Raw genomic sequence first — 288,358 nt, 5'->3', positions numbered from 1 at the left:
TTTGCTCTTGGTCAATGGCCTTCCCATTTGGTTCCTGTTAATCCAACAAGCCATCCTCCTTTAGGACTGGATTTTAGGCTTTTCAAAGATAACCCAATGGCCTTTTGGACAAGCGCATCGAGCAATCAGTTTGAAAGTCCAGGTACTCCAATGATCGCAGTGTGTCTTAACATTTCTCAGCTATCACCTGGATAGTAGATGCAATACGAAAGGAATAACAGATGCACGGAGTGGACAACAGTACAACTAACGTGTCTGCATGTCTGTTGGGAAAGTGTTCTATTTGCTGTCGTTTTAAGCAGAGCACAGTTAAAAGTCACCCCCAATAGTTGAAAGACTGCCTTTTCATCTCGCGGACAAAATGGCAGCCCTTTGAGATGGATAAAAACAAGTCACGTTCTGCTTATTCCACAACGCATGATTGATCATAGAAATGCATTTAGCTGACTGAAATTACAGAGTGAATCAAACGAGGCGAAACTACCTCAAACCTGAATGTTTAAAGGAACATATTTTGAGTCATTTTACTGCCCGGAATAAATATTTTCGAGTGGCAAATTTGTTTACGAGTTTCTTTGAATGCACTTATATATAGCTAATCAGAATTGCGTGTATGTCCAAATTAATTGCAAGTACATTCAAAAGTATTTGCAAACATTTTGCAGCATAGTAAATCAAACATGGGTAGTTATAAACATGCTCTATGGTAAAAAGCTAGGATTTTTCTCATCATGGCACTTGATTTTGACTTGGGCAATGTACATGCCCATATTTCAATATGTTCAACCGTAGTTGCAAATACCTTCAAACGCATCTGCCAGTCAAAAATGGTTATTTCACATAGGTAATTCCACACTATAAATTTTCACAACATAACTGATAAAATGGGACTGAGGTGCGATGTTGTTTCGTCAGCAAAATATTTGAAAATAATCATTTGAAGGGGGGTAGAAAATGTTTTTTACTGATTACAGATGCATGCATACTCGCACGCTTAAATTTTCGGGCACAATGCCAACATTTGAAGGCAGTTTGGAGCCCTGAATTTAGATGTCTGAAATGTTTTGAAACATTTTATCAGCAACTGCACCAGCAGGAAGGATTCCATTTCAAGCCAATGCTGCCTAAATGTTGAGCGCTCGAGTTCACCGGAGGAACGAATGCGTTGTGTAAACGTCTCGCCCTCCAAATTTAGTGCAGGAAGAGTGGCAACAGGGTGAAATGCAATTCCCAGCCTCGTGTGACCTTTGCAGTCAACACGCCAACAAATGCAAATCATTCATCCAAGTATTTGGTGGCATTACAATATTTTGAATCTTGTTGCCACGTGATTAGGACCACCCTGGCCTGCATCAGTATGTGACTCTTATCCTTGTATAACCTGCCATATCAATTTGGCTGCATGATATTTTTTGCTGTGCATAATGTATTTCTGTGTGCAATGCTAACACCTCATTTGTGGTCAAAACTTCTTAACCTTGAATATGGTACCATCACCAATACAGGCGTTCCTTTTATTTGTCTGTCATAGGAGTTAGCAGTGCTATTGCTGTGTCAGATGAGGACTCTGAGGTGGAGATTGTGTACGTCAGGGAACCCACCGCCGAACAAGCTGCTTTAGCCAGGAAATTACAGCTGCCGCTCACCTTTTTCTGCTACCAGAATGAACCAGGCTACACCAGCGACAGTCAACCGGATGGTGAGCAGCAACATTTGAACAATTCCGCCTGTCAGCAGGCGTGAGAAGTCTAAAATTCATTGTTCTGTCCAAATCATTGTATTCAGCTCATACCGCATGTGTTTTATAGTACTCATTAGAATGCATTAAAAATGTGATTTTCATTAGAATGCATTGAAAAAATGTGATTTTTATGTGTAGATGAGGACTATGAGTCAGCAGTGAAAGCTTTGAAAGGGAAACTTTACCCTGATCATCCTGAAACAGAAGACACTGCTTCTGCGAACGGTATGTTTTTGGTTTTTTATTGAAGTCATTGTTTTGGTTTTTTTTTTGTTTTGTTTTTTTGAATACTCATCAGTTCACCTCTTGACATTTGACATCTGATCCATTCAGAGCCCGACTGCCAGGTCGTTTGGGAGAAGAAGCCAACGCCTGAGGAGGAAGAGAAGGCCAAGTGCCTTCAGCTTCCACCCACCTTCTTTTGTGGCCTGAGCACCACTGACAGCGACTTGGAGCCTGACAAGACGGACGACTTTGAGACCGAAGTCCACAAGGCTCAACGGGAACTGGTAGGCAAAGTCAAAGGGTCGAAAGAAAGTGTTAGTGAGCGGTCTTGATTCGTTGGCTAAGTCGGGTCTCGGCAACCTGCGTCTCCGCGTGTCTCGGGAAAATGAATAATGCTTAGATCGGACCGACTTCGGATGGCGTAACAAGCGACGTGTTTGAGTTGCAGATGAAATGGTTTCCTTTCCTTAATGTAGGATGCCCAGTTAGGCGGCGCCGAAAAGGTGTCCGGCGGCACAGCCGAAGACCCGACACCTGCGCCCTCCCTGACTTCCAAGTCCAGCACAGAGAAAGATGGGAAAGAGCAGCAGGCGAATGTTCCTGCGCAAGCGCCCGGCAGCAACGGTTCTCCGATTGACCTGTCAACTAAACCTGGGCCGGAGCCGGCGACCGACCTGTCAACTAAACCTGCGCCCGAGCCGGAGGCCGCTCTTGTCCCCGCCGCCGCTCCTGTCCCCGCCGCCGCTCCTGTCCCCGCCGCCGCTCCTGTCGCTCTTACGAATACAGGTTTGACTCACTTGGGTGTGCGTGCGAGCGAATGGGTGCTTGTCTATATGGAATTTGTGATTGGCTAGTTCAAAGTATAGGCTTTTGAGACACTTGCAAGTGGGAGGGAAAAAAAAGACCGGTAATTATGGTTAACCACCGACATGCTAATATGAAGTGATTCTGTCCGAGTTCTTTTTTTCTCATGTCATTCACACTATTAGTGTGAAAGCTTTTTTACTGTTTTGACAAGTTGTAGGGGTGACCTGCAATATTGATGATACGTTTCTAAACGTGTAATATTAACATGAAGTAATGCTGTCCATTTAGTTTCCTAATGAAAATGTTCTTGTTTTGCAGGTACATCCAGCTTTGGCTTCAGCGCAGTCGAGGGCTTCTCTTTTGCCGATCTGGCCAAAAACACGGAGGGCTTTGCCTTTGGAACAAAGGGTTGGTCTTCTCGGGTTCTGTTCTGTCGTCAACACTGGCGTTTTGGATCGTTTGCATGTCGCGTTTATGTGTGCAGATTCAAACTTCTCTTGGGCAAACGCGGGCGCGGCTGTATTCGCTTCCTCGGCCCCGGCGTCAACCAACAACAACGATGAGGGCGCGAGCGACGAGGAAGATTCCCCGAAAAATGTTGACATACACTTTGAACCTATCGTTTCACTACCGGAGGTACTCCGCAAACGCATCTGTGTATAATTGTTAGCCTTTAATTTTTGTCATGCAAGTAAGTGCTGATCGGTGGCCTCCTTTTGCCCCGCATTCCATCCTCTCAGGTGGAAACCAAATCTGGAGAAGAGGACGAAGAGATCCTCTTCAAAGAGCGCGCCAAGTTGTTCCGATGGGACCGGGACCTCGGCCAGTGGAAGGAGCGCGGGGTCGGCGACATCAAGATCCTCTACCACCCGGCCAAGCGCTTCTACCGGATACTCATGAGGAGGGAGCAGGTGTTCCGGGTTTGCGCCAACCACAACATCTCCCTGGCCATGGAGCTGAAGCCCATGAACACCTCTGCCAACGCTCTCATCTGGACCGCAACAGACTATTCAGGTTGGGCGCGAGGAACAGCGAGCGCGACGACGGCCCGACGGAAATGCCGCTTTTTAAGCGCGGGCGATCACTTGCGCTATTCTTGTTTTTCCAGACAGCGCCGAAGGCGCCGTGGAGCAGCTGGCCGTCAAGTTCAAAACCCCGGAGATCGCCGCCTCCTTCAAGAAGACTTTCTGCGAATGTCAGAACCACATGGGCCAAAATGACGTCTCGTGCAGCCCCGCGCCCATGATGTCCAGAATTCAGGAGCACTCCCGAGACTCCAACCCGCAAGTCTTCCTGGCCGTGGAAGCCGACGGCCAACCGCTCGGCAGCATCACGGTCGAGCTCTTCTCTCACATCGTTCCCAAAACGGCGGAAAACTTCCGCGCGCTCTGTACGGGCGAGAAAGGTTTTGGCCTGAAGGGCTCCGCCTTCCACAGGATCATACCGGACTTCATGTGTCAGGTGAGAGTGGTTTGCTTTTCAACCCTTCCGGCGCGAGAGATATTATTTCATCAATTTGTAATCAAATCTCCCAATATGAATGCGCCATTTCTCCGCGGCTCTTGCAGGGCGGCGACATCACCAACGGCGACGGCACTGGCGGAAAGTCCATCTACGGCATCAAGTTTGAGGACGAAAACTTCGACGTCCGCCACACGGGTCCGGGTATCCTGTCCATGGCCAACCGCGGTCGCGATACCAACAATTCCCAGTTCTTCATCACGCTGAAAATGGCGGAACACCTGGACTTCAAGCACGTGGCTTTTGGCTGGGTCCGACGGGGCATGGAAGTGGTGCAACAAATGGGGGAGCTCGGGTCAAAGGGAGGCGTGCCCACCAAGAAGCTCGTCATCGCTGACTGCGGACAGATTTAGACTTGATGGACTTTTGAAGCTCACGCAGTCCAGTGGTTAAAGAATCTCGCACTGACCCCAAATCTATTGCTCATGAGCCACGAATATTTTGGAGGGAGCGCTTTGATCTTACATCGCCGCCCGAACACCTCATGCATTTTTGTGAATATAATTGTACATTGGTTTTTGTCTTGCATGTTTTCAATTTGAATGTATTGGTATTTGTTACACACACACACCGCCCTTTTTGGCCAATCTGTAATAATTGTAATTTAAACAAATAGAATGTTATTTGAACGCACCATTGCCCTCGACCACTTCGGCTCCCAGTTAAGTTTTATGGCTTTTGCCCAATGTTCATTGTGCCCACATAAAACGGAACAGATGGTAGCTTCATCAAACTCAGTTGCCAATCTGTTAACAATTTCTTCTGAACGAGAAATAAAGATGCTTTAAGAAATTCATGCATATATTTTTGGAGTCAAGGAAAGCAAGTACAATGTATGTTGCGTTTGTTGAATATGACGTTTTCTGGTTTGTTTGGTCAAGTGGTATTCACAAGTCGAGCCCTGTATGGGCACTGGGTTTATGTGTTTGGGGTACAAAACGAGGAGGGTTGAAAACGTCTCAGTGGATTACCTCAAAAATGTACTTAATGCTTTTGGTTGTATGCGAAAAAAAAAGTGTAGTACCGGCCTTGACCACCACGCGAGGGTGGCGAACTCTCGCATAGCCCAACCCTCGCGATGACGTCAACAGGATGTAAATAGTCCGCATCGTGGCCCGTTCGGCCTTTTCCTCTCGGGTTTGGTTTGGGGCGCCAGGGTTTCTATCTCGGGAAGATTGAACACCAAAGCGGCAAAAATGATCATCTACAAGTGCATGCTCACCAGTAAGGACTTCCCTTTTGTTCGCCTTTTCGCGTGCTCTTTTCCCGACTGTTGTCGCGGAAGTTATTTCCTAATTGTGGAAAAAATGTTTAAAAATAGTTTTTAGCTGGCTCTCGCTTCCTTGCTAACTCGTGCCGCCGCGTTCCTAATGCTAACGCTAACGGTATGACATGCTAATGCTAACGGTGTGACGACATCGTGTCGCCCATCCATTCTGGTTTGCCGTTACGCAAAAAAAAAAAAAAAAGCCGACATGGCTCTCTTTGAACCGTGTAGCTTGCTTGCAGTTTTAACAGTTAGGGAATACATCCGCATGACCGGTCTAAAGTTAGCGTTAGCATCACACCCACGTCTCGTTTCTGTACTTTAATGGCGGACGTCTGTTTCAAATCGCTTGGGTCGCTATCGAACTTAACTTTGTTATACTCTAATCACCTTTTTTTCTGAATTAAGTGCATTATTACTAGGTTGTCTGCCTTTCTAGCATTAGTTAGGAAAACTACTTGATACGTTTCAGGCCCAGATGCCCACTAGTTGATTAAACACAAGACTAGTGTTACTAGTGTCCATTTTTTCGTTACTCGTACATCTACTAAGCCAAAGTTCATTAAGAGGAGTGGAAAAACCACTAGTAAAACGTCATTGTTCAAGTTTTAATCACGAGTATCTATACTAAGACAAAGTTCATCAACTGCAATGGGAAAAAATGACTAGTAAATTGTCATTGTTCTGGAAAATAGTAGGGAAAAATATCAGTAGTAAAGGGATTTTAAGGTGGTTATCTGGGTTAAAAATTCTGAAATATTTCTTGTCCTTTTCCTGTAGACGATGAGATGTTCTCAGACGTATACCCAATCAAGGAGACGCCGGTCTTCTATGAAGTGGAAGGCAAGGTAAGCAAATCATGTGACCGGTATAAGAAAGGAATGCTGCCATCATTTCAGGACACGTCATCTCTCGATTATTAGTCATCTTTCTGTGATACGTCACATAGTGAGGATGACTAACCCCGGTTGTCGTGATGCTGCATTATTTAAAACATCAATCATGCGGAATTTGTTAGATTTTCTAAATACAGGGCAGTTGATCCTTACCTGGCCGGTTTTATTTTTTTAACCATTGACCTTATTGTAAATACAGTTTCAGCCTAAGGGCCATTAAGACTAGAGGCCCAATAATTTTAAGTATCAGGATTTGCCTAGTTTTGAAAAATTTTTTAAAAGGGCGGATCGGTAAACAAAAAACTTGTTGCACATAAGAATTCCAAAAGTTGACGACATCTTGCATTTTTTTTTTTTTTTTGCCAGAAACTTGCAGTCCTAATTAGCATTTGGCGAGCCCATAAATTGAGGTTGTGGGTCTTATCTGGCGCCAGGGCCTTGAGTTGCACACCCGTGCTATCAAATCGATTCACTCAGGAAACTATTACTCATAAGGAGAGTTCCATCCCTGGGTGCATTATGTACTACAAATGTTGATTGCCCTGCCATGTGATCATAATTGCCATTGGACATCTACTGTAAATCTTTGTAAGAAATAAGTGAAACGTTTACCTTGACGTTTGTGTGGCTTGCATTTTGCAAAATCTCTCTTCCTCAACCCTGGGATGAAAACAAAAGTAAAAAAAAAAATCTCCTGGGATAAATTGGGCTTGTATTTACACCTGCACGGGCGGTACAGGTACCTTTGTCCTTACTGTGACGTTACCAAAAAGTGACAAGTATCTGCCTGGGCGTGGCAGAAACAGAGTGCAGAATAAGCAAGGAACACTTAGAAATGCATCAATGAAAGAAAAGAGTCACTTAAGGTTGAGAAATTAACTCCCTAAAAGGTTAAATTTCCATAATATGTACCCTCTATAAACAGAAAAGAAATCCCTGGAGTTGAATGTCTAAGATTCCTCAATAATAAAGCATTGAATGAGTTCAAATGGATTTTTGACTTGTATAGTCTATGTCCAGTGGCGACTCGGTGGGGCAGTGGTTAGGACACACGCCTCACAGTTAAGGGACCTGAGTTTGAATCCTGCTGGCTCTGGCCTTCCTGTGTGGGGTTTTCATGTTCTCCCCGAGCCCGCGTAGGTTCTCTCTGTGCATTCTGGCTTCCTCCCACTCCAAAAACATGCGCGGCACGTGTTTTGGACATACTAAACTGTCCTTCGGTGTGATTGGTTGTTCGTCTCCGTGCACTCTGCAATTGGCTGGCAACCAGTTCAGGTTGTGCGCCGCCTACTGCCTGAAGTTAGCTGGGATAGGCACCAGCAAGCCAATCCGGCCCTTGTGAGGGTTAGCGACTCTAGAAAACGGTCGGCCGGACAGGCGTCCAGTCGAAATGGATCTTTGACGAAAGTCGTCGATGGCGGCCAGCGAGTTAAGAGCCCCAAATCGCTTGTGTTTTAGCTGGTCACCACCACGAGCGACATCGACGACGCGCTACTCGGCGCCAACGCTTCTGCCGAGGAGCCGGGGGAGACCACGGAGGCGGCGGTGGAGTCCGGCGTCAACATCATCCTCTTCCACAAGCTGCAGGAGACGACCTTCGACAAGAAGAGCTACCTCGCCTACATCAAGGAGTATCTCAAGAAGTAAGTCGGTCGCCACGCTCGCCACGTTTTCAATATTGAAACTACAATCTGAGCATTTTCTTTTTTGAATAGAATCAAGACGAAACTGCAAGAAGACAATCCTGACAGAGTGGAGCAGTTTGTTGCCGACGCCAATGCTGAAGTCAAAAAGATGCTGCCGGGTTTCAAAAATTTCCGGGTAACTTCATATATATATCATCCCAAAGACATTATCAAAACTAATCATCTAATTTATAAGATGTATGCTAACATTGACTCCGGATTGGCGGTATTTTAAACACACGTTGCTTTCAGTTTTACACAGGCGAGTCCATGAACGTGGACGGCATGGTGGGAATTTTGGACTACCGCGAGGACAACGAAACGCCTTTCATGCGCTTCTTTAAAGATGGCCTCATCAGCGAGAAATGTGTAAGTTACTGTGCCGAGCGTTCACCATGGAGTCGTGATAAATGCTGCATATGATTTCTCAATTATTTTTGTTGTTGCAGTAACCACGGTGACTAATCGGATTGTCAACCGGCTGCCGCTTCCGTTTAAAACGCCCCCGAGAGCAGAGTGCATCATGAGCTACATTCACATCATGGCCCACTGGACAAAAGTTTTTAACTTTTTTTCTCCTCCCGCCCTCCCGCCATAATCAGTGTTTGACTTTTATTTTTGTCAGTAAAACTGAAGGAATATGCTCAAGGCACCCAGATTTGGACTTTTTGGATGTTTTAGCAAGGACATCGGCTTTCCTTCATGCGCTGTGTTCATGGTTGCATTCAAAATTCCATTAAGTTGAAAATAAACTGAGTAACATCTGTTTGCTTCCTTTCTTTTTCATGGGATGTACAGTTTGGCGAACTCAATGGGACTAAATTGGCGATAGCTGCTTTGCATACTTTTGAACCTGGGGTGTATAAACTTATGAGCGCGACTGTGTGCTCTGTGATTCCATGGGGCTCAGTGTTTCATAAGAAACAAGGAAAGAATAGACACATTGGTCAAATGCTTTTGAAAGTCCTCCCCAATGTGGGTGTGGTTGGACAGTGGTTTTAAATTTTAAAATCCAACGCAGCGTGTTTCCACCTCGAAGCTAACTGGGATCCGCGGTTGTCATGGCAGCAGTGAACGACACGGTGCAGTGAAATTGAAAACAAACTTTACTGGACCCCCCAATGGAGCAACTGTAATAAAGACAACCAGCAAAAGTGTTATGCATAGGGGGGCTGTTACTTGGAGCCGGCGTTAGGCGTGTGCATTTCCTCTTCCTCCTCAGCCGACTGGTAGTGTCTGTACTCTGCCTTCAGCTCCCACGTGCTTTTGTGAGCACCTTTGCTGTTGTATGTACCAATCTCCCTCATGATTTCTTTCAGGTAAGTCTACGAGACACGTCGCAGACATTTTCAAAACATCAGCACTGATTAGTTGTGATGTAGCAAGTGGGATTTAAACAGGACCGAACGGAGCATAAAAGATGTTGAAATGGCCTCTTGAACCACAAAACAAGGGACGCCATTTTTTTCTTTTTTCCCCTAAATAGTTCGCGACCACTATGAAATTGGACTTCCAAACTGTATTTGACAAATCAATAATGATGGCACGTCGCTTTTTTAAAGCCTTATTTCCTTACCGAACAAAAATACTGCACGGTATGTATGGAGGACCGAAAATGCCAAAATTAAGTACATTTTCTACTAAATTTGTGTCATTATTTAAATGTATTGTTAATTCGGCAAAGATAATGCATGATAATTCTCAATAAAGTAGAGGTAGCTTTCATGAGAGTTAAGTTTGAGGTATTTTAGAGCTGTTTGAGCAGGGCCCGCAGAAAACTATTTTATACAACTTGAAGTGGAGTAATTTCCGCACTTTCAAACCACGGCATTGACCGAAGAAGTACGGTACTTTACATTTTTATCTCTGCGACACAGAACCGTGAAATAATAATTCTAAATACATATTTTAAAAAAAAATAATTGATAATTTAAACACTTTTCCGCGCATTTATTTAAATACCTATGTATTTAATTCCACATGCAACAAAACATTTAACGGTACATTTATTTCATTCTGGCACTTTCGATCCTCCACACGAGGGCCTTGCATGAATTTAAAGGGGAAAAAAAAAAGTTGCGCCGACCGGCTTTGTCATCAACTAGCCACAAGATGCCGCTGTGGCGCTTAGCGCCGAGCCATGCCAGGCCTGTCCTCCACCCGTTGATGAACAGCAAGACTTTTGAGAATGGGCATTTGGGTGACTTCAGTTCCGTTAATTGGAGTGCTAGCCAAGTGCTTTGGGAGAAGAACGGTGGCGTGGAGTGCATCGCGCCGTTTGTCTCCCACTCAAGCGATGCTTACGCAATCGCATGCAATCAGGGGGGAGCCGAGGACCTCGAGGTCTCATCAGCACCTACACATTGCTGTTCTCTGCTCGCTGGAACGAATCCACCGTTATCCTCGCAATCCGCGTGTGCGCGCGAGAGAGAAAAAGAACTGGCCCAAATGGTAGCCACAGCAGATAGTGTGAACAAGCACAGACGTCATGCTGTGGGCGATCGGTGCAAATGGAACAAAGCAAGGTGGCTGGTGGGCAGGTGGATTTGTTTGTTTGTTGCTCTTTTCCCGTATTTTTTTATTTTTTTGCTCACCACCGGTTGCTTGGTGATGTCCACCAGGTCTTTGATGTTGTAATACTGATGCTTCTCAAAGGCGGCGAAGAGCATGTCCAGCACCACCTGTCGCTCCGCTCTCACCATCTTCCCTTCAGACTTCTTCTTCTTCTCGTATTCCACCTGGTGGAGGCAGCGGGAGTCAGCGCGAGAGTGTGTGTGTGTGTGTGTGAGTGGGGGGGCACTAACGTTGAAGTCGTGGTTGGCCACAGGCTTGAAGACTGTGGTGATGGCTTTCTCCAACTGCTGCGACAAACGCTGAGGCTTCAACGACTCCTTCATTTGAACTCTGACACGCACAAAACGCATGCGGCTCCCAAGTTATTCCACATCATAAAGCATCATCCACATAAAAAAAAAAACACAATGGCTGAGTGATGCGACTTAATCTGTAAAAAAAAAAAAAAAAACTTTGTTTGCCAAATAAATAGTCATAATGTTAATAACATATTTATGTTGAAAAAATATTTTAAGTTGAGTGCCCCTGCATCCATACAGCTCTTGCAAGTCATAGCAAAACATCTTCTATCTCAAGGCGCCACTGTATGACAGCTTCTGATACATTGACAGAGTAACGACGCGCAAAGATGATCCAAGCGCAAAACTCTGTGACAATTCTGTCTTATTCTTCATTTTCTGTAATGAGGGGACATTTGTTGAACAGATCTCTGTGTACTAAAATGTGGCCATCTGTAATATCTGACCAGCATCCAAGCCAAATGATCAGTGCAGAATTCAAACACATATACATATACAAGGGTTTTCTGTCGTAGTGAGGACCGCTTATAGACATCATGCATTTTCTAGCCCCTAATCATAAATCCAATTGAAAGCTATACTCTCAAAGCAAGTCTTATTCTTCAAAAAGAGGTGTGAATTTTTGGGGTGTACCCAAATGGTCACCATAAGAGGTGCCCACGAAGACAGTTAAACCCAAAATGTGGTCCCCATCATGTTGCAAAAAACAAGGGAACACACGCAAGCATTTTTCTTTCTATTGTAGTGGGGACATCCCTTTGACATAATGCATTTCCTAGCTCTTTAATTGAAACCTGTACTCTAAAACAGGGGTGTCAAACCTAAGGCCCACAGGCCGTTTCATGCCCGCAAAAAGGTTTAATCCCACTGACAGGATGATTTTGCTAAGTATAAAAATGATTAAATAGTAAGTTAATGTTTAATGATTAATACTGATGTGTCGCTTGTAATATTTTGGACCGTGTTAAAAAAGAAATATAAAATTTGAAGTTGTTGTTTTGAAACTATTTAAATGTATACCGTGATTTTATTGGTCCGGCTCACTTGGGAAGAGATTATCCACCGTACGGACCAAAAGCCAAAAGGAGTTTGACATCCCCTCTGTAATAAAAAATCTTGACCTTCAAATCGAGGTCTGAATTTGTAGGGCCCACCAATACGGTTCCCACAGGTGCAAGAGTCCCCTGCAAAGACAGTAAAACCTGGAATTTGGTCCCCACACGACGCAAAAACAAATGCGCACATACATACACTCTCCTATCAGCAAGCGTGCTCTCGCCATATGCACTTTCAGTTTAAATGTTGACTAATGAGGACGCGGAAGTGGTCTGAAAGAACAAATCAAAACGTGTGGCGTTTGCATCGGATTGCACTGCCGTGGCGCAATCTGCCAGCGATACAGTTGCTATAGTGATAGCATCCACTAAATGACTACGTCTAACTGCGCTGGATGCACACACAAGCATCAGACGGTCAGATTGGTGCTTTACGGTGCCGTGGCATGTTTCGCTGCCAATATCACACATGGCAGATAACGGCAACTCGCTTGTTAGACAGAAAAGTGTGATTTTTTTTTTTTCCGCGGCATACATTTGTATGTTGTGTTGTGTCCCTGCACCGCATTTGAAACTTGACTCACTTCTTGAGCTTCATGTAGTTGTCGCTGACGACGGGTCTGCATTCGGCCCTGTGCACCACCATCCCCTCCACAACGATCTCATCTGCAACAAAGAAGATGCGCATCGCGAGTCGTCTTTGTGGCAATACTTAAAACATTGGGAAGATTACATGCAGACAGCAGCTGCATCCATCACAAGAAAATAATGACCTATGGTGCAACAGGGCAACCGTTACACCCAAGTGCTGCGGTGAGTTTAAGTGGCAGTACAAATTAGGGTGATGCAATTACAGAAGATTGCTTGCGCACATTACGCAACGGTGTTGAAAACACAATGAATACAAGAGTGAAATCAAATGGAATGAAAACATATGGATTAACAAAGACAGGCTTACTGATAACAAATGAAAGCCTAAACCACACATTAAAAGCCTACTTTGAAAACGTGACTCCCTCAAAACCCTCACTTTTGAAAGCCTAACCTGTTTGAAACCCTAATAAGGAACTCTAACTAAAACTTTACTCAGGCACCATGGATGCAAATCGTGTTATGAGACCTAAGTTTGAAACCCTATTGTGAAATCTTATCTCTAGTTTAGAATCCTACATTGAACCCAAACCCTCCTAAGGAAGTCTAACCTACGTTTAAAACCCTACTCAGAAACCATAGATTAAAATCCTACTGTAAAACCCTACTTTGTAACATTACCGCTAATCTAGAACCCTACTTTGAAGCCAAATCCTGCTTAGAAAACCTAATTTAGAACCTTAGCCCAAGTTTGAAATCCTAACCAGTTTGAAACCCTTATAAGGAAGTTTAACACAAGTTAAAAACCCTAGTAAGAACTATGCAACCCTAATTTGAAAGCCTACCTTTAAACTTCATCCCTACTTAAGTACTTAAATTGAAACCCTAACCGTAGTTTGAAACCCTACTAAGGAAGTGTAACCCATATTCATTTACAAACATGGCACGCCACTAGGTGGCGGTAGTGTTGCCAAATTCTCTCCAATCAGAAAGAACTTCCGTCCCTCACCGTCTCCGGCGTCTTTGGCGGGAAATAGAGCAAAGTTAATGACCTAAAACTCTGGTTTGTAATTGCTACACGCAAACGCGAATCCGGAAAATTTGGCAAATCTCCAAATATCGGTGTGTTTAGAGACCTTCGGTTTTATTGAAAAAAAATAAAACGCATAGAGCATTGGGCAAATTGGAGCCCCTGGCTAGGTGTAGCCTATGCCTTAAATTCCTTCTCTCAATAAGCTGATCATGTTGTCACTTGTAACCGACTTTGTTTTGAATGACCAAAAGCTATAAAATCAGGAAAAAGCGCAAATGGGCCAAATCTCCGAGGAGAAACGAGACTGTCAACAGATAACCACATCAAGAATAAGGTGAGGAAATGGGAAAAGGCTAACCTAAGTGTGCTTCCTGCTGACTTGATAAAGCCCATTAGCAAACAATCTGCATTGAACCCTCCGGGGAAATCGAGTCCAGCTGTTTTCCAGCGGTTTTCAGGACCGCCTCCGGCAGCCGCAAACGCGCATCTTCCAGCTGAACGCACCACACTCTCTTCTTTTATTCTGCTCCTTTTCTCTCCCCTCCAGAATTCAGGCGAAGATAAATATCTTCGTTAGCGCCGAAGTGGTGCACGATATGCTAACGACGACCGCTTCTCTTATGAGTCATTGTTTGCATGTGTTTGTGTGAAAAGCCGCAACATTTTGCACTCCCCGTTTGATGCTCCAAAGGGCTGCAGGAGGTCCAGATGACCCGCGGAGGAGAAGGAATCCTCACACGTATGAATGAGTTGACGGCACCAATATTTCAAATGTGTGGGCAAGCGAGGCCAAAAAGGAAAAAAAAAAGTGCGAACGATGACGACATTCGGTGACGCTAGTGGCGCAGCAGGATTCCCGGTGGGAACATGCCAACTGTTACCGCTCTTCGCAATTGCTCTTTTTATGCCTATGGCTCATTATATCGCACTAGGCGCAAATAAGCACTTTCTATATATATATATATATATATATATATATATATATATATATATATATATATACACATACATACACACGCACACACACACACACACACACAGTATATGGTATATTTTCCATTATATGCATCTTATAATTGCTATGACAGTATTTGATCATTTTTAGTCACGATGTTCCGATATCATTTTTTTGGCCCAGGATACCAATGACTAGAGACGGGCAATGGTATTGTTATATTGCAATACAAAGTGATGCAATATGTATATACCGATATATCACGTATCAATTTTGACACGTCTTATTTTTTGTATTTCATTATCACAAAGTATTTAATAAATACATGATAACTATTACCTTTTTTTTGTCACCACAGATCTGGCGTATTCTGGAGAAAAAATGGCGGACCAAAACCAAGTGGTACCAAGTTGTGTGCAATAAAAGGGGAGAATTAGCCACCTGGAAAGGTTTCAATATATTTGTGGTTCAAAGTGTGTATTTCTGAATATACACATCTTAAATCACGTAGGATAAATCTTCATACTAATATTTATCAATTTTCTGTGTTAATTATTCTAAATTACTCTTTGAAAAAAGAATGTTTAATATGTGGTCATCAAAAGTACTGTTTTCTGTTTTTAGTAAATACAATAAAAAAAAGTTACAAACACTGCCCAATATTCAACCATCCAATTCACTGATTGAAAAACATAAGTTTTGATTTAACTGATATTCGATTAGTTGTCGATTAATCGTTAAAACGTTGCCCCTCTAATCCATACATTGTCCAAAAATGAATAAAACAAAAAAAATAACTAAGACTTTGATAGAATTTACATTTTACAGTTAAAGTATTGACTCTTGACAGAGAAATCAATTGTTTTGTAGACTAGTATAACTATTGATCTTATCGCGAAGGACTCCGATCCTCATTATTCAGGGAGGGAAGGTGAAATGGATGAACGACTCCAAGTCCAATCGATGAAAGAGAGCGATTACACGGAGCTCTCCCTCAGGCAACAGAATTCTTCACTATGGTTGCCTCCGCATATTTTCCTGTGAAAAGTGGTTTGAACTTGATTTATTAGATTTTTTTTTTTTTTAGACAAATGCTCAATCTGAAGTTATTGGTTTAAAGGACATGCATGGAGAAAATTAATAATAAAAACATATAAAGATAAGAAAATAAAAGAAAAACAAATACATAAAAAAATAAAACAAAATATAAAGCAGTGTATGAATGCCTGTGAAGTTCGACGCCAGTGCTTCTCAGTTATATTTTGCAAAGCCCCCCCCCCCACAGACAAAACGTCCGAAAGCGTTCGTAGCCATTGCTTAAATTCTAACGTACCCCTAAATTTCTCTAAAATCACAAAATTTCTTGCCGGTTTAGGACTTGAAAACATAAAACAGTGTGCCTAATAAAGGCCGTTTTTGCCTGTTTAGACTATTGTATGAAAGTGTCCGCTCTGCTCAGTAAAGGGTTAACATTAACAAAAAAGTCAACTACTTTTTTTACAGCATTTAAACAGGTTAGTCTGAAACTGAAAAAAATGACCAAGTGCATCAAAGTAAAAAAAAAGGACGTTAATCCTTATTTTATTGCAATTACAACTCACATGGCCGAAAGAAAGCCTCCCCCCCGTCGCCTTGCACCCCCACCCCACTATTTGAGAAGGACTGCTCTAGGCAGGCCATGAGGTTTATCGTACAAGACTAAAGCGGTTTTCATAGGAATCCCATAAGAAAGAGTGTGAATGCACCCTCTGACTTTCCTCCTTGTGCTCATCCACACAGCAGATGCTTATTCTTAAGACTAAAACTGTCCGTACCTTGCTGCCGTAGTGACTCAGAGTGTAATCATGTACACATATGTCCACGCTTGGAGTTCACAATTATTGGCTGGAAGAGGATTGTAGCTTGCGAGCGGTGTCATTTGATTTAAAAGCGCCTTGAATCATTTAGAGCAGGTGCAATAGCAGTGGTCACCATGGCAACCGCCACATGCTGGCCAACTTCATGTGTCACATGAAGTTCAATCAAATTACAGTCGGTGTGTTTTGAATATCAAGGTCATTGACACTTGAAGTCGACGGAAGTAAAGTGTTTTGTATTTTCATTTTATTCTGCTCAAGGCAGCCAATCAAAGGAAACGATTGGACGAAACACATGCCAGCAAAAAGGAAGCTAATACGACACCCACATGCAACATGTGTGGACGCAAGTAAACAACTGTTTGGTAGGTGGAGGGGCCATAGAGCGAGGCTCTCAAGGTTTCGGCGTGGGGGAGGACCTCTTGAGATTTACAGACATGTCCAGCATGTAGGCTTCGCTACCAAAGGAAAACAAAAAAGACGCCAGCATTTTTGGGTTGAAATAAATAAATAAATAAAACAGAGAGCTATACCATCTGTGCTAGATGTAATCAATTTCGCAAAATTTATTGGTAATGGTATGTCAATGTTTTTTGTTTTTTTTTCCTCAGCAAAACCAGAAGACGGATGGATGAACATAAATATATATATATATATATATATATATATATATATATATTTTTTTTTTTTTAAATTTCTGGGTCGTCTGCTGAAAAAAAAGTGCATGACCAATGACAATGTGCATCTATATACTTTTTAACAAAATATAACAAGTTGCAAAGGAGCCTCTACAACACAACTTAGCAATAAATTGATCCATGTTCCAATGAATTTACTCTCAATTTGAAAAGAAACTACCAGTTCCTGTTATGTAAAAAAAAAAAAAAAAAAAAAAAAACAAAGTCCCATTTGAGAAGTGCTGCTATAGGTCATATTTGGACTTCCAGTGGCAATATAAGTGTACACACTGTAGATTCAGAACTAAAAAAATAAAAATGTGGATTTTTTTTTTTTTTAGATTTTTAAATGTTCCGAATATCTTAATTTTCATGAAAAAAACACGTGTGTGATTATTTGATGTCAATCTAGAGATTAGCCTTTTGAAATAAGTATCATTTCATATTTGCCAAAGGTCGGGCATGACGGCTGAAGGCAGTTCAAACGCTTGGCTTTTTCTCCGATTTTAGTATTGTATTTGTGGAAATGAAAGGAGAACATTTACACATTCTTGAAGGATATATCAGAATAGAGACTGAGAGGAGTGAAGACAACGGCAGAAGAGACAAATGCGAGGGAGGGAAGGTTGCCCGTCCGCCCCCTCGCACTCCACTCGTACCTCCATCTGTTTCAAGGCCCTGCGCTTGCAGCTCTGACCTTCCTAATGTTTCACACAACAAACAGCAGCTCGCCCACCAAGCCTCCATCCAACACCAGTCTCAAGCCTTCCTCTCCTTATCGTATACAAGATGATCTGATGAATGTACAGGATGGATGACTCCCAACAATCAAAATAAAAACACCAATGTCAAAATGCGCACAGCGTTTGAATGCCACATAGAAAGTTTTTACAGTTTAAAACAATGTATGTGTTCGAATAAATGTACTGCATAGGTAATCCCATATTTACTCTTGTAAATGCAAAGCATTTATTCAGCTGTATAATTTTGTTTGAATCATGCAAGAGAAAGTTGTCTGTGGAAGCAGCGAGCGCAAGAAAAAATGAGACACAGTGACCTCACCACAGGGCTGAACAGTCTGTGTATGGCCATTACATTCTTGGAGAAGAAAATAGTAGTCACAATATGAACTGATAACTGATAGTATAGCATACACACTCAAACACCACTGTTTGGTAGTTGCGTTGCCGTCATGTGAGCGCCCCAGAAATCCTTTAGGGCGGCAACATTTTGGAACTAGAGCTATTCTAATCAATAAATAAAGCGATGTGTTGACAAAATGTGTTCCCAGAGCGGTAGGAGGTCTGTAAGCGCAAACACATCTCTGTTCGTTCTCCTCGTGAGCAAAAAGAATTGAAAGTCTCTTGTCTTCCTTCCTTGTGTGTTTATTAAATGTTCAACGTTGCCTGACCTTGACAGTATGTGATAATGTGGCGTTTTTTAGGATTTAAGTGAGATCAGTAATAGTCTGGAACACAAATTGTCTTTTGGAGATTCCTTATATTTGAAGCTTCAAAGACACAATTCTTAACAGAGCAGCCTGATGGTCTGTAAGAGTGAAAGACAACATTCTTAAAAAAAAAAAAAAAACAGTGGCCACTGAACAACAAAATGTGATGCTGACAACTGATTTTCCATTACAGTAGCAATGAGTTTTTTGGACATCTATACAAAGCCCAAAAGGCACAGAAAGCAGTACCATAGTAATGAAAATAGATTACTTCGGTGCCTTTGTTTATTTACCCTGGAGGCACATATTTTTCCATGCGTGGTCGTTTTATTGTCTTTTTGCTCCCAATACTTGCATTAGGCAATGTCCATCATCCCCTGTGATGGACCAGGAAAGAGCTCCATGTACATGAGTAAAGTTAATAATATGGTTACTTTAAATTGGCACTGCTCTGGACTTGTTGGAATGCTAATTAACGAGGGTGTTGTTTAGTTGCTCTTTTTCCTATGAACAACTCAGCTAAAAACTTCTTTCTTCAAGATGTATGGGAAGAAATATGTAAAGAAGGCAACACATACTCATTCTTAAATGGGGAAAAAAATAAGTAGTCTAAACGTGATTGAACATGTTACATATCACCACTGTTGTATGGGAACCTCATTATGTCAAATTTTGCTCAATCAATTTTTTCCCCCACAGTGATCAAACAGAAAACCAAAGGTATGTAAATGTATAAGCACAACTATGACAAATGAGTTTTGTAACACACACACTAGTGATAATGTGACGCATGTGAATGATGGCGGAAAGGAAGGAAGCTGCAAGTGTGTGTGTGTGTGTGTGTGCGCGCGCGCCGATTTGCGGTCCAAATATAATGTTCTATTAGAGCTCCTCTACAATATGCAGCCCAGAGACTGCTTCAGGAAATGTACAGATTCCTTTCATTATCACGCACATCATTTTAACATTACAGTATGTGCAGCTTAGCATGATTAGCATTTTGACAAGGTAAAAATAAACAAAAAAACTAAACAACAAAAGCCACTTATCACAATTGAAACTCAAAAACAAGCAGGATTGTGGACTATACTGACTATGACATACCTAAGTGCAGCATTGCTGGGTGAAGACAAAAACAACAATGTTTTTGAAGAGTTTCTTTAAAATTCAAATTTACCTTGCTAACACCTGGTAAATTGGGTCTTTTAAATGATCTTGACTCTGCAAAAGAAACACTTACGCAATGAATAAGGACGACACTCTGAGCTCAAAGAGGACCCTATTTTAAGTGGTTGCCATGCCAGCTTCACAGCAGTCAGTGACTCCATGTTTCACCACGAGCTCTTACTCCTTAATGAATTATTCAGAACCTTAAAGAGGAAAGGAGCACCCTTTTTTTTTTTTTTTAAAGATTTAATTCATTCAGCTCCAACAGCTGTGCAAAACAGAGCCTGACTTTTTTTTCTCAAATAATGAGCATCCTCTGCAGGCCATCTTAATGAAAAGGAGGTAAAAAGCAAGTCTAACTAAGCACAGTCCACCCTGCTACATTTGGCTTGTTTGTAATCCTGTTTGAATGTGGTTGATGATGACTTCTCTAATTGCTTATGATTGGATAGCCATCAGACACGAGCAAACCCACACACACTTAGACGTCTACAATAGACATGCAGCACTTCATCACAATCATATTTTGTCATTGTATTTAAATGTTTACTATACAACATCAGCACACTAACACCAAGACGGGACAACTGACTATTTTTTTTAGCCATTGCATTCTTTAGGCCTTTTGTCAAATCAAAATTCATTGATCTCAAAGGATATTAATTTCATTGATATCCTTTGTGATTTAGGAAAGTATGATTTATTTTGAAATAATTTACACTACTTTCCTACTCCTCCAAATCTCTGCTCATGAATTTGTCAGTGAGAAAAATTTGCTGGTTGAAAAAGGACATTTGAGTTTCAAAATGTGATCAGTAGGAACGGCAACAGTGTCAGGCTGACCTAATCAAAGTGTGCAGTTATTTACGTCTATCACAACAGCCATCATAGAGCACTAGAGTGCTGCTAACTAGAAGCTAATTGATGCTATAACTGAAGCTAAAATGAAATCCTATTTTCATCACGATCTTCAGAACAACATTTTGTTGTTTCTGTCAGTTGGGTGCAAAAGTTGCAATAGAAAGACTATTCAAGCTACTACCAAAACTTGCTTCCATGAACATCTTCAAAATAAAAACATACCAAGCCATTTATGTCCATATATTATTTAGTATACTAAAGTTTATTTTGAAGGTGTTCCTGTGGTTAGTGGGTCTTACACTGACAATGTACACTAATAAACTGGTACATTTTTTTGAACCTCATTGTAAATGGACCTCAATACAAATGTATTTTACTCGAGACATCCACCATGCAGCCAACAAATACAAACATGCACACGCACACAAAAGCACGACGCGCTGCCAAAGAAAAGAAGCCTTGCATTATCCAGTGCAAGAGAGAAAATGCATATTACCATAAAATGCCTTTGTCACTTTGCAATTAGCAGTGAAAAAAAACTACCATAACACAAGCAAAGCAAAAACAAGTCTGTAAGCCCTTACAGACTCCTCATTTCATTTGGTGAAAGGGTGTGAAAGCGCTAATTGCCAATGCTTCGTTTTGTACCTTGAGGGAATTTAAAAAAAAAAGGCTGTGGATTTCATAGCCCTCTGCTATTTACTCCCATACTCTTTTTCACCCTCATTGAATGCGATGCTGTCTGCCCACCCACTCATGGGGAGGGAGACAGCAAGGGAGGGAGAGAGAGAGCGGGAGAGGGAGGGAGACATGTATCGAGATCCTTTCCCTTTTCAGCGATCAGTCCACAGGAGCTCGCCTGCCCGACGGGACTCAGCCAGGTACGATTGCGCACTTCAAAACCTCCTCGCAATCACGACACGCCAAAGACAGGTTTATCGCATCAGGGCCTCATTCTCCCATCCCAAAAGAAAAAGAAGACAAGTAAGTTAGTAACTGGTGCTGCTGGCACACATGCATACACGCCAGCTCTGAGGAGTCTGGGTCAAAGCCGGAGAGGGTACCTGAGAATGGAATGGAATCTCAGAAGAATGGAAAGTGAACTGAGACACATCAACCCAGACCTGCTGCAGCCCAGCAAGAGCTTCAAGAAGCCCACGTCAGGCACTATCACCATCAACGTCGGTGGCTTCCTCTACACGGCTCACCGGAGCACCCTGGCCAAGCACCAGGGTACCTTTCTAGAAGAGTTGGCCAACGGTAAGAAACCCGTCCAGCACATGGATTCCATGGGGAACCCTTTCATCGACAGAGACGGTCCAGTCTTCCGGCATGTGCTCAACTACCTGCGAACCGGAGAGCTCCAGCTACCTGACGACTTCCGGGAGGCGGGGCTCCTCAGAAGAGAGGCCGATTTTTACCGTCTGGTCGAACTCGTGGAAGCCGTGGCCGAGTGGGAAAGTCACAGGGCCGCCCAGCGGGAGCCCGCCTTTTTGGAGGTGACCGATAGCCACGAGAGGTCACAGGGCCTCAAGGTCTACTGCAGTGACCCCACCTTCATCGACAAGGTCAAAGGCCGGCTGGTGCAGATCTCCAAGAGCCGCCTGGACGGCTTCCCCGAAGAATTTGAGGTGTCGTCCAACGTGATCCAGTTTAGACATTTCATCAAATCCGAGCCGGGCTCTCGGCTGGTGCTGAAGGAGGACAGCACATTCTTGTGCACGCTTGACTGCCTGAAACTCGAGACCGTGATGCTAGCCTTGAAATCGGGCTTCAGGCTGGTCACCAGTCTGGACAGTAGCAAAGGCTCCGTCGTGGCAGCGGAGGCTCTGCATTTTGTCAAATAAGCCGATAGGGAGATCGAAGGAAAAGGCGTGACGCAGAGCTGAAGACAAAGTAAAGCAGTGCCTGATTCCATATCCACTCCTCCAACATTTGATTTTGGCTTCAAAGGTCTTGTAACGTGTTGAGCAGTGAATCGTTATTAGTGGAAAAACAAACGAATAAGAAAAGTGCGCTTTCACGAGATGTTTAGACTGTATATTCAAATTCATTTGCACATCATGCCTCACAAAGTATTTCGTCTGCCCGGAATAATTTGAGTGCCATTATGTGCAGAAATTTTGGAGTCAATCTCTGTACTGCCAGTCTTATTGCATTTCATGGCTCGAGGCTAATTTGACCGACTATATTTGAAGAGTACTGAATGAGTCCTCGCAAGCGCAGTGAACACAGCACAGTGACCCCCTTTCAACATTGACTGAGAGATCCTCAATACCGGTGGTTTACTGCTTTTGCGATAGCTGCAGCGCTCAAAACCAACCGTGACGCGCACCGTTCAGCTTTTACCAGTGTGTGCGTGTGTTACAATAACAATGTGTGTACTTGGCTTACTAGCTCGTTATGCACAAACAGTTTGACGTCCGGATCAGAACCAGCATCTGTTTCTCTTTTCATTGCATTAAGCTGAGTTTATCGCAAGCAACTGTGACTGTTGTAAGGGCTTTGACTCGAGCATGAGACATCTGTGCACTCAATAAATTTTGTGTTGGTGCTGTGAGCCTCTGTGTAGTCAGTGCATCAATCATGACCATGTGAATATTTTATGAATAAAATAATACTGAAACACTCAGTGGCAAGTGGGAGTTTTTGTATCGGGTGTGGTTATATCACTGTGTTTTTCACTTATTAAATCACAAAAACAATACAACATAGAGGCTGCATGAAATTGGCAAACGCACAAAAAAAATTTCAGCAGAGCAACTGAAAAGAAGCTATCGTGACATTCTGAATTGTGGTTTAATCCAACACACATTTCAAAGGTTGTGCAAACACTCGATCCAAATCTAAACAACATTGGCACAAACGGCATACTGTTCGAGGTCTGGGCTGGTCCACGGCAATAAACTGCACAAGTAGACATTCAGCGTAGTCGTAGTGAAGATAGAGACACTATTCTCTTTTTAGTGAGCCAGAGACACTATTTTGCAAATTTAACAAGTAAACTGATTAACTGATAAAGGGTTTTCTTAAATTCTGATTTAAATGTTTGACTGACTTATCTGATTATTTTGTTGACAATCCCATTAGCGCAGCGCCATTGAGTGGATGGGTAACACAATCCCAGCCACTACAGTAGCTTCCATTCTATGAGCCTTATAATGCAGTATGACTTATAGTGTGAAAATTGTGGTATTAAGTGTCTGTGTACGCAAGACTACTTTACTTTGAACTTGCAGAACACGCTAACTGCTCTTAAAAAGACACTTTAAAGCCACACTGCCTTGCTGCCATAATAGTCCAACTCAACCAGTTAGCAGTCCTTGGGGAGAGAAGATCTGTGATCCAGAAAATGGGCCAATCATCCTCTTGCCTCAAGGAGAAGCAATTTTCATCTGACTGCATGTCACCATAGTGTACTATTAACAGGAAAACGGCATACAATTACCCCATGTACTAAGTCGAGCATTGCGATTTGAATATATACATGGCAAATTGCACCATTACACATAATTTGAGTAGGCCCTTCTTTTACAATATAGGATGCCGAAGTGTAGTATTATTACGGAGATAATTTGTTATACAGTAAGTCTCGAGACTGGTCACATGCTATTTTATCATGTTATCAGCAGCAATATATCTCTAAAGTATAATACCACAAGCTAATCCTAAAGTCCCATGACGAATGTAAATACCATTAAAAATATGCAACGTAAACCAACACTTTGAAGGATTTTTGACTGATATGTCAATGGAAGTGAATGAGGTCACATATTCACTGCCAGCCCAAATAAAAATGGATCTTTGACATCTATTGCAATCAGTGGCAGTGGATGAGTTAATAGCCTTTCCATAATTGCCACATCAACCTCCAACATCTTGACTTGCTCTGCATAAATCACTTTAAATCTTAAGTGAAAACATGGACATTTATTTTCCATAATCTTGGTTGATTTGGTCTGTTCTGATTTCAGCGGCAAGCCACTATAAATACAGTTGAGCTTCATGCATTTTTAAAGGTAGTGAGTGGTATAGTAAGTAATTGGAAGGTCACATGATTCACGCCTCATCAAAAGGCAGCTTTCGATGAAATGAGTGCGAAGAAACCAGATACGTAAATGATCTAGTCAGGCAAAAAAAAAAACTTTGGCTTTTCACCTGTTGCTGGGCAATCACAATTCTCACAGTTCCATCATCCTCTCAAATACACCCCCGTCCTTGTCATCAGGCCTCAGTCATGCACCGACTCTCTCAGTTGGAAAATGACTAACATACCTCAGATTCTTATCCTACAGGTCCAGAAACAGAAGCCATGGCTAAGGGGAGGCAGGGGCAAGGTAATGAAGAGGAAGAAATGAGGATGCCAAGGACATTCCACGTTCAGATCAGAAGCACAAGGCAGCATGCTTGTAAAAGGATAAAAAAACACATCCATTCACCGGTAACTGAATCAAATTGTCAGGAGACTCGGAAAATGTCCACCCGTTGCGCATGTTACAAGATGTACATCCGCATTATGCCTGTCCTTGGGTCGATGGTTGCAAATGGGGAAAAAATGACAATAAAGACACACAACAATCATCCATTACATCTTAACTGAATCAATGGAAGGCTAATGATACTTCCCTCCCATAACTATTCTTTTATTTCTTTTCAATGCACAGAATCGCCGCTAGCAAGCTCACTGTTGCCAAGACAACTTGAAACAGACACGTGAATAACGCAATTAAAGTTGTGACAATGCACTATAACCGCACTACAGTCCGTTTTATTCTACATTGTCAACAATGGGCAAAGTAGCTATTCAATTTATGCACATTGGTGTGCATTTACATTAGACCGCTAAACTTGTAAAATGAGGAATAGGCCTAAAACTACCACAGTTACTTTCAGCCAACAATTCAACTAATTGGTACAAGGAACGGACCCCCAAAAATCGTGATATCACAAGTTTATGATCATTTCCAACTAAAAAGGGTGGCAAAAAGTCATGTTCAATCATTGCAAAGTGAAAGGCATATCATGGCTGTACCTGGGAATAATAAACGCATATGCAAACACTGTCTTGACATACAGCTCCATTGCTTGTCTTGGTAACCCAATAATGAATCAATTGTGAGTGCCCTACTCTTTTGCAATCATTAATTGTCTTTATATTAATGGGCAAATAAAAGTCTCCCACCCTTTTGCCTGAGCTATGACTAACTGAAAGCTGCTGTCTTGCAACGAATCTATGAACAAAGCACAGTATGCAGAATGATTCATACAGCCTGTTGCAGTCTCAATAGCTCCATTGAGGAGGTTTGCGCATGACAGGGTGGAGAATTGTCAATCCAGATCAGGCGTGTTTCAGACAAGTAATGGCGAATGGAAGACAGAAACTCTCCCGTCTGAAAACCTGATTAATGACAAGAGTACGTCGAGTTTGTTTTTCTAACCATTGAGTAAAATCCTCCTACACAACGATTCCCCTGCTGAAGCATCTCTCACACTCATACAAAAACATATGGGCACGAAAGACAAGCTTCTATTTTAAAATGAAGACTGCTTATTCATTGCCAAAGGTTTATATTATAAGGAACTTCATTGGGTTTGACTCCCTTTTTGCAGTTGGGTGCGAATGCCTTAGCCAAGATCAATTTACATGTTAATGAAATGGCATTATGGGCCTTGTTTTTTTATCGTATGTATCTGTTTATACCTTTATCCCACAGAGAGCCAAAAGAAAATGTTGACATGAGGAAAGAGAATTCAAAACCTGTCAAAATCGACAGGCAGCGGCGTCACACATTTGGTAACTTTTTTTTGTTGTTGTTGTTGTCATGTCAAAAGGTCTCCTGTGTGGGAGCACAGTTAGTGGGAGGCAAAGCTTTTGTGCGTAGAGGACAATGCATTTTAAATTTGGCCACTTAAACTGTGGCTGAGTCACAATTCTGTGTTCACCTTGGACAAAACAAACATGGCAAAAAAATAAAAGTACCTCCTTAACAGTAAGCTCAGTCCCCTCATTCACATGCCTGTGAGGCAACAGCAATATAAATGTGATGCGTGTTAAAAAAAAAAAAAATCATACTTATGTGTCCAAAAATGAAAATTGAGATTGACACATTCTACTTCTACACTTAATTCCCTTTAAATTACATTGAACACGTGGGAGTAACTAAAAAAGAAAAAAAAAAAATCAAAAAGTTATTGCAATTTGAATGTTGCCAAGTTGAAATCCCAAATTTTGAGTTCAAACTCAGTTTTTGCATGTTCATCTTTTAATGGGCGACGCTGTCAACTAATCCCTTTTTTCATAAGCTTCAATTGTTATTTCAACCTTTTGGCTGCAAGAAAATGATAGTGGAGACCTTATTCGGGTTGTTTTTGTCAAAATTCTCAGAGGAAAATCAATGTAAAAAAATTTATATTTTCGTCAATAACTTAAATCGAATCTCCCCAACATAAGCCTGGTTTTGTGAAAATGCATCATGTATGTATGTATGTATGTATGTGTATATATATATATATATATATATATACACACACACACACACACACACACAGTCATTGGGTATTCATTTATCAGTATTTTTTATTACCTCAACTATGAATCTTAACTGAGATTTAATGCAATAATATAAAAACAATCATAACAGAAGGCACAATTTTGCCCTGGCGAGAGCTAAAGGTGAGAACCTAACAGAGTTTGAACATGCAAAAATAAAATCGTGAGCTGTGCTCTGATTGTGAAAACGGTGTATCTTCCAGATGGATTGTAATCATTTGAAACATTGAAATGAGATTTGCACAAGACTGCAGACTCTGGCAAAGGAGAAAACTTGTGGAGGCTTGACATCACACTTAGCAACTTCCTCTGCCAATGCAGTAAAGTGTAAAAATTATACTAAAAAAATAAACAAAGCACAGTATAAAATATTTCCTAGCAAGATCCTAAAAAAATAATTGGTGATGTCCAAAAGCAGGAAGTCACTGGAACAGCAAGAATGCTCATACATTTCTATCTTTCAATGTGAAGTACACTGAAAAATGGAAAAAAAAATGAGTTTAACATAAATATATTGAAGTAAGTCAATACAGGTTTCGATCAATTTAAAACAAGATGGAATCCTGAATATTGGCTGTGATGGATTACTTCAGTATTTTTAAACAAACTCACACTTTCTTTTTCATTGCACAGCACTCTTACTACACCAATATAAACAGCCAAGTCACGTCGCGGCACCGCAAGATAGTAATAGTGCTCAACCGCCCGGCTTTGGATTAATGGTCTCCATTTGACTATAATTCATGCTATTCAGGTACTGCTTCATCAAATTAAAACATAATTCAGTCTGGCACCACCAACTGAACAGTAATATATTAGCTGCACTTAAGTAGGGAAATCCTAGGATGTGATGACAATATTTCAAAGAGTTTAAATCATATTAATTGTTCTAAGTTAAAATTTTAATGGACATTGGTCAGAGCTTTAGTGTAATTCTAAAGTGCAAGAGAAACTTTTATGATTGTCTGTCTTCAGAGGTGTCTGAGATTCTTTTACGTACACTGTTGTAATGGCAAAATAAGATTTATAAGCTTCAAAAGACTGCTTCTGTGCTTGTTATGGGACAAAAGAGAATACTACAACCATTCAACTCATTCCATCTCCACCATACTTCTCTGGATGTTTGGCTTTCTTCAACAACGTTTAGTTTTCACCAAACTGTAAAAAATTCAACTTTCCTTCGAGTGGATCATGATAAACTCTTCCAAACACATGACAAAGTGTGAACACACAAAAATATCTTAATAGCTGGTAAGCACAACAGAGCAAATAGCTTCAAAAGTGGATGAAAACATGGAAAAAAGTCAAGGTTTTTGCCCCATTATGTCAGCTAAGGACAGTCACAGCCTTAAGTAATAAAGCATTGCTTTACAGCTGGCTTTCCGTTCTCTGCACATTTCTGTGGCACACGAGCCTGTTGCTTAGCAACATCTTGATCAATACCTTCTCCTTGCCAGAATAAAAGATAAGCAAGTGAAGTAATCAGTGAAGTTTAATTTGCAAGAAAAAGTACAAAAGCAAAGTCAGACACCATTCATGTAGTGCATTTATCAGTCATCGAATAGTTGCCATTAGCAACTCTTCGCCATTGTTGCCTGACAAGACTTACATCACAAGGGCGGTGTAGTGCAGTGTGAAATGTGGGGATTATTCTGGAAAAGCAGAGGTTGGTGAATCTTCGAGGGGTAGAGACTGATAACAGGAACTGGGTTTGAGTTGGAAATAAATGGGTGAAACTGTCATCTGTAAAACTTCAGTATGAAAGTCCACAAAGCAGCAGGTAACGTCTTGGTAAAAAGGCAGCATTTTAGTCTGTGAATATTTCAACACTTGCTGGCCATATATATGCACACATATGTGTGCAATGGGGTCCCAAAACCACTGAAAACCCAAATAGTCAAACAAATTGGCAGTTGACAAAAAATGTCAGGCTTTTTATCAAATCATTAACCGTTGCCTTACCATTTTAACCCCTGTGCATTATTTTGACCATTTTTGGGTCATTTTCTTCCTACTCACAGTATTTTCGCCAAGGAGTGGCACACTCCTGCTAGTGTGATAACTCAGTGGTCATGCCATGTTGAATTTTGACACGTTGTCACCATCTGCGTGAAATTTCAGCTCCCTTGTCAGTAAAATGTTAATACATTGTGCCTTTGACAAAGCCAATTTCAGACTTTAAATTGTAAAGTCAGCAGGATGCGTCCACCACAGGTTGCTGTCATGGCGACAGTGAGCTAAAATGTAGCACTTGCCAGATTGCCGTTAGTGGCGTTTAAAAAAAATAGAACAAAAAGGGCCGATGGAAAAGTGTGATCGCATTGCTGGATGCTCGCGTTGCAGAGTTGGGAGAGAAGGCGCGATAAAAATGTCAAATTTCGTTGTACAAAGTCTGTTGACATAATAACTAGCATGCAATACGAAATGCTACAGACAGCTAACAAAGCTCATACTTATGTATTTTTTGAAGGGTGAAAAGATTTTCAAAAATAAGGATTGGGATAAAATACCTGTAAATGAATTACGTGATCAATTCTAATCAAGTATTTATAACACATTTAATTGGTTGTGTTATTACTTTAGCTAACAGTAAATGCTATCTTCAATGATAGTTCAAAAGCACAATACTGGTCAATGCACTCATCATGATACAACCTTTTCAACAGTGCTACGCACCACGTCGTAGTGCCATTCTATGTGAAATGATAGTCTTGCACCACCAAAAAACATGACATGAAATATTTTCTATTACTGTATCCATTACTTTTACATGTGAAGTTATTAACTAGTTCACAACCAGCCTATTTTATAACTGAAATGCAGAGGTAAAAATGGAAGAATTAAGTAATTTTATTTTTTGTTCCCCAAAAATGAAAAATTGCGGTTTATGCACTGTATAAAGTACCCCGGATTTTAAACTTCACTTGGGAAACAGCTTTTAAGGGCACCTGATAGTGCGAAAAATACGGAAATGTACCCACTTTGACAAAGATGGCAAGAATCATTTAAACAATGAGAAGGAGCCCAAAAACAGTGTATGCTTATTTAAGTGGGAAGGGACTTGTCACGTAAGGAGAGCAGTGACATACTGCACACCTTACACGGCAGAGTCATGTTGTAGTTCGACAGTGGCCAGAAAACACCCAAAAAGTTATTACATCTCAGGGGAAATAACCCAAATGTTACTTCTCATTCTATTTTTACAATCCTGTGGTCACTGGGAAATAGCATTTTGCACATTTACTCAGGTCCACAATTATAAATGGTCTGTATAAATCAATGTTGGATTTTTTTTTTCTTTGTTTATGGACTGTAATGTGTTCTAATCTATTTATCACCACAACGTTCTACATTAAAATTATTAAGTGCTGAAAAAAAACATGCAAAACAGGAACAGCAATCCATTATCGCATGTAGGTGGTATTAATGTACAATGCAAGAGTGGGTGCATTTAAAGTGCTTGAGCGAGGTGAAAGCATAAATCTTCTTGCGCAGGGTGCTGCCTGTTGAAGGCTTCATCTCAATTTTTAGCAGTTTAGCCAGTTGGGTAGAAATGTTAAGAGGAATTAGGGCAATCACATACAGTTATTTACGTTCGCTCTCAAAATACGGTGGCAGTTTTCACGTGAAAATACAGAAGAGTACCTCATTCTTCAGCAAAACAAGTCTTATGCCTGAGTTTTTGTTCTTGCTGTGTCCTCGAGCGGAGGGCAAAATAATTTTATTTATAAATGTCTTCGTAACTTTTTCTCACCATCAACACAGCTGCTAAATGGGAACATTACAGAAATGTGTTAGTTTATTCTACTTGATGATTTGCAAAGTCACGAGCCAATAAACGTACTCAAGAAAAACAGTTATAAGCATGGCAAGGATTATGATCTATTTTCTACCTGGCACGATAGCCTGCCAAAAATTCAATAATAACCTAAAAACCACTCACATGGGTAGCTGCATTCTTGCCAGGTTGTCATGTGTTCTTCACAATGCCACATACTTTCATCAGCATTCAGCAACATAACGTTTGAGTCTAATCTATCTTTGAAATGAATCAGCTACAGTTAACTCAGTTAAAGATTCAAAAAGTAAACCAATAAAAAGTGCTTCTTTATTACGAATATGATCTACCAAACTGTCAACAAAATAGGGTTATACGAATTTCCATTTCCAAATCATGTATTAAAAATTGTATTTGACAAGAGATGAGACATTTTTTGATTTGTGAAAATAACCAGAAAACCTCACAATATAGTTGCACCTATTTTTATGCTCTTATGCAAATTCCTGCAAATCTCTCAGCAGTATGGTACAATAAGTCTGCCAGCAAACAGCCTACAAATGTAAATCAGAATGCCCTCACAGTTGTCTCATGGATTGTACAGTGAAATCACAGCTGAATATATCAAGCAGCTTTCTCTTAAATTTACAACCGTATCATAATTGTGTGCGCGTGTGTGTTTTTTAAGAGTTCATGTAACATTCACTTAACATTTCTTCTCAATCGCAAATCTGACCTTTATCACTCTGGCTGAAAACAGCCATGGTCTGTCCACCCAATGAGTTCATGGTGAAGGGATGCTCTCTGGGGACCTGCAGAGGTGAATCGTTTTCACCAGCAGCACCCATAGCTGTCAATTCTTCGCTCAGACTGAAGCAAACCTGACCAAAATAATAACAAAATGCTGCATACATGAGTCAAATACGAGACCATGCCATAACCCCCTTAAAATGTGTTAAGAAAATGTAGAAAATGAACGGATTAAAATATTGCACAAATTGGCTAGGCCTCACCTGAGTTTTGCCTTGTTTCCTAAAATAAAAAAATGACAAGAAGAAACACACAAGACTCAATATTGAGCAAAGACATACGATGAAAATAATTAAAAAGCAATGCAAATACAAAGACGCAACTGTGACATACATTGCGATGGCAATCTTCCCCACCTCTCCCTTCTCGTTTGCCTTGTCCCATTGTTGAGCTAAATACTTGGGAACCTGAGGCAAACACAGATGTCAGCTACTTTTATTTCATCTGACACTAATATGAAGTATCGAAATCATTAATAGTTCCGGATGTGCACAAGAGAAGTTTTACTATTTTCGATCATTTACAAGTGAACAAACCTTGACAAGCCACACGCCTTTACTTTGTTTAGCTCCAACGAGATTTACATCTCCCTTTTCAGACATTTTTAAAGTAATATCTACTTCCTCGTCGCCTTCTTTTTTTAAATAGGTGGGTGGGTTTTGACGAACGAGGTTTAATGTAATAATTGTTGGACGAGAGCGCAGGTGGGCTTTATATTCAATCGATTGGGGAAGACATTCGCTCACCGGATGTTCGAAATTAAAACAACCGGAAATATATTAAAAAAAATCACGTGAAACGCTGTTGTTTCCCGAGTAATATTTTCAACCCATTCTCATAAAAAATACTACAATGAATGAATACAGCTATCCAAAATCCAGGATTATTTACAAGAAAAAATCTTTTAAATCCTTCTATAATTCTAAATCATAAATTTGAAGAATACAGAAGTGCACTAACACAGACTGTATTACAAGAATTCAAAGACCAGAATAAAGAAAAAAACGTACATACTGCTGATTTAAAGGGACACTTGCAACTTCTGGCCAAGTCCTTACAGTGTCACTACAATATGAAATAGAAATGTAATAAAAGGGAGAGCAGAATTAAAACACGCTGATTTAGACTGAGCGTTCGCAGAGTAAGACCTGATTTGAGATTAAAACCTAAAACCCCTCAACTGTGAGGCAGACACACTAAACCACATGAGTCACGACACAGCCACTGTATTATTTGAGTCACAAATAGCAGGAGACGCCCCGACAGCACTTTTGGCCTTTCTACAGCATTTCTATAACAGAGATTTAGCATCACCTTGTGGATTCAAAGCATTCCTGCATAGTGCTTCTGTCAGTCAGTACACTAGTAATTCAAACAAATCGCTTCAACGTCATGTGCTCAGCGGGTTGCAGCACAGTCCTTGGAATGTTCAGCTCCTTGTTATAGAGCCGTAAATTGTGCAAAAAGTATTGAGTCTGAAACACTGAACAAATTAGACATGTGAATTCAAATATGAGAGCAGGTCTGATTAATGTGCAGCTGTAAAGTTTATATTTCTCTCACCCTGAAATTTCACCCCAAAGCCCTAACTTTTTGTGCGTACTAACAAAAGTAAGTATTTTACACACTTGAAGTATCATAACGATATCACTGCATATTATTTAGTCATTAAACCAATACACACAATCTCTACAATATTTTATCCATGCAATGTCTTGATTGTGTTCGTGTGCTTGTACACTGACCAGCAACATTTAAAAAAGAAAAGAACATTTCAAGAGCATGCCCATTCTACACTTATTAACTGGTTGAAAGGATCATACATCCCTTTTCAACGCAAAGAAAATTAACTTGGCTCCAACTAAGAGGAGGTATTGGTTTCCCCTTCCAGGCAGGGTTTAATTTCACAAAGGGTGCAGCTACATTTCAGGACTGCAGGCAAAGAATGAAAAAAAGAGCTTTCAACATATGTGTGGACCTTAATCCTATAATCGTTATCAAAATATTTTCATAACCTGTCCAAGCATCTGACTCACTGCTAGGATCATTGGCCCAAAACCTGACATTCTTTTGTACTGATATAATATTAATCAAGACTCTAACAGAACGGATTTCCACAATGAGTCGAGGGTCTGTTGCCATAGCAGCAACCATCTGGCAGATAGTCTTTAAAGTAGGAGTACAAGGACAGCCGCCAAGATTTTACAGGATGATTCAGAAAAGGGGATTTGGGACCTGTTGTCTTGCATTTTACAAAAAAAAAAAAAAAAAACATTCCACCACATAAGATATTCCTTGTTTCCTCACATCAAAACGTTGACATATGAGTTATTTTCTTATTTCAATTGTGCCATTCAGGAAAAAAAAAAAAAACTTGATGTGGAATCCAATTCTTCATTTCGAGTCATCACATATACTTCCTTAAATGTGGGGTGTATGATCCCCTTTGTTTTGCCGTGTGAATTGTAATTGCATATTCACCGCACCAGGTGGTGTAGTGGCGCTGTCACTGGCAAGGGCGGTGTGGGAGTTATAAACTTTTTTAAAATGCTATCAACAAAATGTTTCTAGTTAAAATCAGTTTTTTTTTTCAGGAACATTGATCATACATTGCTTTTATTTTGTTTTTTTGTTTTTTTTCAGACTAACGTGTAAGATGTATAAACCCTGTAAAACAATGGTGTCAAACATAAGGCCTACAGGCTGATTCTGTCCGGCAAATGAGTTTAACCTGTCCGGTAAAATAATTTTGTAATGTAAAGTATAAAAATTAGCTTTTTTTTTAATAAATAAAAAACTTAAAATGTTTCATTAATAATAGTATTGTTATAATAGTGATGTTGTGTTTGTACTATTTTAGACAGTATTAAAAAAAATCAATCTGAAGTTGTTGTTTTAATATTATATAAATATATACCATGACTTTATTGGTTTGGCCCACTTGGGGATAAACCTTCCTCTATGCAGCCCACAACCAAAAACGACTTTGAAACCCTTGCTGTAAAAATGTAACATTAACATTTGTTGAAAGCTGATTTATTTTTTTTTTCTCTTAATGTTAAATCGGGAACAATTTTAGGTATACTTTATACAGTTGATATAGATCATGATCTTGGGTGTCGAGTGTGTGTGTGTGTGTGTAGGGGGGGTGAAATGTTTTCTCTATTCAATGGAGGCTTTGCAAAAACTAATTGATAAGCGCTGATTTAGAGGAATTTGACTCCTCTCACCTCAGGAACAATAAACACATTAAAATGAACTGGATATGAAATTGTAGACCTGGCCCCTTGAGTCCAGCATCAGTGGACCTACCCCAGAAAAAGACATCAATATATTTTTTGTATTGCCCGTTCTGGTTAGTTTAATGTTTATTTTCCCCAATATTTTATCCAATGTGCTCATTGCTTGAATGGAGTTGCTAAAAAATAAGTAAATTACACACACGCACACACACACACACACACACACACACACACACACACACACAAATCCCTTTAGGTTGGAATATGTTTTAGTAAACTATATGTGACTACACGTGCTGAACTGGAGGATATTGAGTATCTTGTTCACTAACTGACCTGATGGAGGAGCTGTATTCAAAGCTACAGTATTTATGGAGGTGTTTACTGTTGTGGTTTTGTGGAACATACTACAGACTGATGTAGTTGTTGTTTTGAGTTGTGCACGAGCATAAATGATCCAAAAGAAAATGCTTGATCAACAAATAGGCTGGAACCGAATGTTGTTTACAATTGTTGTGTTCTTGTTGTATCAGTTAATTAACGGCTTGATTAGACTGTTTTTTGTTGTTTGAAATGCATATTTTATGACCCTCAGTTAGAGAATACAAATGTTGACGATATGACACTCCGTTAGAGAATACAAATGATGACAAACAGATTTTGACAATCTGTCTTCTTCATCTCATCTTGTTTTTAGGCCAGTTTTAAGCTTTTACAACGTTGTCGTTGAAAGATTAACTCATTTATCATCATAGATTTTCTCCCTCATTATTAAACCATGGCTGTGCTCAAGTTTCCCTTTCACTCATCACTCTCTCATGTCTGCATCAGATGGAGAATTCATGAATTAGACTGACTGGAATGTAGTTTCTTGATACAAGGAGGGACAGTAAATAACTTAGAAAATAATGCAAGAATCCAAACCCCTGATTAAATGTTATTTATTGTATCTCATCTTAATTCTACCTGTTAATAATTTTAGGTGTGTTTAAGATAGTCATTCTTTCACATGCCTCTGCTCATTGTCAGGAGTGCTGTACTAAAATATTTTGTAAATATATTAGGGCACATGTGTCAAACTCCAGTCCTGGAGGGCTGGTATCCTGCATGTTTTCAAACATTCTTTCTCAAACACAGCTGATTTAAATGATTAGGATCATTTCAAGCTCCTGCGGTGCTTTCTAATATGCAAATAATTTAAATCAAGTGTGTTGGGGAGAAAAAAAAAAAAAAAAACGGAAACCTGCAGGATACCCACACTTGAGGACTGGAGTTCGATACCTATGTATTAGGGGCTGCAATAAATTAATTTCATTTCCATTTATTTCAATAGGAAAATCCATCCATCCAGTCATTAGTCGTATCATCCATCCATCCATCCATCCATCCATCCATCCATCCATCCATCCATCCATCCATTCATTCATTCATTCATTCATTCATTCATTCATTCATCCACCCACCCATTAAACTCATCAAAGTTTAAGCTACAAAGTATATATTACAGTATACGGCCTGTCGGGGAAAACAGAGATCTCCCAAATTTGCTTTAATATTCAAATCAAAGTCAAATGAAAGAATGGAAAATATGAAGGTCCCAAAGGTCATCGACTTGTATTTCAACAGCAGGGTTCATTGACCTATGGAGGCAACATAAGTATACATTTTCTCTGTGCCTCTCTACCTCCCTCTTGTACGCACAAACATGAGGGCGACAGAGAGGTTGACACGGGTGTCTACAGAGAGATCTAGCAAAGCTCTGAATACCTTTGTTGCAAAAACATTGTTGTGACATCAGTGTAGTCAATACACAGTACATCAGTCATATAGCTGTTTTGCCTTTTTTTTCTTCTAGCTTTCAAAGATCAAACACATTTTGTCTCAAATTCGACAAAGATTTCCAGATGATATAGTATAATCTATTTACTACACATCCTAGGCTGAGCTGCGCTGCATCTTGAAAAGAAGAAAAAGCGATTCCACATATTAATTATATATACTGAAGGATCAAGCAATATTGCAAACAATAATCATAAAATTATGAAACGATTAAATATTTTACAGTGTTGAAATTGAAGAAAATAACCTTTTGAATGAATCTATGAAAATAAAATTTCGATAGTATTCTAATGTACTGATCTGCCGTGGCCAGATTCATTTTATATTTGTTTGTGGAACAAAAACTGCTGAGAATAGACATTTAATATTTTGGCAGAACATGTTTCATCACCATCATCTACTTTTCATTGAAAAAATGTATTTCACACAAGATAGAGAAGGCATTCAACACGTTTATATATTCTCTATGATTTGCTGTATCAGAATGTTATTGCAGACAGTTTATTATAAAGTGGGACTTATGATGAAAAATTTCCATTTGAGTCATAAAAGAATATTTCATCATAACACCATCAAAGTCATAGTATAAACAATTGAAAAGCTTTGGAGATTGTGCCGTACCTGACGTATGTTAACCGAGGTAGGTACTCGGCAACTTTCGGCAACTTCCGCCAGTTTCGACGTCGGACGCTCCCAGACTGCTTTATGTCTGGTAGCCGAGACTACAGCCCTACAGACGTAAACACGACGTTGAGTGGATTGGCATGTTACTGTAATGCGTCAGTACGCCCGCCATGATTAATGTGGCAGCTTGTATAAAATAATCGTCATAAAGTTCAAGTCAAAATGTGCGCAGTTGATGCCTGTCAATTCACATCATCTTTGCGTAACAATCATTTATCAAAATTAAAAGCGCGTGCCGTTTAATTTGTTGATCAGATTTTTTTTCAGTCGACTGATTCTGTTGAGTGATTATATTCAGTCAATATATTGATTTGATTACTAATAATGATAGCCAGAGATCAAAGTTGGATTTTACTGCTTAGTTTATTTCCTAAAGTTTCGACTACAAGATTTAGGGGGGGGGGGGTAGAATTTTCTTTAAATAGAAACAATTTTGTTGTTTGCATGTCGGGGATTCGCATTGTGGTTTTCGTGCACATACAAGCACTTGAAAGATAATGGCCACGAAGTCAGTCCACGCGATATATTTTACCAGCCACAATCAAAGTCACTGTCCATTCAGGAGATTTTCTTCTTGCCTGCGTCACGGCTTTACGTTTCCAAGTAGCGTCTTCACCAGTGGCTCCCGCTTTGTCACATTCACTATGGCGGCAACTTTGACGTATGCTATAGCGCTCACGAAGGCGTCTAGTTGTGTAATGTTTACAACAGACACCACGTTCGGGCGCCATATTGCTGAGCGGCACTCCCCCCACCCCCCCTCTCCCCTTCCTCCAACCCGGTCCCAACACAGAACGAGCCACAGCTGCGGTGCGGGAGGAGGCTACACACACAGACTGAACAACGCTACTGTTGGGAAGCACCGGTGATACAGCAAAACCAAATTGTGGAAATTCAATGGGATGGATTAAACCTTTCTACGCCAGCGCTTAGTGATCGTAGTGGGACTTACGTCACGGCACCACGGATAAAAGGTCGCTTCATTTGTAGTTTTCTTTGAGCGAGAAGAGCTAAAAACGTCTCGGTGTAGCTTGTGTTTAGCTCCGCGGTGATGGATACTTGATGCTAGCTAGCCGACGTTACTTCTCTGCCAGGCGAGTAGCTGTTGCTCTAAATTCGCTCGGTTGCTCGTCTGTCAGCCCTTGTTTTAACACGCCTGGTCTTTGTGGTGTACACTATGACTGCTAGTGACTAACTAAAGGAACAACTGAAAACGCCGGTGAATTAGTACTGATTATCAGTTGACGCTAGCTCGCTAGCTTACATGTTAAGCGACCACCAGCTTCGTGTTGCCATTTAAACATTTAATTGCGAGAGTAGCAAAAATAGTCTTACCTTTCCAGATATTTGAAGAAAACATCTGGTAGTTATCTATTTTTTTGTCTTTTTTTTTTTTTTTTTTGGTCGTGCTGTCCGTTCATCGTAGTTTCGTCAAAACGGCGTCGTTAACGTGCTTCAACTTTGTTATATACTGTCAGAGACCAAGCAACCCCCGGATTTTCTTAAAATGCATCATCCGGACCCCACTGGAGACTTTGGCAGTGTCAGAAAGACGACTGTCTTTCACAGAAGGGGAAGCAACACGAGCAGCGGGAGCGGTGGGCCACTGTCAACACCGGGGGTCACCGCCAACAGTCACGGCTCGTCTGCTGAAGAATTTCAGAGCTCCCTGTTGATTCAATGCCAAGCTCCAGCTGTCTCATCCTCCCCAGGTCCCCACCATCCTCCTTCCCACAGCCTCAATCTGCATTCCCAGGCCACACAGTCAGCTGGGGCTCAGATGAAAAAGAAAAGTGGTTTCCAGATCACAAGTGTGACCCCTGCGCAGATCTCCGTTAGCACCAACAACAGTATTGCGGAAGACACGGAGAGCTACGACGACCTGGACGAGTCCCACACAGAGGATCTGTCATCTTCAGAAATCATGGACGTGTCCCTTTCACGAGCTAACGACGTAGTCGGAGCGGAGAGGAGCTCTTCGGAAGAGACCCTAAATAATTTTCACGAGGCTGAAACTCCGGGGCTGCTGTCGCCGAACCAGCCTTCGCACCCCCATTCTCTGAATCAAGCGCCACAGCACGGCGGCGGTATGGTCAACGGGACTGTGCATCGGCATCCTCACCATCAGAACCATGCCCAGGGCTACCCACTGTCCTCTGGGTCCGTGAACGCCTCATCCACCCTAGCCTCGGCCATTCAGAAAATGCCTTCTAATGTTGGGGTCTCCCAAGAGGCAGCCCCTGCAAACATTGTTTCTCAGCCGGTGGGGATAGTGGGCCTGGGATCCGCTGCTGGAATGCACAGCCCGGCTGCAGGCCCTGCAGTTAGTATAGTTAATCCCCAGACCAGCAGTGTTAGTAATGTGAATACGTTGAGCTCTGCCAATGTGCCTGTGAGAGGGGGAATAAGCACGAGTGCAAGCAACAGCTCCGGAGGCTTTCCTCTCAGCGCGAAAAGCGGCACTGCGGGTGGCGGAGCTGGTTCTGCGGCATCTGGGGGCAATCTCATGACTAACGCCAATAACACTATGATTCAGCAACAACAAACTCTAAACTTGACTACTACAACCACTTCTGCTGTTACTGTCGCCAGTGCCTCTGGGGGTCCGTGTCTCTCGAGCGCCATCGCCGGAAGACCTGGTTCTGCGAGTGTCCCCGTTGCCGTCTCGACCGCTCCGGTTCAACCTGCACCGGTGGTCGCTCCCACCAGTTCTCGTTTCAGGGTTGTGAAGCTGGACTCGAGTTCCGAGCCTTTCAAGAAGGGTCGATGGACGTGCACGGAATTTTACGACAAGGACACCCCAAACTCCGCCTCTTGCTCATCCACGTCTGATGCTGGCAGCATGCGCCAGTTTGAGAACTTTTCCGCATGCTCAGAGAGAGAAAGCACAAGTGGTAGCTCGGTGAGTAGCACCATGAGCACAGTGAGCCATTATATGGAAAATGCGAACAGCGGGGAAACTGGGGGACCCCCAATTTCCCTACACGCACAGGATTACGCCTCCCCTTCTCAGGGTTTCCAAGGAGTACTCCCCAGTGCTATGGGCGTGTCCCAATCACAACCTCTTATAAACCCTCAAGACATCACCCATTCCAATATCAAAACCAACATGGCCTCCTCGGCCCCCTCGAACATGAATCCGCCTGCGCAAAGCCACCTGATCACCGGCGGCTTGCCAGTCAATGCCGTACCCCAGCAACAGCTCACTTATGCCCAGGCTGTTGCAAATCAACCCCCGGGCTCCACGCAGGGCCTTGTGGGGGTTCAGCAGCACCAGCTTGGCTACGCCTCCCTCCCCCAGCATCCATCTGCCGCCTCGGTACAGATGAGACCCCCAGAGTACGGCCAGCCCCATCAAGGTATTCCCCAAGCCCCCGCGTCGCAACATCTATTGAACCAAGCTGGATTGAGTTCTTCAGGGCAGGCTAATGGAGCGTGTCAGATGATGGGGGGCCTCCAGCAGTCACAGGTTATCCTCCAAAGTCAGGCCCAGCAGCCCTCACCTCTCCAGGCGACTACCTCCAATACAGCCTTTCATATTGGGGGTCAACAGCCACAGAGCCAGCAACAAAAACCGCAGTCCCTCCCCACGCAAATCCAAAACGTTGGCCCGTGCACCCAGTTGCCCACGACAATTCCGAACCAGGTGTCGGCACCTAGCGCCCCTCCATCTAACCCAGACGCCCACACCCTGCCGCAGGTTCTTAACGTGGGTAACAACAGAATGATCCCCCAGGGTGTCCCCCAGAGTTTGTCCCAGGACCTCAGCAGTGCCCAGGCTCTGGCCCACGCTGCTCAGGCCAGCGCCCTCTATGCCAGTCTGCCCACCTTCACTACCACTCAACTGCAGGACGCCCAGCGACTCCTCCTTCAGCACCAATCGGCCCTGCTGGGATTGCCCAAGCTTTCGGGAGGGGACCCCGGAGCCGGGTCTAAAGCTGGCCAAGGTCAAGAAGCTGAAGGCAACGCTGCCATCGCCAGTGCCTTAACAGCATCAGCTGGTCTCAAACCTCTGGATGGAGAGGAGGACGGGTAAGACATTTTTTTTCCTACTTCCTTTTAGCTTGCCTTGACTGTAAATTGTGGGGAGGATGAGGGAGATGCTTTTTCTTTTCAACTTCTTTTTAGTTTGTCTTGGACATTCAATTGTAGCCTCGTTTGTTAACCAGCTCAACATTATGAGTGCAAAGCTGCAGGGGTGTTCTCATTGTTCCTGTCATTGTCTCAGTTGTGAGGGAGGAAGCGCCATATTAGTTAATCAGTGGACAGTGACCAGGCCGCCACAATCTGATCTTGTACGCTGTCAGTGGGACATAATGCAGAGCTCTTCTGGATGCCAGTCTGACAGTCCACATTACACAATGTCAATTCTGCCTTGTTGTAATACAGCAATAATACAAAAATATGTATTCAAGCAAGACGTTTTTGTGGTTTCTCCTATCTGTGGGCGCCCCTTTTTGAAGGAAGACATTTACTTGTTAAACCTTAAACCTTGAGTAAGAGTGTATTGATTTCATTAAGAGCTCTCACGGTTGTCACAATCACTTGTTTCCCTCATGTGCTGTCCCTCTTCTTCAGCCGTCGCGTGTTTCTCTTGTAGATATTGTGACCGGATGTGTTTTTCTGATGTAATACAGCTATCAACTAAAAACCACTTATTTTTTTCCAATGCACAACTTTATCACCTAAACTCAAAATATTAATTTAAATGCCATGGAGGGCTGGCAGTATTTTAGCCAGATTCCATTTCTTGTGATTTAATGGAGACCAAAGGTTGGGCTAATGTTATCACATGATGTGTAACTCTGAGGAATGTGAAATCTTTGAGGATCAGATGGATTATTGTCTTTGATGATAACTAGTATTTGGGACAAACTAAAGCCGTTGTTACAAGCGAGCAGATTGCCTTCAAGAATTGTGATGACTTGCTCAATTATGTTAGTTTTTATTTGATTGTTTTCAGAACAGACGCTGCCATTCATAACCAAACTCGGTGATGCGCTTTAGTTTAAAAGAAGCACAATTAGCTCGACTTTTCATACATAGCAAGGAAACAAGCGTCATAATGCAGTATTAGTAAAGATTATATTTACAGTAATAATCAGAACCATAAATGCAATTGTCACCCAAAAGATAGCCTTGGCTATTCCATTTTACATCAGAGGGGTAAAAAACAAAGGTATATATATGACAGTGTCTTTAGAACTAGGGTGAGGCTTATTCTGCACCTTTTGTTTGAAAAATTTGCATATGCTTTATGAAGCCACTGATAGAGTGAATTAATGCCTGACAAATACAAACCGCTGATTCTCTGCACAGCTTGCATTTGTTTTTCCTCTAGTCATTAATGGACTACAGAAGGCACATTGTGTTTATTTTAGGCCATAATGTTTACTGCATCCACAAAATCATCATGTCTTTGTTAGTTCTTGACAAACTACAAGCTTAAGAGAAAAAGGGTGTGGTATACTGTTCAGGTGGAATCATTGGACCCTATATGCAGAAGATTTTATTTTATTTTTTTTTCTACAAACTGCTGAGAGCAGTGTAATTTTAACTCAGCGGGAGTGAAGTTTTGAGGTTACTGACAAGGTACAGGCTGTTCTGTTGTTATACTGAAGAAGTGCTCTGTGTGCACTGATTGTATTGGGGACTTTTGGGAGAGGCTTCCACAGTCTGGACAGAAATCTCTTAGTAGTTTTTGCTTGCTTTGTCGAGTTTTGCAAGTGTTGTCGGTGATACTGTTTTGGGTCTAGTAAAAACATACAAGTTGTCCTTGCGTTAAAACGAAAATGTTCTACTTGTTAACTACGGTTATGTGTTTTTTCAGTACACCCGCCTACTTTTACCTGACAGCTTATAGCCAAATCTACAGATACATTTGGCAGTACCATCATGACGGTTTCACTTTGCTCAATGTAGAAGAGCCTGTCTGTCCCTCTCATCAACACGGTGATCTTCATCTGGCAGGAATACAATTGTAGCAGTTTCCCCTAGTTCCATTCGTAGTGAGGTCTGTGGGGCATTGGGTACATTCACAGTATTTATGGTTGCTACATCTGTTTGTTAATACATTTTCTGCTATCAATTTGAAGTAATGTCTGGTTTTTGACAAAGGATGAGAAAAAAATATATATGCATTTTTAATCGTACTGATTCAATGGGGAAAAATGATGAATGTTTTATTAAAATAATCATTACTTGCAACTCATAATTGTATTCATCAGTGCATGCAGTTTTGCATCTGCTTTGCAGTTTGTAGTTATGGTGGTCAGAACTTTTGAATGACGAGGCAGTTCTTTTGAAACTCAGTGCTTGAGGTTCTTCATTTTCAAGGCCTGAGCGATAAATTACCGGAGCTAGACACATCACTCTTTTGATTAGTCAAGAGAATTGGCACCTTTGTATAATAATTGGTAAAAAAAACAAACAAAAAACTTCAGATCATAATAAAGAGAAAATTCAAAGCAGTTTATCATCCCTGTTTACAGATTGTGTCATCCAGCTACCTTTGTTCTTTGTTGAAGGTGTTATGCTAGCTGTCTTAAAGCCATGTAATTAGGCACATGTTACTCATTTGTGTATTTGTTGGTACCAGATAGACATCATCTCATGTCTGTAAACATGAGTATGTCCGCAACGGAGATGAGCATGTTGCTGTAAGGCTGTTCCTAATATTGGATTGATTAATGTGTATGTATGAGAATTTAGTTTCCATTGAAATTTTGTGAGCGCATTAGTCGAACATTGAATGTAGTCAAATTAAGGCACGCATTTGCTTACTTGTAAATGTACTGGCTGAGATAGAAGATAGCCTCCTTCACACTGTTCTGTCACTTTTTTATACAGTCTCAGAATGAGAGGTTGAATTTTACTTGCCTGTTAACGATGTAGTGTCAGAGGCATCCAAGAAGCAGAACAGAGGCCATGTGAAAGATGTACAGTAGTTGAAAGCATGGTTAGTGCAAAAAAAATTACACCAGAGACACACCTATGATGTCTGCACACACACTGTGTTTTTTAGATATCCAAATTCTGAATTTGGAATTAAACCTACATATAGTCTCTCCAAAACCAAAATAAAAAACATAGCAACATTTTCAAGTTTTTCATAATTTAAACACAGGGACAGAATACTAAGTAAAATCTTTCCATACAATATGGCTCTTTCCACTTACAAATACTGTCTATATTTTATAGAAGTGACAAATATACGACTTGAAGCAGGCAAATTTTTTGGGTAACTGCTCGTTGTTTGACATTCTGCACAAATGTCCCGGTTCTGAAAATATGTAGTATTGTTTCTGGTATCCCGTGCAGCCCCAGATGCCTTACAGATAAAAATAATGTAAATTATGTTTTGGTAGCACTGGTTGTGCTGTCCAAAATGAGGCAGTTTTGTTGATCTTGTACCAGGCGTTTGAAAAGAAGTATAATCTGGCGTCGTAGGCAGCCAGTGCGTAATGGACCTGTTGCTTATTGTGTTGAGCTCTGTTTGATCCCCACAATTCATTTACAGAGGAAGTGACCCAATCTGACCCAACACAACTTAGTCAGGCCCAGTGAAGCTGATTGAGACCATGACTGAGGGCACAGCAGACACAACCAGATGGAACTAGACTGAGCATCGCTGGCCCAGCCCTGTTAAATCCTTCTATTCTCTTGCTTGGTGGATATTGTGGGTTGTGGGTTTAAGTTTTTGCTACCAAAATCCGAATTGCGTGAAGGCCATTAGCCTTCACACACATGCTATTATACATCAACATTTTATGCCTCGAACTCTTTTGACATCAACTACAGTAGTTCCACATTTTTCGACCGATTCTCATTCTTCAGATTTCACCATATTTCATGGACACATACAACATCACACATTACGAACAATTTTCATCATGCCAAAATTGACCCCCCCCCCACACACACACACACACTCACACACAAAATGCCATATTTGACACTTCTACTTCGTTCACGTCTCGCCCAAAATCGCACCGGACGATTTCAACTTTACCCTTTACAGATTTCATTATCCATTATTACAAAATGTACAAAACATGTATGTATACATGGTTCTATATATTCTTTATTCAGCCTTCAAACATACAGTCTCAAGAAAATGCATTCTGTCCTGTGGTTTAGTAATTCCTGTTGAGACAATTTTGCAAGCGCAGGACAACATTCACAGTCTACGCTATATAATGGTTTTTGCATTTGTTTTGAGCATATGTAACATTGTGCAGTCAGTTCAGCTCGGAAAACATGAAACTTGTTAATGGACAACATTGTTTCAGAGTGTTGTTTTTTTCACTAGTTGCTAAATGCAGTCCAGTCACATGTGACAAGTGATTCTCCAAAAGTAAACAGCATTTGTTTTGCAGTAGGAGACCCCCCTAGTCTCACTACACAGGCCAACCTAGAGAACACCAGAAATCCACAACAGAACACGGATGTGTTGTATTGGTGGATATGTTCGCTTTTATTTTTTTTTTCTAAAGCCCGCCTCCAGTGTCAGCGGTAGGATGAACAAGGAAATCCTGAGCAATTGTTGAGGGGCCTCGTAACAATGGAGGTTAAAAGCTTTCACAGATGCTGACCTTTATTTGCGTTTCCACTCCGAGTCTTATCTTCGGCCTTATATTGTCTGGCCATTTTAACCAGTGTCTGTCGCTAGAGACCAATGTATAAAAGTGAATGTAACTAGCATTTAGAAAAAAAAAAGCGCTCAACCCATTTGAAGAAATCTATTTAAATCACTGTTTCTGTGCTTTCTTTGTTGTCTTTGCCTCCTTCCATCTGAGGGTTTTTTCATCTATCAATAAACAGCATTGTTTCAGTTAGAGTGCAGCGGCGGTCCTAATGACTTGTAATGGATGATAATGGCTAGTATTTTAAGCCATTCGTTTATGAGAAAAACTCTCTCCCTTGCATTTGTGCACAGACACACCACGAGCCACAGCATTTCATTAGGGCTTGTTTGTCTTGAAAATACATACAAAGGCTGTATTTAAAGTTTGCCTTAACAAAATTAGTAATATGCAAATTTGATTGACACTGTTAGCTGTTTAATTTCGTGTTTCTTATTTAGCTAAATTTGCTAACCAAGAGTGGTTCTACACCAGTGCAGCCAAGGTATTAAACATAGTATTACCTTCTCCGAGGGCAGACATTTTGTTCAGCTCTTTTATGTTTAATATTCTTGGATATCACAAACTATCATTGTTATGGTTATAGGTCCTATAACCATTCTCCTATAGTATAGGAGGTGCCACTGCGACTGTCATTAAGCTGATTTTGCATTGATTTATTTTAGAATAGGCATGGGCCAATATCAGATTCTGACAGTATGATAACTTTGAGCAAAAATATCACAATGTCTCGGTATCACGGTATTTAAATTACAGCTCAGTTTTTTTTCTCCTTTGCACACAATACATTTTTGAACAAAATATTTGTTTACTAAGAAATTTGCACCAGGGTTAGTATGAATAAATTAGTGTTCTTCTTGTTTTTATAATTTTGTTCTTAGCAACTCACATTGCTCCATCACTGGTAAGCTATTTTTTAAGACATAGACACTCCTCTTCATCTTGCATGCATGGCTAGAGGGTAAAAAACCAAAACAGTTATTGTATTATGAACACATTGTATTTGCTTGATTTTGGATTCTGATTTGGATTTCAAGTTCTGCCTACTCAATGGTTTACAGTCTAGTGTCAAATAAGCTGTTTTTTTCCCTATTAATTTGCTCCTGAAAGAGTGGGACCTTTTTGTAGCAAGACTCATTGTTGACAATATTTTGAAAAGGCAGCTGGATAATGCTTTATCACACAAAGCCATTTTACTTGTAACACGAGTGTGAACTGTCACGTTAACTTTATAGACTGTTTTCTTGATTGACTCTGGGTAATTTTTTTTATTTTTTAGAATGGCAGAATGGAAATTCTTTTTACATTGCCAGTCCTGTTTGAGATTGTGATGCTGCCCACCCTTGTGGATGTACTGTAAGGTTAACTTCAAAGAGCTGATGTCATGTTGTTCTTTAGACCACAAACCAAACAGGACCGAATCAATAATGCCTTTGCCGTTTGCAGCCAAGCAATGCACTTCCATGTCTGTCGAAAGAAATGATTAATCACCAATAAAATTGTCAAAGTTGATGTAATGATCAATAATATGCCACAAAAGCCTTACCTGGTTTCGATTTCCAATTGTTTAGAGATTCTCAAAGAAACATGCTCAGTCAATCGTCCGGCCCGTTTTCTTTAATGCAATGAGCGTTTGTTGTTGCCAATACTGATTTCCCACGCAAAATATGACGTTTCACAGAGGCTAAAATGGCGTTTTAAACGGAGGTCACAGTTTGATTCATCACGCCGCTTCGTCATTCACCACTATGAAATCATGATGTTGTAGTGGTCTGGCAGTGTCACGCCGGCAATGTGCTGAATCATGCCTGGCATTCCTGCGGCCACAACATTGTCCAGTTAGCCTCAGAAATGACACCTCCCACAAATATAATTTCACTAACACTTTATCCTCCCTTCATTCTGTGTTTAAGTGTTTTTACCATATTGTCAAGCACATGACACACCGTGCGATCTGTACAAGAAAAGCAAAGCTTGTTTATCTCTGTGGCTAGTTGTTTTTAAATGAATGGTGTCTTGTCGCAGACATTCTGGGCAGTAAGTAGGGTTTCAAAGTCCTCCAATCTTGCTTTGTGTGTGTGAGATAATCCCCTCCTCAATGCACTGTGTTGCTGAATATGGAAGGCGACAGGAGGGGGTTTGGAGGGAGTTGAAGTCTCTCTTACTTTTTTTTTAAACCCCCCAGCCTAATCTTTAGTAGTCTAGCCAGCTGCTACTCTTATGTTGGTTGATTTTATGTCTGCTGTGGTGAAGGCATTGTTTCACTTGTTACATACAAATGGGGAACTACAACAGGCTAATGCTCAAATATGTATTTTAATTACTCTTCCGCATAAAAAAGGCCTCTTTAGTCCTTGAAGACAGCCAAAGGTTTGCAGTGCCACTGAATAGTTTGTACACTTTCAGCTTGTTTAAAAAAAAAAAAAAGCAACACTGCCCTCTTGTGGTAAACAAGCTCTCAACATTCTATTCACACCAAGCCGTTTAAATTTTAAAGCCAACCTGATGCAAAGGTCAGCGTGACTATGCAAAACAGCATTCTGTTTATTTTAACTGTCTGGGCTTTTTGTGCACACTGCTTCACAAATTAATTTTATTAGTTGCCACAGTCATATAATCTTTAGCATGATGGAAGACTTGCATTTTTAAAAATGCTTTTATTCAAACCAAGGGGTATTAATAAGTATTAGCATTTGTAGCCACAGGCGAGTTAACATTCATCCATTGGTGGGTTGATACAAACTTGAAAAAGACAATATACTTACTACAAGTCTCAATTGGAATTTGCTCAGAATGATTGCTCGATTGCAAAAGCTCTAATTATATTATTGCACCACTCTACTTATGACCTTATGATACATAATCATATCCCTCATACACATAATTTACTGTCCTTTTGAATTTGTAAATCAACATTGTTTAGTATATTTTTATTTCATCACAATTTGAACAAGTTAAGGTCAAGCTTTTGTAAATGTATCGTTCCATAGTTGGAAAGGTTAAACTGCTACAATGCACCACAGAGATTTATGGTTGTCTAATTTCTGTGAGTTTTGTCAGCCCAAATGTTTAATTTAAATTCCAGATAAATAAGCAGAAGATACTGGACGGATGAAGGAGTTGAAAATAAATACGATTCAGCATTTAATCTTGAAATAGCTTAAATTGAAAGGTTAACTGTATTTTCATTTAAATTTTCCGTGATACATCTGCAGTACACTACTGTACTTTTTACATTTGCCACAAAGGGGCACTGCTTACCAGCATCAATGTTTGAACCCTGACTATAACATGGAGTCATAGACTCTTGTGTTAAGCTGCGATTGATTTAGAAGCTTGTTTTCACTGATCGGAACATCTGGAATTACCAGTACTTTGTATTTTCAACTACATTTTGAATAATTTTTCTGTCTGGGCAAATGCAACGGAAATATAAATGCACTGTGACTTTTAGTCACTTTTAGTAGTCCCCCTATTTGTTCTCGGCCAGTTGAAATGGCAGCATCAATGTTAGTCATCACTTTAATATGGTTATTTTGTCAGTGTTATTGTTTTGGTTATTTTTACAATTACTGTATGATTTACTTTTAAAACAAAATTCCAAGTCTTGCTCTCTAAACAGCAGCACAATCATGAACACAAGCATAGGTTATTCATATGCAGTTTTTAAATTTCTATTAATGTCTACCTATTATGTGTGCTGTGCTTGTTAAAGGCCCAGAATATAAACACAAATATTGGTGTTTTACTTAAATCTTTATATGACTAATGTAACTGTATTAGCTCATCACAAAACCCGTCCCATTGTTTTATCAAGTCAACTGCAGTACATGCACCGAATGATTTTACGATTCATAGACAACAATAATACTTTAACTCACAGAATTATAAAAAAGTATTCAGTTTATAATTCAGAACTTGCGTCACTTGCAGAAATTTGTGGTGTGAATTTCTCATTTTGTGATTTTATGTAAATATCAGAGATAAGTACAGGGAGGACTCAAGAAGAGTAGTGAACAGTCTGGTGGGGTTGTGGGCCGTAATAACCTGACTGTCCAACTTCCATTGCTTGTTGGCTGCTAAGCTGTGCTCCTGATAGCTCTGCTGCCGTCACTGATTCAGGCTGTGACGGAGAAGTCCTATTTAGTTAATCCACTGCTAGCTGTATGTTCCCTCCACACTGGATCTTGCACCGAGGCACACAAATGAAACAAAACTATCAAAATTCACAAAAATGCACTTAATTATTGGCTATTTTACTAGCTTGCTATCTTGCAGTTGCGACGCCATAGTTTAGAAAATTTTATAGGCTTCCTAATACAAGTTTGGGAAATTCCAAAACATTTTTGTGTTTCAAAAACGATCACTATTTTTCTAAAAAAAAAAACAAAAAACAAAACAAAACAAAAAACTTAATGAGCGTCTATATAAATCTTTGTTTTCATTTATGTTTAGATTTATTTATATGACTTTTTGTGCTGGGAAGTGCTGCGACCACATTTGTGTTAGCGCACCTGTTACACATTAGTCTTGGTGAATTCTTAATTCTGATTGGTTTAGAACAGGTATGGGCTACAAAACTGCTGCAATTGGCTGCAATTTTTCATCAGTGCTATTGGGGTATATAATACCTAATATATAAGTCCTAATCACATGTATGACAAAACAAAAGCCATTTTAAATATGGGCTAAATGTGTGGCCAAATAAAAGGCCTTTCTCTCAAAATAGCCTGTTTAAAAAAACAAACAAACAAAAAAAAAACGACTTTACCAGGGCTTCCTTTGGCCAAACAAGTCCTGCAAAGGTTGAAATAAAGGCCTTTTAAATGGAATCACTTTGAGGGCCTCATTGTCCTACTTTTTCAAAGTTCTACATTGATTCCTCAAATGAAGAGCACCAAAGAGAGGATATTTAAGAAAACTGGACATATCCTTTCAGCACTCCTACATTCTCTGATAGTGTGCGCTTAATATTTCATTTTTCACAATATGCTTGTCAGTGCATGTTTTTAAGGTCTAATACCTTTCAAATTCCAACGTTTTTCATTACACATTATTTTCGTTGGCAAGTGAGCATGCTATAAACAGGGAAATGCCCCTTGAGTTGTACAACTATTAGGTAGTACTGGACTTTGTGGAGGTCTCCGCATTTGTTCACCTCTCCATGTTGTGATTTTGCTCCTTGTTGGGCATTAACCCTGAAGCACAAGTGTTTGATTTTTGTATGATAGTTGACATCACTGATGGATGGATGCGGATTTTCTGATGACTAGCTCATAATGGTTGCCTTTGTAATAAACCCCAAAAAAGATTGACACACAAGTCAGCAAATGCTCTTGAGGTGATGACGTTGAGAAATCGACTCCTGATAGCAGCACGTAATGTTATTCTGTGCAGTATGAACTTGTGTTCTTTGGCTGTTAATCTGTATAATGCCAGTTTTCACTCCACATAACAAAAATGCTGCACACACACTCTTACGTAATGTGGATCTTTTGTTTGTGCATGTCTGTGTTCAAGTATCTCTTTGCTGCTGTTGGCTGAAGCAAGAGGCCCACTTGCTTGTGCCTCTACTTTTTGTATCTTCAATTTGTATCCATTCAGAAACATTTTTGAGATACATCATTAACTTTTGTATATGCTGTTGAAATTATTATCATGTACTTTTATATTTGTGGTTGTTCTAAGCCTAAAGTACCTCAGTTGCTCTCTGTTCCTTCTACAAATGAATCTGTGAGTGAGTATAAATGATTGGGGTGATAGGTCAGGACAGTTCTAGCACACTCTAGCTCAATATCCTTTCCTCCTCCTCCTGCCACCCCTTGCCTGGTACGTAATGACAACTAATGGTGTGCTGCCGTCAGCTTAAATGGTCCCATAGAATCCGTCTCTCTTGGAGGCTAAAATGGCCACTCATCATTCCGAGTCAGATCTATGGCTGGCTTGCTCAGTAGCTTTCATTTTCCATAGTCACGCTTTGACTATGGAAAACCATTGCCTGGCCTTACTGGTAAAGTCTGTGCACACACTAAACTATCAAGCTACAGCTCAGCCAAAAAGCCTTTCAACAATTCAATAGGCCTCGTTTTTCATTGCTGGGACATGCAAGCCCACTCCTTAATAACTTTCACAGATTCACCAGTGGCCAATATTGCTTATTGTTAATTCAGTAAAACTATATCGCCTAAGCAAGACACACAAAAAAGACAAATTAGTCAGTTGGTGTTTTACAACTATAATTAGTGCTGGTAAAAAGGAAAAAAAAAACAGGCCTCATGTTTTTGGGGAAGTTCTTTATTCTTTCTAGATATGCTGATATTTTTGTTAATGAAAGCACACTAACTAGTAAATACTTTGTTGCAAATCCTTTGCAAGCAAAGTCTTGAACCTGTACATGTGACCAAACGCCGAGTTTCATCTTTGGTGGTGCTCCACCATGCCTCTGCTCATCACGCTGCTTTTCACGTCCTGCTTTGTCTTTGGGCATATTCTTTTCAGTTTTGTCTTCAGCAAAAGAAGTGTGTGTTCAATCATTTGAAGTAATGAATGACTTGGCCATTGCAGAACATTCTCCTTCTTTGCCTCTTTGTTTGCTTTTACAAGTTTTTTGTCCTAAAATCTTGACAGCCGCCTTTGTCAAAGTGGTGCCCATTTGAAGTTTTTGTAGCTTGTGATCATGCATGAGGTTGCTGAGTTAAAGTAACGGTCTGGCCCTCCCCAAAGTCATATGATGCTGATTCATCCAGATAGACAAAGTCTGTTACGACAAGTAAAATCCCAGCATTGTTCTCTTCCCATACCTGTCATTTCTTGGCTGGCTGTCTCTACACCGTCGTTGGATCTGTGAAAGTCTGTTATGGTTTCTCCCTGGCAAGTTTTTGAGCCATCTTAAGGCAGCCTTTCAATGAGAAATGACAAGATAAGACCAGGAGGCATACATTCTTTTTTACTCCTGTCATGTCACATAGAGCACTCAATTGAGGGTGTGCGTATCTCTGGGGGCAGTTCCAACTCAAAATCAATACTTTGATAGCGTCTTCTTCCGTCTCACTTTGCTCAATTGATTATTATAGTCAACATAATTGATATATACAATCATACATACTTATGCAATCATATAAAATATACACATCACAAACTTTTATACAAGCGCTCATTCATTTTATTCAATTAATTTTTTTGAGCACAGCCATTGAGTCATATCTTTTCAGTTAGGTGTTCCATAAATTGACACCTTGAGCAGATACACATGACTGCAGATAAGAAAGCTGTACAGGCTATAAACTTTAGAGTTCAAATCATGAGAGAAAAGTTGTGGCTAATTATCTGAAAAATACGGTAGTTCAAGAGAGACAAATACACACATGAAGTTACAAAGTTTAATAAATTACACTATGTTCACACAGTGCTGGGTGGAGGGTTTTTTTTTTTCGAAGGGAGGAATACCAAAATGTTGCTTGAGGTTACTTGATTAAAAAAAAAAAAAAGTAACAGACACAGGCAGTAAAGCGCTTAAACAACAGTCAAGAGCCACTGACATAGACTGAAGTATACAGTCTCCACTGACAGACTGAAGTATACAGTCTCCATGCTAGACCAAAAACTGCTACATATCCTAATTTTTAAAATCCAAATTTTTTTGTTTATTTACTTGGACAAATTGTTCAGTTTGCACCATTCAGTCCAAACAATAGGATCTACGGCTATCTGCATTTATAAATATTTGTATTGCATTGTTTCTCAATGCTAAAGTTGGGGGTTCTGGCCTTGCTTTGAGTTTGCATGTTCTCCCCATGGTTTGGGATTTTTTTCTTCCCCCGATGGATGCTCTGGCTTCCTCCTACATTCTAAAGACATGTTATACAACATCTTAGAGTATTTGAAGTCATGAAGATAAGCAGTATAGAAAATGAAAGAAATAGAAAAGTTCTGTTGTTGACATTTGGGAATTCTGATGTGATGATGGTGTTGTAGATTTTACTGTAAACTGTCTTGAGGCTCTGCGGTGGAGGAGCGGGGAAATCATTGGGCCACATGCTAATCTCTGTTGATAGTTTATGTAACTGGCTGTGTCACATGATCGCGCGTCACTACTCACACAGCTTCTGTCTGGTAATTCACCCACAGCCATTCAAACACAAATAGATGACAGAGGGAAATGGGGAGAACACACACAGGAACCCGTGTCAACCCGGTTTTCAATTTTGTAGTGCCTGTGCAGTTGTTACCACTAATACATCTGTAGAAAGCTTGTTTGGATCCCGCCGGCAAATTTCACAGGATTTTTGCCTGCAGTTAAACAAAGAGGGTTGGCGACACACTCTTCTGCTCTGGATTCTAAATGTTCCTCCAGACCGAAGACCCCATGAGAGTGCGCGGTGTCCGTGTTCAGGGCCATGACGAGATGGCAATGAAGCTTTTGTTCTGGGAGCTGGAGCAGCATCTCAAAAGGTAAACTAAAGAAGGTCTACAGTAGCGCTGCCTGGCCAATCACCACAAGAGCTCAACACAAAAGGCTCCTAGGCCGTATTGTGCGGGGCTCACTGTGAACTTTCTATTCATTCATTCATGCTTCCAATGCTTGTATGAACGTGGAAGGATGTTATCACAAAGTAAGCACTGTAAATTGCTGTCCAGTGGTTTTATACATCTGCAGCCAGTACACGATTATGTTGAGATAAAACACATTAATGCTAGCTATGCTCATTGTCTGTTGCTGTGAAGAATATTTTTCCTTTTCGTTCATTGCCATATTTAGTCTTTTTTTTTTTTTTTTTTGGGTTGGGTGGGGGGGGGGGGGCACTGTGCTGCCCTCATGTTCGTCCATCTGGTTTCACATGTAGTCAGTCGCCTACTCGCCACAGTACCTCCTTTCTCCTATTTATAATGGTCTTATGACTTGCAGTTAAGATAATCTTTACCAAGTTGTGATGGATTTTGTGTAGAATCACTCAACTGGTTTTACTGACTATCAGGATTCTGCTCTTGCCGTGGGTACGTGTTTTGTAAAAATGAAACGTTGCGGTCCACCTTTTTGTCTGTAAAATGTTGCTTAAAGGTACATGCAATAAGTCTTTCTTTGAAATCACAATTCAGGTCCCTGACTTAAAATCAATGCACATTCACTATAATAAAATTATAAAGGGTTTCACAAAGTGTAGGTCACATCCGTGCAAAGCAACAAAGATTTACATTGACCTACTTGGCGCACAATCCATTCTTATCTCAAACCCCCACAAGATCGATGTTATCACTTGTCTTTATTGATCCAATTTCCACTTAGTTGTTAATGACATTTTGATTGCTTACAAGTCAATTGGTCTTACCCCTTCCTACAGCAGTATGTGACCATAAAAATAGATCAAAACAAACATTTAGACTTACAGTTAAGCATATTGAGACAGTAAGAATCATGTTTACAAAAACATTCCGTCAGTAATATGCATTCGTGAATATGTATTAGTGACATCTTGGCTGCTTGAGGTGCATTCGGGAGCTTCACTGCTTTTCTTACCGAAGAGCTCAAGCCGCGCAGTCTATTTGGGTCTATATAATTGGCTTTACTTCTCGATCATTCAAAAAAAAGAGTGCGGAAGAGCTCAGTGTCTTAGAGACTCTCACTAAGCTGGTTAGCTTAAGTGTTCTCCTGGAATTGGATCTTTGGTAGAAGACATCAAAACAATCAGTCAGGTGCATCACGGATGCCTAACACTCCAGCATAGCTTGTAGTATGTCTTCTTTGTACTATAGTTTGGACTCTTTGGACTAAGTTTTTCAAGAACACTTTCAAGAGCTTGTTCATTGCATATAGATGGCTGGATGTGAACAGATGGGAGAATTGTAATAATATCTTATGTGTACAAGAGACTTAATAGAAGACAATAGAATACCCTGTCATTGTACAGATGTACATCGAATTTGAGGGTTTGAAGAGCTAAAGGCCACTGCATGTGTGTGCTGCCATCTTGTAGCTCGACATACATACAGTACACTAACAAAGAAATTTAACATTAAAAAACAGTTAACATGTTCAACAATACAACAGAACACATAACAAAGCTGTGACACACATGCCTTGTTGTTGAAGCTCTAATAGATGAAAGATAGTCAAAGGCTTCTTTCATACAAGTGTAGCAGAGATGTCAAGATCGCAGCATGCGTGACATCTGCTACAGCTTGGTTTGAAAGTTTTTTTTTTTTTTTCACGACTGTATCGGAAAGTTGTCTTTCAAACTGTGTGTTATGTGAGGGTGCAAAAGGGAAAAATTAGCCACTAATTGCTGGGGGGAAAAAATACTTCTTCCTGGCTGGTTGCATGCCGCCATGTGTGCATGCAGAGTGCAATTTCAAGTTTCTTTCTCCTTGAGGGTTTGTAATTTGTGCAATTTGATTAAAATATAAAACTTGTGACACTGGATTGTCCGGACACAAACGCTTTAACTCAGTACTGCAGTTTCACAACTTGACATTTCCTAACGTCATATCTCAGCCATATGAAACAATAGTCAATCATGTTATTGAATAGAATCGTGCCATCGAATGAGCGCAGATTGATATGCAGTGCCATACAAACCCACGTGGGGGCAACCAATGCTTATACTGTACTTTACTGTACTGATATTTGAGGCTGTCACAAATATTGGTGACATATGCATAGTATAAATACATACATATATTTAATTAGAGATGGTTGGTTGCTGTCAAATTGTGTTCAAACTGTCAAAATGATTTTTAAAGGTAATATACAAGGTGTTTCTGTCTTTAAGATGCAGAAACATATAGGAAGAAACAGTGTGCTGCCAACGATTTAGCGTATCTTGTAATTGTTAAACATATCAAGATTGCGTCCTTGCTTGCTTTCAGCAGGATTCCTTCTTTTTCTTTTTCCTTATCCATCCGTCAGACTCATCCGGTTCTTCCCGGTTTCATCCACCTCATCTTGTGTTCTTCGAATATTCTATGCAAATGTATGTCAGCTGAGCGGCAGGTGGGGGCGTTTTGGACTATATTATGCAAATGAGCGCCGTCTCGGCCAATCGGGGGCCGAAGCTCTCCGCTACGTCACTATAGACATCACGCGAGCGAGCGCCGAGCTGCGGACTTCGGGTGCTGCGGCGTCGAGGCGAGCTAGTCCGTGCTGACCTTGAGTCGCTCCTTCGTGTCCGTTGTGTCCGCTTCTCTATCGGAGCTCGCGGCGCGGATGTGTCTCGGGGAGCTGGTCGCGCTGTGTCCGCGTGCCACGGACGCCCTCGGTCCCCGAAGTCGAGGAGCTCCTGCCGAGCGCGAAGCGGCATGAATACGCCTTGCTACACGGTGGCGATGGATCTTGGCGTGTGCCAGCTCCGAAATGTCTCCATCTCCTTCCTGTCGTCCTTATTGAGCGCCGAGAGCTCGCACGTCAAGCTAGATAGCAGGTACGCTTAGCATCGACGACGGCTAACTGTTAGCTTCGCTGAGCTGCCCGGCCTCACCTGCTGCTGCCCCCGCCGTGGATGCTCAAACCGGGGAGAATACTCTTGTTGAATCAATACAGGGATTCATATATGTTTTTTCTTTTGTTTACAGCTCGTCGGGAGCCAGCGTTGTGGCCATCGACAACAAGATTGAGCAGGCAATGGTGAGTTCGAGACCACTTTGATCGCCGATGCTGCACTCCTTTGACGGTTAATATTTCGTGATCGTTTTCAAAGTGCCTGAAAGAGGTTCGGAGAACGCGTGTTTCTCAAAATGGAGTCGGCTGGATAAAAAAATACTTTCCGCCTCACTAACACAAAGAATAGCCATGGAGTTAAACCGTGATTTCTAATTTATCATTATGGTACACAAGCGCGTAAAGCACAATCCTCCTCTTTTGACTCAACGAATCGCGGCATCGTGGTTGGATTTTAATATTTCAATAGTTGGTATTTGAATTTGTATCTCGTAGTTTTTATTCCCCAGCTACTAGGCGACTTGACTGGCGTTCTGTTGTCGTTACACTCAGCTCTTGTTGCTAGGCAAGCCAAAATCCACACAGAGTGGAAAATATCCAGAGCGCTGATAGGCTGAATTTTCACAATAGGCCGGGCTGTGACGTAAGCGCATATGGAGTATCTTATATTGAAGTAATGCCTTTCAGTATTTCTCGTTTTATTCATCTTCACTTTTATGTAAATGTGTTTTTGTTGGAATGTAAAGAAAAAGTACAGTTATGAAAAAATGTAAACGTTGAAAGATAATAGCATACATGACTGTACAACGAAATTGGTGAATTGTAGAGCTAAGAGCTTGCAGACACCTTATAGCTTGACACACAAACAATGCAGTATTTATAACTGCAACAAAGAAAACAATTCACGTTAAAACATTCAACAACAACATTTAATAGCTATACTACAGAACACATGACATAAAACATTCCCTCATAGGTTTGAAGTCTTCTTTCATCTTCGTGGCTCCCCTGAACGAAAAAGCACGATTGGTTAAAGATAACTAGGTTTTTAAGCGATTCCTAACATACTAGAGTTCATCATAAGTAGATGGTAATATTTTATGATTATATGTCGAATTTGCATCATTCATTCAAACACAGTTTGAAATGTAATTGAAAGCAAATTAAGATGATTAGATTTAGATTTCTCGTGATGTGGATACGTTAATCATTATTCAAGCACCTGCCCACTTTGCGATACCCTGAAAAAACACCTGTGTTTTATGCAAAGCCAAGACTTGTACTTTGCATTCATAGTTTTAAATGCATAGGGACTTTGGAACAAATGGCTCGCCTGTATTTTGGATCATGCTGTGTCTGCTCAAGTTTGTAAATGTTCTACAGGTTACTCAACTCCCTCCATTTGTAATTGCGATAATATTAATATTGATGTAGGTCATTTATGCATGGGGAGCAGATGAGGGCGTGGCGGTGTCATAACTCGCGCGGCCTGTTTCAGGACTTGGTGAAGAGCCACCTGATGTACGCCGTGCGCGAGGAGGTGGAAGTGCTGAAGGAGCAAATCAAGGAGCTGATCGACCGCAACTCCCAGCTTGAGCAGGAAAACACCTTGCTCAAAACGCTGGCCAGCCCGGAGCAGATGGCTCAGTTCCAGGCGCAGGTCCAGACCGCCTCCCCACCCGCCGCCGCCCCCTCCACGGTCGCCGCCCCGCCTCCTGCGTGCACCCTCGCTCAAGCCGCCTCGCACACCTCCGGCCCCTCGGCGTAGCCAGCAGCACGCAGACTCTCAACACTACTTCTGCTAAGGCGACGACGAGGAGGAAGAGTTGATGCTGTTGACCCGAGAATTTTGCACATATTTATCCCTGAGAAGGATGCATCCAGTGGGACAAGTGCTGCACAAGGCGACAATCGTGCGACTCATTGAACATTTGCCAAAAAAAAAAAAAACACGCACACACGGACATATCAGCTAGAATGTCTTCTCAACAATAAGCAAAACCACATCCTACAACAGAGATGCTGAAAAGATCACCGTGCCTGTGTGTGGCTTTTAGGCGATGTCATTTATACCAATGTTCCAGGCAGAAGAATGAAAGAAGAGGGTTTTTTGTTTTATGGTTTGTTGTCCTTGTCATATGTTGTAAATAAATGCGTCTCTCATGCCTAGAAGATGGTTACATTGAAAGAATTGGCCTTCCTTGAATGACAAATAGCGAATGTGAGCAAAATATCAAGACCAAGTCCCCATCTGGAATGGGGGGGTGGGCGACGGAAGAAGTCCCGACGCTCATACAAATACCGGCGGCACGGATCGTGTTTTTTGGCTTTGGTGGAACAAACGGGATTTTTTTCTTGCGACGTTTTCAGTATTTCTTTTCGCATTTCTTAGCTCTGCAGTGGCATGGAAACGAAACATTGTTTGGCAGGCAAAAGAACATGTATATTTCTGTATAGTGTAAGTAAACCTGTAAAATAGTGAGAGGAAGAGAAACAACAGATGCATCAGTACCTTGGTCACATGGCGTGAGCAGCGACGTGCTTACCTTGCTCGGACTGTTGTCTATTTTTAAAAGCTTGTATTTTCAGGATCTAAGGAGTTTGATTATTTAAACTGACAAGGTGCAGCCAACAATGTTCTTTACAACCGCCACTGCGATGTTCTCCTTTAACTGTACAACCGTTTTGTTTTTCTTCTTTTCTGGTTATATTGCACTTTTTTATGATTTAGTGTTTTTGTTTTTGGACAGTGAATTACTTCTGGGTAAACAAGTATATGCATATCTCAACAGTTAGAAGAAACAAATGGCAACTTCTTGATGTTTCTCCATGACATTTTGTGTATCGGTTGTATGCTCATGCTGTTTTGTGCATGTTTCTGCGAGACTGGATGAGAAGTTACAAGAACATAACATACCGCAATTGCACTTGAAAGCTGCACTTCACAACTTTCATTAAAATGCTACATACGTTCCCGGTGGTTTTGTGGCCTTGCTTCTTGGTGGTTTGGGGAGAAAAGTCAGCTCAGCAGGTTGTATGGTGAGACTTTCTTTCTGAAGCTCTTAGGGATATACTCATGCCAAAAGCTGGCTGCCGTCTGCTTTGCGTTGTCTACTTCGAGTAAACATTTTTTTTAGAGTTGCAATAGCCAATAAAACTTAATTGATCGCAATGAAAACTGCTAAATTATAATCACTGTTGCAAGATGATTGAGGTCTTTGGTCTCCAGTCAGCTTTTGTAGGCTGCCTTTGTGTACCTTCCCCTCAAAAGTCTAAACATCACAGTCAAACACAGACTTTTGGTTAATAGTGCATTTGTGACACCTGTATAGAACTACACAAATTAAGAGCGCCACTGCACCACCCGGTGCCATGGATGTGCAATTACTCTTAACATGGCAAAAACAAAGCCTGTTCCCAAGGGTCGCAACCCCCCACTAATAGAGAAAATGCTATAATAGAAGCTAGCTGCTAGCTAATGTACGCACGTGGCCATCCCAATTTGCCAATGTCTTGCCTCTTTGCGTGAGTCCTCATAAGATATTTAAAGGCAAGCTGTTTATTACTGTAATTCAAAGAATGGGTGAACCCCTTAAACAGCAACTTAAACATCTGATGATTTGTCAGACGCAAAAGCCGAGTTTTGATGCACAGATGTGCATTTTTGCGTCGTTCGTGTTCTTAGAATACTTACCATAATCGTACGACCGAGAGGGTGGACGTCGATTGGCTGTTAGCAGCCAGTGCCCGTTGCAGCTCGTGTTAGCTAAGCTAGTTACAGCATTATTTTCAATTATAGAAGTGAGCAGACTGAACAAAAGTTCGAGTCCATCCTTGTTCTCACACAGGAAAATGACTAAAACGGAAAGCATCATGTAAAAGTTATGTCTCCAGTTGATTAAATTTAGAACTCTGTGCGCCGGTTACAGAACACGGAACGGTATTCCATTTGACTCGTTCATTAATTGTGGTCTTTAGGACCTTAATGGAACATGGATGGTGCGCAACTTCGACTATTGATGGTAAAATGAACATGAGCCGCGTCTGCGAGGAAAACGAAATACAACTGCTCTGAGTGCATTTGTTACACTAGCGAGGCGTTCACTGACAATGTTGGAGATCTGTAACACATTTAACGTGTAGCAAATAATTTACAGATTTGAACACAAGAAAATATGAAGAGTTTAGTCAGATTATTCTGTTTTGCTATAGTTTGTAAATTGTTGCCAAAGTGTTGGTGCACCTTATTATATGAAAAACACAAATTGACTCAAAAATTAATGGTGCGTCCCATACACAGGTGTGTCATATATTTGGGGAATTACGGTTCTTGCGCTGGCAGGTAGGTTGTGTCCAGCTAATCATCAACTGGCGCAGTGTCATATTGGCGTGCAACACAAACCAGCCAACAATGTTCATGTTTGAAATTGCTTGACTAGTAGGGTGTAAGACGACCTAACAAGGTGTGCAACCACGTTTTGTCCTCATCTACGTTAGTTACAAACACAAAACGAGGCATCCGCTAAAATACTCAACATTTATTCGAATACAACGAGTCTTCTTCCACAAGACAGATGAATAGTGCAACAGGCAAGTATGGCGCATCGTCAGCGGGAATCTCTGGACACACTCGTGCATAAACAGTCTCACACATTTGTACTCAGGCACGCTTTGCACGTGCACGCATTCACACGGATAAGAGCCAAGTGAGTAACAAGACACAGCCGGCGTCGGTGGTTTTAGACTGTCCGTAGAAAAGGCGTCAGCACCACACACTGCAACACTGCAAATGCGGATGACGAGAAGCGGGGGCAGTATCAGAGCTGTGCCGGGGCCAGGCTCAGTTGGGACGTGAAGCGAGTCAAGGCGCGCTCTCTGGATCACATTCCCATGCGGATACTTTGGATGATCTGAAATATAGCTGGAAGGACAACCAGAGGTGTCAAACTTGTTTTAGCTTGCGGGCCGCATAGAGGAAAATGCATTCCCAAGTGGTCCCGACCAATAATATACATTCATATACGGTAACTTGAAAACAACAACTTCACTGTCCAAAAAAGTATGAGCACATCTGAATTAATCTTAATTAAGCTATACATTTCAACTTTTTCATTTATTGAAAAAAAATTCACATTTTTATACTTTACATTACAAAATCATGTCATGGGCTGGATTAAACCCGTTTGCGGGCCAGAACCGGCCTGTGGGCCTTATGTTTGGCACCTTAGTTTTATGGAGTTTGTACAGGTTACAGATTAGTCTGTAGGGGAAAAAAACACAATGGTTCTGACCCATGAATAACCCTGCCGTAAATAAATATTAGGGTTACAACTCAATAATACTAGATGAACTCTCACTTGGTAATTTATATGGACACATGAAAAGTCTATGCACCCCTGTTCAAATGTTTGTGGTATATAAAAAAGAAGCCTTGTGACATTAATTTTCAACATTTTATTGATTATTTTGAGGAGGAATGTGTCATTATTTTAGTCCTACAGAATTGAACAAAGAATCTATTTGTATCTAGCTCTACAGTATATACATGAATTTATTAATAACAATGCCTATCCCAGCTGTCTTTGGGCTGTGGGCGGGGTTAAACTGGTTGTCAGCCAATAGCAGGGCACAATGAGACAATCATTCATTTTCCCAAATGCAACTAAGGGCAATTTCGAGTGTTTAACAACACAGGCACGGGGAGAACATGCAAACTCCACACAGGAATGCCGGAAACGAACCGGTGATTTTTGCACTGTGAGGCATACATGCTAACCACTCCTCCACTGTGCAGCCCTTATTACTCTGATCATATCCAAACTTTTTTTTTTTTTCGACTAGCCCTGTGGGCAGGCCTCTCAAAAACAAATGTTGGGCCCCAAATGGCCCCCACGCCATAGTTTGGACAACTTAATGGTAAAAGGCACCATACTGTACACTGACATGTAAAATACTAAATACAATTCTACTCAGGGAGAATGTTATTGGCTGCACGACTAAATCTGGCTAAAAAACGTTTAAATGTTAAATGTGCACTAGCTTTTTCTTCAACGAATGATGATGCTTACAACAAGCTGCATGCAGTACATACCTGATCCACACACAACAAATACAAAGAGAGCAAGCAGCCAGGGGCCCACTGGATACTTTTCTTCCTGCGGTCGCTATGGGAAACGCACGCACGCGCACACACACGCACGCACACACACACACACACACGCCATTCACATTAGCACATTAAGGAAAATGTAAAACCTTTATTGACAAAAATCCTTTTGAAAAGGGTATTCTTTCTTTATGATTGGGAATCTTCAAGGCCAAAATGTAACACAAATGTAGATGGAAAGACATTTTCACATTTTATTCCACTCAGTTCCATATAGTAGCACACTGCTTGTCCTCACAAGTAGAATGAATAGAGAATAAAAGTTGAATGTCTAACAGTTGAATGTCTGACAATTCCGTCTATTTCTATCTGCAAAGATTATATATATATATATATATATATATATATATATATATATATATATATATATATATATATATATATATATATATATATATATATATATATATATATATATATATATATATATATATATATATAATTAATCGATTAATTAATCGTTTAGGGACCTAAATTTGTCCAAATTTCAGCCTATATTAATGTTTTGTTAAATATAAATATTTCATTTGTTTGGTTCCAACTCAGCCTTAAATTATTTGGACTTTTGGGTTTTATTGTTGCGAGCTGGCTCTATTGCACCGACAGACGGTGCTATCAATTGCTGGCATATGTTCTTAATGCCACCATCTGTGTTGGGTAGGCTATACTGAATGCTGGATTCAATCAAATACATTTATGGCACATATTTAGCAGTGTGCTCTTACTGGGTTTAAATTTGGCGAGCCAGGTGGTGATTGTGTTTGGACACATTCGAATAAAATGTTCTTTCTGATGATGACTACAGTCAGTGTTAGCATCCGAGTTTTCCTCCTTTGCCAGCATCCAAGTCAGGATGAGGAGTACAAATGATTTCCATTCCTGAAAACGTGATTTGTGAGACGGGTCTATTATGATGACTTCCTAGGAGCACGATGAGCAGGAAATCAGCGCGTCGCCCTCGTCTCATCCTCTCACAGCTGGAAGATGATAGCGAAGATGTCACCTAGTCATCATACTGACAGTTAATGGGCTCACCAGCGTCTTGGCCACGTTTCCTCTTTGCGTGATGTTCTTGCTGTGTTTCTCGTTCGCCATACGGATCCTCTGTTTGGCCACCATCTTCTGTAACGTGTGGAAATGTAAGACTCCCCTCGCGACAAACCAGCCGGTTTCCTCTTGTCTTCTTTTATTTTATTTTTCTTTATGAAGTCATCTAGAATCTTGTGGGCTGATAACGCTGGTTTCCAGCGGTATCAAGCTAGCAAATCTCTGTCGCGCTGTAACCGGAAATTAAAACGTTTTGCTTTCAGAATAAGTCATCCGCGTGATGAGGCATGCCGTTTCCCAAACATGAATATTTTACTTATACGTTTTTGAACATGATAGGAAATTTTTACTGCATCATTCGTCATATTTATGCGGCATTTTGATTTGGTAGTTCCTAAGTCTTGTTTTTTTAAAACAGTCTTTAATGCGGAAATCACACGTTTAATTTCAGGATCTATGTCACCTAGGTTAACTTTATATCGATCAGAAAGACCTCATTTGGAATCCAAATATGACAAGAACTTCAACTTAACAGATATATAAAAGTCGACGGAGCACCGTATATAATATGAAGAAAGAAAACTGGCTTGGCCAATAGTTCCCCAAGCTACTGTTAAGTTTTGCCAAAAGTGAGTGTTAAGATACTTTCCCTACGTTATTGAATTTGTAAGAAGGTAAAATGGAGATTGTGAAGCGTAAACGCCGAGTTGGTATTTTGTCCTCTTTTTAAATGAGACTTTAAGGTCAGGCTTTGAGTTAACGTCTGGAAAGTTCCCAAAGCTCCAGACGTCACACGTGCATTTATTATCTGGGCTAGAAGTAAACGAGCAGAAGACAAGTGGGAGGCCTCAAAAAAAAAAAAAAAAAAAAAAACATTGCATCTGTGCAGTGTGCACTTCATATTTGGTACGAAGAATAAAGGTATGGTATTGCATGTTTCATCTGACATAATGATTTCTAGTGAGCTGCACCCGTGCGGTTCCCCCCCCCCCCCAAAACAAGGAAGCGAATTGATTACTCAACATCAACCAATTCTCAGCAGTCAAACTAGAAATAAAAACATTTCTCAATGTTATAATGCCACAAATGACAGCGTGTTTAAAGTGAAAAGAAACCCGCTTTCAATAAAATGATGTTTGTAGGGGTTGGAATTAACCACCTCATGCTGTGCCCAAAACATGCATCTGATTCCTGACTTTTTGCATTCTGGACCCCCCCCCCCCCCTTTTTTTTTTTTTTCTTAAAAAAATGAAGGCCAAAACTGGGTGCGTCCTATAAACGGTAACATAAATTTTGAATATTTTTTTGTTTTCAACACCATTCAAGGAAGATTGATCTGTCAACCAATAAAACCGAGTTTTGACGCACAGATGCACATTTTTACATCGTCCGTTTTCTTACTTACAATAAATACCGTAAGGAGACGCTCTCGAGGGCGGAATTCACTTGGCTGTTATAAGCCAGTGTCAGAAGTGAGCAGATCGAACCAACGTCAGAGTCCATCCTTGTTCACATGGGAATATTACTAAAATGGACAGGAACATGTACTTGTGTATTGTTTTAATTCTGTTTTGTCTTAATTTTGGTGCCTTGGTGTGATCTATTTTTGGCATTCATGTGGACAGCAAGTAAGAATTTCATTGTACAGAGAACCTTGTTTATGTGCACACACAACCACTGTGTACATGGCAATCAACATTGGATTGCATGCATTCATTATAAATGTAACTTACATTTGCTTTTGTTATAGGGAAAAGGAGTGATAAACCCATGGTACCACCCAAACTATGCATCATCCACTTTAAACGTATCAACACCAAAGTGAAGAAGGCAGTTCCATGTGTTCAACAGAAGCTAGATGAGACTCCTCCCAACTGAGCAGGCAAGAAAAGCGTCTTTTATTTTATTATTTTTTTAATTTTTGAGAATGCATGCCCAGTAACAAACTATTTCAACGAAGTTCTGTAATGTTTCTGAATCAGTTACAGCCCACTTACGTCACACAGAGTTTAACAAGCAGCTCAGAGCGACTCACTCTAGTTACCTAGCAACAGCACCGATGTTGCATACACGGTGGAACAATGCAGACATCCTCAGTGTGTCACAGCGAATGCCGCACATTGTGGTATAAAAAACTTGTGAAAATATGAATTAAAAATCCTATTGCATGTTGAATAATGAAAGGTGCGGGGAATCAAATGCAAACATATTGAATATATTTGATCAGTGTGGCAGCAAACATGTATATATATATATATATATATATATATATATATATATATATATATATATATATATATATATATATATATATATATATATATATATATACATGGTAATTAATTAATCGGGAGGGCTACACCCCCTTAATGCACAAAAATTTTAAAAATGAGATAATAGCAAGAGTATTTATGCTGTATATTTATATGTTTATGAAATATGAAATATTAACATAGAGTCTCAAGCAGTCTAACAGCCTGTTATTACTCGGTCTATTTCAGTCACAAAGGAAGGTACTTTTGCTTAAAGTTAAACCAAAGTCAGACTTGGCAACAACTCTTCACAACTCTTACAGGCAGTTGTGGCTGTGAATGAGAGAGCTGTGTGGGGACGTATATGTGGGGAAGGGGGTTTAGTGTGAGTGGATACATGCGGGAATGACGGTGAGACAGCACAGGATGAGCCTGGCCATTTGAGAACATTTGTATTGTGGGTAATGGGCAGGGGGAGGAAGGTTGGTGGCTGGGGCTGCAGGGAGAGTTAGCGGCCGCTCACCACGCTGTGATACACTGTGTGTTGTAGAAGAAAATAAAGTTTGGAAAGAGGTTGGCAAGGTTTATTGAACGCATTTCATACATTTTGTCTTTAAAGACAAATGATTACATTAGGTGTTGACCTCCCGGGCTGGCTCTACAGAAAGTTGCTCTGAATTTTACTTGCCAATCAACCTATGTGAAACTACATTCCTTCAGTACCTACAATTTCTGGGAAGGGCAGCTCATACTTTTCAGAATTCACTTATCGCTGGGGTTTTACGGTCCCTATTTACTGCGAAAAACGAGAGAATACTTATTTATACTGGAAAATACTTGACCTAAATTCCAAAACGTCCTTGAGGCTTGCTCAAATGCTCGCTGGAGAGCAGTATCATGTACTTAAAGAGGAGAGTAAACAGTCGTTAAAGCTAACAAAATAAAGTGAAACGCAAGAGATGAATCCAGGTAAAGAAAGACAAGCGTTTAAAGTAGGTGGACGGAAGGATTTATTTGATGTCTGCATGCGAGGCTGCGACAGGAACAACATGAGCTCTGTTGGAAAACATATAGGTGGGTTCCACTGCTTGAAAGTCATCACGTCCCAAACAAGTGAGCTACTTTGCTGGGTCACACACTTCGTGCTGCATGAAAGGCACATCCAGACAGAAATTCATGTGTGATTGGACAGTAACTTGTTTGTTGTAAGAAATGCCGCTAAAAGTCACTACAACAATGGATTCGAAGAAGAGCAAATTGCCACAATTTCATAAAATCAAAAAATATCCTTGAAAGTGAGCGATCATTTTTTCCAGATAGGGGAATTTTGTGTATCGAAAGTATGTGTGGTATTGGTACCTAGTTTCAATGAGTATGTATTGTAAATTGTATGTTTTGTAGGAAGAAAACCTCTGCCTCATCTTGACAAGCATTTAGGACTTTTATGCACTGTATTTGAATGTTTGACATGCTTGAAAAAGAGACTAAGTCATTTCATGTTTAAAATAAACGAGAAACTATAATACAGGCTGAGCGATTGCGTTTTGAAGTGGATGCAAATCTTCATGTTTTCTGTTTATTTGAAATTCATTTCCTTGATTCAAGGCCTCTTCATATTAGTTTGAATGCCCCGCAGCTCGTGATGTATTCAAAGCAACGCTTTTCATTACACTTTTAAATTTGCATGTCAAAAAACAGCCATAAAAAAAGCAACAAGACTTTGAAGGCGTCCATTTGAATGCGTGTTTCTCACCCCTTTTAATCAGAATGCAATATTGAAAATATCCAAGAATGAAAGTAGCTGCTTCAATGTTGAAAAAGTAACCGTTTGCTGTTAAAAAAGAACTGGTGATCACCCAACCTACTAAAATAACACTCTAAAGCTTCAATTCAACCTTGCAGTTGACTTACTTAAGGTCAGTCATTCATTGTGTGTGTTACGAAATACTGCGGAATGACACAATGACTCGATGGCAGTGTTCCGTTGGTTTGCTCAGTCATTTATGACCTGATGAATAATTGACGACACTTTCAACTTAGAAACTTCATCACAGACGGTCTGTACCGTATTTTCCACACTATAAGGCGCACCATCAAAAAATGGCCTGTTTTAAAACTGTTTTCATATACAGGGCGCACTGCATTATAAAGCACATAGAATAGTAGCTGGAGTAATAGTGCGGGAGTTGCATTATGCATCCACTAGATGGAGCTGCGCTAAAGGGACTGTCAGCAAAGCAAAACAGTCAGATAAGTCAGTCAAACTTTATTAATAGACAATCAAAATTTAAGAATAAAGATGATTTGTGGAAAGTACTATGAAGAATAGGGGGAAAAAACTACCACTTTATTACATTAAGAGACTGGTAAGATCAATGTGAAGACAAATCAAGAGTTTAAAAGAATATAATGGATGGAATTTTAATTCAATTTAATATTAGACTTTTTAAATCAAATTGTTTTCTTGAATTAACAACAATTTCTGCATTTATTTGATAAAATCCCACTTTTTTTTTTTTTAAAGAAAACCTCACACTTTTTGCACCTTGTCCCCATATAAATTGCTTCAAAACTGGAGGATATATAGCATATGAAACTGAAAATGAAAACTGAAATGCAGAGGTAAAAAGTGAGCACTCTCCATGGCCATTAAGTTATTCTATTTTTTCATTCCTCAAAAATGAAAACTCGCTGTTAATGCACTGTATAAGGCACAATACCAGCGTATTATAAGGCACACCGTCAGCTTTCACATAATATTGAAGACTTTTAGGTTGCCCTTATAGTGCGGTAAATACAGTACAAACACACTTCTCTTACACACAAAACAACATATTAATCACACCCGTGAAAGTTTCATGTACTCCTTGACGGAAAGCGGTGGAGAGATTTCGTCACTCATCCCCACCCTCTTCAGCTATGTGTGTTTTTTGAAGCCAAGATTCAGCTTTCTTTTTTGTGTTTCCAAACTACCAGTCAATAAATGTCAAAAAGATGTGACCTTGATGGAACTTTCTTCTGGAAAATCCTAGGCTAAGGATGACAATAAAGAAAAAAATATTTTCACGACGGGTGTGATGAATAGTACAGTACGTACACAAGGTGTGCCACCGACTGCATCTGAAATTGTCCTGTAGAATTTGGGTGTGGTTCTGAACAAATCTATTGTACAATAAATGACTCACTTGCATCACACTGGAGAAATTCTGGAGAAAAGATTCTTGGCACAAAAAAAAGTGATAATTTAATCTCTTTTATACGTTGTGTATTTTGTAGGTCGGAAGTAATGACTGAAAGTTTTCAATCATACACGAGCTCCATGTCAGTAAAATGACTTGCTTGCAAAAACTGGAATATCTCGAAGAAAATTGCAAACTTTGAATATGATCATTAATCCTTTCAGGGGTCATAGACAATTATGTGCAGGGCCATATGTGGCCCCTAGGCCTTTTGTTTGGCACCCGTACCTTAGAGGGAAATCTAATTTTCATTCTTCTGCATGTTATTGTTTACTACACTGAGGCAGGTAGCACACAAACTGACATGGAAAAAGGTGATGAGGAAAATAACATTTTGATGAGTAATCCAGAATAAACAACACCATGGGAATCAATGAGTTCAATTAGTGTACCGATTATTTTCTTGATTGACCATCTCAGAATAAAGGAAAAAAATGTCAATTTTCTTTTTCACTTATTTTTTTCACTTAATTCACTTTTTTCACTTTTTTTTTCTTTTGATTCTACACAAAGATATTAAGTCTGCCTATACATGAGAGATGACAGAAATAGGTAAATATTTAGTGGTACGAGACAGCTATTTCGACAGTTGTAAGTAGGTCTCAAAACGTTTCTTCAACTATCAAAAATGCTTATCGATCAATTTGCTTTGTGTGTTTTCAATTTCAATGTTGTACTGTATTTTTCGCACCAGATTATAAGGCATACCTTCAATGAATGGCTGTTTCAAAACCTGTTTTCACATACAAGGCGCACCACATTACAAGGTGCATAGACTAGACGCTACAGTAGTGGCTGGATTATGCATCCACTAGATGGAACTGCGTAATAGGGAATGTCAACCAAAAAAAAATCAGCCAAGTTCGTCAAACTTTATTAATAGACAACCAGAAATTAATAATAAAGCTGATTTAAGGAAAGTAAAGATATCTGAAGAACTTGATTACATTAAAAAGGCTGTTAGATCAACGCAAGGACGCACTGTCAGTTTAGTAGGTGAACCTTACAGTGTGGTTGAAGTTCCCGTTTAAGAAAATAAACTGTATGTATTTGAAGGTTGTGCACATAAATTTGTCAAATCCACAAATATGGTTTATGTTTGCGAACAAATGCTTAACTTGCTGCATGTTTTGGTACATGCAGTTCCGCAAACACACTAAACGCATCATTAAGTAAATATATTTTCCTCCAACGCTCACGTGAGCAATTTAGAATGTTTTGGTGACTGTTTTACTGGAAAAGAAATCGCTCATGTCAATGCAGACGTGCCTCAAAATAGCCCAAAATGGTTCAAAGGGCACAATTCTTTCTTTCATATGGCCAAAATCCACAACAGGCGTGACTACATAGGGGGAAAAATGCTGACAACAACTTTGTACAGTAGCTCAGGCTCAGTTGCTGTGTGTGCTTTGGATCGCAGCTCACAGGTGATTCCAGCAGCCCATAGCAGAGAAAAGTAGGTCAAAGCAAACTTTTGCCCGCTGTGAATGCGGCAATTCAGCAAGACTCAGTTATCTACCGGCACGCTGCCCTCAAATCCAAACTTCTCTGCTGACCCGAGCACACAATATGACATGCACACTCTTTCATGTGTGTCAAACCTAAACCAGGAAAGCCCTTGTGGCAAAACAAACAGTGTGAGCGGGACAATGAATTTTGGGTTCCACCTTGTGGACCTGGCAAAATTCCCAGCTTGGAGCTGGCTTTCGGCCAACTAAAAGTGTTTGTTAGCTACTTTGGGGTGGGTGGCACTAAATGTTCACATATTACTGTAATTCCCGAAATATTAGACGCACCTTTTTAAAAGAAAGACACACCCTAAATTTTGGGGCCAAATTCATTTCTATGTTACCGTGTAGAAGACGCTCCGACACTTTGGCAACAATGTCCAAACTATAGGAAAACAGAATAGACCTCACCTTCCTTAACTCTTTATATTTTCGTGTTCATATCCGTAAGTTATATATAGTATTTGTCATAGGTTAAGTGTATTTCAGATTTCCCACATTGTGAGAGATTGACGAACGCCTCACCAGTAACGTGCTCGAAGCATTTTTTTCTTTTTCCTCAAGACACAGCTCAAGTTCATTTGACCATAAATACATTAGCATCCATGTTTCACCAAGTTTATGATTGTGTGTATATGTTATAAGACCGCAATTAATAAGCAAGTCAAATGGAATACCTTTTCGTGTTCTGTAACTGAAGCACTCAGTTGCTTAACTTGCCACTCTTAGTCAAATCAACTGGAGACATCATAAATTTTACATGATCCTCTCAGTTTTAGTAAAATTCCTGTGTGTGAACAAGGATGTACTCTGACGTTGGTTCAGACTGCTCGCTTCTTTTATTAAAAACAGTTACATAACAACCTCAGCTAACACAATCTGATGTTAACTGCTAAAAGCCAACTGACGCCTACCTTCCCGTTACCGTAATTATTGTAAGTATACGGTGAGATAAAGTTCACATCTGTGAGACAAAACTCAGCTTATGTGGCTGATGGATCATCCTTCCTCGAATGGTGTCTAATAAAAAAAATATTCTTAAGTTACCGTTTATAGGATGCACCTATACTTTTGTGCTTCATTTTGAGAACAAGTGTGTCTTATATTTGGAGAATTATGGTAACTTGTACCGATAACACAACAAAAGAAAACCTCAGGAAAACATCAAGACTCGTTGAAGCAATGTTGATATTTTTCTTAGCAGATCAATAGGGTTGTGCCATAGCATTCGATAGCTGACCTTTAAAAGTTATGTGATTTGTTCAAACAATATGTCATTTTGGTTTTATTTACATTTAAAATGGGAATAACAATAATTAGTGTGAAGCAAACAATGTACTTGAGTTTTTATATATTAGCTGCTCATCTTGTTTGCTAGGCACCTTTCATGGGTTTTTCAGAGGTATTTCAAAAGCCTCAACCTATTTTTTTCCTCTAGATTTAGTTACATTTTGATAGATACAACAACAACAACTAAAAGTGCCCTGTCATTTATTGACTTTACCAGACGCATTTGTAACCATTTACTTTCTGTTGTATTTGAGACTAGTCCCAAGTGGTGGCTGCAGCCTTTTGTTTCAACTGTCAGATGGAACGGTTGCCAAATGATTACACACGAACTTTAAAATAAAACATGCAATCTGCATTAGATGAATGCATTAGAGATTTGTAATTAGATCAATGCAATTAAATATGCTTTAGTTACAATTTGCAATCAATTAATCACAATCGGACACCTCGAGTTTTAACATGGCTTAGCAGCAGAGACACAGCAAATCTCACATTTTTCATGTTTCATCGTCCGTTTCTTTTTGTTTTGACAGCTGGTGAAATGGAACCTCAGAAATGTGAATGCGTGTTTGTGTAGTCGGTTTGACGTTTTCCATGTCTGAGGCAAACCACGGGTCACAGACATAAAGCAGGGTATGTTCTCTCTGTGACATGGTTGTCTATCCAAAAAAAGCTGGCATTTTTAGAGCTCAACAAGGTAAATTTAGGTTAATTTGTCATTTGAGTAATTAAGGGCTTCCTTTGTTAAATCAATTGTAATTGGTTTTGGACCAGTCTAGGGTGTGTTCCACCTTTTCACTCGGTTCAAGTTAACCCCACAGTTGTGTGCTTCAACAGCATTCCTAGGAAATCACAATGTCCCATCACTGGTGAGTTATTTTTAGAACGGGTTCTCATGTAATCCATGTAGGCGACTTTGTGACAGCGGGCACTGTGTTGGTGACCCCGAATATCCACTTTACCGAGTTATGTGGCTTTCCAGCATAGTTTGCCTGGCGAGGGCCATTTGAGGCGACGCCCATATCGCGTGCAATGCTTAATGACTTTGTTTTTTCACTCAGGCATACAAGAAGCTATTGTGGCTGCAGACTGTCATGCAGGTGAACAGGTGAACACACACAAGCACACCGGGCTCTATTCCGGAGGCTCATATGACTGTGGGCTGCGTGTGGTTGAGTGAGTTAGTGTGTATGAGTCTTGTGGGAGTGATACGTGACACCACGAGCATGGGAACATGGCGTGGGAACAGGTAATGAAAGCATGTTAACCAGGAGACAGGTTTAAAAAAATGGTCAGCAAAAAACTACCTCAGGAACTGAAGAGAGGCCCAACTATCAGTTGTTTGATCCATCAATCCATTTCTTACTGCTTACTCTGTTGTACGTGAAACTGGACTTTAAATATCAAAATAAGCTCTTTTTTTTAATAGGAAATGTAAGCCAAAGGACAGCACCTTCTTGTTGTGAGTAAGGCAATCGTAGTTAAATTTCGTGAGAATGGGGTGTACCTAAAAATGTTTGTGTATGTGCTGACAGTTGACCCAGATGGAAAATGCACTATGTAAATGTTATTACATGATAAGTGCTCTCATCTTTGTGTCGTCATAACAAATAGATTTGTATGCACAGTAAATATGAGTGCTCTGATCATTTGAGGGGAAAACTCTATTATTAGAGCACCCTTATGTGCAACAAGACCACATCAAAAGAATTAAGATTTTAAATATATATATATATATATATATATATATATATATATATATATATATATATATATATATATATATATATATATATATATATATATATATATATATCTTCTGCAAAAAATGACTGGTTAAACTGCAATTAATTGTCGCAGGAGTTGTGAAATTATTGTGTCTGTATGACTGCAATATACGCCATCCAACTGGTCATTTTTTTTCTTCCCGTTGTGCAAACCTAATAATCCCAATGAAGTTGGGACATTGTGTTAAACACATAGAAACAGAATACAACATTTGCAAATCATGTCCAATCTATATCTTTATATAATTAAATATTCTAAAAAGAAAATATATTTTCTGTTAAACTGATAAACTTCAGGTTTTTATAAACCTCTCTGTTTAAATTTCTGCTTAGTATGACAAAATGTTATTTTTAGCACTCGAATAGGGCTTCTTCCCACCTGCTGTCACTTCTGAAGGTTTCTTATTTTCCCCAGATGGTGTTTTTGAGCTTTTCTTTCCTCTTCTGGGAGGTTTGTTCAGGGGATGCTGTTGTGTATTTGTGATATTCTAAATGATTTGTTTTTCACCTGCTTTGTCTTTCAGACCGAGGTGATTCAGGGCTATACAAATAAACTTAACACGTTTACTACTTCATCCATGACCTTTCCTTTTAACATCACTCAATAAACTTAGGACACAGTTCTCTGCAGAAGCCTGATAACAATCCTTATCATTTGAATCAGGTGTGGATGGCAGGGAGACATTGAGAAAAGGTCATGAAATGGCTCTCGGGGAACTGGTTTGAAGCTCGCTTGGTGGAATTATTTCCCATTCAGCTTTTGGTTTCACTTTTTGTCTTGAAGGTCAGTCTAATAGACGCATTGATGGCATTTCCATTCATTTGAACAGGAAAAGATGATTTGATTTAAAAACGTGCCTTTCATATCTTCATCGTGTCATTATTGGGCCTCTACATACTGCCGTGTCTTTCATAACCTTAAAGGCATTGAGTCTAACATCTCTTGTTGACTTTGTGCCTCTGGCACATCATTAATCTGGAGCCGTGCTGGAAAACATAAACATTGACGGAATGCAGTGGGTGAAGGTGAGCTTCTGGCAGGTAACTGGCTCAATAATCTACAGTCCTCTATACGTCCTCGTTTAACTCTTAGGGCAAGCGGAACGAGGGTGTGGCGTTAAACCGCTTAGCTCGTATTTCTTTCTCCTTTATTGATGCTTGCTGTCAGACTGTAAGAACTCTTAGCTGTGTGTAAATCTGCGTGTCGTTCTGTTCTGCCTCACCTGACAGCTTCCTGATGGAGCGACTCCAAAATAGGTCAATGGTTTCAAAGCAGATCTGCTGGATTACTGGGAACTCGAAATGATTTTGTCTCATGGCGTTTTATCATGATTAGCTGCTTGCCTCTTATTTGTTTCCGTGGAAGATGAGCTTCAGAAAGCAGTTGTTATAATTGAAACTGATGTGCCAGCAAAATAAAACAAACCAATCATTTACATCATTCAGTCATACCTAAAAAATGATTGCTAAGAAAATCATGCATTTTTATTTTCATGACAGTTACCTATTTTTTGAACTAAAACATACGTTTTTACCCTCATTTAGGAATGACGACTTTTTGGGGGGCTTTTTAGCAATCAAACATGGCCATAACCATAACCCTTTGAACAGCTTTCAATGTATAATATGAACACACGTACTCACGCTTCTTAAACGCTTGACCGTCGGCTTACCTGCGGTTATTTCCTGCCATAACGTCTCACTTTCAGGAGCAAATGGCGACCTCGTGTGCTCATTTTTAGCAACAACTCATTTTGAGACATGGTTGTAGTACAAATAACTTAGTAGTTTCAATACAATGCGGGTTGATATATTTGGGGGATCATTTGACACATCTGAATTATATTACATGATGAGTAAATAAGCGACCGCCACCCTAAAATATACAACTAATGTACTAGCCCTATTTTAAGAGGAATTTATTTAGTGGAGAAATAATCTGTCTCCACATTTTTTAAACTGTGTTGTGAATAATAATGAATGATATTCCACCTAGATAAATTTCTGCTAGGGTGCCCGTGGACTTTAATTTAGAGTGTCCTGAAGAATGGGGAAAACCTAATCTGATACATGTTACAACATATGTTTGGATCTTGAACGTTCAAGGATTATTTTGTGTCATGTATTTTATTAGACTCGAAAAAAAATCAAATCAGGAACACATATACTGTACTACAGACACATGAATACTTTGCAAGAATAAAATCTAGAAAGCTGTTTTTGTTGTTAATATTATTGTATTATGGTCTCTAATGACGTTATCTCCAACTAGAGAAGTTTATGACTTCTGACGTTTCACCAACTCACAAAATAAATGCAGTTTCATTAACTTTGTAAAACTGGAAGAGCCAAACATCTTTGCCGTCTTTTTTTTTTTTTTTTTTTAACTTTTCGAGTCAAATGAGGTCAGAAAAGCAGTGGACTCAAGGACGCCAGTTCTACGTTGCAAAAACAATGTAGCGTGTGAAGAAAACACATCACGCAACACATATTCACTCATCTGATTTATATAACTTAGAAATTACTTCTCTTATCTAATATGAAACAAGGAGAATTGTGACATTAAAATCCTGACAATATTGATCACTTCTGACTGAACTTTGGCTTTATTAGTGACTGATTTTAAAATCGGAATTCAGAGAATTCTGTCTATATGTCAATGACTTTGAAGGTGGAATTTTGAGAATAAAGTCTGAATGATCAAAGTAAGGCCAGAATTCGGAGTGGTCAGAATTATGACTTACTTTGTTAACCATCTCTAGTAGTAAAAGTTTTTGTGTGTGTGTGTGTGTGTCTTTAGTTAATTTGATGACTCAACATTCAAGTACAAATTAATAATTAAAAAAAAAAAACATTTAAATTGAAAATAACATCACCTGTGCGCAAGGCTCAGACACTGCACAGCTTTTGGTCACATGACCAACAGCTGAGCCGTGATTGGTCATTAACCAACCCTACAGAACAGCTGATGTCATTTTCAATGAACAGTAATTGATTTTAAGGGTATTAATTGACAAAAATATTGACTTTTTCCAGCTGGAAATTGCTAGATAAATGTATATAAATAAACATATATTATTACATAAAATATATACAAAAGTATATCCAAACTAACTAATTAATATCCAAGTCAAAATTCTGACAGTAAAGTCAGTATTCAGTGAGAATTCTGGGATAAAAGAAAGAATTCTGGTAACATTTTTTTTTTCTTGACGGGGGCCATCTACAAAGCAGAACTTGTTTTGAATAATACTGTCATGCCATGTCACCTTGCCTCACTATGAATTTGAATGCGTAGTACCTATAAAAAAAAAGTTCCTTTTTCTCAGCTACATTTAAACAAGAGAGCCACAGAGAACGTCTCCCTTATTTTCTGATTGATAATTGCCTAAGCGAGCTGCGGCACGTCTCAAATTCCACAAATGACATTGTTTGCCTGATGTTATCCACCCCTCTAAAGTCAGTTTCCTTTTTTTGAAGGCTTCTCACGCCACTTAACAATGCTCGTGGAAGTGTGCGTGCGAGTGTGCGTGTGGCCCATGCAGGCACGGTTCCAAAGTGATACAGGAGAACACACGCAGTCACGCACACTCCGTCCATGCGCTTGTGTGTACGTGAGTGTGTGCTCGTGCGTATTTACACGCAAACACACTGCATCTTGAGAGTTGGTAATGCTTTAGGAGAACACATGGAAGTCATTCAAGGAAGGGGCGCAGACAACGTTTAAAAAAAGGAGGGGGGCAGGGAGACGAGAGGCAAGAAGTGTGACGTCACAGCGATGTCTGAACGAGAACGTTTTTATTGTTATATATTATATTTCTTACTATATTATCTGGGATCTTAACTGGGGAAAAAGAAAAAATAAAGAGCAATATTAATGCCACACATAACCAAATATTAATAGCCTATTATGGTATCTTGACAGGGAAAAAATGAAAATAAAAAACAATATTAATGCCATACATAATTTAATGTAGGATTAATAACCATTTCTGTGAACTTAACAGGGAAAAATTGAAAATAAGTAACAATAATAATGCTACACATCACCAAATATCTATACCCCTTTCTGGGATCTTGACAGGAAAAACTGTGAAAATAAATAACAATATTTATCCCACACATTTCTGTGAACCTAACAGGGAAAAAATGAAAATAAGTAACAATAATAATGCTACACATCAACAAATATTAATACCCCTTTCAGGAAAAAATGTGGAAATAAGTAACAATATTTATATTTATGTGTATTTAGCATTTTCACTCATCTTTTAATGCTGACAGAATATTGTGTGCTATGTCTATGTAAACATGGTTGGTATCATATGAAAGATGAATTTCCATTCCTTAGAATTACAAGTCTGTAATATAGTGTTGCATGTATGAAAACACTGTCATTCAATGGTCATATTTAACACTACCATGCTCGCTTGGCTTAAGATGAGAGCACTAGTCAAGGGTATTAGCTACTCTCCATAAAAAAATATTATTTTCATTACTATTTCAAAAGATGAGAATTCTTGTCCATGGCACTAAAATAGTTGGTACTCCTTTCTGTCAACTTTACAGGGGGGAAACAATAAAAATAAATAACAGTATTATTACTACACATCACCAAATATTAATACATGTTTCTGTGATCTTGACATGGGAAAAAAAATTGTGTGGTCGGTGAGAAAAAAACAACCAAACATAATGCCTGCCTAGTATTGTTCAGGGGACGTGCAAAATGAAGAAGCGGGCTGGATCCGGGTTGAGATCTGAGTTTTAAATTGTATCTGTGGCAAATGGTAATGTGAATGTCAATTACCGCCCTCGTAAAGATTGTAGATGTCAAGAAGGAAATATCAATAGAGGCAGAGAAAGAAGGTGCGATAAGAGCAAAAGTGCCGTCCAGCCAGTTTGTTTTTTTTTGGGGGGGCGGGGGGAGGCATGCTCAAAGTAAACTTTGCACTGCTTTGCACAAATCAGTTGTATAAGCCGAAAGCAAAGCCCCCATGACTTGCAAATCTCTCACCAAACGCTTACTAATGAGGCAAATAAAACACAACTGACGCTCGAATGAGATGAGAATGTTTTTAAAAAGTTTTGACATTGTGTACATGTCGCCCACGCCATGCAAGCTGCAAAGCAAACGTGCAAAGCTCCACGGAACAAAATGAGCAAATAGTCGCGTGACAAGACACATTATTGTGTTAAGTCAAAAACTAGACAAAGGCACAACAAATGATTAACTGGTGTAATCTTACACCCATCCGTCTTGCTTTGATTACATCACCCTCTGTGGATGCCTGATAAAAACAGCTCCCGCGAACGCATGCTCCCTCACACGCGCACCCACCTCAACTGGAAAAAGTTGCTCTTACTCTCCCTCTCTCTCTCTCTCTCTTTTTTTTTTTTTTGGCCACTTCTGCCTGACCTGAGAGGAGACGATGAGCGTCAGGGTGTGGTTTTCGGCACTGGGTCTGCTGGCCGGGCTGTGGTGTTCCTTTCTGGGATCTGCCTCGGGGGGGAAGGTGCTGGTTCTTCCCGTGGATGGGAGTCACTGGCTGAGCATGAAAATCTTGGTCAAGGACTTAACGCAGAGAGGACACGACATGTTGGTTTTGGTGCCTGAAAGCAGCCTGCTGATGAAGAGCTCAGAGGGTTACAGGACTCAAGTTTACAGCGTGCCGTACAGCAAAGCTGATTTGGACGGTTCCTTTTCACAGCTCCAGGACAACGTCCTAGTCAATGCGCCGTCCTTCTCCGATTTGTTTTTCAACGTGCAGCTTTTGGTTAACTTCACGTCCTTCCAGGAAAAAGGCTGTAGAAGTCTTCTCAACCAGCAGAATTTGCTGAGTCAGCTGAGGGATGAAAGCTTCGACCTGGTGCTGACGGACCCTTTCCTCCCGTGCGGCTCCATCCTGTCTCGTATCTTTGGCATCCCCGTTGTATACTTCTCTCGTGGACTCCCCTGTGAATTAGATATGAAGGCCAACCAGTGTCCTGTTCCTTTGTCTTACGTTCCCAAATTCTACTCCGGCAACACGGATGTTATGACCTTCCCACAGAGGATAAAAAACAACATCATGGGTTTGGTGGAGTCCTACTTGTGCCGTGTCATGTATGCCCACTTTGATGATCTGGTCAGCGAGTATGTAGAAGAAGGCATGACCTACAAAACTCTATTAGGGCACGGCGATATTTGGCTCTTGAGAAATGACTTTTCTATGGAGTGGCCCAGACCCGTGATGCCCAACATGGTTTTGATTGGCGGTATCAACTGCGCAAAGCAGCAGCCCCTGCCCGCAGTGAGTATTCCAAGCGCTCAAGCCAACGGCCTGTCACATCTGGATTCACTCAAGGCATACTATGAACACAACAGAACATGCTTCCTCTTTACAACATCTGGCTTTAGACCTTGGGTGGTAGCCAGGCATTTTCTTTGTTACCGTGTATAAGATGCACCAACAGTTTAGCGACAATGTAAAAACTATAGCAAAACAGATTGAATCTCATCTTCCTAAATTGTGTTCATATCCGTATTTGTTGCGCGTTAAGTGTGTTTCAGATTTCCCACATTGTTAGTGGTCCGTGAACGCAGTGCCAGTTTAACGTTAAACGCGTTAAAGGTTTTTCCTTTTCCTCGCAATAGTTTTTTATATGTATTGTAAATACATTTTTGCATAAATTGCACATTCTTATTGTAATATTCCTTTTGTTGTTGAATACCCTTCAAATTCAATTCCGCTGTACACACTGAGTCAGTCTTATACTTTTACTTTTATACTTATACTGAGTTAGTCTTATACTTTTTTAGCGCATCAATAGCACAGTGACCGGTAACCCACGTTCCACCCCAACACTCTCAACCGTGTGCCATTCATCCGATTGTTCCCACAACAATAGTGTCTGTTAACACTTTGATGCAGAATGTTAGCTGAAGGCCTTGCAGTCAAGTGATATCCTCTTGAGTAGTAATGTCAGAGGACAGGTTCCGCATTGCTCCCGGGACCGCATGCTCACTCACACACCTCAACTGGAAAAGGTCGCGACTAGGTTTAGCTTGTTTTTTTTTTCTGGTCCCTTCTGCCTGACTTAAGAGGAGATGAGTGTCAGAGCGTGGTTTCTCGCACTGGGTCTGCTGAGCGGGCTCTGGTGTTCATTTCTGGGGCCTGCAGATGGTGGGAAGGGCTGGTTCCCGTGGATGGGAGTCACTGGTTGAGTACGAAACTCTTGGTCAAGGGGTTGACACAGAGAGGACCTAAGAAAATCTGTTAGGCTGTGGAAATCCGCCTGTGTTGTGGATAGGCTCTCAACGTGGTTTTTATCAAGGATATCAACTGCGTGAAGCAGCCCCTGCCGGCAGGGAGTTTTTCAACCACTCAGCCAATGACGTGTCACATCTGGATTCACTCAAGGCATAAGATGTGGCCTGGAGCACACACTTCCTCTTTACAAGATCGGGCTTTAGAGGTTTGGCGTTGGCCAGTTTAGCACCAGCCTTGACCCAAATCACCTTGTCCAAGTGCTATACACTTGTGACCCACAGGGTCCCATCATTGTGAAGTCATGACTTGTATTCTTCTCATCTTTGGGTTCATGTCAGTAACATGGAAGAAAGTAAAAAATAAGTAATCCTAACAACATCTTGGAGGTTTTGGAAACAACTCTTGGCTTTGTAAGCCCATATTTAAGGATTTGTGAGCTTGTCTGCTTGTGCACTTTTGTGTGGTCGCTGACATTTGCGCTCGCTCCTTCCCTTTTCATTTTTCTGGTCATCCAGAGCACAGATTTTGACGCGTTGCTATGAAGCCAAGGAAGGGAGGGGAAAGCGAACGCTTTTATTTTGACTTCCTTTGACGCCCACTCGAAAGTTCCTTTGACGCCCACTCGAAAGTTCCTTCAATCCCTCAATGAAAATTTTCAGAGAATACTGATGAAAGGTCCTTCAACCTATCAGTACTGACTCTGGGAAATTGTTTGATTGACTCAGATTTGTCAGAATATGCCCCAAAAAACACGACACATAGAATGGGTGCAATCAAAGGAAGGACAGGGTGTTAAATATTGCTGTATCGCATCACCAACCCTTGCTGTCATGTATGGCTGGGCGCAGACTGTCTAGACAAATAGTTTCCTTGAGTTATTTCAAGCTTGCTTTAAATACAACCAATGAAACCAAAATCCCACTTGGGATGCAGCGTTTCTTGAAAAAAAAAAAACATATTTCCCACTGAGCACTGTATTTGCGTAGATACTTTTCATTCGTGACAAATACATTTACGAGTTTGTGTTTTGAGTTGTATGTGTTGTAAAAAGTAATGTGAGTGTAAACAAATGCCCTCATAAAGACTGCAGATATAAAGGAGGAAATATCAATAGAGGCAGTGGAAGATCAAAAGGGCTGCGTAGCCAGCTTGTTTGGGGTTGAGGGAGGACAGGCCTGCTCAAAGTAAACTTTGCACACACATTTTGAGCAAACCAGTTAAATAAACTAAAAGAAAATCTCGTCATTCTTGTAGCGCTTTCACCAAACGCTTGCTAATAACAGGCGAATAAAACACACCTGAGCCTTGAGCTGTATGAAAATGTTATGTTATCTTACTGTATGTATTGCTTACGCTGTGCAAATTGCAAACGTGCAAAAATGCAAAAAACAAAGTGAGCAAACAGGAGTGTGACAAGACGCAACTGTGTCAAGAAAAATTAGGACAAATAATTTGCTGGTGTTCTTTACATCTGTCGGTCTTGATGGCATTTTCTCCGTTGATGCCTGACTGACTGCATGCTCACTCACCTCAACTCGAAACCGTTGCGACGAGGTCTTACGCTCTTTTTCTCCTTGGTCAATTCTGCCTGACTTGAGAGGAGACGACAAGTGTCGGGGTGTGGTATCCCGCACTCGGGCAGCTGGCTGGGCTCTGGTTCTTCTTTTGGGGCCTGCCTCTGGTGAAAGGGTGCTGGTTCTTCCCATGGAGGGTAGTCACTGGCTGAGCATGGAAATCTTGGTCAAGGAGCTGACACATAACAGAGAGGACACAATATGCTGGTTTTGATGCCTGAAAACAGCCTGCTGATGAAAAGCTCAGAGGGTTACAGGACCCAAGTCTACAAAGTGCCACACAGCAAAGCTTATTTGGACCGCTTGTTTTCGCAGCTCCAGGAAACCATCTTAGCCAATGATTTCTCTTTCAACGTGAAGCTTTCAGCTAACTTAACGGCCTTCCGGGCAAAAAGCTGTAGAAGTCTTCTTCACCAGCAAAATTTGCTGAGTCAGGTGAGGGATGAATACCTAGACGAAAGCATGACCTACAAAAATCTGTTAAGCCACGGTGCTGTTTGGCTTTTTGAATTGGACTCTGCTATAGGGTGGCCCAGACCCGTGATGCCCAACATGGTTTTTCTTGATGGTATCACCTGCACAAAGCTGCAGCCCCTGCCCGCAGTGAGTATTCTAACCACTCTAGTCGACAGCATGTCACATCTGGATTCGCTCAAGGGATTTTATGTATGCAGGAGTACACGCTTCCTTTTTACAAGATCTGGCGTTAGACTTTTGGTGGTGGTCAGTTAACACAAGCAAGCCCCCTTTGCGGAGCTCAAAAGCACTGACATATATTTACAACCTCAATTTTAATTCTATACTTGTCCCATGAGGTTTCAAAATCTATTCTCCATTCATCCAGACTGGTATATAACTTGGTATATAAACCTTGGTATATAATTTAAAACAATTAGTGCAATTTGCAAATGTGCAATGGTCAAAACAAATAAAAATCAATGAGAAGAACTGTCTTTTAGGCCCCTTATACATTTTTACTTACGTTGTATTAACCAATTAAAAATTATTTCCATTTGTTCATAAAATACTTATTTTGTAAGAATACATCATAAGATGAACTAATAATAAATACATACAATGAAACACATATCCAGTGGAAGGAAAATGCCCCAATCAAAATATGTGGTTGCACAACTTTTCAAGATGTACAGTGCAAAGAAAATAAACTCGAATGGTGCTGTAGTGTCTCATTTTGGACACCGGTATTTATCTAGACAATTTTCAATCGAATTGTCTAAAAACACGTGTGGAATATTTTGACAAGCCATACGTCTTTTTCTATCTGAGCACTGTATTATATTGAGCAATGTGTTGTTTATAAATGCCAGAAATTAAATCCGAGTTTTTGGATGATTGTTTGTGATATGTTTCAGGTTTAAACTATCAATAAAGGCTATTAAAATCACTTGAAATTCACTTTCCAAAAACGAAATCAAGAAATGTTATGTAAATGATGTTTTATCTAAATAGGCAAAACCTCTGATGTGGCTCACTTTTTTGACCCTTTGCTGAGCCCAATTTAATCACATCTGTTTGAGTACTTAATCAAATCTGAGCTCACCATTTAGAAATCTCCCGAGAGTATTATTAGGGATTAAGGGATTACTTCTATAATCTTGTTTGCCTGTTTGTCAGATAAAAATGTTGTTCGAAAACCCTTTTTTTTTGGTTGTTAACTCTCTTACACTGTGTGTGAAACATACCCCATGTGAAGTACACATTTGGACATTAGCGTGGCAAAGATTCCGGATTTGGATGTAGAGTGAATAGAATGTGCAGTGTGAAAAGCGCACAGCAGAGTACTGTTAATGATTTCATTTGGAATCTGAAATATGGCGGCATGTTTGCAAAACACACTTGTTCTATGTCCGACGTTGCTGACGCTAATTCCTTGTTTGGACCTTGCAGGATTTGGAGGAGTTTGTAGAAGGCTCAGGGGAACATGGCTTCATCGTCTTTACGCTGGGTTCCATGGTCTCCAATATGCCGGAAAAGAAAGCGTTGCAATTCCTTGACGCCTTTCGGCAGATTCCACAGAGGGTAACGCCTCCACTTTCACGATTGATGATATTTTCAAACTACGCATTACTCCATATTGGCCAGAGAAAACAACTTTACAGGCATTGAATATGTGTGTTTGTTTCAGGTTTTGTGGCGATACACTGGAGTAGAACTAAAGAATGTGCCAAATAACGTGAAACTGATGAAGTGGCTGCCGCAGAATGATCTTTTAGGTAGGTAGGATAACACTGCTAACTCATTCACTGCCAACTATTTTCAGATATTTTCTTACTTTAATATTTGAAAAAAACAACAACAAAAAAACATTGCAAATAAGTACCTGAAATTCTCTGTCGGGACTCTGTAAAGAAGTATAAATACAATAATAGTTCATAAATGTTTGATTTATTGTCTTACACTAAAGTGGTGCCTTGTGCTAGGTTACGTCATTAAGTGACACTTTATATAATATATACTATTGTACTTACCGGTAAATAAAGCAATAGTAATATTGTAAAGAAACAAAATGTTTTTTGTTGTTGGTGCTTAACTTGAATGTCCCTTGTGCTGCTTGTTCTGGTGTCTGCACCCTGGCCACCTGGGAGCAGCGTAATACAGGTTTAAGGGTGTACAGTACTGTAGGCTGCTATAGTTTTAGCTTTTCCCGTCAAGCCCTAAAACAAATACAGCATGCGTCTGTTGTGTTGTCGGTCTACATGTGTTCTCCCACTGTTTGCGCTCAAAAAGCTTAATAAGACTACACAGGTGCAATGTGTTACTCTGTCTATGGCATTTCCTATTTTGTGTTTACAGTAAGGTAGCTAAATTACCACATAGTTGCAGCACTTGGTTATTTGACATATGCAATTCTTTTTTTAATTGTTTGGTTTGATTCACATCCATTGGGAGTTGCAATTAACATTTTAAAAGCGGTATCCTCTTTTTTTCTTTAGAGATGATCTTTTTCAAGACACATTTTCCTTACTCTTCTTCATCAATGAATTTTCCGGCCAATCAGGCTGGTTTGTGTCTTTTTTTTCATTTTTATTATTATTTTCTGTTTGTAAGTGCAGTCTTGTAACTGATTGGTGGTCTTCAATGATTGACTTGATCTGGACCTTGAACTCATAGATCCTTTTCTTCCCCCATGCTCCTCAGGTCACCCCAAGGCAAAAGTGTTCCTCACCCACGGAGGCACCCATGGTATCTATGAAGGGCTCTGCAACGCCGTTCCCATGCTCATGTTTCCACTGTTTGGGGATCAGCCGGACAACGTTCACCGCATGGTGGTACGTGGCGTTGCAGAGGAGCTCACTATGTACGACGTGACCACAGACAAACTGCTGGTGGCTCTGGATAAGGTTATCAACAACAAAAGGTAAGGGTGTTAAAAGTAACCCGGCTCTCCAAAATGAACAAATACTTGTATTCAGAATTTCAAATGTACCTCAGGCTAAAAAAGCGTGGAGAGTCTCTGTTACTGAAGTAAATGAGTGCAGTCACGTTCAGATTTATCACTCAGTGTGGTGGACAATATAATATGTGCCTAAATCGATATTATGCATGAAACGAAATCGGCTCCCTTTCGCTTCCGTCGGAGGCGCGCTGTGCCGCGAGTCACCAATCGAAAATTGTTTTGAATCGAAAATTGATTCTGAATCGAATCAGCGCACAAAGATTTCCAGCCCTAACACATAGTATTTATCATGACAATGCATTACTCTGACATTGAACGGATTTGCACTCTGTTCAGTTACAAAGAGAAGATGGTGAAATTGTCCGCGATACACCGAGACCGCCCGGTTCAGCCTTTGGACCTGGCCGTTTTCTGGACCGAGTTTGTCATGAGACACAAAGGAGCCTCACATCTACGGGTCGCTGCGCACGATCTGAACTGGTTTCAGTACCACAGCCTGGATGTCATCGGCTTCCTGCTCACTGTGGTTCTAGCTGCACTCTGGGTGACTCTCAAATGCTGCTTGTTCTGCGCCCGCAAATGTTGCGGAGGGGGGACGGTGAAGAGGAAATCCGAGTGAAAACACTGGGGTGAATGTAAACTTCTATGATCATTGTAACGGCATATGAATGGATTGATGTGTGTGAATTGTGTGTTAGCAAAAATTCAAATGGTATATTTTTGTTTGTATCGTCAAATGTGAAAGAGAATGACCATAAAAAGAAGTGATGGTTTGAATTCCAAAACTGCCTCAAAGCTTAAAAGAAAATAAGACACGAATCAAAGTCATTCTGTCATTCGTTGGCACTTTAGAAATATAAAACAAGAATGAACAAGAAGAGGTGCTTAGTTTGTTTGAAAAAGCTTTCTACTCCACAATTCTAATTTGTAATCATAACATTAATTTCCCAAATTAGCGCAGAACATACTTTAATATAAGTCTGACAAATGTCGCAAAGCAAATCCTTAAATTGTCGCATAAAATTTGGTGAGATTAAGTTTTACCCAAGTGATGTCTGTTGTGAGATCAAAGCGTGAAAAGTTCCCCATTACTGTTTCTCCCACCACTTGCCGACATCCATGCCAGCTTCAAGCGCACGTCCATTGAGATCACTTAAGCCGTCTTTTCCTTTTCCTAGTGCGTCAAAAAGAATGAGCCACGGAAGTGCATTTTTGCGACGTTCTGTACAAACACTGAAACGGATGCATATTATGTCAAATTAGAGGTATATATATTCTTTTTAAGCCTTGTAAATGACAGGATATTACTTATTTCACATTGTATGCATGTTATTCCATCATGGGTATGTGGAAAAAAATTGGTCTGTTTTGAGGTACGCGGCTATAAGTCGACTCCCTAATATTGGGGTTGAAAATGAGGGGGAAAAACTTGACTTGTTCTCTGAAAAATATCATGCATGTTTTTGGAATGTGGGAAGAGACCGGAGTGCCCGGATCCACGCCAGCACAGGAAGAAGTCGCAAACTCCACATAGGAAGCCCGGGGTGAACTGGAATTGAACACGCTGAACTGTGAGGCAGACATGCAAACCAGTCTGCCACTGTGCCTCCCACTGATACAATAAAACACACCTGAGCCTTGAGCAATATAAAAATGATAGGAAAGTTATATCACACACACCCACCTCAACTGTAAAAAGTTGTGACGAGGCCTTACGCTCTTTTTGATTTTGGTCAATTCCGCCTGACTTGAGAGGAGACGATGAGAGTCCAGGTGTGGTATCCTGCGCTCGGGCTGTTGGCTGGGCTCTGGTACTTTTTGGGGCCTGCCGATGGGGGGAAGGTGCTGGTTCTTCCCGTGGATGGGAGTCACTGGCTGAGCATGAAAGTCTTGGTCAAGGAGTTGGCGCAAAGACGACACGACATGCTGGTTTTGATGCCTGAAAGCAACGTGCTGATGAAGGGCTCAGAGGGTTACAGGATTCAAACCTACAAAGTGCCCTACAGCAAAACTGATTTGGACCTCTTGTTTTCAGAGCACCAGGAAAACGTCTTAGCCACCGAACCAATTTTTGACGATTTGTTTTTCAACATGGAGCATTTGATTAACTTCACATCCTTACAGGCAAAAAGCTGTAGAAGTCTTCTCAAGCAGCAGGATTTGCTGAATCAGCTGAAGGATGAAAACTTCGACCTGGTGCTGGCGGATAATTTTTGCCCATGCGGCTCCATCCTGTCTGGTATCTTTGCCATTCCGGTTGTTTACTTCTTGCGTGGACTCCCCTGTGAATTAGAAATGAAGGCGAACCGGTGCCCTGCGCCTTTGTCTTACGTTCCCAAATTCTTCTCAGGCAACACAGATGTCATGAGCTTCCCACAGAGAGTAAAAAACAACATCATGGCTCTTGTGCAGGTCTATACGTGTTGTCTCGTCTTCGCCCAATTCGATGAACTGGTCAGCGAGTATGTTGAGGAAAACATCACCTACGAAAATCTGTTAGGCCACGGCGCTGTCTGGCTCTTGGAATCGGACTTCGTTGTGGATTGGCCCAGACCCGTGATGCCCAACATGGTTTTTATTGGCGGTATTAACTGTGTGAAGCAGCAGCCCCTGCCTGCAGTGAGTATTCATTCGGATTCACTCAACGCATGTTATAATATTGCTTATAATATTGACCTACGGGACAATGCAGTGGCTGTCATGCTACGGTATAGTAGTCAAAGCCAAATGTTGTGAGAACCGGCAACTCCTTCAAAATAAAATGTACTTATGGTACAAGTAGCATATAACGCGGGTGCCTTTATTGTGAAGTTCTTCCCGAAAGCGTAGTCACGAGAACGTTCAATCAACTTGACAATCTTTGGTTCCCAGTGAGATGCTGCGATGGGAGCAACACGGTGCTGTCCTGAACTCATTCGGGTCACACGCGTTGTTTGGAAGTGAAGTTCAAACTGTTCATTCAGAAAAAAAAGCAATCAAGCGTTGAATAAACCCAATTAAATAAGCTCACACCAAATCCGTCTAAAGTTGCAGATCTTTCATCAAAAGCTTGCTAATGATTGGCAAATATAACACACCCAAGCCTTGGGCGATAAGAACATGTTTTTCGAAATACTTACTCCCAGCAAATGGCAAAGTAAAAAAGATAACATCCATAAAACAAAATGAGCAAACAGGAGTGTGACAAGACACATTTGTGATAACTGGCATCCTCAGAATTTATTTTTACAAATCCTTCAACACCCTGAAGCATTTCAAGCGACCGTTAGGTTCTTAACAAAACATTCTGCTGGATCGAATTAGCAGCCTGTCCTTTGTAAATGTGGCCGTAACTTGGATCAGCAGGGCTGGAGTGTGGAGTGAGTTCTTGAAAGAGAGTCACAGGACGGGGTAATGGTATTACCATTTCATGGAAATAGACTTCCATTCAGTGTGCAGCATTCCCGGTTGAAATAAAGGTGGTCTCTTTAACTGATGGTTCACCGTTTTACTTTTTCGTCCTTGTGGGAACATTCCTTCCTTCGTAAGAGCTGTAATACAAAAACGAATAGGAAATGCAGTCAGGAAAAAACAAAAAGGATTAATTTTATCAATAATATTTAACCTTACACTACAACATAATTACTCGAAGTGCGTTAGCACACTCTAGTGGAATGAATCGGTTAATACAACTACAGTTTTACTAAACTAAGTCACTAACATGAAATATATAGCGATAAATCAAATATAATAGGCGCTGGACGGTTGTTTCCTAAATTAGACTCTAAACGCCGGTTTTGGCTGAGTTTTGATCGATGCGTGATCCTTCAACCTGAGTCGGCGCTTTTTCGAAATAAACTTTACTATTTACTATTTACTATTTACTATTTACTAAACTAAACTATTCGCGACAGTTCGCCGAAAATTTACGGCACTTCCCTTTCTTTGCTCCTTTGAAAATAAAGCACCAGCGATAATATGGTAACGATGTGAAACTATAATAACTACATCCGGAAAAAAATAGCAAGTCACTTACACAAATAAAATAAATTACAGTGACCAAACAGGATTATGACGAGACACGCTCTTGTTAATACAAAAACAAATAGACAAATCATTAACTGGTGTAATTCACACCCCTTCATATTATTTTGAGTACAGTATGCTCCATAAAACCGCTCCCTGGACGGCACGCTCACTCGCAAACCTCGACTAGAAAACGTTGACTAGGTCTTACGCTCTTATTTTTTTTGTTCCCTTCTGCCTGACTTCAGAGGAGCCGATGAGTGTCAGAGCGTGGTTTCTCGCACTAGGGCTGCTGGCCAAGCTTGGGTGCTCCTTTCTGGGGCCTGCCGCTGGGGGAAAGGTGCTGGTTTTTCCCGTGGATGGGAGTCACTGGCTGAGCATGGAAATCTTGGTCAAGGAGATGAATCGGAGAGGACACGACATGCTGGTTTTGGTGCCTGAAAACAGCCTGCTGATCAAAACCCCAGAAGAGGGTTACAGGACTCAAGTCTACAGCGTGCCCTACAGCAATGTTGATTTTAACCACGTTTTATCAATCCTCCAGGAAAATGTCTTAGCCAATAAGCCAATCGTTACCGATATGTTTTTCCACGTAACACTTTTTGCCAACATTACATCCTCACCGGTAAAAAGCTGTCGAGGTCTTCTCAACCAGAAGAATCTACTGACTCAGTTGAGGAATGAAAGCTTCGACCTGGTGCTGACGGACCCTTTCTATCCATGTGGCTCCATCCTGTCTCATATCTTGTCTGTTCCGATTGTTTACTTCTTGCGTGGACTCCCCTGTGATTTAGATGTGAAGGCCAATAAGTGCCCTGCGCCTTTGTCTTACGTTCCCAGATACTTCTCAGGCCACACAGATGACATGACCTTCCCACAGAGGGTAAAAAACAACGTCATGGCTCTGCTGGAGTACGAAATGTGTCGTCTCATGTATGCCCACTTTGATGACCTGGTCAGCAAGTATGTAGAAGAAAGCATGAACTACAAAAATCTGTTGGGCTACGGCAATGTTTGGCTCTTGGAAAATGACTTTGTTACGGAGTGGCCCAGACCTATGATGCCCAACATGGTTTATATTGGCGGTATTAACTGCGCAAAGCAAAAGCCCCTGCCCACAGTGAGTATTCCAACCACTCAGACCACACACACCTGTGCATCAATGTGTTAACAGCAGAGGTGGGCAGTCCCTCAGCACCGCCAAGCTATCCCTCAGTCCTTCACCGATGGTGTATATATATATATATATATATATATATATATATATTTATACTGTATATATACTGTATATATACTGTATATATATATATATATATATATATATATATATATATATATATATATATATATATATATATATATATATATATATATATATATATACATATATATATATACAGTATATATACAGTATATATACAGTATAAATATCTATATATATATATATATATATATATATATATATATATACATATATATATATATATACAGTATATATACAGTATAAATATCTATATATATATATATATATATATATATATATATATATATATATATATATATATATATATATATATATATCTATCTATATATATATATATATATATATATATATATATATATATATATATATATATATATATATATATATATATATATATATACACACACACATATATATACACATATATATACACATGCTGTTAACACATTGATGCACAGGTGTCAAACTTGAGATCCGGTCAGCCACATAAGTTTATGTGGCCTGCAATATGCTATGTATGACTTCAATTTCTGGCTAAAATACTACATTTGCGAGTTGTTTTTAACTTTTACACATCTGTTTTGTTACTGTGTTGGTTACGATTTCAAAATGTGTAAATGTGTGACGATCATACTTAAAATGTATTTGAAACTTTAACTACAATGTGGCCCATGATAAAAATGAGTTTGACACCCCTGCTTTAATGCATAATATTAGCTAAAAGCCTTGGTCAAGTGAGATTCCTATGGGATCTACAGTATAAGTAGATATGTCAGATGACATGTCTCAGGAGCCATGATGCTTACTAAGGCAAATAAAACACACCTGAGCCTTGAGCTTTATGCAAATTATATTACAGAATGTTATAGCGTTCTGTATGTGTTGCTTACTCTCTGCAAATAGCATGGTAAACTTGCAATAAATCTTTTGAAAAAAAAAGTGAACAGGAGCCATGACGAGACATATTTGTGTTTAGTTAACAAAAATAGACAAAGTTATGACAAATTATTAACTGGCGTAATTAACACCTGCCTAATACAACAGCTCCCGGGACCGCATGCTCACTTACAGATGTCAACTAGAAAAGGTCTTAGAGCTTTATTTTTTTTTTGGTCACTTCTGCCTGACTTGAGTAGAGCCGATGAGAGTCAGAGTGTGGTTTCCCGCACTGGGTCTGCTGGCCGGGTTCTGGTGTTCTTTTTTGGGGTCTGCCTCGGGGGGGAAGGTGCTGGTTGTTCCTGTGAATGGGAGTCACTGGCTGAGCATGAAAATCTTGGTCAAGGAGTTGGCGCAAAGACGACACGACGTGCTGGTTTTGATGCCTGAAAGCAACGTGCTGATGAAGGGCTCAGAGGGTTACAGGATTCAAACCTACAAAGTGCCCTACAGCAAAACTGATTTGGACCTCTTGTTTTCAGAGCACCAGGAAAAAGTCTTAGCCAACGAACCAATTTTTGACGATTTGTTTTTCAACATGGAGCATTTGATTAACTTCACATCCTTACAGGCAAAACGCTGTAGAAGTCTTCTCAAGCAGCAGGATTTGCTGAATCAGCTGAAGGATGAAAACTTCGACCTGGTGCTGGCGGATAATTTTTGCCCATGCGGCTCCATCCTGTCTGGTATCTTTGCCATTCCGGTTGTTTACTTCTTGCGTGGACTCCCCTGTGAATTAGAAATGAAGGCGAACCGGTGCCCTGCGCCTTTGTCTTATGTTCCCAAATTCTTCTCAGGCAACACAGATGTCATGAGCTTCCCACAGAGAGTAAAAAACAACATCATGGCTCTTGTGCAGGTCTATACGTGTTGTCTCGCCTTCGCCCAATTCGATGAACTGGTCAGCGAGTATGTTGAGGAAAACATCACCTACGAAAATCTGTTAGGCCAAGGCGCTGTCTGGCTCTTGGAATCGGACTTCGTTGTGGATTGGCCCAGACCCGTGATGCCCAACATGGTTTTTATTGGCGGTATTAACTGTGTGAAGCAGCAGCCCCTGCCTGCAGTGAGTATTCATTCGGATTCACTCAACGCATGTTATAATATTGCTTATAATAATATAAAGGAGTGGACGCAGAAAGGACACGACTTGCTGGTTTTGGTGCCTGAAAGCAGCTGGATGATGAAAAGTTCAGATGGTTACAGGACTCAAGTCTACAAGGTGCCCTACGGCAAAGCTTATTTGGATTACATGATTTCAGTGCTCCAGGACCATGTTTTAGGCAATAATCCAATCTCTCACGATTTCTTTGTCAACGTGAAGCTTTCGGTTAATTTCACGTCCTTACTGGGGAAAGGCTGTAGAGGTCTTCTCAATCAGCAGAATTTGCTCAGTCGTCTTAGGGATGAAAGCTTCGACCTGGTGCTGGCGGACCCTTTCCACCCATGCGGCTCCATCCTGTCTCATATATTTTCCGTTCCAGTTGTATACTTCTTGCGCGGACTCACCTGTGATTTAGAAATGAAGGCCAACCAGTGCCCTGGTCCTTTGTCTTACGTTCCCAAATACTTCTCAGGCAATTCAGATGTTATGAGCTTCCCGCAGAGGGTAAAAAACAACATCATGTCTCTGGTGCAGTCCTATACGTGTCGTCTCATTTTTGGCCAATTTGATGACCTGGTCAGGGAGTATGTAGAAGAAAACATGACCTACAAAAATCTGTTAGGCCACGGTGCTGTTTGGCTCTTTGAATTGGACTTTGCTGTGGAGTGGCCCAGACCTGTGATGCCCAACATGGTTTATATCGGCGGTATCAACTGCGGAAAACAGCAGCCCCTGCCTGCAGTGACTATTCCAAGCGCCCAGACCAATGACGTGTCACATCTGGATTCACAGGTTCTGGATTTGGGTGTGCAGCGAATAGAATGTGCAATGTAGAAAGAGCACAGCAGAGTACTTTTAAGGAGTTAATTTGGAATCTGAAATCTGGCGGCATGTTTGCAAAACACACTTGTTCTATGTCCGACGTTGCTGACGCTAATTCCTTGTTTGGACCTTGCAGGATTTGGAGGAATTTGTAGAAGGCTCAGGGGAGCATGGCTTCATCGTCTTTACGCTGGGTTCCATGGTCTCCAACATGCCGGAAAAGAAAGCGCTGCAATTCCTTGGCGCCTTTCGGCAGATTCCACAGAGGGTGACGCCTCCACTTTCACGATTGATGATATTTTCAAACTATGCATTACTCCATATTGGCCAAAGAAAACAGTTTTACAGGCAGTGAATGTGTGTTTGTTTCAGGTTTTGTGGCGATACACTGGAGTGGAACTAAAGAATGTGCCTAATAATGTGAAACTGATGGAGTGGCTGCCGCAGAATGATCTTTTGGGTAAATAGGATAATACTGATATTAACTCATTCACTGTAAATAAGTACCTGATATTCTGGTTTGGGACTCTGTAAAGAAGTATAAATACGTCTTGACTTCATAAATGTTTAATTTATTGTCTTACACTAAAGTGGTGCCTTGTGCTAGGTTACGTCATTATGTGACACCATATATAACCCGGCAAATAAAGCAATGGCAATAATGTAAAGAAACAAAGTGCTTTTTTTTTTGTTGCTTAACTTGAATGGCCCTTGTGCTGCTCTTTCTGAAGCTGCACCCTGGCCACCTGGCCACAGACGTGCGGATGTATAGTACGGTACACCGAGATAGCTTTAGCTTTTCCATCAAGCAGTAATACTAGTCTTTGCAGAGGAAAAATATGCCAGTGAGTATTGTTGTATTGTCTCTCTGCATGTGTTCCCCCACAGTTTGGAATCAAATATTCTTTGCTTAAAAGCTTTGTGTGACAAAACAGATGCATTTTTTTACCCTAGCTATGGCATTTCCTGTTTTTTGTTAGCAGCAAGGTAACAGAATTAAAACATAGCTACAGCATGTGGTTATTTGACATATGTAATTTGTTCATTATCGTCATCGTCTGCTGGCAATTAACATTTTGATACCTCCTTTTTTTTCTTTAGAGATGATCTTTTTCAAGTTCCCAACCATTATGGCTGGTTTATGGATATTTTTATTGTAAGAAGCACTTTGCAAAGCAGTCTTTCAATTTATTGATGGTCTTCAATGATATCATGATTGACTTGATCTGAACCTTGAACTCAGATTCTCCCCCCCCCCCCCCCCCCCCCCCCCCCCCCCCCCCACATGCTCCTCAGGTCACCCCAAGGCAAAATTGTTCATCACCCACGGAGGCGCCCATGGTCTCTATGAAGGGCTCTGCAACGCTGTTCCCATGCTCATGTTTCCGCTGTTTGGGGATCAGTCCGACAATGTTCGGCGCATGGTGGCGCGTGGCGTTGCAGAGGAGCTCACTATGTACGACGTGACCACAGACAAAGTGCTGGTGGCTCTGGATAAGATTATCAACAACAAAAGGTAAAGAAACATGAATGTGGATGTTAAAAGTGACCTGACTCCAACTGTGTGTGTGTGTGTGTGTGTGTGTGTTTGTTTGTCCATAGTAATCTTGATGTTTACAGACCCCACCTTAAAAAAAAAAGAAAATGCAGTTTGGGTTTCAACTGTACCTCAGCGGTACCCACAAGCGGCACGTGGAGAGTCTCTGTCACTGATGGAAATGAGTGCAGTCATATTCAGCCATATCTGTCAATTCGTGGCTGACAATAATTAGCAAGTTGTCAAGACAAGCATGCAAACGTTTTTTCATGTAATCTCAGATGTGACATTTTACTGTAATTCCCTAAAATATAAAACACACTTTTTTTTTTCCAAAAATGGAGGCCAAAACTATGGATGCGTACAATAAACGGTCAGTTAAAAATTCGATTTTATTTATTTATTTTTTTAATTCAACATCATTTGAGGAAGATTTGTCAGCCACATAAGGCGAGTTTTGACGCACACGTATATTTTTAGATCGACATTATTCTGATTTTCAATATTTACCGTCATGGAATGAGCAACAGGGCGGGCTGTTAGCAGCCAGTGCCTGTTGCAGCAGCCCGTTTTAGCTGAGGTTGCTACGGTATCATTTTTGATAAAAGAAGCAAGCAGACTGAACCAACGTGCAAGTCCATCCTTGTTCACACACAGGAATATTAGTAAAACGGGGAGGATCATGTAACGGTTATGATGTCTCCTTACCTTTCCACTCTGAATTGAACCATTTGGAGATGAGTGCCCTGGAAAGGTATTTCAGTTGACTTGTTTATTAATTGTGGTCTTTAGGCATATATAATGTGCAACTTTGGGTATTCATGGCAAAATTAACGTCATCACGAGGAAAGGAGAAAGGAGAAACAACTGTTTGGAGCAGGTTACACTGGCGCTGCATTCATGACCGCTCACAATGTGGGAAATCTGAAACGCACTTAATTTAACCCACAAGATACATAATATATGGATATGTACACAGGAAAACATGAAGAATTTACAAAGATGAGATTTATGTTTTGCTATAGGTTTGACATTATTGCCAAACTGTTGGTGCGTCCTATACATGGTCACATAGAAAATACCAGAATTTGACCCTATATAATTAAAGACGCGTCCGGCATAGTGGTGCCTCTTATATTTTGGGGACTTATGTCAATCAATGACATCTTCATCGTTGCAATGCATTTCTCACTGACTTTGAACTGATTTGTACCATATTTGCTCCCATTCAGTTACAAAGAGAAGATGGTGAAATTATCTGCGATACACCGAGACCGCCCCATTCAGCCTTTGGACTTGGCCGTTTTCTGGACCGAGTTTGTCATGAGACACAAAGGAGCCTCACATCTACGGGTCGCTGCGCACGATCTGAACTGGTGTCAATACCACAGCCTGGATGTCATCGGCTTCCTGCTCACTGTGGTTCTAGCTGCACTCTGGGTGACTCTCAAATGCTGCTTGTTCTGCGCCCGCAAGTGTTGCGGAGGGGGGACGGTGAAGAGAAAATCCGAGTAAAAACACTTGGGGGCATGTAAAATTCCATGACCCTTGTAAAAGCATGCCAATGGATCGATATGCGTGGATTGTGTGTCCGTCATTCTTTGACACTTTAGAAATACAACAACAAAGTATGAACAAGAAAAGGTGCAGAGTTGGTTAGTTTGAAAAAAAACTGTCTACTCCACAATTCTAATTGTAATCATAACATTAATATCCAAAGTTTGCGCAGAACAAACGTTCATATCAGTCTGACATATGTTGCTAAACAAATTTTATAACTGACAAGAAAGCAAACTCTGAGCTCGACTGAGTCCTAAAATTGTCACATGAAATTAGGTGGAATCAATGAGGGTTATAAAAGTGATAAATTGTATGGTAAATAGTAAAATACAACTGTACTTAAATTTCTGTAATATGATGGAATAAACACAAGATACTTCACAAAATGCTTTTTTTTTTTAACATTTTAAACAATTTGTGGACTATTAATGTGTTAAATCTTTTGTGGAGTTATGTTATGTTGGTAACTATGTTCTGTGGGTTGTTATTGCGTTTTTCTGTTCTTTTGGACTTTTTTTTGATAGTCTTGAGTGGGGTTTTGTTTATGTGTTTAACTTCATGTTTTTGTTGCTCTCATGTCAGTGTCTCAACAGTGTGATTTGCGTCCACCCGTCTGCAGTAACTTGCTTCCCTTGTGTTGGCCAATCAGCTCCTAGTTCCAATTGTGTCTTGTCCAGGTTCTCCTTGTTGTCTCATCAGTTTTGAGTGTATTTAGTTTCATGTTTCCTTTGATTTCTTGTCAGGTCGTTGTTGAAGTTTCGCTGTCGAAATGTCTCCAATGTCTCTCTCTGTCAGGTTCTCATTGTCCCCTTGTGTCTTTTAGTCGTCAGTTTATTCGTTTTTTTATTGGTTACTTTGTATGCTATATTATTCCTTGTTTTTTTTTTTTCATCGCACATTTATTATTTTTGAGCACATCTTACCTCAGGCCTCCACACATCTCTTTCCAGCATGCAAAGATGTGATAGGTGCTGTGGCCAAAAAAAAAAAAAAAATCTCTGGCTGTAGCTGACACCTCCCAATTAGTTTCCTGTAAGAGGTATATGACTAAGGGGTCTATCTTTCGGAATGAGTTTAATCAGCACAGCGATGAAGACGCCCATTTACTACGCCAGTTTTGTCCTTCAGATGTTCTCCTGGTTTCCAGGTAAGATTGAATTAATGTCTGTAAGTCATTAAGTTCGTTTTTTTAGGAAGTACAAATATATGAACTCATTCAGTGCCATGGACAAGAATTCTCACCTTTCAAAATAGTAATAATAATGATAAATCATATTATTCTGGTCAAATACGTTTTTATGGAGAGGAGCTGACACACTTGGCTAGTGCTTACCTAATATAAGCCAATTGAGCACTGTAGTGATAACTGTGACCGTTGGATGGCAGTGTTCCCTCACAACATAGATATTACCTAGATGCAATTCAAACTAAGGAATGGAAATCAATCTTTCACATGATACTACCCATATTTACATGGACATAGTACACAATATTCTATTAGCCTTGAAAGGTGAGTGAAAATGCTGAATGTACTGGCTCTCTAGAGCTTTTCTCTTCTGATAACGCTTGGCACTGAAAGAGCTAAGGAAAAATGCTATACAGTATGTGTGTGTAATTAATCATCATTCTTCACATCAGAAGCAACAGGGAGCATTATAGTGGGCGGCAAGGCTGCAAAGCCTCATTCAAGACCCTACATGGCATCACTGCATTCCCATGGACACCATGAATGTGGCGGGATGTTAATCCGCAACGACTTTGTCCTGACTGCAGCCCACTGCTAGTGAGTTTTTGTACTGGCGTCATTATTACCGTTTTTTTTTTTTTTTCACTTCCAATATGAACTCTCGAGTTTAGTTTAGATCCAGCGACACGCTCACTTGTGTCGTTTTGATTTTGCGGGAGAAGGCTGGAATTTGCAGAAACTGCATTGAAAGGACAGCTTGAAACATAACATCTTGAGAAAAAAAAAAACATATTTTTTGTAATTCAAATAATTGTTTCTCTGGTTGTCAGCAATGAGACTATGACAGCCATACTCGGAGCACACAAAATAAGCGAGCGGGAGAAAAGCCAGCAACGGATCCACGTGGCCGAGTTCCATCTTCATCCAAAATACGATGGACACAACTATGACATTATGCTACTTAAGGTAAAATAAATAAATGAAAAGTCATTTTTCATTAAAAGGTAACACGTCATTTCTCTTTACTGCGCCATCAATTTGTTGTGTACAGTAATAGTACAATGAGACAATTTAAATTTGTCTTGGTTGCCTTATACTGGCCCAAAGAGAAATTGTCGCTAGAAAAATAAGTTTGACACCCCTTTTTACGTAATTAAATGATAGTTAGAAAACACCTTATCAATTACCTTATCAATTACTTTAGTAGTAGTATATTACTAAAGTAATCATTTACTTTGGTGCTTAATTTTTAGTACTTGCCATCTTTGGACCTTCTTTTCTCTTCAAAAAATAATTGAGAAGCATTGCCATACAGTGACTTCAAATAGTAAACAATTGTCATACTTTCCTCTCACAGCTGCAACGCCATGCCAAACTTGACAAGTTTGTCCAAGTGATTAAACTGCCCAAGAAGAATGAAAACCTACAGGCTGGTACGGTTTGTTCCGTTGCTGGCTGGGGCCAAATTGTGAAAGGAAATAAGACGGGACCGATTTCGAAAGTACTGAAGGAGAGCACCGAGAAAACACAATTCATCTTTGAGTGCAAAAATGTTTGGCAGCGCTTCTTTCGGTCGGATCACATGATATGCACCAGGCCTAAAGAGACGGGCGGGGTTTGTTGGGTAAGTGCCACACGCGCATCAAACAACACGTTTAGTCACCGACAAACCATGATCATTTTTGTATTCTGTTTTCAAGGGGGATTCCGGTGGACCAATAATTTGCAACAGCGAGCTTCAAGGAATAATATCCTTCCTTTATAAAGAGGATTGCAGTAATCGCAGGTATCCGCATGTATTCACTAAAATCCAGCCTTTCCTTTGCTGGATTGAGGAAGTGATGCAGGGAAATATTGCAGCATGAAGTCCACTTGAAGAGTCAAGTATACTTTTACAATTTAATATCAAATGAACACGATTAACACACACATTATCAATAAATGATGGACGGTTATTTTTAGAATGAGTTAATTGCCTGACAAAACGTACGATTCAGCGAGTGACTTCTTCAGAGAATGTGAAGCACTGTGAAAAGTAACACCCCACAGCAAACACTAAAAATTTACATTTAAGCTCCGACTCATTCACAACCTGGCCTTGGACTTTTCAAATTGTTAAAATGATGCAAGAGGCCCTCCATTCGAATCTCGATGATGCTTCCCATTTTATTAGCATCTTGTAATCAACTATAACAATTGTAGTACTGGATTTCTTTCTTTTGTCATTTCCAGACAAAAATATCTGCATGCTTACGTTTAAGCACACTCGCGTAAATTTTGGCATGACTAAAAACCTTTAAATATTCCCATTAAGTATGTACAAGTCTGCACACATTTACAGGAAGACATCTTTTAATGATTTCAGCATCAGAAAATTACAAAACTGTATGTTTCACTGATTCACAGAATTTTAATAAAAATGACTGGTTACAATGTGAATGCATTTGTACAAAGAATACACATGAAAGTGAAAATATAGTGAGAGTGATTGTGAGAAAAGGTGTATGGAAAATCCGCAGACCACCAAGCGACCACATTGTCAGTCATAGTGCAAACTCTTGAAGTTGAAGCGCTTTCGGTCCGTGAAGCCTGTCATCTGCACACACATTGCATGCTTCAAGGTTTCATAAGTACACGCTTAAATAGCAAAAAACAAAAATGTGTATTGTTTTTTTTTTAAACCCTAGAAATAAAAACCTTTAAAAGCAGAACTCACCTGACTTGGATCTCTTGTGAAATATCTTTTTTCAATCACCTGTTTGGAGATACAACATATGTGTTTATCATACCACAAATGAAATGATGGTGTAGGGTACCAAAGACATATTTTTATTTTTTTTTAATTAAATTGTTTTAATAAATCCAGATATTTAATCCCATTGATATTTTTACATTATTTTTTTCAACTGTTTGAATAAAATGCTCAATTAATTATTTTAGGTGATGAACTGGTTAAGTAACAAAATACCCAAAGGTTAGTCTGTGATTACTGTAACTACTAAAGTACTATAAGTAATACTTTTAATCCCGAAAGTAATTTATTAATCACTTACTTTAGCGCTTATGTACATAAATGATGATTTAAGTATGTGGCTGCCTAAAGTAATCATTTACTTTAGTGCTTAATTGATTTAGTACCTGCCATTTTCAGACCTTCTTTATGCTGAACACTTAAAAAAATGGAAAAACTTTACATACATAAGTACTTGGGATTCAAAGTTGGGACTGGAAAGAAAGATTGAATAATAGCTGGATTTCAGTCCATGTCGCTAAATGCAGGACGCATCTCAATCCACCTCACCTTGTCAAAGAATCTGCTAAGCTTCACTGCATTGGACGTGCCTGCAGCCAAGTATCTCAGATTGGTGCAGTCCTGGAGAAACAAATGCGATAGTGGATCTTTATTTATTGACAGAAGGACTGAGAATTGTCAGTAGAGCCTAACATTTATCATACCCGACCACTAGGGGTCACCATAGCTGTTGCGTTCTCAATATAATCCAGCGCTTACTCAATGAGTTTGTCTATTATTGTGTTGCAAAGGCCAAGAAAGAGAAAATACGGTGACTATAAATAAGATCCCTGTCTATTAAAAAAAAAGTTTAAGTATAGCTGGAATTGATATTGAAGGCACTCATATTTATCATTAACTAAAGAAAAGGAATATATATCAGTCAGGTTTCAGGTCATGAAACAGACAAAAAACATTAAAGTGCATCAAAGTTCCTTAAATAAAAAAAAACAAAAAACCATCAACCCATAAAACCACATATGTCAATCCTTGATTGAACTACAGACATTTTTGGCCAACTGAACCATTTGATGCTGAAAAAATGATCTAAAAATAGGAGTACCGGTATCTTAAACTTTTCATCCTGAAGAAAAAGGTGTAAAATAATTGTGCTGATACTTGTTTTTATACATCACACAAATTGCTATGTGATTTGGAAAAAAAAACATTGACAGCAGTTTTTAAAAAGTTTATAACTCCTGCATACACTTTGACAGTAGCAAAAGCATTTTAAAAGCAGTTTTAGGGATTTAAAAATGTTATTTACAAGATTGATCTCCTCCGCGTTGAAGTCTTCGGACAAAAAGGCCGTCCGTGTGAGAACTTCACTACGTTTGTTTTCTGGAATCTGGTCAAACTTTGTGCCTATGAGCAGCAATGGTACTGGGTTCTCTGCAAACTGCTCACGGTCATAGTCACTGCAAAAAAACAAACAAAAAACAAACAAACAAGGTGAATACTGTGTAACCCAGTGTTTCCAAAAGTGTAATTTTTATTTTTTGGGGAATCATTAGTGAAATGCATACCCATTTGAGACAATGACCCCAGTTGGAGAGGAATCTTTGTTTAAAGCTTCCAGTGACCAGCGATAGAGATTCTGGGAGGATTTTTTATTCGTCAGATCATGCACCAAAATAATTCCTGAAATGATGAGAGGGATTAAAATAACAAAGAGAGTAGTCTGCATTCTACAAATTTTCGAGGTGCAGAACGTAACCCTACCGTTAACTGAATTGTAAAATACAGCTCTGGTGCTTTTGATACTGCTGGCACTGCCCACCGAGCCCCCAACATCCCATAGTTCTATGTAGAATGTCTTCTCCTCTGGGGTTCCCTCTTTATAGTCTTGGACCTACATTCCATGTCCATTTTATTTAATTGTTCACATGGTAAAGCACATCACATACTTTTTGGACTATTCCAAAACTCAGAGGCATTATTTATTTTATTTGCAAGCAAAGGTTAGCTTACCCTCACATCTACTGAGCATCCAACAGTCCATGATGGATTTCCTAAAACTTGGTTCTGGCACAAAAGATGTACTAAGGAGGACTTTCCTACACCTGTGAACATACAGCAGAATGTAAAAAAAAATAGCTATAACACAAACATGGCGTTGTGGTTTCTATCATTTCAAAAGTGAATACAGTCTAAGCACAGTATTTAAATGATCAAATAATCACATTAGGGTTGCATCCTAACTTTACATTCCACAGTAAACATACAGTACTACTTCATGGAAAGCTATTGATGGCACTGCTGCACGAAGTACTTGGAGAAGTACATTATAAAAATGCATTTTGAAGACTATCTTGTTCGAAAAGTACGCACTTACCGGAATCGCCTAAAACGAGCACCTTTACTCTATCAAGAGAAGCCATGGTCTGACAGTCATCTCTGACTGCACAATCCCGGAAGAAAACATTATAACTCACGCCCATCTTCAGTTTACTTCAATTCCATTCGTCATTTACCAACCATAACTCAACATTGTATCATCTTATTGGCCAAAAACCCGAGCAAATTGGAGTTCGAGGATATAGATATGTTCCGGTTTTACCTTATCTTTTCCGGGTTAACTGCGCAGTTGAATCCACGGCGCACGCTAGCAAACTTTGCAGGCAATTAACCTAAAAACTTGATGATTTACGTGTTTTATTCGAGAGATGTGTTTTTCTTGAACCGAGAAAGGCCGTAGATGACCATTTCATTGTCCTTTCACTTTTCAGAGTATAACGGAGAAGCAGGTAATTTGAATTCTCTTCACATCGTACAAACTACCTTTTCTCTAAACGTGAGTGTTATTTAGCCAATGCCTTGTAAACTGCAGTTTAACTGTGCCTACTTCTATTGCCTGCGATGTCAACATTTTATGAATACGTTGTACAGCTGTGTCCAATTAATAAAAATGATAATAAAATTGCCTGAATGACGGCAATCATTTGCATTAATTTCAAGGTAATATTTTCAGACACTCTTAGTGTAATATGGGTGATTACTTTTGAATTGGATACACGTATGAGTAGCTTGTAAGAGTTATTTTCATTTAAAATTTCTATCTATCTATCTATCTATCTATCTATCTATCTATCTATCTATCTATCTATCTATCTATCTATCTATCTATCTATCTATCTATCTAAAATTTAGAGTAGATGGATCTCATCTTTGTTCCTAATAAACACCTCCGCCCACAGTACAAGATGATAGAACCAGAACTCTTGACCGAGGTGCCAGTTGCATTGAAGCGCCTGGCCAAGATGGTGGTGAGGGGTTTCTACGGAGTGGAGCATGCCCTGGCCCTGGATGTGCTCATTCGCAACCCGTGCGTCCGCGAGGAGGACATGCTGGAGCTGCTCAAGTTTGACCGGAAACAATTGCGCTCGGTTCTCAACACGCTGAAAGCTGACAAGTTTGTCAAGTGTCGTATGAGAGTGGAGACTGCCCCAGACGGCAAGACAACTCGACATAATTACTATTTCATCAATTACAGGTGATTCACCGCTGCTTACACTATTTATGAATGATCAGTGCTGGCTCATTATATTGGTTGTATTTTACCTAACATTATGACCAGGACGACCGCAATTACTAATCTCAAGGCACCCCTTTAATACGCTGCATTATTTGGAGTATTTGGTCATTCAAATGTTTGAAATAATTATCGTTTGCACTGTATTAGTTTGCTCACAAAAAAAAAAAAATCTAATGGGAGGGTGATTCTGGTTCGCAGAAAAATGGGCAAAAAATGTATCAAAAAATACTACTGCAATACACACAAAAACAAAAGTCCTATGAAAGCAATGGTTCGATCATACTTGACAGGGTCCTTGTGAATGTGGTCAAATACAAACTGGATCACATGAGACGGCGTATAGAGACAGATGAACGTGATTCCACCAACCGCGCTTCATTCCGATGTCCTTGCTGCTTCTCCACCTTCACCGATCTAGAAGCAAATCAGCTGTTTGACCCCATGACAGGTAAATTAACATTTTATTTCCCTCATGTAGGTACCTTGTTTTTTTCCTTTTTTTTTTCTTCAACTGTATTTTTGTTGCACATAAACCACAAAACTAATTCCCACAAAACATTTTGAAAGATGAGGGGCAGAGGGAAGAAGTCATTATTTTGATTGTTGCGGGAATTCAAAAAGTCTTGTGCATTACTGCCCTCTACAAAAATGAAATGAAATGGTACTGGCTGCAAGAAATGGCCACTCACGTGTATTCATATCCTCTCCACAAGTAGTTTTAAAATGCAAAATGTTAAATGTCATCAAAAGCCCCATTTACACCTCGTATATATGACTGTAGAGATGCAGCAATTAATTGAAAACTAATAGATCATCAGATTAATTGATAAACATTTTTTTTTGGATTAGGGGTAATCCATCCAGCATGTTTTTAGTGCATGTTTTTAGGAAATGCTGCTGAACACTGATCATTTGAATCCGGTAGGTAGGAGCAACGTTACACCAGAAACCACATAATTTCTGCAGATGTATGGAAACAATGATGAATATTTTTGTCTGTTTTCTACGTTACATACCAAAACAGTTCATGAATCATAATTTATTTGTTTGTGTATTTCCTGCAAAGTCAATATGAAACAAAGTTCTTTTTTTAATGAAGGTAATTAAGAAAAGTTGATCTTTTTCTTCGATTGACAAAAATTGACAGATTAATTGATTTTTAAATAATCTTCGGTTGCAGACTCTCTTCACTGTGTTGCATATTTAGAATGGGGATAAGGCACTGTTGTATTCTTTTTTTTGACCAGTGGAGGACCTCCTAAAGCAGCAACTCATTTCAAGGGCCTTTCCGGATTCTTCTTTTTGCCCAGGATTTTTTTTTTTCTATCCTATTGAGAAACATTAACTAGAAATACTTGGAGGAATGCAATGTCCAAATTCTACTAATGCTTCGGAGAGGTGCCCTGATACCAATGTTCGATGCACATTGATAGAAGGTTATTACAACTTCTGCTTCTGAGTCGATGCATTGTTTCTTTGAATTACTCGATGCATATAATGTATTACTGGGTGAAGTGTACTTTTTCCTGACTGAAAGGCTCACTTCTTTCATATAAAACGACCTTGGGTGAACGGTTCCAAAGGATTGCGGTCAGGATGGCTTTTGCGGGTGTGTTTCACACTAACATCAACACACAAAGTAGACACGGAGCTTGTGTTCATGCTGGAACACTTCCCATTATTGACAGTGAAATCAGCACGGGAAGCAGATGGCCTCATACAGGAAGCAGAGGATGTATACACAAGGTCCCAAACCCCATAGCCGCACAGTGCAGCCGTCATAGCATCCCCCCTTGAGGAAAAGGATGCACTGTGGACTAAAATACAGAGGTTACTTTATTTATTTGTTTTTTTTAATTTCATATGAGTGTAGCATTTTTCTATGTTATTCTATTGAATAATCACCCCGCTGCCCCAGAATTTTTAAAAATAATCGACTAAAGTTTAACTTTTTCTTTTTTTTTAATAATCTTCTCAGGTTGAATGTGCGTTGGAGTGGATTTAACTAGACTAAATTTACCTATGCTAATCGGTCAGCAATCACAATCAGCCTTACCATGCTCGCATGACCATTTAATGGTAACAAACACTAACTACCACTTCTTTCGCATGTACATAATGTTTAATACATGTCACACGTGTCATGTGCTTCAACAGTAGTCCAGGAGTAATTTTGAGAGTGGCGCTCCTTGTTAGCGATGTGAAGGCCATGACTTCCTGTTGTTCTTCTTTTTGATGAGTAATGTTTTTGAGATTATTTGTAATGACAAGTTATATTCTCAAATAATATAGCCCAAGTGCTTTTTGTTATTTTTTTTTTCCCTTCACTTTAGTAAGCGCCATGTGCTAATATTGTTTTTTGTTTGCAAGTCTGCTAACTACCTGATCAGTTAGGTGTTTTTAAACACACTAATGGCATTAGCCATTCGGCCAATAGGTGGTTACACATAGATGAGCAGTGGAGCCACATATCAATATGGTGTTTGCATGTTTTTTTTAAATTTTTTTATTTCCCTCGCGCTCTCTCTCTCTCTCTGTCTCTCTCTCTGTCTGTCTGTCTGTCTGTCTGTCTCTCTCTCTCTCTCTCTCTCTCTCTATTTGCTGCTGTGGTATGCCTTTTTCAGTTTGAAATAGTTCAACATTATTTCTGTTGTTTCTTATTGTAAATGCTCCCAAACTTGTAATATCCCCTGCTTTGGGAGGCAGTCTTTCTCCCTTGCTTCCATTGCAAAATTTCAAGGTTCACGGAAAAAATAGTTGCAAAGTGTTTTTTTTAAGCTTTGAGGCTGATATTTTTGGTGAACATATTTTAAAGTTCCTACCCAGCTTGGTCGACTTTTTTTTCCAGTCCACCTTTCACGTGTGTGAAATAAAACGACTCCGTATATGTTTGCATTATGCCATAATGCGTTTGTTTCCATTATTTAAAAAAAAAAATGATAGTGATTTCCACATAAGTGCATGCTTTTCAGCTCACTAGAGTATGTCGCAATTTTGCCTCTGCTAAGTAGCAGTCGTGCAACACAGTGTAACCCGCTGTCAAATTTAACAAGAGGACAACAAAATAGCAAAGCAACGGAGGGCATCCAGCAGTTCATCTTGGCATGTGGTTAATTACACAAAGACGCACTTTGAGAAAGGCACGGTTCGTGCTCATTCTATCCCAATCAGCAGACTGCACTTTGTTTACTTCTACCAAATAAGTGCCTAACTTTTACATGGGTATTGGTAGGTATCATTATGCAGTTGGGTAATTGGGAGGGTACAAATCAAAAAGTCCTTTTGAAAACAATGTTTTCAAAACAATGCACAGGTACATTCCGTTGCACATTCTGTCAGACGGAGGTAGAAGAGGATGAATCGGTGTGTCCTGATGCGAGGACGCTAGTCGCACGATTTAATGAGCAGATTGAACCCATCTACGTGCTGCTCCGTGAGACCGAGGATGTGAACTTGTCTCATGATCTGCTGGAGCCCGAGCCCGCCGAAATCCCTGCCCTCAAGCAGAGGTTAGTTCCTGCCACCGTTGCGTCCGGCCTTATGACTTGAGTGATCGCAGAAGCAGAAAGCCAATAACGCCAATCATTTTTCTAGCCGGGAACGCAATGCAGCAACTTCTGCAAATGCCTCAAGTGGCCCACACCGGGAAGCCTGGTCCAACAAAGGCTCAACCTACGCTGACCTTTACACCCAGAATGTTGTCATCAATATGGAGGATCAGGACGACACACAGAAGCAAGCGAGTGAGAGCGCCGCAACTAAGGAGAGGCCCGTTTGGTTGACTCAGAGCACGGTGCAGGGTGCTTACAGCGAAACGGACATGCTGAAGAACCGTAAGCATGCTTTTCTTTTACTTGTCCATGGGCATTTTCTCAAACTCAAACATATTTGTAATTTGCTATCTTTTTTGTGCTCCGGCACCCTCTTGTGGTACCTCGCAAACTATGTTGAAGTAAGAACAACAACTTCTGGTGCAATATAAAAGCAGCGCTTTGATGCCACATTTATAAATAGGCATGTGCACATTGGCAATAAATCGTGGTTTTAAAAAATCACAGTTATTTAAAACCGTACAAATCTGTCAAAACCCGTAAGTTCTTTTTCCTTCTGGCTTAACGGGCAAATTAACTGCACATGTATTTGTTTATCGTTTAACAATTACTGCTCACTGAAGGGTGGTTTCGATTTTATTTACAGCTTTAAGTTAATTTAGAATGGTAGATGGTCGTTATTGTAACAAATTCTGCATGAAAAATAAAGCTGTTTTTAATGTGGCAACAATGGCTATTTAGCAAAAAATATTTGACAATGATATTTTCTGGAGCTGTAATGTCAACACCGCCATACCCTGATAATTTTGCTCAAGGATATCATAACATCAAAATCTGATTTCAACCCATGCCGTGATACACATCTTGTGGTGTCAGTCAGTCATAGATTTTTACAATTTTTTGTCTGTAACACAGTACAGTCTTACACAATTTTCGATTACTCATTTGTAATGATAGAAGGCAGAATAAACCAAATCCGTTTTGTTCCTTTGACATTTCCACTGTTACCTAAAAATGCTAGGTTCTTCTTCCGGTTGCCATGGCAACCCATCTGTGGTCAAAGCAGGTTATCTTACTGTCAGTGCCCTTCACTGTGCTATGCCAGCTATTGACGTTGTTCAACAGCCAAGGGCATGTAGCATTCAAGTTTGGACAGATTTCTTCTGAGTCATAATTGATTTGAAATATTCACAGGCTTGGTTGATTTTTCTGAATGAACAAGTGCTCATCAATGTATCCGTGCTTGTTGAACTGCTTGAGTGTTCCTTTTAAAAAATTCCCTGTGCAATCTCTGATTTTCATGTGCATTTTCCGTTTAGGTTACTAGTAGAAATGAATGGCAGAGGCAAATCTTTTCATTTAATTTCCTTTCACAGGGGGAGACATGAGGACCGGGATCCAGGACGGAAGTCATCCCGGAGCCGGTCAGTCCGACGAAAACGAGGAAGTGATGCGAGCCCTGCTCATCCATGAGAAGCGAGCCGTGGCAGGCGGAGGCGGAGCAAACGCCGCCGCCAGGGGCCTGGCGTCTGCCGCGGCCAACGCCAGCGACTCAGAGAGCGACACCAGTGAATCTGACGAAGAGATGCCCTCTGCTCCTCCCTCTCATGTCAATGCCGCCGCCGCCGCCGCCGCTCCTCGGCGGGTTGCAGAGGAAGAAGAGGAGGATGACGACGACTTTGAGGAGGTGGGAGATGAGCCAACGGTGATGGTGGGAGGCCGGCCATTTTCTTATGGAGAAGTGAGCCAGAGGCCAGAGTTGGTAGAAATGATGTCTGCACAAGAGAAGGAAGCCTATATTGAAATGGGGCAAAAACTCTTTCAAGACATGTATTTTTGACCATATTATCATATTTCCCTTTAACCAGCTACCTGTGTATACTTGGCGCCTGGACACTTTTACCACATGCTGCTTCCCTATAAATTCCATTCGAAAACAATGTTCTGTGAATGGACAAAGTGGACGCACGTGTTGTCAGTGTTGCCTCAGAGGTCACCTCTGCATAGAGTGTTCATTCCCAAGTTGCAAGCTTGCTATCTGCATTTTGTGCCAACGTGTTTTCTTTAGCTGTTATATTAAACAGCTGTTGAGAATGATCTTTTTTTTTTTAAGGAACAAAAAGTTTTATTTTTTGGAATTAATACAGCTATTTTCCTTAAGAAAACCCGGGAACTATCATCATTGCTCTGTGGCGGGGCTGTGAAAAGCCAAACCAAAAAAACCAAACCATATTGACTGCCCCTAAAAGCCCAAGTGTTGTGACATTTCACTCCGAAATGGTATACATTTTCCCTTGCAACCAACTTGTACTGATTTTTTTTTTTCAATGTTTTAAATTGTACAAGACCTGCTTTGGATCAACCACGTTTATATACTCAACACAGTTGGATTTCGTTTTATTTTATTTTATTTTTTTCCTTTAATTTTGTCAGTCCCTGCATGTCTAAATGTCAATGCAGTCTGATTAAAAAGCTGTGGGCAAACACCATTTTAAAACAGCAGCATGTGAGGGACAAATGGTTTTTTCTGCCCTTTCCTCTTGGAAGGAACTGGGGTATTGTGAAAAGGGCACTGCTAAGCTATAGCGCCCCAACCTCTATGTGTGCTAAATATAGCTAGTGCAGCTATAGTACTAGTGCTTTCGAGGTTAAAAATATTGAGGGATTAATTGATTGATATGTGTATTTAATTGAGCAAATTAATCTTTTTAATCCCACCTATAATGCTTTTCTGAGAATAACTGAACCCGTGTTTTTTTTTCAGATTTATTCAAATCCATTTTGTTGTTGTGGCAGATCAAAAAAACCCTATACAAAACAGAAAAATACTTGAACAGATGTAGTTGTAACCATTTGACTTCTACTATATGTGAGACTACTTCCAAGTGCTACCTGCAGCCATCAGTGTTGACCATCAGGAGGAAGGGTGTTGTTTTCTTGTATCGTTCTCCAAATAAATAGAAAATATCTTCAAATAAAACATCGTCTTTCCTGTCCATTGCAGACTTGCTCAAGCGTGGCGTGTCTTCAAGTTTAGTTTGGCAAACTAATGAAATTAAACAAGTAACATTAGCATCTTTGTTGCATACATTACCTGTGGCCGCAGTTGCAGCTTCGTGCTTTGGATTTATGTGGTAGGCTAAACTTGAACTGCTTCTGTGGTAATATTAAATCAGAATACCGTTTTTTAGGCTCGTGCGGTGCCAGGAAACGATTGTCAAGAAAGTTTAATTGACCTCTACTTTCATTTTGTCAAGTGACATTTTCAATTAGGTACTGCCCATGTGATTGACTTGGCCACTGCATCACATTGCACTTCTTTGCCTTACTCAGGTTAAAATGTCAAGCTCTAGTGTGGAACTTGCTGGGATCGGGCACCTCTAGAGGGAAGCCCTCGTAGCCCATATATCTCTTTTAAGTCGGAGGATGGACACCTGTAGGGCAGAGCCTCAAAAGGTCAGGAAGAAAACGGGATTCTGCCTCATTAAAACAACCCCCGCCCTTCAGGAAAGTGCAATTAAAAACCTAATCCCACGCTGGGCCATTGATCTGGCGAGGCAAGCACGAGAGAGGAAAATGCATGGGGAGCTAACTACTGTACAAGTAAGTGGCTGAAGTGAATTTTGCAAGGAAACTATACCGCAGGTATAAAACCTCGAAAGACACTGTGCTGTGTAACGGTGGTCATGGGTTACCGTGGTCAAATTTCTTTTGGTTTATCTTAATTATGTTTGTGACAAATGATCGAGTGGATTAACGCTGACATCCAGAGGACAAGAGTGCCATGTGTTTGTTTTGTGGCTGTGTTTGAGTGAAAGGTTTGAAAATGATGAACGCTTCTCGGGGTTGGCCTGAGAAGATTACATAAGGATTGATTGATCGGTGTGTCGCTGTCACTCTTCATCCAATAAAGCCTGAAGATGAAGCGCATAATGATCGACCCCGTTCAGCTGTGTTGCGCGGCTTGCAACTTGCTTTTACGCCCTTCCTAGCAAGCTGAGAACTTTTTAAATATGTGACCCATCCACCTGCATTCATCATCCTATTTGGAAAGCGTGTTTTTACAGTCCTCATCTATTGTAAATGTCTCGATTGCATTCTTCAAAACTCAACACAGTGTTGACTACTGAGCCATGCTTTCATGTGGGATTGAAATGAGTCCTTGGGTAATTTTGAGTACCTGTTTAAAAAACTAAATAAACAAATACTGTGTCAAATCAGTCACAGTAAACTAGTCTTTCTCCTGCAACTGTTGCTTCCGACTTCATACAAACGACATTCTGTTGTTCTGAAATCAAGTCAATCGCCGATTCAAATGACCCTGACATGACTCCTTGCTTTGAAGCAGATAACCTGACATAGTTGCTGTTTTTTTCTGATTACATTTTAACAAACCATGCTGACTCACATGTGCTCTTTCAGCCTGTAAATTCATCTCATAGACCGAAATTGATGGGAAAAGATTTTTCTCAAGAGGAAAGAAAAAAAAAGTAGGTTATTTAAAAAAAGTATAAAAATCTCTCATTCATAATTGCGTTCGAATGTGTTATTTGGTCTTCTGTGTTTGTAATTGTTTTTTGCCATGCAAATGAAGAAACAAAACTGGGATTTCATCTTGACAACATTCAAATTGGTGTACTTTCGTCAAATTCCGAGTATTGTATAACACATGAAAAGGAAGTGAGTGTAGAAATGACAATCTATCAATATCTTAGTTTCTGATAACGTATCACTCATACGTACAGCATATCTCATCCAAATACTCAACATTTGATTTAAAACTTCAGTGGTATATCCCAAGACTGAAAATTCTCGATAGCTTTGATCATGGCACACGTGAAAAAAATGCCATTTTGGATCTCTAATCTCCATCGCAGTAATTTTGCCGCCCTGGGAAATCATACTGATTCATCTCCCCTTGATCAGATGCTTAGTTATTAAAACTAAACGCTGAACCATAAATGAACTCTGATTACTGATTTTGAAGCTTTAATTTATGACGTGCTCCTCATTACTCATGAATACAATCGGATTTCCTGCCTAATGTTATTGGCATCGGTGTTAAATGATCACAGATGAGCTGTCTGCTAAAAAAAAAAAAATTCAGTAAGGGTGTTTTTTAAGGCATTCTAAATGACTGACAGAGCCATGATTAAAACATTTGAAATGCATACTGTTAATGATACATCAACAATTAACCCAAAGAACATCCCTGTTATCAATGACCTCTGATGACATCACAGCGTTCCTAATCAATCGCATTCTTTTGTTTGTTACGGTGCAAGCGCTGTTCTTCCAGCTCTCTCGCTCAGGAGACTTGATTTGAGTGGACTATTGACAGAAAGACCGATGACATGACCTTCTCAGACCTCTGATCATTTCTCACCCCATGGGGAACAGGCGAGAGTGTTCACCTATTTTCATGGCTGATTAGCTTCTGGCTGCAGCCTGAGCCAGCTCCACTGCTCCCCACAATATTCACTTTTAGTTTGAAAGCAAGAGTCGCGATTGGAAGTATTTTTTTGTCTCTGTTGTGGCGTATTACTCGGGAGGCGTTCTCGGTGATAACCCTTAATGTTCTACCAAGCGGTGTCTTACTGTTATTGGTCCACGTTGTTTTTCATGCTTTTGAACTTGTGATAGCCGTCGTTCCGTCCTTAGCTTTCATATGGTACCCTTGGCTGCAAAGTATGAAGTCTTGCTGTCGATAGCAAGGTTCTTATAGTTGACAAAAAAACAAACAAAAAAACTTAAAAAATAAAACTTCGGTCTCCATGGCATTCTGTGTGCTCTGGGTATTACATGTGATACAGCACAGTTTTTGCAACCAAGCTCAAATGTACTTGCAAGTGCTTTCGGACTTGCAAATCTTTCCAATTATACTTGGCAAATGCATTTGAACGTCTTGGCAAATTCCTTCAAACGTACTTGCAAGTACTGTCAGACGTACAAATACACATTTAAATTAGCTCGTAAATACATTTGAACATGTTTGTCGAATAAATGTTAAGAAGCATATATTTTTTTCCCCCGTTATAATGCCATGGAGTCTTGACGAGCATATCTTGTAGCATTATGCAAATAATACGTCAAAGTTTTTGCAAGCACATTTGAACTTGCTTTCAATACATATGAGCATATTTGTCCAATAAATGTCAAACTTAAAAAGCCTATCTGTTTAGTTTGCCAGCCCAAAAATAATTACCATATTTTCCGCAATATAAGGCGCACCAACCATTAATGACACATTTTAAAACTTTTTCCACATATTAGGCGCACCCTCAATTAATGACATATTTGAAGACTTTTTCAATCACAATATAGTAATACTCAGTCATAACTACAATAACTCAAATAATAACTCTAAACTCTCAATAGCATAATCTCAGTCAATCTGACCAACCTTTTCAACTGTAAACACACAAAAGAAACAGGTAAAGCTTACTTTATCAGTTCATTCCCCATCTATGAATCCCAATCTCAATAATGATCCATATATAAGGCGCACCTGATTATAAGGCTTTTCGGTACGGAAAATACGGTACACCACATTGACAGTGTCCAACAAAGTTGCTGGCATGACCATCGTCACAAAGATAACAAAAGCTATGCGTCAATAATTAATCAGTCAATGCGCTTGGTCACAGTGAAGAAAACACAAGTTGATGTCTCATGGTCATCTCTGTCAGTGTTGTGTTAGAAGCAAAACACATTGCCCACGCAGAAACATGAAACTACTTGTCGGGTTAGCATTATAACAGAAATTCAACATATTGCTCCTGAGTGATGAAATCAAGTGGTTTTCTGGTCTTGTAAACAGGTCGATGTGCATCAAATGCGGAAAATACACATTAGCATTCATGTAGTGTATCATTTTCTGTTAATAAGTGTCTCTCTCATTAAGTTGATTTCCTTTCATTGTCTGCTTCCATGCTGGCTTCACACCGCCTCCTCCGCCCACCACGCGGCCCTGTGGGAGCAGTCCCATGAGTTTGCGTGTTGACGTCACCGACTCATCATGCCAACACTTGTTTCTATGCCACCTAACAAAAGTCTCCTGGCATAATTAAACTTTCAGGCCCCCCGGGAAAGGGACCATTCATTAATGTGTGTCATTAGTTTCCATTCTGTGCTCGCTTTCAATTCTGGACCGCCGAAGCTTTCCCTGTTGTCATTAACTACGTTGTTGTCACTTGGCGTAACTAACGTCGGTAAAATGGACGCATGGCATACTGTAAATCAGCACCGATGGTCAATCTTGTAATTTCTTGATATAATTTCTAATATGATCTCTGAACCGAATGAACACATGAAAATGCTCTATGAACTACCATATTTTATTTTTATTAGAATCCACATCTTTTTTCTCATGATTTGAGTCCTTCGGTTTATAGTCCAGTGCGGTTTATCTGCATTTTTTTTTTACCACCAGGAGACAATCCACCTTCCAAGCAAATGTGTGTAACCTTTCAAGGTTTCAATTTATGGAACAACTATAAAATATAACTTAAAAGTTGTGAATCAATGGCTGTGCTCAAAAGGAATTTTACAAATTTAGTATTCAAATCATGTATAAATTGAATAAAACCTTGTGTAAATATTTGTGAAATTGTTTTACACACATATACAACTATATATATATATATATATATATATATATATATATGCCGCATCGTGCCGCGGCACATCAGCACAGATATTGTCAGTTGTGCCGCGGGAAATTATCCCCCCGGTCCGCTGTCTAAATTTACGGCAATGACTGTGCCGCGGTCAGCACTCTCAAGGCTTTAAATGTGACGCGGTGATCAAAAGGTTGGGAAACACTGAGCTAGATGAAGGCGTTCGGCCAAGCATATCGGCATTTCTGTGATTGACGTGACGCCGGCCAATAGTATATCCGCATCTCCGTGAGTGAGACCGGGACTATGACCTTAATCGACCAATAGCATATCGGCATCTCCGTGACTGACTCTGTGACTGACACCGTGAGTGAGACAGTGACTGTGACATTGTAAGAGCAATAGCGTTCAGCGTGACCGTGACAAGTGTGAACAATTAACTTCTTTGACGCAGCAAAGCGAAAACAATTGTGCGAATACATTTACCGGCGGCATGTCGGATTGTTCGTAAGACGAAAGGTTTGTGCGTAAGGTTTGTGCGTACTAAGTCGAAAAGTTCGTAAGAGGGGGAGTTCGTAAACTGGGGGCCCACTGTATATATATATATATATATATATATAAAATCTATTAAACTGACAAAAGAAGGTAAATTGAAGTCCTGCATTGTTGTCGGTGTTATGATTAAAATATCCATCCATCCCCCGCCTACTGCCCGAAGCCAGCTGGGATAGGCACCAGCAAGCCTGCGACCCTTGTGAGGATAAGCGGCTCTAGAAAATGGATGGATGGATTGATGTTCATATAAATGTTCATATAAACTAAGGAGTACTGAGAGGTCTAAGAATACTGCATGCATCGGAACAATTACAAAAAAAACCCCAAAACCAAAACAGATATCCAAGTGGCCATGTTGTAGCTCCGCCCCTACATTAAAAGCGTTATGTAGAAAGGAAAACAATTCAGTTGAAAATACACAGTTTATTCTTTTGTACTTTCATAATTACCACTACTGATATTTTTGTGGAAGAGGGTCATCGGCCAATTTCATTTTGATCAGTCTTTCACAATGTTGAGCTGTCAGCTTTCTGGCTGTGGGACCATCGTAAGGATAAAATGTTTTACAATAACCGAAAATTTCAAACAATTCTGCGACCATCAAAACTGAATTTTTGAGTTTTTCTGAACGACTATCTCTAAAGTGGATGTGAACAGAGCTCTTGGAGATTCCTAAAATTCATTTTATTATTCCCCCATTTGATTGTCATCCTTGAAACTATTTGGTGTCATCATTTTGTACAGGGACTGTCAGCCTTTCACATATGCTCTCAGCAGTGATTCAACACCCAGAAACCAATTTCCTCCCTCCATGCAATCTCTGAGACAAATAGGCCTCAGACATCTGACTTGACAGCCTAATATTCAACGCGTCTAAGAAGACCCCAAGTGCAATTATGTATGACACCGAATGCTTCACCTTCAATCGATTTGCCCCTAAAACAAAACTGAAATGTTTTATCAACCATCATTGTCTCTTGTACGTGCCGATTGCATCGGAATCAGCCACAAGCCGGAAAGTCAAACTTGTTTTCAAATGACATTATTTCTTTTGAACCTAAATATACTGGAGCGTATTTTCCTCACTATAAGGTGCACCTAAAACCTTTCAATTTTATCAAAAGCTGACAGTGTGCTGTATAATCCGGCGCGTCTAATACAGCGCATAAACAGCAGGTTATCAATTTCGGGGTCGAAAAAAATAAAATGTCTTAACTGCCGTTTAAATTCTTCCATTTTTATGTCTGCATCTCAGTTATAAATGCTTTTTTTTTTGATATGCTATACTGTATAGTCTCCATTTTTTTAAGCAATTTATATGGGGGCAAGTGTCAATTTTTCTAAAGAGAGGGTTATTTTGTAAAATAAATCCACAAGTTGTTTTTTACATCAACAAAACTATATTTCAAGGTTTTTGGCAATTTGATAATAAAAAAGTAATTCTATTCTTTTAAACTATGACTTCGTCTTGGCATTGATCTAAAAAAATATTTTAACGTTTTTTTCCCCCCCCATTCCTCAGATATTACTTTCTGCAAATGATCTTTATTTTTCATTTCTGATTGAAATGTTTGACTGAATTATTTTCTTGACATTCTTTTTTGCGCAGCACCATCTAGTGGATGCATAATGCAACCCAAGACACTTCTGTAGTTTCTATTCTATGCGCCTTATAATGCGGTGCGCGCTATATATGAAAACAGTTTTAAAATGGGCCATTCATTGAAGGTGCCCTTTATTATCCAGTGAGTCTTATAGTACGGAAAATACGGTAGCTTGGCTGCCATCGTATAAAATTTGCAACTTAATTTGCAACTTTTTGATTATCTTTTAGAAAGAGTGAGGCGTCACTTTAGCCGCCTTTAGCTTGACTCAAAGCATGACATCACCCAAGAAAATAAAAACAACAGAAGCGGTTGCCCTTAGCTCTACAGCCATATGGCTTTCTGTCAAAATAATACATGTTGTTGGTGTTGTACTAATTAGCAGATGATTGCAATTGTGAAGAAGCGTTTCATTTTGACACCAACACTTACTTTTAGCTGAACAAGCTACTTCCAGATGTGAAAGGAACAACTAGCTAGTTAGCTGGATAGAAAGTGCAAGTGGAATAATGAATCAGTGGAATAATCCCAATGTGACAAAAAGGATTACAAACACATTTTGCCCAATGGTTTTTGAAATTCTGTAAAGTGCAACTTTGTTGCAAAATGAACTTGAGCTGCATCGCAAGGCTAAAAAAAACCCCCAAAAAACTGCTTAGAGCACATTTGATATTAGACTGGTGTAACGTTCACAATGTGGGAAATCTGAAACACACTTAACCCCCAACAAATATATACAGATATGAACACAAGAAGATATCAAGAATTTACCAAGATAAGATTGATTCTGTTTTGCTATAGTTTTTACAGAATTTGACCCTGAAATTAAGGGTGCGTCCTATACACAGGTGCCGTCCATATTTGGGGAATTACGATAATGTAGTTTCCCCCCCTTGATTAATCACTGTTTCTATAGTATTGTGATGACTATCATGATAACACAAGAGCTTGTCGTGTCAGCAATTAAGGACCTGCTCCTGGCTGAGAAATGAGAACATAATAAGGTGTCGTATTGGCTATTAAGCAATTGTTTGAAGAAATGCACTCACTTATCTCTTTCTAAAAGGGAGCTCAGCTTTGATGGAAAAACTAATCAGCACTTTCTCGCTATTAGTCACATCCCATTTGCATTCCGTATTGATTCAAAGACCAAGGTGTCCAAGCTTTGAAATGAGAACTCCAAGAAAAAAAATAAAAGCAGAAAAAAATCTTGTTTTCATCTTCTGGTCAGTAATGAATCCCCCTACCAAAAAAAAAAAAAAAAAAAATCAAGCCAGCTCTTTGATATAGAAATGACGAGGCCCTCAAGCGTCACAGCTTCACAGTCTCCGCCTTGACTCAATTACTAGCGACTCCATTGGCAGGAAGAAATTCCTGATTGGAAATTGATTAAAAACAACTTCTGCGACTCCACTTTGTTTCCCTTTCTATCAAGGCATCCAGCAGTTATTGATGGCCGCTATCGCTTTGTAATTATTGGATTCATTCTTTTCTGAGATTATCCACTACAAAACCGTATCAACTGACCTGATTAATTAGCGATAAACGCAACCCGAAAACATGAAAATGCTGCATGGAGGTTAAGCTATCAATCATTTAAAAACTCAGCTTGTGGTGTAAATGTAAAGCAAAGGTCAGCCCTGCCCCACATCAAAAATTAAATAGACCAAAGTAGGATCTGCAGCCACTCCCAAAGTCAAGAACCAGATAGTCCAACATTTAGAAGAAAAATGGATAATGCATGTCTTTGTGTTTATAGTTGATCACACCAGCAATCATCTGAATTGCTAATCATTCACAGTAGGAATATTTCACAATAAATCTTTTCCAATCTCAAGTCATTTAACTTAAGAGTCTTTGTGAAGATAAATATTTGCTCTTTTTGACACGCTACAGTAAAGATTTGATTAACCCCCTTTTCGAATGTGAATGTTTGAATAAATTGACGAATACATAAAATGAGGCCTCAAATGTGGTAGGCGTGTCCGCCAAATGTGCTGAACCTGCCTCTTCAGCCGTATGCTATCAATCAAATAGCACAGCTACATCGAGGAAAAATGGACGCTGCTTCGTCTAGCGTGTTTGCCTTCTCAAAGCTACACTTTTGGTCTGCAGAAATATATCCACTTAAAGCCTCTGTTGGCTCGAATAGATCCCTCAATGTGGTGCTTTTCCAGAGCTCGGCTCACTATCGCAGAAGCAGGAAGTAGTTCTGCTCTAACGTAAACGTAAAGCGTTTAAATTCTTTTTCACGTTTATCTGTAAACTAACCAACAGTGTTAAGATCTTTTTCCCATGTACGCTGCATACATTTTGACACTCTTTCCTCAAATATGTTTTTGGATACAGATAAAAAGAGGACAACAAAATCCCAAAGAGCTTTGCTTGAGTTGACTTTGACATCAGAGAGATCTCGTCAGTGTTGACTTTTTATCATCGCAAAATCACAATGCAGAGTAGGACGCGCGGAGCATGTGCGCCGTGTTCAGAATGGAAGACATCAACTGTTGCCAGAAGGCAGCTGCTGGTGATGTAAAACCTTACGTAATAACACTCATCCTGAGCATTAAAATGTGGTAATTATGATAGCAGATTTCTTTGGAAAATTTCTATTCTTCCTTTGCACTTATAAATGGGATTTTTGACATTTTGTACCCAGCGGTATCTCATAAATGTGATTAGTGTATTAATTTGCAGACTGTGCTTTACATATTTATACATCTAATTTATTTTGACCTTTTAGATCGGTCTTGCGTCATGCAGGGATGCTGGCTAAATGAACTGCATGCTCGTCTCAATGTCACATTTTCATATCGGTAGTCGTGCTGTTACCTTTTATGTAAGCGCTGGCATGCTTAGTTCTGAACGAAAGGCGAATGGAATACGACGTGGCTAAGAAGCATTATTTTGTCATCCATCGTAATACCGTATTTTCCGCACTGTAAGGCGCACTGGATTATAAGGCAAACATTCAAGGAATGGCCCATTTTAGAATGCTCTTCACATATAAGGCATTATTAGGTGCATAGAATAGAATGTACATTAGTGGCTGAAGTTGCGTTACACATCCACTAGAGGGGGCTGTGCTAGAGGGAATGTCAACAAAACAATCAGATAAGTCAGTCAAACTTTATTAATAGGCAATCAGTAATTAAGAATAAAGATGATTTGTACTATTTTTACTTTTTAATTACTATTTGTACTCATTTTTACTATCTGAAGGATGGAGGGAAATAGTACCTCTTGATTACGTTAAAAGACTGCTTAGAATAATGCCAAGGAAAATCGAATGTTCAAAAGAATAGAATTTTTATTCAATTCGGTACTAAACTTATTTTTTTGCATCAAATTGCAAGCTTAAAATATGTTGCCATATAAATTGCGTCAAAATTTGAAACAGGTGTTTTAACATTTTTACTTGTAAAAAATACATTTATAACTGAAATGCAAAGGTAAAAATTGAAGAATTTACATGGTGATTGTTTTTTTTTGTCCTTCAAAAATGAAAACCCACGGTTGTTGTGCTGTATGAGGCTCATCTTCAATGATTGGCCTGTTTTAAAACTTTTCATTTATAGAGCGACCTGCATTATAAGGCACATAAAATAGAAGCCATAGTGGGCACAGCAGGGGTCGTGTTATGCATCCACTAGAGGGAGCTACGCTAGAGGGAATGTCAACAAAACAATCAGATGTCACTCAAACTTCTCAATCAGAAATTAAGGATAAAGATGATCTGTGAAAAGTACTATTTGACGAATGCAAAAAATAAGAAAATCGAAGGCTTTTAGGTGCCACTTATAGTGCAGAGAATACGGTAATATTTTGAACTTGGAAGAAATTCTGTGTGTCTAAGAGGTTGAAAAACTCCAGTCACTTTGTATGTTATGTTTTTGGCCTTGTTAATGGATGCACATGCACAAAAATCACTCATGTGTTTTTTTATGATGCCTTTAATGAGTGTCTGTTGAAATATTCAAGAATGCTCTCAAACCAGCTTGACCGTGCTGATCGCCTCGGCCACCGCAATTATAAGACTAATCGACCCACAGGGGAAATTTACTTTCATGAAGATTTTCTCACATTCATCAACTAATACCTGTCAGTATTTTGTATTTTCACTACTCCATAAACCTCACCCCACAAAGAAAACAATAAAAACGCCATCATACATGTAATAAAGGAGCTCGACTCAATCGTACGTTAAATTGAACAACACGAAAATACACAGAGTATGAAACTGAAAATGTATTTGAAACAGGAAGTGCCCCTTTGGGTAATCTTAAGGTGAATTAGAAAGTACCTGGAAAAAAAGACAAAAATTGTATTATAGAATTTACGAGCATGTAAACTAAATTGGTATGGGGTGGGGGGTCCAAGCGTGATGTGTTAATATTTGTGCTACACTCACATTTCCTAACATCTACGACGCCTTGCCAGTACACTATAAAATATTAAACTCCAGTAAAAAGAGGCTTAAACGTCAGGCTGTGGGCTTTGCGGATCTCAAATACAGCCACTGAACTGAATATGTAACCTAGTTCTCCTCTAAAGAAAACATTTTCAGCTTTAATTGTGTTCTGCCTTTATAAATGTAAATGTGGAAGGGAAATCAGATTTTTCATTACACATGACTGATACATTATGCGCTATAAGATGCACCTAAAAGCCCTCAATTTTCTCAAAAGATGACATAATCCGAAGCGCCTTATAACATTTGGTGCATAAACCTCAAGTTTTCATTTTCGGGATGAAATAAATAACTTAAAAGCCGTGTAAATCCCTACTTGCAAATTTTTACCTCACCCTTAACACCCTGTTTAAAAATTTTTCCAGTCCTTGAGGCCGGTATGCTGCCTATTTTCAATCCTCCTCTCTCAAACACACCTCGTTCAAGTGATTAGGATCAATGAGCTCTCGTAGAGCTTGCTGATGAGCTGATATTTTGAATCGGGTGTTTTCGGGAGAGAAAAACCTGGAAAAATCGCAGGATACCGGGCCTGGAGTACTGGAATTTGCCACTTGTGTTCTAGTGCGTTAACCCCTTGTCAAAAATAGCAGCAGCAAGCGAGGTTTTCCTGTTAAAATTGCCATTAGCGATTGGAGAGCGGAAGGGAGATAGAGCTGGAGAGCGAGTGCAAGACAGAGGCAGAGAGCGGAGGGGGAGGGGCCAACCAGGCTTGGCGAGTGCTTTCAGCACCGTGGACAGCTTCAGCGTCTCTGCGTTCGTATGGGCTGAAGCGACGAGCGATCGCATCCATCCACGAACTCACGCCTCGCGTACTTGTCTCTGTGGAATGTGAGGACCCCTGTCGCCCCCGCATCGTTAAAAGTGCGTCTGCGCGTGTGTGTGTTTTTTGTTTTTCTTTCTTTCTTTGAAAGAAGTGGACCCTGCCTGCAAGTTGTTTTTGCCTTCGCCTCGCGTCGGAGCATGGCTGCGCGTCTCCGTGTCTGCTGCTGATGAGTGGGATGTTCCTCCGTGCAGCGTGGATCCTACTTTAGGATCTTAAAGAAGCGGTGTGAAGTTTGGGCTATAGGCGAGCCGCATCTGCAGCAGCAAGAACGGCGGTGAGTGGTCCAGACGCATTCCGCAGCCAGGATGAGGTTCCTGTGTGACTTTTTGAATTGCACTTAAAGACAGAGGAGGAGAAAAGCGGGCTGCGCAGCCTGACACACACCTTCTCGTCGTGCATCCGCAGAGAGCCTCGTTCCACACTTTGCCCCAACATTAGCGTAAAACAAAGAGATCGGAAATGAAGAAGTTTCGGAAGGTCTTGGACGGGTTGACCACCTCCTCTCCAGGTGGCGGAACTATGGCATCGCCGTCGTGCGGCAGCGCCGCCGGGACCCCCACCGCGGCACCCACCCCCAAAGAGATCGACGTGCAGGAGACGCTCGTGTCGGAAAACTTTCAGCTGTGTAAGGTGGGTGCATGACTAAGCTCTGCTTACCCCCCGCCCTCTTTATTTACATCACCGTGTTGACATCCTCCGGTCCCTTCTACGCTAAAAAATGTTGTCATTCGGTGCTTCGGTGAAAGTTGCCCTGAACACAAAGAAATGCTTGCGACCTCTTTTTGCTAAATTGTCTTTCCTTGTACACGGGCGCACATGTGGGCGCAGTTTTGGGAAGCTCCCACCAGTGCGTGTGCGTAGCCGCTCATGTGAGGTGAATAGCAGCCTGGGTGTTGCATCAGAAAGCACACATAAAATGGTGAGGAGGCGATGACATAACTGGTGTCCCTGCCTTGCATACAAAGTGCACACAAGAGGGATCCTGCAGTACTGTCCTCATAGTTGATGTGCTTTTCACTGGGGGGGTGGGGGGACTGGTGCTTATGTGCGTGCTGGGGTTATACACTAGGTGTATTTATAGCACGATGCATTTCGGGGCTGTCTGCAGTGATTATTCCTTGCGTTGAATTTTGGCGAGCCATGTGAATAATTCATTGAGAATCCGGCAAGAGAATGTGGGTTGTTTGCGGTGCTGTATTTTGGAGTGGAGGGAGGAGTGGGAGTTTGTCTTTTTATTCCTACAAAGGGATTGGAGGCGGAGGAGGAGGCGGCGGGCGATTCACGAGAAAAGGATGCTACCGCAGAGCACCCTCAACTCGCGGGCTCGCAGACAGACTGGGAGGAGAAAGTGCTGGAAAACCAGAGGCGGGATTGTCCAGTCCCATGCCGGAAGCTGCGCCTTCTCACTGAGTGCTTTCATGCACTGTTGATATTAAATACAGTGAATTGATTGAAGCTCTCGCGTGAAAAGCACAAGTGCATCCAATTCCGACTCGGAGGTGTGTGCGGATGTGCGAGAGGAAAATTGAATCCTTGCCTCCGTGATCCATTTGCCGCCTCACGCAGAGTTCAAAGGGTGATGGACAGGTTGTAAGTCGGGCTCATGTGTCGTATTATCACAATTTGTCCTCAGACGTGTATCTGTTTTTATCATCCCCCCTATATGTGAACTTTAGCCTCCTCGTGCCCAATAAAACACAAAATGAATACAGATATTGAGACATTTATGTTCACTTTTGTGTCCATTCTGTCACGGTAAGACAGCAAAGTTAACCGCATCCCACCCAAATATATGAGACGTCATTGCAAAGGACAGGATGTCTTCTACTGAGGGTAGGGTAGCTCTAATTTGACTCTAATGAGTCTAAACATATAGACGCAAAAATATTTTCCCCTACAGTGGACACAAACGAATAGGCTGGGTCTCTGGGAAATATCCAGTAGAACGCCGGTATCCTACGGGTTTTCTGATTTTCTCTCCTTAACAGTCTAATTCTAATTATTAGAATCATTTTATAGCTCCTGCAGAGCTTACTGAAACCTAATTATTTGAATCAGATGTGTCGTGGAGAGAAAACCTGAAGACACGCATGATACCGGCCCTCGAGGACTGAAGTTGACACCTATGCTTATAACCAAAATTATTAATAGTAGTGGTAACTGGCTTTTTATGTGCTCTATTTTCACTCCGCCCACCTCCAGCTTTTTTACATTTTTTAGTAGCCCTGTGTGTACTTTTTAATATTTTTTTTACTTCATATTGCGGGCCACTGTTAAATGAATGGTGGGCCACAAATGACCCCCGGTCCATAGGTTTGACTCCAATTGTCTTAATGTAATGAAAGATTGTGTGACAACTGAAGTGTTAGGGTTTGTACTGTCTTAAAAAACAACAGCATAAAGGCAACACGGGTGTAATGTGGATGTAATATATTGACTTTCTCATGGTGACGTCAGTGCAAGCGCTGTAGTGTATTTGTTTGTGTGTAGGAGTTTTTCCTGGCTAACTTCTCAAAGTTAGTCATGACTGGTGTCCTCACCGTTGCAGTGTGGGAAGTTGCCATAACTCCTTTTGTCTGGATCCCGTTTCACGTGTTTTCATTTCAAAGCAGGCGCGATGGAAATTGTGGTTGCAGAAGTGCTGGCCGAAGCTTTTTATTGAACATCTCCTCGGACTGAGTGAAATCAAGGGAGAAATTTGAGGTAGCAGGTGGCTAAGCGGCTCATTGAATCTTTCCTCTCTTTTATCACACGGAAAGGCTAAGAGAAGATGTGCTGGGAATCACTCATAAGTTTTTCTTCTTGGTTATTTGACAGGAGTAAGGTTAAAAAGATATGTATGTATATATACAGTATATATATATATATATATATATATATATATATATATATATATATATATATTATATATATATATATATATATATATGATATAAAATAAGCCCATGTATTGGCCGCGTACTGATATTTAAATCTTGCCACTTGCCTATCTAATTGTGATTGAACATTTGTCGTTGTGGATTTGTTTTGTTTTGGGGAGACGCACTTGGCCCTAGCCCTCGATTTGATCAGCGTGCATCTGCTGTGTAATTCCCACCAAATTTCTGTTATAACAACCAAAGCAAGCAACAAACGATACCTCTTAGAAATAGCACTCTCGGTTTGGGTTTCACCCAACAGCTTTCTCAAATTGACCCACTAATATCTTCCCATAATAGGCTATAATGTGTTACATTAGCATGAAACATGAACAGTACCGTTGCAGTATCCAGGTTATGCAGAGGTGAAACACTGGAAAAAAAAATTGGAGCACAAACAAGATGCTTTTAAAGTAAAAGAAGCACATGGCCCACACAGGAGCAAAAGCCTTTCTTTGCTTACTCTACTCTTGCAAGAGTTGACACAAGCAAGTATGATGAGAGCATGTGGCTGCAATGTCAGCACACAGCCAGAGCAAACAGGACCAAAAAGGGAACAATGCGTGCTCCAAAAATCTGCCACAGATGGGAGAACATAAAAAAAAAAAAAAAGTAACTCTTATCACAGTCTGTTTGGAAATCATCTAGAAACGTATTATGGCAGTGGTGTTAAAAATACGGCCCGCGGGCCTGAACAGCCCTCACGAAGTGTTTTATGATTAATAGTAATGTTATTCTTCACTGATCAAAAGTCATGTCCTGCTTGTACTATTTAACAGTATTAAACGAGAATAATAAATCTGAAATTGTTAATAAATCTGAAGTTGTTGTTTTGAAATGATGTAAATATATAACATGATTTTATTGGTTTGGCCCACTTCGGAATAGATTTTCCTCTATGCGGCCCGCAAGCTAAAACGAGTTTTTATGGTGTGATGTTTAATAGTTTCCAAATACATTTACTAACATTATATTTTCATTTACCTTCCACCATTCTCAGAGTACAAAGTGACCTCGCTTATAAGTCGCCCACCCCCCCACCTTTTTTTTTTTACTCCAATTTGGGGGAATTTTACAAGATCATGATTATAAGCCTGTTATTAAAATGATGAAATAACGGCACTCCTACATCATTTATCGAGTATCATATTTTTGCGGTCAGAGAGGGGTGAAAACGAGACAAGTTCGAGGAAATGTACGTGTGCAAGTAGGCGCAAATGCTTAAACTATTGTTGGTAAAATAAAAATAAAAAGCTGAATGTTAATTTGTGAAAAAAGCCCAATAGCTTCTTCCATTTAACTCCCATCTATGTTACTCTTCCATGAGTAGTCATCTTCAGACTCGTCCAATTTTGTTTGAAATGGAGGTCTTCGGAAATTATATGCTGATCATCTTACTTGGGATATTCTTTACCCAAGTGACGATTGTTTTGAGAACAGAGCATGGAGGTTTGCAGTTAGCTGTTACCTCCCCAAGCCGTCTTTTCCTTTTCATAATGCAACAAAGTCCATCAAACAAAGAGTCGCGCAGCCTTGTTGTTGATAACAAATAGGCAAATTAGGCAATTAGAGGGTGCATTTTTTCAATGTTTTGTGAAAACACTCCAAAATGTATACATAATATCTTGAATTATATATTCATATATATATAACCATTTTAAGCCCTTGTAAATGACATATTATTACTTATTTCACCAATGAATGCTATTCAAACACAGATATGTGGAAAAAAATGTCTGTTTTGAGTTATGCGGAGGGAGGTTGAAAATGAGGAAAAAATCTCGACGTACTCAGAGAAATACGCTACTACATTTACTATTAAATCTACTACATAAACACAGTTTTTAGTGTTGGTTTTGTCAGACATGTTAAGGGCCTGAAGGATGGTTAAAAAATAACTTGCGCCCCAATAAAGAGGCCACTTGACACACATGCATTATCACACGTGTTTGAGTGCTAAGTGCTTAATATTGCAGGATCTAGAGCTTGTTAAAATGTCCACCCCTGGGACATCTTGGGGCCATTTCCATTTATAATATCCTTAAAAGAATTATTAATATCAAAATGAGATTTGAGATGACCCTTCACACCAGCAAACTCACGACGAATGAAAGAAATCCTTTCCGTGCCAATTAGGATAATCGGATACGACAGTTTTAAAAGGAAAATGTAATTACTTTTTAATTTCGTACTTTTATTTTCCAGGTAGTTCCCTGCTGATGATTAATTTGATTTTAATTAGATTCAACTTATTTAACATCATCTTTGAAATGTGAACGAACAGGTTCAACACCTGGAGTTGATAATTGAAGAAAGTAAAAATAGCTTACATCAAGAAATATATTGTTATTTTTGTGTATGAAGGAAAAATGCCTTGCGGAGCAAAAATTCTTAAGAAAAGAACACTTATTTCAAAATTGTAAATCTCGCTTTTTTCAGGATTTCTTTGCTTAAAACATTCGTTTTTTTTCTCATAACAAGATGAAAGAATGATTTTGGATTGTCTTCAGTTTCAGACCAAGACCATTGCTCTTAATTTAGGAAATAATAGCAGAAACAAATTCTTATTATTAGAATGGACTTAAACATCGGCATTGGTTTAACCATTTAGAATTATTTAGTTAAAGAATATTTTTGGGGATGTCTTATTTTAAAATGACAGATTTGCATGGAAATATTTTCGGCAAAAATGTTCAAATTTATGACAAATTAAAAAAAATGCATCTAGGAAAAGTTTGCTTGGATCTCGCAAATTTCTGATATTTTTAAATTATGAGAAAATATCGTTCACATTTTGCTTACATCTACACTTAAATTCTTTTTTTTAGCTACATTTTGAAGCATTTATAGAGAAGATTTTTTAAAATAAGGATTATTTCCTTACATTTTACCATATATTTAGAACTATTTGCTTAAATTTGATTTGCAACTTACTCAAATGAAGAATTTCCGACTTGTTTTTGCACTCAGATTTTTCTTAAAAACATCAGGATAAAAGTCTTGAATTAGGTTTTCTAATTAAGAAAACAATTCTTACCCATAGGCAGATTTTTTTTTTTTTTTTTTTTTAATTGGTTGCTGATAGAAACCCTGTTCACCTCACACATTCTTCCTAAAATATCTTCACTCAAGTGTCCTGCATCCTCAATATCTTCTTTTTTGGGTGCAAGCTTATTCATCACTTCCTGGTTGGTGCAGTACTTAGCAATGATAACATCAGTTCAATGAACAACATTATTTCTTCTTTCTCCTTTTTATCGGCATGCATTTTTATGATCTGCTTGAGTTACTGTGCTAAGTAGTGCTGCTCGATATGAGTCTAATAGCTCTGTCATATTGATGATAGTTGCAGGGTGCAATGACTTGACGCTTTTTGTCTGTATTCACAGTTTTACAAGGAAATGAAAGCTGAAACTGCATGAAAGACTTTATTGTTTTTCAAAGTCATCGACATTAGCAGGGTTAGTTCTTATGTGGTAACCTGGCTTCGCATGAAGAGTTATAACAGCTCACTTTGCTTTAACGTTAAATTGAAGACATTGTGCCGAGCAGCATGTACCATTTTCCCGTCGTGAGGAATTTTTGTTAATGAGCATATGAAATGAAGTGAGGCACTGCCAATTTGGAGTAAACATTTTTGAACATATTGAATGAGTGTTTTCGAATGTACTTGCAGAGATGAAAAGATAAAAACTTAGGATTTTTCCCATAATGTCATGGGGCATGGGTGATTTTCATTTGGTATTTTTTTTCCATAGTACCACGGGTATTCACATGCTAAGTTTTTTTTGTTAAACATCTAGCCTACAATATATCCCTATGTTAATACATTAAGTACCGTATTTCTCCGAGCACAAGCCAACCTCGCTTATAAGTCGACCCTCCTGTTTTTGTGTGTGTGTGTTTTTTTTTTTTTTGGCTTAAATTCAAGTGAAATTTTACAAAAATGTGAGTCTACGTCGTAGATCAGGGGTTCTTAATTTTTTTGGAGTCAGGGACCCCTTTTAGGAAGCAAGCTAGTTCCTTAAAAAGATTCTGGAATTTTTTTTTTAAACATTAGGCTTACTTTGTCCTTTTTACTGCACAATTTTCAGGACTCCAAATTTTTCTGTCGGGACCCATAGCTTTGTAGTATTGTGAGTCCTGGGGACCCAACTGTTTCCAGAGGTAAAATGAGCATTGATTATGTTTACAGTGCATGATGTCCATTGCACATTTTTCCCATAATGCCACAACGTATTGATTTTCACATGTGCATACCATATGCCGTTGTGGAAAAAAAATGCTTCTTTTTTAGCATTTATCAACAAGTACATTCAAACATATTTGCAAATACCTTTGCACATATTTGTCGGAATTATTCGTCCGTACTCCGCTTAAGCAACTCCATAGTTGCTCCTTGCCAACAGGCAATGATTAGAAGTAGTGATCAATATAAAAACACTTAGAAAGCAGATGATCTAGACGTGGCCCGATAGAGAGTTGAGGACTATAAGTTCTCTGAAATAAACGCCTGACAGGTTGAGGCTGCTCCATTCCCTTCTGTTGATCGTTTAATTCTTTGTCTGACATCACCTCGGTGCGTTTGCAGCAATACTGCAGACTATCAATGGGTGTGATGACTCAGTATGATGGACTTCCAACTTGTCTCACATTACCATGTGTCAGAGGCCTCGAGGGCTTTCTCGAGTAAGAAGGAGGTGATGTCAGGCTAAAATGGAAAGCTGAGGAATAAAAAAAACACCGTGACAGAGAATCGATGCTTGACGTTCACTCGGAGCGTGGGACTCTGCGGCAAAGGCGAACGCGGCTTGGCCACCCGCAGCCGGCTTAATCGGGCGGGGTCATGGGCGTTTGCTGCAAAAGGAGTCCTGAGTGATGCCAGCATGTGCAGTCTCAGCAACAGACTCTCATTCCCTTAAGTAAACTTCCGCAATCGCTCTCTCAAAAATGGATCTCCTGGCACGGCAGGAGAGAACTCTCCTGGCGGGATCAAGGAAAAGTACCCCGCTCCTTGTTGCACACAGCAAAACACTCGAAGAATATGCTCAAAAATTATGCTCATGACTGAATGGTTATTTATGAGCAGACCTTTTTTTTCTTTGCCGTTAAATGGTGCCACCTAAATGTACATGGATTCTTCCTGTTGGGCAGTGCTTCTCAATCCTTTTTTGCAAAGTGCCCCCCTCCCCTTAAATAAGATCATTATCTGTAAAAATTCTTCAGTACACTTTACACTCAGTATATGTAATATAAAGAAAACTTTCAATAAATGTTAACTTGCGGGCTTGCGCGCACATACACACACACACACACACACACACACATATATAATATATATATATATATATATATATATATATGTATATATATATATATAAATCATTTTTGATCAACTGAACTGTTTGTTGCTGGAAAAAAAAGCTCAATTAATAAATAATGTAATTTGACCTGGGATATTAACACAGGCGTACCAACATCTTAAACATTTTAACCTGAAGAAAAAAGTATAAAACATTGTGCTTGTCCCAAATCACACTCATTCATAAAAAAAAACAAACAAACAGAAGGACTGCTATAGAGAATCTATTCTGATCAAATGTATCTCTTTATTTTCAAGTGTTGGCTAGGGTGAGAGGTTCCGGGTTCATGTATTGTCTGTGTGTTTTAATGTTCTCCATGTGCTTGCGTGTGTTTTCTGTAGCTCATTCATTAGCAGTCCAACAAAGATGGATCTTAACATATATAGCCATCAATGGCAGTGAATGAGTTGGGTTCTTGACCACTTTCTAAAAGAACATCCATCTTTAGTTTAAACAAATACTTCAAGTCGTCAATAAGAGTTAATGGGAGTGTGTATGGGTTCGATAGTATGTGCCCTGCGGTTGAGCTGCTGACCAGTGGAGAGTTGACCCCGCCTGCTGGAGTTAGGCTCCAGCTCACCCGGACCCTAAATGAGGACAAGCACAATAGAAAATGAATGGAAAATGTGGGTTATAATACTATAAGTAGCATACCATCTGTCATCACCGTTGCACGCACACATCAACTACTTTAGTGCTCCATGATATTAACGAAGCAGTCAGGGACGACAGAACAAAGAGAGAATATTGTCGAAGCTGCACTAAAAAGTGACTTCATCAGGCTGTGCACTTTTATACAGCAGACAGATTTTGAAGGCAGGGCAAAGTTTACTGGCACTTCTTTGACAGCTGCCGTGTGTCAGGGATGGAAGAGCTTCTTTTTCTTCAGGGAATTCCATACATTATTACTTTTCTACTTCATGGGCTCTTGGACTGAAAGCAGGCAACTCCACTCAACCATGGCCTCTATATATTTCTTACTTTTTAGAGGGAATGTTAACCTAAAACTTCTTTTATTTTTAAGCATAAAATGTTCAATGTGGCCCATTAGTCTTAATATTGAGTTTGCGGAATATGAATTAAGCAGCAAAACCCACGTGTTTTAACCCTTCTGTTGAGTTTGTTCGCGAGGAAAAGTAATAATGTGCCAATAATGTCAACACTGAAATTCTGATTGTTAGAATATTGCCCCAACACAACAGTAACATGCCTGTTTGCGCTTACTAGTGGACAGTGCCCCTGGTGGCGAGTAAAACAGTGGGCCAAACTCAAACTCAAAATTTGGATAGCGTCCTCTTCAGTGTCAATTTGTTTAACTGGAGATTGCCCACTTAAAAAAAAAAAAGGAAAATAATTACAGATAAGCTGCTCTGGGATGTAAGCCACAGGATTCAAAGAGTGACAAAAAAGTAGCAACTCATAGTCCAAAAATTTATTGGAAGGTTGAATGCGCTTCCAGTTATTTTTTACGGTATTATGATAATAAACGATTTAAATAAGATACTTTTCTGTGTTCTCTAACTGGAGCACTAATAATTGAATCAGATGGAAATATCATAACTCTCACATGATACTCTACATTTTAGTAGTATTCCTGTGTGTGAACAAGGATGAACTCAGATGTTAGTTCAGTCTGCTTGCTTCTTTTATTGAAAATAAAAAAAATTGACAACCTCAGCTAACACTCTTAGCTGTAACAGGCACTGGGTGCTAACAGCTAACTGACATCCACCCTTTAGTTCATCCTGTTATGGTAATTATTGTAAGTAAGAATACGGCTAATTAAAAATAGAAAAAAAGGTACATCCGCGCGTCAAAACAGGCCTCACGTGGTTGACGGATCAATACTCCTCGAATGGTGTCGAAAAGAAAAAAAAATCTCTTTTGAAGTTACCATTCATAGGATGCGCTCATACTTTTTGGCGCTCATACTTTTTCATTTTTGGAGAAAAAAAGTACGACTCTCAAGTCCTTGTGATGCAGCATGGTAATTGTTTGCACCTTGTTTGAAAGGTAGATGAATGCGATGGATAGTAACCGGCAATGCGCATGCGTATACATACGGTAGGCGCTGTTGAGAAGTGAAACGGCCTGTGCCGGATTTTGCGTGGGCTTCCAAAATTCTCCGTCCACTCAGTCTGTAGGCCGCTTGCCTCACCTCATGTTGTGCAAATATAATCAGCTGAGCTTTTCCAACAGCCTCTCATTGCACTCCAGTGCACTCTCTTCAACAGATCAAGCCAGGCAACGCTGTCTCTTCTCTGGCCACGCTTGATTAAGCGCCACATTAATACGCAGTCATTTTTCGTGACGTGTGGCTTCTACTGAGTGTAAATTCTTGTGTATGAGGTTGTATATCTATGCGAAAATGAGCGGGCTTTGTTTGGGATGCTTTGTTCCTAGCTATGGTGTCGTTGTTGTTCAAGGACATGCCCACGAATCTAGTGATTTATTTATAAGAATGATGAGCAGACAAACACGTGCAGAATGGTAAATCCATGCATGATGCATGGAATTATTATTCAGATTTCATAAAGGTGGCAGTGTTTATATTAACACTCAATCCCAACATTATTTTAACATTCAATCTCAAAGGTGATTTTGACATTCAGGTTCAAATTCAGGTCCTTATTATGATTGTTTTGTTTTTATATAAGTATTATGAAATAAGTACGAAACCAATCGATTATTAAAGGTATTTACAAATACGAAGGTAATCAATCACTATTGGTGAAAAATACTAAACTAATGAATCAATGTAGGTCGTGAAGTAATCCAGTAATGGATTACATTCGGTAATAAAGTACTAAAGGAATTACATTAGGTAATAAAGTACCAAAGTAGGTGAGATTATTTTGATTAATTATACGATTTTGAGGTGATTGACCACTTTAGGTACTTAAGCACAAAAGAAATGAATTTATTAGTACTTTACTGAAGTAATTGATTTTCCTATAGTTTTATATATATATTTTATATATATATATACTAGTCATATAGTTATTGATCACCTTCGTCAGGGATTTCTTAAGTATTTTATTTCATTGATTGCTATCATATTTTAAACAGTGAATCTATCTGTCTGTCTGTCTATCTGTGTATGTATATACATACACACACACACACACACACACATATATATATATATATATATATATATATATATATATATATATATATATATATATATATATATATATATATATATATATATTTGTGAATGTTATGCTTGTATGCTGAGCTCTAGGCAGAACATGTTTTCTAGAAAGCATGGAAAGAAGTGGAAGAGCAGTGAAAATCTCTCTACAGTACTTCAATGGCATAAGACGAAAATCATGATTGCCACTAATGGACATTTGCCAAAGCACCATTCCACACAGCTTCTTAGAGGTTTTTTTTTTTACCAGCATTTTTTTCATATTTTGAGATTGTATCTCAAGTGCTAGTTTTGTGATTATTTTTTTCTACAAAGAAAGCATGAATGCATTTTGGGACCACTGATTTAATTCAGTGCACATTTCAAAACAAGCAAAGTGTTTTTTTGCTGTTACTGTCGTTAAAACCTGGCCTTTTGAATCCTGATGTTTCCGATTTTTTTTGAGTCATTTATTCATGACTGTTGTGCTTGCATATGTCCGCATTGAATGACTGGCGACCAGTCCAGTGTGTAGTCTATATTTCGTGTGAAATGAGCTGGGATGAGCTCCAGCATGCTGAGAGTACATGTGGGATAAAAATGGATGATGGAAAAGTACTTAATAATGTATTTTAGAAAATGTGCATTCAAAGTAGGTTATGCAGCCTGGTGATTTAATACGGTACAGTATGTTGTGTTTATTTTTTTCTCCTTATTGTCTTTTTTTCATCAGGGTAAGTTAAAACACTAAGCAGCCGACATAATTCAATCATGGTGTTTAGTTTCTGTTGCAAATCAGCTCCATGAAGCCCCAGTGTAAAGTCACAACAATCTCCTCCTCCTCCATCCTTTTTTTTTTTTTATTGGCGAGTGAACGCACGCTTTTATCTGAGAAAACAGATGCCTAACCTTTTCACTTGACCTAAAAGGTTTGCCTAGTTAAATGTTGCTAGACAGTGTGCAAAATTGTATCTGTGGGGTAGGCATATCTTTTATGCAAAAGAAGAAAGAGCACATTATGGACCAAATGTATGTAAGCATATGTAAATGTGTGCTGAATACCTCTGACAAAACCTTTTCTATAAACACAAGCTTGATATGGGCAAGATTTTCAACTTGTAAACCTGTCTTGGAATGGATGCGTAGAAGGATTTTTGGTTGTCCTGTTTTCATGTGGCTTTCAGCGTGTAGTGGAGGGGAAATCATTGCAAAACGCTGGTGGTTTTTTTTTTTGTCTGTTTTATATACCGTCTGTACAAAAGTAATAACTACATTTGTATAGTGCTTTTTTTCAACACACAAACAAAGAGACAAATGAGAAAAATCCGCCACAGCTAGCCAGCTACTAGCTGCCGTTGGCTAGCTTGAAGTCAGTACTGCTCCCTCTAGTGGCAGGGATTGAGAAATAATATTATTGTTTCATTTTCGCTCTCAGTTTTCTAATCTGTACCCTCAGTTTACTAATATGTTCCCTTAATTTATTATCCTGTAGGCAACATCGCTCCTGTACCTTTTTTTATCATGTTTCATCATCGTGCTAAATTGAGAGAATAGATTAGTAAACTGAAGGTACAGTTTAGTGAAATTAGGACACATTAAATAGATCAAACGTTTTTGAATACAACCTACATACTTTGCCATTTTTAGCAATTGAAATTGATGGCTGAAATACATTGGATTAGTAGCTAATGTCTTACTCCAATGTCAACAATGTGTAGTATTTGCTTCTTCACTTGTTCTTTAAATGCAGCATGGAGAGGCTCTTTTAAATTTATGTTTGGTTTCCATCCTCTGAGCTCTCATGTTACACACTTATCCTTGCTGGTACTCTTGAGTGTGTGTGCATTCGTGTGCTCTGCAGGAGGAAATTCTTTATCAGCCTCAGCATCAGGGAGGAACATAATGCTTTCAGCAAAATAAACACAATAAGCGTTATTTTTGGCATAACGAGAACACAGCAATGACATACTTTTTCCGATTTTCTCGATGATGCGGCTGGATTAATCTGTAAATTGTGCACAGAGCCCTGTTAAAAAAAAGTAAACTAATCTGTTGTTTGGCATGGTGCTAGAAATTGTGCTTGGAAATAGTTTTGCCTTAAGGGACACTTTAAAAAAAAAAAAAAAATCCAAAATACTTGGATGTCAAAATGTTGCCAGTCAGGTTAATATCCTTTATTATTTTTGCTAATGTAAGCACACATTTTGGAATCAAACAATGTTCCCATTAAGGTCAACTCTGCTCCTTTTAGTCTATTATACCAATTGGAAATTGTTGACATTTGAAAATGGCATGAATGTCATTTTTCAAGCAAGCTCTCTGTGAGCTAATCGCGCGCAATATTTGTCGCTTTAGCCGCTCGCCGTACAATCGGCTGCCAGTAGGAGACATGGGCGCTGGTTTCTATTTATAGAATCAGAGGTCTAGACCATCTCTGCAGTTCAACACTGTTTGGAGAATGAGGGATTGAACGGCGGGTGGCGTGAGGTGCTTTAGGTCTTCGAGCTGTAGGATTTACATGTCAAGCTATCGTATAGAAAAGCAGAAGTCTGCGCTTAGAGGTTGTGTGGACGTGGAGAGGAGCAAACAAAGCAAAAGAGTGAAAGGGGGGGGCGGGATCAGGATGCGGGGAAGAGTTGATGTCATGCAGCCTCTGGCAGTCGTAACGCTGGTCCTTTGTTGCAGGTCAGCGGCTGGAGCGTTTCAAAATGCGCGTCTTGGCTTGCACACGTGCATCACATTGCATTAAGGGCCTGCTTTTGCGTTTTCTTTTCCGTTGTGCCTGTGCCGGAAATGTATATGGTGATCAATATATATGATGGGTGGCAGCCCGTTTTGAAAATATATTGAATGTTCATTGAGGGGCAACCAGCAAGTGTTTTTTTTCCGAGGCAAACGCACAGGGCCTTGATGCAACCGCGTAAAGATGGAAGGATCGATCTGTGTTTGAAAATACTGACGCGCTGGAAGATAGTGAAGGAAAACAGCTTTATAGCGTCAGCCTTGCAATATGTACGAGCCGCTCTCAGAATCATCAGAGGAAATGCGCCTCTCATACACTCCTCCAATCTTGTATGTATATGTGGAGGTGGCTGGTCTGTATCCCGGCAACAGTGCACTCGAGTGGGGTCAGAGCACCTAACAGGGTCTGGTGGAAGCTCCCAGAGGATAAATGTGTGCGTTTGTATACGTGTGTATCTCGGATGTCTACATGAGGTGCTTGTGCCTGTGTGTGCGTGGCGCTTTGTTTTGAATGTGCCAGCGCCGATGACGAACACTCGTGACAAGGGATTCTTGACAACCAAAAACACATTAAGATATCGATATATTCTAATTCTATACTGTGTCCCCTTTACAATGATAGGTAGTACATGGAGGTGCTTTAGAATTTTCATTGCGTTACAGCAATTGGAACGTCAAGGAGAAAGTTTCTGCAGATCAGCAAATTCAAATTCAATTCAAAAATCAACATTCTTTATATATTTAAAATAAATGATATTGGTTTGACTTTAGGCCTGCAACACACCAAACAACTTGGTCGAAAACAACATAGAGAGGACCCAGTGGCTGTATTATTATAATTTTTTTTAACTGAATTACAAAAATATGGCATTATTGACAACTAAAAGGGGTTTAAGAGGCTATAAAAAAGTGTGTGGGTATTTTGAGAGCACATCAGCAGTCATTACTTCCAATGACAGAGAATCTCAACTCCATGCTTAACTTTATAGTAATGTATTGTTTTCATATTATAAAATAATGTATATGCAATAAAGTGTACAATAAAATACAATGAAATCTTAAAATCCAGATTTTTTTTCTTTTTCTGGACCCTCATGAACATTGATTGGTTGTTTCATTTGCGACATGAAAACATCATTTACTGCCCTGTCAGATTTTGAATATCAATTAAAATATTAGTCAACATTCAGCCATTTGTGAGATTTACGTACTCGTATTTGCCAAACCCTGCACTCTGGGTAACAGTTATTTTTTCTGATTTTGCATGTTCTACATGCTCCGGCCTCCTTCCATATTCCAAAACAAATATATTAGTTTTCGTGAAGACTTTAGACTATAGGCTTTACCTATACGCGTTAACATGAATGCGAGCTGTTTGTCTCCATGTGCCTTGCAACTGGCTGGTGATCAATCCAGGGTGTGCAGCTGGGATTGGCTCCAGCTCACCCCCAATGCTAATTAGAATTGTATAAAATAGATGGATGGACACAAATACTTTAATTATGCCCATGTAGAGTGGTACAAAGAGTAGCGTTTGTTTTGTACAGGAATTTACTGTTCCAGGCAGGCATAAAAACAGAACACATTCACGCCGGCGTAAACAGTCCTCATATTGCGTTCTGTGTTGTTTCTTTTTTTTCCCCCTGCTATCTATTTGGATCACTGCTGAGTGAATTCATCGTGTTTGTCCACAGACGCTCATATTATCCTTCCAAATTCATGTCTGTGCATGCTTAATTAAAGCTCAAAGGCCTGGGAGATGAGACAGAGCAGAGGGGTTACACAACTTCGGCAGTTATACGCAAACAAACAACCTCTACTTTTGTTCGCTGGATTAAAAAAAAAAAACAACAACAACAACAATTTTTAGCATCAGGCACATTATAATAGTTTTATTTGGCTTTGCACTTTGAACACCACTTCTACACCGGTAATGTCCATGCTTCCACATCCGAGTGGAGTAGATTACTGTAAGTGAGGCCAAACAGGGAAATGACTAATGGTAGACAACTGCAGTGCATACCGTATTTTCTACTACTGTATACCACTACTGCATAAGGTGCACCGGATTATAAGGTGCACCTTCACGGAATGGCCTAATTTAAAACTGTTTTCATATGTAGGGCGCACCGCATTATAAGGCACCTAGAATAGAAGCCACAGTAGTGGCTGGGGTTGCGTTATGCAACCACTAGATGGAGCTACGCTAAAGGGAATATAGACAAAACAAACAACAAGTCAGTCAAACTTTTCATAAGTGAACTTTTTATCAACCAACATATTTAATTTGACAAGTATATTTGTTACTTTTCAGCCATACTGAAGTTTATTTAATTTTATAATTATAATTATAATATAATTGTAATTATAATTATAATTATAATATATATAATATAATATATATAATTATAATTATAATTATAATTATAATTATTTATTGCAAATTACCCACTTCCTCATCGCAAAATGGGTCAATTTTTCACAAACAGGTTCCTGACAAACATTTAATGACTATCTATCTATCTATCTATCTATCTATCTATCTATCTATCTATCTATCTATCTATCTATATATATATATATATATATATATATATATATATATATATATATATATATATATATATATATATATATATATAAACACTGTTCTGTTTCAATGCCAAGATGACTCAAAAGTAATTTTAATTCAATTGAATATTAAACTTAATATATTAAACTTAAATATTAAATATTAAACTTAAAAATATTTGAATCCAATTACGACCAAAAACATAAAATATATTGTTTTCTTGATTTAAAAACTCTCTCTGGATATATTTGATAAAATGGTGCTTTCTTTTAGAAAAGCAAACACATTTTGTCCCCCGATAAATTGCTTCAAATTTGGAGTACAGATTGTAAATCAAAAATGTCAAACAGGGCGCTTTTAAAATATGTAATAATGTAAAATATACGTTTATAACTGAAATTCAAAAGCAAAAATTTACATGAGAATTAAGTTAATTTTTCTGTGGTTGATGCACTGTACAAGGCGCACTTGATTATAAGACGCACTCTCAGGTTTTGAGAAAATTGAAGGCTAATAGGTGCACCTTATCGTATGGAATATACGGCACAAATAATTTCTCTGAATAATGGAAAAAAAAGAGGTCTTTTACCTTAACTCGGTAGCCTGTTAACATTCACTAACCATATTTACTTTTTTTTCCTGATCATATCTTGAGCTCCAATTTTTGGAGGATAGCTGACCTTGTCAACTTGTTTTTTTACCATTTGAAATTCAAACAGAATTCAGCTCATCAAAATTCTTCTTCATTGTCACTGTTGTCTTCTTAATTATGTGCATATACAAGGAGTGGTGTGCAAGAAGGTCTGTGCGGAATTACTGCACCCCCTTGAGAAATACTTGTTTTTAAATTAAAGTTTTCTTGTGTGTTTGATGATGTGAATATAATCAAAGTGTGGATGGTTCAATTTTTCACGATCAGCATATACATTTGACGCAAACATTTCATGTCCAATTTCAGGATTGAGCGGGAAAGTAATTGCGTTTAATAGAAATCCCATTTGAAAAATATGAGAATCCCATTCCATTCTGTTCCTCATTAGGCTCACGGGTGAGCTAAAGCCTATCCCAGTCGACTTTAAGCAAGAAGCAAAGTAGAGACGTAAGATGCAAGTAGAGACAAACGTCATTTCTCGCTCATGTTCATAACATTAGACAATTAATAGTCTTCATTGATTCTACACTCTAAAACAGTCAAAAAGAACTCAAATTGGATTAGAAAGGAGCTGCTGCAACATTTTGGGTAATTCATTCACTATGCCATCCATGTCTGATTTATTAAAGTAAGAGATACCACTACAAATGTGTCCTAATTGTGTTTTATCCAGAAACTCCACAAGAGAGTCTGTGTTGCAAATGACAAAGGCATACAATAAGTTGCTTCATGTTCCAATTAATTGGCTCTCAATTTGAAAATTAAGATGTATTTTTCCTGACACAGCATTAAAAGAAACATAGATATAGAGCTGGTAATTCCTGCACAAACCCTATTAAAATCTCATGTACCCCCTGAAGCAGAGGTGTCAAACTCCAGTCCTCGAGAGACGGTATCCTGCATGTTTTTGAGCCCTCTTGCTCAAATGCACCTGATTTAAATCATCAAAGGGAATTTTCAAGCTTCTGTAGCACTTGCTAACAAACTAATCATTTGAATCAGGTGTGTTGGGGGGAGTGAACCGGAAAACATGCAGGATACCGGCCCTCGAGGACTGGTGTTCGGCAACTATGCCCCAACGCTGTGGTTCTTTGCACTAGTTAAGGGGTACTCGGCTGAAAAGATATTTCACAGGGGGTACATCACGGAAAAAAGGTTGAGAACAACTGCTCTAAAGTGTCTTCATGTACCCCTCCAGGTGCACATTCGCCGCAAAATGACATCATCCTACCTTAGCGACTTCAAGGCTTAGACAGCAGTTACAGTATTTCACCTTGTTATGAAATAATGGATTTACTAGAATTTAAAATAATCTAACGCCGCACACACTTGAGCACTCACGCTCACACTTTCAGACATGCAAGGGAGTGAAAACACTTTATGGGCTATTATTGGCAATGGCATACAACCGGCGGCCATTCATTCATAGTTTGCCATTGAATTAAATGTCAGCGATTTTTCCAAATGAACTTTTTTGAAAGGCTTCGCTTGAACTAATAACTCAACAGTAGAATGTCAGAGGAAACGGAAGAAAGCCTTGTTGAAAATCACCCATTGTTTTGTGTTGCAGACGGTGCGCCATGGCTTCCCCTACCAACCCACTGCTTTGGCCTTTGACCCCGTGCAGAAGATTCTGGCCATCGGCTCCAGATCAGGTGGTGTTCGGATGTATCCTTTCATTTGCTCACCCTCACCTCTGCACTGAGACAAGCCAGCCAACTGTATGTATATGAATAATGGCAAAGAAACACACACAGTGGACACCTGATCTCATTCATATATATATATATATATATATATATATATATATATATATATATATATATATATATATATATATATATATATATTTTTTTTTTGGGGGGGGGGCATATCTGTCATTTCAATATCTGAGAATTTGTTTTTGCCACATATTTTTGATGATGGCTCAGTTGAACAGTGGTTAGCATGTTTCAAGGTTCAGGGACTGGTTATCCTGTGAGGAGTTTGCATGCTCTCCCCATGCCCATGTGGGTTCTCTCCGGGCACTCCGGCAATTGAACACTCTAAATTGTCCCTAGGTGTGATTGGGTGAGTGAATGCTTGTTGCTTTCTCTGTGTCCTGCTGGAAACCAGTTCAGGGTGTCCCCCACCAACATCCCAAAGTCAGCTGGGATAGGCACCAGCAAGCCTGCGACCGGCATGAGGATAAGCGTCTCTCGATAATGGATGGAGGGATATAGCTTTTATCATTATCTTAGCCAAGGGTAAGAACAGGGCTTGTTTTGTCCCACGAAATCTTGCAGAGATGAGCGTCATGGGCTGAGGAAGAAGCCATTTGGTTTTGTCCCGATAATAATCAATGATCCTTCAAGGGGAAATTCAATTTACACTCTGTTGTATATTTTTGTGGCACAGCACAGAGGGAAGCAGATCACACACATACGGGCTTGCTGTGTGAGATGTCTGAGATTGAGGTGGTGCACGAAATGACTGTGACAACGTGAGTTTCAGGGGGAGCGGTTCAGTACCTTGCTTAAGAGCACCTTGGCAGAAGTCGCTCGGTGTGTGTCTATCCTGTTTTTTAGTTTTGATTCGTTTTTGTTATTCTTCTCACTTAATATTGAGTAGTTTCTTGACAAATGTGGCAAATTCAGTATCTGTATTAATACCATTTGTATGATAAGAATCTTTTCGTGCATTTCTATGTTGTTTTCGAACATAGATTTTCAAGTAAGCTGTGACATTTTCTTTTGGACCACAGAATATTATTACGATAAAGTTAGCTTAGAAAGAACAGTTGTAATCCAAGAATGGACTCTGATAGCTGCTGTGTTATCACCTACTGTGGCTGTCTGTATATCTGCCCCCTGGAAGTACGTCTTTTTTTTTTTCGCATAACGCAGCTCATTTGGCTTAAGTTGAGGTTATTTTCACTTGAGCATTTGAAACGCATTACACTGAACGAATTGTAAGAATGCAGGCCATTTCACTGGATTATAGCTGTCTGTGAATGCACCTCAACAGAAAAGCAAATTGCCCTTAAAGGAGACATATTAAGCCCCCACCCTCCCACACTTCAAAACAGTTCCCAGGTCCTCATGTCCATGCCTCATGTCTATCAAAAACAATGCCGTTTTCATTTCTTTTACAGTCCTTTAAAAGCAAGAGCCTTTGGGTTGGTGCGGTAATGTGTCATGCAAATAAGCCACCGCTCACCCCGCTCACTGCAAACGTAGCTTTGGGTTACCAAGGACAAAATGGTTTTCCGAACGTACGTTGACGCACAACCAATTATTTAGTTGTCAATTAGTATGTCTGTCATTGCCAAACACAAATTCAATGCACTGATCCAAATTAGGATGAGGCATGTCTATGCGCTACTCAGTCACATTCTCGTTGAACTCTATTCGATGTCTAGTCAACACCTTCCTGTATAAAACAAAACATATGATACCTATACTGAGCATGTATCAAGAATCCCCTCTGAGGTACTATAAATAGATGCAACTCTAGAGTAGTGATTCCCAACAGCTGTGCCGCAGCGCAATAATGTGCCATGAGAGATCATCAGGTGTGCTGTGGGAAATTTTCCAATTTCACATTATTGGTCTGAAGGTTATCATTCATTTATGTGCCTTTGTTTTTCTGTCAATGACAGTCACGTATAGTGACAGGCATAACAATTTCTTGGAGACAGATTGCAGAAGGGACACTTATAGATGTCATGTTCTGTTGGGATTTGTTGTTTTTGTTGTTGTGGGTTTATATTGGCGGTTTCTGTTCTTTTCTGTTTTTGCGTCTGTTCCCCTTGTCAGTGTCTCGTCAGTGTCATGTGTCCACCTGTCCTTGTTACCTGCCCGCCTCGTGTGTTGACCTATCAGCTCCCTCTGCCAATTGTTCCTGTCCAGCTGTTTCATGTTGTCTCATTAGTTGTGAGTATATTTATTTTCCAGCCTACTTTCGTATTGGGTTATTGTCATTCTGGCTACGTGTCTCTGCATTTATATTTCCATGTTTCACTACCGGTTACTCATAGTCATTATGTTCCGGTGATGTCTCAAGTTTTTGGGCTTAGTTCTGGATTTTGTTTTGTACTTTTACGGATATTTCAGTCTCAGTCTTATGGAGCACAGCCCGCCTGTCTGCCTCCCTTCTCCTGGGTCCTTCCCCGCCATGCCACATTATAAAATTGTGTTTTCTTTCACAAAAACTTGCATTTTTTCGGCCTTGTACCCATATAAATTGTTTCAAAGTTGGGGCACATATAGCTTTTCAAAATTTCAAAATTTCAAACAGGGTGTTATTAAAATTAGAATTGTGAAAAATACATTTACAACTGAAATGCAGAGGTAAAAAAACAAAAAATCAAGAATTTACATGGTGTTTAATTTATTTTACTGTTTTTTTGTCCCTCCAAAATGTATTCGATTATATACATTATACATAATATGATCGATGCGTAAGGCGTAAAAGTCTGCTTGGTGCACCTCATAGTGAGGAAAATACGGGGAATTAATGAAGAAAAACGTCAAGGGGTAAAAATCTTCGATATAGCTAGTGCAGAAAAGAAACATGAAACATTGCTGTAGCGCGTCTTAATGCAGTGGCCTCCTCATCTTCCTTTCCACCCTGTCATTTCACATTGCACAGCTGTCATGTCGCAGGCTCACAACTGTCCCTCCAACAGCCCACGCCTTGGGTCACCCGGTCACAGGGAAAAGAGATGGCGTGTCAGTGGGACCTAGGTAGGAAATTACGCTCTCATAAATACACAGTGTTCCGAGCATCCCCGTCGGGAACCCGAGGCAGAGGCAGCAAACAATTATCGATGCTGCAGTTGTTGCGCTGCTGGTCCTGCTGGGTTACAAGATGAACAGACAAAGAGAAATTGGAGGGGGAAAGAAAATACACGGAAAGGCTAAAATGAGAGCTAGAATGTTTGAACATTTGTGAGGGTGAACTGTAGAGTGGGAGAATTAAAGGTGGATAAAGATGCGGCTGATGAAAAGCTATTACGTGATAAGCTCAGCCAAATGAAGCAACGCGATCCCCTTTGTAGCATTTCGCAATGGTGCCATCTCTTCCCTTGAAATTCCACCGCTTGGCTGTGAAGTGAAACAGAGATTGCGGCTGGATGGAAGCCCTTGAGTGACTTAGCATTTGTATTGACATGCTGCACACATCTCGCCGTGCTCTCACGAGGGCCCGATTCTCTTTCGCCGTACCCGCACTTTCTGCTGTACTGTTTTTTTTTTTTTTTGCCTCGCCCCCCTATTGCCTTTAACTCCACTTGATTTCAGCTTGCATTTATTACATTCACGCTTCTTCTGTCCTTCACATCCTTACTCCCTCCTGTGTCCACCTGTCATCGTCATCCTATTTATTTCTGCAATGCAGCAAAAGGGGGCGATCTGACACTAATAGCAACCATATTTGAATGACTATAGAAGTCCAATTACTTAGCGAAATTGTTGCTAAAAAGTAAAGCATTGGGTTTTATTAAAATGTGCTGATTAATCATAGAAAATGACTAACATCCCAGGCAGCAAAGAGGGTTAGAGGTTGGCCCAATCGCCTCATTTGCATACAGGGCTCAAGATTTTACCGTAGTTCAACAAATGTAGGACACACCTGTATATAGGACACACCCTTAAATCTAGGGTCAAATTCTGGTATTTCTTTGTTACCGTGTATACGGCACACCGACAGTTTGGAAAAAAACTATAGAAAAACGGAATAAATGTCATCTTTATCAATTTTTCATATCTTCTTGTGTTCATATCCTTAAGTGTGCTCCATCTGTGTTCCAAGGAGGCAGTCTTAATTATTTCGTCAAATTCTGGTCATTTCTAGGTTACTGTGTATAAGAGCACCAACAGGTTGGCGACAATGTAAAAATGAATCTCATTTTAGTAAATTCTTTGTATTTTCTTGTGATCATACCTGTAAGATATACATTTTTTGCACGTTAAATGTGTCTCAGATTTCCCACATTGTGAACAGTCCTTGAACGTCTCGTCAGTGTAACGTTTTATGCGCCGGAAGCAGATGTTTTTCCTTTTCCTTGCAACAAAGCTGGAGTTGTTACCCAAAGTTGCGCAGCATCTGTGTACTACCAAATTTATAATTGTGTGTGTATATGCCAAAAGACCATAATTAATAAACGGGTCAACTAGAATAGCTTTCCGTGTTCTCTAACCGACGCACTCTTAATTGAATCAGATGGAGACACTATGATCCTCTCAGTTTTACTAATATTCCTGTGAGTGAACAAGGATGGACTCGGACGTTGGTTCAGACTGTTCGCTTCCTTTATTGAAAATAATGCAATAACAACCTCAGCTGGGACAGGCACTGGCTGCCAACAGCCAACTGACGTCCGTCATTTCGTTCGTCCCGCTACGGTAGTTATTGTAAGTAAGGATACGGACAATCTAAAAACGCATATCTGTCTGTCAAAACTCAGCTAATGTGGATGCTGCCATTAATAACCACTGTGGTGGAGGCACCAAATGTCAGGTGACTAATTACTATATTTGACAAAATTGCCCCATTTTCTAGCCTGCGCTTTCCGATAAACAAATACCTCCCCTCAACAGCAACAACGCCAGGTGGCTGTAATCACACTTGTCCACAAAGTGGTGGATTTTCGTTTGGTATGCGCCACTTGTCTCCACGCTACATCGGGTTTGTAGGCTCGCCACTGATAGATGCATGAGCTCCGCATATAGAGTGACATTACAGCAGCGGGACTGCGTGTTTGTGAATTCAACAAAGAGGAGCAATGTGACACATGTCTCGTCGGTCAAGACGTCAATGATGAAGTTGAAGCAAAAAAACATACGGCCTAGGGGCTGGTTCTGGATCGCTAATGGGTTTAATCTGGCCCGCAAGTTGATTTTGTAAAGTCAAAAAATTTGTTGAATTTTTAATAAATGAAAAACCTGAAATGTTTTATGATTAATAGCAATGTTAACATTTTGTGAATACTAGTGATGTTGCACTTTTTTAAAAATTTCAGACAGTATTAAAAAAGAATAATAGATTTGAAATTTTTGTTTTAAAATTATACAAATACATATGCCATATTATTGGTCCAGCCAAGATGGGAGTAGATTTTCCTCCATGCGGCCAGCAAGCGTGAATGAGTTTGACGCCCCTGTTTTAAAATCTCTATTCTCAATTTTAACTCATTTTTTCAAAGTTAAAAATGTCTTAATCGTAAATTGATGACTTTTTTCCACTCAGGTATGGAAGCAACAAAATGAAAATATTAGGCCGAAAATTGCGTAAGAAATTGAACCAAAACACTGGGAAATAAAGTTGTTTTTTCCAAGCAAACATTCCCACTCACATTCACGCCGACACTGTAGACAATTTAGAGTCTTCAAAGACTTGATTTCATGACACATAATCTACAAAAATACAAAGTATGGAGCCAGGGAGGAAAGAAAATGAAATGGTCTAAAGATTTATTTTATATTCCCCGCAGTCGCCTTGCTTTTTTTTTCCTTTTTAATGCATTATCTCCACTGCCTTCCATTTTTTTACAGGCATAATAGGAGATGCATGCTCTATTTGTATCCCGCATTCAGTCAGCAACATTGTGTAAGTGCTGCATCCTACATGTGTCCTGTACATTTTTTTTTCTTTTTCTAGTTGAGTCCAGTGATAAGTGTGCGACATTAAATGCTTTGCTATTTCTATTACACCCCATGGCTATTTCTTTCACTACCCCCTTAATATTTATAGCCATGTTACTGTGTCAGTGTATCTATACTATAATTACATATTTTTTCAATTTCATCACCCGTGACTCATGACATCCTGCTGCACTGTTTGTATTCTAGAGGCTATAACACATGCTTACAACAAGCCTCTGTCACTTTGCTGTATTGAGATTAGCGACTTTGTTTGCATGTGTAGATATTTTTTTATGCTTTTGTGGTTTTTCTAAAGGTGTTAACACTGTAAAGTCTCTCATTCAGGGGTCATCAAGATGGTATTCAGAAGCTTTTTTTTAATTAAAAAAAACATTAAATTGCCTCCTTGCAAAAACATTTAATCTTCAACGCGACTTGAACACAACTGCATGTTTAGCATCAAAATATTTATAGAAAATGAATGGATATTTTCAACATAACACCGACAGAATACTGGAGAGTTAATTAGCAGTTTACAGTCAAAATCAATACTTCCATTGTGTCTTCTTTCATCTCACTTTCGTTCATTGACTGATTATTTTAGTGAACATACTGAGACATTGCACTTAAATGGTTTAATGGTGGATTTTCTCCTGGTAGCTATTAAAAAAAAAAAAAGACGTGGAGATAAGCTGCTCTGGACTATGAGCTACGGGGCTCAAATCATAAGTAAAAAGTTGCGACCTACAATATAGTACAATAAGGTTGTGAAAAAATATTCCAAAAATATATATATGGTACATACTTACTATAGCCATTTCTTAAAAACTGTGAGAAATCATTAACATGACCAGTGTCATCACACAGAATCATATACCATAAATTAACCTATGACAATAACATTATGACAGATATCAAATTCATCATTTCAGAAGTGTGTATCAAACTGCTAGTCAGTACCACAAAAGTGGCTCTCAGTTTTAAAAGGTGGCTCTATTCTATTCTATTCTATTCTATTCTATTCTATTCTATTCTATTCTATTCTATTCTATTCTATTCTATCTGACGTTGACTTGATAAAAAACAGACAGTTATTTTTTTTTTCTCACTATGAAGAGCACATCCAAGCTTGTTCAGCTTCATCATGAGGATCCCGCTCTGCAAGTTACCTCCTTATTTTGTAAAGTGACCCTCTGGTGCTATACAAATGTACCCTATCATTATCATTACTACCACCGCTCCTACAGTTGGCAAGCAGAGAGCCGTAAATGGTATCAGGAGATATTCAATGAGGAGCAAATGAGTCGGTGGCAGGACCGATCATGCCTCGCTGTGACGGTGTGTGTCCATGCATAATGAGCTCAAGTTTGGACGCAGCGTTTGCGGTTGCAAAAATTATGCAAATACGAGCGCGATGTGTGCAAACATATCTCACACACTTTTGCATCTGATTATGGCTTTGGACGCGCTCCTCAGTAACTAAGCTACTGAGAGCAGCAACATAGTGATTATGTTTGCAGGCTGCTCCCACAGTCAGCCAATGAATGACACAGGGAGACAGCGCTGAACGCTTAATTGATTGCCGCGCAGTCGTATTGTTTGTTTAATTGGAGCTCCAAAGCTGTCCTGTTACATGCATGCGTACGCCTGCGCGGATAAAAATTGACTATCAGAAGCCGATCGACCCGTTGCGTGCAATCAATTAGCGTTAGCCAAATGCTAACTGCTGGTAACTGAATGACCGTGCGGATGTGATTATGGTTTTAATATAATAAGCAGATGGTGCTTATCAAGTCTGGCTAATTTAGCCCATTTCTAGAATCTTATTGTGGAACTGCCTTGAGGCGACTTGCATTAATTACCGTCGTAAATCTATAGGTTTGCCCAGTTGAGATATGACACGCTTAGCAAATTACAGTCTACGGTATTAGTTAAGCACAACTGCTGGACAATTAGCTGCACAAAACAGTCATTCCAAAACATGTAAAAAGTGAATCGCAGTTTCCATCAACATCTATAATTAAGCCCACACAAATAATGCAAATTCTTTCAAAAAATGATAACACAAGCCCAGTTCATATGGTTTAAAACTCCCCAAGGTAGTAAAGTTCGATCAATTCAGCCGTCCAACATGGTACTTGTACTACATTTCAGAGGACAATAATGTAGTAGCTCGCAGCTCCACATTGATTACATTTATTGAGCCATCCAAAAAACTCCTCCAAATCAGCTTGATTGCATGTTCAAGGTTTGTTGAAGGTGTTATTTGTGTTGGGCCGTGAGCTATCGCTTTCTTGGGTGTTATCTGAGATGCAATGTTAGATGACTCCCATATTGATCGATTTACCATACACTTACAAACAGATTCAGGGAAAATGTTCTACTGTATTACGAACAAGAGGGATGGCCCTGCATTCATTTGAAATGGATTATTTTTGGTTTTAGTGGGAGTTTAGATGATGCTAGAATAGGGTATAAGATAAAATAGGAATAATATGAATACAATAAAAAAGAATGGTTAGTCAGTCTCTCTTGGTGGAGTAGCGGTTAGCACGTTCAAATCCGCCTCAACCTGGCCTTCCTGTGTGGAGTTTGCATGTTATCCCCGAGCCCGCAGGGGTTCTCTCCGGGCACTCAGACTTTCTCCCACACTCCAAAAACATACTACATTTTCCATGGATGATTGGGTGAATGAACGGTTCTTCGTCTCTGTATTCCCTGTAATTGGCTGACAACCAGTTCAGGGTGCAGCCTGCAAACTGTCAGCTGGGGTAGGCACCAGCAAGGCTGCGACACCTGTGAGGATAAGCGGCTCTTGAAAATGACTTTCTCCGTCCGTCCGTCCATCTAATCACTAGACAAATCCATCCATCCATCCATCCATCCATCCATCCATCCATCTCCACTCCCCGAGCATTGTGTGCGGTTCAACGGTCGTCCTTCTGGAGAGCCGTCATCTTTCCTCTGGGTTCCATTATTCCGATGTCTCTGTGGTTTGAAAAGACGCTCATTTCCTTTTAATGCCATAATGATGCCATCAACTGTCGTTGGTTCCCATGATGCTCTGCACTTTGTTGTCCTTTGCCATGATGACCGAGTCTTAGCACTTTTGTGTCCTTTTCAGTGTGAATAGCAGGCTGGGCTATAATGGGAAGCATTTCCCAGATTTTCCTTATTTTGCTACTTTTTTGTAGGGACTGTATGTCTCCTGTTTCTCCCACTCTGTCCATGAATAATATAAAACAGCTTCATTTTGTACATATAGCAACACAAGCACATTCATTTCATTTTTTTAAACACTGTTAACTTTGTGGGACCAGTTAATGGCACCATAAAGCAAATGAAGTAACATGAAGCTTTGAAACACGTGCAAATCAATTTTGCAAAGCTTCATTGCATCACGAAGCTTCATTTGGCCATCACTACAGTGTCCCGGTGCCCTATGGTCAGCAGATTTTATTGAGGTCCTCTGTCTTGGTGAATAAGATGACCCCACGTACCCAGTACAACTGTAAAGCAATTACTTTAAATTATTCTCATCCTTTTCATCCCTACATTTCCCCATATCCTCCTTACCATCATTATTTGCTCCTCGGGAGCGATGGCGAGGAGGTCGAGGAATGAAAGGTCAGATGCCTATTCATAGCACCGCAGAAAATAATCTCAGAAATGCCACTGGTTTTTAATCGAGATTCATAGTATTTAATTTATAGCAACAAATCTCTTTTTGCTTTTAAATAATACAATGTGTTTATTTTGCATTTCATCCTCATTTGTAACGCTTAAGTGTGCAAGAAAAAGATTTGCACACAAGTCATTAGGCATCGGTGCTGCTTCACAGATATTTCGTAGGGACTCGCTTTCTCCCACATCAAAATAGCATCACCCTTGTGCAGTATTTTGACCGTTTTGGGTCATTTTCTTCCACATCATTCTTGCAGTATTTTAGCTGAAACGGGGGTCGGCGACCTGCGACCCTTTCATCCTTCTGTTGCGGCTCCCTGTGATTTGAGAAAATAAATCATGCTTGGTGCGACGGGACAGAAAACATGACGCGAAACTGCCAGCAGTTTTGGCAAGGTAAAAACGGGAAGCAACATTTTCAGAGTAACATATACAGTAACAGAACATTAAAAACTAAAGCAATTGTTGAATTCCTAATACAAAAATAAATATTATCTTAAAGCAAGGATAGACTCAAACGTTGCGTCAGTCGGCTCTTGAAACCAAGGAAGTAACAACATTTGTTAACGCAAAAATCTAAGACCTAAATGACAAACGGAAATACATACGGCGCAGCCTTCCAGATCAAAAATAGATATATCAAAATAAGATAACACAGGTATGGAAGCAATACAAACTGGAGCACTTGAAGATTGCTTAACGTAGAATAAATTTAATCTCAATGCCTCTGTTTGTGAACACGAATGGATTCAGACTTTGGTTCGGTTTGCTTGCTTCTTTTAATGAAAATAAGCGGTACAATCTCGGTTAACAAAAGCTGCTGTACCATCTGGGTGAAATTTCAGCTCCATAATTCCTTATTTCAATGCTCTCCCTTTGACGTGAATTGCCTTTGAGGTAAAGATCAAAGAATTGAACAGAATATGGCACACGGTTAAACATGTTGATGTTTTTGCCATAAAATATCACACAAGCACTTACGTAGTCACAACCCTTGAAGCACACAGTAGCCTTCAACTGTAAAGAGTCAGAACAGCTCCAGAAGGATTCTGTGTAACCTTTGATACGAGGATGCTTTGTGTTTGGAAAGGACAAAGTGCAAAGTGTAAGCGAGTGACATGCAGGTGCTACAGAAGATATATGGGTCTATTTTCGTGCTTTTGCTGGGGCGAAGAGCTGTTTGCAAGGTGCTGCACGGCGGTAACATTGAGTGCTTGGAATGTTACCGCGCCTTTAAAAATGACTTCACTCGCCAGATTACCGACTGCTGAAAAACGTGTCTATATATTTGAAGTCACACAGGAGGAGAAGGTTGCGCTTGTGTGGGATGGGGCTTTGATTGTGCATCATAGCGTTTCCGTACATGCAATGCAAATAAACAGGCTATGAGTAGAATTTGTACAAGCTCACATTCAAAGATGGGCAAGCAGTTATTCGTTTAGTGGGGAATGTGAAACCACGGTGAGACTTATCATCATTAAGCACATATAAATTTAGTGAATTCAATTAGTTGTGCTGCCAATGCATTGTTACAACCAATCTGTTAGCCTTTAATTGGATCCGATTACGAGTCCATTTGAAATGACTCGGCACTCTTGAGATGGGTTCTCGACACATAATGAAAAGATGCTCACATGCATATTTAGTTATGTTTTTCTCTGCTCCTCTGCTGCTTTTAAAGACATTATCGAACAAAAGTGTCACACTGCCCAATGTTTTGCATGTTTAAACTGGCCATAGGTGTCATTTTGAATGGGACTAATTGTTTGTCGCCACCTCTGGCCAAAGTCATTTGGGTTCATGATGAGAACCTTGTTCATCAATCACTTCATTATGTTAATATGCTATAACAGGTGTGTTGTCCGGTCGCACCATCAGAATGTGCAAATGGAGCGTAAAAGCTACAAAAACTCTTGATACAATCAAGCTGACTTTGCTCGTCATTGACTCAAATTATGCAAATTCCGACATGATCTGTTTGCATATGGTCACTTTTTGTTTTATGGAACACACTGAGCTGGTTTTCACTACATTGAATTATCCAACAGTCAACATTTACCCGTAACCTTTAAAACGGGGTGTGTCAAACATATGCCGAGCGGGCCGGTTCTGGCCCACAAATGGGTGTAATCCGGCCAGCGAGATGATTTTGTAAAGTATAAAAATGAGCTGAAATTTTTTCAATAAATGAAAAACTTGAAATGTTTTAGGATCAATGATAATGTTAGTGATGTGTTGCTTGTACCATTTTGGACAGTATTAAAGAAGAATAATAACTCTAAAGTTGCTTTAAAGTTAAATGAATACACCTTTTCCTATTGGTGCGGCCGACTTGGGAAAAGATTTTCCTCAATGCCGCCCACAAGCTTTTGACCCCCCTGCTTTAAACGTAACCATTTTTCACCCTAAAAGCTATGTATAAATGCATAGGTATGGAGCTCAATGCTGTATTTATTGTAGTTCTTCGGTGTCAAAGACTGAGCACCTCGCCTGATTTTGTATAATTTTCGATCCAAGGTGGTGCAGGTAGCAGGTGTTGAAGGTCAAAGTGATGCTTGTGCTTTACTGAGCTGCAAATTGGTGATTGTCTTCACTGCTAATTACTGATTTTGCGGGGCTACAAACTGCTCCCTAAGTGTTTCATTTTGGCTAGGAGAACACATTTGGGAACATGGACTTGTATTCATTTATTATACCACACAAAGGAATATTCCGATTATTTATGATCGTACTTTTGACATTGCGGATCCTGACCTTAGTTTAAGGCAAAGTTGTGACCAAAGTCAACTACTATTGAGGATTTCTCATTCATTCACTCAGTTAGTCATTCACACACTTCACAATTTGCACCTTTTATGACTTTTATCGCCCACTTCCGCGAGATGATTGGATAATGCTTTACCAATCAAAATAAAGTTATGTTGCTTAGCACGCCCTCCGTTTACTTTTTTGGATCTTACAAGATGGCTCTCAAAATGCCAAAATGACTTGACTTGGCTGCCAAAATGCGACTTTGAAAAAGCAAACATAAGTGCTCTTATTGTTTAAAAGTAACATAGATTATGTTCAGTGTGGAAAAAAATAGAGCTGTAATTTTGATACAGGGATACCATGATATTTTTGTGATGAATGTAAAAAAAAAAAGTATTTTTTGTGAAAAACAAAACAAAACAATAAGCCACAAGATCAGATATTTGCACAGAAAGATGGATATATGTTTTTTCAATATCTATTCATTCCTTTTTTTAGTGAATGTATAAATACATCACAAATAAATAATATATATATATATATATATATACATATATATATATTTAAAATGTAAAATAAATAAAATTTTACACATCACCAACTTTTTTACAAGATGTGATTACATTTAGACGTTATTTTTATATTTATTTTTATTTTTATTATATTTATTTATATATCAGCCGTTGATTCACATCTTTTCAGTTATATTTCATCGTTGACACATGGAACAGATACACATATACATATTTGCTTAACCGGTAGATTGTCTCCTGGTGACTAGCAAAACAAAACAAAACAAAAAACACCTGCGGATAAACCGCACTGGACTATAAGCCGCAGGGCTCAAATCCTGAGAAAAAAGTTGCGACTTTTCATCCGAAAAACGCAGTACATCAATAATGTGTCCCTTAGGGCCAAACTATTTGTAAGCACAATTTGTAGCACCATGTCATTGGTGAGGAGAGAGAAGACGCGGCGAATCTCAGCAAGGTGTCACCGAGTGTGAGCGTGCAGCCTCGCACGTCATATCGCATTAATTCATTCTGTCTATCTTCTAAACAACAGACCCTTGCCGAAGGGCCTTTCCAGTGCCAGCTGCCTCTCTTGTTAATTTGATTCCTCACCTCATCGCCCGGGCCGAGAGCAGCGGCGTACAACCGTCCAGACACACACCGGCCTCGACAAAAAGGCCTTTTTGAAATGGTTTCCCTGGTTTTCATTCATTCATTTGGTTAGGCTTGGTTTGCCAAATGCGCTACAGACGATGGAAAACGATTCATATTAGCGCTCATTAACTGCTGCAGAGGAGGCCTGATGAGAGGAGATAGACACGGGAAATGATGCACGAGCAAGGCAGGTCATGAATGCGAACACTTATGGAGCTATTAGAAAAATGAGTTTGCCGAATTGTTCAAAACTGAAAAAGTAAATAAAAAAAAATCAATGCAATCAATTACCTGCAATCACTTGCCTTTCATAAGGTATTTACAGTGCTTTCCTGCTGCGTCATGTTTTTGAAAAATGTAAACGTCGACAAAATAATACACTATACAGATCAATCGACTGATTAAATTGAAAAATTATTAATGAATAAAATTAAATTTGTTTCCGCTTGATGCAATTTAATACCATGGTACCCACATGGTACAGAATTTCTTTACAGTTCACAGAATGCATTTAAGGAAGTTATAAGAAGATTCCTTTCTCGTGTTGTATGTTACTAGTGCTGGCTGTCATATTTTACACATTTATGCTTAACTTATCTTGCACCAGTGCTTTTAGTGGGCCGGCACACAGCTTAAAGTCAACTACCGTATTTTCAGACTATAAACCGCACCTTTTTTCTCATCATTTGAGCCTTGGGGCTTAAAGTCCAGTGCGGCTTATCTGCACGGACTTTTTTTAAATTTATTTATTTTTTGCGAGTCACCAGTTGACAACCCACTGGTGAAGGAAATGGGTGTATCTTTTCAAGATATTGTATAAAATTCTGTGACGTCTGAATTATGTGGGTTCTTTCTGAGCACGCCGGCTACGACAATGGTCGTAGACTGAAAAAGAAACAGGGAACTAAATACAAACTAACTCAAGTGACAATAAGACACACCTGGACAAGACACAAGTGGCTGGTGAGAGCTAATTGGTTGACAAGAACAATTGGGGAACTGACTGTTGGCCTCCACCTCCCACAGCAGGGGAGGATGTAGGAGACCCAAATCATTAGCCACAGTGTTTTGTGAGCAGTGTTTGCCGATTAACATCGACATACTACTCCCATTCCTTATATCGTTTTATTGCACCGCAAAGTGGAGCCAGGAATCCAACCGTCCCTTTTTTTATAACCAGAGCCAAGTAGAGTTTACCCTGGAATAATGGCAAGCACACTTACGCATTCACACCTAAGATATATTCAGAGTGATTATGTATTTTGGGGCTGTGGGAGGAAGCTGGAGTACTTGGAGAGAACCCCCAAATAGCACAGGAAGAGCCTGCAGACAAAAAGGTGTTAGCTGACAGATTCAAAATTAAAGTGGATTAACAGGATGAGTGCTGACGTATAAAGAACGGCAGTGTCTCACCAAATGTAACAGCCACACCAAAAAAAAAAAAAAAAAGGTTTTCGCTGAAAATTGTCTCAGTCCTTGATAAGAGAGTTTGAGGTGAATATATGAACTTTTTTTTAGGTGTTTTCTTTAGAGTGTGAGATTTTTGGGTGATTGGGTTTTTAGTGGGAGTTTTTTTGGTGCATTTAAAAGTTTTTCATTGGTGTCAGTGTGGGAGGTTTTTTTGGTGCAGTTTTTTTTTCACAAGTTTGAAGGCTTTTTGTGAGTGTGAGGGAGTATGGTGGAGTTCTGAGAATTTTTGTTGATGAGAGGTTTTTGCTGCATATGTTTTTGGGTGGGCAGCATTTTTCAGGAGTATCTGAGCAGTATGGATGGTTGGATTAGTTTTCTTTCTTGTGAGAGATGGTCTTAGTTGTGTAGTGTTTATTGTTTTCTTTTTAATGTTTTTGGTAAAAATGAGAGGTTTTATAGAAGTTATTTTGTTGTTGTTGATTGCAGTAATTCTGGAGCGAACACGAGTTTTTTGGGGGGGCGGGTTTAACCCTTGGGGATAAATGATGATTGATATGAAATATCAAAGGAAATGTTTCAGTATCAGTGATAGGTTTGTGTTGCCTGTTGTGTTTGTGAGGCTTTTTAGGTGATGAGGAATGTTTCTAGTTTTATTTTTTTACGTGTTACGTGTATTTTTTCACCCATATATGCCACCTCATAATCCAGTGATCAGCAAACATGTAACTGCCATATGTTGAAACCCTTTGAAGTTGTAGTTTACTCATCGTGAACATCTAGGGCTTATATTTTTTTTTCTCTAGACTAGATTGATTCAAGGTACACTCTCCATGATTTGAAAAACGAGAATTGGGTACGCATGGGTAAATGCATTCTGAATGTTCTCTGTTCAACACAGGATTAAAATTAGACTGTAAATTTGTGAGGCTCTGCGTCATTGGTTCCTCATTTGCGCATGATCCTCAGACAGTACATGTATTATATCCTCCAAAGGGCAAAGAGAACGAAAGGCATTTATATTCATTTAATCACATGCAGGTATACGCCGTCTCCTGGTATAAGAAATTCTCATACCAGCAGAACTCATGCTGGTATTGCTTCTTAAAAGACATGACTTCCGAGACGTAATACCAGATCTATTTTTCTTCAGTACCTCCCCAGAGCCAGACTGAGGGTGTAGAAATGAGAAGAAATGGCAATTGCTGCATTTTTCCCAGTCTTTGTTTTCTCGTTTGGTTGATACACTATTTCACTCTTTGATCTGTTCCTTGGGCCCTGAAAAATGGCTGGGAAACTAAACTCTCAAGCTGGATAAGACAATACCAGAGGGCTTTGAACATACAAGATGCAGAATTGAAATACCGTCGTTAGAGTGGGGTTATGAAGGGGACTGAAGGAGACGGAACTCTAGGTGTTGCTGCAGGCAGAGGGGAACTATGCTCATAGTGTGTGCCAATTCACTCAAAATGAAAATTGCTTGTTGTGTTCTTGAATGAATGCATTGGGCTCGATAAGTGTGGGCGTTTACTCTGCAGGGAATACAGTAAACTCTGAATATCTCTATCCAAATGAGCTGTTTTTATTAACTTTCTTAAAAACGCTCTTTTCTTTGACGACAAAAGTTTTAAGGTGATATGTTAGCTTTTGGGAACTGTCCTTGAGCCCAGAACCTCAAAAACCTGCAGTTATTTAAAACACATTTTGCCTTCTCGCCATATTCTTCATATTCTTGATTTTGCTGCAAAATAATCTACACTGACGTCTTGGTGGTGCCATATATGTAAGTTGTCCTCTATTTACTCATATTGTTGTGCAAAACATGTATTCAGAAGCATAACCTTGTTTGAATCATGAAAGAGAAAGTTGTCTATGAAAGGTACCAGCACGAGAAGGCACATGAATCATGCAACTTCAAGAAGAAGGAAGGCACCATGACCTAACTACAGGACGGAATGGTCTATGGATGGCCTTTATGTTCTCAGAGAAGAAGATAATAGGCAACGTATAAACTGACAACTGCTAGTATAGTTGGGACACACACACACACACACACTCACACATATGCACGCACAGACTATCCAGTGTTGATTGTCACGTTGCCGCCGTGTGCTCCCCCAAAACCTTTAGGGTGGCGACATTTATAACTAGGGCTATTCTAATGAATAATGTAATAATGAAGACTGGAACTGTACACATCTCTGTCCGTTCTACTGGCGAGCAAAAATATTCTAAAGACTTTTGTCTTCCTTCCTCGTGTGTTGTATTTGAAATGTTCGCGGATACCTGATCCTAACAATGGCATTACTGTATTTTGCCCTATGTATATTCTCAATTATTCCAGATCAAAGACATTTTCTTTGAGGTAAAAAAAAAAACAACAAAATGAACCTTTTTTTGCACTGTACGCACTATATTTAATGTATTGTATTTTTCATCATTCAGCTTTGACTGACATTGCATTTTTACGTCTCTCAGTAGCAGCTTGAACATCTGTAAGGAATAAAAAAAGCAAAGTCATGACCTATCCCATCAACACGGCCATCTGCATCGTACTGAGCTATTAGTAGCACTGCTTTCACCTCTCTTGCCTTCCCTCCTAACACTTATAGAGGTGATGTCATTCAGAAAGTAATTGTCTTCTCCTGTGAAAGCAAGAGCATAGTTTTCAATTTCTTTGTTTTTTGTTTTTTTTTGTAGTTTTATGTTGATGGAGTACTCTATTGTTCTCTGTATATTCTCACTCTGTAATGCAAAATAGTGACACTCCTGGCACGGCAGAACAGGAAGTTTATTCCACATTTTCATTGTCAGAATAAGATACGTTCAGCTAGTATCGTCTAATGTCCGATGCGGTGTGTGTGAGGTAATCCTGAATTATATCCCCGATGGCCACTCCTGGAATTTTTTCCTTTCGGCTTTGTTCGATGTGGTTCTTTCCGCATTGTCTCTTCGACATGCAGATGATCTCACAACCTCAGTGTCACATCTTATGTTTACAGTCATGTCGACATGCGAAACGCGTCGCTCAAATTGCACCCGGAGTGTGCGGCGAGTCGGTTGAACACCCTTGAAGAGGATGCACGCCTTCTCGTGCAAGCAGGTGTTTGTGTAGGTGTACGCGCGTGAATGCGAGGATGAACACTGAGATGCCTGCGAGAAGATGAGAAGAGATTGATGTTGGGATGAGAGATCGCTTCTTGGCAGCAGCGCCGAATCGGGCTGATTTATCTTCCCACAACGTGACTCACCGTTTGTGAGGCATAAACTTCAGATTTGAAAGGACTTAATCAAAGACGCAGAGGAAGAGATGCTGAGAGAATGGGGAGAAGAGTGCATTGAGGATGCAGTCAGGGAAAAAAAAGATGAACTGTTTGAATTTTAGATGAAATGCAATTATAGGGCCACTGCAGTATGTTTTGCTGTTGCTTGCTAAAAACTGAGCCAAGAACTGCATTCTACCGTTCCAATGTATCCAACTTTTGGATTTTGGCTGTTGAGCTTTTTGCACTAATGCAGTGCTTCTCAATTGTTTTTTGGAAAATCCACACTAGGAAAAAGAAAACACTTCACAACCCCATTGGCCATGGTGATTATTAATAAGATAATTCTCTTTAAAACATGGTGTAATTATGCCTAAAATTGCATCTTTTTAAACATTAACACAAGGAAAAAAGACAGTATATGTCAACAAATGCTCAATTTTTACAAGGTTTATACAGGTTATAGGTTCATCTGAAATAGAGGAATAAAACTTGGACGTGCAACAAGGTTCCTGAAAAAATGTCTATCCTTACTTAAACTAGAAACATTTTTTGCCCGACTGAACTATTGCTGAAAATAAAAATCAACAAATAAAAAAATGTAACTGGATCTAGAACATTAACACCGGAGTACCGATACCCTACACATTTTAGCTGAACAAAAAGATAGTAAACATTACGTTTTCTAATCACATTAATCATTAAAGTGATTTAGAAAAAAACAAATGACAACAGCAATTTACAAAGTTTACAACTCCTGCACAGACTTTGACTGAGAGCACCACTTCACAAGACAAATATTACAAATGAGGAGAATCAAATGTTGAAGATGTTGAAGGGGAAGTCACCAGCAGTTTTTTTTCTTGAAAAGAATCTGGTCTACACAATATCATCCAAAATGCCCGATTGATATTGCATTTGTGGAATATGGATTAAAAAGCAAAATCTATGTTTTTATCCATTTCGACGTGGCCACTTTGCCACTTGCTGTCAAGTGAAAATGACACCACACCGTTTGTTACCGATGTGGTGTAGTAGGATCCAGAAGCAACTTCTGGTACGTAGTTAATTTCTATTTTTTCAGGAAATGACCATTTGTGCATGTCACATGATCAAATTTCTGAAAAACACTGAGCTGTGATGCCCTGAGAAACTGTCATGTCATTTCCACCCGAAACAAGTGGCAGAATGGCTACGCCCTGAGAGGGATACAACCAAATGGATTTTGCTGCTGATCTCATTTTGTTCAAATCCGGATACTGTGTTTAAACTAGTCTGGGTGTCTGGAACATATTTTTTTGGGTGGGTTGACTTCCCCTCTGTATGTATTACAATAGATTATTTTCTGACAAATTTCTTTTCTGCTGTGCCCCTCATTCTATTTGGCATTCTTAGCAAGTATATATATATATATATATATATATATATTTTTTTTTTACAAAATATCAATAATAAGGCGCTGTAGGAATTTTCAGTGGGTCTCAGTCTTTGGTGAAATCAAACACATCAAGCCAATCATTATAAGTGTTGGATGACATATGAAGACCATCACCGAACATCAGAGAGCAGAGTGCAAGGACTGTAGAGAGAATATAACACAACCTTGTTATGCATGGTTGTTCATCGAAGGTATCGCGTGGGAGGACTGCAATGTTTGGGCACATGCCTGAAGAAATCCGCGAATTGAGCCAAGTAAAAATGTGTCACTATTGGAAATGTGTAAAGTAAATACGTGGCAAAGACTGCATTGGTTCCAGTATGGATAATTAACTGCTTGTAAATTAGATCTAAATTGATGAGAACATTTGCATAGTTGCTCATGCCAAATTGATAATCCAATTTAGAAAATGTAAATGCATTTCCAGCGATATCTTTCAAATATATTTTATGAGTTAAAGGGATAGTGTGTAAGATTTAGAGCGTTTTTACTAATGGACAGCAGGAGGTGCTGCACTTACCATTGTCCGTAGCTATAACAAATATGGCCGCCTCCGCAGAAGTACCACCCCCTGTGTAATATAATTTCATGATAACTAGACCTAAGATTATATTTCAAACATACTGTTGGTCATTAAGAACATATTCATTCGCAGGCTTTTGAAATTTACAAATATTATATTGATTCCTTTTTTTAATGAAAACGGTCTAAATCTTTGAACGTCACCGAGCGGGTGCCAAAATGCAAAACATCAAAGAATTAGTTAAAAAAAAAACGCCTTCACGAATAGTCTTAGCTGATGGTTAGTGTCAAAATAGATATTAAACAGAAAACTAACAATTTTGGATTTAAAGCAACCACACATTGGGAAATACCTCAGACAAACGGACTAACAATTAGCACTTACTGTATGTAGCGATGTTGTGACCCTTTAAAACAACAAATACGGAACACAAACATTGCTGCAACACAAGTAGACATACCATATAACAATTCTCACCGGCATATATTCTTTATCCTCTGCGAACAATTACTAATATTACTGCTTTACTGAGTGTCTGAGTGATAGGCTGAGCATCCAGTACAATATGTCTGAAGGCTTATATCATATATATCATAAATATTATTTCAGTGGGGAACTATAATTTGAGATACAAGTGTTTTGAGCTATACGCCTGGTCAGGGAACAAATTAAACTCATATATCTCAAGGAACCGATGTAGTAGCAAGCGACCTTTATTTATTATTACATCATTGCCAAAGTGTTGATGCGTCTTATACACTGTAACATAGAAATGACCAGAATTTAACCCAAAAATTAAGGATGCGCCCTTTGCACGGGTGCCTCCTATATTTGAGAAATTACAGTAGATTAACCAAATGAGGAAAAAAAGATATACCCAGGAGGATAGGTGCAAAAAATCGAAACAAAACAAAAAGATCATATCAAGCAATATTAAGTAACTGATTGCTGATGAATGTGTGAATAGTGATTTATGCATTTTACGGTGATTTATGTAACAACAAACATGGTAATCTGATGGAAGCGTGTTTGTTTTTACAAGTTAAAATCTCACTCAGGGTAATAAATGGTCTGTTTCTGTTGTTTTGAGCCTCAAATTGCCCCTCACTTTCCATTTGAATGTTTGCCATAACCTCAACTTGCTATTTCATCTCTGCCGCCTAATCGCGCCATCCTTTTATCTGCCTCTTTTCAGAACGCCTTCATTTGATTATGTTTATGATTGCCATCTCTATATTCCACCCTCAGCGAGCTTGTCTCCCCTCCCATTTGTATTTATCCACACATTGTCTCTCTCCGTTGATGGGGAGGCATCCAGGCAGGCAAACAGGCAGGCAGGCAGGGCGATGGGTCATAATGATGGTGCCGGTTCTATAAAAAGCCCGCAGGCGGCTGAATCAATATCTCCTGTTGTCAAACGGCACCTTATCTAGACAAAGTGACAGAGCGAGGCTATTGGCTCTTGACTGCCGCACGCTTTTTGGAGCATGGCGTTGGTGGCTTTCTCCGATCTGCCCGTTGAGTGGCAACGCATGTACCCTGGGAGGCTTGGCCGCAGCAAGCTCTTTTGTTAGCCTCACATATTCTGTGGAGCAGAAAATCTCGCTGGACTTGTCACCGCAGCGCTCGACAAACAGCTCGGCGTTGCCATTTAAAAGGCCGCAACAAACACACCCATGCGCAAAATATTTCTCAGGGCCTTGCGAATACAATGCGGAGCTTTCTATATTTGCTCCTACATGTGCATGCAAAGCTGAAATTGCTCCGGCGAGATAGCCGAGGCCGGCGTCTCTGATCGTTCCGCGGCGCATCCCTTTGAATATGCATGAAAAGCAAACGTCTCCGCCGGCCCGACTCCGGCTTTGTTGAGAGGCTTTCGAGGTCAAGAGTTCACGCAAAGGCCGGACGTCACGTTTGAACGGATTCGTCCAAGCGTCTTTTATAAATGATCGTATCAGTTCTGTGACTAAATATCATCAGCTGTACTACATCGGCCTTCCTTTGAGTACGGCTAATCCTATGTGGACTCTTTGAAAGCTGAACAATCAATAGTGTAATCTCCATGATGTTAGAGAAGAGACTGTCACTTTAAATCCTAATGTGTCATTCATACCTGTGTCAGTATTTAATTGAGGTGTTTCTTCAAATGAAATATTGGTCTCTACAAAACATATTTTTTTAAATCATAAACAAAGAGAAGATGATGTGAATCAGTCATAATTTTTTGAGGGAAAATACAGTACAGTATTTTTTTTGAACTAAGGCACATCAGTATATAAGCTGCAGCATCCAAAATTGAGGAAAAAAAAAATAACCAAAAAATACCGTTTTCGTCACGGATAAGCCACAGCGGACAGTAAAACGCACATTGTAACATCAGATTTAAAACATCACATTTAAAACTTTTTTTATTAGCCTGGCCTTTTTAAGGGAAAATAGGGAGTATTTTTCGGATTATAAGTCACACCAGTGTATAAACCGCCGTAGCCGAAATTAAGAAAAACAACAACAAAAACACAAACTACACAAAAGGCAGGTAGTAACATCAGATATTTACACAGGAATATGGCGTTTTTTATTTGATTTTAAAATGTTTTTAATTGCCTGCCTAGTTTAAGGGAAATAACGTATTTTTCGGACTAAAAGCCGCACTGGGCTATAAGCATGTTTAACATCAGATATTTACGCAAAAAGATGGTATATGGAAGTTTTTTATTTTGGATTTAAAACATTTTTTAATTTCCTGCTTGGATCCTATCTTAGACTGAACATGCCTATATGTTTAGCACCAAAACCTTTATAGAAAATGGATTCTGAATCTGAAAATCTGAAAAAAAAAAGAACTGAAATCAATTCAATTGTAAGACATTCGGAGATTATATAAATTAGTCCGTATCGCATTGCATTATGCAGAAATAGCTTTTGTTCTGTAGTGACAATTATAATACTAAGATCATCATCTAGCCTTTGTAATATTTCATGTCCTCACCGAATGGTAATCAAGAAAAGAATCAACAAGAAATCAAAAATTCATAAACTCTATCAATGCCGGAATCAGAATGGCATCCGGACCAGTCCATGTTTTACTCTTGGCTAACGTCAGCTGGGATAGGATCGAATAACGGCAAGAGGTCAAGAAAATAGATGGATTTTTTATTTGCCAATTAGCGAGGGGGAATTAGTTGTTTCCTCTGCTTCATTCTGAGCATGCAAAGGCCCGTTTGGAGAAGACCTTTTTTTTTTTTTTTTCTATTGTTGGACTCCTCGCTCAATAAAGAGAAAAGCATCTTTCTCATTGGTTACAGCTCTGCTGCTTATTTCCTAGTTGGATTTAAAAGGTAACACAAATTGGCTGTTCCGTCCTTTTTCATAAGGCGGTGCACTTGATTTTACAAATTAGAACCCCTGAGCTGCTAATTAAATTTCTACCCACAGCTGATTTGCTTTTACCGGCTTTTTTGAAGCAACAATTCATTCACATAGAATGCCGGCTCATCTGCTTCATCTTGTGAATTATAGGTGGCATTTTGAAAGAGAATAACACAAGCCGATGCGCCAGCTGTTTTTCAAAATGTCATCACCAATAATTGCGTTCCTGTTACCACCACCACGGGAAACGCGCTGACCCTCAACATTTACTATCAGCTCACATTGTCCGCCATCCATCGCCGCTTTTTCAAGCAGTCGAAATGTGACCCTCAGTTGTGTAGCTTTATCCTGATTTTTTTCTGGCTGTATGGAAACATTTCTATCGTGGACATGCGCCAACTTCTGAAGGAGCAATTTGATTCGCTCAGAACATTCTATCTGTAGGTTAATTACTCACTGAACTGCTCGTTTAGACACAGCCAAGTGTGCGCAAGAGCCAGATTGCGTGTAATTGCGTGCAGACAAAGGCGATAGCGACAGTGGCTCACCGTATAGCGTCGCAAATGTTATGGAGGTATTTACATATGTATTTATGTACGTTCTGGTACCTGTTATATGAGTGCGTACCAGTAGATGAAGTGAACAAGAATAGTTTTGTAAGGTTTTTGCCTGTCGCTTTAGAAGTTTATTACCGTAATTCCCTCAATATAAGATATATAAAATCGAAGGTCAAAAATACGGGTGTGCCCTATAAACGGTAACTTTTTTTTATTTGTCATCATTTGATGGAGATTGAGCCACCAGCCGCATAAGCCGAGTTTTGACACACAGATGGTCATTTTTATATTGTCGTATTCTTACTTATGGGACGAGCTTGAGGGCGGACGTCAGTTGGCTGTTAGCGGCAGGTGCCGGTTGGGCACAATCGAGCACAATCGAGCCAATAATAAAGTAGGCAGTAAGACAAAATCAACAAAACAATAATAGAGCGATGAGGGTTGTAAGAGTGAACCACTAATAAATGAATAGACTTGCATTCTTAGCATATTATGGAGCAGATGGAGTGGAAGTAAATACATATGAGAATGATCGTGCGAGTGCAAAATCTTATGTATTTAGCAGTTTTCCTGCATCGTGCAGGATTTGTAAGGTGCAGGTGAGCATGCGATAAAGTGACTGGTGATGAGGCGGATTAGTGCGTGCGGGATTGATTGAAGACTCTAAATTGTGCATAGGTAGTGTGAGTGTGGGTGGTTGTCTTTGTGTGCCCTGCGATTGGCTGACAATCTTTGCCAGCTGGCATGCACTCCCCATCATCTGTGACCCTGATGAGGACAATTGCGATTGGAAATAGATGCGGAAACGAACCCTGAACTTCATTTGAAGTCTATCTAAATACTACTAATGTCGGATTTGGAGAGCACACCGGCCTTGCCTCGCACGCGAGCTGGAAACGCTCTTCCATTGATTGAATAATTCATGTTGACTCTGTTGTTACGGATGATGCCTAATGGCAGAGCTTTGGCGAGAGTGAGAAAACACTGGAAGGGGAGAAGATGGCGGGAGATTATTATGTTGTCTGGAATGATGACATGTTTAGCCATAACCTTTAATCTACGTACAGATGTCACATTGAGTCTTTGTTTGGAAGCGGTATTTATTACAAGAAAACACCATTTTGTCAGCCAGCATTGTCTCAAATTCAACATTCAAATATGATCCCAAAATCATCAAAAAGCAGCTCCATAAAAGCACACAAGTGCTCATTTCACATCAACCACTTTTTGTTCTACATACACTCTATCGTGAGATGATACTCTCATTTAAATTGCCTGACCTTCCTTCCACAGCTTTACCACTATCATTAAACAAGCACAAAGTAATTAATATACACCACACATGCACGCACACACGATCAAGCAAAGTAGATGCAAAGTAAAAAAAAAAAAAAATCTAAAACGGGGGTGAGGGTGGAAGTGATTGTATTTTCTTACAGGATTAAAATGAGATTCTTAACATGGATGGCTAGAGATACAAGGAGGAAGCGACTCTCAGGTCAATTAGAGAGCTAATGGTGGGATCAGTCCTCCATCAAACTGCCGTCGTGTGATGTGGAGAAATTGCATGCTTTGATCACGTTAAATGTCAGACCTCTGAACTGCAAGATTTTGAACTGTAATGTTTCAGGGAGTGTAAATGTGTATTTAAATTAGTGCTTCTCAATTAGATTTTGCAAAGCCCCACCTAGGAAAAAGAAAACCTTTCACGAATCTCCACTTAGCACGCCGACTATAAGATGAATATCTATAAAATATATCCTTTTTAAAATCAACCAAAGAAAAAAAACAATGTATATCAGCTTTCAGCAAGTGTTAACTCATTTTTATAGCTTTTATACAGGTAACAGGTTAGTCTAAAAAAAAAAAATAAAATAACCAAGTGCATCAAAGTGCCTAAAAGAAAAAAGAAAATCATGCCCACATAGTAAAAAACAAGGTCTTTTCCCTAGGGTCATCTGTGCCGCTATTTGAGAAGGACTGATTTAAAGGTAAAGCTAATATGGGAGGTAGTTGTACTAGATTGAAATAATTATTTGCTTTTTGTTTGTTAACTCATTCAAACAAGGCTTAGCATAAAAATTCTGAAAGTCCAGACATTCAATTCCAGATATTTTTATGTATTTGGTTTTAATTTGACTTCAATTGTTTGGCTAAACGGTCTAAAAACAAATAGTGTTAAATCAAAGAACTACTAATGTAGTCAATTACTTTAGGTAATTAAGTACTAAATGAATTGATTATTGTTTAGTAACTTAAATTAATCAAGTCCACATCAAGTCATATATATATATATATATATATATATATATATATATATATATATATATATATATATATATATATATATATGTGTGAGTAATGCAGTGGTTGCTGTAAATTGCCGGGTGACAGCACAGATTGGCCTGTTGGAGGGTGGGAATGACTCATTGACAGGCGCTCTGCATAAAGCAGATGCACAAAATATAACGGGGTGGCCAGATGGCCCGGCCACAAAGGCAGAACATTGAAAGAATGTCGTTTACATATTCAACTGGTACCAAAATCCTTATTATGGCATAATCGAGGGTGCTAATCAGGACATAAAAGCTCTGTTAGTGTTTATGATGTTACAAATGCACACATTACAGCGAGTTAATTTGATTTCAGAAAGTAAAGTTGTATCGATGTGGATGTTTACATGAGTAATTAAAATGGAAAATGTCATATTGTTCCATCCTGCGGCTTTTTCTCCTGCACCTGCTCAAAAGGAATTACTTGTTCGGTTTGTTTTATAATAGTGTTTATAATCTTTCTGCCAAGGAAATATGAAATAATTTTAAACAAATAGCGTCAAAACAATACTATTCTTTTGACTTCAAGTGAAGGGGAGCTGCCGCTTTGAATTGGGCTCGCTCACTGGTGTGACTCTAATTCCATTCTGAAATTCATTATTTGCTTTCTTTTTTTTCCATGTCCACCAGCTAAGCCACTTATAATATTGTATGTGCTTGATATTTGATCGTGGTAATAGAATTTAAAAAATGCTGACAAACCACGTGACCTCCTGATGAAGAGTTTGTTCAAGCTATTATGAACTAACAGTAAAAAACGGGAAAAAAAATTACATCAATGCCAAGATGAATCAAGTGTTTAAAAGACTATGATCAAGATTCAATTAAATTTTAAACTTTTTTTTTTAATCAAATTTAAACCAAAAACCAAATATACCAAAAACAATATATATTGTTTTGTTGATTTAAAGCCACTTTCTGGATTTATTTTATAAAACTACACTTTCTTATGCAAAAACGTCTGGTATTTTTGCCTTCTCACTGCATAAATTGCTTCAAAATTGGAGCACTTTTAGTATGTAAGTTTCAAACAGGGTGTTATAAAAATTTTGTTAAAAAATATAGTTACAATTGAAAGGCCAAAATAAAAATTGAAGACATGACAATTAGGTAATTTTATTTTTTCGTCTCCCAAAAATGAAAACTTTTAGTTTATGTGCAGCATATGGCGTACTGTCATCTTTTGAAAAAATTGAAGACTTTTATAGTGGGGTAAATACGGTACTAGCATTTTTCTGGTGTCAATTGTTTTGTTTTCACAGTAAAAATGACAACAACTCAACCGAAATAATCACCGATTTATTTGTTAGTCCCGTTGTGGCAGCACGACCGTTGTTTTATTTCTTGTAAGGATGCAGGCAGTTCACCTTCACGTCAGCTTTGTGCTCTGACAGGGCCTCACTTGTTTTGATGTTGCCTCAAGTGTGATGTGAATGTGAATGTGGTGTACGCTAAGAGTGGTCTGCCAGGGGCAGAGTGATGCATACTGACACAGACTGATGATTTAAATCTGTTTCTGTCCACTCCCTTTTAGGCACTTAAATCACACACGTACACTCGGCTTTTATAAACTTAAGTGACTGCAATCCGTGCTGGTCATTATAAAATCAGTTGGTGGTCAACAGAGGACTGAGTCATACAATAAGTGTGCCAAAAATCGATTCACAAACAATCAAGGTGTCCAAGGTGTTCAGAGTTGTTATAAAATGTCCTAAAAAAATCAAACATCCACATTTTGCATTGTTTTTTTCTACCTTTACCAAAAGACCACAGTTAATAAAGGAGTCAAGTGGAATACCTTTTGGTGTTATCTAACCTTTGCACACAGCTCCATACCTGCCACTCTTAATTGAATCAGCTGGAGACATCATCATTTTTACATGATCCTCTCCGTTTTAGTAATATTCCTGTGTGTGAGAACAAGAATGGACTCGGTTGTTGGTTCAGTGAGCTCGCTTCTTTTATTGAAAATAATGCCACTTCAGCTATCACAATCTGCTGTGAGCTACAACACGGACTGACTGCTGGCTTCCGCCCTCGTAATTATTGTAAGAATATGGACGTTATAAATATGCATATCTATGCGTCATGATTACTTACTGAAGCTATTCATTACACATATTGTTCTCAAAATGACGGAACAAATATGTGATTACAGCTCATAAATGTTACACAATCACCTTGCCCTTAGCTGTTTGCATGATGTTGTGAGTAGACTTTCTGCCAAGTGAGGTGAAGTGGAATATCGCTTTGGAGGAAAAAGCAAAGGCAGACCAGCCTTCCCTCCATCTCTTAAACATTTGACTAAAGCTTGTAATTTCGACATGTATATGTAAGCAGTTTTAGGTTCAGGAGATTTGTTTTGAGATATTGACAAAAATATGAATTTTCCACAGAGATGTCCACTTTGGGATTTCTGCTAAATAACTTCCTTAAGGTCTTGACTTTCATTTCCCAACAGTCAAAAGATTCAATTTGTCATCAAAGTGTATGAAAATAAAGGATTAGTAGACAATGCACACCATTGAATGCTGAATGTGCCAAAGCTTTAAATACGTTTTTCTCAAAACTAGGAATTGGATCATTCAAATTGCATCGTCCGTTTTTAAGCTACTTCCACCTATTATTTATCTTTTTTAAAGGGAATTTAGTAAGGAATTAGAACACAGGTGTCAAAGACAAGGCCTGGGGGCCATATCCGGCCCACCACCTCACTTTTTGTGGCCCTTTTAATGCTGATTTGACTTCAGGTTTCTGACTAAAATACAAAAAATTGCAAGTTGTCTTTAACTTTTAAAAATTTGGGGGAAGAAAAACAAACATTATCTTATTCTCCAAATCTCTTTAGAACAGTTTTTGCCGGCTTCTGATATCAAATCTTGGTAAATGTGTGATCAACACACTTAAAATGTATTTGGATTCCCAGTCATTCCGGCCCTCTGAAAGAAACTAACACTATAATGCGGCCCAAAATAAAAACGTGTTTGACACCACTGAATTAGAACATATCAATATAAAAACATTCGTTTTCAAAGGCGTCTGATTTTGTGAAAACACATTACATATAATTTTTCAACACTTTTTAAAATGGATTACTATTGTAACCAATAACTTAGTACGTGTCTGAAAAAGGGGCACACATCCACACCTCATAATTCCTGTAAAAACAACATCTCAAACATTTTCCTTATAGAAATATGTTCTAAGCAATTGCATGCCTACTTACAATAAATCATGTCAATTTCCTCCAAAAGGGTTGTTGCCCATTATTTAGTCAAAAACAACATTAGCTTTGGTGGCCTCTTCGCCCCCGTTAACAAGAAATTGCATACATAGAACACATTTTGATGAATTTAAAAATTATTAAATTTTTAAAAAATGTTGAATTGGTTGCTTTATTGAAGAGTCATTAACACTTTAACAGTTTAATATAAAATGAATATAACATAAATATTTACAGTATTTTTTGATGAATATCCCGATGTTCTGTCCTTCCTAGACATTACAATGGCCTCTATCTACTGTCAGCTTACTATCAATGCACTATCAACAGTGGCCAGAGATGACGCAAAAAAACAAAGACTAAGCCCAACTTTGCCCAAATCTGTTAAAATCTGTTCCAAAACACAAAATATTTCGGGAACTCCCTGAAGTCAGATCACGGATCCCTGGGTTCCCCACTTTGAGAACCACTGAATTACCGTTTAGTGGGTCTGAAAACTAGGGTCTTGAAAACTACTTTATCCTTGATGGTAATTTTTTAATTAATTTAGTCATGTATGAAAACAGAGCTGTTTTCGGTAATCAACGTTGTTATGCACAGTTGACCTGGTGCATGAATCATGTCAGATGTTTGTTGTGATCACAAATTTCCTGATAAACCCCTAGTCAGGTTCATTTTCATACAAAGCGGTAAGCATTTGTAAACACAACCTGTTGACACTGATCTGCAGTTTGATTTCTAATCACCCCACGCTTCTTATCAACATATCACAAGCCCCTTTGCTTTCCGAGCATGAACACGTAAAAATCATTTGAATTCGCGTCACAGACTGAACACTGTTTACTTAAATGGGAGAGACAGCCAAGCGGGATCTCCACCGGTGTTGTTCCTTCCTGGCCTTTCTTGCACGGATGCTTCACCGCTAACGTGAGTGCCCCGAGGTGGGAGAAGGAAGTAATCATCAAACATCAATGTACGTTTATAACCTTCTCCACTCATCCTTTAGGCGTGGATTAGACAAAACATGCTAGATGGAGTTAGGGTTGAAAAATGGAAACTTCCGTGTAATAAAGCAGGGGTGTAAAACACATTTATTTTTGTAGTTATGGTTTGCCTCAGAGGGCTGTTAGGACGATGAAACCATAAAGAGTAAAATAATTTGTCTGCAATCAAGTAACTCATTCTATGCCGAAGATGTACAGTATATGCTTCTTTTCTGTACAGTTCAGGATTTTTTTTTTTTAAATATTATGTAAAAGGGTCCCAAAATAGTTGTCTGTATAACTAACTAACTAACTAACTAACTAACTAACTAACTAACTAACTAACTAACTAACTAACTAACTAACTAAAGTACATAAGGTTGAATGTTTTACGATTTTTGAAAGATATGTAAAAATACGTCGTTGGGATTGAGTTAATGTGGAACTACTTTTCACATCTAGAGTAAGTCCAAATACGTATTGTTGATTATTTTTATCAATCAATCAATCAATCAAATTTTATTTATATAGCCCTAAATCACCGAAGTCTCAAAGGGCTTCACAGAATGAAAAGAGGTCATACAGAGACATCTTTTCAATGTAAGGTACACAACAGCATCCCCTGTCAAAGCTCCCAGAAGGGGAAGGAAAAACTCAAAAACCCCAATTTGGGGAAAATCAGAAACCTCCAGAAGGGACCACAGGTGGGAGGAGCCCCCTTCCAGGCCCACAGGTTGAAGTGGATGCTGCATGTACCGAACACAGAAACAATATAAATTACAGAAAACATATTGTGCTATATAGTGCAGTGATGTCTTGACAGCAGGCAAAGCCATTGGGCAGGAACCATCCCGCTTTTTAAGATTTTTAAAATTCTTCTTAGATTAACAATGTGTGTGTGTGTGTGTATATATATATATATATATATATATATATATATATATATATATATATATATATATATATATATATATATATATATATATATATATATATATATATATATATATATATATATATATATAATATTTGGCTATATAAAAATATACTTGCAATAGTTTAATATGTAGTAATATGTAGACATTTTAGCAAAAAATGAGTAAAAAAAATGGCTTTGTATTCACTTGTGTCTAACTTCTGTGGTATTTTGACCATTATGCCAAAGGTATTCCGCATTAAAGGGAACGCATTGAAAGAATACACTAGGGAGCTGAAATTTCAGCACAGATGATGACAACATGTGAAAGCATCACACTACTAGTAGTGTGCCATCCCTAGGCTAAAATGTTATGAGAACGATGTGGAAGAAAATGACCCAAAAAGGTCAAACTAGTGCACAAGGGTTAAGTGTTGGGCTGATTAAAATAATCAGGCACCCAGGCTTTGACACCTGACTTTGACATTGTCAGACACCAGAACGCACAAGCAATAAAACCAGTAAGCCTTGTTCCATATTTTTGCATCCATTTTGTGAACATCCTTACAGTTCCTTGACTCTGTGATGCCGTCAGACTGGGACGACCCGGAGTCGACTGCTTTTGTCAGCACGAGAGCGGTTCAGCTGTTCTTCAACTCCAGTTCCTCATCAATGAGGTAAGACGAACTATTTCATCAAAGTGTCCGAACACCTGTCTATAGATAGCGCTTACATAAAATCAGTGAACATGCCCAATTCACCTGGAGGCTAACAAACATTTGCTGGCTGGTGAGCAAAAATAAAAGGCAAATATGTTTTTCTATCACATCACTGTCAGATCCAGACCACCGCATCATGAATTTGATGCCCCTGATCTAAATAATCTTTTAATGTAATTTTTCCTCATTCTTCAGATAGTACAAAAAAAATAATTAAAAAAAACAGCTGTTTTTTTATTGTGGGAGTTGAGATATATTATTAAATATATTCTAATAATCTATTAATAAAATTTGAGTGAGTTATCTGATCTGATTGTTTTGTTGACATTCCCTTTAGTGCAGCTCCAACTAGAGGATGCATAACACAACCCCAGCCACTACTGTAGCTTCTACTCTATGTGTCTGATAATGTGGTGTGCCTTTTTCTTGAGAAAAAGTTTGTTCTTGTGAGTGTTTCCAGTTATTCCTTGAGCCTATATTCTTTTTATTCATTTAAATTACGAAGTGTGTTTCTGCATTTTTTTGTTACTTTGTTTCATTCTTTGAGCTTTTTTTTTTTAAAATCTTTTGTAAAACGCAGAGGATAGTGAGAAACGCAATTTCGATTCCTATGAATGTTAAGCACACGTGAAGAAATTGACAATAAACTTGACTTTGACTTTTTTTTTAATCAGTATTTTTTTGGAGCACACCCCACCTGTTTGCCTCCCTGGTTTTTGGTCCGCACCCTCACCCACCATGCCACACCGTGACACAATGTGCTGAAAATGTAAAGTCCTGTATGAAATTTCTCAGACAATGATTGGGTGTTCCAATACTTTTGTCCAATGGATCTTCAAACAAGCGCGCCCGAATCTTTACGTTTACCTTAAATCGAGTAAAACTCACAATATCCTCCCCAGGGTCGTGTTTAAGACATGCAGTTATTCACGTGTGTATTATTCTGCTTTTGTTTTGAAACAGACATGTAACAGTTTGAATAAAATCGAGAAGGACAGGAGTGTGCAGTACACAAGCATTAGCTAAATGTAGACAGATTTAATACGAGGTCAGTTGGTGACCATGTGATTGATGCATAATGTTCTCCTGGTGGTTAGCGCATGTCAAATGGCCTCTCTTGCATTCAAGTGCGCGCGCTGTTGCTGCCCTGCTAATAGTTGCTTTCTCTGAGTTTCCTCTTGACATTCACTTTGATATATTGACTTCATCTATTAGCACAAAAGTGGACGCTTTTAAAAGGCGTTGCGGATTAACAGCATGAACCTTCACCACGTCACACAAGCATCCAGGCCGGTTGTCAATCATCCATAAATGAATTCCTCAACCGTGCCTCGCCCTCTCTCTTTCTCATGAGCCGAAACATTAAGCAGAATTGCAATTATGATCAGAGCTTGTGTTGTGCAGGATATTATTAGACTAATTATGTTGTTTGTTTGCCTGATTTGAATGTATTATTTTGCTGAATGAATAATACATAGAAAAACAAAGGAGGCCGCTATAGCAAACTAGAATTTATTTACTTTCCTGTTTACCACACTGTTATCAACATATATCACAAGAGATACCGTAAATATCAACACAATTGCAGAACACATCCGGATGTTTGTAATAGTTCATTGGGTCACCAACTCTAATGAAGTTGTGCTACACAAGGCCTTGTGATTATCAGAATAACTGATTTGCTCAAAGGTTGAGTGCACTTGTTTATGAGAGGACATCATAAAGGAAAACATTTGGCTAGTGGGTCACTTTTTTTTTTAATTGCAATCATTTCAATACAGTGTAAGACATGTATGAACAATAATTCTGAACAAATGACAAGCAAATAATAGTAGAACAGGGATCCTACTACAAAAGCATAGAAAGCTTGAAAACAATGATAATGATAAAAATAAAATTAAAAAAACATAAAAATAGGGGTACAAGAATTTATTAAAATATGTTCAACTTATCGTATGTGTATTGTTTTAAGCCTTTTTATTGTACAGATATTTAATTCAATGTTTAATCTCATTATAAAACATATTAAAACATGGTTTTCTTCCTATGCAATGAATGTGGTATTTTGACAAAAGCATTAATCAATGTAATAAATGAATAGAATCTCTTTTTTCTCTTTTTCAACAAAGCCAAACAAAACTTTCTTCCAGGCTATTCTGACATCCTTTTCAAATATATTGGAAACAAAGTCACATAATTTCTACCATTATAAATTTACAGATGGAAAGTGCCCAAATAACTGAACTACAGTTTGGGGGGGATTTATGACAAAAACTACAGTTCTCATCTCTTTTTTTTTTTTAAATCTTGAACAATCAGACAAGTATTATTCTAGACAGCTGCTTTGTTTTTGTTAACAAATGATAGTAATTAACGAAGCTGCTTCTGGATCCTACAACAGCAAATTGTGACAGAATCCAATATATTGTTCTAAAGACATTATTTCGGTTGACTTACCCTTTAAGTAATCATTCATTAGTAATAAATCTGCCTATTGTTTACTTTCATCTTGTTATAATAGATAAATGTAACCGCATCTGGCTCATTCCCACATTTTTTCTCAGCAGCCATTTTCATTCAAATCACAGCCTGCATGCTGATGTACAAAACAAATTGTGGCACACAGATACTGGCGCGAGTGCAGAATGGCTCATCAAGTGCCTGTTTTGTTTGAGGATATGACTATATTGTATATCAATTGGTATTTTTTTCTAAATGCCAACAAGAAAGTCAAACAGATACAAATAAAAATTAAAAGTCGGAAAACAAGAGCAGAGCTGTTAGTTAGAAGGTAGGAGAAGCACCCGTGGGAGCAACAGCAGAAAAATGGAGGCAATATGTTTCATCCTGGAGCAGCTCCTTGCAGCGCTAATACCAAATACAAAAAAAAAAAAAAGTCTGTAATTCCCTGGACAGTAAATTACATGTTTGTCTTTTCTCGTGACATTGTGTGGATATAAAATTTAGAGAATGTCACCTTGTTAGCTGACTTGCTTCTTAGTTTTTTTTGTAACCTAAAATACGCAAACATGTCATTTGTTCATCTTGTGCTGTTAAGTTTACTCCTGAAAAGTCAAATTTATGCTACTTTTTCACTCATTTTTTCATCCCTTTTTGTTGTTCTTGTTCCAACAAGAAATCAAAAGGTGAAAAATTACATTCCAAATCTTTAAATTTACTAAATAACAGACAAAAGGTGGTGTTTTTATGAATTGGCAGGAGATCTGCTAAAATAAAAGTATAAAAAGAAGCATAGTTTTCATTAACTGAGCCAAAGATTATGCAAATGATCCATGTGAAGAATGTGTTGGCCTGTGGCCAGTGAAAAGATAATATAAAACCAAAATTAATAAGACTAAAAAGCTGTTCTACACTTTTTAATACCAAGATTACATTTTTAATCTAGAGCTAATTCTTCCTTGGGCTGCAATCTTAAGAGCCTTCGAAGAGGTTCACCATGGGAATTTCACTGTAAATATAATCTGTTATGCCTTGAACAAGGCTTATTACCTTTATTTTTTTTTTTTTGCTTTCATATGGGAGTTTTTCTTTTTATAACATCCTTGTATTTTGTTGTACTGCTTGTATTAAAAGTACAATGGTCACTTGTGATACGAGTGATTTGACTTGCGAGTTCTTCAAGATATGAGCAATGTTTTTGATATTTTTGTTTTGCCTTGTGAGCAAATGTATGGTGTAAAACAACCCAACAAGCAGTAGTTGGCAGATGGACAAATCCAAAAAAAGAGGCTTCCAGCTGTTTAAGTGCCACTCTTAGTTTAAGTTTACTGTCCTGATAAATTACACGTTGTGTATTTTAAACATCCAAATAACTTTGCCTTTGAGTCTGCTATGATAAGTAATGTAATAAATGGGCTAAGAAACCAATTATTTGGTGGTATCTTACACCAATTAAGTACATTAGTACACTCATTTAGCCGTTTTCCCTTTCAGCAACACATATTTGAACACAAAAGGTGCAGCAACACACAAAGACAAAACATAAAATTACTCAGGCAAATTTAGTTTATCCTCTTTATGTTTCTATTAAGTGCCATTTTACAGTGCTAATTTCCTCATTATGAACACGTTTTTGTGGTGACTGGCAGGACCGGATTATGGTACTGTATTCCCATTTATTTCAATGGGAAAATTTGATTTGGGATATAAATAAAACAATTTAATCTAAAATATTAAGGCACCACTGGAATTATTCTGTCATATTATTGAATTATTAAGTCCTTTTGTTTTGCCTATACGACATTTCCTGTCAATTTCAAGTCTTCAATATTTGATTATCATTTTCTATTGTTTTTGTTTGTTTGTTTTCTTTGTTTTCAGGGGGCATTAGTCACAGCCTGCGCAGATGACACGTTACACTTGTGGAATCTTCGTCAGAGGAGACCGGCTATCCTGCATTCCCTCAAATTCAACAGAGAAAGGTAAGCCAAAAGCGACCAGTCCAGGATGTACCCAAATATCACATGGAAAAAAAAAAAAGTTGAGTTGAACCTTTTTGTCCCCAATTATCTTCTGCGGGATGCCAAGGAACAGCAGATTCACATTTTTCTCGCTTGTCAAACTTGTTTACCAAGCAAAATTGCTGTTGAAAACGGGGTCAGCGTGGGAAAAAAAGTAAACTCCTAAGCAGGAAACTGATGGCTCAATTGCCTTAAGTGGTTGAAAGTGGAGCAGTGCTCTCTGCCACAAACACATTTTCCTCCTTTCTGATCTTCATTGTTTGAATACCTCATAGTTGCCATAAAAATGCTTGCAACAGATTCCTTTTTTTTACAATGCAGTGGTACCTCTACCTTCGAAATTAATTCGTTCCAGAAGTCATATCCTAATTTTTCGTAAGTTTTACATGAAAATGAACTAATATGTTCTCATACTAAAAAAAAAAAAAAACGCTCATAAACCTTTTAAATTCATACTATTAATTGTCGCTGTTGATGATATGAATGTCGTTCATGTGTGCCTTGAGATGGTGCTTGTTTAACCTGTACGTTTTTATTTTCCATTTGCTGTGATCTAGACACAATTTACAAATCCACAGGAGCATTTTAGAATGTAAGTTTACTTAAGTTTAGTTTACGGTCATGCGAAGTACTTCCTTCATGTTATGCAAAAACTCTCTTCCTCGGCTCCGAAACCAAAATGAAATTTAAAGACATGGCAGTGTTTAGGGTGAGGAATCAACATTGGAACATGGTTAAAAGCTGAAAAAAGTTGACTCTTCATATTACGGCTTAAGAATACTTCAAAACCATCTTTTTTTTCCGAAGAGCACAAGGTTGTGTGTTCAACATAGCTCTTATCTAACACAATTAAGGTACCGTTATATATAACTGTGACTTTTTTTTCCCCACATTCAACTTGAACAAGGCACTGTACTGTAATTCAGCCATCCATTTAGCCATTTTATCCCACTTATCTTGTGTTGAGCCGCGTAAAGCCTGTCCTTGTTGACATTAGGCGAGGGGCGAGGTAACCTGTGAATGACTGGTGAGCTGTCTCAGGTGACCCCGCATCCCACCCCATGTCAGCGGAGATAGGCTGTGACTCTCCGCAACCCCGTAGACCGCATCGCTAGCACTGATGATGAATGGCTTGGTCTACACTGCATCAGGAGCAAGCGCTTGGCAACCGTGACAAGGAAAATGGCTCGGTGGATGAACATCCATCAACCATGACCAGAGAATGTTACAGAAAAGCACAATAAGAACTGAAGGGCTTGCATTAAAATTAAACGACTGGATGAATCGCTTGGAATGTTTGAAATTTGTCATACTACTGAAAGAACTGCGTGGGCTCGGGTCATATTCTTATGCTGAAGCTTTTGCAGCACAATGGGACGCAAGCATTATCGTTTTTTTCTATTGCACTGATGATACTAAATAAAAAGCAATCACATAGGGACACGTAGGTTTTTGAATAGGCAGCTTTTCCTGGAAAGGAGGGGCAGTATATAGAAATTGCTATCTATCTATCTATCCATCCATCCATCCATCCATCCATCCATCCATCCATCCATCCATCCATCCATCCATCCATCCATCCATCCATCTATCTATCTATCTATCTATCTATCTATCTATCTATCTATCTATCTATCTATCTATCTATCTATCTATCAGGCTAGCTATCTATTATGATAGAAATGATTTTATTGCAATAGAAATCAATCTATCCTGACAGATAGTGTATCATGATTTTTATCGTCATCTATTCAGTTTTTATGTCAGTAGATGATATTCTCTAATTTCTGTCTCATTTTTACTGCGATAGACAATAGACTTTTGTTATCGTGATTGGTACAGTTTTAGATTACATTTTAATTGCTATCGGAATTGCTATGGAAGTATTACCTTCAGAAATCTCATACAAACGCAGTATAAACATGCCAACTCCACGCAGGAAGTGTGAGATTTGAACTTGAGATCTCTTAGCTGTGAGGCAGACATCTCAACCCTTACTCCGCCGTGCTGGCCAACCCGGAATAACCTCACCCTCAAAAATGATGCAGTAAAAAGGTGTATCAGCGAGCTGCATAACATTTATATGAAAAAAAACCCAAAGTGACGTTGTGTTCTCTCATTGTTAAAATTCCTCTGAAAAAGATTTTGTAGTCCGTTCTTAGCTCACACATCCAATCTGTGCTATGCATATTCCCACACAAACAGAGAGGAGAAGGTTTGCAATTGTGTTTTGATCTGTGAACAAGATCGTACCTGCCTTTGTGGTGCGATGTGGTAGGAGGCCTCTACAGCCCTCAGCAGTCGAGCAGTGAATCACGCTCAAAGACAAAAGGAAAAAAAAAAGTTGCATCGTGAGTCATCCTTCAAAGGTGGCGACTTACTATTTAACTCTCTTCCTCCAGGCTCAACCTACAGAAACCAACACCCCCACTCCGAATAAGGCATGAATCACTGGAGACGCGGGAGATAATTGTGTTGTGATAGCTGTCAGTCACTTGCTTGTGGCTGTCACTCCTGAGTAATTTTGCATCATCATATAATTGGACATAATTGAAACTTTTGAAACCAGACACGCATAGGCGCACAACTGAAATAACAGTTGTCTTTTCCTTTCGGTAATGGTACACATTTGTGTAATTTCTTCGCTTTACAACATGGTGATGATGGATACATCGTTTCAGCTGCGGATTTTGCTTCTTTCTTGTGATGCACTGAAAGTGCCAAAATTACCTTAATAAATGCTTCATTAAGTGACTAAATAAAAGTGTCATTAATTAATTCAATGTTTCATTAATTCAAGAATTTTTTCTTTAATTAAATCAATGTGTCACTAACTAATTCAATGTTTCATTAATGAAATAAATAGTTAGGTAGAGATATTTTAGACCTTGCAGAGTAAGTGGAAGCAGGGCCTGCAGAAAACAATTATATAACGTAAAATTATTTCCCCACTTTCCGATAACGACGCCCCAGGAGAAGAACCATTAGTTACTTAAACAGATAAATAATTATATATGTGTATACTGCATAAAGAACAAATGTGGTAGTGGAAGAAATAGAGAAATTGAAAAAGCTGTAATAACTTTGCTTAAATTCAGGACATTTTAGTTGTTATTTTTTATTTTTTTTTATCATTTTGTCTCACGTCGCAATCATGTAGCGTGTTGCTTGGCCCAACTTGGTACTGACCACAAACAAGGTTTTGGCCTGGTTGTTATTATGAGTGTACCCCACCTGGACCTGCCCATCACATTCCGCTGTGGCGACCCCCCCCCCCCCCCCCCCCCAATTCATTTTCATTCCATGAGTATACAACAATCAAAAGTCATGATTGTTTTCCAACTGAAATTAAAATGTTATTTAAAAGATGCAGCGCTGTTGATGGAAAGAATTGCTTTCTTTCTCATGCTGCTGTCACATCCTCCTTTTTTGCCGGATGGAATTCACTTTGCTCAGTAAGTGCTTTAAAAGAAAAAAAGCTTTTCCACTAGGTGATTCAAATGGAAAACACGGGCCATCCTGGGATTACAGTTGGTTATTCACGAACGTCATTTCATACTTGAAGTTATACAGCGCAATAGTGAAAGTGATGCGCAGTATTAATTGAATGAAACACCTTTAGATTTCTTTTCCTGGCAACGGTGCTGAATTGCTCTTCGATTAATTATTTGCTCTGGCTGAGAATTTTTCTATTAGGAAGAGGCATACGCGGCTGTAAAAAAGGTTGAGCGTAGGCAATGATAGCCGTATGATGGGCACGGCATGCTGAGGGGGGAAAGATGTACAGCCTTCCTGCCAAGTATTAAATGAAAATTTCAGGATGTGTTGGCTCATGAATTCTGTGAATGAGTCATAGGCTGCCATGGATAAGGGCAAATTTTTAAAGCTCATTTCATTAACGCTGATATGGTTCTGACATGATGTGAATGCTGTTTGGTGTTAAATGCCAGCCTCATTGCTTTGCTTGCTGTCAGTCAACACAACTTTGGCATCTCGCATTGACGATATGGTTTGTGCTGTTGTCGGTGACTGTTAACAAATGTGTCACCACCAGTGATAGACATATTTACCACTACCGGGGGTTGGCAACCTTTAATGTCCAAAGAGCCATTTTGACCCAGTTTCCAGGGAGAAGACATCAATGAGAGCAGCAAACACTTGTTTCACATCTGAAATGAAGACGTTCATATTAATACACTGTGTATACATATATATATATATATATATATATATATATATATATATATATATATATATATATATATATATATATATATATATATATATATATATATATATATATATATATATATATATATATATATATATATATATATATATAGTGTATTCTTATGGTATTTAAGATATGGGGCAGAAGGGAGGATGGAATCAGTTGGGTGTTTGTAGTCAGAGGAGTTGATTACAGCAGCTTTTGTACCACATTATTTTGACTAAAAGAAGCAAGCAGACCGAACCAATGTCTGAATCCATCCGTGCTCACCCAGGCATTCAAATAAGATTTATTCTGTGCTAAGAATTCTTCAAGCACTCCAGTTTGTCTCAGTTACCTACCTATCTTATTTTGAAATAGCTGACTTTAATATGGAAGGTTGCGCCATATTTCCTGTTTAAGTTCTCCATTCATCATTTAGCTCGCTTTTAGCCGCTGTTTGTGTTAACAAAGGTTGTTACCTTCTTGGTTTCAAGAAACAAACTAGCACACTGACATAATGTTTGAGTCTATTCTCGCTCACACGCAGGAACATTAAGATGACTTTTACTTTGTGTTAATAATTCTTCAAGTGCTTTAGTTCTTAATGTTCATTTATAACTTATCATGAAAATGTATGCTTTTAATCTAGAAAGCCATGCTATATGTCCCTTTCCTTTTATTACTTTTCTGAAACTTTTCTGATTGGCTGTCCCACGTCACTTTTCGTGCCCCGTTGCACCAAACACATTTTATAAATGTCGCCCTATCACACAATCAGGCAAACTTCACTGACTCCACATAGTTCACAGTAGATCCGAACCAAGCATTAATTATTTTCATAAACCACGGAGAGCTGCAACATAAGGATGAATGCGCTACATGCGGCTCCGGAGCCTCAGGTTGCTGACCCCTGACCAATACAATTACTGTAGAAATGGCCTGACAAATTACATTTGAATGAGGCTAAAAACTGACACTGAACCAAAATTTTTGTGAAATAATTTTGTTGACTGGACAATACCGTATTTTCTGTCACGCACCTTAATAACTTTTGAAAAATAGCATTACAAGGCACATAGAATAGAAGCTTCAGGAGTGGCTGGATTTGCACTGGGCTTTGCATCCTTTAGATGGAGCTGTGCTAAAGTGTAGGTCAACAAAACAATCAAGATAAGTCAGTCACTTTATTAATAGACAATCACAAATGAAGAGTGACAATGATTTGAAGGATTCTTTAACTAATTTTTTACACATAGATGGTATGTCAGTGAATCAAAATGAAGAACAGAGGAGCTGGTTTGTGGAAAAGGACAATTTACTTAAAATTCAAACCTTATAAATGCAGAAATAAATGATACTTTATTGTCTCCATTTTTCATTCAGCCTTGCAAAGCAGACTGGGATAGATCAGGGCGATTCTTTGCAAAAATAGAAATCATTGTCAGTGGGATCATTTTGAATCGAAAATCATTTTCGACTTGAGTTGTTGACTCAAAAATAAATAAAAATGTGGGACAGAATCCTAACTTGCTACATTCTGGTTCAAATGTTCCCATTTTGGGTGGCGTTTTTGCCTCATGCGTTTCTGTCTCATGCAAATGTCAAGCACTGCTGTTGTTACCATGACAACAAGGGCAGTATTAGGGCATCGCAAAGTGATGTGTCTAATCATCGTTGCTAATCAAGTGATTTCGATTCTTAGCATCTAGTGATTGTTTTTTGTTTTTTTTTTCTTATTTGAATGTGGAATAACTGAGTCTTCTGGAACAACTTTTTGAGTGACTTCAAACAAATAGCTCTTATACAAAGCGACAAGTTGCAGATTCAACTCGAAGTGTAAAAAACACACATACACCAATTTGTATGCCTATCCTAACCTTTCATTCTCCCCATTTTCTCTCTTGTTCTCCAGGATCACATTTTGCCACCTTCCCTTTCAGAGTAAATGGCTTTATGTGGGGACGGAGCGCGGCAACACACACATCGTCAACATCGAATCCTTCATTTTGTCCGGATACGTCATCATGTGGAACAAAGCCATCGAATTGTGAGTCATGAAATGTGTTGACGGCGCATTTGAACGCTTCATGCTCGAATGAGGGAATAATCATGTGAGTTCAACCTGGCCTGTTGCCGATGTACTTTTACTCGGCCAGGATCATTTTTAAAAAGGCTTTGCTCTATTAGGTATTCATCGATGCCGGCATTCAGTTGTAGGTCAGGGTCGCTGTGGCCTCACACTGATCAAGACGACATTTATCACAAATGTCTTATAGAGTAAAATGATGAAGCCTTGACATTTTAGAAGCCAAATGTCAGGGACAACTTAACCACCATTTGCATTCAAACACACACAGTAAAAAGTCAAATTGAGCTTTGATCTTGATTTTTAATGTTTTACATCACACATGCATGAGCCCTACAAACAGAAAACATACCGTAAATCCCCAAATATAAGAAGCAAAGGCCAAAAGAATGGGTGCATCTCATAAACTGTAACTTATTATATATTTTTTTAATTCAACTCCATTTGAGGAAGATTGATCTTTCAGCCCGACAAGCCGAGTTTTGTTGTGCAGATTTACATTTTTACATCGGCCGTTTTCTTACTTACGATCATTACCGTAATAGGATGAGCTAGATGGCGGACGTCACTTGACTGATAGCAGCCAGCGCCTGTCGCAGCTACCAGCAGCTCGTGTTAGCTGCGGTTTTTACGCCATTACTTTCAATGAAAGAAACAAGTGGACTGAACCACTGTCTGAGTCCATACTTGTTCATACACAGCAATATTACTAAAACAGACAGGATCATGTAAAAGGTGTGATGTCTCCATCTGATTCATTTACGAGGGTGTTGGTTAGAGAACACGGAAACATTTATTAATTGTGGTCTTTTGACATAAACAGTGCTCCCTCGGTTTTTGCGGTTAATGAGTGGATACAACTCCTGGGCGGAAGTAGATTACAGATTACAACTCCTGCCCTCAATGGTTGATGTTGGATTAGAAGAATAAAATATGAAGAATTTAAGAAAGTGAGATTTAATAAAAATCCTTCTGATTTGTTAAGATGTACGTTATCGTTGTCCCCGATATAGACTGACGTCTTATATTTGCATGAATTGCACCACTGTGGTTTCCATGTGTCTGATTACTGTTTTTATTTTTTTTCCCCCCTGAAATGTCACCCTCCCACGTCACACTCTGTGGTGTTACGCTGACAAGCTCCCTACTAACATGTCACTCACTCGCCAATTTCTTCTCCAAGCCATCTTGTTCTCTTGTGACATCCCAAACAACACTGAGCAGTCATAGCACTACTGGTGTGTGTGTGTGTGTGTGTGTGTTTGTTTGTGCATTTGTGTGGGAAGATAGAGGTCTAAGATGCCAACTTTACATTTGGGAGTCAATTCACAAGACGTTTTTTTTTTTTTTTTTACAACTTCTACGGAAGTCTTCTCAGAAAAAATATGTGAATGAAGCTTGTGTCGATTCAAGCATTACTCACAATGCGGTTATATTCTCAAACATGCAATAAGTTTGATTGATTCTTTTCATTCTTGCCTGCAGGAAAAAAAAAAACCTTCTAAGATGCATCAATTGTTAATGTAGTTCAAAATCCATATCAATATAGCACTGTGGTCCTTTTCTTTGAATTGAATATGGATCTCAAACCCACCCAAATGTGCTCGGAAAAGAACTCGACCACTCCATCAACCAGAACGTAAAATTTACCACAGAATAATAACACAAGCACATGCTGCTTTTTTTCCACCCCCTTCCGGTTATTTATTGTTTAGGTTTTTGCAAGCAACTGTGGAGGACATCGAGAGCACTAACAAGATTGTAAAAGTCTATGCCACATACTCAATGACAATTGACTGGGAGGTAGCGCCGAGGCGGATTAGTTGGACAAGCGTAGACTGTGTTTCCATGGCACATCAACACACTTTCAGCACAGCCTAATTTGTAACCTGCACATTGCAATCAAACTCTAGTAAATTTCCAACTACAAACGGAATAGTTTAGGTCCGTAAAAGGCTATGCACACAATGTCTTTATTTATTTTAATTTACTGCAATTTACAAAGTAAGGATTGATGCCTGTAGAGGTTTACCATCAAATTAAACCCAAATTGAAAAGAATTACACGTAATTTTGCCTTTTAAATGATTAAAAAACAATTCTTGTGAAACACCCTGCACCATTTGTTTTTAGTTCACTTATTCCACTTGAATATAACAGATTTTCTTTTTTTTTCAATTGCATAGTGTTTAACAAACAGATATGTGAACACAAGTGGTGCAGCAACACATGTGGACTGTCAAAACAATGACCCTAAATTTACTTTTATCTTCTATCATAAGGATCAACTATTGCAGCTTGCTAAATTATTTATTGCAGTGGTAAAACTTGTGTTTGCTCGTTTTTTAGTTTGGCAATTGCAAATTCACCTATTTATGCATTTTTAGGGGAACCTATCCTTGGCTGTTTGCTGAAAGACATTTTTTGCTGTTTTTCTGTGCTCTGGTCTGGATTCTAGTTAGACACCTATGCTATAGATGCTCCAATTTTGAAGCCATTTATATGGGGAGAAGCGGCAAAACCTGTTTTTATTATAACATTTTTATTAAAAAAAAAGATCCAGAACTTATTTTTTGAATCAACAAAACAAATTATTTTAAGTTTTTTTTTTTTGCAATTTGATTAAAACATAAGTTTAATATTCAATTGAAACATCATTGTGTTGGTTTAAACTCTTTATTCATCTTGGCATTGATCTAAATAGTCTTTTTTATGTAATGTAATATGTATGTAAGTTAATTATTAAGTTAATTATTCCCCATTCTTCATGCAGTGAGTGCCCTCCACAAATCAACTTTATTCTTAATTTCAGGTTGAAAAGTTTGACTGACTTTATGTTTTGTCGACATTCCCTTTGCACAGCTCCAGCTAGTGGATGCATAACGCAACCCCAGACTCTATAGTAGCTTCTATTCTATGCGCCTTATAACGCTGCTCACCTCATATATTAAAACAGTCTTAAAGTGGGCCATTCGTGGGTGGTCCACCTCATAATGCGGAAAACACGGTAATTGAGAATTGGAAATGAAAGTGTCTTTTTTTTATAGCTAAGTACAAGAAAATCAAACAGTATAGCAGAGTTACAGCATTGTAAATACAACCTTTTTAGTGTGCTTCTTATCAATGTCACACCCACTTATCTTTCTTTCTCTTTACAGATCAACTAAAACTCATCCAGGACCCGTAGTTCATTTGAGTGACAGCCCAAAGGATGAAGGCAAGGTGAGAAGGAAGATAAAATAAAGTAACACCTTTGTTTTGCCTTTTTTACTCCAGTGATCGAACGATAACACACACACACACACACACACACACACACACACACACATTTTCTTGGAGACTTAAGACACAATATCTTCTGAGTTCTGTTGTTTTAGGGTCAAGCTAAAGACAAATTGTTAGAAAAAGTGTCAGGTGGCGATGGCCGCCAAAGAGGTCATGGACAAGCAAAATTGATTGGTGCAATGGTTTTCATAGCCACTGGAAAAAATCTAACTTGACAAGCTATGAAGACGTAAAAACAAGACACGCTCAGAGCTGCCGGCGCTTGTTGCACTGAGTGACATCATACAGCGTTGCATGTCGCATTCAAGGATTGTCGATTTTTTTGGTTTTAAGGCGGCGCTGCACACAGTTGGAATTTTTGCAAAGCGCTATTATATTATGGGAATAATTCCATCAGAATGTTTAGACGGATAGAGAAAAGATTTCTTCAAAGTGATTATGAATTAAATGACTCATTTTCCAGTGTGTTAAATTGGCAGGTTGAAATAATTCCAACCTGAGAAAATAAAAACTGCAGGAGATCATGTTACCATCTCTTTTTTTCATTTTAATTTTGCATAATACTGTCTGAAAATTGGTCCTAATACTGAGTTTTGAATTCGCATATAAAGCTGATGGATGTGTTCATCTAATCAAGAAATTACAGGAAATCAAGTGTTGCATTTGATTACTGGCCCTGATAAGACTGCCATAATTCAGTATTTCGGTACTTAATTTCATGGAAATCCAAATCATCATTCAGCTGCCAAAAAATACATTAAACATGGCAAATTAGCGCTAAGCAAAACAATTCTTTTTAGACTTAAAAAAAAAGGGTTTAAAAGTTAAAAACACTGTGCCATTCTTACCTGATTTATTAAATTTGGAACTGCATTTGTAGTTTCATCTCTAGGTGTATTTTATTCAGCAACTCTAGTAAGCCAAAAATGTCACAAATGACGATGTGCATATTTATAAAAAGTAACAAAATGACACACAACATTTTGTAAAGGGGACATCATAACACTTAATATCAATACTAGTTACTTCATCTTCCAGTCAATCTGCTCTTAATTTGAAAAGAAGAGGGATTAGCCCTTGTGCAGTATTTGGTCCAATCCTTTGATATTTACTGTACATCCAAAGAATTTCACATTAAAGAGAAAACATTGAATGGGGACACTAAGGAGCACTGCACAAGCGTTAAAAAGGTTTCATTTAGAATTGCTAATACCTGCTGAAACTCAATTAAAATCTCAAGTGTACCTTGTATTTGAGAACCGCTGGTTTTATATATCCTTAATGTATTTGATAGAGATTTGAATTTTCTTCCAGCAAATTTGGACTTCAGAGAAGACTTTATGGGTCACCCCTCTCACATGGATTTGCATATCAATAACATACCCTATAGGAGTGCACAAAATGGGCTCAGGCAACGTTTGCTGACTGCACAATTTATTGAAGGAGGCTTCCTCCTTTTTCTTTCCCACCTTCCCTCAACTTCTTGATCTTGCAGTGTGAGATGTCACAAGTCTTTCCTCTCAGCAGGATGAACACTTCCCGCCCCTTTCTTTAAAGCTAACCTCCTCGAGAATCGCTTCCATCTACGCCGATGGAATTTTGTCAACTCTGCTCGACTTTCATCCAGCGAGCGGGACCCGAGTGTCTCCTTTTACTACAACTTTAGCTATTATACTTGAACCAGAAAGAGCACGTGCAGATCAGCATTGTGTTTGTATTTGGCATGAATGCCACAACCGAATACAAAGTGATGGACGGATGGATGGATGGCTGGATGGATGGATGGATGGATGGATGGATGGATGGATGGATGGATGGATAGATAGATAGATAGATAGATAGATAGATAGATAGATAGATAGATAGATAGATAGACAGACAGACAGACAGACAGACAGACAGACAGACAGATAGATAGATAGATAGATAGATAGATAGATAGATAGATAGATAGATAGATAGATAGATAGATAGATAGATAGATAGATAGATAGATAGATAGATAGATAGATAGATAGATAGATTAAAAAAACATATTTTGACTTAATGAACTCAAACCATCCAAAAGATTTGATTTGAGTGACAGGGGGCGACAGACATCAAGGCCCGTCGATAAGCGTCTGAGCACGGAGCACTCCGAGATCTTAGCAGAGATAAGGTTACATGAGTGGGCCATGCCCCAAACAGAGGGCATGACCCAAGTCTGGAAAAAAATCACGGCACATGCGCGAAAGAAAAGACACTTCTGTATATCTCGCATAACATGTAGACATGATGTATCCCCAAGTTGCCAAGTGCTTCGCTTTCTCAATCGGCAGTCACATCACATGGGTGAATTGGAAAGACAGAGGTGTTGAGTTGTAAGAGAAACACAAATTAGTGTCGTCTAGTCAGTTTTCTTCTATGAGCCAACTGTCTGTTTTTTTGCGTGCTATGATAATAGCTCAGGCCAATCGTGGCTGTTTGTAGAAATTGAATTACATTATCGCTTACACGGTGCAAATTGACTAGAACATTTGACATCAGCAGAAATCTTCCAAGAGTTGCCTTAGCTGTTGGTTGTGAAAATAATGGTTGCCTAACTACTTGCACAATAAAACGGTCAATATGCGCACACTGTCTTCATCATGTGGCTAATTGATCATCTTTCATCCTCTCTAGCTTCTTGTTGGGTTCGAGAGCGGTACAATAGTACAGTGGGACCTCAGGGCCAAAAAGGCAGATTTCAGAATCTACTATGATGAGGTATGTTCGTATATATGTTCAAATACAAATTGGCTTAGAATCCAATCCGAAATAAGTCATCGTTTAATGACCTCTAGAGAACATTTTGATTTCTTTTATGTGGATTCATTATACACTCAAAAAACAGTTGAGGCAATAATAACCCAACATAGTTTAAAAAGGGACCAACACGTATTTGGGGATCATTTATTTAGTTTAAAATGTTGGGTTGAAAAAAAAAAAAACGTTAACATGTGTTATTGTATCATTTCTGACCTACACAAGTCAACAGTATATTATCATTGATATATAAATAAATATTTTCTTTTGAATGATGTAGGAATTCATTTGACAATCAGTATGTGTTGTTGCAGGCCATCCACTCGGTCAGCTGGCATCATGAAGGGAAACAGTTTATGTGCAGTCACTCAGACGGCAGTTTGACCCTGTGGAACCTCAGAAACACCTCCAAGCCCATTCAGGTCACTTTCCCACATGGTGAGAATCCAAAACGTGATATCCATTCTTGTTTTGTTTTTTATTTAAAGATGGACTGTAGCAGCATTTTTACCATTGAAAAGAAACAAGGGACAATCCTTTTGCTGACATATTTGCTGGCATAATTTTTATACAGTATTTTCCACGTTATCAGGCATACCTAAAAGCCTTCAATTTTTTCAAAAGCAGACTGTTCCTTATAATTTGGTGTGCCTCATATAGTGCACAAACCCCACATTTTCCATTTTGGGGGACGAAAAAATAAACTAACTTGCTACGTAAACTTAATTTTTACCTCTGCATTTCAGTTATATATTTATTTTTAAAATTAAATTTTTTATCTCACCCCATTTTAAATTTTCAGATCCAACTTTGAATATATATATATATATATATATATATATATATATATATATATATATATATATATATATATATATATGTATATATATATATATATATATATATATATATATATATATATATATATATATATATATATATATATATATATATATATATACTGTATATGTATATACAGTATATAAACACAAGCTTTTCTAAATTTTATAAATCCAGAAACAGTTTTCAAATTAACAGAACAATATGATTTATGGTTGCACTTGGTTGAATCATAATTACGGTATTGTTATGAGACTGGAGAACGAACCCAGGGGCACGCATGGACAGGTAGGTTTGTATTTTGGATTACACACTTAACCCACAAAAAATATAGAATTTATAGATATGAACACAAGAAAATACAAAAACATGAAGAATCCTATACAGTACTATATCATATACAGGTGTGTTCTATATTTGGGCAATTACGGTGCCCACCCATAATAGAATGCAAAAGTTACACACACAAAAATAAAATAGCCGACCGAGGGACAAACACCAGGCCAAAAAACAAAAAAAATACTCCGCAAAGGTAGTAAATCCATAACAAACAGTGATCATATTTTTAGACACAAAACATTCTACCTCCAGTCCAATAGTAAATAAATAATTCAGACGGGCCAGCGTACATCAGTGTTGGTTTACCAATGTTGACTTTGCTATATTTTGTCCAGCTGACTTCCTGGACATCGCTGACCGCCCCCCATTTGCGTTGTTTGTCACGTTCACATTTCCTGCTGTGAGCTGAACCAGACGCCTGCCTGTCACATCATTCTCTTCTTGCTTCCTGCTGACTCCATGAAATAAATCAAGCGCTATGCCACTAGCAACACTTTGCGGGTTTTAACAATGCGCTCCATTTTCTTGTCTGCTGCTTGACACACTTTCCAAATGCTGTGCTGTTATGATCTAGATTTTGCCTTTTTTAGATAAACGGGCTCTGAGACTTGTTAGATATCCATTGTTTTAGGGCAGACATTGCAATTATATTAGGTTGTTTTGTGGAATTTTACTGCAGATGTATTATGGAATTGTTTTAGAATTTAAAATGCCAACTGACATCCGCCCTCTAGCTCATCCCATTACAGTATTTATTGTATGAAAGAATACTGTCGATATAAAAATTGTGTGCCTCATCTGTGTGTCTAAACTCGGCTTATGTGGCACACGGATCAATCTTCCCCGAATGGAGTTAAATAAAAAGAAATCTAATCTGTAATTTACTGCATATAGGACATACTCATACTTTTGGGGGAATAAAAAAAGTGTCTTATTTTGGGGAATTATGGTAATACATCAGTCAAATGTGACATTTTGGACTGTATTAGAGGCAAAAATAACATGTCTCTTTATTGCCTCGCGAGAGTGGATTCCAGATTTGACACTATTACATTCCACACAGGGAGATAAGCTGACATAAATACCGAGCTGACAACATGTTTATTGTTTCGACAGGTTGATAAAGCCGCCAGGAATATGTCATATTTTGAAAAAGTGTGCATTGCTTTGCTATTTCCCGCACTTCAGGTAAAATACAGAAAGATGGGAGGAAGGAATCATGCAAACCCATACTGAAAGTGGATTATAAGACCTCAAGGAACAGGTGCGTTTGCTTTTTTATGAACTCTGCACGATCATCTCAAAATACCTTATACCTTATAACGTTTTCATTTGAAACATTCGGTCAGATATTTTGGAATTCTCTCAGCCCGGGAAAACGTTTTTGAACTGTTGTTTTCTGCCCAACAGTGAGCCTTTTATCATCTTCTCTGGAGGTCTCTCATACGACAAGGCAGGGCGGCGGCCTACGTTAACCATCATGCACGGCAAGGCGATTACAGTGCTGGAGATGGACTATCCAATAGTCGAGTTCATGACGCTTTGCGAGACTCCTTACAATAACGGTGAGTGCAAACAAAAGTTACCGTGGAATCGCCAAGGTTGAAACGACTTTCTTTCACAGTTTTATGTTTCATGTACAAATCGAAGACATCACATTGAATAGAAGTGCCGTATTTCCTTTGGCTATATGTTTTACAGAAGTCCAGGATCCTTATGCAGTAGTGGTGCTTTTAGAAAAGGATTTGATCGTGGTAGACCTGACGCAGAGCAAGTATGTATTACATTTAAAGTCATTTTCCATCAAAATCGGATATTATGGATGCGACGTCCTTACTTGTTGTCTTTGAAGAAGCGACGATATACCGGGAGCCCTCCGAGGGACGAGACTAATTAGAGGCATAAAAAGTGAAGACAGAACAAAGGAGTTTTATGACTTTAATGTCTTTTCTGTGTTTGGATTTTCACAGCTTCCCTGTCTTTGAGAACCCTTACCCCATGGATATCCATGAGTCTCCAGTTACGTGCACAGCTTATTTTGCAGACTGCCCTCCGGACATCATCCCTGTCCTTTACTCCATAGGAGTCAAACACAAGAAGACCGGCTACAGTCAAAAGGTTTAGCAGAGTTTGAATATGATTGTCTAGTGAGGAAATTCCTAACCTGTTTTATGGGGTGTGCTCATGTGACGTTCTGTGTATGATAGATGTCAAGTAGTTTTTTTTTTTTTTTTATTGTTTTTTTTAATGGGAGACATTATACAAAGCACACTACAATGTCACCAACATTATATACATAAAAGCCATGTTCCATGTTCCCTTTTCTACCCCCAACCCAGTCATCGTACCTTATAACCCCAACTGTGAAATTGGTATAAAATTAATATACAAATAACATGAAACAAGAAATAGTCTTGTTAAAAACAAACCAGGAAGAACAATAATAACAAAATATTGAAAAATATACCCATATAAATACATATAAGCATACTGAAAATAAAAGTACAATGAAATAAATTCACTAAAAAATGTAAGAATCAATGTTTGACCAGAAATGAACACTTGTTTGTTACCATTCCAGGAATGGCCTGTAAGTGGGGGAATGTGGACGTTAGGATCACACACCTACCCTGAGATCATCATCACTGGGTAAATACATGTATTTATTTTCATTTGTTTCATGGTCACTATTGCAATTCAGAACACGCATTTTGCAAGTCATTTTTCCCCATTGAATGGAAATGCGATTCATCTGCAAGCCTTCCTTGCCAAAAAACACAGAACAAAATTTCACACAGTTTTGTATTTTTTGTATTGCATGTATGAAAAGTCAAGAAAATGGACAGAACTCTCATTTTGAAATCTATTGTATATGCGCATGTGTTTTCTTACCATTCCAATAGATATCCTGTTCTACCCCGATTAAGGAAAATGTGTTTTTTTTTCCCCCTGTTGGAGGGTTCATTTAATCCATAGGAGGACAAGATGATAGTGTTTTGCATTTGCTGTTTGTGGGCCTTTATAATTTTAGATTTGGAACTCTGCCAAGGCCAGCATAATGAGCACAGCTAGAGTGGGGCTATGCCGCACTCTGAGAGCTTGGCAGAGATGTTAAACCATTCTGAAGCAAACACGCAAGCTGGTCTCTGCTGCTGCATGACTCCTGCAGTCACGTTTTACCTCATATTTTAGAGTTATCTTATTGTGTGCCACAAAGTACATAAGGACTTTTGTTTTCTTATAATGAGTGACAATGAAGTTTTTCATTCAGTGTGTTTAAGCGTGCAAATTTCCGCTGCAATTTAAAAAAAAAACAACAACTTGGCATACAGGTATCATTTGTCCAGCTTTGCTACTGCAGTGTGATTGTAGACGAGTACTTATTTATGTATTTATTATTTGTTATACCTCTTTTTATCCAGACATGCAGATGGATCGATCAAGTTTTGGGATGCGTCTGCAAGTAAGTCCCCTACACGGTTTAATTACACAGCTGTCATATTTACAAATAACACTTTATGATCTTTTCGGGTTATATCCAAGACATTGTTTCATATTCTTCACCATTGATCTCACACACACACATGCGCACAAAAACAACCACTAAAAGTGACTTTTTTTGTGGTTTCAATGGGTTGAGAATATTTTTATACTTTTATGTTGCTGTAGCACTCTTCTCTGCTAACCATGCAGAATTGCGTTAGTTTTTACTTAAAGGGATAGTCCCAAAATATTGTTTAAGTTAAATATGTGTTTTGGCTCATTGTGGGTTCTACCACACTATATTAGACTGGAGCTAGTTTCTACTCCGTTATATACTCAGAATGTAAGTCTATTCATTTATTAGTGGTTCACTATTACTGCCTTTATTGTGTTTTTTTTATTGCCTTTCTTACTATTTGCTCGATTATGGAACGTAGTCTGCTTGGGGAAGTGAACAGAATAAGAGTTTCATCGTGTGGTATTACTATGCATATGACAATAGAACTCTTGAATCTTTTTTACGGCATGTGTATACTTTGTGAAGGCATATATCACAACCAAAACACCATACGCACATAACAGGCGTCAACCAAAGGCAAATCTTTTGATGTTTATATCTGCTCATAGCATTAAAAAAAAGAGAAAAATACCTCAATCATTTTTTTCCACAAGAAACTATCAACAGTCTGGAGATGTTTGATAACGCATACACCTTAATATGTTGTTCCACCTCAAATTAGAAGCCCGGGGAATACTTTTCTTGGCAATTATAGATGTTGCTTTTCATCACATGTTGCACAGGTGCTGCATTTTGTCGTAATTGTATTCTCTCCTCAAATAAATTTGTTTCCAATCAGTTACCCTGCAGATGTTATACAAGTTGAAGACCTCCAAGGTGTTTGAAAAGCCAAAACAGAACGAGGGACGTGCTGCAGAACTGGTGGACGATGACCCCTTTGCGGTGCAAATGGTCAGCTGGTGTCCCCAAAGCCGCATCTTTTGTGTCGTCGGGATCTCGGCCCACATCATCTTGTACCGCTTCAGCAAATATGATGCCAACACTCAGATTGTGGTGAGTGGGATGAAACGTTTTAATAGACAGGAGAGGCCGTGTCCTTGTCACAGCTCTCAGCTCTCAAACTTTCAGACTTTTCAGGCTTGTTTGTACTCAATGTGAGATGTCTTAAAATTAGCATCTGAGAATTTCAGACAGCCTCCTTTTAATTCAAGGATTATTGTCGAAATGTATGTTGGTGGAGATTACCGTAAATGTTGGACTATGAACTGCAGGGTTTTTTTTTTTTCATGCTTTGAACCATGCATCTTATATATCAGTGTGACATATTTGCAAAGTTTTTACCAGCCACTAGGGGGTACTCTCTCAGCAAACAAAGGAAAATGGAAGAAGATGCTATCCGAGGCAGAGTCTACACGTAGCCGGGGTTCTTACTAACTGGCGGTAAACGTCTCAGATTTCCCCTATTTGCTATAAGTGCCCAGGCTTTTTTCTTCATCAGAATCGGATGTTTCAAAACCTCCTTGCCAAATCCTCCAGCTCCTTCTGCTTTTGCGTACAACAAGCTTAAACCGGATATTTGCATCATCCCGCTACTCTTTTTCCAGTCAAAGACGTAGTTTCCAGTGACGTCAGAGTCTGAGGTTCTTTCTGATTGGACACGTCAGATAATCACAGGCAGGCATCTTACTGTTGTGCTGGTGCAATATTCTAACACTCAGAGTGTGTTGGATTTACGTTAAATTACGTTGATGCTGCTCTTATTTGTAAACTTGTAGTCATGTTCAGTCTTATTTGTAAACGTGAAGGCATGATGTGACTGTAACATGACAGTTTCAAAGAAAAGTTTTAAATAAAAACAGTGTTATTTTTTGATTGATACTGTATTTAAAACATCACACAATTGACCTCATATTGCCAGATAATAATAATATTTGTCCTGTTCCCAGTCTCTAGAGGTGCGACTGCAATGCGATCCGGAGGATGTCATCTCGCCATCCGAAAATGAAAACAATCCCTGCTTCTCAGAGGCCCACTCAGGCTCCCATTCTCCCCAAACCCACCACCAACATCCAGTTAGCCCTGGTGGTGGAACACCGGAGTCTCTCAAAGACTGCGCCCCCTGCCTTAAGTAAGTGATTTGTGATTTCCATCAAAGTTAATCTTGCGGATCCTGTGGGCGAGGACGATAAATCAAGTAGATCACAGATGTCAAACTCCAGTCCTCGATGGTTGGTACCCTGCATGTTTTTGAACCTTCTCTCTCAAACACACCTGATTCAAATGATTGGATTCATTTTCAAGCTCCTGCAGAGCTGGCTAATAAGATAATTATTTGAATCAGGTGAGTTGGGGAGAGAACACCAGAAAAAATGCGGGATACCGGTCTTCCAGGACTGGAATTCCACACTTATGGTGATGTTGTAAATAGTTGTACAGAGAAAGTGGTTCCTGCATAATATTGTGTTATGTGGCTCTGAGAAAGTCCCAAATTGTGAAGTAGTTTTGAGTGCAATGGATTGTTAAACTCTAGTGCGGGTATTTTGTCCAGTCATTTGATCTCTACATCAAAGGCTTTCCACATCGAAGGAAAGCTTGAAAAAGACAGTGGGGAGCTGAAATTTCACCCAGAGGGTGACAACACATCAAATTTCAACATGGCACGGCCATTTTGTAAACACGCAAACAGGAGTGTGCCATCGCTTGCCTAAAATACTGCCAGAATAATGTAGAAGAAAATACCGTACAATACTATGCTATCTGTTTATAGGGTAAAGGATCGGGTGGTGAGGGTACCTCCTGGCTACCAGGCCGAGCTAGTGATCCAGCTGCCTTGGATAGATGGAGAACCTCCACAGCAGGTCTCAAGCCTGGACATCAACTCCGCCTATGGCCTGTGAGTCACCATCTGTATTTTTGCCAGGAACAATAATGGGAAATAGGCAGCAATGGAGGTTTTAAGGGGTCACCAGCCATTATATGACACGGGCAAGCCAGAGCAGCCCTTTACATTTAATTGTGAAGACCGCTGGGCTATCTTACCCGACTGAGGTTTGCGAGTATATGGAGCTTCCATTGTTAACTGCTGTTGTTAAAGCAAAGCAGCTGGTGGAAAACTAGAGCAGATTACACAAGAGGAAGAGTGGATGTTTTTTTTCGTAATTTACTGTAGAATCACTGTAACTAACCAGCTGTTTAAGTGCTAAATGGATCTGAGCCAAACAAGCGCTTTATAGACACGGCCATGCATTATACCGTAGTGCAATTTTTGTTTCCCTTTTCATATTTCAGAGGTGTCGAACTCGTTTGTATCATGGGCCCTATTGTAGTTACAGTTTCTGTCAGAGGGCCTGAATGGAGTCAAACAAAATGTTAAAGTTCGTCATTCATTTACTGTATGTGTTTTTTAAGTCAGAGGCCCCTATTAGCTGTTCATAAGACAACTTGTAAGTTTAGTCTTTTAGCCAGAAACCCGATGACAACATTTTGCAGGCCACATAAAATGATGTGGCGTACCAGCAATGGCACCCGGGCCGTGTGTTTAACACCTGTGTCTTATTTGTACGGTTTTGCTGCCATATTAAGAGGCTATAAGCAAATAGTAAGCAAATTATCTTGTAATCGGAGGGTCTGCCTCCTTCCCACTTCAGTTGAATATTTCATATTCCACAAAATATGTCAGGCTAAGAACATATTCTCTGCTAGTGGTTTTGACGGCTGCCTCACAGCTACAACCCTAAATAGAATAAGTGCTAAAGAAAATGGATTAGAATTGTACATATAAATGAAAATGAACAAAATGCTCCAAAAGAGAAGCATTTTTTCTTTCATAATAAGAAGATAAAGAATGTGAATACATAAAATAGGGGTGTCAGATTCACAGATTAATCGCAATCAATGAATTACAGTCAGAGTTGTTTTTTTCTAAACGTGTTAATCACATTTTAATATCCCACTTAATCCTTTCTGCATGCTGACTAGATCTGTTTTTTATGCATTGGGAATCTTGTGCTTGAAATGGACACTTGATTGGCCGTCACTGTGTTTGGCATAACCTTCTAGGCTCCTGTTGTGGGTGGGAGGGCAAGTTCATGGGCACGAGGAAGATGTGAAAATGGAAACGCATGTGAGAGTTGTCTGACCAATGAATGGTAAATCAAAGTAAGAAAAAACGCCCCAATAGCACAGTTGCTGAAGGTAGAATGATTCAATTTGTTGTAAGAAGGAGCATGCATAAAAGCAGCTCAATTTAGCCTACCACATAAATGCAAAGCACTCAGCTGTGCCTGTAGACTTACAACTAGCCATAGCAACAAAAACACCAAACGAAACTTGAGCACCCTGCGTTTGAGAACATCTGTGATGGACTGGACGGACAATGTTGTTGTTTTTTTTTTTTTATTATTATTATTTAGCAATTTATAAAGGAAAACAGCACAATTCCTCCTGATGGCCAAAAGTAATATATGCAGGCAGGACTTGGAACAGGAGAAAGTTAATGGTTGCAACTGAATCTGTTAAAGAAAGATCATTGAAACCACTTTTTTTTTATCAATCTTTTGATCTACCATGATAAAACAATATATCTTAATAAAATTGGTTGGTGTATTCTCTCAGAAATAGGTGAGATTGAAAAAGATTATTTAGATCAATTAATTCCTGATCCTAATTGATTTTCTCAATTTTTCAGTCTCTTGACAGCACTAATGTAGTATGTATGTCGTAGCACTTCTATAAAAAAGATGTTGATGACTTGTGAGCGCAAGCAATGCCAAACCCTCATTTATTTTGATTATTTTCCGCGGTTGTAGCCCAAAACATTCTGCATTTCTGTGCTTTCTTTGAGAAGACATTACTGTGAGAAATCAGCATGTCTTCCACACCATCTAAAAGCAAAGTACACAACAGAGAACTGCTTAAGGTGACAGAATGCCAGCCTGCTGATTCAGCCTGCATTCGTTTTGTGATAGAAGACAAAATATTTGTCTCCTTCCTAGTCTCTAGAGGCATGCCTGCTGCAATATGAGTCGGAGGATGTCAATAGTGTCCTGTACCTCATTATTCCATGTCATTACTCCTACTGTTCTTGTGGTTTATATATATATATATATATATATATATATATATATATATATATATATATATATATATATATATATATATATATATATATATATATATATATATATATATATATATATATAAACAAAACACGTGTACATCATTTTTATATTTTTAATATTATATTTTTTAAACTATTTTTGAGCACAGCCATTGATTCACATCTTTTCAGTTCTATTTCGTTGTTGTTCCATAAATTGACACCTTAAACATACGTATACGCACATTTGCTTTACCGGTGGATTGCCTCCTAGTGGCTGGTGAAAAAAATGCAGATAAACTGCACCGGTCTATACGCTCAAATTATAAGAAAAAAGTTGTGGTTTACATTCTGAATTTTACAGTATCACGATTTTGACCGAAATAATGCTATAAAGGGAGCCCTTTCTGCATCTGGATGTTTCTCCGTGTAACTTTATCCAAATCTGTGCTTTTTGACCTTTTAGGCATGCCTGCCTCTTCCCCATTTGCTGATTCCTTTAAAGAAAGAAAGCAGAAGCCTTGTGCGCTTTTAGGCAGAAAAGGAAAGTGGGGGGCGAAGAAATAGAACAAATGCAATTGAAGCAATGTTAGGAGAGGCGGAGAACAAAGACACATTTCTTATGCGGGCTTTCAATGTATTTGGGGCCATCAGTGTTGATCCATCACTTTAATGCTAAACTAGTTCTATAGCAAAGGGATAGCAATTTGCTATGGAGCTTCTGGGAAATCAAGTGCAGCTCGAATAGCACTCGCAGCGCAGATTCGCCAAGACTGAACAATACAAAATTGGAATGCCTTCAGACATACCCAATGACTGCAAGTCTGAATTATATCAATCAGTCAGACATTATGAGTGAAATAATAAAATATCAATGTCCCTGATGTTACAAAAAATGTCACAAAAAACACTGTAATCTAGATAATCTATATATTTTTCTTTATTAATAAGCTGACAAACAAACAAACATGCAATAATATGAAGTATTTTTAAAAATGTAATATCAAACTGTATCCAGCAAAAACTGAAGTACAAATATTGAGCTATCCCGACATCCATCCATCAAATTTCTCTCACACTTCTCCTCATTAGAGTTGTGGGCAAGTTGGCGCCTTTCTCGGTTAACTTTGGCTCTATGAAGCAAGCGCGTTTTGGAAAGGTGGGAGGAAGCTGAAGTACTCGATAAAAAACAATGCAAGCACTTGTGCAAGTTTATAGAGGGTAATAAAAATAAAAGTGAGAATTATATGGTGTGTATGTTAAAGCAATGTTTACATTTGCCTTACATTTAAGTCTGCTTAGGTTAATGCTAACAAAAGATGCAAACTGATATAGTTGAGCTAACAGATAGTTTCGAGTTTGGCAGTGGTATATTACTATAAAGCTGAGGTGTACAAACTATGGCCCAGGGGCTACTTGTGGTCCGGCATCCACATTTTTGTGGCCCGCGGTGAATGTTAAAAATACATTTTGAAAAGGCCCGTAACATTATTTTAAATTCACAAAAAGGTTTGATTGTAGTCAGTGTTAACTCATGATTCTAATGACATATTTGTACTTTTTTTTTTTTTTCAAGAATCCAGGTGTCCAGGTGTTAATAAGATATTTTTTTTTCTACTTTTTCTACTTTAGGACCTAATCAAATTTTTGCTTAAGTTCTTAAATGCCTAAATCCTATACCTCAATCAATCAGTACTTAAATAGTTGATTACTTTAGTACTTAATTATTCAAAGTAATCCATTACCTACTACCCGCCATTTTTAGACACGGCGTTACCAAAATGCTTCAGAATTTAAAAACATAAGTACCTGGTATTGTCTGCACTCTTAAAAAAAATAAAATAAAATAAAAATAAACATAAAAACACATCTTTGGGATTGAATGAGTTAAAAGTATGAAATGAAAACCTAATTCACCTCATCAATTTTTACAGAAACTCTTGATGTAGCAGTTTTTTAATAATTACATTATATAGGCAATGCGTGGTTGCTTGTTTGATTGATTTTTACTGTTAAATTAGATAAAGTAAAAAAAAAAAAGAAAACGTTACCCTTATGCCACACTATCTTTCCATCTGCGGCTCTCAAAAGAAAAAAAAGGTTTGGACACCCCTGGTTTAAAGAATGGCTGTTTGAACAAAACAGGTGCAGCAATTCAAATATTCTTTATTATTTATTCTTCAGTACTTACAGGTCTATATTCTTTATCCTCAGAAAAAAAAAGTGAAACTTCTCTCCTCCATATTAACATCCAATCCATCCGTGTCCTTTTTGCATCCTCAGTTTGGCATTCGGGAACTGTAATGGCCTTGCGGTGGTCGACTACTTGCAGAAAACCGTCCTGTTGTGTATGTCCACCTTGGATTTGTACGGCGCCGCCGATCCCTATCAACGCCTTACCCGCTCACCCCGTAGGAACAGACAGTCCACCTCAGGTACGGAACAAACACACACACCTAAATGTATATGCATGGTGCCAACTAACACACACTGAACATCAACTCAAACTTCAAGAGTCAATTATTTTGTCTTTCGGTAGGCTTTCACTCTTCTTTGTGCACTTGCACTCACTCCTCTGTCTTCTCTGGAGTTGCTTGCATAAATTGAGACTGATCTATGTTTAAACTGGACTATCCACAGGTACCTTTCATGGGTAATCCATAATGCAGGTGCTTTAATTAGGTTCCTCAAGTAATCAATACCATTCCCTTTTAGGCCTTAATCAATCAACACTGCCGGACAAATTAAAAAGTTGCCTCTCGGAGTGAATAGTTTTGGACAGGAAAACTCCACACATGTTTAAAAGAAATATTTATTTATTATTATTTTTAAGAGCGAAGACGTTCAATCTTAGGTACTTAATTCAAATTTTTACTTTATTTTTTCAAGTGTTTCCCTAAATAAGGGTTTAAAAATGGATGGTACTAATAATGATTACATTTAGCGTAATAGTGTACTGAATTACTAAACTAATCAATTACTTTAATACTTGCTTACCTAAAATAATTGATTACTTTAAAACCTGAGGTAGGGACCTAAAGCAATCAATTACTTTAGATACTTAAGTACTAGCATAATTGGTTTGGCTTAATTCATTTAGTAACTGCTAAATTTAAAGCTTTCTTTAACCAAACACTTGAAAAAAAATGAAAACAAAATCTAAATAAGTATCTAGGACTAAATTACTAAAAATAATCTTTGGGATTGAATGGGTTAATAATGAGTCTTTAAATGTTATGAACTGAGTTATTCGATTTAGTCTGTTTGCCACTATGATTTCAAACATTTTTTTTCATTTAAAAAAAATGCATGACATGTTTGCAAAATTAATTTCACATTAATGAGAAATTTCATATATATATATATATATATATATATATATATATATATATATATATATATATATATATATATATATATATATATATATATATATATATATATATATACACAGTATATATACTCTATATATTTTTTTCTTAACTATTATATTATGATTTTTCTTGTAAAATTTACCTCCCTCTAAGTTTTGTTTTAAAGTTTGCAGAGTTCATCTGTCACAGGAATTTACAGAACTGAGAAAACTGAGTTTTTTTTAAAATTTATTTTATTTAGACACTTTATAAAATTTAAATTAATCTCCAAATGTAACTTGTTAAAACTTGGGCTGTCAAAGATAAAGAACAGCCCTAGTCCTAATATAAAAAATAAAAAAAAAAAATCTCTTTTTTCTCTCTCTTGCTTTCACTCGCACAACTTATTAGTAAAAACAAAAACAAAAAATCATCCACATGTATATATGCCTGTCACACACCTGCACTCTGTTATGAGGTGCATGTTAACAGGATATGAATGTCAGTCTGAGTTGCATTATTATGCATGTTGTCCTTTCAGTTGTGTCCTGTCTATATTTTAGCACTGCTTGAACTGAGGCCCTTATTCCGAAGCCGTAGCGTAGAGGTCTTGTGGTCCCGCCTCCCCTCTCCTTGAAACTGATCTTCACTGTCAAAAGACTCTTTTTCACACTAATGATCTGTCAAAATGTCCCCTCTATCTCCGAATACATTATCTACTACATTCTTCAGTGTTTTAGATCAGATACCCATGCTGCCATCACAAGTGGTGGGATTTTTTTTTTTTTAATTATTACATAATCCTCACAAGTGTGGCCAAAATGTTTAAAAAGTATTCGGTGTTTGTGTAAAAATAAGGCAGCGACCAGGTAGATGGAGGGTATTTGAGGTAACGTTTTTCCTGGCGCTTGCGTAAGAGCTGTTATTGGCTTTCTAGCGCTCTTATGGTTTATAAAGGTCTCTCTGTGTTGCCTTTACAAGATCAATTTGGGAAGAAAGAAATAAAACAGCCAATGTGGCCTTTTGGCGCACCACAGGTGGTGCAAAATTTAACAGAATGGTTTGCCGAACAAGTAGCACAGACGACACCCAATAAATGACACGTTTTTGAAACGCTTTGTTTGGAAGTTTTCTGTGCTGTTCCTGACCACACAAAATGTAGGTGATGCAGCATCTGTATGGAGTAAGATCGCTGTCAAAAAGACGTGCAAAAGGACGAATGCGCGTTCATCATTTCGTATGAGTAGGAATTTAGTTGAGTTTGAATTGTTGTCGTGTGAGTACGACTCGTAACTGTGTTGAGTTTACGAATTGAAAACTTGCGAGTGCAAAGTATTTTAAGACTCTGGTTTGCACGACTACGTCCTTTGTCCTCAAGTATGTTGAGACACGACTTCACGTCTTTGTATGAATCTCCTTTGGATTCGTGGACCTGATCCTTTGGATTTGAGTTGAATCTGCAAATTGGAATGACGTCACGCCAAACAGGCAAAGTTAGTCGATCCGCGAGTCGTTTGCGCCACAGTTTTTATTTGCTGCACAGTTTTCATTAACTCATCAATCTTAAGGATAATGTATGCACATTTTTTGCAATATTTTAAAGCTTTTGTGGGCCGTTTGTGGCCAATTAAGGCCAATTTCTTGGAAAATGACATCGTTTTGGGAAGCTTCTGTAACAGCTGGTGACCTCTGCTGGCAAAAACAAACACTACATTTGAGTGGGAAAAACCCTTCCCTTTGAATTGCACACACAAACGTTGAAGTGGGATCCTATCACAAAATAAAGATTAATTAATTCCAAATGAAGATTTTTATATTATTTATTTACATAATTATTGTAGTGGATATGTGGCAGTTAATTTCTTAAAAAAAACATTGTGACGGACCAATTTATAATTTATACAAACTGAGTCACAAGCTACGGTAATAAGCCTGTCAGTCCAATGTCAGTCCAACACAATTTAAAGTGGTACTCATACGAATTGTTAAACACACATACATTGTTTTGACAGCGATCTTACTCCATACGTCTGCAAAATTCTGACGCTGCTTTTAGCTAATAGTACACTTATGATTTATTTCTACCTTTATTTACTTCATCTGAACATTAGTGTTTCTGCTGCTCAGTTGCTACTTGATTTCACTTTCTTTTTTTACACTCTAAGACCGTGTGTTCTTTTCTCTTTCCCCTCTTTTCCCCCTTCATTATCCCTCCACTTGCTTTTGAAAATTCCTCCTCCATCTTTAATGATCTGTTTTTGTTTTTTTCTTATTCTTACGCTCACTGACTCTTTCACAAACCTCTCACCTGCCACGACTTCTTCACTCTTCCTTTTCTTTCTCTCCGACCTAATGGTGACTCTGTGGCTGCTGGTGTGGGCATGCGGGCCTGCCTGACAGAGCTTTGCATGCGCGGCCTGTCTAACTTTTATTCCGATTCAAAGAAAAGGATCCGTACATCCTACCAGAGTAAGTCAAACCTACCTGATAGGTTATACGGAGTGTTGGTGATATTTTTTTTTTCCTGTGTGTACGTGTGAAGCTTGCTCAGACAATTGCCAGGGGAATAATAAGCAAGACAAACCAAAGAGATGCTTGGAATGAAGCAGGCTGTGTCTGGCGCCATGATGAAGCATCATCACTGATTTAAGCCAATCAACCACAGCTGCCCGTTTCAATCATGTCCAGTGGTTTGTCCTGTGCAGACACAGCCATTCCTTTGGGCTCTGTTATTCGTCCATTCCAGTTTTGAATTTTATACGATCCTTTTGAGGAACTCTGTTTTTTGAAAATCAACACAAGAGTCCAAAAACTGAGTGTTCTGGGTGACGCTAGAACAAAATTTCGGGCAGTAAAAATTAAATCTCAGTAATTGCTTGTGCATGATGCATGGAATGAGATCCCGATCCTGTATGTCTTTATTTGGAATTAAATGTTTGTATATGTTACTGCAGTGTGGCATTTGCACTACTTATTACAGATGCTGAGTTATTGCCGTTGCCAATCCTATTCCAGCCAGCACCAGATGTCTTCTGGATGTTTGATATTTGGCTGAATCTGGTGCTAAATTCTTGAAAACTGAGTTGTGTTTGAGCCTGTTCAGTGTCATTGAAAATCCTCTATAAATTTAGCCCATCCAATGTGCTCCAAATTTAGTAAAAAAATAGTGCTTTCAAACTGGAATGTGTTTAGCCTAATAAAATGCCGTCAACATTTTGTCCAAAAACAGTTGTTGAAATTTGTGCGGTGTTTAGCACTTTCAATGCGGTCTAAAAATAGTATTTGAAAATCCTGTACTGTGGTTGCCCATTCAAAGTGATCCAAATTTAGCCTAAAAATAGTGCATCTCGCCTATAAAATCTGGTCAAAAACAGTTAAAATTTGTGCGGTGTTTAGCCTATCGGTATGGTCCAAATCTTGTGTAAAAATGATAAAATATTATTTTGTGCCTTGCACATACGTACAATAAGATCTTAAATTAAATCAAAATTAATGAGGATTCATCTGGTTTAGAAAACACACAGTTTTCATCAGAATAAATTACAGTATTGAAACGTATTCATACCAAAATTAATAATTAGGTTGACAAAAAGTCAGCATAGGAAGTAGTAAGTATAGGAAGGTCTTTTCAAAATCACGCCTTTTCAACCAGATTCAGACATCTTTCGGACGGACACAAAAGACTTCTTTTCAATGTATCCTCAGCCAATTTTCGCTGGGTGGGACGTGATTCATGGTCCTAATTAAAAACATTTGATATATTAAACAAGCCGTAGTGCAGGTCACACCATATTAGCCACTCTGTGCCTGTAAAGAAATGAATATTACATAACTTATGAAGCCATTGTTCAAAATATGGACAATATTCATCAATATCCCAAAAGAGTGATAATTTTCCCTCAAAGGCTCCGAGTGGCTGACACTAAACGAGATGCAACAATTGAATGTGTTCAAGCGCCGATGGCAAAATAATCACACAGAGCGTCTGTATACTATGTTCTCTTCCTCTCGACTGTCATTGGGCTGTGGCAGGCCTTACTGAACTATCTGACAACCAGCAGTCTGTTGACATGGAGAGAAGCAAGTCGCCCACCTCAGGTAAGCCGTCACTCACTGGCGTGACTGCGCCGTAATCACGTTACGCTAAAATACTGTACTTGATGCCATGATCCAGATGTTATACTCTGATAACCAGGCAATTGCGTCACGTGATCCTTTGGCCACGTCTCGGTGTTTTGACATGTCGAATGAATTGCAAAAGGCTGCAAAAAATACAAGATGGTTAGTATAAGAAAATGCGCTGCTGTTACCTGCCCGGTTGGTTTATCGTTAAGTCCGTAATGGGCTTGTTTGGTGTAGCGTGAGATTTCATAATGCATTTGCCATGCAAGTTGTTTGCTGGACAAGTAAAGAAAGTCATGTTTTATTTATTTTCTGCTTGTGATGGGGGTGTTTTATTTGATATTCTGTGCGGTGGTCTGTTGCAGGTCTGTTTGCTGTTCTGAAAATATAAGCTTTTTGTTGTTGTCATGTTGAAAACGGATTAACGCCTGATTTTGACTTTACAGAAATGGAAAAAAAATCGGATTTTTACTGCAGTGAAGCGAACATGTCAGATGCATTTACACACATCAGCCCACTACTCAACGAATTGGAAAAAAAAGCATGTTGATGTCCAAAGTTTTCCCTCTGATGGCCGCATACGGAAAAATAGAAAGATGGATTAACCATATTGCTTTTTGTTTTACTTACTTGTTCTACTTACTAAACAATGCAGAAATCAATCAAAAAATCAAGCAAGCAAGTAACTACATGTTGTCTATTTAATGTAACTATTTAAAGGAAAAACTGCTATGCCCAGGCTTTGTTAAAGGTGATGCGGCAAGTTACACTTGTTTTTTCGCATTTCTAACACCGCATGCTATCAATTATTTTCATTTTTTTTTATTTGCATTTAAAATATGGATGGTGGGCCACAAAATGACCTCTGGGCCAAAGTTTGGACACCTCAAGAGAACTGCATTTCTTGGATTTTTGCTGGGTCTCTAATTTTAATCTTGCAATTTTTATCATTTAAAAATACCACAAAAAGTTCCATGATATTATGTTTTGTTTTCCAACCTTTAAATCTGTTTGAATGTCCTAAAGGCTCAAAAAACATTTCTTTATTTTTTTCCTTTTCATTTATTCGTTTTTTTCATTTATTTGTTTTTTTAATGGTTCCCTACACCTGAAGTCCCCTCCCGCGGGTCCATGGCCCGGGACCAGTCTGTGGATCACCTGGTTCATCCTTTAACAGTTCATTCATTTGTGCTTTGTTTGGCTTGATCTTTAGCGCCACCCCTGGCCGCTGTTGATATAACATTTTGTAGTGAGGAAGGTGACACACACGTTGTTCTGTCTCTGTAAAATCTGGCCCACGAGTGGCTGTCAGTTGTACTTTCTTTGTAAAAATGTTGTCATCTATGATAAAATGCCCAAAATTAGTTTGCTTGTTGATCCAACAATGTGCGATTTTGGATAACGTGCTAGCTAATGTTAGTCTTTTTTTCATATCAGCATGTTTTTTCGTTTTTATTTTAGTTTGTGCCTGGTATTTCCCTTTGGTGTATGTTAGTACATGCAAAGCTTTTCCATTGAAAAGTACTCTTTTGCATTAAATTGCATTTTGTATTGAAATGAATAGCATTTGTAATACAGTCATGTGATTCATTTAATCAATGTCATTTGTTCATATTTTTACACATTTCTTCATGGTTTCTTAACGGTTGTACCATTGATATTTATGTCAATGGGTGTGTGTGTAGGATTGAGGGGGGCTCATGAATGCCGACATCATTGCACCTACCGAAAACTGCTTCTGCTTGTAAAGGGAATGAAAAGTCTGACTCGGTGATGCGGAAAGAGATTTTAGACTAATTTTGAAGGTAAATATGAAGGCTGTTTTTTTCTGTGTATACAAACACTTGACTTTGAAATCTAAAAGCGATTTAATTCCCTGAGTAAACGGTTTGCTCCCTTTTATCGAGAACACTCGACTCGCGTTATGTGTACATGGACAAATTGACCGTGGATGGAGAAAAAGGCAGAGCAGCCAAAATGGCTCTGCCCCGGATATGAAACATGATCACTGATAATTTGGCAGCTGCATGGCTTTCGTATGACACCGGTCCCACTGTACATCATAGATAAACGTATTACAAAGGCTCTATTTCGGTGGCCAGGCGTGTTGAGGGGCCAGGCAGACGGAGCACGTTGGTTCGAGTCCGCCGCAGAAGATGAGAGAAAGCCGTGAGTGGCCCAGCTCAAGCAGTATGAATAAGCTGGAGATTTGTGCCAAGGCAATTTGAGGCGCAAAGTGAGGTGTGTAATTGAAGCTCCAAGTGTCATGGCAACAGTGGGGGTGGACACATTATCAAGTGTGTGCGCGCACGTGTCCCGAGGATAGCGAGCACGCTAACGTGCCCTTCCCAATAACAGCAAAAACAATCAACGCTTACATTTGTTTTGGTTTGAAGGAAATGGAGTTGAAGTAGGAATTGGTTCCTTTTTTTATCTTTTTTTTGTTCTTCAAGTAAAACTCATCTGCAGAAGTAATGAAGAGTAATATTATGTGTGTATATTAATGGCGGTCTAGTATATGCATATACAATAGACAATATTATATTACTGTATTTTCCGCACTATAAGGCGCACCCTCAATTAATGACATATTTAAAACGTTTTCTATATATAAGGCGCACCAGATTATAAGGCACACTCTCAATTAATGACATATTTTAAAACTTTTTCGATCACAATATAGCAATACTCAAAGTGATAACAATAATAACTCAAATAATAACTCTAAACTCTCAATAGCATAATAACTCAAAGTCAGTATGACCAACCTTGTTCAACTGCAAACACACAAAAGAAACAGGTAAAGCTTACTTTATCAGTTCATTCCCCATCTATGAATCCCAATCTCAATATTGATCCATATATAAGGCGCACCTGATTATAAGGCGCACCATCAACTTTTTAAAAAAAATTAAGGCTTTTAGGGGTGCCTTATAGTGTGGAAAATACGGTAATTATATAATGTAGCATTGTTATATATATATATATATATATATATATATATATATATATATATATATATATATATATATATATATATATATATATATATATATATATATATATAAATACCTGTCACACACCTTCACTCTGGTATATGAAAATGATCTTGCTCGATAGGGGCTCGGTCACCTACATTTATATTTAAAACAATAAAACTGGCTCATATGTTAGGACGCGACAACCAAGAAAAGAAATCTCCTTTCTAGTTCCGCCTTCTATTATTCAATTTCTTATTGTTATGATTCGACTTGAGGATACCGTTGGGCCTCTTAAGGACAGATGCAAACTAAATGAGAGATGAAAAAGAATTGCTCATTATTTCTTGGCAGTCTGATAACTGTGATGTGAAAAAGGTCATTTTCAAATGAAGCGATTGTACAAAGTGGATGGTAGTCATGCAAACTGAGACGGATGAAATGTTTTATCTGATCAGGATTATCCTCCTGCCTCCTGGTGAGCATTAAAGTCCACCTCTGCATGTGGCTATATTGTTGTCCTGTTCCTTCTGTTGTCCATATTAGAGAAGCCAAAGTTTATTTCATAATGCAGCCATCATCCTAATCCCCCCCCACTTCTTCTTCCTCCTTTTTCTTCTTCCTCCTTGCATTTCTCTTGCCAGCCCCCTCTCATAATTTTAGCCTTGTTTTTCCCGTGCCAGTGCCATTGTTTGAAGGAGCTTTTTCACCATGTTTGGCTGTTAATATAGCAGGGCCAGACCCAGTCAGGAGATGGGCTAATAAGCTGACATGCCACTGAGCTGTGCTTTGCCTGGCAGGATATATTTAGCTGTTAGCATGTCACGAAAGGAAGATAGTGTGCAGAAATAACGTCACCTGTTCAGTTTCATGAAAAGGATCATTCATTTGAACCCTTGTGGCATTATGTGACAAATTAGGGAAATTCCTTTGATTTTTTTTATGATATCATGGAAGATTCAATGAAAAAAGAAACACTAGGGAGCTGAAATTTCCAGCAGATGATGAAAACATGTAAACTTTCAAAATGCAACGATTCATTTCTATAAGATTGTAGCTAGACGTGCGATATTTTGTATACAAAAATAATCATTGCCCAAATTTTTGACCCTATAAAACCATTATACTTAAAAAAAAATTAGATGCATTTTAAAAGGATTTACTGCATTGATTTTCCTACGATTTTTGCAACATTCTGTTGAGTGCCTTTCAAACTATGTCAGCAAACAGAAAATTATTTATTGACTTGTGTTTCACCTCAAGACAGTAGGTGGCGGTAGGGACAAGTTGATGGCTATGTCTTAAATTGACATCTTCATGTCACAGACTACAAAAACAGAACATACCATTTTTCATTTTTTTTGTGGGTGTCAATAAGTTTAACCTACATATGTATGGATAGAACTGATGCCACTGAACAATTTGAGAGGTTGAAAGAAAAAAAATATTCACAAGTAACTTTAATTATTACGCCTTTAAAAGCATTTCCAAGATTAGGGGAAAAATGCAATGTGTATAGTTTGCAAAAAGTGTGCACGAGGGTTAAATGACTTCTTCAACTCTCAGTGCCAAGGACGAGAATTTTCATCATGTAAAACAGTTTTTTTTTATTTTAATGAATGGATAGATGACACTCGTGACACAGGTGCTCCTCTTGATTACATGCCAATCGAGCACTGTTGTAATGGAGTTATATAAAAACACAAACAGTTAATTTGCCATCAAAAACACATTTTCACTGCTTTTGTTCATGTTTTATCCAAGGGAAGGACTGTTGCGATGTTTCAGATGCAACAAAAAAATATTTGTGTCAAAGTGTGTATGTGCAAGGATTTTGCCAATATTGCTTAGTGTCACTCAAATGGTCTATTTTTAAACATTGATTACTAAAGAACAGATTAAGGTAGAATCTTACTTTCTGTTCTATGTAAGGTAAGGAATGGAAACCAATCTTTCAATGGTACCATCAATCTCTACAGCGTCTTTACAATACAATATTCTGTCAGCCTTGAAGGATGCGCCAAAATGCTGGAAATCGGCTTGCACTCGAGCGGTTGCCTTTTCAGATAATGCTTGGCACTTAAAGGGTTAATTTATGACAGTTGCGTACTGTATTTCAGGTCATTTAAATTGCTGGAAGGTCTTTATGAGTGATGCATTGAATTAAGCGTGTAATTTTTACAGTGGTAATTGGATTTCATCTTTTTTCGTCCACCTTTGCATAGATGTGCCTATGTTAAATAATTATGGTAATGATGTTTCTCCGAAGTAACAAGGTCCTTCCGGAGAATGGCTCCCTTTATGCACCACAACCACCTACCTTCACCAAAATCCAAATTTAGCCAACAGCTGCAGTCACGAATCTACACCGGCATGTGAGAGGTATTTCAAGCCTCTGAGCTTCAACTGCTTCTTCTTACAAAGATGTATGAGTGGGCGGCATTGATGCGCATCATTGTTTTACCTCTGTGACTTTTCTCTTGTCAGATGATGACAGAAACAATTGGATTGCATGAGAGGTTCTATTCTGTTGTGAACCTTCTTGGCAGAGCTATGCATATTTTTTTGTTTGTTTATATTCCTACAAGTCGTACAGACCAATAATTATTGACAAAAAAAAATGTCCTAACGTTAAATCCTTGCTGTCATTGTAAGTGGTGAATTATTAATATTGGGTTTAGTGGCTTTTGTGCTTATTGTTATTTGCTATAAATGCTGGAAAAATGAGACAAATGGCGGCATCCTGGATTTGTGCGCGCTTGAGAATTTATTGGATATGGTCTTGAAATGGACGTTTGGACAGTGTGGATGCAACAATTCAAATGGGCGTATGTGCAGTTTTAGCATTATTTCTGCAAGTATCAGCAAGTCTTTCTTCATTTTTCTTTTCAAACTAACAGCAATTTATCATAATTCCTCAAATATAGGACACGCCTGTGTAGAGGATGCACCCTTAATTTTGGGGGTCAAATTCTGGTATTTCCTATCTTACTGTGTATAAGATGCACCAACACTTTGGCAAAGCTTAAAAAACTGTCAAAATAGAATAAATCTCATCTTTGTAGATTCTTGATATTTTCTTGCGTTCATATCTGTAAGTTATGTATTTGTTGCGCGTTAAGTGTGTTTGAGATTTCCCTCATTGTAAGTGGTCAGTGAACATCTCGCCAGTGTAACTTTGAATGTGCCCGAAGCAAGTGTTTTTCCTTTTACAGCTCAAGGTCATTTTACCATGAATACTCGAAGTTGTGCAGCATCCATTTTTCACCAAGTTTTTGATTGTGTGTTTATATCCCAAAAGATCACAATTATTAAATGAGTCATATAGAATACATATTGTTAGAAAATCTTGATTGAATCAGATGGAGACATCATAAGCATTGCATGATCCTTTCGGTTTTAGTAATATTCTTGTGTGTGAACAAGGATGGACTCGGACATTGGTTCAGTCTGCTCGCTTCTTTTATTGAACACTATGCCTTAACAACCTCAGCTAACGTGAGCTGCAACAGCCAACTCATGTCCGCCCTCTAGTTTGTATTGTTATGGTAATTATTGTAAATAAGAGTACGATCAATATAAAAATGCAAATTTATGCATCAAAACGTAGCTTATGTTGCTGACAGATCAATCTTCCTCGAATAGTCTAAAAAAAAAAAAAAAAACAACCTCATCTTTAAGTTACCGTTTATAGGATGCTTTCATTTCTGGGAGAAAAAGTGCATCTTATATATGAGGAATTATGAAAATTGGAACATGAAGCAATTTATTACTAAATTGTGTTATAGATTCTCCTTTGTAAAACATTTTACGCCATTTTTTTTGTTTAGTTTGAGTGGATGTGCATTGTCATTAGTGACCCGATTTTCCAGCAGGCGCCAGAAATAAAACATGATGTAAACACGATATTTCTTCTATCTCTGTTTAACCCCCCCTTGTCAAGAATTGATGTTTTGTCAACCCATAAACATGATATCAACATTTCTGGCAATGAATGACCTCCTAATGATGTTCTCAAGCCCCTCTTTTCCCAAGTTCACCCATTATGTGAACCTTTCCCTTGTGCTCTGAAAAGTCTTGTCTGTTTTGTTGGATCTCCTATTCCAGTTCATTACCCAACCTCCCTTCACAATGACCCACGCATCCTGCCAGAGCCCGTGGCCAGTCTGAGAGCCAGCCACTGCAGTCCAGTCTTTTACTTATTGGACAATGGTAAGAGGAGGGATGTGTGACGGATCTGCCTCATAGACGTCTGTTTGTGGCTTTTGCTCCATATGCAACAATCAAGTGGGCAACGGCAAGTGGGACGGGTGTCTGGTTCCATGTTGCACCAATCATGCATGCTAAGGGGGTTTTGGCACTGTGAGCTGTGACACTTTCAAAATATGCATTTGGTTTTAAAATAGGCAAGCAGGCTTTCTTATGGACGAAAAAAAATCATACCTTTAAATATTTTTTTTACTCTATCTCTGGAATACCGTTTAAATTAAGTTCCTAAAGTCAACTTTTAGATTCCCATTGAGTGCGATTTGGACCACATAGATGTGTCTCGTGAAACAGTGTTTGCAGTTTTGTTTTTGTTTCATTTTTAACTGATGATAAAGTCCCAAACCTAAAAAGAAATTAAAAGCAAAACAGAAACCAGCTTTAACAATGAGGGATTTTCCCCCCCCTTTTTTTTACGCTATTACAGCAATGGAATTCCATAGGTTTCAAGACTTATGCAAATGAACTAACTTACTAAAAGTTAAATGAATGCATGTTGTAGGCCATGCTGGATTTGATTCTATGACATGCAAAACAAAACAAGTTCAATTTTTATGCCATCATACACACACATACCACTGTACACATGAGTATGGAAAGCCATTAGCATAGGTGTCGAACTCCAGTCCTTGAGGGCCAGATCTCTGCATGTTTTCTGGTTTTCTCACCCCAACCCACCTGATTCAAACGATTAGTTTATTAGCAAGCTCTGCAAGAGTTCTAAAACGATCCCGATCATTTGAATCAGGTGTGTTCGACAGAGAAGTTTCGAAAACATGCAGAATACCGGCCCTCGAGAACTGGAGTTCGACACCTGTGCATTAGAGCATTCAATGTCCTCAGCAGCCACATTGTGGTCCCTGTACTAGTATTCTGTGCTTTGCATTCTCACGAGTAGGACAATTCATGACTGTGTCTAATTAGTAATGCTTTTTTTGCACGACTAGTTATAGTCTACTAGCATGCAATGGGCTACTACTAAACTGCTGTGCTGCACTAGTAATGCGACTATTTCCAACCAGTAGGCAATTTTTGCCTCACTAATAATGTAGTTTTCCTACTAGTATGCCATGGCTCTGCATCATATACAGTGTGCATAAGTGAAAAAAAAAAAGCCTTGCAAGACAGTTGTTGTTCAAAAGTACTCTTGTCATTCTAATAGTTCTCTGCAGAGTATTGCGAGATATAAAGAATTTCAAATCAGCGCTCAAGCAGCACTCCATGAAGCCGTTTGAGCATTTATTCAGTTTCCATGAAATCCATCTTAAAATCCATGTGCAGCACTAGCAGGGCAACTGTGGCATACTATCTGGACTAATGTTGCTTATGACACCAAACTCGGCGATGCTACTAGTACGACTAGTTAAAATCTCATAACTACACTAGTAGTGCACAGATGTCAACTAGTGCGAATTTCTGCATCGTTAGAAACAAAGTTGTCTCACTACTATGTAAAAATGTTGCTATACTTGTGCTCACCATTTTGTTCCACCCGTGTTCTGAAGTGTCTTACTAGTGAGGAAAAAAAAAAGTGTATCGTAGACGAATGCTCAAACGGTCTTTCATCCAAGGGGCCATGTGTTGTCGAAGTCGACTGTTCTAATGTTGTCAGTGTCCTTCATACTTTCGTGCAGGTGCCTGTCTCACTACTCCTTTATCTGTATGAACTTTGACCTATAGGTCCCTTCATAGCGGCAAGGAAGGGAAGGGGGGGGGGGGGGGGGGGGCTTGCGTTCTTGTGGGATTTTCTTTGTCCTTTAGTGCTTCGCAGTCCACATTGTTTATCATGGCATCTCCACTTCAACCACTCTCAAACCGTATTCGCTCACAACACGCAACGTGGCGTTTTAATATTGTCACGTGCAACGTAGAATTTTATGTAATTACAGTATTCTCACTATCTTGTCTCTTCTGCTGTTGCTCATGAAATTTGATTTTTGGTGCCAACATGAGTTCTTTAATCAAAAAATTAATATGAAGTTATTTCAGCCTTGTGCGGGATTTTGTCCCAAGACACTAGGAAGCTGAAATTTCACCCAAATGGAGACAACCTGCAAAATATCACACATGTGACATCCCTTGGCTAAAATACTGCCAGATTGATATAGAAAAACTCACCCAAAAACGGTCAAAATATTGCACAAGGGTTTAGTTATTGCAGCCGTGCGTATTACTGTACGGTGCAGGGCCATTTCAGAATTGGAGGACATTTTGGTTTGAAAATTCTTGAATAGTAAACCTTCACTTTTCTGATTTTTCTGCCACAAATTAATCAGTAATGGTCATCTATTATAGGTTTCATTAGTACGTTTTACAGATCATTGCGACACTTTTTATTACTTGATTTTATGAATAAATACATTTTACTGTAATCACAGTAACAGTAAATCTGCGCTAATGTTAGCTTTTTCTCAGTAGGAGCTGTTTCTCTGTTTAGCTAACTTGCACTGCTGACCAAGCTGACAAACCAACTTAGAAAACTTTGTAAAGAAATTGTCTTGTTCTGAGTATATACAATAACAGGATTACGTGACATAGTGAGACATTCAAGTAAGGCTAACTATTTTATAAAAATATGATAGAAGAGAGCGCATACCATTGCGCTAGCTATTCTTTCGGAAAACTGTTTGATGATCTCAAGTCCAGCGTATCATGTGAGTCACTGTTTTCTTCTTCTTCTACAATGCCAAAAAGGTTATAGTAACGGGGTTGCATGTATGTTTTGGGACACACGTTAAATGAATAATAATTATTATCTGAAACGTTATGAAACAAATAATACCAAAAAAACAAAATTTGAATTTCATTTCAACAGTTTCAATGGAGATTCAATTTGATCATTTTAGGGTGTGGGGCAGGGAAAAATATCATTACGTATTTAGTAAAAGAAAACTATTTTCAAGAATCATTTTCTCTTAGTTTAGATCGTAAGTGTCAAACTCCAGTCCTCGAGGGCCGGTATCCTGCATGTTTTCCGGTTTCCTCTCCCAACACATCTTTTTCAAATGATTAGTTCATTAACAGGAGCTTTAAAATGATCCTAATCACTTATAAGGTGTGTTTGAAAGAGAGCTTTCAAAAACATTCAGGATACTGGCCCTCAAGGACTGGAGTTTGAAACCTATGATGTAGATTATTTAAAATTTGATGGGTGGGATGTAAAATATACTCCAATTCTGGAAAGACCTTCAATTGGCCAAATTTTGTGACATCTTTTGACCATTCATCCATCATATTCATGATGCGCTAATGTGTTAATACCTGCTTGATAGTTTATCAAGAAGATCTCATAAAACAGCATCCACAGAGGAATGATCGATATGAATCAATCATGTAACAACAGCAACTGAAAATGTGGTGACGACTAAAAGGTGATGACTATATATGAATTTTCTTAAGCAAAAGCAATCACCCCTGTAGGTTTTTCAAAACATTTTACATCACAACTTTGTTATGCAAGACCTCTTGCTGTATTTTGAATGCTGCAGTATCTGGTCAAGGCGGTTTATCACGAAAGCCACAAAGGAGCCTTCTGCTCAAAAGAGTCATTTTAATTCAAGGTCTAATAATCCTCCACAGTCAAGCAATTACTGGATATTTTTCTTTCTTCAATATCGAGCTCCCGACAAGGCCATCTTCACACAAAGAAAGATGTGCTTCAGAAGCAGACATATTCAAACTTATTCAAGTTGTATTCAATAAGCCATATCCTGTCTAAAACAGTTTTTGTTTTCATTGGAAAATTCATCATGTCATCTCAAGTTACTACTACTTAGTACTTACACTTAAATGCTTGCAAAATGTGATTTACAAGTTCTTTAGTTAGCCCCACCGTTTGTTCTTTTTGACCCCTGCTCAAATTAGTTTTTTTTTTTTGTTTTGTTTTTTGGGCTTCCTTGTCAGACGTTCTGTTCATCCTGATTTGTAAGCAAAAGAGGGCTCATTGCAAACCAATGAAACGTTAAATTGAAGACGGTATAATTGTCAGTATAATGCTTCCTTTTCATCTTGTTGCAGCTTGACAAGAGTGAAAACCGCTTGTACTGACTCTAAAGAAACCCGATCCACTTGCTTCGCTGATTATTCATTCGGCCTATTAACATGATGGCAAATAAGATATCATGATTCTCCAATATTGTTGGGATCGCTGATGAGGAACTCCAGTGCAGCATGCATTTAAAAATCTGCACCTGCAGCATTTTGCATGCTCAGGTTGAATGATTTTCCTTTTCGTTTTTGTTGTACCCTTGTTTGATTGCTATTTAGTCTTCCTTGTGTTCTATTTAATTTCTTTCTGTTGTTTTATTTATTTTTTGAAGGGATTAACTGTTGCTTTGTTTCCTATTCCTTTGTTTCAGTAAAGGGGCCCGGCAGAAAGTTAAGTCTGCCAACAGATCTTAAGACCGATCTTGGTACGGTAGGCGAAAGCCAACAGTTTTCACGTCTGTTCCTTTGACTCATTCGGTTTCTACTTTTGTCGTGTTTTCTAGGCTTTTGTGTTGCTTTATTTATTTTTTTCCCAGTACAATTTCTTTCTTTCAGTTTCCTTGTCACTCTTTCCTCTTTAACCAGACGGCCTGACGTGTTTGCCCATTTTCTACCCATCGGTGTCCTATGATTTGATTTTAATCTTCTATTCTCATTTCTTCTACATTTTGCAAGTGTTTACAAAGGTGACTCGTAATCCATAACTCTTATTTGGACATGAAGCTTTCTCTCACCTTATCTTGACTGGTCCATCCGCTTATTTTTGGCAATCTTTCCTCCATTGACAGCGTTGCTCGACAGTGAATGGATCACGCACTGCCTGGCTGGCTCATTGTAACTGGATCATTTTCTTCTTTAACAGCAACGTGAACGTTCTCGCTATACATGTCTAAGTGCATCTACATCATTGTGGGTTCCTTTTGCGCTGCCTCTGCGGGATATCACATGTTGTCTCTTCTCCAAACCCCTGCTTTTCAAACAATACAAGTGCCTATAGATGCTGTAATAACACTTTTTTTTTCTTGCAGTCATAACAAAAGTGCAGGTGCAAATTTCACAGTCAAACCCCGTTATGGCTGAACATGATAGGAGACGATGTGAGCCCAGAAGCAGGAAAGCAGGGTGTGCGAGAAAATAAATGTTCATATAAAGACGATAGAAAACAAAGATAATCGACAACGACACTTGGACATCAACAGAGACGTAGACAATGACCCGACAAGAACCGAAAGGATCTCAGAGTACAAGCCTGCCTCGCTGATAAGTCGACCCCCCTCAAATATTTTATAGATTTTGTTTTGAGCGACATCTAAGTATTTTCTCAATTTGAGTGTGAGGATGAATGATGCCTTTCCACTGAGATTTTATTGTCATTCTGCATTCTCTACACCAGTTTCCTGTGGATGTTTTTGCCTACTGCTGTTGGCGAAATGAGTCTGTCTTGTGCCTGTTTGAAATCTTACTTTTAAACCCGCAGTCATGATGGTGGGAAATTTATTGACTCCGTGTTACCTGCAGGTTTTCGTCGATGTGCTGCACACAGACTTAGCTGCCACATACCGTAGTTGCTTTTCATCCTTTCAAAAATATAGATTATATGTCATGTTAAAAGTGTCAAAATTAAGAGTACTGTAAAAAAAATGGAAGGTCGTGACTTGTGAAGCCATCAATTGATTTTTTTCAAATTCAGGACATTATTGATCAGTCTTACCTTGTAGCAATTAGGTCAATTTGTTTTAAGCCAATTAAGTGAAGCCAATTAAGGTTTTTGGCGTGACAAAGGACATAATGTGATAGGAAGTTGGCTCCATCCACAAAAGAGCACCTAAAGAAAAAAATTGGTCAACTCATGGAAGTAAAACAGTGAATGCATTGGAACATTATATTGCCAAAACGCTTTGGTTGCTCAAGGTGTAAAATCAACAAAATTATTATGACATACTTTAAAGTTGTCATAATAAGATTTAAAGCAACACAAATAACTTTTCAAGCTTCGTAAAATGTTTTCATAATTTCCCTGATGAAACATCGACTTACAGCTAGTCGAAGGATCTTTTTGTCATGATGTAAGGTGCTCCGTATCTTATTGTTTTATTTTATTTTTTTGCTAGGTGACCCAGGCATAACATCGTAAACGTACATGGCCGTTTTTTGTTTTGTTTTTTAAATATAAAAATAAATAAATAACCCTAACTAGGATATTGTATTGTATTGCAAGCTACACCCACTTTCTGAAATAAACCGGGAATGGAGAACCTCCCATGGGCGGTTCAAAATAAACCGTGCAATTCAATTTGTTTATTTTCCGTGACATATTCTTGACAAGCAACGTAACATCACTCTTCGGAGTCGGAACAAAGTATGTCTTCCTCATAACATTCAAAGAGATGTGTGGGAGAGACAATAGTTTGTTTCATTCAGAATTAAACTCATTATTAAAATGACCAGGCACGGTGATGCTTATGACACCATGAACCATCGAACTTTGACTGTAACATCGACGTAAGTCTTAGACTAGCCCATTTATTTATTTATTTTTTGCTCCGACTCGGAAAATTCTGCCAGATTTGTTTTCTGGCACAAAGATGAGTCTGGTTCCCAGGCTAACTTTAGTACATGGCCATTTAAGAAGAAGAAAAAAAAAACATCTTACGTTTTATGTAGTGATTTATGCACTTATTTGACTAATGGCTGTCACATGTTTCAGAGACTGAACTGTTATTTACAAGCATGCGCTCTGCTTATTTTAATGATGCTGAGCACCAAGATCCTGGGAAGAAAAAGGTTTGACTCGAAACCAAATACTTTGCGCACGCACAGTTTCAGTGGACATAAATTAAGGCCGCAACAAGCCCCGCACGCCCCTGAGGGAAGCTGTGTGAAGCTGCGATGCCAGTAAGTAACAAAGAGGCCAAAGACCAGATATGATATCAAATCAGACGTAAGGCTGTGGCAATTGACAATCGCCAGGCCTTGAGCTCAAAACTGATAACAGGAAGAAAAAAAACAATACAGAGCAAAATAGACATGAAACAAGCCTGTTTTGTCTTTTCTAGTTTCCTCTTGTGTTATCCCTGTTTCTCTTTCCTGCTCATACTTAACTCACCTTTCCCCTTTTACTACCATATATCCTTTTAACACCGCTTGCTCCTGTCATGCTGTGAAAAATACCAAATATCCGTCATCACAAGTCTTGTTTGGTAATCTGGGGACGCTCAATTGAATTCAGTAGAGGTGAGAGCACGTTTTAGCCATTTGATTGCAACATCCCGTGTATTCGATTCCACGTGGCTTATGTAGACGGATATTAAGGTTGCAAACAAATTTTGGAACGTGACCTTATTCGCCTCCTAACGCTTTGCCGTTATTACAGATCATGTCAATGGACATTGCACTAGCCCCACCTCCCAGCCCTGCACGGCGGGAAAGCCTCGCGTCCCGATGGGTCCCGAGGGGCCACGGCTTGCCCGCAGAGGCCCTGGCCGACCGCCATTCCGCAAGGCCCAGTCTGCTGCTTGCATGGAGATCTCTTTGCCTGTGTCCCACACTGAAGGTGTGTGCTTGTCTTCCCGATTCCCATCCTTAAACCTCTCTAACATCCCTTTCCCTACGAAAAGTGCATGTTATCCTCTCACCCTGGCGGAATGGGGTAAAAGATCATGCTAATGCAAGTTGCGGCGCTGAATAATTGAAAGCGAGCTTTTTCGATTATTCTGCTGAAGCTGAGAAGGAAAGTTGAAGGGAAAAAGATGATTGATTTCATATTTTAACTTGTTCATATGTAGTGTACTGTACATGCATACAGAGAAATTTAATATCACATTGATTTTGTACAGTATTTCTCGAAAATCCTGTTAATAAGCCAATAATTATTCTCCCTGCTTCCTGAACCTCACTCTGCCTTTACAGCTTGCTTTAGCATAAAAAACCTAAATAACAAGTTATGGCAGGAATGCAAGAAATGTCCCTTGCATTGTGATGCTTGCCTTACTTACAGGCTTGAAATATTTGTGTTGTACAAGAACTGTCTTACTTTTTCTTTTTCTTGCATCTATCAAATGCTAATATGAAGAAAATTAACTCTGCAGACGTAGCCGCGGGCATAGTTTGAGTAAATTTGATGTTGTTAGAAATCAATTGTAGACCTTTGTCACTCTAAAAAGTAATCAAACTTCCTTGCTGCTTTGCTCAGTCATGCCAGTCATTGCTTGGTAATATAGGAACGCTCAATAACTTGGTTGGAAACAACATATCAATTCAGGAAAGTAACAAAGTCTACAGTCTATGAAAATATATATGAATATGACATTATTGACATACACATATTTAACGTACACTGTATACTAGACTTCACACGATTATTGTCTTAGGGGTGGATTTACTGCATACTTTTGTATACAACACAAGTATATATATATATATATATATATATATATATATATATATATATATATATATATATATATATATATATATATATATATTTACAGTGCTAAAATATTTTTTAAATGGGGCATAAATCAAACAAGATCTGTAAAAAATCTATATGTGCATTGTGTTATCATGGAAGCTCAAAAGCTAGACAACAAAAAAGTTCCTTCAATTATCGAGGACATTGTCTTCAATCATTTTAACAGACATTGATGTAACGGTTTACCTACTGCTGTGTTTGAGATGCTCGCTGCAACCTTTAGTTTCAACTATTAGGATGAATGGTCAATTGCCAAATAATTAGAAATGAATGAAAAATAAAACATCCTCCATCCTGTCTGTCACAGACTTGCTCTAAACACGGAGTGTTCTCGAGTTAAGTTTCGCAAAGAGTTTTGTAATGCCTTGCAACATTAGCATCTTTGTTGCAATTTTTAGCTGTGGCCGCAGTCACAAATGGGTGCTTTGCATTTATGTGGTAGGCTAAACCAGAGCAGCTTCTGTGGTAAGCATGCTCCTCCTTATTGCATATCACTCAACCTTTGTCAAAGGTGTCGTCGTGGCGTTTTTAAAGTTAAATGGACCATCAATCAAATCAACGGCTCTCATCTTCCATTTTCATGTCTTCCTTCTGCTTCTGAATAGCAATTGCCCTATCAGGTTATGCTAAATAATGACAACCAATCAGTCTCAGTTCAGGTTGTGATCAACCTTTATTTTCCTTTCTTTTCCACTTGACAACTAACTCACAAACACATTCTAATCACCATACAGAAAGCCTAAAGTTCAAGATTAAAAATTAGATTTACATGATGACAAAATAACACTTTATGATTGTAAATAATTGATCACAATTCATCTGTTAATCTGACAGCCCAATTAATACATAAAAAAAGAATCATCACCTTTCATATGTGGGAAATAAAAGTCACTAAAGTAAAACTTCACCCACATTCTTTTCGTATTCTGCTCGATTTAGGTACATGTTCTGTTTTATAAAATTCACACGACGCCTGGCCACATTTCAAAAGCCTCCTATGGCGTGCACACATAAAAGAGATGAATAGAAGGACGTCAAATTTGATTTGCACCCTGGCATTTTGACATTTTCCCTTCCCTCGTTGTATTGGCACATTGACTTTGATCCGCGGCATCTTTGAATGAAGTGACCCAGCGGGTTATTTGCCAGTGTGTACACCAATGTGCATGCAAGTGTACACAGGTGTGTGCGCAAGTGTGTACAAGCACATTTGTGTTTATCCTATTTGTGTTCCAGGTTTACAGCTTGCATTCGTTCACTTTCCTGACAATAGAAAACAAAGAAGCAACGTAAAACATTTTTAAGATTAAAAAATTAAACGCCTATTTTTACGATTTGGGCATTTATCAGACAGGTTGCGATGTTGTGTAATAGGAACCAGAAGCAACTTCTGGTACTTGGTTAATTTCTATCATTTATTAACAAAAACAAAGCAAGGTTGGAGCGCAAACATCCTAAGCAATGCAGTGGTAATCTAGATAAGCAAAAGTTAATCACAGGTGTCATAGTGTCAGACTATGATATGAAAATCATGGTAGTGATTCTAGTTTCAGAGTTAAAAAAGGGATTTTCTGTCCGACATTTGAAAAAAAAACGACTGTCATGGCGACAAATGTCAGGAGGTGTGGAGGTTGTGAGTAGCACTGAATGTAATGTGCAGAATTCTTAAATGACCAGGAGCCATTCAAGCTACTGAATAAGTGATTGACTCATGGATGGGCTCCTGGACAAGATGCAATGCTTATTTTATTTCAACAGCCCAGGGGTTGAAAGGAAGCATATTTTGCATATATGGAAGTATGCTAACCGAGAAAGATTTTCACTGTCGAATTGGAAAAGGCCATTGAGGAAGAAATGCAATGTCAACTTCAAACTGTGGAATGACTGACTATGGAAGGAAAATTTCCTGTTTGATCACTGTTCACTGTTTGCGATTGGTTGAATGCAAACCAGGTTCAGATTTCCTTTAAATGGAAAGTGGTAGTTGAGCTGTCTGTGAAGCTATTACATTTGATTTACAAACAGTATGGTCAAGTAAAAGTAAATGCCATATTTTCCGCACTATAGGGCTCACCTTCAATAAATGGCCTATTTTAATACTGTTTTTTATATATAAGGTGCACCGCACTATAGGGCACATAGAATAGAAGCTACATTAGTGGCTGGTTTGCGTTATGCCTCCACTAGATGGAGCTGCACTAAATGAATGTCAGCAAAACAATCAGATAAATCAGTCAAACTTTTCAATCAGATTATAAGAATAAAGGTGATTTGTGGAAAGTAATATCTGATGAATAGAAAAAAAATACCTCTAGATTACAATACTGTTTAAATCAATGCCAAGTTAAATGAAACGTTTAAAACGATATACTTATAATTTGGTTATTATATATTATATATATTATTTTTTTTAACTCACATTTCAAGCAAAACCCTTCAGATATATTGTTTTATTGATTTAAAAACAGTTTCTGCATTTATTTTTTATCAAATTGCACTTTCTTTTAAAAAAAACAAGGATTTTATGCCTTGCTCCATATAGATTGCTTCAAAATTGACGCATATATAGCATATCAAAATTTCAGAAAGCAGAAAGTTATGAAATTTAACTGTAAAAAATGCATTCATAACTGAAATGGAGAGGTAAAAATTGCAGAATTTACATAACAGTAAGTTATTTTATATTTCCATCCCCCCAAAATGAAAACTCACTGTCAGCTTCTGAGAAGATTGAAGGCTTTATACTGCGGAAAATACAGTAATGAAGAAGAGAAACAGCACTAGAACAGAGACTTGGGTTACCCCTCGATTTACACAGAGATGGATTTTAACATTTTGAGTTGAAGGAACTGAGTGTCCAGCTGTGATTTAAACCCAAGAATGACCATGGTTCAGACTGAGCTATTTAACGGGATGAATACAGTTTGTTTTACAGTGTATACAAAAAAAATATGAAAAGAAGATACACAAAAATCCGTGTTTTGTTTGCCCGTGTTACTTTCAGGAATAATCCGTTTTTATATTTGCATAAACATAATCCCAGGTGTCTTAAATGTGTGTTCTTGAAAACAGCATGTAAAATTAAGTGTACCCTGTCCTCCCCCGTATGTTGCGTGTGAACAGATGCTTTTCAGATGAGGCCATTACACGTGGGCTCATCCACAGTATTTGCCACATTTAGCCGCGTTGTTTATCTGTCACGCTGCCTTGCCACAGCGAAGAGCCAGCAGGATCACTGCAATAATTGAAGGTCAACAAGCAGTGGTAGAGAGGAGGCTGATGTTAATGAGGCCTGTATTCCTGGTGAAAAGACAGAGGAGGGAAATGGCAGGGGAAGCCGCACTCAACGGACCAATTCCATGCTTGTGATTTAAAGATGAGCAACATCTCTATTTAGTCAAAGCAGATAGTAAAGATGTTCATGCACAGGTTCTCATATCGAAGAGGGGCATTTTTTTTTTAATCAAAAGATATTCGAGATGAAATTGTGCGTGCATCATGATTTACAGGTGGTCCATGGCCTTTGACGGAGTTCCGTTCCTGCAGTGAAAACGTGCAGCGCCGGCATTATTGCAGCAAACATTATTTTTTAAAAAATCAAATGAACTTCAAGGCCGTTAACATACTGAAACAACAAAATGGTAATTAATTGAGATGCTTGACTGCTTAAACTCGAAAAAAATGTGTGCAGATCGCATCTGAACGAAGGGCTGTCTGTACAGTGTACATTTTACTGAAACTTATTCCGGCTACTGAAATGTTTAAAAAATAGATGGCATTGGGTTGATGTGACTCAGAAGCTCCGTATATGGCCAGATGTTGAAGAAGCTTTCAAACCAGTCGAGTGTACGCCCTCACACATCCATCAGTGCATAATATAAATATGAAAGCGGATCACGAGTCCCCCCCCCCCCCCCCTTCTCTCTCTCTCTCTCTCTCTCTCTCTCTCTCTCTCTCTCTCTCTCTCTCTCTCTCTCCCTCAAGTTCTCTCGCTCTCTGAAGTTCTCTGTGTCTCTCCCTGTCTTGCTCTTATTCTTGGTCTCTCACCCCACTTAGCTCTCTTTAGCTCTCTCTCCCTCCTTTCATCTCTCTCTCTCTCTCTCTCTCTCTCTCTCTCACTCTCTCTTCCTCTCTCTCTTCGTCTCTCATTTTCTCACCCCACTCTCAGTATCTTCTCTTTCTCAAGTTATTGCTGTCTGTATCTCTCTCCTGCTGTTAATCTCTCCCTGTCCCTCTCTTTCTAATATTCTCTCTCTCTCACTCTCTCTCTCTTTCTCTCTCTTCCTCCCTCCACCTCCCTCTCCACATTCATTTGGCAAGATATAAAGTACAGTACTTGACTATTTTCCTCAGTATTAAGGCGGACCGGATTGAAAGACACATCTTCAATAAATGGTCCATTTGAAAAATGGACAAGCTTTTATAGGTCTTAGATCTTATTCAATTTGTAGCCATTTTTTTGTATTTTAATACTATATTTGAAAAACTCTTTTTGAGCACAGCTATTGATTCAAGCCTTTTCAAGTCTATTTCATAGTTGACACATTGAACAGATACACACATTTGCCTGTGCATTGTCTCCTGGTGGTTTAAAAAAAAAAAACACACACACAAAAAAAACCTGCAGATAGGCCACGCTGAACTATAAATCCCAGGGCTCAAATCATGATAAAACAGTGTGGCTCATAGTCCGAAAAATATAGTTAACTAAAAACACAGAATGAAGTTCATACTGGGGTTCTACAGACTGGCTTGGTGCATTTATTTGCACCGTGCAGCTTGGCTCCTAGCGCTCTCGCTCCCTTTAAGGTCTAACCCAAGGGTCTCTGAGTCCTGTCAAGGTACCACTGTGCCTGACTTTTATTAGCCAGTACCCCACTGGCTGTGTCACATGGCATAAAAACACCCCCCAGACGCACATAACAAACCCAGACAACTCCCATCTAAGTTCACTGTGAAAAACATTGTTTTCTCCTTGGCTCATATACAGCAGTGTTGTCATGATACCGAAATTGGACTCGAATTTCAAAACATATCAGTGGTGTGGTCGAGGATTTAGGGCACATGAGATACATTTGATTGATCCAAAATATTGGATGTCATGCAACAATCCTGTATAGAGGCTGAATGTGCATGCAGCATAGCACTACGACTTGCCGTAGATCTCATTTGAAGGTTAGAAACAAACTTGAGCAGACGGTGCTGAAACGGTGTTTGGAGTGAGGTCACTAAGTCTCACTCTTTGTTGACTGTGATATTTAAAGAAGTGGCTTGAAACTCAGCTGCGATTTATTCTTTCTTTTCCTTTTCTGTCACTCTCTGGCACAACCGTGCATCTGTTTGTCTTGTGTTTCTTGACCGGATGGCTGCGCTTGTTTGTACGTGTGTTGGCTGTGTGTGTTTTGTCGGGGCGTTGGGGTGGCCGGGCTGCTTCGGGGTACATGTTGTGGGGGATGGGTTAGGTTATGCATCCAGGAGGGCAATGCTCCAGCAGTTACATGGAGTCACAATGTACTCTCACGACGAACACCATACCAGCAGCGCCACCACCCCCTACTGCTGGAGTGACAGAGGTAAGGGGACATTGGCCGCTAAGCGTCTACTACTTATCGATGAAAACGTCAGTATGTCCCGTTAGTGCGTCTGTTCCATCAACAATGTGCCTTCAAAAGCTTCCTGTCCTGAGGGGGGCATGCAGTGATGCTGTCTTGCTTGTCGAGCATTGAGTGTACACGTTGGTAAGCAGCTACTGTGCTGCATACCTCCGCACCCTCTTCCATAGTCTTTTTTTTAGCCTGCAAGCACGTTTCTCATATCACCTAGAATAGCTGCTGAGAAATTTCTCCAAATCATCTTGATCCTGATATGTGTCCACGAGGCTTTGCACCATCTGTAGTTGTTGTTACATAAACTCTGCACTCACTCACTGAGGCTGTTCTGCACATTGCCTGACTCGGAATAGTTCACCAGCGCTGTATGTAATACAAAAATACTTTTATGATGCTCGGAAAAATTCACCCCGTGCTTTATTTGTATGACTGTTCACTTTTTTTTGTATTTATTAGTAGCTGAATGTGTTTAGTTGCTGTCTGGATCTCACCTTGTATGTGGCGTTAACATGAAAAAAAGCAAAAAAAAAACCCATCTTTTTCAAAACCACACAAGACTAGGTATATGTTTGTGTGTGCTTGTTTAGGTTTGAACTAATTAGTCGACAAATTAACGAGGAATCTATAATGTCTAAATCTTAAAGTCAACTGATCACTAATCCTACTTTTTTTGACGTCACATATTAAAATTGGGCAATTTACTATTGGCTTTTGGTCTACAGTATTGCAAAATTTAACTTTAAGCGGCATTGAGGGACATTAAAAGACATTATTTCCTACATGAATACGTCAATAGCTTTTGAATTTATAATCCATTTTATTGCAATTGAATCAGCATCGGTCTAAAAAAAATCCATATCGTTTGGGCCCTGTTTAAATTCATCATGCTCTGATTTTTTCATTTATTTGGTTCTCATTGGAACAGCAGTGATAATAACTTCATTATATCACGAACCAACGTCACGAGATTTGAGTCGTTTGTACTGTGTGGTAACAAATGTACAGTACTCGCACTAAATACAAGAAATACTTTTGGAAATACTTGAACTTTCATTCGGTTTATGGTTTAAAATCAACTGTTGTTTGTCAGACAGTGAAAGACTTATAAAAACTTAAAAATCTTAAAATTTCTATTTGGATTTACCTGACATGTTTCAGTGTTATCTTTTGCCTACTTCAGCGTTTCACACGATGGTCCGAAACATTTCAGGTAAAGCCTCTCAGAAATGTAAAATTTTAAAGTTTTTTCTTTTTGAATTTTCAAGTTTTTAAGTCTTTCAACTGTCTGATAATGAGGAAAACAAGCGTTGATTATGTTTGGTAATGTTGAGACGTATTTTAAATGTTTTTTTGTTTTTGACATTTTGTTCATTACATAAAACCCGCCCACGGCGCAAATAGGTTTAATGTTCTATCGCACAGGTGTCAAACTCAAGGCCTGGGGGCCAGTTCTGTTCCATTTGATCTTTTCATGCGGCCTGTGAAATGCTAATTATGACTTCAAGTTTCAGGCCGAAATGCCAAATTTGAAAGTTGTCTTCGACTTTTAAAAATTTTTAACAAACAACCGCCTTTTTGGTTACCTATTCCCCTTTTTTACCCCTTTTCAAACTATCTAAATATGTTAAGATCATACTTAAAATTTATCAGACTTCACAGTCATAATGGCCCTCCAACAGAAACAATACCTACAATGTGACCCACAATTAAAATGAGTTGGACACCCCTGTTCTATGCTGAAAAACAAATGACAATTAATCAGCTTTGACCAATCTTACACATCAGTTGCCCAAAAAAAAAATCATTCAGCCCTTAGTGTGTGTATGGTTACGTTTAATAATGTGTGTTATTTTTCAATGACTGTATTTTGTCTCAACAGTGACATCTCATTGTTGTATGTGGCAATCTACAGGAAAACTGTCATAAATCTTCAAATTGTCTCCTTGTCTCCTCCTGAATGTTTCCTCTGAATTTCCTGTCTTCATATTTATTTTTATTTTTTTTTTATGCCAACAATATTGTTCTTCTCTTCTGCGTTTAATGCTGTCACGAATACATCCGTGGACACGACATTTCCCTCATTTTAATCATCTTGTCCCCCTCCCCTCTTGCATCGTGTCTGTGTTGTTTTTATCTCTCTGGTGGCCATCGCCGATGCAGAGAGTCGTGAAAATTCCTTCAGCCGCTCCCGCAGCTCCAGTGTCTCCAGCATTGATCGCGACACCAAAGAGGCAATCACCACACTGCAGTTTGGAGAGTCGTTTGGGAGAAAAAGCGACACTTTGCCCACACCCTGTCTTTGGGTTGGTACCAGCCTGGGTGTCATTTTACTCATCCCGATGTCCATCCCCACTGACCAGGAGGAGAGGATGGAGGAACCAGTCACCATCGGTCCCTGTGGTTAGTGTCTACGTTTAACAAAAAAATATATATATTAAAAAAAAGAAAGCAGCACATGTGAAGAGGCACTAAACTTTGGACAATCCCCTAGCTTCATGTCTTAATATGTAATACTCTATGGAACACTTTTCTGAACCTCTTTTGTGTTGCGTTGGTGGGGAGCACTATAAAATTCAGCATGATAAGGTTATGAGGCCCATCTTCAATGAATGGTCTATTTTAAAATTGTTTTCAAATATAAGGTGCACCGCATTATAAGGCGCCTAGAATTTAAGATACAGCAGTGGCTGGGGTTGCGTTATGCATCCACTAGATAGAGCTGCGCTAAAGGGAATATCCACAAAACAATCAGATAAGTCGGTCAATCATTACTAGACAATCAGCAATTAAGAATAAAGATAATTGGTGAAAAGTGCTATCTGAAGAATGAAGAAAAATACCTCTAAAAACCCGTTTGTAACTAAAATACATGTTTAAAAATTGAAGAATTGAAGAAAAGCATTGAAGCTTTTGTGAAAATTGAAGGCTCTTTGGTGAACCTTATAGTATGGAACATTTGGTATATATTTTCTCTTGGTTTGGTGGCCTAGTGTCCCAATACTTTTATTTAAGTAGGTTGGATAGCTTTCAGAGAATCCTTTTGATTACCATAGACCAGAAGTGGGCAACGTTTAGAACTCAATGAGCTCAATGAGACAAAAAACCTTGGTGACATCTTAAGTGAGCAAAACACCGCATAGAAGAAGAATAAAATCGCTAAGTAATCCTATTATTCATGAAACTAAAGCCAAATATAACTTTGTACTTTGCGTGTTGCTGTATGATTTGGTGACCTCAGTTTTATTTTACCATGTAGTGGGAAAAACATTAACATCACAAGAGCACCATAAATTTTGTATTTACTACACAGCAGGATGATGAAAGATACACACATGGACAAATGCAGACATTATGGACGTGTACTAATCACAATCAGAAAAAGTCCATCATTTTCCAGGACATCTCAATGGCTTAGCAGAAACAATTTTAATCTGCTGATTCAAAGACCCACAGCAGGAGATTTAAAACCACATTTTACAAGGAAGAAGAAAGCTTCTCACGAAAGGTCACGGACTTATAAGCGTGGCTACACTTGATGTGTTTTCAGTTTGACTTGTTTTGTGGTTAGTTGATAATGTCACACAAACTGAAATGTCATCGTACTTCAGGGTACTATGCTGCTATAATTGGGAGTCTATTTATGTCTTAACAATCGTACCATTTCTTTTTCCCTTCAATTTGGCCATGGAGGTTCTTGTTGATTTGACAACAAAAACAGCAGTGGGTTACAGTGTTTTGGCTTAATTTATGAAATGCTGTCACACGGGAAATGCACGGTTATATTTAATACAAATAACTGCCTTGCTATTTACACTGAGGCAAAACAAATACAGTATAAATAAACATGTTGGGTGTTTTTTTTTTAGTGCATATTTTACAGGCTTTTTTAGGGTTAGGGTTAGGGTTAGTATGTATAGTAAAGCTTTTTTTTTTTCACCACCATGTTTTCGCTAAGTTTTAGCTCAATTTTATTTATACTTATAAAATTTTCATAGATAATGACCTCATTTATAGTCATCACAATGGGTGGGCGTGGAGCACAAAATGTTTTCTCTTTCCTTGAGGCCGCTTTGCAAAAAATAATTGAGAAGCACCGCTATAAAGCATGCTTTATGCCTTCCCTCTGATGAATAGGGGCAGTTCTGATGCTGAAGGGCTCCGTGTTGCGCTTTGGCTTCTTGGACTGCATGGGTGCGCTCATTCAAAGCCCCTACGAGGTTTGGCGAGACCTCAACGCCCCAGAAGACCCCGACCGACCACGAAAGCGCAAGCTGGTGCACTACTCGCCCTCATCCTCCCAGGACACCTGCGGAGAGGGACATCTGGCTATCGTGTGCTCGGAGAGGCAGGCCAAAGTGTTCTTGATGCCCTCGCAGTCTTGCCTCTTCGTCCACAACATCACAGAGTCGTCCTTTGTCCTGCGGGCCGATGTGGTGTCAGTGTGTAATAGTGTGTGCCTCGCCTGCTTCTGTGCCAATGGACACGTCATGACGCTCAGGTATGTTTTCAACATGTTTTTTGCACTACCATCAGGTAAATCTCATAAAAGCCATTGGTCACTTTCCCTCACCGCTTGTTTTTATTTCTGAAAACGCATTTGGACTTTCTACGCCGCGCAAGCACTTCCTGCAATCGGAATAGCGTGACATAACTTCGAAAGAAGTGCAACCTTATTTTCTATGTAAAAGCATGTGCTTATTATTCTTTTGTTGTGCAGGCCCACAGTGACAGGAGCCACTTAGTTGCTTACTAATTGCCTTCTATTGTTGTTGTTGCCCACAGTTTGCCCAGTCTAAGACCGCTGATGGATGTTAATTACCTGCCTCTGACAGACATGCGCATTGCCAGAACCTTTTGCTTCACCAACGGGGGACAGGCGCTTTATCTGAGTTCTCCCACAGAGATCCAGAGAATCACATACAGCCAGGAAATGTATGACAATCTGCAGGTATGTCGAGGCCAATGCCAATATGCAGGCATTTTATATATACAGTATATATGAGTGTGGTCTGTGCATTTCACACTTTGGCCTTCAGTGATGTCCTACCTTATTTTATTATACTTGTGTCACATTCGCAAATGAGCAATGAAAGATTTTTAGCGAGCGAGAATGGATTTTGAGCACAGAAAAAAAAATTGAGCGAGCAATGATAAGAGTTTGAGCGAGCTACGATGGATTTTGAGCACGGAAAAACACTCAAAATCTCTCATTGCTCACTCACGATAATCCTCCCTTCCTGGAGTTGTGTACTCCCTGCGCGCTCAGTGTGGCACACACGTTTCAAAAGTGCCACACATCCAGCCAGTCAGAGCAAGTAAAAGTACAATGATTGACTGCTTGGTCTCCAGTTGGAATGCTGTTCGCTCAGGTGAACAGAGTAAGAATTTCACTGTGTGGTTTCGTGCTATACGAGTGACAATAATTCTCTACAATCTCCAACTGTTGTTTTCACCCGGAAAGCGCAAATGAGATTGCGTCACACCGACTTGGGCGGGAGTCATTAAAGTACAAAAACTAACAAGATAGTTCTATCAAATGAGACAATACAGAAATAATAATAAAAATAATGCCCGTGCATTGTTTCCAAACAAGTCCACCATCTTCCACCCAAGTCCGTGTTGACGCGATCTCTTGTAGCCGGTGAGTTTATAATGTCGACGCAACAGAATGACCTATGGCTTTCTGGGTTCCAGAAACAGACAATTGGGGTCAGAAAAGAACAAGCTTCAGGGTATATTGCTTTTTACTGGTCAATCGGACAGCCATAGGGTGCTTGAAAAAGCCACTGAGACGGAAAGTAAAGCCTCCCTTGGGCGGAGTGACGTCAGATCTTTATGATTATCTGCCTTCTACTGGCTCAACGCAAACACTCATACTTGAGCTTTGTTGTGAGAGCGGCTTGGCTCAGAGATTTTCTAATCTTTTCAGGCTTCTCGTCTGCAGCAAGAGCGAGGGAGTGGATTTTGTCGGTCCATATACTGTAGCTGCTTTGTGATTGGCAACAATCTTCGCGTCTCAGATTGTATTATCAGTCACCAACGATTGTCATTCTTAGGGCTAGTTGACGTTGAAAATCTCGCAAAGTGAATAAAAATATTATACACATTTGAAGACAATTGCTGGGCGTGTGCCAACAGGTGGGCGTGGCTAAATCGGGGCTCAGTAAGTTGCCTCAGAGCAGTTATGTGCAATGGTTCAGTCAGTTAGCTATGCCTGCAACCAGAAAACTCATCCCCACCCTTTTTATATAGTCTGCTGTTGTAGCTGCTTTAGAGCGCCTCATTGCACAAGCGACCATGAGTATGTGCACGTCACGGACATAAAGTGAAAAAGCCAGACAAAAACAGATGTCTGACTTGACAGCCAGCACATTTTTTTTTTAAAATAATTTTGAAGCCTCATTTTATATACTTTTGAGTTGTTCACATTTGACAGCGTTCTTAACAAAAGTCTTCTCTGTCATATTTCAAATTTATAAGACATTTATTTTCTCTCCACTGGGGGGCGATTTTTTTTTCAATAAGAGTTTTATTATTATTATTTTTATGCAGCGTTTTAGCCAAGTTTGTGCTACAGTGAGAAGAGTTGGCAAAATCTATACATATAGAAGTGATGGTGCTACACTGCCATCTAGAGGCAATTTAAATTAAATCTAGTTCTGTCCAGAATTTTTTTTTTTTTAAGTAAGATGAATGTCATATAAAAACATGTATTTGTTGTTTGCAAAGATAATGTAAAACCTGATGCATACACTAAATCAAAGCACTTTTTGAAACATTTTTGGACATTGAATATAATGTTAGGAAAAAATGAAGATGCAGCATATATTCCCTAGGTTTCACTCATAATGTGAACATATACACCTTTTTTTTAGTGGCAAAAGCTACAATACTTTAATTGACTGACAACACCTGAAATAGTTGGTAATGCCTGATGGTAAATGTATTTTTGCTACATTGCTGTAGTGTTTCTGACAGTCTTGTCATCACTTGTAGGAAATGCTGGGGGAGCTGTTCACACCAACAGAAACACCTGAGGCCCAGAACCGAGGCTTCCTCAAGGGCTTCTTCGGGGGGAATGCTCACACGTTCGACAGAGAGGAGCTCTGTGTGTATTTCCGGCCTTTTGCCTTATGAAATATCTCCGGCCAGTCAATGATGGTTCACCTTACTAAATTTCGGAACTGATCTGACCCACAGTTGGGGAGGCAGCGGCAGGTAAGGCTTCTCGGAGTTTGGCCCAGCACATCCCTGGTCAGGGAGGGGTGGAGGGCATGAAGGTGGCAGCAAGTGGGGCAGTGGGTGAGCTGGCTAGGGCCCGCATTGCTCTGGATGAAAGAGGCCAGAGACTTGGTGAGCTGGAAGAGAGAACTGCGCTCATGATGACCAGTGCAGAAAGTTTCTCCAAGCATGCTCACGAGGTAAAATCAAACACTTTTAGTAAATAACATACCGTAATTCCCCAAACATAAGAAGCACTTTTTTTCCCAAAACTGAAAGCCAAAGTATGGGTGCGTCCTATAAACAATTACTTAAAAAATTATGTATTTATTTATTTTTTATTTGACACCATTGGAAAAAGTTTGATCCGTCAGCCACATAAACCGAGCTTTGACGCCCAGATGCACATTTTCATATCGGCTGTACTCTTACTTACAATAATTACCGTAGCGGGATGAGCTAGAGTGCGGACATCAGTTGGCTGTTAGCAGCCAGTTTCGGCCACCGCTCAATATAGCTGAGGTTGTTATGGCATTATTTTCAATAAAAGAAGCGAGCAGACTGAACCACCGTCCGAGTCCTTCCTTGTTCAAACAGAAATATTAGTAAACTGGAGAGGATCAAAATTTATGATGTCGATGTTACAATTTACCAAAGTGACGACTGTTGTGAGATCATTGTGGAAGGTTGCACTTCGCTGTCCCCCCCCCCGCCAACAGAAAAACAACTGCTTTGAACATGTTCACTGTTACACCGGCACATTGATGGGTATTTAGGGCAAAAATAACTCGATCCATGTCACGTGGAAAAGGAAAAACACCATTTTCACCACATGAAAAATATGAAGAATTTAGGAAGATGAGATTTATTCTGTTTCGCTGCAGTTATTACATTGTTGCCAAACTCTTGTTGTGTCTTATACATGGTAATATAGAAAATACCAGACTTCGACCCTATTATTAGGGTTGCGTTCTATACACAAGTGCATCCTATATTTGGGCAAATTACGGTACATCCGAAAAGTCCATATTGGTTACATTTTGTGACATCTCTTTACAGCTCATGTTAAAGTGCAAGGACAAGAAATGGTACCAGTTCTAATCATGAGAAACAAGTGAGGCCAAAGCTGATGGATGTCTGTGAGCACTGTTGCCAGGCCAAGAATTTCAACTCCTCGGATGAGGACAAATAAAATTGTGGCTGAAGAAAGACTTTCTCTTTATGGCTTCGGAGCCAAGGGTGCAACATTGTCTCAAGATAAAAAGGACTAGAAAGAACCTCATTTGAGCTTTTACCGAGAAAGATGGGGAGGAACGGGATGGTAGCATTCGGAGCAATGTATGTATTTGAGTGTGCGTGAGTGTGTGTGAGTGTGCGTGAGTGTGTGTGTGTGTGTTATGTATGAACCTCACTATGTAGATACTCAACAATTAAGAAATCAACATGACATGCATGAAACAAGAAAAAGGAATGACTATCAAAATATCAAACTGCCATATTAAAAAGCAGCATGCTTACTTTAATGCTACTTTAACAGGAGATTCGATTATTTTTTTTTTATTTAAGAATATAGTCAACTACAGAAACGATGAAAAACGTTCTATTTTTTGAAATATTTACAAAATCTATATATAAAAAAACTGAAACGTATACCTGCATCGCTATTAAGCCAAAACTTGTGTTCTTTTCCCTATCCTCCTTTCGATTTTTTTTTCCCTGCAAATATTTCTTGACACATTTCAAATGCACATAGTTAGCTTTCTCTTCACATGCAAAAATATATAACACAAAATTTATGTTCATACCAGGTATTCTCGGCTGCATCATTGTGCAACCGTAAAGGGATTTTGCTATTAACTGCACACTTTAATCAAGTTTACGTTTTGGGCTGCTGCTACTTTTAAATACAGTTAATGACCAGGCTATATTCCACTACCCAACTACCATTCGCGATCCAGAAAAGAAAAGTTTGAGAAGTATGCAAATAGGCTTGGAGAACACATATGTTTATATAAACTTATATATATATTATTCACGTGCCATAAAAAAAAGTTAAGTGCAATCAGTGTGAAGTAACAGAAAGCTAACAGATAGCGGTGATTTCCTGTGAAGTCGAAAGATATTTAAGGGGCATTTGCTGGAGTAAAAAAAAAATCCTTAGTAAAATAACACTTAAGAGACTTACATTTTTGTTGTAGACGCACCATTTGGGTCACCATTTGTGAGATGTGCAGGTTTAGTGGAAAATTATTGGCGTGTGAAAGTGCAAGAATGAGTGCCACGCAAAAAATAATAATAATAATGATAAACAATACAAGAATTCAATAGACGTAATCTCTGCCAAAGCAATTAAAAAAACGACACCCATCCCCTCATATCTCTCCAATTTAGTTGTTACAAGTTGTGACTTGTGTATTTTCAGGATTTTATTGGACTTGTGTGTTCATAACGGTGATTGTTGCTGTCAGTGTGATGGCAGTGCAAAAGAGGAGTTGGCTTCACCATCCGTTCAACCAACTTCCTTGTGAGTCGTTTGTCAGTAAATGGTTCCAAAAAAAAACAACAAAAAAAACAGTATTTTTTCCAGTACTATTCAGATGTGAGTCAGTGAAGATGTTCATGTGTAAAACAGCAGCAATTTCAACTAAAGACAACTGTGTTACTTTATTTCATTCAATATTGTTCTTGATGATTATGGTATCCTCTTTGTCGCAGTCCTATATTTGATGGTGACGGCCTCTCAAACGGAAGGCTCTTGTATGTTTAAAAACAACAAATGTTTCATGATACATGGTGGTGTATCATATTGTGATTGTGTTGTACTATGTCGGTGCCACGCGACACAAGCCAATGACATCGAGTGGAGAGGATTTTTTGTACCTGTGTATTTGTCTGTATTTTGAACAAGGATCTTTAAAAAAAAAAAATCTTTTACGCATCAGGCCTTTATGCACACGGGCATTCACGCAAATCGATCATATCGCATCTGCATTTGTAGGTGCACAAACATACACGTGCAAAGTACAATGAAACAAACATTATTTTCACCAATCAGATTCAATAAATGACCCGCCCGCGTTTTACGAATGACATTTATTTTGTCATTTCGATGCAACATCTTAGACTTGTCAAAAATATTTCTCTGTACTCTCTTTATTTGGAACACAGTCTGAAAGGCAGAAAATAAAGGTATAGGGAAAATCATTGTGAACTCAAATGACAGGGTGTATTATTTATATGTTTTTGTTTTCTTTGTTTTATATATTATCTGTACTTTTCAATATTGGGTGAGACAAACAAAAATATGATACAGATGGGGTGTTTTTCACTGTATATGTTTTACCTGTCACTGCTGGTACTTTGAATCTGTCAAAACCACTGAAACTGTAGTTTTTCACGCAGTAATATCCTTGAAAAGCATTTCTCAAGTTTTCCTGATGATGGCAGCAAAGTTTGTCTTATTTAAATGGATTCTACCACTTTTTCTTCTTAATATTATACTATGTAATAGAGATTACTTGACTAAAAGAGCTGAACATATGTTGACACAGAAGCAAACCGATAATAAACATGGATTGATGTACATGCTTGAGTGCTTTATTTTTTATTTTTTGTAATCAGTGATTGTGCAATTTTTATATAGAATTTCATGGCCAACACCTTTTGGTTATTTAATCGTGTGATGTGATAGAAATCTAAAATTATTATTATTATTATTATTATTATTATTATTATTATTATTATTATTATTATTATTATTATTATTAATAATAATAACAATAATAATAATAATAATAATAATATATGTTTACAAGGTTTGTTATCAGCAAATGTAATTTAATGCATTTTCATGCTGTGGCAGGAACACTTTGTTTCTTTTCAAATTACAAGCCATTTAGTTCGAACATTAAATAATGACTAAATTGTCTTATAGTGACTCTTTTGCAAAGGTTGTATGCCTTTGATTTGTAATGTTTCACAAAGAGAGCTCATTATCAAATTTTCTGATGATGAGCCAGAAATAAAACACATCATTTTAAGTGATCTTCTGGAGTTGCTGAATTACATAAGCCAAGTGATTCCATGACAAATGTTATTCCAAAATTTAATAAGCCTAACATGGATGGTTACTTGACTGAAAAGCAAATTATTGCTGATACAGCTTTTAAAAAAACTTTCAGAACCACTGAATTAGACAATAAATGGTGACTTGCAGCACATGGTTTACAAACATTAGTCGCATACATTAGGCTGCATTTACAAGACGGTAACATGGATTTGCTGCCTTCTGACGAGGAAAATATCAGTTGAAGGCCCTCTTGAACTGGGTGGTCCGAGTTGCAAATACAATCATAAACAACGTTTTCGTTGGAGGTTTTAATGTGTTTTGAGACCTTCCAAAAGTCAATTCATCACTTTCAACCATCTTTGTTATTTACTTTCGCCCCAAAACTGAAACTTCCGAGTTACGACTTTCTTTGAACGCATCATACTTCCGGATGTAAGAGCCATAACACGCCATTGAGCGGAGTTTTGACCAATCGGTAAGCGAGCTCATTCTCGCCCCGCCCACTAATTCACATACCTTTTTGCAGCCGAATGAAGCGTTCAGTGAGTAGCTAACGGTGATGCTAACATTTTTCAGCATTTTACTTCGAATAATGTGCTAATTAGAAACGTTTAAATATCTGACAGTCCAGTAGTGGACTTCAAATGGAAGCGAAGCTAACAGACACTACAACGACATCTTTATTCTTCCAGCCATGTATTGGTTGCTGGTCGTTTTAAATGAAAATACTGGAAAGTGATAGAAACTCAAATCAACGCGAAAACAACTGTCCACATTGGACTATGTTGTTCCGACTATGTTTGTGGACGCTTTTGGGCCTCGGTACGTTCCGACCAGAAGTCCCGGGGGTTCGGGCCGACTCTGTGGCACCAAGCGCCGCAAAGACTCTCGTATGGGGGCCCGGACTAGAGCCAAATATTGTCCTGCCAGCCCGGTTTTTCTTCATTCAGGCAGTGGACCACTCAGGCAGAAAGTAAGTGCCCCACATTGTACATCAGCAATGTAAACAAAACTATTTCATTTCATTTCTTTTACTGAATGCCGACCGTTATTGTCACGATTTTCAAGTAGTGTTCAACAACCATGCTTAAAAATGACGCGTATACGAAATAATTCTGTTTAAACAGACACATTTTGCTCTCCTGCAACAGTTCTTTTAAGTAATATACACTAGAGTTGTCAAATTGTTTTCGTGTTCTTCCAGAAAGTTATTCCAGCACAGATATACGTATTGTGCAACAGAAACGAGAAAAGCTGTAAATATTGCCAATAACATGCATTTGAAATATAAGACATTCAACGGGGAGAGATTATGCAGACACACCTTTTGCCCCTCCAGGTGCAATACGTGAGATGCACATACTGTGCTTTCACACATGTCAGTACTATGCTTCTGAGTCATAAATCCCAGTTTATCATTTAAAAAACACGTGTCAATAACATATGAGTACTGTATACGTCAATGCATATAGATATTACTTTTGTAAACGTGGACACATCCGCACAATCTACTGATATCCAAAATGCAGTCTTCACAAACATAAAGGTGATAATGCCCAGTTATGATTAAAACCGTTTCAAAGGCTATCACTTAACGATATCGTCACCGTTGTAGTCTATGCATGTGAAAGCATTTTAGAACAAAAAATATCTTTAAATGTAGCTCCAGGGAAGCATTTTGCAGGACTAACATATAATAAAACCAAAACTGCATCATTTCCGCTTATTCTTGCAGTCTAACAACTTCGCCAGGGGAAAAAACCTTCGAGGTGAAGATCGTGTCTCCATCGGAGCATTTCACCAGGATCTGGATTCAGGTTCTTGATCGACAGGATGGGTCATTCCTGGTTCGCTACAGAATGTACGCAAGCTACACTGACCTTCATATCCACGTTCTGCTCATGGAGCGACATGTGGCCAAGTCTCCATACATCCTCAAAGGTGGATTGTGAAGTAATATTACAGGAAAATTGGACATTTTAGAACGGAATTATGAACCTGTTCCATTGTCAAAAGTTCACTATCATAACTTTTTTTTTTTAAACGGTAAACGCACTCAGGCATCAGGTAGCATACAAATAATGATGATGTGTTTTCTTATTTGTTTTTGTTCTTATGTGTTTTCATTAGGACCAGTCTACCACGAGGGCTGTGACTGTCCGCAACCGGATGGCAATGTTTGGCTGTCCCATATGCAATGTCCTCACTCATTTCCACAGATCGAACAAGACCTGTCTCTTTTTGCCAGTGTTGACCCAGATCGCAACGCTCAAGAGATTCCGCAGCGTTTTGGACAGCGACAAAGCCTCTGCCACTACACCATCAAAAATAATAAGGTATACTCTACACGCAGCATGATGTAGGTCTCCTATAAATATAGCAGGGCTGGGTATTGACTTAAAATATTTTTTCCCAGTTTTAATGTGCATAATTCTTTTTTCCCAGTTTTAATGTGCAGAATTCTTTTGCTACTAAAAGAAACAGTTCTGCCCAATAAGTTGAAATTTATCAATCAAGCTAAATGATCACCCAACACCTTTTTTTTTTAAATTCCTTTTATCCTCCTTCCTGAATAATAAGCTGATTTGTGTTTGTGAGCCAGGATCACTGTGCTGACACTGTGTGAGGGGGCAGATTTCTGAAAATACCAGTGGAGCATTCACATGGATTATTGTACTTTTCATACTTTCTTCCTCAAAGCACCACCACAGTGCCTCCTGCCAGATATCATCTTTTTGCAGCTTGTAATTTATATTTGATGTTGTCGGGTAGACATTGTCAAGGTTCCAGTGTGTCAAATTTCACACCTTCAAAGGTTTTGTGGAGGAATAAACTGAAACTCAGTGGAAGCAGTCAAATAATGAAAGTCAAAAGACTTTGCTGGATTGTTCATACTGTTTAACTTCATGGTTTTTAGGTCTATGTTCAAACACTGGGTGAGCACGTAGGTTTCCGAATCTTTATGGATGCCATCCTTCTATCACTGAGCAGAAAGGCAAGTTGTATTGAATTATATCTACAAATTAAAGCTGGATTCACATTGCAGGTCCAAGTGCCCTTTCTATCATCATGTACATTTCAAAAGACACATATCCAAGATTCTTGTATTTACCATTACAGAGCACGTTAAACAACATTCGTACACATCAGCACATATGCATATCATGTTTTTACTCACATTTGAAAAAAATTATTATTTTTAAATTTTAAAAAGGCCTCTTCTCAGAAAAAAAATCTAAATTGTGTCTCTTGAATTATGCAGTGTAAATCCAACTTAAGTCAGACACAAATATATGTATTCATAATAAATGCATTCATATCGTTGTGAGCCCAGGTAAAGTTACCAGACATGGAATTTTTCGTTAACCTGGGTGACTGGCCGCTTGAGAAGAGGAAAGCCACTCAAAACCTTCATCCCATCTTCTCCTGGTGTGGCTCAAACAACACCAGAGATATTGTCATGCCCACATATGACCTGACTGAGTCTGTCCTTGAGACCATGGGGAGGTACCTGTTCACTTAACGTAATCTTAATAGTTGAAATTGGGTTTGAAATATTAGCATGTAAATGAAATATATTTTGTAGTTGAGTGCAAATCCATGTCTTGCTCCATAAGAAAGGTTTACAAGGGTGGTGTCAAACCCGTTTTAACTTGTGAGCTGCGTGGAGCGAAATCTATTCCCAAATGGGCCAGACCAATAAAATCGTGGTATATATTTATACAACTTTAAAACAACAACTTCAGATTTATTATTCTTTTTTAATACTGACCAAAATAGCACAAGAACAACATCACTCCTATCACAAAACATTAACATGACTATTTTTTCATTTATTGAAAAGTTTGAGATCATTTTTATACTGAAATTACAAAATCATCTCGTGGGTTGGGCAAAAACTCTTTGTGGGCCACAACCGGCCCACGGGCCATACTTTTGACAACACAGGTTTACACCTCCCTGTCCAAAGGTTGATTTTTTTTTTTTTTTTTTACTATGGGCAGCATAGATCATTTCAAAACATTTTCCACCATTAATGTGACCTATAGCTCAAGCAAATGAAAAAATATTTCAAGGGAGGAACTAAGGAAATTCAAAAGTGTTTTTGTGGCCATGCCCAATATACAAAACAATAAAATGTCAGGCAAAGCCTACAACATGTTAAATTCATTTTGGGTACATCAGAAGCATTTTAAATGTCAGGAGTTTGCTGACTCCCGTTTTATAGAAATTTTACAAGTTTTAGACTGATTCTGAGGACAGCCACATCCCCAGTTTTAAAAGGGTGTGCACACTTATGCAACCACATTATTTCAGTTCGCTGTGAACCTTTTTTGCCAGAGGTTGCCCTGTATGCGAATACTAAACTTTGACTCATGTCCTGTTGTTGCATCCAATGAACAGAGTGAGCCTGGACATGATGTCGGTGCAGGCAAATACTGGGCCGCCGTGGGTCAAAAAGAACGCCACAGCCTTCTGGAGGGGGCGGGACAGTCGTCAGGAGCGCCTAGAGCTGGTCAAGCTGTCCAGAGCTCAGCCCCACATGATCGACGCTGCCTTCACCAACTTCTTCTTCTTCAAGCACGATGAAAGCTTATATGGCCCGCTGGTCAAGCACGTCTCCTTTTTTGACTTCTTCAAGGTGAATGATTACCTTTTTACTATTTACCTGTAGTTACAGTCAAATGTTATTGTACATCTGAATTATAAGTTGTGCCACAATTCCTCAAATATAGGATGCACTTGTGTAAAAGATGCACCCTTAATTTTAGGGTCAAATTCTGGTATTTTCTATACTACCATGAAAAGTGGCAACAATTTAAAAACGATTGCAAAACAGTAAATCTCCTCACTGCAAATTCTTCATATTTTCCATAAGTTATATATTTGTTGTGTATTAAGTGATTCAGATTTCCCACACTGTGATCGATCAGTGAACGCCTCACCAGTGTAAGTTCTTAACTCTCTTATCACCCTTAATTGAATCAACTGGAGGCATCATAACTTTTTACATGATCTTCTTCATTGTTATAATATTTCCTGCGTGTGAACAAGGAGACTCGGACGTTGGTTCAGTTTGCTCGCTTTTTTTGTTAAAAACAAATCCAAGACATCCTCAACTAACATGAGCTGCTGTTAGCTGCAACAGGCAAGTAGCTGCTAACAGCCAAGTGACGTTGTCCTCTCGCTCATCCGTTAGGAATTATTCTAAGTAAAAAAAAAAAACTCGGCTAATGTGGCTGACCTGTCAATCTTCCTCGAGTGGTGTTGAATTAAAAAATAAATAAATAAAGTTAGCGTTTATACTTTTGGCCTTCATTTTTTGGGGGAAAAAAGTGTATCTTATATTTGGGGAATTACGGTAATTAAAGAGTGTTAACGCAAACACCGCAATTGCTGTAGGTAGGTACAGTTTTTTGTACTTTGCCCGTTTGTTTTTGTTTCAGTACAAGTATCAGATCAACATTGATGGCACAGTTGCCGCATATCGCTTGCCTTATCTTCTGGCCGGAGACAGTGTGGTGTTAAAGCAGGATTCCGGCTACTATGAACATTTCTACAATGAGCTCATACCGTGGGAACACTACATACCAATCAGGGCGGATCTCGGAGATCTGCTGGAAAAGATCCAGTGGGCTCGAGATCACGACGAAGAGGTTGATTTTTCTTTATATAATTCATGTTTTCTACACAAGGTTTCAGTGGATTTCATTCATTTATTAACACTGCTGATAATGCTGTCTTTCAGGCCAAGAAAATTGCTTTTGCAGGACAACAGTTTGCACGCAAGCACCTTATGGGAGACAACATATTTTGTTATTATTACAAACTTTTCAAGGTAATACTGTGGTAACAGCGTTTCCCTTTTAAATTCAAGGTGAAATTGTGACTTGTGTAAACAGTTTCAAGTTCATTGTATCAAAACATTACCTTTCTTGTCACAAAAACACATTGCATACATGCATTTGAGGTATTTAAGAGTTGTTTGCCTTTTAAATTGAAGAAAATTGAGCACTGTATCCCGTTAATATCTCTGTTGTTACTCGGGATTACTCTGCTGTAGGAATATGCTGAACTCCAGGTGAGTGAACCCAAGATACGTGAGGGCATGGAGCTGGTCCAACAGCCCACTGATGACATGTTCCCATGTTCCTGCCTCCGAACACAGGTATTTATGATTTTATTTTCAAGTGACTGCTTTTTTTCAGTACTTTTCTAATGTTTTTATTTCTTTTACAGGTTAAGGATGAACTATGAACTATGATAGACATTACTTCAGAAGATTTCCAGCATTTTTACAGTTTTGCCAAACATTCAATGGATTCATCATTTCACTTGTGTCATTACCATAATTTCTATCCTGTTACTACCATGACTTGAATATAGAATGCCATTTTTAAATAAATATTTTTGTTCTTTTATTGAAATGCTTTTATTAGTATGTGGTATTTTCCTCTTCACACATAATGGATTTTTTATTTATAATAACGAAGACAAATGTTCGTCCATTCCGTTTTTGCAAACGCATATGTCGCCCTCTGCTGGATATTTTGCATCAGGCTGCGTCCATAAAACTTCCGCATTGTGAACCGGAAGTTGTTTGTGAATGTGGCAGACGATGATGGACACGTTTTGCGAGGTAAAAACAAAACAGCAACCACAACAGCTTTTGAGTCAACCAGCCAGCGTCAACTAACCAACAACTAAGTTTAAGGCTGGCATTGAAAGCAAGTAAACAAAAATACTATATTTTGATATGTTTCTTTAGTACTTTTGTGTATGCAAAAAAATGTGTTACCTTAAACATTCAAACGTTGCTTTATTTAACAACACAACCTGTGCAATATCACAAAATGAAAAGAAACATCCCAAGTCCAAACATCAATCCCAATTTAGATAAACCAAATTGATAGGAGACCTTCTATTGCTATCATTTAACAAATGTATTTTACTTCTGTTTGAGTAAATTGCTACATGGCTAATGCCATATTTCTATGTAAACAATGCGAAAATGTTGGTAAGATACAACTGCATTACTCGCTGGTCATCTAGCTAGTGTTAGCTAGTATTGTGCAGTAAACTTGGGGGATATTTTGTGTCAGCAATCTATGTGAGACAAGCACTCAACATAAATGTTATTATTCCACCTCTTAATAATTTATACTGCATATAATTTTAAAGCTGATCCATCACTTGCATTTTTCAGGAAAGTGTGCAGGTACCATTTGGGACCAAATGTTTGGAAGCGGCGTTGTGTGTTCCTAACTCCTCAGAGCATCGAGTTAAAACAGCTGTCATACTGACCCATGGAGCTGGTGGGGACATGAACTTCTCACATCTTGTTTCTCTGGCACACACGTTGGCCTCAAATGGCTTCTTGTGTCTCAGATTTACATGTAAAGGGTTAAACCTGGCGTACAGAGTGAAGGCTTACCGTGCGGCGTGGGTATGTTTTTTGTGTTTCAGTTCAGAAATCACCAGGCGTGGATACATTTGTGATGTTCTGTGCTTGTTTTCCCACCAGCACTACTTGAAATCATTGCCAAACATGACCATAAGACACACATTCTTTGGAGGTAAGCAGTAATATAAGTGAATGGAGGTTTCATGTCATAAATCCGCGTGACACGTGCCTGAGGCAACATGTTTGTCTCTAGGCAGGTCAATGGGCTGCCGCGCTGCCGCCGCCTTGGCCAAGCAACTAAGTGATGAATCTGAAGGTGCTGTTCAGGGGGTCATGTGTTTGTCCTTTCCGCTACACCCCCCGGGACAGACTCACGCCCATCAAAAGCGCAGTGAAGATCTCCGGGGGCTCCCTAAAAGCATGGCTGTCCTCTTTGTTTCAGGCACAGAGGACAACATGTGTGATAGGGTGTGGAGCCTAAATTTGTCTTTTCAGTGTATCACCACCATTCGTCATAATGGTGATTTTTTTTTCTCTATTTTTTTTTCTGTTTCAAGGTTCTTTTTGAAGAAACAGTAAAGAAGATGAGTGCTCAAGTGGAGGTTTTCTGGCTGAGTGGAGGAAGTCATGGCCTGAAAGTGTCAGGAAGATCAGACGAGTCTGTACTAGAGGAAGTGAACTATCATATTATCACCTGGCTTACCAAACAAGGTGCATAGACACCATATGAAGGGCTCTCTGTTTATAACATTGTCTTGTCAAATAAACTGAAATGCCAAGTGGTAAAGCATTTCATGAATGTAATATATGTCATTTATATTCGTGTTTATTTTCAAACCTTAAACTGGTTTGCATAGCTGGGTCTCTAAATGCACACCCATTAAGTGTGAAATCAAACAACCATTAAAAAAAAGAAGTAAGAAATGCACGAAACGAAAGCACACTTTTTGCTGTAGTAGGGCACAAAAAGAGCATCCCCGGTCCTTCACTTGACATCCTTGGCGGTATAAACGAGACAATGTAGCTGTTATACCACCTTTCGCAATGTTTAAAAGTGACCACACGGTGGCGCCAAAGTCCTATAGCTTGCTTCAACTCTTGTGTGACTAAGTTACAACCTTTGAGCACATTTGACCCTCAATGAGAACTCAAGTTCCTTTGATTTATAACTCAATTGTAACTTCAATTAATGATCTAGCAATTCGAACGATTGCAATCCTTATTGATCAAGTAAAGACTCGAAACGATGTGCGAATGCAATGTTTTCCTAAAGACGTTGACAAGAAGGAGTAGGTCGTGTGTGTCTCTCCAAAGGGTTAAATCTCAGGCGACGTGTTCCCCCGCTAACAAAAGGTAGTCGCAGTCTCCAAGCATGTGAGTGTCGTGTATTGTGGATGCAGCGCGGGACTGCGTTGGTGCGTGCGCGTGGAGTGAGGAGACGCGCGGCGGATGGTGCCGAGCTGCAGAGTTGAGAGAGCGCACGGCGCGCGCACTGTGGGATACTTCGCTTGACAGCCGCCTTGTATGCAAGCATTTGTCGGGATTAAGTAGCGGGGAAGGATCATTTCCACTCTGTCTTGGTTTCTTGTAGAGTTTGGAGCATTGTGCTAATTGAGTCATCAGGTCCACGTAGATCTTCTTTGTAGAGAAGCTAGGATTTTGGACACTTTGACCAAAGTGGATTGAAGCAAGTGTCAAGAGATGCTTTTGCCAATAAAGTGAGCAATTACATTCAAAAAGGTAGGTCCAATTTATTATTTATCTAAATGTTCTGTTCAAAGATTGAAATGCTAGACGTGTCTTTTCTTTTTCTCCTGTAGTTGACCACAGAGATGTTTGAGCGACATATGCACATCTACCCCAAATCTTCACATCTTCAAGAGGATTTAAACAGTTCTCTTCTTAAATAAATACATACCGCCCCCCCCAAAAAGATCAACAAAGATGGGAGCACTGCAAATATTCCTCTTTTCACTTCTCATGCACCAGGTGAGACTTACTGGAGAATCTCCGCTTTTAAGTTTTATCTGACCGTTTATTGTTTGAGGCGTGGCGTTTGCATTTTTTCCCTTTGTTATCAATTGATGTCATAACTGCCATATCACATTATTAACTGTAATTAGGGTCATTTCAATGACTTGGCCATGATGGAAAACATTTGAAGTCAGTTAATCACTTTTTGTCACTTGGTAGTCATTTTAATGTGCTAAAGAAACTGCTGTTTAGTTATTTTTTAATGTCAATGATATACATATTTAGAGTACTATTAAAAAAAAAGTTAATATATTTACCTTTGTAGAACATTTTGGTCATGGCCTGTGTAAATATAATACATGTTATGCATTATGACTTTTTCAACAACATACACTGAATTGTATTTGGTCATAGTTTCCAAGGATAATTTATATATATATATATATATATATATATATATATATATATATATGTATGTATGTATGTATGTATGTATGTATGTATGTATGTATGTATATATATATATATATATATATATATATATATATATATATATATATATATATATATATATGTAAAACCATCAAAATGACAAATCCTTTTTTGAAGTACATTTTACAGTTTGCCCTTTGATATGCATGTTTGGGTGTAGGTCTTGAAAAGACTAATTCTATTTACTAGTTTTGCATTGTTTATGTATTCATAATGTTGTAGTATATACTTTCTGCTCATTAATCCAGTCATAGTCACTGTTATATTTTAATTATGGGTGTCAACTAACATTCGCCTTGGAAAACCTGCACAAATCACAGACTACAAAAATTGCAGGGTAGGGTTCTAATTGTTACTTCTTGAAAAAACTATATTGTGATTGTATCTGTCACCTTCAATATTCCCTGAATACTTCATATTTACTGGAGATATATCAAATATTGCTTGCCTGTTTTAATTGCAATAATACCAGTCAGCTCTCACAGGAAATATCCAAATCTTACAAAAGTCTCTTATCGCCCAATTTCCCTGAATGCCACTGATGTAAGTAGCTGATAACAGCGCCGGCTTTATCAGGATTGTGTTGGTTTGAAGGGCCTGTTGGCGTGATGGCATCTGGACAGAAAATGCCACACTTTTGAAAAAGTTCCTCACATCGGTGGTCGGCGAGAGCTTCTTTAAACGTTGATGTAGCTGCGCCCATGTTTTAGTCATCCGCCTGCGGTTTGTCTATGAAAATCCGTGCCTCTGGAGAAAGAGACAGACTGCTTCCCTGGAGTGGCTCTGTTCACATGCCTCAGTAGATGCACACTCACCAGTCTGGCTGGGGACCCACACCCCTTTGGCTCTGAGGGCTGATAAACGCTTAGAACCCACTTCATAGTTTAAAGAAAGTGCACCAATTTGAAGTTGACGATTGAAGGACACTGCAAGGATGTGTTTGGGGGCTCGGCAATGCTCGCGTTTTCCGACTGAGACTTTGAGCCTCGCCCTCCCTCGCTCAGAATCGGAGTCAAAGTGTGAAAACGTAACCCCGGTCGCGACATCTGCGCTTTACCCCCGGGGATGAATAAGCGGGTCAGTGCAGCCCAGGGAGAATCCATTCTTCCTCGTGACATCTGCCGCAGTTATCCCTCGTGCAATGACAGAAGAGCAATGTTCATACAACATATTGAGAAGCTGGGCCGGCCTTTATTACGCCGTCTTGAGCGCCCCTCCAAGCTGACACTGACAAAGTCCATTAGGCCTTTGTGTCAAACGGCTCTTCATATCATCCCACAACAAAACGTCACTTCTCGTGGCCGAGAGGATCCGTCTCCACGGATGTTTGACAAATGCCGTAGACAAAGCTGGCCTGTTTACTGACGAGCGTCTCTGGAGCGACACGCTTGGAGTTGGTCCCCAACTTTGATGTGCCCTGATTTCACGGATTACGTGTCATTCCTCATGGCTCTGATTTTACACTCCTGTTTACCCCCCCCCCTCCAAAAAAAAAAGTCTCAGAGACGCTGATGTAATTATGTTCCGGTTCAATTTAGCGACTGTAATTGTCAAGCGGAGTTAGGAGTAAGACAATGAGGCCTCCGCTCAAAGTCAAAAAGCACTCTGGCAAGGACAACAGCTTGATCCCATTCTTCATAACAAAACAGAAACGCTACACAAAGTCCCCCTCTAAGGACGCTATAACCTTTTTCCCGCCTTCCACGTGCTCAATTAGCTTTTATTATATTATTTATATATTGTGTATTTAAAGGCAGCTAACACTAAGAAGTGTAATAAAAATGTACAGTGCGGAGGATTAGGAGCGGCTCTTTAATCTCACGCTTGTGATAATACCGCATGGGCTGATTGATTAGTTTTTCAGGAAGCTTATGTCAGAAAAACCTAATCCGTCTTTGGATTGTGCCAGCCTTGTAAGGTTTTCCGTGCCGCCATTTTATCATGGCGCCGAATTACAGAGCTGCCAGGCTGTGATAAGGTCCCCGTCTCTTTTACGGACCGCGCCGCCCCAGCCCGCCGCCCAACCCCTCTTCACCCCCCCAACTCCTTCCCATCCCTATGGACAATAGGAAATGTGTTTATATCCTTCACATCCCTGCTCAGCCGGGTCTTCACATCAACCTCTCTCAGGATTTGGTTTGTAAGAAAGCGAAGGGGGGGTGAAGTAGAACTCCAAGCCGAGCACAGCAATCGTGTAGAATATAAGATGGAAAAGGCAAGCGGGCCCTGGCATCTCTGTGGATGTGATTAAGCATGGATTTGTGGCATTAAAGGCCTTGCTAGCTTGCGTGCGTGCATGCGCCGCCTTCCAGGAATCATTTGGGAACTTTGCGCGGCGCCGATGTGAATCTTTGCTCATATTGGGTCGTAAGCTTTCGGCCACAGGGCTTGACTGCATAATCCCTTCTAAACAATATTGCCTGTGGCATTTACGGCCTTCAGACTGACTGTTGTCTCCCGCAGCAAAGGTTGTCATCTCGCCAGCTTGAAACCCTCAAAGCCGCTCCGGCTTGTATCGACTGTTTTGAGCCCGGCAACCTATTTCTTTTCCAATCATCGGGCGTAATTGTGTGTCGTGGCGATCAATTCACGATAAAGGTCTTCAAATGAAGAGAAGGAGGTTGAAAGTGATTGATAGCTGTGACACGGGTGCCCTTTGCACCGACAATAACGTCGACGGGGCGACGGCATGGACGATTAAAGACTTGAGTCAAACAATTAGTAGCGGCATGATTGCTCTTGTGATGTGAGCGCGCAAAGCGGGAAGCGATGCGCTTTAGGAGTACTTCACACTCTCCGCTCCGCTGCGCGATCCATTATGTTTAATATGATGTCGAGTTTCCTGATCTTGGTCCACAGCTATGAATTTTTATGGCAGCCCGCGGCAACGTTAGATTCCAGCTTCCGCTATCTTACAGCGTTGCCATTACTACTCTGCGGGGTCAGGACCATTACGGCGCCCTCCCATGCGCATCGTCGCGGGGAACTTAGACACTAAATGCGTTTCGCTACTGTGGCAAGAAGGAAGAAAATGGAGAGTTGTGTACTAACCATACACCGAAGCATCATGTTCTCAAGACAACTTTGTCAGAAAAGTATAAATAGGTAATCACTATTATGCTCGAGCTGGGCTATTTTCAGCCGAATAAGGACAACAAAATGTGTTGTCATTGCTAGATTTCTTAACAATTAGCATACAAATGATGTTAAATATGCAAATGCAGTATAAACAGGGGTAAGTTATATTTCTCTTAATTTCTTCAAATAGAGTTCAGCAATAGCCAATTATGGTGTCAAAGGAAACGATCCAATTTCAATTCAGTAGAGATAGATTGATATGCCTTTTCTGGGTCAATACCAATATCAAATTTTAGTTTTGAAGGAGGCGGATGACTGACACCTGCAGCCGATATTCATTTTTGAAACGTCTTTTAGCATATCTTTTTTTGACCAACTTTTCTTTGTTTTGAAATTCTTACAAAAAGTACCGGGAGCTCCCGGCATCATCAGCATATTAAATTAGATTCAGTTAAATTAAGATTAAATTGTCAGTAAATAGCTCCCATGATTTCTACAGTCAATACAAATTTCCAAAATTTCAAATGACCTGACATGTTAAGGTGTCACCTTTTCCCCCAAACAATAACAAAAGTTGGAGACAAGGTCAGCAGCATTAAATGAATAGTACCCAGAAGTTGTATTGAGGTTTTCTCTGCCTTGAGATTTCTTAATTTAAAAAACATTAAAAAAAAAGCTGATGCAGATATTCAACCAAATGTAAAACATAGTCACTTGCAGCCATTATAAACCAAAATACAGGCATCTGCTAATTCACTCAATGAGTTAAAGATCAAAAATGAGATGAACACGATTAAAAACAAAGTTTTAATAAAAAAAAAAGTTTCAACAGTAACTGGAATTAATTGGTCGCCATTACTAACTATAACTACTAGTAATATACAAGTTACCATAACAAAACAAATAAATGCCACGAATGAGAAAAAGAAAATATATTCCAATAATTTTATAAAAATCGGCATGCATCTTTTCCTTACACTTGATTGTTAGGATCGTCCAGAAGAATTTTAGAGATTGTCCTAATATTGTCTTTTGAACGATGAAAATGTGTGGTTTTATGTCAAAGAAATATCATATTAGCAAGACAATTGGTGTTTTTAATATTTCCATATTACCTCAGAATAGACCATACTGTGACATCCCAAGTTTCTAATTAACACCCGACTAACTCAGGCATAGCCAGCACACGTCAAAGCTTTGAAAAATGATCGACTTCTTTAATTAAAGCTGTGAAACTTTTCCGTTAAATGACAGGTGTGACAGCTTTACAATAAGTACAATAAATCTCCTTTCTGATTACGCTCACTTTAGCTTTTCCCTCGTCTGCGCTTTGAGCTTTGAGGCCTTTCTATCTTTCAGCTTGTCATTTCCAGGCCTTGCCAAGAGCCGTCAGCTCCCCTCCGTCTTGTGTTTATGCCTTGTGAAGCGCTTGTCTTCACAGCCACCGCCAACAAGAAGGAAGCCACGTTTTTAACATGCTCGTCTTTCTTCTTCAAAGCCACCCGCCTCTGTGAAATCAACGGCGGTGCAATCCGTATCACTACGGAAACAATTGCCGTGTGAAATTCACTTACTGCCCGCACGGGTGGATCCACCCTGAAAGTATTTCTGAAAAATCGCAATATAACATCCGTAGCTGTTGCGGCAAGGGGTTAGAGAGGAGACAAGAAGAAGAAGGGTCATTGAAACAAACTAGAAAAGACCACTAGATTTACATGAGACTAAAACTTCTAAAGTATAAGTGGAAGATTTCGACAAGTTGCTCTGCCAATGTACAAAGTCAAATGCGTTTCAAAGTGGTCAAGATGACGGTAATATGTTTCAGGGTGGTATTACCTGCTTGAATCCCTGCTATCAGACTGTGTGAGATGTGCTGCAGGTGTCAGGAGCTTGCGCAGGACTTGGCGCTTTGACCGTGTAAGGGGATTAAAATGAAAGTGATGATGCGTTGAAAGGTAACGCCTGTCGAAAACGTGAAGTGTTTATGGCTCTGCTGCTGTCACATGTGGCAGGTGTTGCGATAAAGCCGGCATCCGCCTTACCTGAAGACTTCTGCCCAAGAGTACCGTCAACACTTTCTAAATACCCGACATCATCGCCGCAACTTCATTTTCTATACTGATTACACGCTTTGCTGAGCGAGATTTGAAGTTTCCACAATTTATATAAGGAATTGAATCGCATTGTTTTTACAGCTGTCTGTAAATTGCAAGATGTAACCACATTTAAAATTTTCAAAACTATGTAAAATAATGACTATAATATAGCGTATAACTGCAACAGACCTGCACAGTGTTGATTATTATAGTGGAGGAACGTATTGAAGTTGAGTTACTTCCGATCACGACATTGACCCCAGAGTGATCGAACAATCGGTTGGTCTGTCTTGGTTTAAAGAGCAGGGTAACCAATCAGGTGTGAGGGAACGCCCATCAAACTTTATTTGACGGATAAAATAAATTGAAGAAATTCATGAAAAGTAACGACACATTTAATGAAGCTGATTCATTTAATGAATGAAACTTAATTAATGAAAAAGGTATTTATTTCATGACACATTCAATTAATAAAACATTTAATGAATGAATGAATGACACCTTTATTTAATTATTTAAGGAAATATTTATTGAAATTTGCCGCTTTCAGTCTTCCATTCGTTTCACCCCATCACTGTTTTTGACTTGTCAGCTTTTCTAGATGAACAGAAAAAACCCACATTGTTTGGATATTTGCATTTATTTACGTTTGATGCAGAGAAGGACATTTTTCCAGTTTGAGTTTGAAATGCCCAAGTAACGCTACTTCTGGAATCATGTGCCTTGTTGTACCAATGGTGCTTTGCTGATGTTTGTAGAGACGTGATGTGGCGGCAATAAAAACAAAGTAGTGAGGATAAGTGAAGCTGGTAGCAACCACAGCTGCAAGGGCCCACTTCAAAATAAAGCAACGGCCGTTCCATTAAAGTCCATGTATTATTTTATATGTTTACTCAGAGGTTGGCCTTTGGCGTGATGTGGACGTGTCCTCCCTGGCAGTGCACATTCGGTATTGTTATACGGAAGCTGACAGGAAGCGTATTTGTTTTCTTTCTTTTTTTTTCATTATTCATAAAATTGATATGGGGACATTTTATATGCATTCTGAGTCATAGTGAATACGAATCTTGACTCTTTTGAGTTGATTTTTAAATGTTTACATGATTTGATTACTATTTTAAAAAGATTTTTGCAAAAGATTATACTTTTAAAATACCATGGACTGGCTCAAAAATCCCATTGGAGAAACACTGTTTTATTGCATATTGCAGTAACTGTAACAATGCTATTGAGCTATTCATATGCAGAAATAATTCACCCTGTAATTTACCACAAATTACTACTTCTTTTGCAGCATATCAGGGCCAAAAATGATCATTAAAAAAAAGTGAACTCTCAGATTGATTAATGATTCTCACAGAACTGTTCTTGCATAACGTTTACCCAAAAAAGTAGGTTGAATTCCAAATCGCTCCACTCTTTTGCCGTTTTGTACTCGCTGTTGGAGGAAGAATTAGAATTGAAAAAACACATCAGACTGAGAGCGAGTGCTGCAGTTTTCCTGCTATGTAGCCAACGTAATTGGTTGGTGCTGCATCATTTTTCTCATTTAAAAATGCTCCCCGATCTTAGAAGGAGAGCAAAGAAAGATAGAAGTTGTGTCGGCGAAAAAGCAGACACTGTAACATGACTAATAAGTCACATTATATTATCCATGCCGGCTAAAGCAGGCTTCTTGCCGTAATTCATGCAAATCGTACCAAGCGAGCAGCTCCATGACATAATGAACTGCTAGGTAGTATTTTATAATAAGTGTCTTTGAAACAGCAGGCTTGGAAATCTTCAGCAAGCTATTTCAGATGAAAGGTATATTTCAGCGTTAAAAAATCTACAGCGTCAATTCACGCAGACAGGCACAAGAATGCACCAAAAATAGGAATGATCTTTTTATTGTTATCAGGCGACAGCCCTCTCGCCACATTTAAGTGATAAAAAAATAGTAGCAATCTAAGTATTTCTTATTTTTCACACCCATGCAATAATATCACTTCATTGATTCGCCTGATCAACTTCAACCCAAACTTGATATGATCCTTTCTCATTATGTTTCCTGTCAAAGTGTCGTATTTTCCGCACTATGAGGCGCACCTAAAAGCCTTCAATTTTTTCAAAAGCAGACACTGCCCCTTATTATCCTGTGAGCCTTTTACATTGCATGAACTGCAAGTTTTCATTTTTGGGGGACAAAAAATAAATAAATAAATATCTTGATCACTGTTTAAAGTCGTCCATTTTACCTCTGCAGCTGTACATGTAATTTTTACAATTAAAAAAATGTATACAATATATTTTAAGGTTTTGGTTTCAATTTGACTAAACAATTATGTTAAATATTTATTTGATAATAATTACATTATTTTACATCATTCTATCATGATTACATTCTTTTAAACTGTTGATTCTTCATGGCATAACCCAACCCCAGCCACTACTGTACTGTAGCTTCTATTCTATGCGCCTTATAATGTGGTGAACCCTATATATGAAAACAGTTTTAAAATACGCTATTCATATTATAATTCGGTGCACCTCATTGTGCGGGAAGTACGATAATGTTTTATTTTCCTATTCATCTCATATCCACCATTAAGTATCACACTGCAGACAGACAAATGAAGATACACTAATATGTGACCAAAAAGATTAGTATCACTTCTTTTTTGGTTCATCTTCTCCAGTACTGATTTTAAACTGTCACAGATAGGGTCAGTCTCAAAAATGCAAAGCTATCGAAAAGAGAAGCTTCTATATGTTTGGCCGACATATTTATTTAATGCTTGTGACTATGCCTTGCCCCTCCAGATGCCTGCAGTATTTTTAATACAGAGTCAATTGAGCTTGTTAATGCACATAAACAAAAACTTCCACTCCTGAAATGTTTTGGGTAGTTAAACACTATATTTTGTTTTCACTCTACAATTTCTCGGCAGCATTAGCATCGGTCTACTGACGCAAATAACACAAGAAAGTTCTGTCGCAATGTACTTCACAAACACTATGGACACACCGTGGATATAGTTTTCCATAAATACTGCCATCAAAACCCCGCAGACTTCTATTTAAATTCTTGATTTTTTTTATAAAAAATATTTGTGTTTCTTTTTCTTTGTTTTTGATCATGTAAAATATATGTCTTTGAGGGGCTAGATTCTAAATGGATGGAATGTGTTGAGATCGATGCACCAAACAAAACAAAAATTGTGTTGTGTTCTATGTGGAGACCATGATTCTGATCCTTTTGGCTCTTGGAAACAGCTGCGTGGACAAGGTTACCTGAGGTCAAAAGTCCCTGACACAATGGCTATATGTGTAACAAAAATATTTACAATGGCATTGGTTTCTTTGTCTCAGTATTAGTTTAACTAAATCTTGTAAATGTACACATATTGAAGGCAGTTATACATTTATGTATGCTGAATTCACACACATACACACTATTGTTGGAATGTGATGAGCATGGGGCCTCCAGCGTGGGTGATCTGTAGCGATCCAGCAAGCACCTGCCATGCATTTTCCCGGACACAAGTCGGATTGAAAGTGATGGCTTTGGCGCGTGAGGCTGTTCCAGTGATCAGAGCAGCAATCTATTCTTCTTCAGCAGCGTGTTGCCGGGCTGCCTAAGCACCTCCAGGGCCATCTCTTCTTGAAGTGGCTCTGGATGTCAATCATTACAAATGATATGCCCTGGAACATCAGAAGGAAGTGGTCTCGGAAAGGGGATTCTGGCTTCACGATGGTTTTCATGTCAGAGGGGCAGTTTAGTCATGTTGACTGTAAAAGAAAGTAGTCAGTCCAGGTCCATCCCAATATTTAGTGGCGATGTTACATTCTTGATTAAGCAAGTTTTAAAAAAGCAAATTGAATAGTTGTGGGGAGGGGTTTCTACGTAGAATGGCATCATGTTAAATGAGCTTCCGAATTAGCAGAGAAGTAATGAATTACACCTCCAAAGTGAGGTCAATTTGCACCGCTACATCCCTGAAAAAGAGACGTGCGGCACTGAAAGTACTCTATTTGCGCTGATGAGCAGGTTAATTGCCCGTTTTGTTTACCCTCGCAAACCAATCCTCGCTCGATGCACTTTCGGATAACTTCAAACAAAGAAACGGTGATTGTGTTGGCTAAGCTCTCACTACTGTTCACAAAAAAGGCGCAAAGCTCCTCTCTGATCACGAGTGGCGAGCCGTGTTTGTCCACCGGGCTAACTTGAAAGAGATTCCAACACGGGCATGAAAATGCCGCCGCAGCCTCGCCCCCGACACTCGCCCCATCACGGCTGAACAACACGCCACCGGCTGTTCACCTCTAAGATATTTCAACGGCATCTTTTCACAAGCTCCAGATGTCAGTGGCTTCCTAATAACCTTTGAGAGGCTAGTTGTGGTCACTGTAGCAATTACCTTTATGTCAAGCCCTAAAAGATATGTCTACACACGGGACCAGCAGCCCGTCGGTTCGGCAGAGCTCATTACAGATTAAAGTCCAGGCCGATCTGGGGTACGGCACAGCGCTGGCAGAATTTTCTGGAAAAAATATTCACGATGGGCTATTCATTTATTTGTCGAGCATAGTACTCAAGCAATGTATTACAGTGCCTGTTTTTTGGTGCAAAATCCTTGACTTCTCACTCAAACAGGTTCTGTAACAGTGCACTTCTCTCAGTAGCAACTAGACGGAAGGTACCTAGTTGTATCAATCTCTAAAACCCGTTATCACAAATTAGATCAGTCCTCAAATCGGGCGGGGGGAACTGAAAAGTACTTTTGCGCTGTGTAGTGTAATTGCACATCCGCGGCACCAGGTGGTGCACGCTCATTGTGCAGGGAGCTTGACGCTTTTTCAGTTGCTATCAACAAAATATCTTTTTCAAAATCAATGATTAATGTGCCTTAGAAAAAAATATACACAATGTTTTCTTCCGGTTATTCTTGTTCTGCATTCCTGATTGAAAAGTTTGACTGACTTATCTGTTTTGTTGACATTCCCTTCAGCGCAGCTCCATCTAGTGGATGCATAACGCAACCCCAGTCACTACTGTAGCTTCTTTTCTATGTGCCTTATAATGCGGTGTGCCTTATACATGAAAAGTGTTTGGAATAGGCTAATTATTGATGGTGCACCTTATAATCCAGTGCACCTTTCCGTGTGGAAAGTATGGTATACAATTCAGTTATTGTATTAATCCTAGCACAATTCCCGTAGTCTTGCGCACCTTAGTAAATTCTGCTGCACTTGTCTGTTGTGACACCTAATGAGCTTGTTGATATATGAGGTGTAATTATTTGTTAGTCACTACTGAGTTAGCTGAGGAGTGGTAAATATGCATGATGATGGTAAATGAGTGTGCCAGGACCAGTCAGATGTTTGCCTCCCGTCTTTGCCTTGTGTGTTCAAATGAGTTCCGCTCTTTTCAAACTCCATGAGGCTGCACTTATTACCATTCTAATGTTTCATTTCAAGTCGCCCTGAAACGTCTGTAGCACGCTAGCACAGATTAAGAAATCTTAATTAAGCTTTTTGTAGATCCTCCTTCATAAGACCTTGCCTCATATTTTCATTGCGTTGTTGTACAAAAAGTGATTTTTTTTTCTTCTTTTTTCCGCCCGCTCTCTTATGGCTGAGTTTCTAGTACATCACTTGTGCCTAAATGAGCGAGACGTGTGTGCGCTTTGGTGTGTGTGTTGTCACAGAGTGACAGTGAGAGAGCGGCAACGTGAAGCTTAGACATCAGTGAAGGATTTCAGGTTTTCGGTGCTTCATCTGTCTCGGGGCATTTAAGTAGATATGTCCTCTCCTCATCCTCTTGTTGCCACTGCAATTTCCCCAGTTGCTCATCATACTTAAAATTCTCCTCTCATTTGCACTATAAACATCGGATACTTAACGCACCTGGGAGAGAGAGTGAACATTTGCTAACCCGCTGGAGCTCGCTAAGGTTTGGAACCAGGCGTTACAAAATATAGATATCAAGGCCGATTTTTAGATCTAGTTTTTCTATTAGAAGAATTCATTTGATTGAGCAGGTAATCATATTAATGCTGTTTTATTACCATATTTTTCGCACTATAAGGAGTACGGCATTATAAGGCAGTCTAGATGAACCGCTCTGTTTTGGGAAATTTGCATATAAGGCACAAAATTGTACATTAAGGGAAACAAATCAGCAAATAAGTCAAGCTTTGTTCAATTTCATTTCAACATCCATCCATAAGGCCCACATGGTTTTACCGTGCACGTTTAATTTTTGAGGAAATTTGAGGTGCGCCTTCTACTGGAAAAAAGATATAATAATCAGCTAAAAAAAGACCTGACAGTCTGCAGTTAAGTAGATGTACAGTTCTGCTCAGCAACTGTTTGTCTGCCAGTGATGAAAAAGGATGAATGATATAGTTGTGCTCATATGTTTTAGTATCTCTTTGGTAAATATTCCCCTTATATATTTATTTGAGCTAACTTGTTAAAATTAACTTTCTGAATAATATTAATCCAAACTTTTTAAATAGAAAGTTTAGAACTACATAAAAAGTAAAGTCCACTTCCACTTTTCCCTGAGCAGTAGCTGGTTAAATAATTTTATTTTTGTCAATGAAAATAACACGTTTGTATTAAAAAAAAAAAAGAAAAGTTCATGAGTCAATATTAGACTATGAGAAGGAAAATCGGTTCCAATTTGATTTTTTTTTCCAACACTCAAGGGGTTGTCTTTAATTGGATATGGTTTAAACCAGGGATTCTCAAACTTTTTGGAGTCAGGGACCCCTTTTAGAAAGCACATTTTCCAAGGACCCCCATAGAAAATGTTTGCGGGAAAAAAAAATAATAAGCCAAACACAAATGGCCTTTTTACTCACCATCACTTTGACAACAATTATATTTGTTACATTTCAGCTATACTGAAGTTTAGAAAACAAAAAATTGCAAATTGCACGCCTCCTTTTAACAAACTGGATGAATTTCCCCTGATAATTATTTAGTCAAAAACAGCCTTATAAATTAAAGTGCCGCTTTAGCTTTGCTGGCAAGCAATTGTAAACACAAAACACATTTTGACAAATTTCAAAATCATCATATTTTTAAAAATATATGAAACTGGTTGAATTGATTTCCTCTTATTGAAGAGTGACGAATACGTCACAATTTAATATAAAATCAAATGAACACATATCATTTATTTTACTGATAACCCAAATTATTTCCTGGACCCCCTGCAGTCAGGGGTCCACTGACCCCACTTTGGCGACACTTAAACGATGCCTTGTATGAAGCGTAACGGTAAGGTTTTATGTAACTCCAAGCAGACAGACCCAGTTTGTTATTTGAGTACATGCGCGCTTCACTTAGGCTTACAGCAAAATGGTAATTACTCTGAAAGTAGCGCGCGGCAGCTCAGCCAGAGTTGAAACAGCCGCTACTCTCAGCGCTTTCAACATCTGCTTCTCGCAGTGATCCCTGCAACCGGGCCTGGGGAAAGCCGCCGCTAATTACTAATAAAACTAGCTAAGCTTATTGCGGTGAATTATTAACGCTTTATCTGAAGTGGACCAGGAATCGCTCCTGAGGCTAAACAGCTTTCAGGCACGAGGAAGATCACAGTTCATTGCTGCATCTGGATTAGCACTTAGCACGTACTTAACTATATGATAAGCCCGTTTTATTGTTGGACGCCATTATATGTCAAGGTTGGCGGGCACGCAACATCAAAGAATTCCGAGGCCCCGCGCCTTATTGAGGGGATTTTGCTTGTCTCGGCTACTTGACGTGGAGCTATCACGCGTTCACTTAAGGAATATCAACTTGAGAGGGGGTGACCATGTATCACCAAAGCTGTGATACGGTCGTGGTGGCTGAGTGCTGAAGGTATCGGAGCCGTAATGATATGCACTATAAAATCACAACCAACAGTAAACAACAGTAATACCATAATTATATAGGAATGCAAAAATCAAACAGTGTGTGTGTGTGTGTGTGTCATTATTTAATGCTGCAATTCTTTTCTTGAAGTATTATAATTAGTGCTCTCGAGATTAAAAAAAATTCATCAAAATTTGCAATTAGTTTATCTCGTTAATCTCATCTAAAAGAAAAAAAGAGAAAAACACACACCCAGAGTTTTTATTTCCTTATTTAAATACATTGTTTTATTTTGACAGATCAAACAATCAATATACAACAACAAAAGATCTAGCTTGAGTCATAAATTTTCTTTCACGTATGCTTTTGTAACTGTAATGAGACGGAGATCTAGTATAAAAGTTTGTTACGTGTGAAAAATAAGAAATACGTGTGTATATGTATGTATGTGTGTATTGTGTGTGTGTGTGTGTGTGTGTGTGTGTGTGTGTGTGTATATATATATATATATATATATATATATATATATATATATAAAATGTGTGTGTGTGTGTGTGTGTACAGTATATATTTATATAGAAATACAACTGTATATATGAATATATGAATATTTATGCTGAGATCTAACAGGAGGAGTGTGACTTTTGATTTTTTGTGATATGAAACAATATCTATATCAACAACATGAGCCCAACAATGAGTAGGACTAGACAAGTTTCCAAATCCAAAGGGAACGCGAGCATGTATATAATATATAATGTATGTAATATATATATATATATATATATATATATATATATATATATATATATATATATATATATATATATATATATATATATATATATAATACACGCAACGTCTATTTCTTTAGTTAATGTTGACCTTTACACTCATTTGAATAAATTGCTGATTTGCTCCACTTGTGTACCTTGTGTTTTCTTCAAAGGCCGCCTGCAGCAAAGTACGCGGGGGAGCCCCAGAGCTGATGGAGTGGGGGGACGGCACGCACAAAGCGCCGTCCCCCACGGGCGCCAGTCCTCGGATCCTCAACCCCTTGCGTTTGTTCGCCAGGGCTTCCCCTGGGTTCAAGAGCGACGTGAGGGAAATGTCCTACATACAGAACATGGAGGACTTCTGGGACTGGTTATCTAACCAGACAGATGTTCAGGATCCCCAGGCCAGAACTAAACGCAGGCCCATCGTCAAGACCGGCAAGTTCAAAAAGATGTTCGGGTGGGGCGACTTCCACTCCAACATCAAGACGGTCAAACTCAACCTGCTGATCACGGGCAAGATCGTGGACCACGGCAACGGCACCTTTAGCGTTTACTTCCGCCACAACTCCACGGGCCTGGGCAACGTGTCGGTGAGCCTGGTGCCGCCCTCCAAGGTGGTGGAGTTCGAGGTGGCCCAGCAGTCCACCCTGGAGACCAAAGACACCAAGTCCTTCAACTGCCGCATCGAGTACGAGAAGACGGACCGCAACAAGAAGACGGCGCTGTGCAGCTTCGACCCGTCCAAGGTTTGCTATCAGGAGCAGACGCAGAGTCACGTGTCCTGGCTCTGCTCCAAGCCCTTCAAGGTCATATGCATCTATATCGCCTTCTACAGCGTGGACTATAAACTGGTGCAGAAAGTCTGTCCTGACTACAACTACCACAGTGACACGCCGTATTCCTCCACGGGGTGATGCGGCTCCCTTGTGTGTGTGTCTGTGAGCGTGTGTCGTGCCTGGCGGGTGAGCACCTTTTGTTTAACCTTCAAATCACGCTTGTCACCCTCTAAGACAGGAGCGTCCAAACTTTTTTCCTCTGAAGACCGCAAAGAGAAAAATGGAGGCGCAATGGCCATTATGAACATTTTCAACTGATGTGTCACATTATAAATCCAATCCCTCAAGCGTTCACGTATAATATCCCTACAAGATTTATTCTTTGATTAATTTCTAAATACAGTCAATACATTGCCACTTTGTGCTTCACTTTTTGTGGCTTTAGTGCAGTTTTTTCAATTATTTTTTCCTACGGCGTAGATGCAGTGTTTATAACACTTAAACCTCACTGCTTTACAGCGGCGCCTAACCGATGTACTGCGATATCACTTCCAGTCCCAACGTGGAGTCTGAACCCGTCCAACAGCCTGTTAATATTCGGTCTTGTTCAGCCGCAAATAATAGCACTTTTTTTTTTTTAAACTAAACTATTCCTCCATTGTATTAGGGCATTCCAAAAAAATCTACAGCGGCAACAACTCGGGGGATGGGGCTTATGTGCCGGAGTACGGAAAGAAGTGGTGCGCCTGTGTTGAGGGGGCGTGTAAACTAAAATAAAATGATTAAAAATAAAACGACTGCTGCATTAAGAACTCTGCCAGCCCGTCATCCTGTGGCTCCAGTTTGCTCGACTTGCGATGGCCGCTACCCCGAGGGCAATTTCAGATGTTGTGAGAGAATCTCCCTGTCTCTCCCCTATTACAGTCAAGCTTAGTTTTAGCGACGCTTCCATTACGACAAATGGGCACTGTGTTTCAGTATGGTGAAGGGGGGGATGGATGCGAAGACTCGAGGAGAGTTAGCGGCCGCTCTTGCCACTCTCTGGTGCACTGAATGTTGCTTGTTGAAAAAGAAAATAAAGTTTGCGGCCAAAAAGGGATACACGACTCCCGCGCACAACTTTACTGAAATAAATCTTTTGGCGGTAGTTTGGACACCCCTACTTTGAGTTCTCCTCTTCTACATCCCCAAACCCTTGAAGCAGAATTCAATATAAGATGTTCGGAGGCGTTAAGTATATATGTATATTCTACAACTTCAAAATGTTCTCTTTGAATCGAAGTATTCACTTCAGTTTGTTTCTGTCCAACCATCCTTTTTCCAGGGACTTGCTTTGACTTGGAATCCCGAGTTGTACGCCCCCAGCCCCTGGCTTTGCACTTTGTTAAGCACTGCTAATTAGGATGCTGTCCAGATGTTGAGTGGAAGGCGGGTGGAGGTGCGTACATCTTCCAACATTGTCAAAATATACCAACGGGATGAACCGTGTAACATTTATCAAAGTCTGACTATTTTAGACGTTCAGTGAGATGCAGCTGTTCAGCACAATGGAGTCGGGAATAATATCGACACCCCCTAACAAGCGCTCTTTCATCCTTCTCGCTTATCAAGGCCTCGGTTGATGGACCGAGGTTAATATTAAGCGCTAGCCACAAAAGGAGCCGAAAGCAATCATTAATTACTAGCATATGTCACTCTGCCTGCTCGCGAAATGTCTCATTCCGTTTTCTCTTTGCACCCTCATCAACATAACAATCCGTTTGCCGTATGTACGTGAAGGCATCGCGCCGCTTATAAGTGTGAATGTGCCAGACAATTATCAACACTTGACATAGGACCCGTTAACAACCTTCGCTTAAATAACATGAAATGTGTGGAGAAACAAGTATAAATGTGTTCAACTTTTTACAGTTAAATACTGTATACGCTGAGATCTCAACTTTGGCACCTTGCCGATTTACTTTCTTGTGAAATATAAGGATTTTGCGGGAGTGAAATTTCTAATTGGGAACAAAAGCTCTCATGGTACATGCAAGGAATTCTCAGTAATGGATCAAGGAAGAAAAATATTGTAATTCCCCAAATATAAGACACACTTTTTGATGAATGCCGAAAGTGTGGGTGCATGCACAGAGGTGCAATTTTATATCTGCTGTATTCTTACTCATAATAATTACCGTAACGAGATGAGCTAGAGGGCAGCAGGCAGTCTGCTGTTAGCAGCCAGTGCCTTTAGCAGCTAACAGCAGCTCGTGTTAGCTGATGTTGTTACGGCGATATTTTCAAGAAAAGAAGCGAGTAGACTGAACCAACGCCCGAATGACAATTATTAAGTACACATAAATATATGAGTCCAAATCAGTTCCAAAACATCATTAGTTCATGTGCGGCCCACGCGGCCCGGTACCAGCTGATCCACAGACCAGTACCGGGCCGCGGCGGCTGAGGACCTCTGTGTTAGGGAACACGCAAAGGTGTTCCATTTGACTTGTTCGTAAACTTGGTGTGACACAAAGGGTGCGCAGCTTCGAGTATCTGTGGCAAAATGAACTTGAGCTGCGACGCAAAAAAAAAAAACAGAATTGGTTGTTGCGCATTCAACGTTACACTGGCAGTGTTCACTGACCACTCATAACGTGGAAAATCTGAAACACACTTAACCCGCAACAAATATATCATTTACGGATATGAACACAAGAAATGCAGAATTTAGAAAATATTAGATATATTCTGTTTTGCTTGAGTTTTTACATTGTCGCCAAACTAACACCGAAAATACCAGAATTTGATCCTAAAATTAAGGCTGAGTCCTATACACGGGTGCGTCCTCTATTTGGGGAGTTACGGTAAAACTTTGGAATGTTTGGCGGAGAATATTAACAATGTAACATGGTTGAAAGCTCAAAAAAGTTGGAATTTTCGTGGTAAGGGCCCTTTAATGAAGAACTAGACATGGACAACTGTATATTAGACCGACTTGACTTTTTCTTTTTTTTTTTGTTTCACAGTGAAGTGTGTCATGTGCTTTGACTTAAAACGCAATTCAAGGCCACATGTGGAGTAGAATTCTATTTTCTGTATTTCATGTCTTTTTCCCCCTCTGTCAGCTGTACAGTCAAAAAAAAAAATCCTTGCAGGAGACTTGTATCATAAGAAAAGAACTCAGTGTGAGTGGATGTCTTGAAATTTCCTCCAATGGTGTAAATTGTGTGTATGAAAATGTTTAAAAATGAAACACTTGCGGCTTCACACTTGAAGTCACTCATTTCAAAGAGTAATACTGTTTCCTCTTGATTCTGGTGTTTGTATCCCATGTAGATAAATGTCCGATATACCTATTTGACTTCCTGATTGCTTTTTTCTTTTTTTTCCTGGGACAGTCTAAAACGCAAGCATAAAAAAACCTTGATGTTGCTGAATGTCATTAAAATGTGAAAGAGAGTAGTGATGGAAAAACGAAGCCTCATGAAGCTTTTATTTTTTTACTCCTCTAGATGGTGCCCTTGGTTTAACGATAGAGACCGCAACGGAAATGTATTAAATTTATTGCAGCTTTAAACCAAGATAAATAAATAAAATGAGTTACCTCATTCAGTGCTATTGACGACTATAGATGTGAAAGATTCATTTTAACTGGGTTGACATTGAATGTGTTAAGCAACATTAAACTTGTGAAGAGAAAAATACTCAATGACATCCAAAACATCCAACATTGAGCAAAGTACAGGTGGCCAAGTAAATTTATGATCGATCGCTGTTTTCTGAAATTTTGCATAAAGCAAACAATTCTTATTTTGAGGACAGTTTTCGATTTTCACCTTTTTTTTTTCTACGTTTGGCCCTGAGCACAATTCGAGTTTTTTTTTTCCCCTCAAAAGCTTTTACAATGTAAAACAGTGGTTGACAGTGAATGTGTTAAGCAATGCTAAACGTCTGTGGTGAGAGGCTATGTAGAGAAAAAATGTCAGACATCCAACAGTCAGCATAAACAAACATGTCCACTAAATTCTGCTTATAATTGCAGTTTTCTGACAAAATTTTGTAACAGAAAATTCTGAACATAAAATCAAAAATATAAGGGTAATTGTTTGAACTATTTCCGAGTTTGAAGTTGGCATGCACATGGATTACAGGGGACGCGTTTCGGATTATGCAGCTTTTTTTTTTTTTTTTTTACGTCTAGCACTTTAGACTGTCCCCATTTTTATCTTCTCAGATTTGTTCCAAAGAAGCCCTGTGCTGTGTTTAACTGTAACTAAAAATGTTCTGAATTTTCTTTTGCTTTGTTTAGCTAAGCATTCAATTGTCAATTTATGGCATTAAAATTCAGTTAAACTTCACAAGAATTTGTCTGTGTTCGCCTTTATGTGTGTATAATACAAACATATATATATATATATATATATATATATATATATATATATATATATATATATATATATATATGTTTGTATATATTATATATATATATATTATATATATATATATATATATATATATATATATATATATATATATATATATATATATATATATATATATATATATATAATGTTCCTTTTTTTTTTTTAATCCCCACAAGGAAGCCTGAGAAGAATACCGAGCATTTTCACGAACGCATTTTAGTGACACTTGTTAATAGGCAATACATCTGTGTCCTGAGGCGTGCGTGTGATAGTAGAGGTACACCTCAGGGAGCACATCCATTCTGCTGGGGCTGCAGGCCACACCATTCTTTTCATTGGCTTCCATTACTCTTATCTGATCAGGGCCAGGTTTCCTCTCCTCTTCGCCGTGGAGACGCTCCCGTGCAGGCCGCCATGACCGCATCCTTGCGTCGCCGCGCTTTAATCGCTCACGCGCGCGACAGCATTCCCGCCGTCAACGCTCATTTTACAGAAAGTGAACACATTCACCGGCAAAAGTTTGGAGCAAATTTTTCAAGGAAAAAGAAAAGATGTAAAGAGAGTTTTTTTTTTATGTATAGTAAGGCTTTATTTTTTTTTAACTAAAATTAACCATGTAAAGTAAGGCATTTTTTGATTAAAAAAAAACAAAACATGTATAGTAAAAAAAATTTTTGTAAAAAACTGACCATGTATAGTAAGGCTTTTTTTTTTTTTTTTAAAAAAACAACCTTGTATAGTGAGGATTTTTTTTTAAATACCCATGTATAGCATGGGAGTTTATAGCCAAAAAAAAAGTCCATGTATAATAAGTTTATTTTTTTTGTAAATATCCTTTTTAGTGAGGCTAAAAAAAATAAAAAACCTTAATGACCATTTATAGTACATGTATAGAACATGTATAGTAGGGCTTTTTTTTAACTAAAAAACGAGTATGTAAAGTAACACATTTCTTCATTTAAAAAAAAAACATGTAGACTAGGACTTTTTTTTCCCTAAAAAACTGATCATGTATAGTAAGTTGTTTTTTTTTTCCCTTAAAGATTATTTTGGGAAATAACCATGTAAAGCATTTAAAGTAAGGCATTTAACAAAATGACCACATATAGTAAGGCTTTTTTTTTTAATTTAACTAAAAAACGGCTATGTAAAGTAACACATTTTTTCATTAAAACAAAACACATAGAGTAAGACTTTGCTAAAAAAAAACTGACTGTATAATGAGGATTTTTTTTCAATAACCATGTATAGCATGGGAATTTAGTAAGTACATTTTTCTTTTTTAAATATCATCTATAGTGATCCTCTTTTTTTGCAAAAAAAATGACCGTTTAAAGTAAGGCCTTTAAAAAATGTTTTTTTCACAAAAAAAAAATGGGGGGGGGGGGGGTGTTTGTTTTGTTTTTTTGCAAAAGAGACCAAGTATAGTAAAGCATTTTCTCAATCAAATGGGAATGTATAGCATGGCTTTTTTCCACTAAAAATGACCATGTATAGTAAGGATTTTTTGCTTAAAAAAAAAGTGACAATTTAGAGTGAAGGACTTTTTATTTTTATTAAATCATGTGTGGTAAGACATAAAGCGGAGAGAGTGTGTTCCCTTGTAGGGACCATTTGGGTGCTGCAATCTTTTTGCGGCTTTTAGAGTGTTTGAATGCGATCTTTCTTGAGTTTAGGGTGTTGTGATTTTTCAGGTTAGGGGCTAGCAAAGCCCCCCTTGTGTGCCCCCTGCGTGAGAAAGGCTATCGAGTAGGACAGCAAAAAAGAAGAAGAAGAAAAAACCAGGACAAGAAAGCAGTGTTGGAAAATGTTTTAATTGCTTAGCGCAGCCATTCCTGCAGCCACCGTCCTTGCGACCGCTCCCGAACAAACATTTCAACAGAAAGATGCCGCCCTCTCATTGGACAAACGCTCCCGTTTGGTGTGTGTCGGGCGAAAAGGACGAGCTCTCATTTTTGTGAACGAAGAACGACACGGCCAGCAGACGTGATGCGCGGCATCCTACGCGTCTCCAAACATGTTAAGAGGACCGTTTGTTTTGCACGTATTCAATTCTTTTCATCATGTCAGAAAATACATCGTTTAAAAAACAAAACTAAAGAAAAGTTCTTGGACACTTTCTTTGACAATAACATGACCATGCATTAGTCTTTCCACTTGGACTAAACCACAATATCATGAGAATATATATTTGCAATACTGACGTCTTTTTGCGCCAATTGAATTGAAGCCGGTCGACAACGGAAGACGCCGTCCGGGCGTCGGCCCGCTTCAACACACATTTGTTTCTTACAGAAAGGGCCAAAGACTTTTTTTTTTTGTGTCCCCACACAGACGCAACACGACAGTCCCGCACAATGGTCTTCAGCTGTCATTTACATAGAAATGGTGCCATCAATATGGGGCATACGCATCTTTTTAAAAAGGGTTAAGAACGGACCTTTGTTCATGCGCTTTTTAACGTCTGCTCACAAAACGGGCTCAACATTACAAATATATAATATTTCCCATTTAGTTCAACCTTTTGTTACGTTCCTATCGAACTCCATATGAAAACCACTATTGACGGGAACTAGTGCAACCTGGAGGAGGGGCCTGGTCTTTTTTTTGTGACAAGGCACAGACTAAATCAAACTCCGGAGCCACTCCAGAGCAATGGCAGATATATTAAGGCCATTTTGAAAAATTACAGAAAAAAAAAAAAAAAAGAAACAGTGGCCGACCGCTTGACTCGCCAGCCGCCCGAACGGCTGAACGGCATCAAGTCCATTGTGCCGGCCCCCCCCCCTCCCTCATCGACGGCGGCGAGGGAGGGCCACTCTTCCCCTATTCAAGTGTGTTCAGTTTTGGTGGAATTTCAAAATTAAAAAAAACAAAAAGAAAAAAAGAGTGGTCTCCTCACTAGTCTTGTGGTGCGCAGCCGGCGGCGGGGCGTCACGACTGTTTTAGACGCTTGCGCGGCGGGCCGAAGGGCGGGCACTGCGCCGAGGCCAGGGCGCGGAAGGCTTCGGCCACCAAGTGGGGGTGCGACTGGATCATGGACTTCCAGCCCGCCGTCTCCATGATGTCCGTAGCGTGGCTGCCGGCACAAATGCGCGCGCGTTCGAAATCAATCACCGCCAAATATAAGGCGCTTTGTGACTCAAAATGAAAAAGGCACACTTTAGTTTCAAACAACTGGATTTTCCGCACTGTTGGCCATACCCAAAAGTCTTCAGTTGTCTCAAAAGCTGACGGTGCGCCTTGTACAGCGCATAAACCAAGAGTTTGCATTTTTGGGGGAGGAAAAAAAACCACGACTTGTAAATTCTTCAGTTTTACCTCGGCATTTCAGTCATAAAGGTATTTTTTACTTTTTTTTTTATATATATATATATAAATGCCGTTTTTGATACGCTATACATGCTCTAATTTTGAAGTGATTGATGTGGGCACACGGCATGTTTTTGTAAAACAAGGTTCAATGTTATGAAACAAATCCAGAAACTGTCTTTAAAAACAACAAAACAATATATTTTAAGTTTTTTGGCTGCTATTAGATTAAAAAAATAAGTTTAATATATAATTGAATCGTAATAATATTACATTATTATAAGTATATCTAGTGGCTGCATAGCGCAAGCCCAGCCACTACTGTAGCTTCTAGTCTATGCGCCACTCCCTATATATAAAACCAGTTTTAAAATAGGCAATTCATTGAAGGTGCGCCTTATAATCCAGTGCACCTTGGGAGACGAAAAAAATAACTTCATCGCTGAGTAAATGATTCAATTTTTACCTTTCATTTCAGTCATGAGTGTAATTGTGTATATCACCCTGTTTGAAATTTGGATTCGCTATATATGTTTGAAATCCAAGCGTTCCGGCCCAGTGGGCCATACGCACAGAAAAGACGGCCTACTATCAAAATTCACGGGAAAGGCAAAGTTGGCGAGGAGCCTCCGCCCATGCAAAACTGGAGAAAAGGCTCCATTTGCAGGCTTTCTCCAGGTACGAGTCTATTAATAACTTGGACACAATGATAGGACGGCTCAAAGTGAAAAGGCAAATAGCGCGCCGTCCGCCAGGGCTAAAACAATGAATTCTAATGCATCTGCGAGGGCCCCAGATAAGAGTGCCTTATTCATCTTGTGTCACATATCAGCTAATTACATACTTGCTATTCCAGTTCTTTCCATCTTTACAGCCCAGCTGTCTGAGGACACTGCACCTATGGCAAGGAGATAAAAAGGTAAGCATTCCGGGATGGTAAACAGAAATGGCAGTAGAAATTCATCACGGGAGTTTTTTTTTTCCCTCCTCCCCCCGCCCTTAGATACTTGCCTGTTGATAAAATCTATGGCTTGCGCTTTGAGCTGCTCGGCGCTGTGCAAGTCTGCGAGGATGAGGGTGTCGGCCACGTTCTCCACCGAGAGGCTGTTGCACAGGGCCTCTTCACACATGACTTTTAGACGTTCCAGAGCGTACTGGAAAGCGCACACAGAGGACAAGCGTTGAGCCGCTGGATGCAAACTGGAGCTTTTGCCCAATCGAAGAACTTGGAAAAAACTGGATTCTACACCGCGATTACAGGAGGGATGCACTTACTACTAAACCGGAAAACCTTGACAAAAGTATTAAGACATTGAGCCAAAAGAGAATCTGGAGTCGTTCCAGTCGACAGTATTTTTTTTTCTGGGACTGACAATTACATATTGAAAATTACTTTTATTATCAATTTTACACTTAGGCTTATGTATGCTTCTAGTTCAAAAGGATTCTATTTATAGTGTGGGAATATCTTCACTTAAGTCAACCTTTTGGAGATTCGAAACATTGATGCAATGTTCATTTCTCACCCTTAACACCCTCAAAGTATTATTTTCCTTCACTGATGCATTTTGAAGACTCCCTCACTTATTGGACGCTCTCAGCACCGGCCCAAGCAGATAAAAATGACTCGTGAGAAGTACAATGACAACAATATTCCCCACGGCACCTCAACACCACATTTGCAGCGTAAAAATACATCCCATGATGACAGAGAACACATACACCATAACTAACTTCGACATCCAAAGAGAGTACATTTTTGCTTTTGCGGGGCACATGTAATGATACCGCGGGCCACAACTGGCCCCTGGCCCTTAGGTTTCACACCCATGCATGACACCACATTGTGAGCGGTTAGTGAACGCCTCGCCAGTGTGACTGAATGCACTCGGAGCACTTGTATTTCCTCTTCGTGATGCGATTCAAGGTCATTTTAGCATAGGTCCAACCCAAAGTTGCGCAGCATCCGTGTTGCACCAAGTTTATGACTGTGTATATTCCAATAGAATGTAATTAATAAACGAGTCAAACGGAAAACATTTCCATGTTCTTTAACCGGAGCGCTTGGTTACCTAAATTGGCACTCTTAATTCAATCAGCAACTTTGATATTATCCTCTCGGTTTTAGCGACATTCCCGTGTGTGAAAATGAATGGACTCGGGACGTTGCTTCAGTATGCTCACCTAATTTTGCGGTCTTATATTTGGTGAATTACGGTATGTCTTTTATTAATGTTCAAAATTTGCATAATGTTACGTTAAAACATTCTTAAAAATACTTTTGGAAATAAGCGTCATCCTGTTAAGCGTGTTGTTCAGTTTTTATGTTGGTCATGACAGCTGTACTTTGAGCAATAAGCATTTTGTAAAGTTTGACAAACACCAGTCTAGCAGGACAACCACTGAGCCCTCATTCCTGTTGGAAACCTCAGCTAATCAGATTCATAAACAAAAGCAAAACAAAAAGAAAGAGAATAAAAATACAAGAAACGTATGACAGGCTTTGTGCTTACTTTGTCTGCAGCTGCCAATAGGTTGTCTGCCATCTTCTCCAGGTTCGGGGCCTTCCCTGTGTAGATGAAACCCATCATCTCTTTGAAGACGTCGGGGTCCACGTCGCTTATATCGACACGGTTCTGGGACGAGGAAAATTGGATTTTTAAAAGTTGACAAAATAAAAATAACGCCTCTAAATACAGTAATGAGTCACTTTGTACCTTTTTACTCTCTTCCATTTCATGCTCAAACATGGCATTGAAGACGGGCGACCTTGCTGCGAACGACACAGATCCAAGAGCGATAAATATAACAGCAGTCAACAAAAAACGTCTTTACCGGTGTGCAGCACTTGTCAGAGTGTCAAATCAGAGTTAGTGCTGTGTCGTCCACTTCTTTTCCCCCCATCTGACCACAGCAGCTGCTTGCCGCCATGTCGAATGGACACAGGCCGAAATAGTCAGCTCGGCTTTCAGTCTGCCGGATGACGGCCATTCGGGTCAGGCGGGATTAGCACCTTTTGCCGAAGCAGGCTGCTTCAAACCTGCCAGGGGGTACTGACCCTTGGTAGCCTTTCAAGGTGCTTCCTGGCTCTGCGAGGCAGGCCATTCACAAGAAGCACGGCATGTCTCCACAAGGGCCATTTTCCGCACTTCTCTGTCATGGCTGCTTGTTAAATGATCTCAAAGCGTCATTTCGAGAGCACCATAAAAGATTCCTTCCTAATGGGTTTGCAGGGAGGAAGCGTCTTCACATGAAGGTACTGCAATTACACACGCTGAAAGGCAACACTCCGAATGCTGCCTTCGTAGCAGTCGAATTGCGAACCGGTTTGGGCCCACGCGCTAACAAGTCCTCCGTACCTGCTAGGATGGATTTGTGGGCTTTGAACTCCTGCCCTCCCACGTAGAGGCTGCAATCTGTGAAGCGTGAACACTCCCAAAGGTTCCCCAGGTCATCAGACAGCTGACACTCAGGTACCTTCAGCATGTTCATGTTGGACTGGCCGGAAATATTCACAGAGTCCTGGACAACACTGACCTGCTCAGAAGATGCAACACGTCACATGGGGAAATACAATTTTTGTTGACCTGGGTGTGATGGCCATTTTTAAATAATTTCTGGGCGCAGAATTTTTTTTTTAAACCTCATAGCTGAAGTCTTTGTAACTATTTGATCATTAAAGACTCCTCCCACAAGCAAAATGCTTCATTTCCCAGAGTGCGGAGGGAAGGCTGGAGTTGAAAAATTACCTCACAGAAAAGAGTAAGTTTGTCATCAGGTAGAAGTCCGTTGGCTTCATCCAGGAGGAAATCTCTCCTGATGAACTTTTTAAAGCCCCAGTCTTTGCCTTGAACAAACCTGTAGGCTCTTTGGCTTTCTGAAACCAAAAAGAAAGCATGTTGTTTTGAGACAGTTTGGCTTTAAAATGTATCCAAGTTGGAAAATGCACATGATGTGCAAGGCGCACACACTCACCCATCGCTTTTGTCTCCTCTCGTTTTGCGTTTAACAAGGAAAACTTGAATTTTGCTCTGACTTCACTTTTTGGACAACTAACAAGAAGTAAATACAATGACAAATAATCTTTGCTTTCGTCATCAAGTCCCTTTGGGTTGACTCGCAGACACCTGTCAAGGAAACAGAATTCATCAGATTTTAAAAAGCAGTCACGCGTTCACCAATTCTTGGTGAATCATAGGTGCAAAAAAATAAATAAATAATAAAATTATAATAGTTTTACTTTGTTGCATGTTACTTTAATATTCTCAGCATATTCCTCAACATTTTGTAAAACTGGTGAAAAACGGGTCACTGACCACTTCATCTTGTCGTTAGGGCCGGAGGAGAAGGTCGAGCTCTTCAGCACCTCCCCCATTTCTTCTCTGCAAAAGCTAAAGTTGTTTATGGTCCACATGTAGGAAAATTTGACAACTTTGACCTTGGTGCCAAAAGAAAAATCACAAACGTTTTTAGTATATATGACTCCACAGTGACAGGATCTGAGCTTAAGTTACAAGCCATCAGAAATAGCACCAACCTGCGTGTAACACCAGCTTTCTGCCACAGGTCCACTTGACATCTCCCCAGGAGGAGGGGGGGTGGGAACCCGTGACATCACCACTTTGGAGGTAGCGCTCGTGTCTCAAAAGCTCTAGGTAGTGCAAGTATTTTTTTTTATTATTATTAATTATTATTAGTGCATTAATTCAATTTAAAAAAGTACCAGCTTTCATAAATGAATAAACATATTGGCTGCTTATTTACACTTAATGGAACAGCTCAGATATAAAGTAAGGTAGAACCATCCTGTCAGCAACTCATCAAATAGGTCTACTGAGGAAACCGCTACTTATAACAATAGGTGACATGTACTACAAACGTTATCTCGCTGTGTGCTCTCGAACACACGTTTGCCACTTAGACGTTTTCTGCAGTAAAACTTTCCAACTAATAAACAAACGTTACTGTTAACTAAACCGACTCATGCAAAATCTCTCCTTTCCACTCCGTAATGAAACCAAAAGTAGAAAAACGTCAACCTCTCCTCGGATAAGATTCTCGGGTGGGCCCGGAGCTGGGTGCACTGAATAAGCATAGAATTTGTCGGAATTCATCAATGAAAGAAAACAGCACTTTGGGGGTGTTTAGGGTGAGAAGTTAACATCATAACATATTTAAAATCTACAAAACGTTGACATTTCATGATACGGGCTTCTTTAAGTGTTCAAAAATGCAATATTGCATAAGTCGTCAAAGTGCTTGCCTCAGTTGTTCCATGTCTCCATCAAGGAAAAACATTCCAAAGCCAAACTCACCCCCCAGCTCTCTCGTGCGTTTGTTTCCATGTAGAGTAATACAGGTGAGATAAGGCGACCTTGCCAAAATATTTGCAAATTAAAAGCACATGAGTCGGGTCGAACCTTTCCAACTTCAAAATAAATCATTGCTTCCGCAGGAGGGAGCGTATGTTGATGTGGCTCTGGACAACAGTTCCTGTCTCTTACGAGCGTCCCAATGGATAATTTATAACAGACTCGATGGAGTGTATGCCATAGTTACCAGAGCATGTGATCAACAAAAGATAATGTGCTGCCGCATACATTTTGTAACTCACTGTTGTGATACCATAATCGCTCTCACAGTACTGATCGAACAGGTTGTCTGACTGTTCTTGACTGTTTGCAGGACACAAGCCAACACGCGGTATTAATAGAAGCAGACAACACAAGTGAATGCAAACACAAGTTTGCTAGTTTCCCCAAACTTTGGTTAAATTTTGTGGTATATTGTACAAAAACAAACATTCAGTGTAGCACTGCAGTCAATTTTGGAAATGTGATTGAAAGGCTCACCTCTTAGCAGTTTGAAGTATATAAAAGATGATATGAGTTTAGTTTTTCACAGGTTACTTCATGGTCCCATCTTCATGTTCCAGCCTACAAGGAAACCAGAGTTGAGGACTTGGAAATCACCTAGCAACTCTAATTGGGAATAATTTGAGCATTTACATCACTAGTACAAGTACTTGAATGTGGTTTCAATTCTCATGAAATAGGAAACAACCAAAAATAAATGATGTAAAACCAGTAGCTATCTTTAATTTATGTTGTTACTTTAAGTTGTGAATACCTTGCATTATTAATTATCATTTACATTTTAAGATGGTGAAACAAAACTTAATGGGTGAAAAGTAAAAACACGAAACTGGATAGGTTTGGACAAGAGGAAGCATAGTTTAGATTCTATCTAATTGCTTTGTCATTCAAACAACAACGATGCTACTGCCACTGGTATCTAGCCTGTTAGAATTGAATGAAGACATTTTTCTGACATAGAATAATCCTAATTTATTTGAGATACTGGATGGTTAACAAGCTAAATTCTTTCCCCAACGACTGAAATGACACTACATCAGGTGTCACCATCGTTTTCAATCGATATTGTCCCACGTATTTCCTATCATTAACGCCCTTAAAACACGACACCTTGTTTCGAAATAATAATAATAAAAAAAAGACTGCTGTAAAAGCAGTATTAACACGGGTAAAGATGAGCAAGTCTCCCAACTAGCGCTTTAGTACTTAATCCAAACTAGCATTTAAGTTCTCACTGGCAAGGGTGATGTTGTATACTCGTTAGCTTTCGACAGCAAAAACGGCTAACAACAATCGGCTAGCTTAACACAAACATTAACGAAACGTTTGTTTTTTTACGTGAACACGTACACATGCACATCGATATTCCTGTCGCGCGGCACGCCAGCAAAGAATTCGGGTGTAAAATCGACTCCGGTTAATTTTACAAAGGGCCTATGCAGATCTTTTGACAGAATGTTAGCCGAGCGAGCTAACTTAAGCCTTCACGTTTCGTTGCAATATGTTGCTGGGAAAACAACGTCGGCTAACGAGCAGCTAGCCATAGCTAATATGTACATCGACTGCCAAAAAAGTTGGAAAATTCACCGTGACGGCGTACCTTTCAATTTCATACTTCCGTATGTATCGAGTGAGGTATGTCGCTTAGTGTCACAGGCGCTCCTGCCACCATCCGGCACTTTGGACTCTTTTTCAGAGAGACTCTTCACAAGGTTTCTTTGTCTAATTTATATCTGGGCTAGCTTACTGAGGCTGAGCTGGTTAGCTTAACAGGCTAGGTGGTGTCTACCGCGCATGCGTGACACCAAGAGTCTGCCAAACGTGTAAACATACGAGTTTTTTTCTACAATCTTATTAATGTAATCAAACTGCAACAAAAATATAACATACTTGAGACATTTTTCCGTCTATCATCACAAATATTTTTTTTTTACTTTGAAACTAGTTCATTTAACCATCTCAAACGATTTATACAAAAGCATGAAACGCTTTGCATGAGTTGGGCTCCATACCTCGGCGAGCATTAGAAGGGTGCTGATGAAAGTTATTGTCCAGGTTGTTCCTCTCTTAAGAAATCGTCCACGTCGTCACCAAAGGTTTGCCCGACGTCAAACCCTAACATAACTACAAAGGTGTAAGCCTCCGAAAAATTCTCCACATTGCATAGGTTCTTGAACAGTCAGTTCCAATACAAAAACACATTTGTTTTAAATTTGATATTTTGATCAGTTTCGATGAGCGTTTTCCTTAGGTAACTGGGTATGGCTGGAAAATATCACGAGTCTAAACATAATAAAGATCAAAACAATTAATCAAAACGTCTATCGAACTGGAAAATGAAGTCCATCAAGAATGATATCTCTAAAAGTATAACTAAGTGTAGCAAGTGATGACCGACCTAAAAGGATGTAGTATAATGAAGTATTTTAAATGCTGCATTTGTAATAATTCTCAATATGCCTCTGTAAAGAAAGTGTGGCAGAAAGATGGACATAAACAGCTCCACTTTATATGAACAAGAAAATCATACTTCTAGCTATAAAAGAAAGTTGTTCTTCTTGACTAATTTAAAATCAAAATTGGTGTCCAGCCTGGTATTTGTACAGTATATCTCAACAAACTCATGATGAATGTCACCCATGGCAAGGTGGGTGGCATTCCTGCAGACAGGTAGTCTTTTTTATTCTAAGACACAAAATATTGGTACACAAATCAAATGTATATATGCAGAATATATGGTGCCCTTGGAGTGAAATAAGGTCATATTACTTGTCAAACCTTTGGTTTAGATATGAGCGTTAATATATTAACTTTACCATTTGTTATTTGTTGTTAACTGTTGTTTTTGTTGTTGTTTTTTAACTCTACCGTAAACAATTAGATGTGTGAGGTGTATCACCTTCATATTATGCATGATTGGACAAAAAAGGTAACATAGACACTACTGGAAGATGGACTGCCAGGAGAAAATCTATTAAATAAAGGCAATTGATTATTACTATTTCAACATAGGTCAGTGTTTTTGATGGTGTTTACGTCAACAGAGAAGACCTTTTAAAGTATTGTAGATGTCTTTGATGTTTAGTTTGACAATAAACTAACTGGGAGTGAAATTGAACAGCTTGAAGCCTCTTCTTGAAGAATTGTTCAATATACTGCTCCATCTAATAAAGTTACTTCACTGCCACCATGCAATAATAAATAAATATCTTTAATAATCAACATCGCTGGCAAGTATGAGGTATTTAATTACATAATGTATGTTTTTGTCATGTTATTGGATAAATATTGATCTTTAAATCCACCTTATGATGTCTGCGGCGAATTCATATACAGTAAGTATTGATGTTTTTTATAATTGCAACATGAGTGTCGTGGTATTTAGAGGTGTATTAAATCCAGTAATCCCCAGTGACGGCCCAAGGTAACAAATAAATACACTCTCCACTGCATTTTATACAAGATACAACATTGTGTACCTCTTCACTTTCTCGTATAATCTCGTCTAATACAGTACAAGATCTGTAGCAAAACAAACAAACAAACGAACGAACAAAAACAAAACAGACAGTAAAAGATCATTCCTAGTTTCAATGTCATAGAGCAGGGGTGTCAATCTCGTTTTAGCTTGCTGGCCGCATAGAGGAAAACCTATTACCAAGTGGGCCGGACCAATAAAATCATGGTATGTATTTATATAAGTTTAATGATTTTTTTGTTTTTATTCAATTTTAAATGGGCCATATCATGAAAATTCAACTTTTTTTTGAGTGTTTAACCATGTTGGAAATATTGCATTAGCCAAAAATGTGTGTTTGGGAGCACACAGCCGGACAGTCAATGTCAGTAGTAAATAATTCACCCACGGGCGGATCCATTGGTATTAATACTTGGTTCCCATGGGGACTGATTCGATAGTGTGTTGGTGAGAGTGGTATGTCACTGCCGCTTTGCATTTTAAAGTCAGTAAAACGGCTGTTTTTGGCCCCGTTATTCATGCTGTTGGAGTAATCGTAATCAGCCGCGAGCCTCGTGAGGGCGAGCGGTCAGAATGATGGATGGATGCATGTTTCGTGGCCCACTGCTTGAGCTGCAAGATGGCGCGACACGATAAGAACAATGCCATAAGAAATTAAATTGCCAATGTGACAAACATAATTTATATTGCAGATATTACACTGTGGAAAGTACTTAAATATCAAGTTTAATACTGTCCAAAAAAGTACAAGCACATCACTGTTAATCGTAAAGCATTAACATTACTAGAACCATAAAACATTTCAGGTTTTTCATTTATTGAAAAAAATCTAGCTCATTTTTGTACTTTAGGCTGGTTCATCATCTCTATCCATTATTGCATGTTCGCTTTTATACGAAACATGTAAAGCAAACTCTTGATGTGTTACTTTGTGTGACAGATGAAAATCCCAAGTGTAGCTAATTTTCATTTGGCCTTCACATTGTCTTTCTACGGGCCTCTGATGTTTCTCATCTATAGCAAGCACAGAGCTGCTTGAGTTGAGCCATTCATGGAGACAATACTCTATAATGGCTCCCTGTAGGCCTGTGATAACTAATTCCACTTCAGATGGATGGACACTCTTCTGTAGAATGAGCGATAAAGACTCCTATGGTCCAATCAGTCTCCGTTCATATGTGCCCGCCTTGAATGTTTGTACAGTAATGAAGATAAACCCCTCCAAAACTGTGGAAAAACAATTTGATATCGGTTCCATATATTGGACATTTTGATATGGAAGCTCCTATCAGGTATCACAGCTATGATTCATTGACCTGTCTTGAAGTGGAGGGGCTGGAAGATAAGCCCATCAGACAAGAAGATACAGGGATGTTTATCAGGAATTTGAATCTCTTTAATTTAAGGGCAAGGAGACTTTACTGCATATGTCAGCAGGCAAAATGCGGGAAGGCTCAAGATCGTATTTGGAATGCTTTTTAATATCAAAGTGAAACCTTTGAGGTACAGCTAAGCACCTCACACATTCAAATCTTTTAAACCCCCCCCCCCCCCAAAAAAAAAAAAAAAAATCTCATAACTTTCCATTCTATTGTGACAGACATGACATGAAATCTATTTTAGTCTCATTAGAAGACCCTCAAATAGTATTAATGTTCTTCCTGGCTTGAATTCAATGGCCCCAGTGATGAAGACAGATAGAGACAGAAGTTATACGGTAGAGAAAAAGGCCACAGTGACAAGATGAGCCCCCGGTGACCTTATCAGGACTTGGTCATTGTGAGGTTGAGAACAAAATTGAGTGTGACATATAGTCTAACGTCTTCTCTCCTGGGTTTTGGAAATGAAGTCATAACATTAAACAAAGAAGACATCTGAAAAGATTCCAATAAGTCTGATTTGAATCTAAGTCATAAAATATATGGTAATGAAATATGGAAAGCAGATGTTTTTCAAAGACCAGAAATGAAAGTGTTCTTATGTTATTGCTCCACATCGTCTTAGGACATGAACAAGTTGTTAACTTGATGTGACTTTTTTTTAAATGTAAGTGAGGATGGTCACTGATAACTTGTACCTCAGAAAATCCATGTTCAGAACACCTCGCAACCATTGGTTCAAAAATAAGAGTCTACAGTCATAATCACAGGACATGGCAGTGTTATTCTATGCATTAATTGCAATTCACAGCTTAAAAGTAAGCTAAAAAAAAAAAAACACGTGATTTGCTGTAGCTTTTTTCTGATCCGAGTGCCTGAATTGTTTCCCCTATTGATTTAAAAAGTTTCTCGATTTTATAAAGTCGCGCTTTTCTTCACAAAAACTCTCGCTTTGCGCCTTGTCCCCATATAAATTGCTTCAAAATCGGAGCATACTTAGCAAATCAAGATTTCAAACAGAGCGGTATAAACATTTTAATTGTAAAAAATAAATGTATTACTGAAATGCAGAGGGAAAAAAATAAATAAATAAAAAAATTACATGGTGATTAAGGTATTTTATAAATAAAATAGCTTAATCACCATGTAAATAAAATGATGTTCTTCTTATATTAAACTGCGATTTATAATATGGACCATAAAATTTTGTGGATATTTACATTAAAGTATTATCAAGTTTTGACAGCTTCACGTATAATGACAAGTTTTAATGGCTTATGCGGATTTATTGCCGTTTAAAAGCTCCGGAAAATAGCTTGTATAGCCCAATAATTCTTACGTGTGCGCATGGTATTTATTGGAGAGTCTGACATCACAGAAGGCGTACAGGTACGTGTGAAAGTCACCGACCGCCACTGCTGGATCTTCTCAAACTGGTAGAATCAAATATTGGTGTTATCTGCGCATCGTTTGACTCCAAACAAGTGAAATAGGAACCGTCTGTAATGGCATATATGCAAAAGCATACTGAGAGCTGTTACAGTAAAGACTGCCCCAGTTTGACTTATATGTGATGTGACATATCAAATCTACTCTAACAAAATGTGCAATGAGCCAAATATCTCCTGCATCATAATTTTACTGTCTGCTGCAAAATGAACAGTGAAAAGAGAGCAGCCGCTTTTGTCTGATGAAATGCCAAACAAGATGAAATTGAACTTGGTTCAATTTTTTTTTCTTCTCCTAACTAAGTGATTCCCTTGTTTCTCTTCCAACCAATCTTGGAGTTTTTTTCACTATGCTGACAGGGCTGATTGTGCAGTATGAAGCAGATGCTCTGTTGCCAGCACGGCCATGGCCAATTATTGCCATTCTTCATAGCTCATCTCTCACAGAGCAGCGAGCAAAATTACACACTGGATCCATTATTAATATGCCACTTGGTATGAAAATGAGAGAGCAATTTAACCAATGCTCTTTAAAAAAAGAGATTGAGTATGAAATGAAGCATTACACTCTTGAACATTATTATTATAGTCACAAAAAAAAACTGAGCCACAATAGAACCAATGTTTGAATTCTTGCCTGTGAGCACACCGTTAAGTTGAATTAATTACAAATCACAAAAACAAATACAAACAACTATTGCGCATCCAGCTATTCATCTTATGCACCACTTATTATATTATTATAAATATAGAGCTGTACAATTTTTAATAATTTGATTAATTCTTTGGAATCATTGCTCGTGTTTTAGATAAATCACATATCGAAGTAAAGCCATCGCTGTCTCATAATAATGGAATCTTTATGTTCATATTTTCATCTACAACCATTTTCCAAGATAGGAAGTATATTGGAGTTTTTAAACAGTAAATACTACACTCTTAAAATTAAAACATTTACTATTTTCTTGGAAAGGATAAAGCTTCCACTGAACGGTGTCAATCAAGAGTTATGCTATCCCATTCCACTTAAGGATTAGGTAATGGTTATGAAAAAACAGTCAGCAGAGGTTGCTGTTATAATTTAAGGAGCATAAGTAAAAACAGGCAGGAAAAGTTTTAGAAAATAGTACTGTTTGAGAAAAAAATAGATAGATAGATAGATAGATAGATAGATAGATAGATAGATAGATAGATAGATAGATAGATAGATAGATAGATAAATAGATAGATATTCAGTGTCTGCACTCAATGAATAGTTTACTCATGATACGCTTCATTACACTTATCTGGACACATCTGCAGCCACCGATTGTGAACGACTGTGGAATTTTTGCAAATAAATAATACAACCAATTAAACGGGCGTACTTGTCCATCCGTTTCAAGTTGAGCTCATCCTCCTGATATTGAGATCCAACATGGTGGAAAACCAAGAACAGATAACGTGATCAAAACTGTCTATAGCTTAAAAAAGTGTTTATAAATAAAGGAAATCGTAACAGTTGGAAAATCATTTGGCTTGCAATGTAGTTCCTCCCCCCAACACACAGAGTAGTTGAATTCATCACCAAATGACGTTGCTATGAGCAAGTCTATTTGTAAACAATGAAGCGTCTGTCATTCTGAAGGAGGTTGGGGGTGCAAACAGAGGTAAGAATAAGACGTCAGGACTTGACGGCGGCGCAACTCATTTTCCCATGCAGCAGGCTGATGATAACCTGTCGTTCTTCTGGTCCGCTTCACACCTGCCAGGAGCTGCTGCTTTTTGACAAGCTCCTGTCTGCTTCGGCCTTTCATCTACACGCCGCACAAAAGAGAGTTTAGAAGTCTTTTATCTGCGCCTGGGGGTACACTTCCTTGTCAAGAGAGAAATTCATCCAATTAAGCCTGTGGTACGAGTCTCATGAAGCACTCATAACAGGAAGGGGTC

The 288,358-nt window shown here is 39.1% G+C and overlaps 16 protein-coding genes, 1 long non-coding RNA gene and 1 pseudogene across 39 annotated transcripts in view; 14 read left to right on the top strand and 4 right to left on the bottom strand.

Moving 5' to 3' along the window:
- The window catches only part of ranbp2 (RAN binding protein 2), a 17,170-nt gene extending 12,084 nt beyond the window's left edge, over positions 1-5,086 (top strand). For both annotated transcript variants that reach the window (XM_088414513.1, XM_088414512.1), the window contains exons 21-29: positions 1,532-1,699; positions 1,880-1,966; positions 2,075-2,250; positions 2,443-2,752; positions 3,092-3,181; positions 3,258-3,409; positions 3,514-3,787; positions 3,882-4,234; positions 4,342-5,086. In XM_088414513.1, the coding sequence (XP_088270639.1) occupies positions 1,532-1,699; positions 1,880-1,966; positions 2,075-2,250; positions 2,443-2,752; positions 3,092-3,181; positions 3,258-3,409; positions 3,514-3,787; positions 3,882-4,234; positions 4,342-4,647 (1,916 nt within the window). In that variant the 3' untranslated portion in view covers positions 4,648-5,086. The remainder of the gene's footprint in view (positions 1-1,531; positions 1,700-1,879; positions 1,967-2,074; positions 2,251-2,442; positions 2,753-3,091; positions 3,182-3,257; positions 3,410-3,513; positions 3,788-3,881; positions 4,235-4,341) is intronic.
- Positions 5,087-5,375: 289 nt separating this feature from the next.
- tpt1 (tumor protein, translationally-controlled 1) lies at positions 5,376-8,907 on the top strand. Its single transcript, XM_088414220.1, has 6 exons — positions 5,376-5,518; positions 6,342-6,409; positions 7,916-8,100; positions 8,173-8,278; positions 8,395-8,511; positions 8,592-8,907. Exons 1-6 carry the CDS (start codon positions 5,491-5,493, stop codon positions 8,592-8,594), a joined length of 507 nt encoding a protein of 168 aa, XP_088270346.1. The 5' UTR covers positions 5,376-5,490; the 3' UTR covers positions 8,595-8,907.
- A 340-nt stretch (positions 8,908-9,247) lies between these two features.
- LOC148423907 (general transcription factor IIF subunit 2-like) lies at positions 9,248-38,753 on the bottom strand. Of its 5 annotated transcripts, none has more exons than XM_088414215.1 (8): positions 38,516-38,753; positions 32,132-32,205; positions 32,002-32,020; positions 31,725-31,869; positions 12,655-12,736; positions 10,947-11,046; positions 10,737-10,880; positions 9,248-9,467 (listed from the first exon to the last, which is right to left on the bottom strand). In XM_088414215.1, coding segments are annotated over exons 2-8 (642 nt in total). In that variant the 5' UTR covers positions 32,134-32,205; positions 38,516-38,753; the 3' UTR covers positions 9,248-9,317. The 5 variants fall into 5 exon arrangements, with proteins under 5 accessions (XP_088270341.1, XP_088270342.1, XP_088270339.1 ...); XM_088414216.1 differs by lacking the exon at positions 38,516-38,753 and adding an exon at positions 32,813-32,939; XM_088414213.1 differs by lacking the exon at positions 38,516-38,753 and adding an exon at positions 32,335-32,566.
- On the top strand, positions 21,484-23,288 carry kctd4 (potassium channel tetramerization domain containing 4). Its single transcript, XM_088414219.1, has one exon. The coding sequence runs from the start codon at positions 21,731-21,733 to the stop codon at positions 22,505-22,507; it is 777 nt and encodes a 258-aa protein (XP_088270345.1). The 5' UTR covers positions 21,484-21,730; the 3' UTR covers positions 22,508-23,288.
- Positions 38,346-60,612, top strand: LOC148423906 (TSC22 domain family protein 1-like). Its single transcript, XM_088414212.1, has 3 exons — positions 38,346-41,595; positions 57,774-57,825; positions 59,138-60,612. Exons 1-3 carry the CDS (start codon positions 39,071-39,073, stop codon positions 59,405-59,407), a joined length of 2,847 nt encoding a protein of 948 aa, XP_088270338.1. The 5' UTR covers positions 38,346-39,070; the 3' UTR covers positions 59,408-60,612.
- A 1,550-nt stretch (positions 60,613-62,162) lies between these two features.
- serp2 (stress-associated endoplasmic reticulum protein family member 2) lies at positions 62,163-65,101 on the bottom strand. Its single transcript, XM_088415316.1, has 3 exons — positions 64,841-65,101; positions 63,731-63,803; positions 62,163-62,560 (listed from the first exon to the last, which is right to left on the bottom strand). Exons 1-3 carry the CDS (start codon positions 64,922-64,924, stop codon positions 62,520-62,522), a joined length of 198 nt encoding a protein of 65 aa, XP_088271442.1. The 5' UTR covers positions 64,925-65,101; the 3' UTR covers positions 62,163-62,519.
- A 128-nt stretch (positions 65,102-65,229) lies between these two features.
- LOC148423904 (uncharacterized) lies at positions 65,230-74,250 on the top strand. The gene is made up of 3 exons (XR_015865774.1): positions 65,230-65,481; positions 66,603-66,734; positions 74,203-74,250. It is a non-coding gene; the product is annotated as an uncharacterized LOC148423904 (long non-coding RNA).
- A 5,995-nt stretch (positions 74,251-80,245) lies between these two features.
- LOC148423903 (UDP-glucuronosyltransferase-like) lies at positions 80,246-87,958 on the top strand. The gene is made up of 5 exons (XM_088414967.1): positions 80,246-81,221; positions 85,664-85,795; positions 85,902-85,989; positions 86,915-87,134; positions 87,510-87,958. Exons 1-5 carry the CDS (start codon positions 80,361-80,363, stop codon positions 87,790-87,792), a joined length of 1,584 nt encoding a protein of 527 aa, XP_088271093.1. The 5' UTR covers positions 80,246-80,360; the 3' UTR covers positions 87,793-87,958.
- Positions 87,959-88,213: 255 nt separating this feature from the next.
- Positions 88,214-89,962, top strand: LOC148423902 (UDP-glucuronosyltransferase pseudogene; annotated as a pseudogene).
- A 1,257-nt stretch (positions 89,963-91,219) lies between these two features.
- On the top strand, positions 91,220-98,715 carry LOC148423901 (UDP-glucuronosyltransferase-like). Of its 3 annotated transcripts, XM_088414910.1 has the most exons (6): positions 93,584-93,965; positions 94,746-95,224; positions 95,442-95,573; positions 95,678-95,765; positions 96,602-96,821; positions 98,075-98,715. In XM_088414910.1, exons 1-6 carry the CDS (start codon positions 93,584-93,586, stop codon positions 98,355-98,357), a joined length of 1,584 nt encoding a protein of 527 aa, XP_088271036.1. In that variant the 3' UTR covers positions 98,358-98,715. The 3 variants fall into 3 exon arrangements, with proteins under 3 accessions (XP_088271034.1, XP_088271036.1, XP_088271035.1); XM_088414908.1 differs by lacking the exons at positions 93,584-93,965; positions 94,746-95,224 and adding an exon at positions 91,220-92,298; XM_088414909.1 differs by lacking the exon at positions 94,746-95,224 and having other exon boundaries at positions 93,584-94,444.
- A 615-nt stretch (positions 98,716-99,330) lies between these two features.
- Positions 99,331-102,288, top strand: LOC148423900 (granzyme B-like). The gene is made up of 5 exons (XM_088415346.1): positions 99,331-99,549; positions 100,041-100,185; positions 100,419-100,554; positions 100,946-101,212; positions 101,289-102,288. The coding sequence occupies exons 1-5, from the start codon at positions 99,471-99,473 to the stop codon at positions 101,451-101,453; spliced, it is 792 nt and encodes a 263-aa protein (XP_088271472.1). The 5' UTR covers positions 99,331-99,470; the 3' UTR covers positions 101,454-102,288.
- On the bottom strand, positions 101,729-104,778 carry rabl3 (RAB, member of RAS oncogene family-like 3). The gene is made up of 8 exons (XM_088415347.1): positions 104,715-104,778; positions 104,351-104,442; positions 104,102-104,231; positions 103,906-104,020; positions 103,647-103,797; positions 102,890-102,961; positions 102,305-102,343; positions 101,729-102,184 (listed from the first exon to the last, which is right to left on the bottom strand). Exons 1-8 carry the CDS (start codon positions 104,758-104,760, stop codon positions 102,128-102,130), a joined length of 702 nt encoding a protein of 233 aa, XP_088271473.1. The 5' UTR covers positions 104,761-104,778; the 3' UTR covers positions 101,729-102,127.
- A 180-nt stretch (positions 104,779-104,958) lies between these two features.
- gtf2e1 (general transcription factor IIE, polypeptide 1, alpha) lies at positions 104,959-112,445 on the top strand. Its single transcript, XM_088414162.1, has 6 exons — positions 104,959-105,126; positions 105,577-105,872; positions 106,205-106,362; positions 109,228-109,423; positions 109,509-109,747; positions 110,842-112,445. The coding sequence occupies exons 2-6, from the start codon at positions 105,583-105,585 to the stop codon at positions 111,303-111,305; spliced, it is 1,347 nt and encodes a 448-aa protein (XP_088270288.1). The 5' UTR covers positions 104,959-105,126; positions 105,577-105,582; the 3' UTR covers positions 111,306-112,445.
- Positions 112,446-124,438: 11,993 nt separating this feature from the next.
- On the top strand, positions 124,439-242,094 carry stxbp5l (syntaxin binding protein 5L). Of its 13 annotated transcripts, none has more exons than XM_088414335.1 (31): positions 124,439-124,811; positions 125,046-125,167; positions 143,491-143,588; positions 175,754-175,835; positions 180,219-180,319; positions 186,484-186,618; positions 189,815-189,878; positions 192,603-192,686; positions 193,040-193,163; positions 195,093-195,168; positions 195,315-195,469; positions 195,606-195,678; positions 195,875-196,022; positions 196,486-196,553; positions 197,327-197,367; positions 198,245-198,459; positions 199,353-199,534; positions 200,174-200,299; positions 204,788-204,939; positions 208,258-208,326; positions 209,890-209,955; positions 217,065-217,169; positions 221,582-221,635; positions 224,584-224,763; positions 231,144-231,254; positions 233,451-233,690; positions 235,425-235,788; positions 236,073-236,238; positions 238,287-238,398; positions 238,491-238,711; positions 239,571-242,094. In XM_088414335.1, the coding sequence occupies exons 2-31, from the start codon at positions 125,057-125,059 to the stop codon at positions 239,610-239,612; spliced, it is 3,765 nt and encodes a 1,254-aa protein (XP_088270461.1). In that variant the 5' UTR covers positions 124,439-124,811; positions 125,046-125,056; the 3' UTR covers positions 239,613-242,094. The 13 variants fall into 13 exon arrangements, with proteins under 13 accessions (XP_088270461.1, XP_088270459.1, XP_088270458.1 ...); XM_088414333.1 differs by having other exon boundaries at positions 124,881-125,167; XM_088414332.1 differs by having other exon boundaries at positions 124,439-125,167.
- Positions 242,095-243,095: 1,001 nt separating this feature from the next.
- poglut2 (protein O-glucosyltransferase 2) lies at positions 243,096-249,002 on the top strand. The gene is made up of 10 exons (XM_088414346.1): positions 243,096-243,553; positions 244,316-244,521; positions 244,711-244,916; positions 245,498-245,575; positions 245,915-246,087; positions 246,985-247,222; positions 248,028-248,237; positions 248,330-248,419; positions 248,645-248,749; positions 248,821-249,002. The coding sequence occupies exons 1-10, from the start codon at positions 243,300-243,302 to the stop codon at positions 248,836-248,838; spliced, it is 1,578 nt and encodes a 525-aa protein (XP_088270472.1). The 5' UTR covers positions 243,096-243,299; the 3' UTR covers positions 248,839-249,002.
- Positions 249,003-249,175: 173 nt separating this feature from the next.
- tex30 (testis expressed 30) lies at positions 249,176-250,789 on the top strand. Of its 2 annotated transcripts, none has more exons than XM_088414348.1 (5): positions 249,176-249,220; positions 249,788-250,027; positions 250,106-250,157; positions 250,239-250,453; positions 250,543-250,789. In XM_088414348.1, exons 1-5 carry the CDS (start codon positions 249,188-249,190, stop codon positions 250,702-250,704), a joined length of 702 nt encoding a protein of 233 aa, XP_088270474.1. In that variant the 5' UTR covers positions 249,176-249,187; the 3' UTR covers positions 250,705-250,789. The 2 variants fall into 2 exon arrangements, with proteins under 2 accessions (XP_088270474.1, XP_088270473.1); XM_088414347.1 differs by having other exon boundaries at positions 249,179-249,220; positions 249,788-249,896; positions 250,053-250,157.
- A 591-nt stretch (positions 250,790-251,380) lies between these two features.
- Positions 251,381-271,377, top strand: nxph2a (neurexophilin 2a). 2 transcript variants are annotated; one of them, XM_088415872.1, is made up of 4 exons: positions 251,381-251,725; positions 251,806-251,974; positions 266,426-267,217; positions 268,356-271,377. In XM_088415872.1, exons 2-3 carry the CDS (start codon positions 251,930-251,932, stop codon positions 267,167-267,169), a joined length of 789 nt encoding a protein of 262 aa, XP_088271998.1. In that variant the 5' UTR covers positions 251,381-251,725; positions 251,806-251,929; the 3' UTR covers positions 267,170-267,217; positions 268,356-271,377. The 2 variants fall into 2 exon arrangements, with proteins under 2 accessions (XP_088271998.1, XP_088271997.1); XM_088415871.1 differs by having other exon boundaries at positions 266,426-271,377.
- A 1,855-nt stretch (positions 271,378-273,232) lies between these two features.
- On the bottom strand, positions 273,233-281,890 carry spopla (speckle type BTB/POZ protein like a). Of its 2 annotated transcripts, none has more exons than XM_088415973.1 (12): positions 281,725-281,890; positions 280,602-280,685; positions 279,287-279,400; positions 279,066-279,187; positions 278,725-278,876; positions 278,499-278,626; positions 278,109-278,286; positions 277,467-277,522; positions 277,263-277,385; positions 275,761-275,903; positions 275,594-275,647; positions 273,233-274,516 (listed from the first exon to the last, which is right to left on the bottom strand). In XM_088415973.1, the coding sequence occupies exons 3-12, from the start codon at positions 279,362-279,364 to the stop codon at positions 274,372-274,374; spliced, it is 1,179 nt and encodes a 392-aa protein (XP_088272099.1). In that variant the 5' UTR covers positions 279,365-279,400; positions 280,602-280,685; positions 281,725-281,890; the 3' UTR covers positions 273,233-274,371. The 2 variants fall into 2 exon arrangements, with proteins under 2 accessions (XP_088272099.1, XP_088272100.1); XM_088415974.1 differs by lacking the exon at positions 281,725-281,890 and adding an exon at positions 281,475-281,618.
- Positions 281,891-288,358: the final 6,468 nt, after the last annotated feature.

The sequence above is a fragment of the Hippichthys cyanospilos genome, chromosome 5, assembly GCF_059441005.1.
Source record: "Hippichthys cyanospilos isolate Australia breed blue-spotted pipefish chromosome 5, RoL_Hcya_1.0, whole genome shotgun sequence".
Lineage (NCBI taxonomy): Eukaryota > Metazoa > Chordata > Actinopteri > Syngnathiformes > Syngnathidae > Hippichthys > Hippichthys cyanospilos.
This window is presented reverse-complemented; position numbering and strand designations above follow the sequence as displayed.

Bases quoted from the DNA above. Each gene is read 5' to 3' on its own strand.
- tpt1 (XM_088414220.1), top strand. From the start codon at position 5,491: ATGATCATCTACAAGTGCATGCTCACCA. The intron at 6,410-7,915 runs GTAAGCAAATCA...CTTGTGTTTTAG, and splicing joins TCTATGAAGTGGAAGGCAAG to CTGGTCACCACCACGAGCGA. The intron at 8,101-8,172 runs GTAAGTCGGTCG...TTTTTTGAATAG, and splicing joins ATCAAGGAGTATCTCAAGAA to AATCAAGACGAAACTGCAAG.
- kctd4 (XM_088414219.1), top strand. From the start codon at position 21,731: ATGGAATGGAATCTCAGAAGAATGGAAAGTGAACTGAGACACATCAAC.
- LOC148423907 (XM_088414213.1), bottom strand. From the start codon at position 32,400: ATGTCTGAAAAGGGAGATGTAAATCTCGTTGGAGCTAAACAAAGTAAA. The intron at 32,206-32,334 runs GTTTGTTCACTT...TGTTTGCCTCAG, and splicing joins AAGGCGTGTGGCTTGTCAAG to GTTCCCAAGTATTTAGCTCA. The intron at 12,737-31,724 runs GTCAGATTTGCG...TCTTTGTTGCAG, and splicing joins TTTCAGCCAGAGTGATAAAG to ATGAGATCGTTGTGGAGGGG.
- LOC148423906 (XM_088414212.1), top strand. From the start codon at position 39,071: ATGCATCATCCGGACCCCACTGGAGACTTTGGCAGTGTCAGAAAGACG. The intron at 41,596-57,773 runs GTAAGACATTTT...TTTTGTTTACAG, and splicing joins CTGGATGGAGAGGAGGACGG to CTCGTCGGGAGCCAGCGTTG. The intron at 57,826-59,137 runs GTGAGTTCGAGA...GGCCTGTTTCAG, and splicing joins ACAAGATTGAGCAGGCAATG to GACTTGGTGAAGAGCCACCT.
- serp2 (XM_088415316.1), bottom strand. From the start codon at position 64,924: ATGGTGGCCAAACAGAGGATCCGTATGGCGAACGAGAAACACAGCAAG. The intron at 63,804-64,840 runs GTGAGCCCATTA...CGTTTCCCATAG, and splicing joins GAAACGTGGCCAAGACGCTG to CGACCGCAGGAAGAAAAGTA. The intron at 62,561-63,730 runs GTATGTACTGCA...TTGTCCTTCCAG, and splicing joins ATTTGTTGTGTGTGGATCAG to CTATATTTCAGATCATCCAA.
- LOC148423903 (XM_088414967.1), top strand. From the start codon at position 80,361: ATGAGCGTCAGGGTGTGGTTTTCGGCACTGGGTCTGCTGGCCGGGCTG. The intron at 85,796-85,901 runs GTAACGCCTCCA...TGTTTGTTTCAG, and splicing joins TTCGGCAGATTCCACAGAGG to GTTTTGTGGCGATACACTGG. The intron at 87,135-87,509 runs GTAAGGGTGTTA...CACTCTGTTCAG, and splicing joins AAGGTTATCAACAACAAAAG to TTACAAAGAGAAGATGGTGA.
- LOC148423901 (XM_088414908.1), top strand. From the start codon at position 91,435: ATGAGTGTCAGAGCGTGGTTTCTCGCACTAGGGCTGCTGGCCAAGCTT. The intron at 95,574-95,677 runs GTGACGCCTCCA...TGTTTGTTTCAG, and splicing joins TTCGGCAGATTCCACAGAGG to GTTTTGTGGCGATACACTGG. The intron at 95,766-96,601 runs GTAAATAGGATA...CATGCTCCTCAG, and splicing joins GCCGCAGAATGATCTTTTGG to GTCACCCCAAGGCAAAATTG.
- LOC148423900 (XM_088415346.1), top strand. From the start codon at position 99,471: ATGAGTTTAATCAGCACAGCGATGAAGACGCCCATTTACTACGCCAGT. The intron at 100,186-100,418 runs GTGAGTTTTTGT...TCTGGTTGTCAG, and splicing joins CTGACTGCAGCCCACTGCTA to CAATGAGACTATGACAGCCA. The intron at 100,555-100,945 runs GTAAAATAAATA...TTCCTCTCACAG, and splicing joins ATGACATTATGCTACTTAAG to CTGCAACGCCATGCCAAACT.
- rabl3 (XM_088415347.1), bottom strand. From the start codon at position 104,760: ATGGCTTCTCTTGATAGAGTAAAGGTGCTCGTTTTAGGCGATTCCG. The intron at 104,443-104,714 runs GTAAGTGCGTAC...GTATGTTCACAG, and splicing joins GCTCGTTTTAGGCGATTCCG to GTGTAGGAAAGTCCTCCTTA. The intron at 103,798-103,905 runs GTATGCATTTCA...GTTTTTTTGCAG, and splicing joins GGGGTCATTGTCTCAAATGG to TGACTATGACCGTGAGCAGT.
- gtf2e1 (XM_088414162.1), top strand. From the start codon at position 105,583: ATGATAGAACCAGAACTCTTGACCGAGGTGCCAGTTGCATTGAAGCGC. The intron at 105,873-106,204 runs GTGATTCACCGC...CATACTTGACAG, and splicing joins TACTATTTCATCAATTACAG to GGTCCTTGTGAATGTGGTCA. The intron at 109,748-110,841 runs GTAAGCATGCTT...TTCCTTTCACAG, and splicing joins AACGGACATGCTGAAGAACC to GGGGAGACATGAGGACCGGG.
- stxbp5l (XM_088414333.1), top strand. From the start codon at position 124,997: ATGAAGAAGTTTCGGAAGGTCTTGGACGGGTTGACCACCTCCTCTCCA. The intron at 217,170-221,581 runs GTAAGAGGAGGG...CCTTTGTTTCAG, and splicing joins CTTTTACTTATTGGACAATG to TAAAGGGGCCCGGCAGAAAG. The intron at 224,764-231,143 runs GTGTGTGCTTGT...GGGATGGGTTAG, and splicing joins GCCTGTGTCCCACACTGAAG to GTTATGCATCCAGGAGGGCA.
- poglut2 (XM_088414346.1), top strand. From the start codon at position 243,300: ATGAAAATACTGGAAAGTGATAGAAACTCAAATCAACGCGAAAACAAC. The intron at 248,238-248,329 runs GTTGATTTTTCT...GCTGTCTTTCAG, and splicing joins CTCGAGATCACGACGAAGAG to GCCAAGAAAATTGCTTTTGC. The intron at 248,420-248,644 runs GTAATACTGTGG...ACTCTGCTGTAG, and splicing joins ATTATTACAAACTTTTCAAG to GAATATGCTGAACTCCAGGT.
- tex30 (XM_088414348.1), top strand. From the start codon at position 249,188: ATGTGGCAGACGATGATGGACACGTTTTGCGAG. The intron at 250,028-250,105 runs GTATGTTTTTTG...TTTTCCCACCAG, and splicing joins AGGCTTACCGTGCGGCGTGG to CACTACTTGAAATCATTGCC. The intron at 250,454-250,542 runs GTGTGGAGCCTA...TTCTGTTTCAAG, and splicing joins AGGACAACATGTGTGATAGG to GTTCTTTTTGAAGAAACAGT.
- nxph2a (XM_088415872.1), top strand. From the start codon at position 251,930: ATGGGAGCACTGCAAATATTCCTCTTTTCACTTCTCATGCACCAG. The intron at 251,975-266,425 runs GTGAGACTTACT...TTTTCTTCAAAG, and splicing joins TTTCACTTCTCATGCACCAG to GCCGCCTGCAGCAAAGTACG.
- spopla (XM_088415973.1), bottom strand. From the start codon at position 279,364: ATGTCACGGGTTCCCACCCCCCCTCCTCCTGGGGAGATGTCAAGTGGA. The intron at 278,877-279,065 runs GTCAGTGACCCG...TTTCCTTGACAG, and splicing joins CCTAACGACAAGATGAAGTG to GTGTCTGCGAGTCAACCCAA. The intron at 277,386-277,466 runs GTACAAAGTGAC...TCCTCGTCCCAG, and splicing joins AAATGGAAGAGAGTAAAAAG to AACCGTGTCGATATAAGCGA.